General features: G+C 40.9%; 12 protein-coding genes across 44 annotated transcripts; 3 read left to right on the top strand and 9 right to left on the bottom strand.

The window, feature by feature from the left end:
* The first annotated feature begins 2862 nt into the window (after positions 1–2862).
* On the top strand, positions 2863–5079 carry LOC134036553 (uncharacterized). Its single transcript, XM_062481550.1, has 4 exons — positions 2863–3000; positions 3155–3499; positions 4235–4857; positions 4947–5079. The coding sequence occupies exons 1-3, from the start codon at positions 2961–2963 to the stop codon at positions 4600–4602; spliced, it is 753 nt and encodes a 250-aa protein (XP_062337534.1). The 5' UTR covers positions 2863–2960; the 3' UTR covers positions 4603–4857; positions 4947–5079.
* A 1671-nt stretch (positions 5080–6750) lies between these two features.
* LOC134036551 (myosin heavy chain, fast skeletal muscle-like) lies at positions 6751–19207 on the bottom strand. Its single transcript, XM_062481547.1, has 38 exons — positions 19001–19207; positions 18596–18739; positions 18243–18399; positions 18008–18035; positions 17543–17657; positions 17083–17175; positions 16894–16957; positions 16603–16701; positions 16365–16468; positions 16025–16163; positions 15763–15881; positions 15536–15685; positions 15247–15417; positions 14786–15089; positions 14620–14684; positions 14394–14481; positions 14168–14285; positions 13869–13992; positions 13267–13403; positions 12770–13025; positions 12446–12688; positions 12176–12352; positions 11840–11985; positions 11586–11676; positions 11033–11422; positions 10570–10696; positions 10245–10363; positions 9929–10125; positions 9597–9780; positions 9295–9460; positions 9074–9198; positions 8678–8986; positions 8262–8465; positions 8045–8170; positions 7515–7685; positions 7222–7326; positions 7041–7136; positions 6751–6900 (listed from the first exon to the last, which is right to left on the bottom strand). The coding sequence occupies exons 1-38, from the start codon at positions 19205–19207 to the stop codon at positions 6751–6753; spliced, it is 5808 nt and encodes a 1935-aa protein (XP_062337531.1).
* A 6861-nt stretch (positions 19208–26068) lies between these two features.
* LOC134036230 (myosin heavy chain, fast skeletal muscle-like) lies at positions 26069–40033 on the bottom strand. Its single transcript, XM_062481067.1, has 40 exons — positions 39995–40033; positions 39607–39825; positions 39217–39360; positions 38943–39099; positions 38705–38732; positions 38086–38200; positions 37590–37682; positions 37370–37433; positions 37014–37112; positions 36766–36869; positions 36551–36689; positions 36303–36421; positions 36021–36170; positions 35677–35847; positions 35161–35464; positions 34982–35046; positions 34805–34892; positions 34610–34727; positions 34380–34503; positions 34080–34216; positions 33564–33819; positions 33203–33445; positions 32928–33104; positions 32227–32372; positions 31898–31988; positions 31341–31730; positions 30850–30976; positions 30542–30660; positions 30128–30324; positions 29811–29994; positions 29516–29681; positions 29296–29420; positions 28890–29198; positions 28133–28336; positions 27898–28023; positions 27373–27543; positions 27124–27228; positions 26934–27029; positions 26662–26793; positions 26069–26190 (listed from the first exon to the last, which is right to left on the bottom strand). The coding sequence occupies exons 2-40, from the start codon at positions 39811–39813 to the stop codon at positions 26173–26175; spliced, it is 5808 nt and encodes a 1935-aa protein (XP_062337051.1). The 5' UTR covers positions 39814–39825; positions 39995–40033; the 3' UTR covers positions 26069–26172.
* Positions 40034–63285: 23252 nt separating this feature from the next.
* LOC134036851 (M1-specific T cell receptor alpha chain) lies at positions 63286–84126 on the bottom strand. The gene is made up of 5 exons (XM_062481976.1): positions 84012–84126; positions 64533–64712; positions 64379–64414; positions 64167–64274; positions 63286–63842 (listed from the first exon to the last, which is right to left on the bottom strand). The coding sequence occupies exons 1-4, from the start codon at positions 84079–84081 to the stop codon at positions 64168–64170; spliced, it is 393 nt and encodes a 130-aa protein (XP_062337960.1). The 5' UTR covers positions 84082–84126; the 3' UTR covers positions 63286–63842; position 64167.
* Positions 84127–90626: 6500 nt separating this feature from the next.
* On the bottom strand, positions 90627–104431 carry smg7 (SMG7 nonsense mediated mRNA decay factor). Of its 5 annotated transcripts, none has more exons than XM_062480602.1 (23): positions 104284–104431; positions 102798–102829; positions 102525–102642; positions 102124–102256; positions 101690–101861; positions 101528–101599; positions 101264–101414; positions 100868–101003; positions 100407–100569; positions 100069–100225; positions 99040–99110; positions 98713–98773; positions 98484–98603; positions 97915–98332; positions 97530–97671; positions 97052–97440; positions 96455–96844; positions 95565–95714; positions 94839–94925; positions 94434–94590; positions 93956–94126; positions 93524–93681; positions 90627–93294 (listed from the first exon to the last, which is right to left on the bottom strand). In XM_062480602.1, the coding sequence occupies exons 1-23, from the start codon at positions 104307–104309 to the stop codon at positions 93181–93183; spliced, it is 3588 nt and encodes a 1195-aa protein (XP_062336586.1). In that variant the 5' UTR covers positions 104310–104431; the 3' UTR covers positions 90627–93180. The 5 variants fall into 5 exon arrangements, with proteins under 5 accessions (XP_062336586.1, XP_062336589.1, XP_062336587.1 ...); XM_062480605.1 differs by having other exon boundaries at positions 97960–98332; XM_062480603.1 differs by having other exon boundaries at positions 94434–94592; positions 94847–94925; positions 104284–104430.
* Positions 104432–105185: 754 nt separating this feature from the next.
* On the top strand, positions 105186–113368 carry nmnat2 (nicotinamide nucleotide adenylyltransferase 2). Its single transcript, XM_062481126.1, has 11 exons — positions 105186–105403; positions 107259–107347; positions 108188–108255; positions 108594–108672; positions 109232–109355; positions 109752–109832; positions 109920–109964; positions 110366–110442; positions 110754–110855; positions 110964–111031; positions 111232–113368. Exons 1-11 carry the CDS (start codon positions 105319–105321, stop codon positions 111332–111334), a joined length of 921 nt encoding a protein of 306 aa, XP_062337110.1. The 5' UTR covers positions 105186–105318; the 3' UTR covers positions 111335–113368.
* On the bottom strand, positions 112592–123706 carry lamc2 (laminin, gamma 2). 2 transcript variants are annotated; one of them, XM_062481124.1, is made up of 22 exons: positions 123447–123706; positions 122209–122385; positions 121884–122004; positions 121618–121739; positions 121356–121487; positions 120943–121132; positions 120164–120276; positions 119720–119938; positions 119379–119555; positions 118950–119183; positions 118620–118756; positions 117670–117826; positions 117360–117565; positions 117129–117208; positions 116686–116823; positions 116362–116506; positions 115977–116126; positions 115632–115746; positions 114957–115153; positions 114523–114681; positions 114307–114406; positions 112592–113958 (listed from the first exon to the last, which is right to left on the bottom strand). In XM_062481124.1, exons 1-22 carry the CDS (start codon positions 123523–123525, stop codon positions 113705–113707), a joined length of 3402 nt encoding a protein of 1133 aa, XP_062337108.1. In that variant the 5' UTR covers positions 123526–123706; the 3' UTR covers positions 112592–113704. The 2 variants fall into 2 exon arrangements, with proteins under 2 accessions (XP_062337108.1, XP_062337109.1); XM_062481125.1 differs by having other exon boundaries at positions 121618–121736.
* Positions 123707–125258: 1552 nt separating this feature from the next.
* Positions 125259–162444, bottom strand: lamc1 (laminin, gamma 1). The gene is made up of 28 exons (XM_062482531.1): positions 161753–162444; positions 143917–144221; positions 141581–141711; positions 139909–140075; positions 139048–139236; positions 138412–138529; positions 137906–138004; positions 136436–136572; positions 136149–136271; positions 135722–135911; positions 135474–135586; positions 134798–135019; positions 134196–134384; positions 133740–133985; positions 133460–133613; positions 132679–132821; positions 132390–132568; positions 132071–132227; positions 131752–131957; positions 131491–131570; positions 131122–131259; positions 130718–130862; positions 130367–130516; positions 129780–129894; positions 129308–129507; positions 128932–129090; positions 128460–128559; positions 125259–128103 (listed from the first exon to the last, which is right to left on the bottom strand). The coding sequence occupies exons 1-28, from the start codon at positions 162123–162125 to the stop codon at positions 127847–127849; spliced, it is 4785 nt and encodes a 1594-aa protein (XP_062338515.1). The 5' UTR covers positions 162126–162444; the 3' UTR covers positions 125259–127846.
* A 1223-nt stretch (positions 162445–163667) lies between these two features.
* Positions 163668–167474, top strand: LOC134036331 (testicular spindle-associated protein SHCBP1L-like). 2 transcript variants are annotated; one of them, XM_062481227.1, is made up of 10 exons: positions 163668–164201; positions 164370–164519; positions 164787–165001; positions 165142–165231; positions 165346–165564; positions 165655–165757; positions 165918–166071; positions 166234–166484; positions 166695–166805; positions 166956–167474. In XM_062481227.1, exons 1-10 carry the CDS (start codon positions 163875–163877, stop codon positions 167214–167216), a joined length of 1881 nt encoding a protein of 626 aa, XP_062337211.1. In that variant the 5' UTR covers positions 163668–163874; the 3' UTR covers positions 167217–167474. The 2 variants fall into 2 exon arrangements, with proteins under 2 accessions (XP_062337211.1, XP_062337210.1); XM_062481226.1 differs by having other exon boundaries at positions 165652–165757.
* A 330-nt stretch (positions 167475–167804) lies between these two features.
* dhx9 (DEAH (Asp-Glu-Ala-His) box helicase 9) lies at positions 167805–177226 on the bottom strand. 2 transcript variants are annotated; one of them, XM_062481223.1, is made up of 28 exons: positions 177089–177226; positions 176501–176630; positions 176253–176393; positions 176022–176136; positions 175753–175910; positions 175303–175451; positions 174285–174331; positions 174039–174175; positions 173803–173892; positions 173236–173400; positions 173019–173096; positions 172717–172908; positions 172448–172589; positions 172268–172350; positions 171868–172024; positions 171654–171748; positions 171263–171476; positions 170989–171083; positions 170779–170852; positions 170486–170638; positions 170235–170395; positions 169936–170047; positions 169687–169848; positions 169363–169490; positions 169040–169269; positions 168771–168886; positions 168376–168576; positions 167805–168124 (listed from the first exon to the last, which is right to left on the bottom strand). In XM_062481223.1, exons 2-28 carry the CDS (start codon positions 176609–176611, stop codon positions 167839–167841), a joined length of 3792 nt encoding a protein of 1263 aa, XP_062337207.1. In that variant the 5' UTR covers positions 176612–176630; positions 177089–177226; the 3' UTR covers positions 167805–167838. The 2 variants fall into 2 exon arrangements, with proteins under 2 accessions (XP_062337207.1, XP_062337208.1); XM_062481224.1 differs by having other exon boundaries at positions 177085–177170.
* Positions 177227–177828: 602 nt separating this feature from the next.
* rasal2 (RAS protein activator like 2) lies at positions 177829–219474 on the bottom strand. 6 transcript variants are annotated; one of them, XM_062480629.1, is made up of 18 exons: positions 218709–219474; positions 204092–204219; positions 203508–203631; positions 194894–194997; positions 192418–192530; positions 187623–187776; positions 187351–187449; positions 186521–187075; positions 185935–186079; positions 185676–185820; positions 185012–185248; positions 184612–184813; positions 183219–183418; positions 181994–182978; positions 181641–181772; positions 180963–181165; positions 180578–180665; positions 177829–178793 (listed from the first exon to the last, which is right to left on the bottom strand). In XM_062480629.1, the coding sequence occupies exons 1-18, from the start codon at positions 218833–218835 to the stop codon at positions 178626–178628; spliced, it is 3909 nt and encodes a 1302-aa protein (XP_062336613.1). In that variant the 5' UTR covers positions 218836–219474; the 3' UTR covers positions 177829–178625. The 6 variants fall into 6 exon arrangements, with proteins under 6 accessions (XP_062336613.1, XP_062336609.1, XP_062336611.1 ...); XM_062480625.1 differs by lacking the exon at positions 218709–219474 and adding an exon at positions 211986–212734; XM_062480627.1 differs by lacking the exon at positions 218709–219474 and adding an exon at positions 211986–212734 and having other exon boundaries at positions 183219–183397.
* A 2738-nt stretch (positions 219475–222212) lies between these two features.
* On the bottom strand, positions 222213–287111 carry dlg1b (discs large MAGUK scaffold protein 1b). 21 transcript variants are annotated; one of them, XM_062482156.1, is made up of 26 exons: positions 286369–287111; positions 285582–285713; positions 277825–277988; positions 276146–276217; positions 257337–257501; positions 254465–254620; positions 244372–244425; positions 242030–242080; positions 240987–241111; positions 239994–240163; positions 238961–239097; positions 238699–238843; positions 234512–234638; positions 232701–232857; positions 232456–232558; positions 230982–231096; positions 230626–230802; positions 229982–230048; positions 228098–228197; positions 226770–226811; positions 225642–225692; positions 225366–225467; positions 224909–225081; positions 224665–224774; positions 223989–224080; positions 222213–223655 (listed from the first exon to the last, which is right to left on the bottom strand). In XM_062482156.1, exons 1-26 carry the CDS (start codon positions 286385–286387, stop codon positions 223549–223551), a joined length of 2913 nt encoding a protein of 970 aa, XP_062338140.1. In that variant the 5' UTR covers positions 286388–287111; the 3' UTR covers positions 222213–223548. The 21 variants fall into 21 exon arrangements, with proteins under 21 accessions (XP_062338140.1, XP_062338141.1, XP_062338142.1 ...); XM_062482157.1 differs by having other exon boundaries at positions 228098–228194; XM_062482158.1 differs by lacking the exon at positions 228098–228197 and adding an exon at positions 227620–227653.
* Positions 287112–288358: the final 1247 nt, after the last annotated feature.

Raw genomic sequence — 288358 nt, 5'->3', positions numbered from 1 at the left:
CATCTCTCATGACTCTATTCATAGTTGTTCCTATAATTGCCACCACAGCACATGCACATACAAACTGTGCCATAGAAAACCGTCTGTCAGATGATCCTCCACAGTAAACCAACTCCCAGAACATAAAAGGTTAAAAGACTATCCAACAGTGGGTTGCTATGGCTGCACTCCAGACTCCTCCAATTTCCCTTCTTGCTCCAGGGCCTCTTCATGATTACTGACAAAATCGCATTAAAAACAGTGTCAAAGCTACAGAATGAGTAAGACCGGGTTTGGGGGTGGCTATTGACATTTTACATTTAGCAGACACTCTTATCCAGAGCGACTTACTTATTGAGCAACAATGGGAACGGCTGTACTGCTAAGATATACTGTGTGATAAGTATAACACCTGGTATGCGGCAGTTGCAATGCAGAGCACCAGATTATCACAAGATGCCAAACGCTGTTTGAAATGTTAAGGATCATTCACTGCTATGTGACACACCCCTCGGCATTCCTATGCTGTTCTATGCCGACCATGTTTCCTAAGCATACTAAATACAAGCCAGTCAAATTTAATCGAGGACAAAACAGGAAAAATTACTTGTCTGGGGTCTAGTAACTACAATGCACCTGGAGCTCCTTGATCTTCTTCTGCAGCTGGGCACCCAGAGACTTCTCATCCTCAATCTTGCTCAGGAGCTGGCTGGTCTCAAAGTCCTTCCTACGAAGCACAAAGTCAGAGGTTTTGTGTCATTGTGAAGGAATGGTCAAACTAAAAGCATACAGTTGTATACACAGTTACACAGTTGTATTTGCTTAATGTTTGATGATGAGCAATGATCTGATCCTCAAGAGAACCCTAAAGGGAGACAAACCAGTTGGTCCTTATCGTAACTCCCATCTTTCAACATTTCGTTTTCAGTCAAGTTCTGGAAATATATTGTTTATATTTTATCTATGATAGTTATTGTATTATTTAAAATGTATTCAGAGCTGACTCACATTTTTCCTGAAAAAAGAAAAATAAGCTCCACAGTGTGCACCTATTTACAATTCCAGGTCCAGAAATGGTTTTAGCGGTATAAAATTACAATGTAATCAGTCTGCCTGCCTGATGCATCAGCATTTTATTTGGTAACTGGACTTGGGTTATAAAAAAGATCCCCTGAGTTAAAGTCTAATTTGGGATGTGAAATGTTCAAGGGCAAATGTGTCAGTGGTACATCTACTTCCGCACCAATGTCGGAATTGTGAGGATGGAGGGGGTACACATAGGGGCGGGGGGCAAGTGCACGTATAGGGTCAAATAACTGAGCTTTCACACCACTACATATGTCTTAGCTGCAAAACAGCCAGCCGCTAACCCGGATGACATAGAGGACTCAATTTATAACCCTTCATTTAAATATATATACTACTTCCATTGCTATTTGAGCTGTATCAGTGACAGCCTGTAAAACGCCTTATATAGACTCTTAAAATGAAGTTGTTTTTAGCTATGTTGTGTGAGTTATTACTTTGTGTGAGACCAGCTATGAAAACGTGCCTTAAGAAAAAGAAGAAGAAGATATGGTCATGATACAGAGAAAAAACTTTTAGAACCTCTTCATTTTTCAAGTTTAAGTATAGAATCACCTTTTGAGTTGATAGATGGGTTGGTTATAACCATGACAACGGAGCAGCTGCTGTCTGATGATGGTAAGACATTCACTGAAGTTAAACTTAAGTTAAACACTTGAGTTAAACCTTCTAGGCTCCTCCCATGTCTGCTCTGGACGCCTCCACATTTTAAGGCATTGAATAGGACTTAAATCAAGTGGCCACTCTTCCAGATTCAAATTAGATGCTGTAAATGTGAAAGTTTTGCCTGGGCAATACAAGGTCCATTAAAAATCCTGAAATCTAGAGAAGGAATTACTGTCCCCAATTGTTACAGCACTGGGTTGGGTTCCGGTTAATTTAATCAGTAAATGACTATCCATAAAATGATACAGTATAATTCATAAATTGTTTCATAAAAGCTGAAATGTTAGCAAACCTGGAGGGTGGGAAGATTGATACACTGCTTCTTTATTGTGTCTGCAGGAGGAGCTATAAGAATGTGATGATTCTCTTCAAAAGAGCAATGACAAAAGTAACGATTCAACTTGAGAAAAGGTACCTTACATCAACACCAACATTTTCCTCATGGAGCTTGGATTATTTTATAAACTTTTAACATTTAAAATCAACATGTTTAATCAAATGATGAATGGCATGGTCCTGGTAGGACAAAATTGGAGTTTCACTCACTATGTAGCTACTGTACATGCAACTACTGTGCACCCCCATGACACTCTCTACATTCAGCGGTAATGACAGTTGTTTTAATCTGGCACCAAAAATCTCTCTACTGTGAAAATAACAGTCTGTTATGTTGTACTGTGCATTGCCCACAGTGACAGGCAGCGAACTCCCACTGTAAAAAAACCTGATGGACAAACTGAAGGACCGAAGTTGTTTAAAGATGTATTATTAAAATACAAGAACATACATTTCTGACTGTCATAATCAACTCATCATAATTAAGTTCCAGACCTGAGAGTAAAATGAACGTACCAACCACATATTTCCTTTTAGTAGTAGGCCATCTGATTTAGATGGAGAAGGAACAATACTGTGGCGTCAGTCTTCACACAAACAGCACATTTATTGATAGAGATCAGTGTTTCCGCCTGCACATCTGCCTCTGTCTCTCATTAAAGGAAAACATCTCTCTTTATTGGATTCAGTTTTTCACGACTGACATCAAAGTGACATCATTGGTTTTGTTTTCTATCAGACATGCTGACTGTAACTTATTACAGTACACAGTTGGAATCTACTTCATTGTCAGAAGGAGGGGCTGTGGAACTACATAAAGATGTTCAGGTGGCAGCTGTTTCTGTAATAGTGGAATTCATTTCTCTGTTCTTTCAGTTGGTCCTTTTGTCAAGATGATGCTCCACTCATCTGTCATATTTTTAGTTTTATTAGGTGAGTTGTTAAATGCGTTAATCATTTATTTGTTTTTGCAAAATGCTATGCATAAAACATTTTAATAAAAGTGAATACTAACATGTGCATATTATTCCATACAATCTACAAAATGTGGAATACTTTTTTATTTAACCAATACTACTTTTTGCAGAATCTGTTAACGGGGATTCAATAAAACCAAAGAAAACGCAGGAGCAAATTGTGGAGGAAAGTAATGTCAATCTAACCTGCAATTATGATGGCACCATTTACAATATACAGTGGTATCGCCAGTATCCAAAACGTAAACCAGAATTCCTCCTCTCCATCACAGAAGAGGGGTCCATAATTAACGCTATCACACCATTTCCTCGTCTGTCATCTTACATTCACAAGAAAGACAAGCTTGTGCAGCTGGAGATTTCAGTTGCTGAAGTGACAGACTCTGCTCTGTACTACTGTGCAATGACGCCCACAATGACAGGAAATATAGACTCACCGTACAAAAACCTCAAGTAAACCCTTAGAAGCAATGTTTCAGTTGAGAGACATAATACACTGATCCTGGAAGCCTTGTACCTAGTACTTTATTATGAATGTTGTGGAGTAATCTTCTCAAGTAACCAAATACATTGTGTACTAACAGTACATGTACCATCCATAACTGTTGACTCTTTGAGCAATACTTGTATCTTCTAATTTCTCATTTATATGATATTCTGTGATGAGTCACACTCAAACAATACTTACACAAATAATGTAACTTAATAATAATTTGATACTGTGTCAAATACATAAGATCAATAGATAGATGGATAGATAGAGAGATCGATTATTTGAAGATTAGAAGGAGTGAACTCTAAGTAATCAGACATTGAACACTTAAAAAGTGTCTATATATTTGCAGTTTGTCAGTACCTTATTTCAGTGAAGTCTGAAGTGTGCTTCCTTAATAACAGCAAAGGGGAGGGGCTAATGTTCGAGGAGCTACTATACAAGTTATGTGTGCATGAATACTCACAAAAGAAGAGTCTTGTGAATTACCTGTTATTGTCTGTTCCGTCTAAGAAGAGCATATTTTTTTGAGTGCCCTATATGTAGTGTTTCTTGTTAAAATTATGTTACTATACTTGGTGTTGTTCAATAAAATACTATCTGGTAGGTAATGTTTTGAATTACTGTCATACTTATAGAATTGGTAGATGCTTACATTAATAAAACATGTTCACATGTAAGTACTTTGTATTTGCAGGCGTCATTTGTCAAGACCTCACTCCAGTCAAGAATGAAGTGAACAGTGCAGAAGGTGACACTGTTATTTTGACCTGCAGCTACTCCAAAACTGCTACAGCTGCAGATGATTTATATTGGTATCGACAAGAAACTGGAGCGCCCCAGTTTCTCATACACCTCTATGGTCTTCAAAACCTAAATAAAGCTGATCCACAAAACCATCGACTATCTGCTAACCTGAACGGAGGGAAAGACCGTCTGGACCTGATCATCTCTTCTGCTGAAGTGACAGACTCTGCTCTGTACTACTGTGCTGTGAGGCCCACAGTGACAGGAAACAAAGACACACTGTACAAAAACCTGACTAGAAGGTGTCAGAGTGACTGAAGCATGAGCAAAACTTCTACAGTACTGTTCCCTTCACCATCATTATCTACATAACAAAACTGGGGAGGGGACAATCTTAAGGGGAGGTACAATACAGGTTATGTGAGGATATGTACAAAAAAGAGAATAATTTTAGAGTTTGTATCACAAGCTGTCATACCATAGCAAATGTTTTGTGTGTTTTTTTGCTACAGTGTCCATACAATTTTCAAACAATGTTACTGTACTTTTTGTTTTTCTTTAACATACTCTCTGGTAGGTAAATTAATGATTGATATTTGGATAAAATGGGAAATGTTGACATAAAAAAAGGATTTTCACATTTAAGGATTTTGTCTTTATAGGTCTCCTTTGTCAAGAGCTCACTTCAGTGAAGAATGAAGTTACCAGTGTAGAGGGGGAAGCTGTTACTCTGTCCTACAGCTACTCAAAAACTGCGGATGCTAATGATTATTTCTTTTTGTATCGACAAGAAACTAAAAAACCACCAGAATTTCTTGTCTCCATCACAAAATTTGACTCCAGTAATAAAATTAGCACACTAAACAATCGACTATCTGCTAATCTGAATGACGGGGGAAAAAGGCTGGATCTAAGCATCTCCTCTGCTAAAGTGACAGACTCTGCTCTGTACTACTGTGCTGTGAGGCCCACAGTGACAGGAAGCCCAGACACACTGTACAAAAACCTGACGACATGTCACACATAGAGAAGTACTCCAAGGGGAGGGAGTTGAACCGAAATAGGTGTACAAAAGCAGTAGACACATGCTTCATTTGTCTTTATATGACATCATTTTTATGTTTGCTGATTTCTCATCTAAGATGGTGTTAGTGCACTTACTAATAGCATATCTATGGATTACTGATAGTTATATAGTATATATTCCCCCACATTCTTTAAGATCATCTTCTGTGCACTTATTGTCTGATCCTAATTTATTATTTTAGTATTTAAATTATACTCTTTACCATTGTATATCCACCAGTTGTATTCAGATTCAGATTAAAAGTTATCTGTTTAGAATAGCTTTTAATGATTGTATTCTTTGATCTGCATGTTTGATTTCTATTGTGTTTGTGTTTCGGATTTGATTCCTATGTTGTATGCATTGAAAGGTGCCTATAAATCAAAAGTATTATGATAATTTTATAGAAGTCTAATACAAATATATTTAGTTAGTTATTTGTTTATGGACATAATGAAATGGAATCATAATGCATCAAGAAACCTGAGGGATCAGCATTCCACTTTAGTGCCAGGAGGTGGTGCTCTATAATGTTCAACTTCTTATTAAAATGTAGGTGAAGAGTTCAGTACTTTGTTGAGATTAGACATTAAGCATACTTGTTTGATGTTGCACTTTGACAGTCATTCTAAAGATCGTGTTGTTTTATGCACTTTCTATTGTTATCTCACTAGTACATTTATTATATTTTTTATACATTTTGATATTTTCAAGAACAAATCTGTATGGATTATAATTTACTTATTTTCTTTGATCATTTAATGTATTGTCTTATATCTTAACTGTATCTTAAAAGTTTTGATTGTGTATATAATGCTACAAATTAAAAAGTCATGAAATAGCGTAGGCCTACGTACTTTATTTCAAACCATGTTCAAAATATCACCATTCAATTCATATTTTATGAAACATAGCAATGTTTTGGTGCAGGTTCTTGTCACTTCTATTCAGCTTCCTTTGCCTGATAGAAGGGAAGAGAGAATGAAGGATTGTTACTCATCCCATTTTCACAAAATGTGGGCAATGGACTTTTTTCTAAATTAAATATATTGGAGGTCTAATTGACCCATTTAAGTAATATGTTATCAAATGTCCAATCTGTAAACTGAGTGAAGAGTTAGGGGTACCTTCAATTGACTTACTATTACTAAACCCTGGTTTTGGAAAAAAAAAACATATATATATATTAAGTACGATTTTTACGTGTATGTAAAAATCTAAATGGTGTGAGAATAGGATGTCATAAAACAGAGCTCAGAGCTGACAAATTACACCTGAAGGATGAATGCACATACTTGTCGGCTGCAACTTAGTGGTTATGGGTGCTGCAGTATTGAAAATTACCACACCTTTAGTAAACTGTGATTGAAATTGTGTTAATATGATTCCAGTAGTATAAGTCAGCAGCCTCTCTTTACCTTTCCAGAGTCACGACTCTTTGCTCTGAGCTTGTTGACCTGAGACTCAGCGATGTCAGCACGCTCCTCAGCCTCCTCCAGCTCATGCTGAACCTTCCTGAATTTGGACATGTGGGAGTTGGCCTGCTCCTCCTGGAAGACATTGAGGGCAGGTTTGAAGAATAGCAGGATGGCCATCACATTTAAAAAATCATGATTAGGTTAATTAATATTTTCCTTTGTAAAGTATAATTCTGTAATGTAACATTTATATTAATTAATGTATGACTTACCGCCTCCTCAGCCTGTCTTTTGTAAGCCTTCACTTTAAGCTGCAGCTTATCCACCAGGTCCTGAAGTCTGGTTACATTCTTCTTATCCTCCTCAGTCTGAAGCAGATGATGAGGTCAATTAAAATAATTTGTATCAACATAAACTGTTGTATCACGATATGCTGTTTATGACTGTTGTTACCTGGTATGTCAGCTCCTTGACTCTGCGCTCATACTTGCGGACTCCCTTGATTGCATCTACACCTCTCCTCTGTTCAGCATCAACTTCAGTCTCCAGCTCACGCACCTGCATTGAGAACAGGAGGTCATGAGTGAACCTGTGGAATCTACCACTCATGAAGTCATAGACAAAAGGGTTTTATTGGGGTTTACAGTGAAGACACACTTATTATTCTAATCTATCACATTGCATACAAAATACTGTATTTTACCTCAAAAAAAGCATTTGAGGTAATTCAGAGACTATCAACTCACCCTGGACTCCAGTTTCTGGAGCTGCTTCTTGCCACCCTTCATGGCTAGGTTCTCTGCCTCATCCAGACGGTGCTGCAGGTCCTTGACTGTCACTTCAAGATTCTTCTTCATCCTCTCAAGGTGAGAGCTGGTGTCCTGCTCCTTCTTCAGCTCTTCTGCCATCATGGCCGCCTGCAACAGTAAAATAATACACCACAGAACAGATCAGACATGAGGAGATGAAGTAAAGCTAGGTGAGCTGCATTTAGTAGCTATGATGGCTGTTCATTGACATTTTGTGAGGGCAAAAGGTAATACCATCTCTATATAACTAGTATACAAATAGGGGTGGAAGGTAGTTCCTGTTTAACATACATGTTAGTTACAGTATGTTATTGTACACAGATTCTAACTACTGTATGCTGGCATTACTTTTAAATTGTTTTAGTAGAACAATACATTTTAGAACAGTGGGGAAGTGGCAGTGGTAGTAGAACAGTGGTAGTAGAACAGTGGGAGCACACAGATGGATTCAAGTTATCCACACTCACATCAGTGATGGCCTTCTTGGCCTTCTCCTCAGCGTTCCTGGCCTCCTGGACAATGTCTTCCACCTCTCCCTGCACCTGAACCAAGTCAGCCTCAAGCTTCTTCTTGGTGTTCAACAGACTGGTGTTCTGTTAGGAGACAACATTCACAGTGAGTTTTTCTTAGCTGTGTATATGTGTGTGTGTGTGTGTGTGTATGTGTGTATGTTATTGTCTGCACCTGGGAATGCAGCAGTCCCACTCTCTCGCTGGCGTCCACCAGCTCCTGCTCCGCCACTTTGCGGCCTCTCTCTGACTGCTCCAGACCCACTCTCAGCTCCTCAATCTCAGCCAACATCAGACCATTTCTACGTTCCACCATGGCAGCCTGTTCCTTCATGTCCTCTGAGGCACGGACGGCATCATCCAGGTGCAACTGGGCATCCTGTGGCAAGACCATGTTCAAAGTATGTTTTCTATACCAGTGTATAAAACCTATAAAAGTGTGTAGATTGGTTATTGGAACATATATTATTTAGAACATTATGGATTCAGATGTAGCTTTGTTGGGTTTGGTTCCATTCAAAATCCCCCAAAACAATTTTGCATAGATATAGTTTATATACTGTTTGTATATATTGGTAACATTCACAGTACCTTGAGCTGTGCCTGAACGTTCCTCAGCTGCTTCTGGGACTCAGCAGCCTGGCGGTTAGCATGGCTCAGCTGGATCTCCATCTCATTCAGGTCTCCCTCCATCTTCTTCTTTATCCTTAGGGCGTCATTCCTGCTGCGGACCTCAGAGTCCAGGGTGCTCTGCATGGAGTCCAGAACTCTCTGGCTGTTCCTCTTGATCTGCTCCATCTCCTCATCCTTCTCTGCCAGCTTTCTGTCCACCTCACCCTTGATCTGGTTCAGCTCCAGCTGCACACGCAGAATCTTCGATTCCTCATGCTCCAGAGTTCCCTGAATAAATGAAAGTTTTTGCAAATTTAATCTCAGTTATAGTAATCTTAAAAGTGTTTATTATTTCCAATTGTGGAGAGTTTGTACCTCAGCCTCCTCCAGAGCCGTCTGGATCTCAGACTTCTCTGTCTCCACTGTCTTCTTGGCCTTCTCCAGCTCATGGATGCTCTTGCCAGTCTCTCCGATCTGCTCGGTCAGGTCAGAGATCTCCTCTGTGATTTGAAAAAGAAACATAGTTAGATTTTTTTTTTTTATTAATCAGATGTACTTGAGGTGGGGAAAACCAGCACACAGAACATTTATCTCACGTTGCAAGTTCTTGTTCTCTCTCTTCAGAGTCTCCAGATGGTCAAGAGCCTCCTCATAGGAGTTCTTCATCTTGAAGAGCTCTGTGCTGAGAGAACGAGCCTCCTTCTGAGCTCCCTCCAGCTCAGCCTGGCCCTCCTCAAACTTTTGCTTCCATTCTGCAAGAACCTAGGAGGAAGCACACACCAAAGCAGCCTTTAACAGTTGAATTACAAATGGCTAAAAAAGGGCTAAAAAACCATGAGGTGTAGTAAGACAGTTTTGAGCAAACAGTTGCAGATTCTGGTATTTTTCCAATTTTCACCTTGTCAAAGTTCCTCTGCTTCTTATCCAGGTTGGCAGCCAGGGCATTGGCTCTCTCAACATCAATCATGAGGTCCTCCACCTCTCCCTGCAGCCTCTGCTTGGTCTTCTCCAGAGAGGCACACTTGGAGTTGGTGGCCTCGATGGTTTCCTCAGCATCCTGGAGACGCTGAGCCAGCTTCTTTCTGTTAGGTACAAGAGCAGTATTGTAAAGATGTCCTTGCAGTATTTGACAATACTGGCTTGCAATATATACTATATACCAAATACTGACAGTATTGTCAGTATTTGAGGGGAGACTTCCATGAAGGTAGGGGACTTCCACAGACTTACTTGGCCTCCTCCAGCTCCTCTGTCCTCTGGATGGCATCAGTTTCATACTTGGTCCTCCACTGAGCCACCTCAGAGTTAGCCTTGGACATGCCGCGCTGCAGCTCTGCCTTGGCCTCCTGCTCCTCCTCAAACTGCTCCCTCAGCAGGTCACAGTCGTGGCGGGCAGACTGGACACCATGGGCCAGGGCGTTCTTAGCCTTAAAGGGAAATAAAAAGGGGCAGCTGAATCGACTTGATCAATGAGAACTATGCCTTAAAAGTGCTTTTTAGCTACGTTAATCCACGTTACATTTTATTCTTCAGGTTTGAGGATTACCTTGACCTCCTCCTCAACATGCCTCTTGAGCTCCTCAATCTGCTGGGTGTAGGCCTGCTTTCCTCTGGTCAACTGGGACACCAGGGCCTCCTTCTCCTCCAGCTGGCGACCAAATTCACCTGTGGGGATTTTAATTTTAATATAATAATCATAATTATTATTATTCTTTCATTAAGAGTATCCCGTCAACTTTGTTGGATTGTGTGGAGCATCAGCTAGTCGTTCATCAAAGTCCAATCTTCAACTGGTACTGTATCTTATAACTTTAATCAATACACAGTAATTGGAAGTCATTCAATGTTGCTTTCTTCTTGACTGAATTTACCATTCTCAGTGAGGAGTCTGGCTCTCTGTCCACCGATTTTGTTGACCTGGCGCACATTCTCATCGTTCTTGGTCTTGATCTCACTGAGCTGGTCCTCAAGGGTACGACACATCTTCTCCAGATTGCCCTGCGGAACAAACATCATGTTTTACAGACACTGTTTCCTGATTCATAACCAGCTAAATGCAGACAATGTATATTTGGGTTATTTGTCTTTACTTCACAAACCCAAACCATAATTTGGAAAATGCATCAGCAAATGGAATTTGTTTACTGTCTCTTATGTATGCATGACAAACACAAAATGCTCACAAGGATAGTAGTCAATATAATGTTATCAATAGTAACATAAAACTTGGGAGGTTAACTAGAGGTAATATTTCAGATCCTGATCCTGAGACCCTAATCTTGGAAACCCACCATATTTGGTCTGATTATGTGATTATTACTTGTCATCACTGACCTTAGCCTTGGCAACCGCCTCCATGTTGGAGGAAAGGTCGTCAATCTCCATCTTGAATTCACTCTTTTCTTTCTCCAGCTTCTGTTTGACTCGCTGCAGGTTGTCGATCTGCTCTCCCAGCTCTGCCACACTGTCAGCCTGCTTTTTCCTCAGGGCTGAGGCTGTGGCCTCATGCTGCAGGGTGGACTCCTCCAGGTCACGTCTCAGCTTCTGGAACTCAGCCTCTCGCTTCTTGTTCATCTCAATCTGAGCAGCTGTGGCGCCTCCAGCCTCCTCCAGCCTCTCACTGATCTCCTCAAGTTCCCTGGACAGATCAGCCCTCTGCTTCTCCACCTTGGCCCTAGCAGCACGCTCAGCCTCAATCTCCTCTTCCAGCTCCTCAATACGAGCCTACAATAGACACAAATATTATTTAGAATTAAAGTCTTAAAATTCTGGCCCACATATGAGAGGAGAATAACTTAATAAACAAGGTACATTTGAGCCACAAGCAATTCCAATATCACCAAGGCAAAAACAGGAAATGTTCCTTGTTTATTAACTACAAGCGTACCTGGAGCTCCTTGATCTTCTTCTGCAGCTGGGCACCCAGAGACTGCTCATCCTCAATCTTGCTGAGGAGCTGGCTGGTCTCAAAGTCCTTCCTACAAAGCACAAAGGAATTACGTTTAATCTTTGTGTTATTTTGATGGGAGACTACTAACTCATCTTTACCCATATGCTTCAGAATAATACAGCAGGTACGTTTTGAATCCTAAGTTTTTTTAAATATGTATTCTTTTTCATGTTTCTGATCATCTAACTTACTTCTTGATTTTTTCATCAGACTGCTGCTTGTCGTTCTCCAGGTCCATGATGGACTCCTGGGCCAGTTTCAGGTCTCCCTCCAGCTTTCTCTTGCCTCTCTCAAGGTCCATACGGAGCTTCTTCTCTTGCTCCAGAGAACCCTCAAGCTGGAGGACAAAACACATTTCTCATACTTAAGCTTTGATATTAAAAGCTATTTATTCATAACACGTTATATTAGTCAGTTGTCTTTCTGAGTCCCTGAAACCAATTTTTTATATGAGATCAAATTAAATACCAATAGAGGCAAAGTTGTATAAAACCCCAAATTGTGCACGAAAACATGATTTTACTCACGTCATCAACTTGCTGTTCCAGCTTGGTCTTGGCCTTGGTCAGAGTGTTGACTTTGTCCTCCTCTGCCTGCAGGTCATCCAGTGTCTGCTGGTGGGCCTCTTGCAGGGCTTTCTTCTCCTTTGTCAGCTTGGCAACACTCTCATCTTGAGATGCCATCTCTTCAGTCAGGTTTTTAACCTGTATGAGACATCCAAGTTGGTTTCATAAATCACAGTTAGTTCAAGGGAGTGTTTTTGATCTACTGCTTGGATATTTGTGAGATGTTGATACCTTGTTCTCTGTGGCATGCTTCTCCTTCTCCACTTTGGCCAGGGTAAGCTCCAGATCATCAATGTCCTTCTTCAGTTCAGAGCACTCATCCTCCAGCTTCCTCTTCTTGGCTGTCAGCTCAGCATTAATCTCCTCTTCATCCTCCAGTCTTTCTGTTGTCTCTTTGAGTTTGGCCTCCAGCTGGATCTTGCTCTTGATCAGACCCTCACATCTCTCCTCAGCATCATTCAGATTTTCTGATTCCTGAGAGAAGAAAGTTTGTGGGTAAGCCAATGTGTATATGACATTATAGATGTGTGGTGTGTGCATGTGTATTTCACTTACAGATGCTACTTGAAGAGACAGGTCGTTCTTCTCCTGCAGGAGGGACACCATCTTCTCCTCCAGCTCTTTTTTGCGAGCCTCAGCCTTTTCAAGAGCAACTTTACATTTCTCATAGTCCTCTTTCATGTTGGCCAGCTCCTTCTCTGTCTCAGCACTTTGCAGGAGAGGCTTGATCTTGTAGTAGACCTTCATCCATGGCCAGTGTTTCACATTCATGAATGAGCGGACATTGTACTGGATGGTGTAGATAGACTCTCTGATGATAAGAGATAGACACAGTAATTGTTTAGCTCAATACAAATTATGCAATGTAAAGTCATCACCCTAACCCTAACCCATTCCTACATGTAAAGTCTATCATTTCCATCATTCCAAAATTCCAAAGTTTACATCATTATCTTAACAATGGTTTCATAGTATAACAATATTTGTCACTCCCTAAACACAAGATTTGAATGAAAATACTTGAATCCATATTCTTCCTTTTATCATCTCACCTCCTCTCCATCATCTTGGTGAACTCCTTCCTCATCACGTATCCACGGGCAAGAGCTTGCGTCATGGTTACCAGAATAGCAAGCTTTTCATCTCTCATCTCCTCAAGGACACCAAGCAGACCAGCTTTGAAGAACACCTGAGACACATTAGAAAGTAATGTAAAACACATGGTTGAAGTAATCAAGGTAAACAAAGGCAAAAAAATGTGTGCTGTAAACAACTTTTATGGTAATTTATTAGAGCTACCTACCCTAACAATACATCACATACACACTGATCGCATGCACAATTCCTTACAATGCATATATAGAAATGCTACTGTGTGTCTAAAACATTGAAAAAGAACAACCACATATAGACACGTAATTTCAAACGATGTAGCTGTCTTTGAAGATACTCAGAATCTGTTCAATTATCTTGAAAATCTTAAATTTTCCTAAGCCTAAATGCAGTTTCTTTAAGTTAAATGGATCTTTCAATATTCAATGCCTGTAGTTATGAACAAAACTATCACATGGTATGACAATTGGAGAAACATGAGTAGGGTCAGTGTTTTTGCTCGTACAGTATTTCAAACATTCCAGTGTATCTGGAATCTTACCTTGGTGTGTCCAAACTTGTACTCCTCATGGTTCACATCAATTGACCCAAGCAGCTTCTCAGAAGCCTTCTTGTTGTCAATGAACTGGCCTTCGGGGATGACACTGGCATTCAATACTTTGTATCTGTGTAGAGAAGTGGCAAACATTGGTCTGTTTTCGAACACTACATATTAAACATTTATGTTCACTCATAAGTATTATAATCTATATTTCCATTTCTAAATTTACATGTGTATCTGCTCTGGTCTGTGTGTAAGTAATGTTTGTGTCCAAGTGTGTGTGCATATCTGTGCTGTACCTCTGCTTGAAGTCAGCATAAAGGATTCTGCTGGGGAAGCCCTTTCTGCAGATCCTAATACCCTCCAGCACACCATTACACCTCAGCTGGTGGATAACCAGGAAGTTCTCCATCAGACCTTAAATCAGGAGATTTGAGAGGACAATTGTTTTGGGGAAATAAATATCACAGTTTAGAAGTGTTTTCTTTTGTTTAAAGTGACATTTTACCATATGTTAGGTTTTACCTGGAGTCTTAGACTCATTGGGGATCAGACAACGCACAAAATGAGGGTGGGTGCTTCTCAAATTGGTCATCAGTTTGCCCAAGTTCTCCTGTAAGGTTGTTGCAAAGGACGATAATGATCAAATTATATAAATGAATTGAAGTGACTATCTAATGATAGCTCATTTTAATTATTCAATATTTATAAATATAATTTTTAATTTTTAATTTAGTCATTTAGTACTCACTCTGAACTGAGAAGACACAGTCTGCATGGAACCTCCCTTCTTCTTGCCACCTTTCTTTGAAGTGTCTTTAAATAGTTACAAATGCAGAGAAAAAGTTAACTTTTAAGTTAGCATTATTTATTAATAATATAATACTTAAATATTGTGTGCACAGAAATATACTAACCCTCAGGCGGGGGAGCAACGTAGAGGGTACACATAAGTTTGACTGAAGATTTCTGGTACAGCTGAACCACAGAGTCGTTCAGGGGATCCTTGTTCTTGTCCAGCCAGCCATTGATGTTGTAGTCCACTGTACCAGCGTAGTGAACCAGGGAGAAGTGGGCCTCGGCCTTTCCCTTTGTTGGTTTAGGCTTCTCAAATGCCTTGGTCTTACCAAGATGCTGGTCATACAGCTTGTTCTTGAAGGTAGTATCTGAAGCCTTGGGGAACATGCACTCCTCTTCAAGGATGGAGAAAATGCCCATTGGCTAAGAGAGTAACACGTCAAGTAGATATATGTTTACAAAAAACGAAATATTAATATGGAAGACTCTGCACTAAGTATCCACTTCCAATTACAATATTTTACGTATATTTATATTTATATACAATACAATTATATTCAACTTTTCCCACACTCTTCACCTTTTCAATAAGCTCAATGCAGGCAGCCAAGTCCATGCCAAAGTCAATGAACTCCCAGATGATGCCCTCCTTCTTGTACTCCTCTTGCTCCAGGACGAACATGTGGTGGTTGAAGAACTGTTGCAGTTTCTCATTGGTGAAGTTGATGCACAGCTGTTCCATGCTGTTGAACTGTGAATATACAACAATTGAGGTTGGGTTTACATTTTCTGTTGGTATTCTATCATTTAATCATTAAAAAGGATTGTATTGTTTCATAATGGTCAGACCATGGCAATTCCAAACTCACATCAAAGATCTCAAATCCGGCAATGTCGAGCACACCAATAAAGAAGTTCCTTGGTTGCTTGGTGTCCAACATCTGGTTGATGCGGATGACCATCCACAAGAACATCCTCTCATAAATGGACTTGGCCAGAGCACTCACTGAGTTGTTCACCTGTGTAACGAACAACAGTACTGAGTTGACAGTTTGGAAAAAGTTTGAAAAAAGCCTTAGTTTTAAAGAGCCCTTACCTGAGGCACTGTCTGACCCTTGGTCACAAACTCATTTCCGACCTTCACTCTGGGGTAGCACAGGGCTTTCAACATGTCAGCTGAGTTCAGACCCAGAAGGTAGGCTATTTTATCAGCAACTGGTGAAAGAAAAGGGCAACAAGGGTTGTGGGCATTGTTTCTCTCTTTTCCAAACTATTAGTACACAGAAACAACAAGCATCAAACTATTACAAAGTCTATTTGAATAGATGCTTTTGACAGGAAGTGTAACTGTGACTCACCATCTGTGCCATCTGGCTCAGCCTGCTCCTCACGCTGCTTCTGCTTGAATTTCATGTTGCCGTGGTGCATGACAGCACCAGTCAGCTTGTAGATGCCCATTTTCTCTTCATTGGAGAAGCCCAAAATGTCAATAGCATCCTGAAGGGGGAAATGAAGATAATGTTCAAATACGACAAACAGACGACATACAATCTATTAAACAGGTTACTTTAGGGATGGGAGCTCCAAGCAAAATGGAGTAAGATGTATCATGATTATTCCAATGAATTTTTAGGACTCATATACTCACTAGCCATAGCCAAATATTTTATGGGTTTTCTAACTATTTCATAGACTCACATCAGTGGCATCAAGCTCAACCTTGTCATCGATACTGGCCACAGTGATCTGACCCTGGCTGATCATGGGAAAGTCATAGGGGTTGGTGGTAATGAGTGTCATTTCTGTGGAGAACCAAAATAGAAACATCTCTTAAAACCAGTTTCTGAGTTTGTGTAAAATGTGCATACACAAACATGCAAACCATGGATTTTGTCTTATATCTGTTGACAATTCCTTGCAATCTTCTGTGCCTCACCAATCAGCTCAGGTTTGTGGTTGGTCATCATCTGGTAGAATATGTGGTAGCCTCTCTCATCAGGAAGCTGGAAGCTCACTCTGGACTTCTCCAGCAGGTCTGTGAGAAGAAAAGAGAGAGGTCAGATATGGTCAAAGTGGAGACATCTGAATCTCTAGTAGACACTAACAGCAACTTGTTTGTTTTAAATGATAAAATATAATCAGACAAAGAGAAATTAAGATAGGAGAAATAAGAGTCCCAATCCATTTAGAGAAAACATTTATGGAACAGGGAAGGAATCCAACTCACATGTCTCAATGTCAGCACTAGCCAGTTTGCCGGTAGTGTGGAAGTGAATCCTGATGAATTTACCCTAAAGTAGAGCATAGAGGAAATCAAGAAAAAGTATCCCAGTATGCTACGGCTCATAAAAATAGGAATCTAATGTAATAAAAATAGTGCAATAGAAAGAAATTATCCTTGTCCCTCCAAACTTACAAAGCGAGACGAGTTGTCGTTCCTCACTGTCTTGGCGTTACCGTAGGCCTCCAGTAGAGGGTTAGCTGCAATGATCTGATCCTCAAGAGAACCCTGAAGAGAGACAAACCAGTTGGATCTTTTAGTTTGGTAACTCCCTTCTTTCAAAAATGAATGTATTTTCTCTAGTCCTGGGAAGTTTCCCTTTATGATAGCTTAAAACATTTATTTTAAACATTTATACAATGCAGAAATAAGAACATGAATCACCAACCGCAACATCAACTTTGAGGTGTTTCAGTTTCAGTTTCAGTAATTTAAAAGTTTCAAGGAAAAACATGGCCTACTGTAATTGCCAACTGACAAGGATAACAACAGGGGTTCTCCTACAGCAGATCTCCAAAAGATCGAAGGCAAAACTTTACATAGCCCACTATATCAGATAAAGTCTTATAATTTACTACTGCATGTTAGAACTTGCCTGCATTTTGCCAGATGTTTGTTCTTTCTTCTTTTCACCTCCAGACACAGCAATGGTGGCAAAGTACTGGATGACACGCTTGGTGTTGACAGTCTTTCCAGCACCGGATTCTCCACTGGTTGATGAAAATGGTTTTTAGTTTACATAGCCATTTCAAATCTAAAGTAGTATTGGTGAATGTTTTACTCATGAGACATGTATTGTTGTAGCTGCACTTGGTAACATTTAAAATAAGAAACACAGGGCACCCTATATTTGTCTGAACTCCTATGCTTTTCTCCAGCTTGAGTATGACTGACACAAAATAAGTCAAGGAGGAAGGCACACTTCGCCAAAGGCGATAAAATTGAACAGGATTGCTGCAACAGAATTGGTGAGAAAGAACTGGCCATGTACTGCAACAAAAACCCTTGGAGTACTATTGAATATAGTCTTATTTACATACATTTAAAATGTTAAACTTACGTGATCAGGACTGACTGGTTCTCCCTATCTGGAAGTGGAGAGTATGAATTATGTATACGGAAAATGCATAACCCTCCCCATTTATCCACATAACCATACAGCAATTTTTCCATCACTTTATCTGTTTATCCATCCATCCATTTATTGTATATATCCAACTATTGGCCAAATTTACTTCACCAGACAAGTCAGTCAGTTTGTCCATAAGTCAATTTGCTCATCCATCCATCCATACCTGTCAACATGAACTGATAGGCGTTGTCAGAGACAGAGAATATGTGGGGTGGAGCCTCCATACGCTTCTTCCCTCTGTAGGCGTTGACCACTTCACTGTCATACACAGGGAGCCACTTGTAGGGGTTCACCGTGGCACAGAAGAGCCCAGAGTAGGTCTGCAAAGTGAAAATAAACTAGGTTTTTTTGCATTTAGCAGTATGGTTTACAGTATGTAATGATTTTTTTTACCTCCATGGGGCTGATTGATAAACAAGAAATCGACAGATTGTTGTATGTCACAGTTCAAAAATCAGAGTATCTGCATTTTCCTTGAGGTGGATAATGTGTACAGTTCACATGTAGTTTTCTTACGTAGATCATCCATGCGGCATAACGCTCTTTGAGGTTATACAGGACAGAAGCTTCATTGAGGTAGGTCATCATGGCCATGTCCTCAATCTTGTCAAATTTAGGAGGGTTCATGTTGAAGACATCATCTTCCTTGAAGGTTTTAACCTGCAATTCAGATACATGGATCAAGCCAACACTGTTTCTACTGGACATAAATACATTTGAACAGTATAAAATCATCTTTTATTCAAAAGATGTTTTGCTTCATGGTATTTAGTCGTGTTTGTCGGGTGGTGAGTATAGTAACAGTATAGTTTGTGTATTGTACTACCACATGGGCTTTACCCACTAAACCTCATTCTCTGCAATTTAAGGACATGGCAGCCATTGGTCATCATACTGAACCAACATACAGTAGAGCCTTACCTCCTCAGTGCTGAGGATTTTCACATCGCACTTGCCACCGTCCCTCTTAATAACCAGTCCCTTGAGGTACAACTCCTTGACATCAGTCACATAGCAGGCATTCTTGGCATCAAATGGTGCCGTCTGGGCTTCAAGCCTCTCCTTCTCAGGCTTACGAAGGTAAATGGCGGCCTTGCCATATTGGGCCATCTCCGCGTCCGTACTCATGGTGGCGGTTTACTGGAAGACAAAGATGACAGACATAAATAAGCTAATTAAGTTGAAAAATACATTTGAATTATATACTAATAAGGAAATAAGACTAGACAAGACTAACAACATTTCACCACTCAGTCTACCAATAAACAGTCTATACTAGAATGTGCGTAATATCAAACCATGTCTCACCTGGTTTTCCACTCCAAGGTGAATTAGACTCTGATGATGCTGTCACATATTTGAATGTTACAATGTTAGTATGGAAATGGATAGTACCCACATGCTAACCACTCAGTTCAGAAATTGTCAAATTGAATCGCATGCATAGTTCAACTTCAAAATATGAGTCCAGTCTTCAATTGATATACTGCCTGTATGTCTTTATACACTATATGAATTAGTCTACATGTCAATAATAATATAAATAATAATGTAACTTGTCATAATGTCAAGGCCATGTGAATAAAAGATGCAAAGAAGAGTATCTTACCACAGAAGTTGAAGCTACTGTATGTATCTGTCCATGGATGCTGATTTCTGGGACTCCTTATATCTGTTGTAAAGTGCCTAGCAAGCAGAAGCTAATTGTGGATCACTCTCCTCTATGGAAGTGAATTGTAGGGAAGAATCCAGTGTCTTGTTCAAAGCCCCTCCTTTGCTCTTTCTCCCCCTCCCTTCATCTCCCTCTCAATTTTCTTTGATATATATATAAATGTCCTTACATATGTATATATTTACTCATGTATGTATAGGTTTTTTCACATAAATAAACTAGGTACATAGTAAAAAGCATGTAACCACAATTGTTAAAAATACTGTAGTGAGTTAGTGTAGATTTTCAGTTACATTTCATTATACTTAAACCCGTTTGGGAGCATACTGTGTACATTGTAAACAGTCTATCTTGATATGCACAAACATCTTGGTATGTAAAACGAAAAACACATCAGCATTATGTACATCATTTCAATTTCCTCCTTGAGCTAGAACACATACCCCCCTCAACTAATAATCCGGATAATTGTTCATTTAGTCTGTTAATTCATTTCCTTATAAATCATTTAAGTATGTCTCCAGAAAGCTGATGTAAAAGCTGAAGTGAATACGGTATTATGGTACAATCAAGATGAAGACATAGTGATGCAAGTCGTCCAGTCTCAACTTCTTTCAGGAGGAAAGTGTCATCTGGAGGATAGGTGAGGAAAAAACATGCTTAAATGTAAACAAATATCGAACAACCTCAAACATTATCATTTAATTTTTAAAATGCCCAGTGTTTTAATTAATATATAAAGACTGTCTTGGTGGTGTAGTTGGAGGACGTTTATTATGTTTAGGCATTAATCAATACGCTTCCCCAATATGCACAACAGTCAAGCTTTTCTCAGTCTGGTTGAAAACAGGCAGTTATCATAAAGTTTAATATCAGTCTGCCTGCCTGGTGCATCAGCATAGTATTCAGTAACTTGATTAGAGTTATAAAAAAGATCCTCTGAGTAAAAGTCTAATTTGGGATCCGAAATGTGACATGCAATGGCAAAGCTCCACCAAATAACAACCTTACTTACCCTATAAAGGCCAAAGTCGGGACTGCCTCTTTAAAGATATATATTCTCTAGGCAATATATTTCAGTGGTAAATCTACTTCAGCACCAAGGTCAGAATTGTGAGGATGGAGGGGGGTACATGGGGGTGTGGACAGGGGGGACTTATATTCGAGAATAAATGTGCTTTCACACCCCTACATGAGTCTTAGATGCAAAATAATTACAGAAACTAATAACATAGAGCATTCACTTTCTAACCCTTTATCAGTAAAATGAATAATAAGCTGCCATTCAAGCTAAATCAGTGTCAGCCTAAATAACAACTTATATGGCCTTTTGAGTCATGAACTTTTTTTTAGCTATGTTGTGTGAGGTTATAACTTTACGTAAGACTGGTCCAGCTATGAAAAACAGCATGAAGAATAAGAAGATAAGTTCATAAATCAGAAAAAATCATCTGGACACTTCATACTATCATTTGAAGGAAATGTATCAAGCTTTTTTAGTATAGCATTGTCTTTAGGATGTGTCATTCAGCCATGACATTGAAAGAAGGGGTGGCAACAATCTTGACAACGGAGGAGCAGCTGCTGTCTGATGATGGTAAGACATTCACTGAAGTGAAACTTTAACCTGTGCTATGTAGTCCAGTACATATCTAAAGTTGTTTAAGGCGCTGTTTTAAACTGTATTACTCATCTATCACCACTCTTTATGAAAGTAAGTTTGTGAAAAGTGAAGTAATGGTTCCACTGTCTTTGTCTGTATGAACAAATAATTGAACAATTCATAAACATAATGTATGTAAATGTCATTCTATATCTTGCATTGTTTTTACTGTTTAGCTTTCTTGACCTTTACCAAGGTCCTTTTCTTGGTAAAGGAAAACTGTTGGGTCTATTAATAGTGGCCAACAATCCATGCCCCACTGCCCACACACTGTATTACACATTCACTGGCAATGAGCCATAAATATGTGGAGGATCCCACACAGCAAGCTGGCTCCCAGACATTTAAGCTTAAGAGGTTATGGAACAGCTTGTTGAGGCTACACTCCGGGCTACTCCAGTTTCTGCTCAGGGCACCACCACAACATCGCACATGACATCGAATTGGACTTAAATCAAATAGACCACTCTTCCATATACTATAAAGATCAGAGGGTTTAAATGTAAAATATCTGCCTAGGGGGAGCTCTCCAGAGAGCAATCTACTACTAGGTTCATTTTCTAAAATATAGTTTAGGAATTTTTGTCCCTGATTGGTACATCACTGGGTTGGGTTCCGATTAATTTAATCAGTATAGTACTGCTACAGAGTATGCTACAGTTTCCAATCCCTTCCAGTAACAACATTAAGGAAATATTTTCAGGGTACGTGCCTCAGTATAAATCTGCTGTGTCCCAGTTTTTAAAAGTTAGATTTTTAATAATTTACTTTATTAGTCAGTACTTTCATTTAGATTAATAATCCTGGCAAAAGTAACGCAGTATCTCAATCAACGCTTGTTAAATCAACGCCGTTTAACCAAAAACACAAACTGATGCATGCCCGTGCAGCACATAGAAGTTCAGGCGTTGGCACGCAAGTCATAATTAAGGTAAGCTAAGAAAACATTATACGAAACTAAAAAAAGTTTCTAAATAATAGGCCAAACGATCATCTTATTTTGACTCAAACATAATGTGTCCAACATATTATATTACATGAAGTTCTGCTTTTAACATGAAGGGTGGGATGATGCTGTGCTCCTTTATATTGTCTGCAGGTGGAGCTGTAAGGAGCTGATGAACCATTAACTTACAATTTAATTGAGTTGATAATAAGTGAGAGGCTAAACAGAAAATGTAAACAAATGATGTGTTATTTTTCGTTAGGTGAGGTTTCATCACAGGCTACAGAACCAAACAAAACTAGGTGAAGGCACCAGCACCATGTTCTCCTGCAAATATAATGGCACTGCTAACAATCTTCTGTGGTATTGCCAATACCCAGGACTAAAGCCACAACACATTGTGCCCATTGTGAAGTCAGGTGACTTTGTCAATGCCGCTCCATCATATCAAAACGTCTATAAAACTAGATGAGGAGAAGGAACAGGAAGTGGCGGTTCTAGACACATTTTACTGGGGGGGCCAAGGTGGGGCCGGTGTTTAATCAAAGGGGAACATAAAAAACGGAAACAAATGCTATTTAAATACTTTAATTTTGCTTTATATTAAAATCATACAAACGGCTCTGGCTCTCCCGCTTTCAGCTCCTCAGCTCTCTCAATACCTTGAGATGTTTCTCTCACTTTTTTACTTACTGGGTCAAAAAAGGCTGCAATGTCCCTTACTCGTTTCATGATGACTACTAGAAGAAGAAAAACAACGTAAAAAAACAAATATATATATTATTCAGTAAGCTCAGTGTAGAACCACCACAGCTGAATTGTGAGACTGCTCTGTATTACTATGTCTTGGAGACTACAGTGACTGGAATAGAACAACATTGTTTAAAAACTGCTTAAAACCGCAAAAACAATCCCTAAAAACCTACAAATACTTTATATATTAAAACATGTGCTTTGCAAGTGTTACCTCTTAAGACATCATTACCAAATGTCTTAATGAAGCACTGGTTTTGGAAGGAGACAGTACTACTCTTTCCTGCAAAGTTAAATACTCCCATGGTGACAGACTTTAATATTATCGGCAATACCCCAAATCAGCTCCTCAGTTGTTGATAATGCTGCATGGAGAAGTGAAAACGGGGATCACTCTGAATCACAAAGATGCAGAGCGCTTGTTCTCTCCTTTGTTAAAGTGACAGACTCTGCTCTCTACACCTGTGCTTAGAAGCCCACAGTGACAGGAAACCCTGACAACATGCACAATATTCACTCTGGAAACACTAATTAGAAATGATCTGCAGGGGGTGCTGTTTTCCTGAGCACACTGTATGATCATCATTCATTAGTTTGTTTGTGCAGTGCCTCTTTATATTGCCTGCAGGGGAAGCTTCCATATTGACTGGGGGTCCTGATTCAGAAGCGCAAGAAACACAATCAATAATATTGTGTCAATCTTCGAACATCTTGCACATTGAAAAAGTACAGATTCAGCTGCCAATCTATCTTAATATTTCTGTGACAAAATGTTGCTTTCTTTAATTCTGCTGTTGGCAAACCTTAAAGGTAAGTGATGCATTAGCTTCAACTGTGTGTGTTTTCATTTTCAACCAAACAGCTTACATTTCACAACTGTTATAACATATTTACACAACTGCCAATTTGGACATTTTAAGGCCTGTCTTGTTAAAATCTGTATCCTTTGCTTTACAGCAATGACTTCTGAGGATATAATTACACCATTCACTGATTCCATTCTGACTTCAGAGGGAAAACCTGTTACTCTCTCCTGCAACTACTCTGCTGGCGACACTTTGCAGTGGTATCGCCAATATCCCAAATCATTTCCATATTTGCTGATAATAGAGTTTAGGGAGACGGAGATGAAGGACAAATTTACTCTTGATCACAAGAAAGACAGTAAACATACTCATCTGATAATCTCTTCAGCTGAAGTAACAGACTCTGCTGTGTACTACTGTGCTCTGAGGTCCACAGTGACAGGAAACCTAGGGACACTGAGCAAAAACCTGACAGTAAGTAAGTAAGTAAGTACACTGATTTCCTTCTTAAATTGTGATTAAGTAGGAAAATACAAATAAAATGTACTGATTACTTACTTTTAAAGATACATTTGACTATCCAGTTTAGAAGGAGGAGCCACACTGTAGGGTAATAAAACACAGTACAATGAAGAGTAGATATCAGTTGATCAGTGTGTTCCAAATGCCAGATGTCTGCACATCCACAACAACAGGAACAATGTTACTAAATGTAATTCTTCTTTTAACAACTGTCAAAAGTAAGTGACACAATACCGGAAGTTTTACAGATACAAATGCTTTTTTTCTAACATGTACAATATATATTATAATTCTCACATTCTTCAAACAGTTTCACTAACTATATAGCATATTATATCTTTGACATGTATTTGAATGGAAAACTATTTTATTCTGAAAATTAAAAGATTGTGTTTTTTAGGTATCAACTGTGAAGATATCATTACATCATTAGCAGACACTAAAATGGCTTTGGAAGGAGATAGTACTCCTCTTTCCTGCAAAGTTAAATACAACCCTGGTGACAACCTTCAATGGTATCGGCAATACCCCAAATCAGCTCCTCAGTTGTTGATAATGCAGCATGGAGAAGTGAAAACGGGGATCACTCTGAATCATGATAAAGATGCAGAACGCTTGGATCTGGTGCTCTCCTCTGCTGAAGTGACAGACTCTGCTCTGTACTACTGTGCTGTGAGGCCCACAGTGACAGGAAACCCAGACACACTGTACAAAAACCTGACTAGAACATGTAACAAGATTACAGCATCTGCTGCCATTGCACCTCAGGACTGGGCTCCACAAGTATAAAATATAATTGTTAATGTGTAAAATCACCTCATACCAGTATGAGGGTTGACTCTCATTATAATCAACAATTCTTTTTCTTACATGTTCTCATAGTTTGCACATACTCTGAAGTAGAAATATTGTCCTTGAATATTAATTAATGTTTACATTATGTTTTCTGTGCAGTGAGCATCATGTAATCCAGAGAGAAAGATTCTGTGGACATCTAAAAGGAGGGGCCTCTACGCAAACTTGAACAATTAGAGTATGATGTTGTTTGGATGGATAAAATATACATTTAATTAGTTATTTGTATATGGATAATTAAATTAATGTAACAGCACTCCACTTTAGTGCCAGGAGGTGGTGCTGTAATGTTAAACTTCTTATTAAAATGTAGGTGAAGAGTTCAGTACTTTGTTGAGATTAGACATTAAGGATACTTGTTTGATGTTGCACTGTGACAGACATTCTAAAGATGTTGATGTTTCATGATTAAAAAAAAAAAAAAAAATACTCCAATACTGGACAACATGCTATTGAGGGACGTGTGGCTAATTTTAGGTGGACCCTCTGAGTTATGAATGTGTCTTACGAATGAAATAATTGTATTAGAAATGGTAAATATTAAGTGCAATTCCACAATATAATTGAGTGTGTGGAAGTATGTATATATTTAATCATCATTCCATTTGCAGTGACAGTAAACATCACAACGCACTAATAAGAGATGTTTTAAAAAGTAATTTGGATACAGCTCATTTGCTACAAGCTGAAGTTGAATTGGAGGTACTAATTGTAACACTTGTCTGTGTGCATAATACTTCGAATTTGCTCAAAAATCCACAAAGTCATGAAATAGCGTAGGCCTACGTACTTTATTTCAAACCATGTTCAAAATATCACCATTCAATTCATATTTTATGAAACATAGCAATGTTTTGGTGCAGGTTCTTGTCACTTCTATTCAGCTTCCTTTGCCTGATAGAAGGGAAGAGAGAATGAAGGATCATTACTAATCCCATTTATTTTACACAAAATGTGGACATTCTAAATACATTAACCTTTTTAAGTAATACTTCACCAAATGTCCAACCTATAAATTAATTGGAGAGTTAGGGGTACCTTCAATTTACTTACTATTAGTAAAACCTGGTATTGGAAAATATGTATAGTACCAGTCAAAAGTTTGGACACATTTTCCATGTGTCCAAACTTTTGACTGGTACTGTATTTAAAAAAAGTATTAGAAAAATATATATAGTGTGGCAATTGGACGTCATGGAATAATAGAGCTTAGAGCTGACAAATCACACCTGAAGGATAAATGCACATAGTGGTCTGCTGCAACTTAACGGTTATTGGATGCTACACTACATGAATTTAAATGTTACCACACTTGAAATGGTGTTAATAAGGTTCCAGTAGTATAAGTCAGCAGCATCTCTTTACCTTTCCGGCCTCACGGCTCTTGGCTCTGAGCTTGTTGACCTGAGACTCAGCGATGTCAGCACGCTCCTCAGCCTCCTCCAGCTCATGCTGAACCTTCCTGAACTTGGACATGTGGGAGTTGGACTGCTCCTCCTGGGTGACATTGAGGGCAGGTTTAAAGATTAGCAGAATGGCCATCGCTTTTTGAAAAGGCTGATTAGGTTAATTAATATTTTACGTTGTAAAGTCTAATTCTGTAATATTACATTTATATTAATTAATGTATGACTCACCGCCTCCTCAGCCTGTCTCTTGTAAGCCTTTACTTTAAGCTGCAGCTTATCCACCAGGTCCTGAAGTCTGGTTACATTCTTCTTATCCTCCTCAGTCTGAAGCAGATGATGAGGTAAACACAAATTATTTGTATCAACATGTAAGCCTACTGTTTTATCAAAATATGCAGATTTTTACTGTGTGTTGTACCTGGTATGTCAGCTCCTTGACTCTGCGCTCATACTTGCGGACTCCCTTGACTGCATCTGCTCCTCTCCTCTGTTCAGCATCAACTTCAGTCTCCAGCTCACGCACCTGCATTGAGAACAGGAGGTCATGAGTGAACCTGTGGAATCTACCACTCATGAAGTCATAGACAAAAGGGTTTTATTAGGGTTTACAGTGAATACACACAAAATACTCAAATAAATTACATTGCAGACTAGACTATCAACTCACCCTGGACTCCAGTTTCTGGAGCTGCTTCTTGCCACCCTTCATGGCTAGGTTCTCTGCCTCATCCAGACGGTGCTGCAGGTCCTTGACTGTCACTTCAAGATTCTTCTTCATCCTCTCAAGGTGAGAGCTGGTGTCCTGCTCCTTCTTCAGCTCTTCTGCCATCATGGCCGCCTGCAACAGTAAAATAATACACCACAGAACAGATCAGACATGAGGAGATGAAGTAAAGCTAGGTGAGCTTCATTTAGTTGCTATGATGGCTGTTCATTGACATTTTGTGAGGGCAAAAGGTAATACCATCTCTATATAACTAGTATACAAATAGGGGTGGAAGGTAGTTCCTGTTTAACATACATGTTAGTTACAGTATGTTATTGTACACAGATGCTAACTACTGTATGCTGGCATTACTTTTAAAATGTTTTAGTAGAACAATACATTTTAGAACAGTGGGGAAGTGGCAGTGGTAGTAGAACAGTGGTAAGAGTGGGAGCACACAGATGGATTCAAGTTATCCACACTCACATCAGTGATGGCCTTCTTGGCCTTCTCCTCAGCGTTCCTGGCCTCCTGGACAATGTCTTCCACCTCTCCCTGCACCTGAACCAGGTCAGTCTCAAGCTTCTTCTTGGTGTTCAACAGGCTTGTGTTCTGGAGGAAAAGTAGGAGACATTAACAGTGAGTTTTTCTTAGCTGTGTATATATGTGTGTTGGTGTGTGTGTGTGTGTGTGTGTGTGTGTTTGTGAATGTTGTCCACACCTGGGAATGCAGCAATCCCACTCTCTCGCTGGCGTCCACCAGCTCCTGCTCGGCCACTTTGCGGCCTCTCTCTGACTGCTCCAGAGCAACTCTCAGCTCCTCAATCTCAGCCATCATCAGACCATTTCTACGTTCCACCATGGCAGCCTGTTCCTTCATGTCCTCTGCGGCACGAACAGCATCATCCAGGTGCAACTGGGCATCCTGTGGCAAGACCATGTACAGAGTGTATTTTCTATACCAGTGTATAATAGCAAATGTTTACTGTGGGTGAAAAAATAACATTTTGAAAAACTTTTTTTTTATTACTGTTAAATTTGAATGTGTTGGATTTTCTGTTCTGTTAAATTAATGTTTAATGTCACACTGAAGGGTTGGTTGCAAAGATTGAGAGATCATTGGGGGTTTCCTGTTGGTCACTAGCTGTCTGAGTGAGCAATAATTGCCTTTAACCAGATGCCTCCAGGGCACTCCTTTAAAGTTTAATAGTTTGTTAATTAATGAAGGCGTATTTGAACGACATTTAACTGTTTGTACACAATTCGATTCTCCGATTTACGCGGCTGTAGCTTTGGTGGGTTTGGTGGGTATTTCCATAAAAAATCCTGTAGCCTGTAGTTTTGGAATGAAACATTCAATAAACTCATAGGTGTGATGTTCAGGTGTCCATATACTTTTGTACATATAGAGTACTTTATATTAATAACATATAAATATAGTTTATGTACTGTAAGACTATTGCCAACATTCACAGTACCTTGAGCTGCGCCTGAACATTCCTCAGCTGCTTCTGGGACTCAGCAGCCTGGCGGTTAGCATGGCTCAGCTGGATCTCCATCTCATTCAGGTCTCCCTCCATCTTCTTCTTTATTCTCAGAGCATCATTCCTGCTGCGGACCTCAGAGTCCAGGGTGCTCTGCATGGAGTCCAGAACTCTCTGGCTGTTCCTCTTGATCTGCTCCATCTCTTCATCCTTCTCTGCCAGCTTTCTGTCCACCTCACCCTTGATCTGGTTCAGCTCCAGCTGCACACGCAGAATCTTGGACTCCTCATGCTCCAGGGTTCCCTGAATAAAGAAACAATTTGCAATCATTCTTAGTTAAGTTGATCCTAAAAGTGTTTATTTTTTCCACTTCATTCTGGAAATTGTAGAGAGTTTGTACCTCAGCCTCCTCCAGAGCCGTCTGGATCTCAGACTTCTCTGTCTCCACTGTCTTCTTGGCCTTCTCCAGCTCATGGATGCTCTTGCCAGTCTCTCCGATCTGCTCGGTCAGGTCAGAGATCTCCTCTGATTAGAAAAAAAACATTTGGAATCACCATTACATGTGATTGCACACTACTTAAGTATACTGTATAAAGCACCACATACAACATTTATCTCACGTTGCAAGTTTTTGTTCTCTCTCTTCAGAGTCTCCAGATGGTCAAGAGCCTCCTCATAGGAGTTCTTCATCTTGAAGAGCTCTGTGCTGAGAGAACGAGTCTCCTTCTGAGCTCCCTCCAGCTCAGCCTGGCCCTCCTCAAACTTCTGCTTCCACTCTGCAAGAACCTACCAAAGTACCACAGCAGCAATTCATACAACAAACAACTGAAGGTCTATCTTGTACACCATTCAACTGCACGTTTCAAACAGTGACCTCAAAACTTAAATTTGTAGGTGTAGTACAATATTTTTCACCTTGTCAAAGTTCCTCTGCTTCTTATCCAGGTTGGCAGCCAGGGCATTGGCTCTCTCAACATCAATCATGAGGTCCTCCACCTCTCCCTGCAGCCTCTGCTTGGTCTTCTCCAGAGAGGCACACTTGGAGTTGGTGGCCTCAATGGTTTCCTCAGCATCCTGGAGACGCTGAGCCAGCTTCTTTCTGTTAGGTACAAGAGCAGTATTGTAACAATGTCTTGTCCTGATGGCAGGCTTGCAGTATTTGACAATGCTGTCAAATAATGTTGTGGCTCATTTGTGTATCGCTGCCTGAGGGCAGACTTCCAAGGACTTACTTGGCCTCCTCCAGCTCCTCTGTCCTCTGGATGGCATCAGTTTCATACTTGGTCCTCCACTGAGCCACTTCAGAGTTAGCCTTGGACATGCCGCGCTGCAGCTCTGCCTTGGCCTCCTGCTCCTCCTCAAACTGCTCCCTCAGCAGGTCACAGTCGTGGCGGGCAGACTGGACACCATGGGCCAGGGCGTTCTTAGCCTTAAAGGGAAATAAAAAGGGGCAGCTGTGTTGACTTGATCAATGAGAACTACAGGGTGATGCGTTTAGATTTGATTCCTTACTGATAAGATATCGAGAGACAGATATGGACTGGTAAAATATCCAAACAGGCACTGCCTTACAGGGACTGTTCAGCTCAGTGGGCCTGTGGATCAATGGTAAACGTTTTGTATTTTTCTTCAGGTTTGAGAATTACCTTGACCTCCTCCTCAACACGCCTCTTGAGCTCCTCAATCTGCTGGGTGTAGGCCTGCTTGCCTCTGGTCAACTGGGACACCAGGGCTTCCTTCTCCTCCAGCTGGCGACCAAACTCACCTGTGGGGAGTTGATCAAATCTGAGTTTTCTTTCTTTAAGATTATCCCATCAACTTAGTTCGATTTTGTGGAGCATTAGATAATTGTTAATCAAAGTCAAATCTTAAACTGGTACTGTATTTTATAACTTTAATCAGTACACAGTAATTGGAAGTACTTCAATGTTGCTTTATTCTTGACTGATTTTACCGTTCTCAGTGAGGAGTCTGGCTCTCTGTCCACCAATGTCGTTGATCTGGCGCACATTCTCATCGTTCTTGGTCTTGATCTCACTGAGCTGGTCCTCAAGGGTACGACACATCTTCTCCAGATTGCCCTGCGGAACAAACATCATGTTTTACAGACATTGTTTCCTGATTCATAACCAGCTAAATGCAGACAGTGTATGGATTGGGTTATTTTTCTTCACTTTCCCAAACCATAATTTAAGAAATGCATAAGCTTTGTAACACATACTGTACTGTATGGAATTGGATACATGTAGCATCTCCCATGTATGCATGACAACGACTAAATGCTCACATGGATAGGAGTCAATATAATGTTATCAATAGTAACATAAAACTTTGGAGATTAACAAGAGGTCAGATTTCAGATCCTGATCCTGAGACTACCTAAACCCTAATCTTGCCATCCCACCATTTGGTCTTATTATGTGATTGTTATTTGTTATCACTGACCTTAGACTTTGCAACCGCCTCCATGTTGGAGGAGAGGTCGTCAATCTCCATCTTGAATTCACTCTTCTCTTTTTCCAGCTTCTGTTTGACGCGCTGCAGGTTGTCGATCTGCTCTCCCAGCTCTGCCACACTGTCAGCCTGCTTCTTCCTCAGGGCTGAGGCTGTGGACTCATGCTGCAGGGTGGACTCCTCCAGGTCACGTCTCAGCTTCTGAAACTCAGCCTCTCGCTTCTTGTTCATATCAATCTGAGCAGATGTGGCGCCTCCAGCCTCCTCCAGCCTCTCACTGATCTCCTCAAGTTCCCTGGACAGATCAGCCCTCTGCTTTTCCACCTTGGCCCTGGCAGCACGCTCAGCCTCAATCTCCTCCTCCAGCTCTTCAATACGAGCCTACAGTAGATGTCAAATATTTTTTAGCTGCTAATTAAACAATTTATCAAGGAATTTCCTCACCTCAGGAAGTCATGAACTCTGGCATACAGCTATTGTCAAATGTAGTATTTCCAGTGAAAAAAAGTTGAATATCCCTATACTTGGGCATAGTAACTACAATGCACCTGGAGCTCCTTGATCTTCTTCTGCAGCTGGGCACCCAGAGACTGCTCATCCTCAATCTTGCTGAGGAGCTGGCTGGTCTCAAAGTCTTTTCTATTATGCACAAGAGAATCCATGTCAGAGGTTTAGTTACTGTGTTATGAGGGGAAAGTCAAATAACAAACTATCAAATCCATAAGGGGACAGTCTGTAGAGTTTGTAAGTATCAACTAAAATTTGTATTCTTGTAATAATTTTTGAAAACAATTTAAAAAGTCAGACAAGAATATCTCAAATAATGTCAAATTACATATGTCTATATCTATACTGTATAGTGTATCAGAACACTTACTTCTTGATCTTCTCATCAGATTGCTGCTTGTCGTTCTCCAGGTCCATTAAGGACTCCTGAGCCAGTTTCAGGTCTCCCTCCAGCTTTCTCTTGCCTCTCTCAAGGTCCATACGGAGCTTCTTCTCTTGCTCCAGAGAACCTTCAAGCTGGAGGACAAAAAAACAGTTGGGTAACATTTGACATTGAGGTTACATTAACTACCATGTAACTACATAGCAATGCTTATTGTAAAAGTTATGTAGGTTAATAGGAATTGATATGTCCTTAAATGGCATTAAGTATTAGTGGTATATTGTATGTTTAAAATAACGTGTAAGGCAAAGTATGGGGGAGGGTTGTAAAGGTTACAACAAATACAAAGTTTCCATTGTGTAATAACTTGAAAACTAAACTACAGCTGCAAATGTTACGACAGTTTCTATGTAACTACAATGTTGTTACTAATTGTATGGTAGTTAAAGTAACCTCAATGTAAAGGGTTGATAGTTATCACTATTACTTAACCATATGACAATGAATACAAGTATTATTATTATTAATAATATTATTATTAAAACAATAATTGTTGGCTGTTAATCTGAATCCCTGATATCAAAAAGGGAATGTTCAAGAGCTGTTAAAATCTAGGCTAGCACATGGAGAGTTTAAATACATTTTCTAAATGTAAAATGTGCAAGAACAGTTCTTCTAACTCAACTCACATCATCAACTTGTTGTTCCAGCTTGGTCTTGGCCTTGGTCAGAGTGTTGACTTTGTCCTCCTCTGCCTGCAGGTCATCCAGTGTCTGCTGGTGGGCCTCTTGCAGAGCTTTCTTCTCCTTGGTCAGCTTGGCAACACTCTCATCTTGAGATGACATCTCCTCAGTCAGGTTTTTAACCTGTATGAGACATCCAAGTTGGTTTCATAAATCAGAGAGTTGGTTCAAGGGAGTTTTTTGAACAAGGTACTGCTTTGCTCTTGGTGAGATGTTGATACCTTGTTCTCTGTGGCATGTTTCTCCTTCTCCACTTTGGCCAGGGTAAGCTCCAGATCATCAATGTCCTTCTTCAGTTCAGAGCACTCATCCTCCAGCTTCCTCTTCTTGGCTGTCAGCTCAGCATTCATTTCCTCTTCATCCTCCAGTCTTTCTGCTGTCTCTTTGAGTTTGGCCTCCAGCTGGATCTTGCTCTTGATCAGACCCTCACATCTCTCCTCAGCGTCATTCAGATTCTCTGATTCCTGAAAAAAGAAAAGTAAAAATATTGATTAGTATTGACTATCTTTTATTTTATATGTTTAGTCATTGTTTTAGGCACTGTACAGAATGCTTTCACACATGAATATGTATTTCACTTACAGAAGCAACTTGGAGAGACAGATCATTCCTCTCCTGCAGTATGGACACCATTTTCTCCTCCAGCTCCTTCTTGCGAGCCTCAGCCTTGGTAAGAGCAACTTTACATTTCTCATAGTCCTCTTTCATGTTGGCCAGCTCCTTCTCAGTCTCAGCACTTTGCAGGAGAGGCTTGATCTTATAGTAGACCTTCATCCATGGCCAGTGTTTCACATTCATGAATGAGCGGACATTGTACTGGATGGTGTAGACAGCCTCTCTGATAAAGAGAGATAAAGACAGTAATTGGTTAGCTCGATACAAAATGATGTAATTAAATCATTACACTAACCCATTCCTACATGTAAAATCTATCATCATTCCATAAAGTTCAATATATCCATCAATCCAAAATTACAAGTTCCCATCATTATTCTAAAAAAAGCTTCATACTTAAACAGAATTGAATCACTCCCTAAAAACATGGTTTGAATGCAAAAACCTGAATCCGTATTTTTCCTTGTATCTTCTCCATCTCACCTCCTCTCCATCATCTTGGCAAACTCCTTCCTCATCACGTATCCACGGGCAAGAGCCTGCGTCATGGTTACCAGATTAGCAAGCTTCTCATCTCTCATCTCCTCAAGGACACCAAGCAGACCAGCTTTGAAGAACACCTGAGGCACAGGTATAATACAAAACTGAATATAAAAAGAGGACTAAAACAGATTCACATAAGAGACTGTTCGTCTAATCAAATATAGGCCAATGCACTGTTTGCAGAGTATTTACCATAAAGTTGCTTGTATCGCATCATCAAGAGTGTATCTGGTTTGTTACCTTGGTGTGTCCAAACTTGTACTCCTCATGATCTATATCAATTGACCCAAGCAGCTTCTCAGAAGCCTTCTTGTTGTCAATGAATTGGCCTTCGGGGATTACAGCAGCATTCAATACTTTGTATCTGTATAGAGAAACATTTAGATTATTACTGTACATTTTTCTGTCTACCTGTATTACTGTACCTGTATTATATATTTTTTTTTTATATTATGCATGTGTGTCAGTACCTCTGCTTGAAGTCAGCATAGAGGATTCGGCTGGGGAAGCCCTTTCTGCAGATCCTAATACCCTCCAGCACACCATTACACCTCAGCTGGTGGATAACCAGGAAGTTCTCCATCAAACCTGGTTTCAAAAGTTAGAGTTACAATTGGCAAATGTATTATATTCACTTAAGAGTAAAATGATGTGTTCTGTTATACCTGGAGTCTTTGACTCATTGGGGATCAGACAACGCACAAAATGAGGGTGGGTGCTCCTCAAGTTGGTCATCAGCTTTCCCAAATTCTCCTGTAAGGTTTTTGCAAATTATATCTTCAAAACAATAATGTCATTAAGTTGTTTAGTTGTTTTAAAACATTATAAAAAAGTGTACTCACTCTGAACTGAGAAGACACAGTCTGCATGGAACCTCCCTTCTTCTTGCCTCCTTTCTTTGTTGTATCTGTTGAACAGATACGACAGATTGGAGATCATTAACAGAAATAGTTTAACTTTTTATTATGAATGAATTTTTTGGTGTGTGTCATGCCTGAACTGTTAATATAACAGTACTAACCCTCAGGTGGAGGAGCAACATAAATGGTGGCCAGCAGTTTGACAGATGACTTCCCATACAGCTGAATCACAGAGTCGTTCAGGGGATCCTTGTTCTTTTCCAGCCAGCCAGTGATATTGTAGTCCACTATACCAGCATAGTGGGCCAGAGAGAAGTGGGCTTCTGCTTTGCCCTTTACTGGTTTAGGCTTCTCAAATGCTTTAGTCTTTCCAAGATGTTGGTCATACAGCTTGTTCTTGAAGGAAGTGTCTGAAGCCTTGGGGAACATGCACTCCTCTTCAAGGATGGAGAAAATGCCCATTGGCTGTGTAGAAAAATATGTGTATGCTAAATGTATTTTTCAGAAGTAAGCATACATTATTAAACTATAATTATTAACTCTGTTATAATTACAATGAAATATGTCAACTTATTAAAGCACCTCATACAACCGAATTATATCCTTGCTGTATCCTTGGCATTGTGTAAAATCAATGATGATATACTGTACATCAATAGTTTTTCCAGAAAGCTCACCTTCTCAATAAGCTCAATGCAGGCAGCCAAGTCCATGCCAAAGTCAATGAAAGCCCAGACAATGCCCTCCTTCTTGTACTCCTCTTGCTCCAGGACGAACATGGTGTGGTTGAAGAACTGTTGCAGTTTCTCATTGGTGAAGTTGATGCACAGCTGCTCCATGCTGTTGTACTGTAGATTTTCAGTTTGGGAGAACTTTATTGAGCTATCCACCCATACTGTATTATATTTTTACTTCACCTGCACTTAATTTAGAGTAGATCATCTCTGTATAGTTTCCTGATACGCAAAATCAACCACTTGCTAATTTATTACAAATAATCTTTGACCAATCTCAAACTCACGTCAAAGATCTCAAATCCAGCAATGTCAAGCACACCAATGTAGTAGTTCCTTTGCTGCTTGGTGTCCAACATCTGGTTGATGCGGACGACCATCCACAAGAACATCCTCTCATAGATGGACTTGGCCAAAGCGCTCACTGAGTTGTTCACCTGTGTCACATTACGTAATTCCATTATTTCATAGATATAGATATACCATCCCACTGCACTTGTAAAAGCATATCAAATATTTTTTTTAAATATTATTGTAGGAAAAAGATCGGAGGCTTTTCCAAGCCTTACCTGAGGCACTGTCTGACCCTTGGTCACATACTCATTGCCGACCTTCACTCTGGGGTAGCACAGGGCTTTCAGCATGTCAGCTGAGTTCAGACCCAGAAGGTAACCGATTTTATCAGCCACTGGGGGGAGAAAAGAGCAATGAGCATCGGAATGCAGGTTTATCACAAATAGGTTTAATAGTACAATAGTTACATAGTAAAATGGTTAAGGATTACAGTAAGAACTTTTGGATTAAATGTCAGACTTACCATCTGTGCCATCTGGCTCAGCCTGCTCCTCACGCTGCTTCTGCTTGAATTTCATGTTGCCGTGGTGCATGACAGCACCAGTCAGCTTGTAGATGCTCATCTTCTCTTCATTGGTGAAGCCCAAGATGTCAATAGCATCCTGGATGGGGAAAGAAAGTTTACATTAAACCACCAATACATTATGATTTTCAAGTTGAATCCTTTTAGTGACTTACATCTGTGGCATCAAGCTCAACCTTGTCATCGATACTGGCCACAGTGATCTGACCCTGGCTGATCATGGGATAGTCATAGGGGTTGGTGGTGATAAGACACATTTCTGTGGAGACACAAAACAAAAATGATTATCACCTGAAACTAGTTAAAGGTAAAAAGGTGAAATGTTGCACCCTCACTGAGAGGACAAAGGAGCAAATGCTGAACAGTAAATCATATTATTCATTTAAGCTCTGTAGTGCCTCACCAACAAGCTCAGGCTTGTGGTTGGTCATCATCTGGTAGAAGATGTGGTAGCCTCTCTCATCAGGCAGCTGGAAACTTACTCTGGACTTTTCCAGCAGGTCTGACAGGGTTAGATAAAAAATAGAGAGAGAGAGAGAGAGAGAGAGAGAGAGAGAGAGAGAGAGAGAGAGAGAGAGAGAGAGAGAGAGAGAGAGAGAGAGAAAGAGAAAGAGAAAGAGAAAGAGAAAGAGAAAGAGAAAGAGAAGAGAGAGAGAGAGAGAGAGAGAGAGAGAGAGAGAGAGAGAGAGAACATTTAGAATCTATTGTATATTGACACCAACAGCTGATCAATGCAGCAATTAATCCAAGTCAACTTACAAGTCTCAATATCAGCACTAGCCAGTTTGCCGGTAGTGTGGAAGTGAATCCTGATGAATTTACCCTAAAAAGGTATGATTATGAGGAAATCATTAATCTCTCAACATGTATTATTATGCTTTTTTGATTCATAATACAAATGCATAATTATATGCAGTATAGGAATATAATCATAATAGTAAGTATGAAGATGTACAGTAAATATGCCTGTCAGACTTACAAAGCGAGACGAGTTGTCGTTCCTCACTGTCTTGGCGTTACCGTAGGCCTCCAGTAGAGGGTTAGCTGCAATGATCTGATCCTCAAGAGAACCCTGAAGAGAGACAAACCAGTTGGTTTGTTTAGTCAGATAACATTCGTCTTTTGAACATTTATTACTTTTCTCTAGTCCTGGAAAGTTTAACTTCATAATAGCTTTAAACATTTATATTCAACATTTATACATTTAAACTGTTATATTGGGCAGAAATAAGAATTTTTAATTGCATTTTTAAGAGGCAAAATCTCCATTCACTAAAACAATCATCAACCACACAATTTAAGACAAGGACAAAAATAACTGGAAACATAGCTGCAAGCAGCAATGAGGGGGCCTGTTCTGAAAATCATCTGTGGCAAATTTGGTGAACATTGGACAAAATCTGGGGCCTGTTTGAATAGAGGTGTAAAAATATCATATAGAATCTTATAATTTCCTACTGCATGTTAGAACTTGCCTGCATTTTGCCAGGTGTTAGATCTTTCTTCTTTTCACCTCCAGAAACAGCAATTGTGGCGAAGTACTGGATAACACGTTTGGTGTTGACAGTCTTTCCAGCACCGGATTCTCCACTGGTTGATGAAAATGTTGTTTAGTCAAATCTAAAGTATTGGTGAATGTCTTACTCATGATACATATTAGGACATATTAGGTAAATGAAATGAACAGGTCCCTGCACTAGGTAACATTTAAGATAAGAGACACAGCGCCCCCTATATTTGTCTGAACTCCTATGCTTTTCTCCAGCTTGAGTATGACTGACACAAAATAAGCCAAATGCGATAAAATTGAACAGGATTGCTGGAACAGAATTGGTTGGAAAGTATTGGCCAGCTCCAAAAAGTATTAATAGACATTCCACTAGCACTGAGTCTGTGTTGCTAAACTATCAGAGGGACTCATTTACTTACACAACATGTTTATAGAAGACAAAACTTTATTTTGCTGAAAAAATCATGCCTCATGTTCCTTCATGTACTGAAACAAAAACATCCTGCTTCATTATTGCTTCAAACCTTGAATATAGTATTATAGATATACATTTTAAACTTGTTAATCTTAAATGTTAAACTTACGTGATCAGGACGGACTGGTTCTCCCTATCTGGAAGAGGAGAGCATGAATTATGTAAAGAAAAATGCATACCCCTCCCCATTTATCCATGTAACTATACATCAATTATTCCATCACCTTATCCATCTATCTGTTTATCCATCCATCTATTTATTCTATCTATCCAACTATTGGCCAACTTTACTTCACCAGACAAGTCAGTCAGTCCATAAATCAGTTTGCTCATCCATCTATCCATACCTGTCAACATGAACTGATAGGCGTTATCAGAGACGGAGAAGATGTGGGGTGGAGCCTCCATACGCTTCTTCCCTCTGTAGGCGTTCACCACTTCCATGTCATACACAGGGAGCATCTTGTAGGGGTTCACCGTGGCACAGAAGAGCCCAGAGTAGGTCTATGTGTGATGAGAGGGTAAAGGAAAATGTAGCTGTTAAAGTGAAGTATTTTCTATTATGGTATTTGTTCAGGTCTGGTTGGCCTACTTAAGATGGCTCATGTGTCATTTTCTTACATAGATCATCCATGCGGCATAACGCTCTTTGAGGTTATACAGGACAGAAGCTTCATTGAGGTAGGTCATCATGGCCATATCCTCAATCTTGTCATACTTAGGAGGGTTCATCTGATCTATTTGCTCTTCTTTGAAGCTTTTAACCTGACAAATGTCAAAAACATGTACAAATGTTAATTATCGGAAAAATGAGGAAACATGAGTAAAGACGGAATTCATTTTAATAGGACTTGACTACATGCCATAAGGAGTGAGTTTTATTAAAGCTAACTGAAATTCAGCAGTTGACAGGCCGACAGGCTTTTGCACACAGTCAAATGTGTTGCTACTGTACTTTAGTTTTGCTATACATACTCACTTGGTTATGACCACAAACATTTATCCTCTTACCTCCTCAGTGACAAGGATTTTCACGTCACACTTCCCGCCATCCCTCTTAATAACCAGACCCTTGAGGTACAACTCCTTGACATCAGGCACATAGCAGGCATTCTTAGCATCAAAGGGTGCAGCCTGGGCCTCAATCCTCTCTCTCTCAGGCTTGCGAAGGTAAATCGCAGCCTTCCCATATTGGGCCATCTCTGCATCCGTACTCATGGTGACGGCTCACTGGAAGACAAAGATGACAGACATAAGTAAGCTAATTAAATTGAAATATCCAGTTGGTATTATATGCTAATACTAAAATAAGGCTAAACAATACTAACAATATTTCCCCACTCAGTCTACAAATGAACCGTCTGTACAAGTATGTTCGTAATATCAAACCATGTCTCACCTGGTTTTCCCCTCCCAGATGAATTAGACTCTGATGATGCTGTCAAATATTTGAATGTTACAATTTTAGTATGAATATGGATAGTACACCCATGCCAGCCACTCAGCTCAGAAATGATCAAATTGAATAGCATTTATAGTTCAACTTCACAATGTGATACATGTCAATAATAATACAAATAATAATGTCATGTGTCAATGGCAAGGCCATGTGAATAAAGGATGCAAAGAAGAGGATCTTACCACAGAAGTTGAAGCTACTGTATCTGTCCACGGATGCTGATTTCTGGGACTCCTTATATCTGTTGCAAAGTGCCTAGCAAGCAGAAGCTAATTGTGGATCCCTTTTCTTTATGGAAGTGGATTAGAGGAAAGAATCTAGGGTCTAGCTCAGACCCCCTCCTTTGCTCTTTTTCCCCCTTCCACCATCTCCTTCTAAATTGTTTGAGAACCTTTTTATAGATAGGTTTGTTTATACTAGAACAATTCTCGGTACATAATTTTAAATGTGTTTTTGTTTATTTAACCAATTGAAGCTGTTGTTTTGACTGACAATTAGACTTTTATTTGACATTACAATTGTAAAAATACTGTAATGAGAAAGTGAAAATCCTTCCTCAGATTTTTATATAATTTCACTGCAATATCAGGTCATCATACTTAAACCCGTTTGGGAAACTGTATTGTAAACATTCCATCTTGATATGCACAAACATCTTGGTATGTAAAATGACATTGGCATTAGGGAAATTCAACATACATCATGTATTGTATCTATTATGTCCTTTCCCTCCTTGAGCTAGTACTCATAATAACCACCTCAGCTAATATTCCTAATAATGGTTTATTTCATTTCCTTAAGCAATTAAGTATGCCTCCAGGAAGCTGATGTGAAAGCTGTTGTGAATACGGTAATATGGTACAATCAATATGAAGAAATAGTGATGCAAGTCCTCCAGTCTCAACTTCTTTCAAACATAATTATGTTTTTTTTAGAATATTCCCTTGTTTTTTAATCAATAAAGCAGGATGTCTCAGTGGTGTAGTTGGAGGATGTTTATTATGTTAAGTCATGAATGAAAATCGAATTATAATTTATATGTATAGCCCTTTTTCAAGCAATGTCACAGAGGGTTTCACATACACCCATAGAACTGCACGTTAACCAACCTAAATCAGTACGCTTCCCCAATATGCACAGCAACAGTCAAGCTTTTCTCAGTTTGGTTGAAAACAGGTAGTTATAGACAGTTTAATATCAGTCTGCCTTCCTGATGCATCAGCATTTTATTCAGTAACTTGATTGGAGCTATAAACAAGATCCTCTGAGTAAAAGTCTAATTTGGGATGTGAAATGTCACATGTGATGGCAAGGCTCCACCAAATAATAACCTTACTTACCCTACAAAGGTCAACGCAGGGATTGGCTCTTCAAGGGTTTATATTCAAAGCCAAATATCTCAGTGGTAAATCCACTTCAGCACCAATGTCAGAATTGTGAGGATGGAGGGGGGTACGTGGGGGAAAGGGGGACTTATAAGGTAAAACGACTGTGCTTTCACACCGCAACATGAGTAGGCACATGCAAAATAACCTACAGCTGAAGATGATGCCACAATAATAATGATGACACAAAGGACTTTATGACCCTTTATCAGTAAAATGAATAATAAGCTACCATTCAAGCTAAATCAGTGTCAGTCTAAATAACATCTTATATGGCCTTTTGAGTCATGAACTTTTTTTTAGCTATGTTGTGTGTGGTTCTAACTTTATTTAAGACTGTTCCAGCTATTAAAAATAGCATGAAGAATAAAAAGAAAGTAAATCATGCAGAAAAAGACATCTAGACACTCTTCAAACTATTATTTGAAGGAAATGTATCAAGCTTTTTTTGTAAAGTATAGCATTGTCTTTAGGATGTGTTGTTCAGCCATGACATTGAAAGAAAGGGTGGCATCAATCTTGACAACGGAGGAGCAGCTGTTGTCTGTTGATGTTAAGACATTCACTGAAGTGAAACTTTAACCTGCACTATGTAATCCAGTACATTGTTGAAGTTGTTTAAGGCGCTGTTTTAAACTGTATTACTCATCTATCACTATTCTTAGCCAAAGTATGTTTGTGAAAACTTAAGTACTTGTTTCACTGTCTGTATGAACATTAATAATATAATTCATAAACATACTGTATGTAAATGTCATCCCATGCTTGTATTGTTTTGACAGTTTACCCTTCTTGACCTTTACTACGGTCCTTTCCTTCCACTGTTGGTTCTAATAATAGTGGCCAACAATCCATTGTCCACTGCACACATACTGTAGTACACATTTACTGGAAATGATCCATAAATATGTGGAGGATCCCACACAGCAAGCTGGCTCCCAGACATAGGTTAAGAGGTTACTCAACAGCTTGTTGTGGTGTGCCACTCCACGCTCCTCCAATGTCTGCTCTGAGTGCCTCCACATCACACATGGCATTGACTTGGACTTCAATCAAATAGGCCACTCTTCCAGATACCATAACATGTCAGATGGTGTAGGTGTAAAATATTTGCCTTGGGGGAGCTCCTGAGCAATCTACTACTAGGTTCACATCCTATATATAGTTTGGGAATGACTGTCCCTGATTGATACATCACTGGGTTGGGTTCCGGTTCATTTCAGCAGTATATTTCTGCATAGAGTATGCTACAGTATTCAATTCCCTCTAGTAACATTGAGGAAAGGATTTTTATTAATTTGTAAAAGCTCAAATGTTAACACGGAAGCAAGGAAGGATGATGCAGTGCTTCTTTAAATTGTCTGCAGGTGGAGCTGTCAGGATATGATAAACCATTAACATAGATCATAATGTAGTTTAATGAGTGAGGCTAAAAAGAAAATGCATATAAAGTACGTGTTATTTTTCCTTTGGTTTCATCACAGGCTACAGTGCCAAACAAACAAAGAGTTCAACTATATGAAGGCACCAGCACCATGTTCTCCTGCAAATATAATGACACTGCTCACAATCTTCAGTTGTATCGCCAATACCCAGGACCAAAGCCACAACACATTGTGCCCATTGTGAAGTCAAGTGACTATTTGTTATGGTGAGTGGTGGGGTAGGACCCAAATGCAGGAGAGGTAGCCAGGCAGAGCGTGAAACAAGGGTTTATTCTTGAACTCGGAAACAGACAGGATACTCACAGGGCAAGGACAAGGACAAGACAAAGACTGGACACGAAACAGGAATCTAAATACACAGAACCAAACAAGACACAGGTGGACACGATAAGACTAACGAGAACTGAAACCACTCAGCGAGACACGGGTGAAGACAATGACAGACACGGAAACACTAGGGCAGGGCAAAACCAAAAAAACAAGGGTGCACGGCTGTGGCCATGACACTTTTATTGTCAATGTCGCTCCATCATATCCACACGTCCTATAAAACTAGATTAGGAGAAGAAAATCTCCTCAGCTGAATTGAGAGACTCTTCTCTTTATTTCTCTGCCTTGGAGACCACAGTGACCGGAAGGAAAGCAACATTGTTCAAAAACCACTTAAAACCATCATGACATAATTTATTTATGAAGCACTGGTTTTGTAAAGAGACAGTACTATTCTCTCCTGCAAAGTTAAATATTCCCCTGGTAACAGCCTTCGATGGTATCAGCAGTACCCCAAATCAGCTCCTCAGTTGTTGATAATGCAGCATGGAGAAGTGAAAACGGGGATCACTCTGAATCACAAAGATGCAGAGCGCTTTAGATCTGGTGCTCTCCTCTGTTTTACAGAATCTGCTCTCTAAACCTATGCTTAGAAGCCCACAGTGACAGGAAACCCTGACAATATGCACAATATTCACTTTGGAAACACTAATTAGAAATGATCTGCAGGGGGTGCTGTTTTCCTGAGCACACTGTATGATCATCATTCATTAGTTTGTTGGTGCGGTGCCTCTTTATATTGCTTGCAGGGGAAGCTGCCATATTGACTGGGGGTCCTGATTCAGAAGCGCATCTTGAACATTGAAAAAGTACAGATTGAGCTGCCCATCTATCTTAATATTTCTGTGACAAAATGTTGCTTTCTTTAATTCTGCTGTTGGCAAACCTTAAAGGTAAGTGATGCATTAGCTTCAACTGTGTGTGTTTTCATTTTCAACCAAACAGCTTACATTTCACAACTGTTATAACATATTTACACAACTGCCAATTTGGACGTATTAAGGCCTGTCTTGTTAAAATCTGTATCCATTTGCTTTACAGCAGTAACTTCTGAGGATATAATTACACCATTCACTGATTCTGTTCTGGCTTCAGAAGGAAAACATGTTACTCTCTCCTGCAACTACTCTTCTGGCAACACTTTGCAGTGGTATCGCCAATATCCCAAATCATTTCCATATTTGCTGATAATGGAGTTTAAGGAGACGGAGATGAAGAACAAATTTACTCTTGATCACAAGAAAGACATTAAACATACTCATCTGATAATCTCTTCAGCTGAAGTAACAGACTCTGCTGTGTACTACTGTGCTCTGAGGTCCACAGTGACAGGAAACCTAGGGACACTGCGCAAAAACCTGACAGTAAGTAAGTAAGTACACTGTTTTCCTTCTTAAATTGTGATTAAGTAGGAAAATACGAATAAAATGTACTGATTACATACTTTTAAAGATACATTTGAAGTAGACTATCCAGTTCAGAAGGAGGAGCCACACTGTAGGGTAATAAAACACAGTACAATGATCAGTTGATCAGTTGGTTCCAAATGCCAGATTGTCTGCACATCCGCAACAACAGGAACAATGTTACTAAATGTAATTATTCTTTTAACAACTGTCAAAAGTAAGTGACTCAATACTGGAAGTTTCATAGACACTAATGATTTTTTTCTAACATTTACAATATAGATCATAATTCTCATATTCTTCATATAACTGTAATCTGTTTCATTATGTTGTGGCATATGATATATTTTACATGTATCTGAATAGAGAACATTTTATTCTGAAAATTAAAAGATTGTGTTTTTTAGGTATCAACTGTGAAGATATCATTACATCATTAGCAGACACTGAAATGGCTTTGGAAGGAGATAGTACTACTCTTTCCTGCAAAGTTGAATACTCCTTTGGTGACAACCTTCAATGGTATCGGCAATACCCCAAATCAGCTCCTCAGTTGTTGATAATGCAGCATGGAGAAGTGAAAACGGGGATCACTCTGAATCATGATAAAGATGCAGAACGCTTGTATCTGGTGCTCTCCTCTGCTGAAGTGACAGACTCTGCTCTGTACTACTGTGCTGTGAGGCCCACAGTGACAGGAAACCCAGACACACTGTACAAAAACCTGACTTGAAGGTGTCAAAAAACGAAACACAAAGGAGGGGCTTATGTTCAGAGGTAGGCTACTATATAAGTTAAGTGGGGATACATAATGCATACACGAGTCTGCATTACAAGCTGTGATACCGTGTCTTTTCTGAAAACAAAATATTTTCAGGGTGTGTTACAGCGACAAGCTACAGTGTCTTTTCCAAAACATGTTACTGTATTTTATATTTTTACTTAACAGACTTTCAGGTAGGAGATTGCCTGAATTGTGGTACTGTATGTTGGCTTGAATGAAATGTTGGATGTTTTGTATCTTCACATATAAGTGCTTTGTTTTTATAGGTATCATTAGTCAAGACCTCACTCCAGTAAAAAAAGAAATGGACAGTGTAGAGGGTGACACTGTTGCACTGTCCTACAGCTACCCCAAAACTGCTACAGCTGGAGATGAATTCTACTGGTATCGACAAGGAACTGGAAAACCACCAGAATACATCTTGTACCTCTATGGTCTTCGCCACCTAAATAAAGCAAATCCACAAAACCATCGACTATCTGCTAATCTGAGCGAGGCAAAAGACCGCCTGGATCTGATCATCTCTTCTGCTGAAGTAACAGACTCTGCTCTGTACTACTGTGCTGTGAGGCCCACAGTGACAGGAAACACAGACACATTGTACAAAAACTACAGGAACTGAAGCACCTAACAATCGTTATACTGTAGTTGTACCCTCCATTATAATTCTCCATGTGTGGTAACTATTAAACCATTCTAATTGTCACTATAAAACAACTGCATTTGCTGCCAGGACACTAGAAATTCCTATAGTGCATTTTAAGATTGAGCTCCACAAGTACAGCTGGTTCCTTTAATCCCAACAATGTCAATGCTGTGTATACTACCTGAAAGTGCATTTATAAGAGGGTTGACTCTTACATGATAACAAACAATACTTTGTAATCCTTCAAGGTTTGTACCTTGTGCTGTAGAAACACTGTCCTTTCATATAAAACCTATTTTTACATGCTGTGCATTCACTGTATTATGTAATCCAAAGAGAAAGATTATGCTCAAGTTTCATAAAAAGAGGGGCCTTAAAGATGAGATTAGCTGTGAATGTGTTTCTATAGACGTGTAATACCATGTAGCTATTTTTCATGTCTTTAAATATCTGGAAGTAACAGTAAAGCTTAACACTGCAACCACCTTCTCACTGATCAGTACTCTACTGTAGTGCCAGGAGGAGGCGATCTAACATCAGAAACAGCTTCCTCCTGTACGTACACAGTAGTGTAGGTCTTTGTGGAAGTTAGATTCTCATACTCATGTTTGAGGTTGAATTGTTTCAATGTTGTCAGTGGCTCTAAAGATGATTATGTTTTTTTGTGCTCTTTTAATTTTTTCTTTCACTGGTAAGTTTATAAATGTTTGTTATTTTAACCATTATTATATAATCCATACCTATAAAGCATTTATATTTGACAAATTAATGAATTCATCAACAATAATAATAAAATGGTTAAACTTTGCATTCTAGGAAACAGTTTTCAACAAGGGATAACATCTTCTACTTCTGAACAACATGTTTTTGAGGGAGAAAAAGCTACTCTTTCTTGCAATTACAGTGGCTCTGTGAATTCTGATACTTTACTGTGGTATCAACAGCATCCCAGATCAATACCACAATACCTGCTTCTGGTCAATGAAGGAGGGTTCAAAACATCGTCTGAATTGACCAGCCCTCGACTGTTTGTTGAACTGAATGACCAGAAGAACCGTTTGGATTTGAAAATCTCCTCTGTTAAAGTGACAGACTCTGCTCTGTACTACTGTGCCTTGCAGCCCACAGTGACAGGAAACCCAAACACACTGTACAAAAACTGAAATTGAATGATAAAAAATACAAATATTATGATGGTTAGTGTGAATTAAATTAAATTAAATTGTTAATTAATTAAATTGTGTTCAACATTGCCTGACAACAAGAGTCATTACAATGTGATGATGTATTAGACTGACAGCTGATTGGAGAGAGAGTTCCAAGAATAATGACCACATCAGACACTGTGGTAGTTTTTCTCTAAGGCATGAAGGTCAGAAGATGGAACATTAGTACACTGTGCAATAGTTACAGTAGAAACTCATACAAAGAAATATATATCATAAACAGGTAGTAAGGTAATAGCTTATCTACCAATTGAGATAAACATAAGCAAGTGGGAAATCCTTGATTCACCCACAATCACCCATAAATACAGAACATTGACATCCACTTTAGTGTCAGGAGGAGGGGCTTTGGTTAGTGGTAGTGTGTATGTTATTGTGATGGTGGAATGCATTTCTCAAATCTTTCAGCTGATCCCTCTGTCAAGATGAGGCACCTCTTCACTTTAATCTTTTTAGCTGTTTTAGGTGAGTTGTCAATTGGATTTTTTTTGGGGGGGGGGGTCCTAACCATATCTCATAAATGTAATATTCTATTTGGAATAATAAATAGTAAGTTTCATTCCTCAATACAATTGAGTAATTATGTAAGCATGTATTTAAAACCAGCTTTACACTTTGCAGAATCTGTTTCTGGGGATACAATAAACCCCAAAGTGACAGAGGAAAAGATTGTAGAGGGGAGTCCTGTTAATCTGACCTGCAAATATGATGGGAACATCTACAATATACAGTGGTATCGCCAGTATCCACAATCTAAACCAGAATTCATCCTCTACATCACAGAAGATGGGACTGTATTCAATGCTCCGACACCATTTCCTCGTTATTCATCTTACATTCAAAAAAAGGATAAACTTGTGCATCTGCAGATCTCCTCTGCTCAAGTGACGGACTCTGCTGTTTTCTACTGCGCTCTGAGGCCCACAGTGACAGTAAAACTGTACCCCGCAGTACAAAAACCTCCCTCTAACCATAATATGAAATACAGTTGTAAACCACACCCACAGTCATTTCCAAAGTCAATATGAGGGCAGGGAAGCCTACAACACTTACATTAACTTTCCTCAAGTTTAGATCGTTCTTAGTATTGGAGGTGACTGAACCCTACAGTTTAGAATGTACATGGTCATGTACAGTACACACATAATAATAGGGTATGTTCAGAGGCAGTAGTGTCTGATACGGTCCAGTACCTCTTTCATCTAAGATGATGTCGCTGTTGTACTCAGTGTTGTTCGCCAGCATACTTACAGGTAGGTGGTTTACAGACTTACTGACAGACCTGTGCATATGGAATTTGAAATATATATGTACAATTGTAAACAATTACATATTTTTACAGATAAAGGGGATTTTCTCATTACAGATGTGTATTGTCAAGACCTCACTCCAGTGAAGAAGGAGTTGAACAGTGTAGAGGGTGACACTGTTACACTGTCCTACAGCTACCCCAAAACTGCTACAGCTGGAGATGAATTCTACTGGTATCGACAAGACATTGGAAAACCACCACAGTTTATCTTGTTTATACCAGTGATTGGTGATGTATATATAAAGCTCATCCTTTCAACATTCGATTTGCTGCTAACCTGAACGAGGGGAAAAATCACTTGAATCTGAGCATCTCTTCTGCTGAAGTGACAGACTCTGCTCTCTACTATTGTGCTGTGAGGCCCACAGTGACATTAACACCAGGCACACTGCACAAAAACCTGACTAGATCTATCACAGGAAATGAAGTGTGAAACAATCCTTTGACTCTAGTTGTACCACCCACTGCCATAATCTACAACAAACTAAGAAAAGGAGTGGGGGATTCTGTTCAGGGGAGGTACTATACAGGCTATAGCGAATCGGCATATGTACATATATGTGGGTATTCAGTATGTATATATGAGTAAAAGAAGAGCATCATTTATCAGTGTGCATTAAATACTGTGCTAGTGCGTTATTCTCTTTTTTCTAAGAGTGTACTTTACTGTGTTAGGTTCTACAGTGTCAATTTATACTGACATGATATTAATGTACTTTGCAATGTTACTCGCCATACATGTAGGTAGGTAATACACTGAATAACAGTGACATTTATAGATACGAATACAAAGATAGATGATCAAAGTAAAAAAAAAAAAGAATACATGTGCTGTATGTTCTGTCTTTTCAGGTGTCATTTGTCAAGACCTCACTCCAGTCAAGATTGAAGTGAACAGTGTAGATGGTGACACTGTTACACTGTCCTACAACTTCTCCAAAGCTGCTGCAGCTGGAGATTATTATTTCTTCTGGTATCGCCAAGACTCTGGAAAGAACCCTGAATTCCTCTTGTTAATCTCAGGATTTGAGTCCTCCATTAAAACTAGCAAACTCAACAATCGAATATCTGCTAACCTGAACGGAGGGAAGGACCGCCTGGATCTGATCATCTCTTCTGCAGAAGTAACAGACTCTGCTCTGTACTACTGTGCTGTGAGGCCCACAGTGACAGGAAACACAGACACATTGTACAAAAACCTGACTAGAAGGTGTCAGAGTGACTGAAGCATAAACACATATTTATTTTGTAGCTGTACCAGCCATTACCATTATCCACAATAGAAACACAGGGGATGGGCTTATGTTCAGGGGAGGTACTATGCAGGTTATGTGGGGATACATAAAGAAAAGTACCATGAGTTTCCATTACTAGCTGTGATACTGTCTTTTCTGATAACAACATCATTTCAAAGTGTGTTACAGCTACAAGCTACAGTGTTTCTTTCTTTTCCAAAAGATGTTATTGTACTGTGTGTTTTTATTAAACATACTTTCAGGTAGGTGATGTACTGAGTTACTGTTATAGTCTTGAATTAAATGGTATATGACCAACATTTATAACTTACTGTATTTTCACTTGTGAGCACATTGTCTTTTCAGGCATATTCTGTCAAGACCTCAGTCCAGTGAAGAATGAAGTGAACAGTTTACAGGGTGACACTGTTACTCTGTCCTACAGCTACCCCAAAACTGTTACAGCTACGGATGAATTCTATTGGTATCGACAAGATCATGGTAAACCACCAGGATTCCTTGTGTCAGTCTTAGGATTTGAGTCCTCAAATAAAACTAGCAAACTAAACAATCGAATATCTGCTAACCTGAACGGAGGGAAAGACCGCCTGGATCTGATAATCTCCTCTGCTGAAGTGACAGACTCTGCTCTGTACTACTGTGCTGTGAGGCCCACAGTGACAGGAAACTCAGACACACTGTACAAAAACTACAGGACTGAAGCACTTAACAATCCGTATACTGTAGTTGTACCCTCCATTATCATTCTCCATGTGTGGTAACAATGAAACCATTCTAACTGTCACTATAAAACAACTGCATTTGCTGCCCGGACACTAGAAATTCCTATTGTGCATTTTAAGAGATTGGGCTCCACAAGTACAGCTGGTTCCTTTAAAGATCCTGTAAAGCAAATTCCATGATTTGCTTCTCAGTACATTATATACGTGTGAAATGAGTTCCTGAAAGCATGTGCAAAGCTTTGAAACTTTGTCGCACTGAAATGTGGAGTTAGACCGTTGAACAGTTTCTCTTCCGTTTTCAGCTCAGGTTTTGTATAGTCGGAGCCAAAACCCAACCGATCTACATCACAGCGACCTATCTACGTCAGATCACAGACGGTTGCATTCTGTTACTCAGCTGGTATGATGCAAAGACAAAGTCATTAATACATAAAACACTCAGACTGCAGGTCGGTCTTTTCTGATATCTGCCATTGATTTAGCTTGTGTTGCTGTTGTTGCTAAATTCAATAAATTCGAGGGGGCGGAGATTCAGCTCCTTCAGGCAACACACCCCCCCAGCCTCAAGCAGAGAAGACTGCTGATTTTCTCATGATTTCAAAGCCTAATTTAACATACTTGTCTGTGGGGTTTTTTCATTCGAATTTGGTTGGTAGTTAACAACACATTCTTCTGTGGTGTGATGAACTTAAAACTCCTTTTCAATTCCACTTTACAGGATCTTTAATCCCAACAATGTCAATGCTGTGTATACTACCTGAATGTGCATTTATAAGAGTGTTGACTCTTACATGAAAATAGACAATACTTTGTAATCCTTCAAGGTTTGTACCTTGTGCTGTAGAAACACTGTCCTTTCATATGAAACCTATTTTTACATGCTGTGCATTCACTGTATTATGTAATCCAAAGAGAAAGATTATGCTCAAGTTTCATAAAAAGAGGTCCCTCGAAGCAAAGATGAGATCAGCTGTGAATGTGTTTCTATAGACGTGTAATAACATGTAGCTATTTTTCATGTCTTTAAATATTAAATATCTGGAAGTAACAGTAAAGCTTAACGCTGCAACCACCTTCTCACTGATCAGTACTCTACTGTAGTGCCAGGAGGAGGCGATCTAACATCAGAAACAGCTTCCTCCTGTACGTACACAGTAGTGTAGGTCTTTGTGGAAGTTAGATTCTCATACTCATGTTTGAGGTTGAATTGTTTCATTGTTGTCAGTGGCTCTAAAGATGATTATGTTTTTTTGTGCTCTTTTAATTTTTTCTTTCACTGGTAAGTTTATAAATGTTTGTTATTTTAACCATTATTATATAATCCATACCTATAAAGCATTTATATTTGACAAATTAATTAATTCATATTATTCATGAAAAAAACTATAATAAAATGGTTAAACTTTGGAGAGAAAGTTGTGAAAACACTTCCAAGAATAATGACCACATCAGACACTGTGGTAGTTTTTCTCTGAGGCATGAAGGTCAGAAGATGGAACATTAGTACACTGTGCCATAGTTACAGAAGAAACTCATACAAAGAAATATATAACATGAACAGCTAGTAAGGTAATAGCTTATCTACTGATTGAGATCAACATAGGTAAGTGGGAAATCCTTGATTCATCCCACAATCACCCATAAATACAAAACATTGACATCCACTTTAGTGTCAGGAGGAGGGGCTTTGGTTAGTGGTACTGTGTATGTTATTGTGATGGTGGAATGCATTTCTCAAATCTTTCAGCTGATCCCTCTGTCAAGATGAGGCACCTCTTCACTTTAATCTTTTTAGCTGTTTTAGGTGAGTTGTCAATTAGATTTTTGGGGGGGTCCTAACAATAACTTATTAATGTAATATTCTATTCGGAATAATAAATATTAAGTGCAATTCCACAATACAATTGAGTAATTATGTAAGCATGTATTTAAAACCAGCTTTACATTTTGCAGAATCTGTTTCTGGGGATACAATAAACCCCAAAGTGACAGAGGAACAGATTGTAGAGGGGAGTACTGTCAATCTGACCTGCAAATATGATGGGGACATCTCCAATATACAGTGGTATCGCCAGTATCCACAATCTAAACCAGAATTCATCCTCTACATCACAGAATATGGGACTGTATTCAATGCTCCGACACCATTTCCTCGTCACTCATCTTACATTCAAAAAAAGGATAAACTTGTGCATCTGCAGATCTCCTCTGCTCAAGTGACGGACTCTGCTCTGTTCTACTGCGCTCTGAGGCCCACAGTGACAGTAAAACTGTACCACACGGTACAAAAACCTCCCTCTAACCATAATATGAACTACAGTTGTAAACCACACCCACAGTCATTTCCAAAGGCAACATGAGGGGAGCCTAAAACACTTACATTAACTTTCTTCAGGTTTAGATCGTTCTTAGTATTGGAGGTGACTGAACCCTACAGTTTAGAATGTACATGGTCATGTACAGTACACACACAATAATAGGGTATGTTCAGAGGCAGTAGTGTCTGATACGGTCCAGTACCTCTTTCATCTATGATGATGTTGCTGTTGTACTCAGTGTTGTTCGCCAGCATACTTACAGGTAGGTGGTATACAGACTTACTGACAGACCTGTGCATATGGAATCTGAAATATATATATGTACAATTTGAAAAAATTACATATTTTACAGATAAAAGGTATTTTGTAATTGCAGATGTATATTGTCAAGACCTCACTCCAGTGAAGAAGGAGGTGAACAGTGTAGAGGGTGACACTGTTAGTTTGACCTGCAGCTACTCCAAAACTGCAGTAGCTGGAGATTATTTCTATTGGTATCGCCAAGACATTGGAAAACCACCACAATTTCTCCTATATATACCAGTGATTGGTGATGTATTTAAAGCTGATCCTCTCATCAATCGATTATCTGCTAATCTGAACAAGGGGAAAAATCGCTTGAATCTGGGCATTTCTTCTGCTGAAGTGACAGACTCTGCTCTCTACTACTGTGCTGTGCAGCCCACGGTGACAGAAACACCAGGCACACTGCACAAAAACCTGACTAGATCTATCACAGGAACTGAAGCATAAAACAATCCTTCTACTCTAGTTGTACCACCCACTGCCATAATCTACAACAAACTAAGAAGAAGAGGGGGGGATTCTGTTCAGGGGAGGTACTATGCAGGCTATAGCAAATAGGCATATGTACATATATGTGGGTATTCAGTATATATATGAGTAAAAGAAGAGCATCATTTATCAGTGTGCATTAAATACTGTGCTAGTGCATTCTTCTCTTTTTTCTAAGAGTGTACTTTACTGTGTTAGGTTCTACAGTGTCAATTTATACTGACATGATATTACTGTACTTTGCAATGTTACTCAACATACATGTAGGTAGGTAATGCACTGAATAACAGTGAAACTTATTGATATGAATACAAAGATGGATGATCTTTTTTTTTTAAGAAATACATGTGCTGTATGTTTTGTCTTTTCAGGTGTCATTTGTCAAGACCTCACTCCAGTCAAGAATGAAGTGAACAGTGTAGATGGTGACACTGTTACACTGTCCTACAGCTTCTCCAAAACTGCTGCAGCTGGAGATTATTTCTTCTGGTATCGCCAAGACTCTGGAAACAACCCTGAATTCCTCTTGTTAATTTCAGGATTTGAGTCCTCAATTAAAACTAGTTCATTTGATACTAGAGTATCTACTAAACTGAATGAGAGGAAAAACCACCTGGATCTGACCATCGCCTCTGCTAAAGTGACAGACTCTGCTCTGTACTACTGCGCTGTGCAGCCCACAGTGACAGGAAGCCCAGAAACACTGTACAAAAACCTGAGTAGACCTATCACAGGAACTGAAAAATGAAACAATCCTTCTACTGTGGTTGTACCAACCACTACCATGATCTACAATAGAAATAATCAGGAGGGTGTTATTTTCAGGGGAGGTACTATTGAAGTTATGTGGGGATGCATACTAGAGAAAAGCATAATTTAAGACAGGGCATAACATACTGTCGTACAGTTTCCCTCTTTGTTCTACAAAGACTGCACTTCCAGAGCATATTACATACTACAATAACTTTATTTGAAGATGCTATTTCTGTACTTTGAGGTGTTCCTTGCTACACTTTCAGGTAGATAAAGCTTTAAATTGTTGTGATATCCAGATTTGAATAAATGTATTGATGGTCAATTAAAAATGCTCTGATGAAAAAACTATCTTCACAGGTATCTTTTGTCAAGACCTCACTCCACTTAAGAATGAAGTGAACAGTTTAGAGGGTGACACTGTTACTCTGTCCTACAGCTACTCCAAAACTGTTACAGGTCAAGATCAATTCTACTGGTATTGCAAAGAAACTGGAAAACCCCCACAATACATCCTGTTCCTTTATGGATTTGATTCTGCAAATAAAACTAGCAAACTCAACAATCGAATATCTGCTAACCTGAACGGAAGGAAGGACCGCCTGGATCTGATAATCTCTTCTGCAGAAGTAACAGACTCTGCTCTGTACTACTGTGCTGTGAGGCCCACAGTGACAGGAAACACAGACACATTGTACAAAAACCTGACTAGAACATGTCAGAGTGACTGAAGCATAAAAACATATTTATTTTGTAGCTGTACCAGCCATTACCATTGTCCACAATATAAACACGGGGGATGGGCTTATGTTCAGGGGAGGTACTATGCAGGTTATGTGGGGATACATAAAGAGGAGCATCATGAGTTTCCATTACTAGCTGTGATACTGTGTCTCTTCTGATAACATCATTTCAGTGTGTTACAGCTACAAGCTACAGTGTCTCTTTCTTTTCCAAAAGATGTTATTGTACTGTGTGTTTTTACTCAACATACTTTCAGGTAGGTGATGTACTGAGTTACTGTTATAGTCTTGAATTAAATGGTATAGGACCACCATTTATAAAGTACTGTATTTTCACTTGTGAATACATTGTCTTTTCAGGCATATTCTGTCAAGACCTCAGTCCAGTGAAGAATGAAGTGAACAGTTTACAGGGTGACACTGTTACTCTGTCCTACAGCTACCCCAAAACTGTTACAGCTAGTGCGGAAATCTACTGGTATCGACAAGATCATGGAAAACCACCAGGATTCCTTGTGTCAGTCTTAGGATTTGAGTCCTCAAAAAAAACAAGCAACCTCAACAATCGAATATCTGCTAACCTAAACGAAGGGAAAGACCACCTGAATCTGATCATCTTCTCTGCTGAAGTGACAGACTCTGCTCTGTACTACTGTACTGTGAGGCCCACAGTGACAGGAAACACAGACACACTGTACAAAAACTACAGCAACTGAAGAACTTCACAATTCGTATACTGTAATTTACTACTCCACCCATATAATTAATGAATAAGTGAATAAAGTTTATGATTCAAATGTTTCTGTTTGTGTTTTCCCATAGTGTTTTCTACCTTTTCTTGCACTCAGGAAGATAAGAAGACATTTGATTTAAGTTTTAATAGGTTTGCTGGTTATGTAATTAAATAAACTGCTCCTGCTGCAGTGGCCGTAAGCACACAATTTCCCCCAAAATTGGACTCCATTGGCAGATCAAAAGTGAGGCAAGAAAAAAAGACTAAAATGTAAAATGTGTTACATTAGAGTACATTTCATTTAATAATTGTAACATGGGTGGCTATAGAGGGCCCAAGCGCTCAACACAGACACAGGACAGGGAGGTAGGTAAGTTTCAGGGTATTTAATGAGGATAGCAGAAACAGTAGGGTTGGCAGGGCAATTTCCAGGCAGACACAGGCAGGGTGGGTAAGGCAGATGCAAATGTTGTCTCTCATTACGCTTCGCTAACTTTTGTCTGGCCTGTGTCTCCAGGGTCACCCTGTTCACCTACCGACACAGGCCAGACAAAAGTTAGCGAAACAAGAAACACTTGTTCAGACTGAGATTGAACTAGTGCAGCTGAAAGTGTAGAAACAACAGCGGCGATGAATGACAGGAAAACCAGGTGGGCCTGATGAGTTGATGGGAGACAGGGTTAGAGACCGGGGGAATGTGGAGCGATGTCATCAGGGCCGGAGGGCGGAGCCACACCCACCAGAAGCACACACAGGAAAACAAACGGAGAAAGACGGAAACAAGATGAAGGGCATGACAATAATATGACAGGAATATTATTATTAGCATTATTCAAACTACAACTTTACAATAATTGATGATGCCATCAGGTCACACCATCTCTGCCACCCCCTTGTTACCCCAGGTGAAAAGAAAAGCTTCAACATTTTCACGTCACAATCTTCTCCAAAATTGGCACACAGGATCCTTGTTTACTATTGTACGTCCTTGTTTACTATTGTGTGTTTACAAATAATTAAAAACATTTCAATAGCTTACCTAACTGAACATCTTGCTGCTCATTGTTCACAAGTATCAGTCGTGAGTCAACAGTGTCTTTGCGCTGACTTCATCTACATCCAATAAGTAATCATATAGTTCCATCTAGTGTTCTAATGTAAGCATTGGTAAAATGTAATAAATAAATACAATTATGGTGATTGCACACAGTCTCCAGTAGAAGGCAGTGGTGTACCATAGATTTGAGCTATGTTCTGTGTTCATTCATTTCATGTTATTCATTTACATTTAGTCATTTAGCAGACGCTCTTATCCAGAGCAACTTACATTAAGTACAGGGACATTCTCCCCGAGGCAAGTAGGGTGAAGTGCCTTGCCCAAGGACACAATGTCATTTGGCATGTCATTTCGAACCAACAACCTTCTGATTAATAGCCCGACTCCCTAACCGCTCAGCCATCTGACCCCCCATATTCACTGCTAATTAATACATGAAACTAATTTCTACAGAAAAAAAGGCAATCGCAATTAGTGTACTCAAAGATGTAGCCTACTGCTGAAACAAGGACCAGATTCTATCGGTCACTTTCTGAATTGGTACATGGTACTACCCTACCAGGGGAAAGTGAGCAGTATCGCTCTATGTTAGATTTTTTTCCATTAGTTTTCTTAATTGCCACAACTTGATGGGTAGTATACAGCCCCTCTTGATTATGTACAGTACCAAGTCTAGCAGTGGTGCTGTTGACATCAATTCATACAGAGACATCTTGGTTCCAATGGGATTCAAAGCCTTATCACACACACAAGGCTTCGCTCAGGTAATGTAAGCGGCAACAATTGTCCCTCAGTCCTTATGAATATGAGTATATGATACAATTTATTCATGTGCAATTCATTTTTTTACATGAATTGAACGAATATATGAAATGTCACAAAGATACATTTGATACATTTTATGTTCAATGGAATTCAAGTGACATTACTATAATGATGTTGGTTGTATACAAAGTACTATTTGAGTTAATTCTTTATTTTGAAAGTTTCATCAGACACTCAAACTATCAACAATTTATTAACTACTCAAATTTAGTAAATTGTCAATTCCAACGTAAATCTCTTTGGGTTAGGCTTAGATAACGATATTGTCAAACATGACACAATCATCCTTGTCTGAAATAGTGTTATTCTTCATGCATATACTGTATTGTGGAAGTCATAATTATGCCTTTTATCACTGGTTATCACTGCCTCTACCCAGTCATGTATGTTTGATTATAATAAAATAATTACTATGGTAGCAATTGACAGCCTATTACTGAAGGTGTGACAGCCTTTTTTACACGCAGACTTTACACTTGACCATGTTTGCAGATAACCACAGCTGATGCTACTCCTCCACTCGACACAGTGCAGAGCATGCTTGTCCTTGTTTCCTTGCAAAGCACCCACATACACGTGCTCACACATGCAAAGTCACACACGCTCGCTTGTTCAGACATGCGTACACACAGACATCCTGTCTCAGGAACGGCTTGACGTGGAAACAACCGCAGACGCCTGTGACGTCGGCAACCAGCATCAGCCCATCCCTCGTACATCTCTGCTGAGACCGCATCCTGTGGAAATAATAATGCATGACACCCACACCCCTCACCTCATTTTGTTCCATTCCACTTACCCACTTCTTCCAATCTTTATAGAAATAAAAGAACTGTGCTGTTTGTTGAGAGAGTAAATCTTTCTCTGACATTTTCCCCACTCTTTTCATTAAAGTTCAAAGTTTAAACCATTTTTAAGATGTACAGAGATGCTTATTTTGATCAGCAAACATGTTATCACCTTATACATTTGTACACCTTATAATTATGTGGGGTTTTGGTGTTTGCAGATGCTTTTAGTGCATACTAGGAAAGTATAGACAAACTATAAACAATGTTGACCCATACTTTGAGACATTCAAGAACATTTGTACAGTAGGAACACATTCATATTAAAATGCATAATGCAAACACTAGTTAGGCCAACTGCTGTCTCCCTTCTCAATCAGACTATGGTGGCCTTTTCACTGAAATCCCAATGACTACCACACAGTTAGTTTAGCTGGCCTACTTCCTTGTTGAGACTTGACAATGTTAAGGTGTGGTCATCACTGAGTTGAAAACACAGTTTAAAATGCACAACGTGATGGTAACAGAGAACAAAAAGGTAAACTGTAATGTCTTGAAGTGTACTGAAATACAGAAGTTAAGAATAAAGTCAGGCAGGCATTCCAAGGTGTTAAAATGTGCTTCATGCTTTATTGCAGAAATGATGCACCAAGTGGCATTATGCTTCATTCTCATCAAACTGCTGTTACAGTATTTATAAATGCAGTGTAGAATTTTATTTTGAATTCCATTAGAACGTCACAGGGAATGCAACTGTTGTGTGAGTCTCTTTACTCTCAGCACATTAGTGAGTGGAGGACAGTTTCTTCTCCACTCATAATCTTGTCTGTGACATGAACTGAAACTGATGAATGTGTGAATGTGAAACAAGTGCTGTTAAGCAAATGTTCATCGAGGTGGAGACTATCATGTCTTGATCTGCCATTCTAGTTCTAAAAACTAAATTTTTACAAGCACTCTTGTAAAAAATTAATGCTTTTATAATCATTTATTTTGAAATATGAAGTCTCATGGCTACTTAATCCACAAAATGTACAAGAACTATTATAGTTTACTTTATAGTCCAGAAATGTTTTCAGTTGAACATAATTACTCATTCTTACTTAAGATAACGTGTGCATGCATTGTTGCCACTTATTGCATCTTTAATACGATATACACCTTAAATTGTTGCAAATTAATTGTGGATCTATCAATAGATGTCATATAGGGTGACACAGATAAAGAAAACAAGGATATGCAAGTGATTTTACTGATATGGAAAACAGGTGGCATGGATGTGGGTTGAGGATGTATTTGTGGTATTCACAGACTCAGTGCTGACAGCTGCAGGTCACATGGTTGACTTTCCATTCATCCAGCCGTGTTGGTAAACCCTGGAAAGTGTGACACATTTAAAGTGGAAAAGCAACAAAGTTGTCTTGTTGCTTTTGCAATGCCCAATGTAAACAAAGTCAACACACGGTAACAATTACCAAAATATGATGTAAAATGCTGATGGAATACTTTAGTAAGTAATGTCAGACTTAGGGCCTGTGGGAGAAATGTATGTATTAACCATTCGTTTATGTTATTCATAATCTGTGGGACAAGTCATGTTTATTAGGATCCTAAATGGGATGGGAGTCAGATGGCTGAGCGGTGAGGGAATCGGGCTAGTAATCCGAAGGCTGCCAGTTTGATTCCCGGTCATGCCAACTGACGTTGTGTCCTTGGGCAAGGGGAATGCCTCGGGGGAATGTCCCTGTACTTACTGTAAGTCCCTCTGGATAAGAGCATCTACTAAATGTAATGTAAATCAAATCATTAATTGTCATTTATCTTGTTTTATGCAATATTAAATTACTTTCATTACAAAAAGACAGTTCATCTCATCCTCAGCATGCTAAATAGATCAGTGTAGTCTCTCTGTGGCACTAAAATCAGAGGATGTTGTTAAAAAGGAATTCATGGATAACAGAAGAATAACGGAAGAAATACAATCAACAGGTGTTGGGCAACAAAATGTGTTGCCATTTGTTGCCCGAACACAAACTAAGACAAACTCTCAATTATAGACAACACACACATCTATGAGCTGATCTGAACCTGGCTCCTAAGGCCATAGATATTTGAGGCCCTGTGGCTGGTGAAGGTTTTCGGAGAGATTGAGCCTGACACATGAAATCTGTCTTGTTCATAATTGAGTTACTCCATTTTGAAGAACACCTGTTGATAGAATTTATCTGTTGCTTTTCTGTTATGCATAAAAACATATTTGTACCTCGGAGAGACTTTGACGTTTTACTTACATACTGAATATTGTTATTGCAGAGAACCCCTGATCAAGCCCACTGAGGGAACAAGTGAATCTGGAAGCAACGATGAGAAGCAAAACAATGACATCTGTGACATAGGTTTTGTCAATAACTGAATGTACAAAATGTAATAATAGTAATAAACATCTAGCTAAAATGCTTTAATTATTCCAAGATGTCCAGTTCAATGGTCTTTCCATGGTAGGTAGAAGAGGTACAAAAAATACCTCCTGATGATCCATCCTGAATGTCACCACATGGTAAATTAATCCTGAAATGAACAGATGATTTTGTGATCAGAATAAGAATTAGTTTTTATTGCCATGTAAGTTCACACAAACACAGAATTTACTGTGGAAGGAAGGTGCATACAATAAACATGTACAGATCTTAATTTTAAAAAGTAGAATGTATTAAAAAAAAAGTATAATACTAAAGAACTAACAATATGTAAGATATAAAATAGATATACATATAAAATGTTACAAGAAATATATAAAATATGGCAGCATAGTGCAATATGACATGTGCAAATAGGGTGGTGGATGGGACTTAGGGATGGAAATAGATAAAAGTGTTATAAGTGTCAGTGTGAGTCCTTGGCCTTGTTGAAGAGGCCAGCAGTGGATGGAAAGAAACTGTTATTATGGCGGGAGGTTTTGGTCCTGATGGATCGCAGCCTTCTGCCGGAGGGGAGTGGCTGTAACAGAGTGTCCAGGGTGAGAGGAGTCAGCCACAATCTTCCTCGCTTCCCTCAGGGTCCTCGAGGTGTGCAGGTCCTCGAGGGTAGGCAGATTGCAGCCGATCACATTCTCAGCAGCACGGATGATACGCTGTTGTCTGCTCTTGTCCTTGGCAGTGGCAGCAGCGTACCAGATGGTGATGGAGGTGGTGAGGATGGAATCAATGATGGCTGTGTAGAAGTGCACCATCATTGTCTTTGGCGGGTTGAATTTCATGAGCTGCCGTAGGAAGTACATCCTCCACAGTGTTGACTGGGGAGTTGCAGAGGGTGATGGGGGTGAGTGGGGCTGTATTCTTCCTGAAGTCCACAACTATATCCACTGTCTTAAGAGCATTGAGCTCTAAGTTGTTCTGGCTACACCAGGTCACCAGGTTGTCAGCTTCCCACCTGTAATTAGATTCATCCCCGTCAGAGGGATGAATCTAAAATATATATTATATTTTATTTTATATTTTATTGTATAGTTTATTTTAATCTAATTCCACTTAGTATTGCTAGTTATGTACCCTTAGTATAGTTAGTCCTCATGTTTAAATTTTAGATTCCTATATGTTTAATGTTTGCACCTTCCTGCCAAAGCAAATTCCTTGTCTGTGCAAAGGGTGGTGTCGTCCACAAACTTCAGGAGTTTGACAGACTGATGACTGGAGGTGCAGCTGTTGGTGTACAGGAAGAACAGCAGAGGGGAAAGGACACAGCCCTAAGGAGATCCAGTGCTGATGACCCGGGAGTCAGTGATCCACCTGCAGGTGGAGTCAGGCACGTTCAGCTGGGAGAGCTTGTCCTGTAGCAGAGCCGGGATGATGGTGTTGAAAGCAGAGCTGTAGTCCACATACAGGATCCTAGCATAGGATGCCGGTGTGTCCAGGTGCTGCAGGGTGAAGTGGAATGCCATGTTTACTGCATCGTCTACAGACCTTTTGGCTCTGTAGGCAAACTGCAGGGGGTCCAGGAGAGGATCCTTGTTGGATTTGAGGTGTGCCAGCACCAGACACTCAAATTACTTCATTACCACAGAGGTCAGGGCAACAGGTCTGTAGTCATTAAGTTCTGTTGGCCTTGGCTTTTTGGGCACAGAGATGATGGTGGAGGATTTGATATTGTGCGCTGTCCCTGTCCCCCCTGTCTTGATACAGGCTGGCACATGGCATGTCTCCAGGGAGTAATCAGTAGAGAGAAACGCTTAATAGCTCCACAACTATGATGGGTTTTTTGTTCGCAAAGGTATTTTACTCCATAAGGTCATGCCAAAACATCAGTATTTAAGTTTTTTAACTTTTTTCAAATAATATGATTTTCCAATGAGGAGAGCCTTAATTTGTTTGCCAATTGCCCATTTTCCAAAAAGAACCTTAAATACATAAAGCACCTTGACTACTGTACCTTCCCTGCACTTCAACGCTATATTGTTGACACATTTAAGGATAATGGATGACAAAACCATTAGCTCATAAAAAATGGGGTCAAGGGTCCACACATACTATACTAGGTAATTATATGCTATGCAATGGTAATGTAAGTATGGTCCATAGGTGAGCTCCTTCTTGTACTCAATGAAGTGTAACTAAAGGTTCAATTGTGCTGTATATATTGTAGGCCTTGAGGTCAAGTAAGTTACCTGGGTCCCAATTTCTGACATGAAAGAAAATAAATAAAACAAATAACTTCAAATTCTTATTTTATTTAATTACTGAAATATTTTCATCAATACAGAACATTTCAAAAACACATTTATGACTGATATACAAATTAAGATATTTTAAATCATTTTTACTATATACAAATGAATGTACATCAGTGTGGACACAGAGTATGAGGGATGCTTGGATTAGTTGTTAAACAATTGACAGTTCACTGTAAATACAGAATAATCACATTAAGCATTATGATATCCGAAGGTGAAATCAATCCATGTCCAGACAAAGATGCAAATAATAGTTTTAACTGTTGAAGAGGGGGGAAAAAACATCTATACCAACATACTTTTTTTTTTTTACTGTACAACACAGTAGTCCTCTTCCTTAGCAAATTACTAATAATACATGTTTCTCAACTACAAACTACTAACTACAAACATACACTAAACGGCACACATGAACTTTTTTTAGAATACATAATATTACAGAAGAAAATTACAATTATGACATAAGGCAAATAACATTTCTATGCTTCCACATAGACATGGGGCTAATGTTGTTGTCTTCTTTGACAGACTGCTGTATCTGGAAAATAAATTAAATAATATTAACCAAAATGTATTAGTAAACAAGACAATAGCTCCTCATGACAATACTCTTAAATAAGAATGTGGCCGTCAAATTCAGCTTGTTTTGTTTTTACAATGATGTCATCACACTGGGTGTTTTACATTATCCGCTGAAGGATGGTCATGGAGGTTAATGGGAGCTGGCAGTAACACACTGAAGGCAATGTGCAACACTTTGGTTTGGTGGTTTCAAGTCATTTAAATTTGTATTGTGCCTGGCCTAATTTATTACTTTTGGCAAAGTATACCCTTTGTGAAATGTGTTACTTAATGTACTTACTCTAGCTGATCCACACCCGAAGAGTCATCAGCACATTGAAAATTATGGTCTTCACCAACAGGATTCTCAGGCCCAGAATGGTCAGTGATAGGAATCTGGTCTTTACATCTAGAAACCATGAAGTCACAGTCATTAAAGTCTAAAACACAATGCATTCAATATGCTCCAGGAATATTTCATCATATAATATTCGCAGATATAAAAATACTTGCCTGATTCAATACCCTGTGCTGTACAAGCTTCGTAAGCTGTCAATACAAAATAAAAAAAACGTTATTAGGAATGTTGATGTGGGAATGTTTTCAGTTTCAACCTCATTGCCTAGAATTGCTGCGGTGATTGTAATAAATCAGTGTAGACACTTACTGTTATTAGAGGGGCATTTTTGTCTTAGAGCAACCTGGCTGTAGTATGTGTCCCCTTCCATTCTGGTGGCTTCGGTGCGATCACTAAATATGCTTGAGTTGAATGGGCTGAAATCTGTTGCCAGACAAGCTGTTGTTTCATCATTTTTCAACTCATAGTAAGATGGTTTCATGCTCTCCCCTGTTAAAACACACATCAAAAAGTTCATAATTGTTAGCCAGCAGACTTAAAACGACCAGACACCAATGAGTACATTTTTAAACCATGCTATAGATATGTTATACTGTTTTTCCACTTAAAAACTTTTGGTTAAGTTTAGAAATTAAATGTATGTGATTAAGGTTAGGGTTATTCATCCTGCTCATGGTAGTAGAGGTTAGGGTTAGGCATTGCAGCTGTATTTGGGGTTCAGGTTTATGGTTAGTCTAACAATTATAACAATCTTTATTTAGAACACATTTGTATTTCAATGTTGTTTCTTGTCATGTGCATCGTACACCACAGGGTCATTCTGGACAGTGAAGTTCTTGTGACATGGCATGCAAATGGATATGTAGCGACATTAAAAGGAAAATATTTGCAGTAGTCTAGCAAGAGGCAGTGTCTTCTGTAGGTGCAGGGATTAGAATAAAAAATAGGACCAAACTGAAAAAACTACTTATTTTTCATTTCTCATGTTAATACATGACAATTTGCAATTAGCATTACATCGAAAGCTTGCTTACAGTAAGTTAGCATTTGCATGCATCTTTAGTACCTTTGCATGTGTAATTATGGAGTGATGTGGACAGCACAGCTAAGGAACAACATTTGTCATAATATAATGATTCCAGGTATAAATAAGGTGCATTTCAATGCATTTGTACACACATCAACATAGTACAAACTGTCCTTTCTCTGGTCAGCCACACAATGGTTAAGCCTCTTCCTAAAACAACTAGAATGAAACGACACGAATGATAGTACTACAATTGCAATAATTTTACCACGATATTTCAGGCACGGTGAACAATAAAAAGAGTTGAGGGCTGCATTGTTGTAATGAAGAGCTATTAAGTATATTGTATATAGCCAAAGACTAGCAGTTTTACGTACTTGAAAGGATAACAACTTTTGTTCCATTTCCAAAAATGAGTTTGTATATTTAGTTTACAAAGTATACATATTAAGTGTTGATTGTTTACTTACTTGGCACGACAATAACTTGTATTCCAGATCCAAATATGATTTTGATGTTATTCACACAACCATATGTCTGGCTGCAAAAACACCTCATCATCAGTGGTTCAAAATACAGTACTGTGCATTACCAGATAAAACTATACCTGTTTGAACAATTGTGGATTTATCTGTTCACATATTATCTTTGTACTTCATCAGTTTAAATGTATATTTAGTGTAAAATTAACTTTTCTTTCTGGAGTGAATGTACAGTATGCAAAATAATCTATTGGACAGACAAAATAATTGGAAATCGAACCCAGGCTGCTGCGTTAGGGCCTCAGTCCATATGGCACATGCCCTACACATGCCACCGGGGCACCCCAAAATTAATCTTAAAGGTGAAGGATTATTATTACATATAAAGTTGGAATGTCCAACTAAACCTAAGAGAATATCCTATAATTCCTAGTTTTATGTTTAATTTCACTACATTCAGTAGGGTTGATACAAATAGATTATATTCATAGAGAAATGTCCACAATGTGGTATATTTGATGATTTGATACAGAAAAATAGATGGTTACTCACTTGTTTTGATATTTAACTTGGTACCAGCACCAAATAAAAGTTTGTTAGTTCCTGATGTCACACAATGCATGTTTGTTGCACGATAACCGTCTGGCTTTGGTTTACAGACAATTGTATATTTTGTGTGTAAAGACAACACACTTTTGGGCTCAAGTTCGGCATCTACAATGTCAACACACATTCCTAACTAGCACTTCATTGCGTTCAACTATATTTAAACCTAACACTAATCTTGACCCTTTGTCGTTACATGACTCATTCCTTATTTTAACACCTATATCAATTGCCGTTTACAGTAAAACGCAGCTAAGACAAATAGGTTAACCCTTGATTTATGCTTTAAAATTTGAGATTCAATGTTTAAAAATATAAGAATTTGCTATCCTGTCACAATTGCCTCTGAGTGAAATGAAGAGTTATCTTATTTTGATTATATCATAATGCACACTATGTGTTAACAAACAGACCTATTACACCGCAAAATATTGCATACATCAGAGATATGCTGAAGTTTAGGAATATTATGTACTAATAATTAGTACTTACTTGGTTGGACAATTACTTTTATGCCAGATCCAAATACTATTTTGAAATTGTTATTCACACAACAATAAGTCCAGTGGCAAAAACCAGGCAGTGCCAAATACAATTACTACAGTCCTAAAATGTATATTGTCGGTTTGTCTTCAGTTACAATTACTGAATTTGTATTATGTCATAATACTGAGTTTTACATTTGACCGTAGACTAGGTATTAACACAATGTCATTTTTAAGCCACTTGTCACACAGGTAGAATTCCTACCATTCACTCCAATCTTTTGAAGTGTTGAAAAAGGTTGCATTCTCAGATCAATTTATACAGAATACAATCCATTGTTTTGTTTTGCTGTTCAGAGATCCTAATATGCTTAAAATACACCTATATGTGAAGTTTGCTGAAAATAATTGCAAAAATTTTGTACATTTTACTTTCTATTGTAATTGCAATGTTTGCAGGTGCTACCTTTAAAGCTGTTGATTTCGGAACTCTTTGTAAAGTCATAAATGCAAATAGTTTGTGGAAAGAGTAGCTTTTAATTCCTAATTCTATTCAAGGATATGAATCTTGGAATATAAGAGAGACTCACTTGAATTAATGATCAATGTTGTGCCTTTTCCAAAGTATATCTTATTATATCCAGTATTCACACAACATCTATGTGCAATACATAAACCCTCTACTTGTGTAACAAACTCTGTAGGACCTTGTAGTTATTTGAAGACCAGGGCCAGTGAGGCCAGAGGGTTTGGGATTTTGTAACTCTTAGCCAGAATGTTTTGTATACATTACAGTACATGGTTGTATATACAGGGTAACTGTAAAACCACTATGGATTTAATTTAAATGTATTAGTCAACAATACCTTACAAAATACGTTTTTGAGAAACTTACATGGGTAACGTGTTACAATGGGTAACTTATGTTGGTATTTAAAATAGTGGCATATAAATGGCATGCAGGAAAATAGTTAAGTCTATGTGGTATTCATACACCTCAGTAGATAAAAAATCATCATATTTTGAGAAGTTAAAAAATATCTGTGGTTTATTGTTTGGATTTGACAAGATTAAGTTAATTTAAAGTCTACTCACTTGTCTCAACAGTAAGTTTTGTTCCTGCACCAAAAATGATTTTCCAGTTGTTAGCATTCACACAGTGTATATGTGCTGGGCAATAACGTACTTACCTGAGTGCATTTGAAAGTGTTTGTCTAACTAATTTAGTTGGTTATGAATTTTAAACGTCATGTTTTTGACATGTTTAAGCAGCATACATTTTACCTCAATAGTTCACACTGTGCTACATTATTGTTATTCATGTACATATATGATCATAGTACGAGTTCCACAGTAATGGTAGTGGTGTTGACACTGGAATGTTTATGTGCCTAATCTAAATTACACTGTATTTACACTGTGTTGGTTTTGGGTTGTATTGCATGCAGGGTTAAGTGCAGGGTTAAATTTATGGTTCAAGATTTTATTTTAAAAAGGATGATACATAGTATCATAGTATAACTTACTTGAGTGTATGATTAGTTGGGTATCAGTTCCAAACGTAATCTTAAATCCATCATTCACACAAACAAAAAACACACAACAAAAACCTTGCACAACTACATAAGACATCAGTCTGTTTGTTTTGTTGTATTACCCATTGTTAAATAATCTTTCTTTTTTTAAATCCTGACCGAACAATACTTTTTTTCTGAAACTCTTTTTAGAGCTACTTGTAATGTTGGAAATGTACATTAATCTGTCAATATGAGGACTTGTTGCTTAGATTACACAGAATATAAGATGTTTAAGGGTGGATGAATATGGAGGTTTACTTACATGATTGGACATATAATTTAGTTCCTGATGCAAATATAATTTTGAATCCAGTATTCACACATTCATTGATACCTTACCAAAACTCACTTCTTTCACACTACAATTCAACACATTTAAATAATACATACTTATATTAGTGATTTATGTGTGACACGTACATTATCCTTCATGTTCAATAAATGTGTTAGTGTTAGAATCTGGTGCTTTTCTCAAATTTCAGGACTTAACAAATCACATTGTGCTTAAGAAGTTAGAAGAAATTGTATTTATGTGAAAGTTGGTATTAAATTCATTAGAAATGTACTCACTTGTTTCAATTGTTAGTTTTGTCCCTGCACCAAAAATTATTTTCCTGTTGTTGCTATTCACACAGTGTTTAAGTGCTGAACATTAAGGTTCTACACTAAGTGAAAGTTGTTTAAGCAATTCACAATTTAATTGTAAATGCCATTAGACATTACACATTTTAGTGTTGTTTTTTTACATTACATAAATTACATTTATGATTAACAATAATTGTGTGCTTCAACAGGGTGTTGAAGTATGGAGAATTTAACTTAATTGAAGTCACACTTTTCATTAAAGTGTTTCAGTTCTGTGATAGTAATACAAAGTATAACTAGTACTACTATTTGTTTTGTATTAGGGTCAAGTTTCTGAATAGACAATGTTTATAAGGATGAGACTTCTCTATAAAGTTAGAACAGTTTAACAATATTCCGTACACTGTACAATTACATGGAAAACAAAGATTTCCATTACATATCTTTGCCGTGTGTTTAGGGTAGCTAGAATAAAAATAAAGTATCAATGTTATTAAACAGAAATACATTAAATGATATTACAATATTGTACATGTAACTTGTAAGACAAGTTCCCATATCCTGTCATGTATATAATGTCTAGCCAAAGCAAAAACATGGGGAATATTAATCTTATTAATTTGGCTTTTGTGTTTCGTTTTGTTTTGGTAACCAGCAAAGTCACACAATATATACTCTCTGGAATATACTGACATATTTGTGCCATGTCCAAATACAAGCTTGTTCTCCCCATAAATGACAGTGTTGTTGTGGATAGCAATTGCTATAACCATTTTGGCCTGGTTTACTCGACTGTATGACTAGTTCAACAAAATCATAACTGGTTAGTTTCAGCAATTAAGTAGGTATTTAACAATACTACACTGAGATGTTTCATGTTTTGTTTCTTTGGGTTTATGTCCTATACACATACAGTATACTGCACACTGTCTTATCTTTTCTTGAAAAGTGTTGAGGCATTATAATTAGTTATTATAATAAAAAGTTTAAAGTCTTACTCACTTGTCTCAATTATCAGTTTGGTTCCAGTCCCAAAAAGTAATTTTTGTGTTACAGTAGTCACACAATAGAACATACCTGACCTATAACCTTTTCCTCAATGTTGATATTCTCCAAAATATGCTTGTTGTGTTTTGAAAACTATATTCAACTTATCAGCTTATCAACTATGCAATTTCATCACATTACACGAGAATTTATTTAACATTAGTTTGTATAGAGCATAAACTAGTCCTCAGCAATACTAATCCAAGACCATTATAATAACCACTGAGCTATAAATATATGCTATTGTTTCATGATGTGTTGTTCTGTGATTATCAATCAATGCATCTTTTAAGTAGACTATGTGGTTTATTTCTGTAAATTGTTCCTACATAAATATAAGTTGTATCAGTCAATTGTGATGGAAAGATGACTTACTAGATTGCACAGACAATTTAGTCCCTTTTCCAAAAATGATTTTCCATGTCCCGTCATTCACACAGTGATTTAAGGTCCAACACAAACAATGTTGCATCCTAGTAACACTACAGGGACCACTTATCAAAGTTTTGCCCTGAGATATTATTGTAATTTAGTTGGTATCTTGGTAAACGCTCCTATTAGTGTGCTCCTACAGTACTAACAAAAACATTATCTGGTATCTGTGTGCATTATGTTAAGAGGTAACCAAACTATTGTGAGAAATGTAGGGAATTGTGACATTTTTATATTGTGAACAACAAATTACAGATTGGATTGTAATTACAGTGGAAATGTATAATCATCAAAACGACTACTTGTTTGAATGCATTGGGGCTGTTTCTCTTGTACTTAAGTTGAATATTTGGCTAAAAATAGTAAGTAGTAAGTCTGTATAAAATGTAGATATACAGATTGTCAGTCAAAGACAAAGATTACTTACTGGTTTCAATGACTAATTTAGTGCCTGTTCCAAAGATTATTTTACTCAGTCCAGAAGCAGTCACACTGTGTTCATTGCCAAAAACGAATTGGTTGCAATGCTAAAATGGTCAAAGAACGAAGCTAACAAAAATCCAAGACCACCGAGATCCATCAACATTTTACCAACCCGCATACATTTACCAGTGAATTAGTGATCATCTATAACCATCTATGATAAACGTATAGATGGTTAGAGAGTTAACTGAAATGTATTATAAATGGCTGTTCATTTTAGTTTTTTAAACATTTTAGTTATTGAAAGATTCCTCCATCATAATATATGTTCTTACTTGTTCCTACAAATAGCGATGTTCCATGGTCAAAGATTAGCTTTCCTCCTCCAACATTCACACAATGAAATTTGTCTCAGCAAAAACAACTATTCAATAGTAATTCACTGTAGTTGATAGGTTCGCAATAGTTTTGAGATAATTCTCTATTGGTATATGACTATTATCTTCTAATTTTTGTCATCTTGAATGGAAATTGACAATCAACTTTGTTCCACATCCAAAAATAACTTTGTAGACCCCATCAGTCAGACTGTAACTTGTGTCAATAACTAACTGATGGAAGAACATTTGGTTATTTTTTTGGCTACAAGTAGCATTACAATATGCATTATACAATTGTATTCTTACTATTATCTTCCATACATTGTTGTTAGTTAATATTTAAACTGACTTACTTGGGTCTACTATAAACTTGATGCCAGTCCCAAAAACGATTTTGTAGAGTCCACTGCCAGTCACACATCAACATCCTATTCTACATAAACCTCATTCTCTAATAAAGATACATTTTTGAAACCTTCAAAAGCCTCCAGCGTTTAAAACATATTCTCACAAGGACAAATGATCAAAACTATTATTGCTTAAATTTTGTTGTGTATGGTACTTATTCTTTACACTTACTTGAGCTGACTATTAACTTGGTTCCACGGTCAAACAAAACCTTCACTGCAGTAGTCACACTGTGATGGGTACCTTTTCAATAACTTAAATTTGAAACACTTGTTGTTGTCTATAAATATGATCGCTACATTAAAAGTAACACACTGATTTATAATATATTTTTTCTATAAATTAAAATCTATCATTTCTCATCTTTCATTTTGTCTATGTTTAAATAGATTAACTTACTTGGATCTACTTTCAACTTTGTGCCAGTCCCAAAGAATATTTTGTTAAAACCACTGCCAGTCACACAACATCATTCTTTCCAACATAAACCTTAGCCTCTAATGAAGAGAAGATTTTTACTTTTTTAGATAACATGTTACATGACCAAAATACTTCTGGTTGATCAAGTTTCTATCATCACAAAAAGATACCTAACAGCACCTAATAAGTAAGACATTTAATTGTTTGTCCCCCTCTTTGCTTGCTGAACAAGAAAGGCATAGGGTTCAACAGGACAATGAATACAAAGTTGCTGTCATTGTCTTCTAGTTTTGGCTAATTCACATAACAACTAGCCTATCCAAACATATTATTTGACTGGTTATGTTAATGTTTTAAAAAGATAGTGGATCTGGGGCCTAATCGTGGATTTAGTGTTTACTTACTTGAGTCAACGGTTAGTTCTGTTAAATATTTTACATTTTTACATTTTTAGTCATTTAGCAGACGCTCTTATCCAGAGCGACTTACAGTAAGTACAGGGACATTCCCCCGAGGCAAGTAGGGTGAAGTGCCTTGCCCAAGGACACAACGTCAATTGGCACGGCCGGGAATCGAACTGGCAACCTTCTGATTACTAGCCCGACTCCCTCACCACTCAGCCATCTGACTCCCGCCGTCCCAAATATAATCTTGTCGCTGTATGTCACAGAGTGTTTGATACCTTAACAAATATTTACAGAGTTGACCACTGATGACCTCTGAACAAGAGTCCTTGCACTCATTGTAGAGCACTAAAATATGTATTGCTTTGGTAAAAGCTTGTTTACCATTAAGAATGTCAACATGTGTAAATGCATTGACAAAGCCCACGCTCTAAGTCACAAAAAATAGGTTGAAATCCAACTACAGTATACTGCACACTGTCTTATCTTTTCTTGAAAAGTGTTGAGGGATTATAATCAATTATTATAATAAAAAGTTTAAAGTCTTACTCACTTGTCTCAATTACCAGTTTGGTTCCAGTCCCAAAAAGTAATTTTTGTATTCCAGTAGTCACACAATAGGAAATGCCTGACCTATAACCTTTTCCTCAATGTTGATATTCTCCAAAATATGCTTGCTGTGTTTTGAAAACTATATTCAACTTATCAGCTTGTCAACTATGCAATTTTATCACAAGTTTTTTTTACCATTTGTTTGTATAAAGCATAAACTAGTTCTCAGCAATACTAATCCAAGACCATTATAATAACCACTGAGCTATAAATATATGCTATTGTTTCATGATCTGTGTTGTTCTTTGATTATCAATAAATGCATCTTTTAAGTAGACTATAGGATTCATTTCTGTAAATTGTTCCTACATAAATATAAGTTGTATCAGTCAATTGTGATGGAAAGATGACTTACTAGATTGCACAGACAATTTAGTTCCTTTCCCAAAAAAGATTTTCTGTGTCCCGTCATTCACACACTGATTTAGGGTCCAACACAAACAATGTTGCATCCTAGTTACACTACAGGGACCACTTATCAAAGTTTAGCCCTGAGATATTATTGTAATTTAGTTAGTATCTTGTTAAATGCTCCTGTTAGTGTGCTCCTACATTACTAACAAAAACATTATCTGGTATCTGTGTGCATTATGTTAAGAGGTAACCAAACTATTGTGAGAATTGTAGGGAATTGTTGACATTTTTATATTGTGAACAACAATTTACAGATTGGATTGTAATTACGGTGGAAATGTATAATCATCAAAACTACTACTTGTTTGAATGCATTGGGGCTGTTTCTCTTGTACTTACGTTGAATATTTGGATAAAAATAGTAAGTAAGTCTGTATAAAATGTAGATATACAGATTGTTAGTCAAAGACAAAGATTACTTACTGGTTTCAATGACCAATTTAGTGCCTGTTCCAAAGATTATTTTTCTCAGTCCCGAGTCAGTCACACTGTGCTTTGTGCATTGCCAAAAACGAATTGGTTGCAGCTAGTAGCAACAATTTTCAATTGTTATATTATTCAATTGTCTTACTGTATATTGCTGGTAATTCAATAGCCTACTTAAATTCTATTGATTAATTCCACAATTTAGTTCCTCACATACTATCATTCATTTAACAAAAACACTTCTAAGATACTTTAGAAGTGTGAAAGACAGTAATTACTTAAGATGATTCTGATGATTTTCTTCATCTTTCTCTAACGATTTTCTTCATCTTTCTCTGACAATATCTTCAAATGTTTATGTCTTGCTCAACATATAAAATATTATATTTCTCATATCAACATATAAAAATGAAGATTGTCCCAGCTAAAACATTACAGGGATGTAAGAACTTCTCAACTTCAGCAATCTTACTCAGTAGCATTCGAATTTGTGCAATGCTAAAATGGTCAACGAACGAAGCTAACAAAAATCCAAGACCACCAAGATCCATCAACATTTTACCAACCCGCATACATTTACCAGTGAATTAGTGATCGTCTATAACCATTTATGATAAACGTATAGATGGTTAGCGAGTTAACTGAAATGTATTATAAATGGCTGTTCATTTTAGTTTTTTAAACATTTTAGTTATTGAAAAAAACCTCCATCATAATATCTTTTCTTACTTGTTCCTACAAATAGCGATGTTCCACGGCCAAAGATTAGCTTTCTTCCTCCAACATTCACACAATGAAATTTGTCTCAGCAAAAACAACTATTCACTAGTTATTCACTGTATGTAATACATTAATGGAGTTGATGGGGTTGCATTAGTTTTGAGATCATTCTCTATTGGTATCTGACTATAATCTAATTTAGTTTTTTTTATTATTCTCAAGAACATTTGGTTGTTGATTGGCTACAAGTAGCGTTACAATATGCATTATACAATTGTATTATTACTATTATCTTCCATACATTGTTGTTAGTTAATATTTAAACTGACTTACTTGGGTCTACTATCAACTTGATACCAGTCCCAAAAACGATTTTGTTGAGTCCACTGCCAGTCACACATCAACATCCTATTCTACATAAACCTCATTCTCTAATAAAGATACATTTTTGAAACATTCAAAAGCCTCTAGGGTTTAAAACATATTCTCACGGGGACAAATTATCACAACTGTTATTGCTGACATTTTGTTGTGTATGCTACTTATTCTTTACACTTACTTGAGTTGACTATTAACTTGGTTCCACGTCCAAACAAAACCTTCACTGCAGTAGTCACACTGTGATGGGTACCTTTTCAATAACTTAAATTCGAAACACTTGTTGTTGTCTATAAATACAATCGCTACTTTAAAAGTAACACACTGATTTATAATTTTTTTTTTCTACAAATTAAAATCTTTCTATAATTTCTCATCTTTCATTTTGTCTATGTTTAAATAGATTAACTTACTTGAATCTACTTTCAACTTTGTGCCAGTCCCAAAGAAGATTTTAAGACCATTGGAAGTCACACAACATCATCCTTTCCAACATAAACCTCAGCCTCTAATGAAGAGAAGACTTTTACTTTTTTAGATAACATGTTACAGACCAACAGACTTTTTGGTTGATCACGTTTCTATCATCACAAAAAGATACCTCACAACACCTGATAAGTAAGGCATTTAATTGTATGTCCCTGTCTTTGCTTGCTGAACGTCATAGGGTTCAACAGGACAATGAATACAAAGTTGCTGTCATTGTCTTCTAGTTTTGGCTAATTCACGTAACAACAAGCATATCCAAACATATTATTTGACTGTCATGTTAATATTTTTTAAAGATAGTGGATCTTGGGCCTAATCGTGGATTTAGTGTTTACTTACTTGAGTCAACGGTTAGTTCTGTTCCTTGGCCAAATATAATCTTGTCACCGTATGTCACACAGTGTTTGATACCTTAACAAATACTTACAGAGTTGAACACTGATGACCTCTGAACAAGAGTCCTTGCACTCATTGTAGAGCACTTAAATATCTATTGCTTTGGTAAAATCTTGTTTACCATTAAGAATGTCAACATGTTTAAATGCATTGACAAAGCCCACGCTCTAAGTCACTGAAAATAGGTTGAAACTTACTGGATTCAACATGCAATGATGTACCCTTTGCAAAGATAATCTTGTAACCTGCTCCAGTAGTCACACATTGAGAACTCATACTACATTAATGGTTCTGTGTTCCTGCTGGCTACTTGTTTCAATGACTGGAGGCTGTAAGAATACATTACATCTGTAATAATATTGTAATGTGTGACAAATACACACAGAAAGTCACTAACTAAAGATACAGAAAATGCATACAGCTGAACTACAATATTGTTAAGAGATGTGTCTCATTCAATAACAGCATTGTACACATAGCATAACTATTTTTCTTGTGTATACGGTCGACTCAGATCATTTATGTGTGTTTGTAAACGATCATATGATCTGTATCTCTCATTTTATGAGAGATACATAGGTTTTAACCATGATGTATCATAAATATTTTACTTACTGGCATTCACAACTAGTTTGGTCCCATCCCCAAATATTAATTTCCAGCCTCCTGCTGATGTAGTCACACAAAGCATCAGGCCTGAACAATAACTACATGGTAAAAAAAAAAAAAACATTTTTGAATTTGTTCATGTAAAAAATATGTTTATATCTTAAAATTGAATTTAAACTTACTTGAGTTAATGGTTAATTGTATTCCTTGACCGAAAATTATTTTGTCATATGTCACACTGTGTTAGATACTTTGACAATTACTCATTGACTACTCTGAGGACATTTGAGGACAGCTTTTATATTACTTACAGTTAGTTTTTATATATAATCTTTTGAGCACACAGACAGTATTTACTGAACCAATTTTTAATTTAGAACTGAAACTGACACATAACTAAATATAAATGATGGCGGCATTTTTTACTAAATCATCTTGCAAATAATGCTTATTTTACTGTGCAGCCAAAAACGTTTTCAAATCAGTTGAGCAGTATGATCAAAATGGACCAGATGATATGTTCCAGTAAACCAAAATTCTACTTACTGGGTTCAATATGTAATTGCATGCCTTTGCCAAAGATGATCTTGTTAATGCCAGTTCCAGTAGTCACACAACATGAATCCACTGTACATAAACTGCACGTAAATTTAAATCTGCTGACCATGCAACCTATTTGGATATCGCAAAAGGACTTTCGATGATGATCTATTAATGCAAAAAGCCCCTTGTTTAACTATTATTTAATTATTTTGAAAGCATACATATGCAATCAATGCAACTTAAAAGTAAAAAGTAGGACATAATGTAACTTTTTGACCATGAGAAAAGATTCGATTTTTTGTCATACACCTACTGATATATATTACTAAATAAATGTACTATTTTCAATTATTAACTTTGTGTCAGTCTGCATCTTTCTGATGCCATCTGTGATAACACAATATCTAGTGTAACAGGCTCAAGTCACAATCAAGTCAACAAAATGTCACCTATCAACCAGCTTAACATGTCTGGTCGCAGTATCATGCTGTACAAATTAATCTAAAGCTTAACTATTCGACAAAACATTCTTGACTATCAAAATCCTTTATTAAGGATTTTCATCGCCAAGGTGGTCTGAGTTAAGCATGACTTAAACTACTACTTACTGTTTCAACTGTAAGTTCGGTATCCTTTCTAAATATACATTTCCATTTTCCAGATGCAGTCACACTATGCACTGGCCCTCAACAACTAACTATTTTATTTTCAAATCTTATAATTTGTAACTGAAAGAAATAGGTTTAATAACATGTATAACAATTTTATAACATATAGTGTGCATATTATCATATTCAACTTACTGGATTCAACATGTAATCTTGTGCCTTTCCCATAGATAAGCTTGCGACCCCCTGAATCACCAGTCACACAGTATGCATCCATGCTACAAAATCTGAGTACAGTTTATAATTAATAATTTGGTTTAATGTTGGCCTATTCTGCAAAAATCCTGAAAAAATCTAAAACAGTAGTCGTAAAAAAACTTGACTCTTCTTAATATCTATGCTATATCAGAGAGAGTTCAGACTTTAAAATGAAAAGTAGTCAAGGTTTTATGTACGTTAAACAAATATAAGATTAAATTAACTTACTTGATTCAACTTTTAACATTGTACCAGATCCAAAGAGGATTTTGTTGTTGGCACCAATATTCACACAACATAAACTCACATAACATAAACCTACTGTGAAGCAATAGCAAAAGCCATAGCCACTTCAATTAAACATTGAAGTAACTTTTAACAATAGGGGTTAATGTTGTTGTTTTTTACTGTATTATGTACGTACAAATGATTGCATTGATTAAATACATGCCTAGCTGACTAGATCAGAGGAGTAAAGTAATTTCAGTGTTGCTCTTCATTGGGCATTTACTCTGTTTCTGGCATTTTTTCGTACTTAGTATAGTCTTAGTTTGAGTACAGCTGTCTCTAAAACATTTTAACTGTTGCAGTACTTACTGGCTTCAACTGTTACTTTGGTCCCCTCTCCAAATAGCTCTCTGATGCAGTCACACCAATAACTAAATATTCTCACATTTAACCTCTGCCAAGCTTACCTTTTTTTAAGTTACTTTAGATTTGTTTTTACTTTAATACTGTAAGTCATTTTTTTATTAGTCTTGTTACTTTATACTTATAAGATACTACAACAGATTTGTATTCAATACACAAATAATGTTTTTGGTCCATGAAATATCATTATGCTTCTCAATAAATGGTACTTACTGGATTCAATTTGTAATCTTGTGCCTTTCCCAAATAGAACCTTTTGAAACCCTCCAGCAGTCACACAGTATGAATCCATACTACAAAATCTGAGTAGTCTATGGCAAATAATATCCAGAGAAGTAGTTGTTAATCAACATTACCTGGGAACTTTTCAACATACATCTCTAGACCAAAATGTGTACATTTTAGTCAGTGTGATTACATACTCTACATACTGTACTGATTACATACAGTATGTATTTGAAAAACATATTTGGTCTTTCTTTGAAATGAAAAGGAGTTAGTAGCTTTTTGTTTATAAACAATCATATTGGATTACATTAACTTACTTGAGTCAACTACTAATTTTGTGCCGGTACCAAAGATGATTTTGTCCAAGCCTCCACTTTTCACACAACATGTATGCTCATTACATAAACCTGCTATCAATAGCAATAGCTACTTCACATTTAAACTGACTTTGAATAGACATTTAGAATATTTTAAATAGATGGTTTAATTGATTTCAACATTTGTTTACTTTGATCTTTTATCTTCTTTGTGATATGACCGATTTGTTTTCATCACTGCATCATACTTGATATATTACCTGATCTGTGTAGAATCTGAGGATAGATTTCTATTAAATTGTACAGAACATTGTGACCTTGCTTTGAAATGAAAAGCCACTTAGATATTGAAATAAATAAACTTACTTGAGTGAACTATTAACCTTGTGCCTTTCCCAAAGATGATTTTGGTGAAGCCACCAGCATTCACACAATATGAACATTCATCACATTAACCTTCTGTATAGCACGATCATTACTGTACTTGATTCTAATAAAAGGAGTATTCGTTTACGTAAACTTTTAAACTGAATGGACCATTTCACAAGAGAAAACAGAATTAATATGTTCAAATGTGTTGTTTCTATCTGGTGAATATATATTTTAGACAATGGCGCATTTGTTTGCTGTTATTGAATTGTACCATATCAAATATTTAAACACTGTTATGACCAGCTGGTCACATAAAAGAAGTAGAATAGTGTCAGTCGATGCATATTGTATCATACAGTTATGGACAGTTCCCCTATGATCATATTTTTATAGGACATGTCTAGATTTTAAACCGATTCATTTCATTTATATTAATGTATTGTCCATGTCTGATTGAGCATTGATAAGGTTTTGACTTACTGGATTGCACGTTTAATTTGGTGCCTTTCCCAAAGATAATCTTGAAACCTCCATCATTCACACAATATAAATCCATAGTACAAAATCTGAGTCAAGTCTATGACAATTGTAAGAGTCTGGCTTTTACATTGACCAAATGTTATAATACACATAAACATCCCCTTTTTACATAAATTATTAAGCAAAGCTCTATTGTAAAAAAAATACCTGCTTTTGTCACTTCTAACTTTTTATTAATAAATTAGACTTGCTTTGTAATTATAAAGAATTTTATTATTTGCAAAGATATTGAATTAAATAAACTTACTTGAGTGAACTATTAACTTTGTGCCGGTCCCAAAGATGATTTTGTAGCTACCAGTATTCACACAACATGAACCCAAAAGACATTAACCTGCCTAACCTAGGTCACCTTTGTTAATAAATGTATTCATTTAATTTAACTTTATCTTTCAGGTCTGATCCATGTCAGTCTCATGGAAACAGTTTGAGCATTAATAAGGTTTTGACTTACTGGATTGAACTTGTAATTTTGTGCCTTTCCCAAAGATAATCTTGAAACCTCCTCCCGCAGACACACAATACAAATCCACACTACAAAATCTGAGTACAGTCTATGGTGAAACGTTGTATGGTGAAAGACAGGTTTTATAATAGCCAAACCTGCATAATTTCTACAGCTTTGATCAGTAAGACTACATCGTAGTCTTACATCGTATGTTGAAGATATTTTAGGTCACTATTTTCCATGTATTTTCTACAGATATTTGGTTAAATTAACTTACTTGAGTCAACTATTAACCTTGTGCCGGTCCCAAAGATGATTTTCGTGCCAGCAGCATTCACACAACATGAACCCACATTACATAAAGCTGATGTGTAGCAAGATCTTCACTCAAGGGATGAATCATTTACTTTTAAACTGAACAGTCCATTTAACTACTGAACAGAAAATATTGCCTGTAAAGTAGATTCTTGAGTTTAAACGTAGTTTTTATAAATAGTAAGCTTATTTAGAATGTATATTTTTCACACAGCCTGTTGTACGCATACACTGTGTAAGATTTTCTCATTTAACAGGAATTTAAAGAATGTGTTTGAGCATTTAAATAGTTGCTGGATTACTTACTGGATTCAACAAGTAATTGTGTGCCTGTCCCGAATAAAAGCTTGCCATATCCAGTAGTCTCACAACATGAATCCACAGTACATTAACTGTTCTGTGTCTTAAATGATATTTTGTACATTTTTAGCTCAACGTTACTTATTAGTGTCATAATCAATTATTGACTTATTGGAAATATATGTACAGCTACAATTTATATTTGTACTTAAGACCTGTCAGCATTTTGAATTACATACATTTGGTGGAAGTCATTATATAAGTTCAAATAGTGTTAATGTAACTTACTTGAATCAACTATTAACTTTGTTCCAGTACCAAAGATGATTTTGTAGAATCCATCAGTAGTCACACAACATGAAACCATACTGCAAAAACCCTTCACTCTTGGATTATACTAGTCCTACTAAAGGGTGGTTATCAGCCAAGTGAGCCATGTTTTTCCAACTTGTTTGAAGGTCAAGAACAATCTGATATGACAGCCAATATGAAAGCTATGTACAACATCTAGATTTTTAAATAATATAGCTAGCCAGAGCATATCAATATGGGATACTGGAAATGTTTTCAATCCAGGAAAACGACTTACTGGTCAGAATGTTCAGTTTGGTCCCTTCTCCTAATATCAATTTTCCAATTCCCGAAGCAGTCACACAGTGCATCTGACCTGAACAATAACTAAGTATCCCATTCTATCATATTTCTTTTTACAAGTGTAACTTATAATGAAGCACAGCTCTTCAGAAGAATGTTTTTAGGTACTTTGAATGTGTGGACTTTTGAAGTTGTCACTGCATAATAATTACGATCACAAATGCTAAGCCCTACAAAAATGAAATGTATCATTCAGAAGAGAGTAACGCTTACTTGAGTTTACAAACAAGGTAGTTCCAGCTCCAAATATCAGCTTTTGTGTTCCAGCATACACACACTGAGAAAGTCCTTATCAATAACAACCATGCACCAAAGCTATTCTCTAACTCACATTCTAAATATGTCCTGTATACATAATATTATCGTATGTATACTGTTTTGCTGCATCTTAAATAGCAGGAAAAAATCATTAAAATCTTTGAATTTGAATTTTAAACTTACTTGAATCAATGATCAGTTTTGCTCCTTGACCAAATATGACTTTGTATCCTGATGTCACACAGTGTTAGCTACCACGGCAATTACTCACAAGGGATCTCTGGACTAAATTCAGACATCAAACATCAACATAATTTCCTAATCTCTGTAGGACATACTGCAACCATGCAGTATTCTAACATGCACTTTAAGATGAGTAGCATTTTTGTGGATTTTACCACATAGTTACATAGAAATCAATCTGTTGCACTTTAAATATAGGATTTCAGCAATAGTGTCATTAAGACTTCATATACAGTATATAATATGTATGTTGAATGCAAATTATTTGAAATAATTTCTTGACTTTTTTGTGTTTGAAGTGATGATCATTTAAACAATTGGAGGTATTTTTGTATCCAGTTAAATTATGTATCTCATTCCCTAATTTAATTTAACATCGGCTGTTTAGAACAAAAATGTATGAAAAAATGAAGTGATTCAATGAAATGCTAGAAAATAAAAATATAACTTACTGGATTCAACATGTAAGTTCGTTCCACTCCCAAAGTACATCTTGTACCCACTTCCAGTAGTAACACATCATTAATCCACACTACGTAAACTGTACAGTCTATGAAACTTACTAGTTACTATAATCGGTATGTAAATTTACTTTTCTGATGCAGTATACAATGTACCATATGTAACAACTTAAGATGCGATTCTCACACCCAGACATATTTTTTTCTATTTCTCCCTTATCTATTCTCCCATTAGCATTCAAACTTTTATGATAAGATTTAAGATTTAAAACATGCACAAAAATATTTCAATAACTTACTATGTTCAATGTGTAATTGTGTTCCAGTTCCAAAGATCAGCTTGCCATAACCACTTCCAGTATTCACACAACATGAATCAACACTACATAAACTATACAGTATTAAATCGATGATCAAAGTCAAATGTATATCCTTACTTTCTAAAAAGGCTCGTAAAGTTCGGAAAGGAATCATGATTATGATCATATTTCACATGTTTAGTGCCAAAAGTAAACAGCCGATGATGTTTTTGATTCTAAACTTAGTTGTACTATTAGTTGAACTAAATTGATTACAAGAGAACAAACAGGGTTTACATGTTACTGATTTTCTTACCTGACTCAACAAACAATTTAGTTCCATCTCCAAAAATTAATTTGTTATTCCCTCTAGTCACACAGTGTTCAAGAGCTTGCTAAAAACATAAGATCACACTGTAAAGTACTTCAGAATGTAGTGTCAATAGTTGAAAAACTAGCAGTTTTTCAACTATAGACAATTTCAACTTGCCATAGACAATTCCCTGTTGGTATGCTACATAAGACATTTTAACTGTATATCGTAAACAATATTTAATAAATTATTGATTTGCTAAAAAAAGAATTTGTTACGTAAGGAATGGTTTAGATGATTACTGATTCTACTTACATGGTTGTACAATGAGTTTGGTTCCACTTGCAAAAATAAGCTTATAACCCCCCTGGGCAGTCACACTTAGAAGCATTCCATACCAAATACTCGACTCTGTATGTGAGTCAGCAATGGTTGATTAATTGATTTTTCATTTGATTTTTCATTTGATTTTAAATGATTTAACTACTTTGAGTGACAGATAAGAATCTGCATTTAGGTATTTTTCTTTAAAAAAAATAGCATAGATTTTGCACTACACATAATTGAAGTTCAAATAAGTGATATGGCACTTCTCTTTACCAAAGTAAACCCCCAAAATGTACGCACCTTAACCTCCAAAATGTAACAAACTACACTTACCACTTAACACCAGCAGCTTTGTGCCTGTCCCAAAAACAATTTTGTTCCCTGCATTCACACAGCCTGACATACTAGTACATTAACCCCTAAGGTTTAGACTGTAGGTCCTTTTATCTTATCACTTTCACCAAACCTGCATGAACTCTATTTATCAAACTAAACAAAAGTAATTATGTTACCAAGATTCCCATACCCTCATACTCTAGTACACAAACGCCAATGCATTAGACTCTAGGTCCCCTCATTACCATAACTAAACAGTCTGCTACAAATCTAAACCAAAATGGATGTGGTTTCATAATTGAATCTAATACAAAGCAAAAATGCATTTCAGTCATACTGTGGGTAAACATACTGTATGTTTAGTATTTCACTTACCAGTATTTACAAATAACTTGGTTCCGCTACCAAATATCAATCTTCCTGCTCCCCCAGTATTCACACAGTGTTACACCACAATACAATTACACCAGTATAGAGTTACCACACAAGTCAACTTTTACAAGATGATTATAACACTATTCCTTTCAACTATTCAACTCAATAAATACACATTTATTGCACAGGCTGTGCCTTTCCTGTCTTTTTTAGGCCAAATAAATGCTGTCTTGGTAGCTTCAGACATATAATAAATCCATTGGAACCTGCTAAAAGATTTCTAGGCTTCTCTTCCATCCGTATTTAACATAATGTATTACCATAATATTCACAAGATAATATAATGATACATTAGGACATACAGTAATCCAGGGTTAAATACAATGCGTAACCAGACTCAAATAAGGCATCTCAAGCCATGGACAGAATCATGTTTTGTGTTCATGTGTTCACCCACTTCATCCAAACAATGTCATCAGTTTGACATCTAACACAAAGTTGAAATTAAACAAAATGTACCAAATATAGCATGTATTTTTCAAATAATCTCACCTCTTTCAACAAACAGCTTGGTTCCTTGTCCAAAAATAAGTTTATCGCCTGATGTCCTCACACAATGTATTCTAGCTTACGTAAAACCTGGTTCATCTTAAACCTCTTAGAAAATCATCACTTTTGTCAATGTTTTGGTCAAGAATAGCCAAATATAAATAAATATGTCTATTCTTACTGCCAGACAAACAACTCAGAGTAGGGTATTAAAACTAAATGTTGCATTTTCAACATTCCAATGTGAAACTCAAAGGAAAAAGTTATAGAGTTGTCAGAAAGCTCTTTCATTCTGTACCTTATGAAACAATGGCATGATTGAGAAATAGGTCAAATGAAGACAAAACACATGATATATATTAGCACATTGAGTATGAAGTGTAAGAACATTGCAGTGTTTGCGAATGCAGTAATTAATTAATCTTACCGTTGTCTACAACTACTTTGGTTCCATGTCCAAAGATCATTTTGTTGTTGGAGTTAGTCACACAATGTATTCTTGCTGACTAAAAACCTGACAAATTTTGATTTCCTTTTCAACACTTAACATTAATCATTTATCAACTGCAGCTTTGCTTAATAATAGTAATTTAACATTATTAATTGGAATGATGACCTTCTAATAGGCTTTTTTGGGGTATTTTGATGGATACTTTAGATTGGGGCCATAACATCATAAGCTTTTAAATCTATACCTTAATATTTAACTGTGTAGTATCAGCGGAGTTTAAAAAAAACAAAATGTTTTACATTGATGTAACTTTTGTTTGAAATGTTACCCTAGTTAGCCTCAAATGCATTTATCCAAAAATGTCATGGGCTAATTCATGTATCTGTCTCAAATATATTCCTGATGTATTTAAAGGGATTTTAAAAAGACATCAACATAAAACTTACCTGTTTCCACATTCAATTTAGTTCCACTACCAAAGATAAGCTTGTTTCCACTCTGAGCATTCACACTGAGCTACAACCCATGGCAATTACTCCTTTCAGAAAATAGTATAGACTATATAGACCGATTTGACAAGATATGCTGTTATCTTTATGGATTATGATAAAGATATCACGTCATTTTTTATGCATACATTCACCAAACTCAAGGCATGTTAACAGTATTGTCCTACACTTGTACATCACAACTATATTCAACAAAATTATAATACTTATCTGTGTCTAACTGTAGACTACAATTAATTTTAATAAAGTATAGCACTTACCATACTGCTCAATGATATTCACTTCAGATCCAAAGATGAGCTTCTAGCCAGAAGCAGTGTGTGCACAGTGTCAACAAGTCTTCATCTTCTTCACTAAGAGTGAATGGAAAAAAATATGTTAAAATTAGACACTATGTCATATCTTAATCAACAAAACCATTCATAAGAAATGCAGAGATAGTTACCAGGTTTAGAAGATACATTGTTCCATTCCTCACTAGAACATTTTTAGAACATGTTCAGTGGTTAGCCTACTAATCAGCTATTACACACTTTCTTTACATTTCATCACATGTAATGATATCTGCAGCACAGTCAATTGGGATTCATAGCACACAAATCTTCATTGATCATATAGTGTCCAAATTGAATATAGGGACAGTCATTATTGAAGAAATTGTAGATGTTCCCTTACCTTTATAATGGCTGCAATAAGTCAACTTATTGTTGTCACTCTGTACTTAGTTTAAGATCCAAACCAAGACTACTGCTTTCTTGCAGTACTCATTTATACCTTTATTTATCATATCATCTATGTCTTGTAGGAACCTCAACCCTAAATAGTGAACATACTTATGACCTATTAGCCTACATTTCTCCACAGAGAATGTAAATGCATGGCCTCACCTGTGACCTATATTTCTATAGATCTGTAATCACTAAACTTTCAGCATCATAAAAAATGACACATCACAAGTGTGTCTAAATTGTGATGTGTTTCCTATATGAAACGTTATGAGATATGTAAGTCACTCAAATGTTACTAAGATACTGCCTTTCTGCAAGATTAGTATCATAATTGGTAACCAGAAGTACATTTAGCAGACGCTCTTATCCAGAGCGACTTACAGTAAGTACAGGGACATTCCCCCCCGAGGCAAGTAGGGTGAAGTGCCTTGCCCAAGGACACAACATCATTTTGCACGGCCGGGAATCAAACTGGCAACCTTTAGAATACTAGCCCGATTCCCTAACCGCTCAGCCACCTGACTGTAATACAAGTAGTTGTATTACATCTGTATCACTTGCATCTGCTTTTTCTTTCTCATTTAACTAATGTTTCTTTTTTAGGGCTGTATTGTGTACATCTGCATATGTACCCATATGTATTTTAATAATACCAACATCAACACAATAACAAACTGTACAACATTTTATTCATTAAATCAATTATCTTTGACTCCCATTCAAGTTAATGCTCAACAGCTGTAACAGCACAATATGTATAAACTATTGCGGCATATTAGGATTTTGCAAAGTGAGTAAGCATGTACAGCAAGCCAATTAGTCTTACAGAAATGATGTGCAAGATAAGTAATTAGACATCTGTAGATCTATTCCTCCACTAGGGGGCGTTATTGCTTCATACAAGAACTGTGGACATTCTGTATTGTCTAAACATAATTTCTTCTCATTCGCAAACTTGAATATTGAGTATAACAAAGCATTTTTACTTTGGCACATTTTCTAATATGACATAATAATAATTAAAGGGATGCTTACAGTCAATAAATGTACAAATACAACATGAGATATATTAACGAACAAGTTTTACTTGAGATTTAGCATTGTAAGTAAGTAGCAACAAAACAAGGACATAAGTATAGGCAACAGTAACACTGACATAGAAGGGTAACATTTGTTTAATGTCTGTTGGTATCCTTGTTGCCTCACCCACACTCAAAGCAACTGATCTTGCCATTTCTTGGAAGCCAACGTGTCAAGATCTTTATCAGTATTGTTTGGTTTGACTGTTTTTGTGGTTTCAAATGTGCTGTTGAAGAAATGAATAAAATTTTCTTAAGGGTGGCCTATTTAATTCATAGAATATGCCATTAATATAATTATATTTAATTAATATGCAGTCATACAGTTGAATGTATAAAATATGTCTTAAAGCATGCACACTGCCAACAGACAAGTAGGGGCAGATAATGTATTATAAAAGAGAAAAATGTACAACTTACATTAAACAGCATCAAACAGCAGAGAAAAATTGTCTCATTCTTGTTAAATTATTTTGAACAAACCTACCTGACGACAACTTTTTTCCAGTATATTCATTACAAATAATAACACTAACAATTAATATACTTTTTTTTATCATTTAGAATGCACAACAGTTTACTTACCACTAGAACACTAGAACCTTGACAGTTAGTAACACACTGAATGCGACTGCTTTGGCAAACACCACTCTTAATCCATTAACAAGTATAAAGGAGAAGTTGATCTTCCTTATAAAATCTGTAAAAACAACAACAATAATAATATCACACATATATATAACAATCTGGATAAAGTTATTTCTATTGTTAACTTACTTAGGTTTTATTAAATATCAGAAAGTAAGCAATAAAGCATTGACACCATGAGTTCATGGTGTGTAGGCGAAACAGTATTTACCTGCATATTCAATTTCATCAGCAATTGTTTCAACAGTACAGCTAGATGCAATAGTTTCAACTGTGGCTGGAAGAGTTTCCACTGCAGAAGTAAAAAATAATTTAGAGTTTAGGAGGTTATTTTCCATTTCTGATTGTAGCAAAAGTGTTAATTTTCTGGACACTTACTGCACAGATAATGAGAGACCCACCTGGCTCATCATACTTTTTTTCAACAGTGATGCCATTCATGCTACACGACTGTATACTTTTGCTGGAAAATCCGGCAAAGTAGTAAGATTTGGCGGAGAAAGACATGACAGCCTTTTTCGTGTGTAATGGGACGTTTGTGGCATCATGCAGGGTTAACTGCATTTGTCCGTCCTTGGGGAAGAACCCAGTGGCGAGGCATACCTCTTCGGCATCACCACTCAGAGGAGTGAGGATGGACAGGGATGGTGCAATAGGACTTCTATCTAAAAAGTGAAAAGTTAAGTGACGCTAAAACTACTTCTCTGCCCCACGCATTTACAATCCATGGGAATTATGGATTTTGACCTCCATTTAAAAAAACAGTTGAGACATTTTTATTTGAATGCATTCACAACAAATCTAATAAAGTAACTAGGTATTTGTAACAATGCTCGCTGATCCACATGAATAAAATGTCATTTTACATGCATTGCCATCTAAATTTGCCACAGAAATATCTCTCGACTCTCTTTTAAGTTTTTCATTTTGGCTTTTGATTCCTTTCACAAAACAATCTATTCTAAGCACTTTCATCAAATTACAATTACACAAATTACTTAACTCACTTACTAACTCATTATTGAAAATTCAGAATACTTACCATTGGGATTAACGGTAAGAGAGATGCCTATTCCGAACGTACTTGGAAACACACTGTGTGATGGGCCACTGCAAAAACCTGTGACAAGACACTTGATCATAATTTACTTAAATAATCTCAACTCGACATTTTAATGACAACACTATAGAAATTATTAAGACGCAGTATCTAACTATCTTTTTTATACTTATACAAGTGACTATAACAGAGGTTATATGAATCTGTAATGAACTGACCAAATAAACTGAATTGTTTATGCTATAAAAAAAGCCGACCATCACCTTACCTTAACCTTAAAGCCAATTGTTTGTTGTGTTCTAAACAAATCCATAGTGAAACCGTGATGTCGATGAGTTGAAAATATATTGATGTTTAAGGTTTTTGTATGATGGTATATGCAAATTGAGTCACTGTGGTATATCCCACCCCACAGTGAAACTCGCCATTCAAAAACCTTGAGTTCACTGTCAACCTTGAGCTGACAATTATTTCCTACATTGTTGCTTACTTGAACTTACTTATCACATGTTTATGCAGGCCCCACATTTTTAGGCTGTTAAATATTATACTGAAGATTACATTATATTGCCTATTAACATAATTGTACGGGTTTGGGAAAAAAGTAAAAAAACGTAAATAAATAAAACAAATACCATAACCTTTACCGTTATGGTATTTGGGGGGGGGGGGGTCCCCATAGTTCGATACTAGTTACAGTACTGTAGCTGTCGTGTTTGTCTGCTGTAATTTCGAATTTGTACTCACCACTGGGATTGTTGTTTGGATTAAAAAATATTGGCTCAATTTGATATTATCAACAAAACAGCCATCTACTCCTTAGTCTACATTCTCTCAGACACAGTGAAAATCTAATGTTATATGACATAAGTTTACACTGAAGTTGAACTCCATAATATTTGTTATATTCATGTTCAGTTGGTTCTTGTACAGGCACCCAACTAATTTGAATCACTGTGGTATCCCAGTCCACACAATGAGATACTCCACAGCAAAAACTCTGCAATGGGTTTGGTATGGATAAGAAAGAAACAGGTGACTGGCAACCAAATCTGAAACCACTATGGTTTCCTGAGTATGCGTGGTTGGGAGACACTGTCTGTGATAAACGATAAGTCAGCTTTTCTCTCCTCTCTCCCCCCCCTCAGTTATGTGATACTGGAACAAAGGAAGGATGGAGTGAATACATCTTAAAAAATTGATAACTCAGCAATAGGGAGACATGGTTTACTTTATTAAAGGCATAGCTGATTCCATCGTTTCTGAATGTCTACAAAAAGACAAAACACAAAAGCTCAGAACACAAGCCCAGCTCTGAATGAACAACATTCCCTCCAACAATATCAATATGCTCTGACATAACAGGGCAAAACATTCCCAACAACCTCTGGAGCCTTCTAACCGCCAAATCCTCATGCAGAATTTGAAGTGATTCTCTCCTTAATAATGAACTTGAAGTAGGGCTCAGTGCTCGATGTTGGTCAACCGCACAGGGGAACTATCACTGCTGTCATCCTATTATTTCACGTATCCCACAGGATATAGAATGGAATGTAGTTACTGCTCAAATAGTAAGGTTCTTCTTCATCATCCGTTTGTATTCCATTTAATTTAAGAACCATTTGACACAGTCATAATAACCCTTTACAATGAGCAGATCCAAAAGGGAAAACAAAGCCAATTTTGTTCCAGCATAGCTCCCCTGAAATGTTGATGTTTTTTTTCAGCTTCTGACCAAATTCGTCCCAACATTCAGTCCAGTGTATTTATATTTTTTCCTTTTTCAAATACATTTTAATGCAACAAGAAAAGCACAATCACACAGAAAATAGACATCATTTGAAGTTGGCATTGATAAGATGTTCTCTACATGAAAATAAAAACACGCTTTCCCCTCATACAAGATATTCGATCTTCTGTGTACAACCCTTTAGATGAGAAATGACTTTTCCGCTGCCTAAACCATAAAGATGTAACTACTGTATATAATTATATTTCTAACCCTATCCAATAGTGAGTCCTTGCCTTAACGGAAAGTGTACAGCTGTGCCTCTACCCAGGGATCTGGAGAGCCTCTTGGTCTACCGATTGTCACTCAGAGCATCAGCATTTTACTCGAATCAGTGAGTCACCTGCCTTAAGTGTCACAATGGTGAAATAACGGTGAAAGTTACGGATAACGGATTCACGTTGGTGCACTCCGGTGAAAAATCTTCACATCCAAAACAGCAAGATCAGTTAGTCACAGGTTAGTAGAGTCGAGCTACAACTAAAGCCCAGTCAACTTTTCAGGGTCTACAAACAGTAAGAACCACTATCACGGAGGACGAAGACGTGTCTTTTCTGATGCTATTGTCAACTGTTGTCATTATACAAGTGGTTTCAGAGAGGTTGCCAGATAACATTCTCGAACCAAGTCCAAGCTCATCGGAGTCTCACCTGTCCTCTGCCCTCCCATCTCTACCAGCCCAGGTAAACTGGCTCGTCAGGCTTGTGCCCCATATTGCTGAACCAGCAGCGTTGCTGGACCCCATTTTGCTAGTTTTACCATTTCATGACAGTGCCAACCATGATAGTAGTTATAAAACAACACTGACCAGGCACAAAGAGAGCCAATAAAGCTGCTTAAAACTATTAAAAAAAAGGCAGGACATAAACAAAAGAAACAATTATGCATGTAAGCTAGCCAGTTACACTTTACTCAAAGAAAGATGGGTAAAAGTAGGAAGCAAGGGCAGAAGAGGGCAAGGTGGAGGAAGGGAAAATATAAATATAAAGACTTTCCCCGGTAAGCAGTAAACTACTGGACATATTTACCAGATATTTTATGAAGCTAAAACTGCTACGAACAAATCACAAAATACAGTATTCTAGTAATTGCAATCTCTATTGCAGCTAATTGTACTATCCCTAAATCTAGTCCTCATCCCCGTTTGTTTCCTCTTCCTGCTGGGTTGACATTCCCACGCTCAACTGACCTGGAGAAAAAACATATCCTAATGAAACATTTACAAGCAATCCGCAGTCCAATTCAGCACTCCTGGAAATTGCTTCCATAGCATAATCTGCTTCCAAAACGCTTCTGTGCACAGTAAATGAGAGGCACACTTTCCCCCCCCACACACACACTTCTACCAACTCCATGATAACTCCTTCATTCCTTCATTCGTAACTCTGCTACAAAGAGCCCCTCGTCCTCCTCGGAGATAAAGAAAATGAATCGAGAGATCGGAAAGATCAGTCTTTCTTTTTCACCACGTCTGCCCTTATAGGCCCACCTTGCCCACACCGAAACAACCCACCACACAACCCTCTGCTCTCTTGTACGGTAGGGAAAAATCAAGACAAAGACCGGTATATCCACACCGAGAGCAGCGAAAGAGGAAATCTGGAGACGCCTGAGAATCCCCAGTGTGAGATGGAAGATGACGTTGTCCCACAGGAGGCGTGGTGGTGGCAGTCCGATGGGTTTTTCAGTTTCCTCAATGTTAAAGATCCTGCGCGTGTGCTCAGCAGTAGCTTCGTGCTCAGCAGCGCTGTGTGGGAGGTGCTCGCACGCTCTCCTTGCCTTGTTGAGGCACAGAGAGAGAGGGGACAGGGCTGCACCGTTCCTCGTCAGCCGAGGGGGGGAGTTTGAGCCTTGGTTGGGTGGTTCGCCTTCCCCAGCCTCCATATGCCGGTAATTCCGATTGGAGCTTGTTTTTTTTAAACTTCTCCTTTCTTTTTAACGTACTCTTCTTGACACAAGTGCTTCTACTTGAGGCCCTTCAGTGTGGCGGGTTCATGGTTCCGTGGCCCCTCTGCTGCTTCTGCTTCTGCTGCATGAGGAGCTGCTCCAGGGCCGAAGGCCCCGGTTGCATCATGGAGCTGGACCAGATGGACTGAGGAGAATGGGAGAATGTTAACAACACGGCTACAACAGTCCTGCAACACACACACACACACACACACACAAGCACAACAGAACTGGGCATAACACGGAACGAACATCTGCATTATCTATCTGACACAAAACTGACTCTGGGGGGAAAAAAAGAAACAGAAAGTTCCTAAGAAAAGGAGAAATTGTACAATGAAAGGTTCACCCTCGTAGACTTTCAGGTTTAGTACCTTCAGACTGTCCAGCAGCACGGCAGAGGAGTCCTCCATGGGCGTCTCCTGGGCAGCCCAGGAGCTGCTGGGCCCGCCACCCTGATGCCAGCTGTTTTCAGAGGTTGCCGATGACGCCGCGGCTGGCAAGTAGTCCAGACCGAATCCACTGACTGTTCCTGGCAAACGAGACAAGAGACACATTATCATGCAACATCCTTTTCGTATGTTGAGTCAGAGCAGAGGTCGAGACAAATCTTCACAGAGATATGTAGTAGATGGACAACCAGAGTACCGTTGAATTCAACTTGGATTAATGAGGTAAAAAGTGAGTAATACAGTTTTGAAAATGTGTGTCGATATGAACATGTTTTACTTATTGAACTCAACAAAGGAATTAGTGAGACAGCACGAACAAAGACAACAGATTTTAGGATTCAGAGGAGGACTCACCGGTCTTTTCAACCTTCCATCGGTCGACCATTCTCCTGTCCCTGCTATCAGGGGTCCCTATGGGGCCGAAGTTAGAGAAAGGCATGGAGCCGTGGTTGTGTGTGGGCGGAGAGGAGGGTAAACTGCTTGGGTTGGATGAGTGGGGGGACTGGCTTGCTGGTGTTGAGTGGTCTATCATGGGAGACATGAATAAGTATAAATGTAATTAACCAAAGGCCAAAGAGAATGCTGCACTGCCAAGTCATAATTTGTTATGTCAATTTCTAAAGCAGTCTTATTTCAGTCATTTTATTTCTATATATTTTTCACGTGTCTTCATTGTACAGAAATTTGAACTTTTGTTTTGAAAGGCGCTTTCGAAATTAAATGTGCTTACTTACTATTCTAAAATGCCATTGGTGGCAAACAGGTAAGGATTGGATAAGGATATGTTTCATATTTGATTGAGGGCAACAAGGGGTAGGAGAGAGGCGCGTACCTGAGCTGGCTGGGAGAGACGGGGACCAGGGAGTTCCTTCAAACAGGGAGTAAAGAGAGGGCTCCTGGTGCATCATGGGATTATCAGGTTTGGGGTTGGGGGCCATGTTTTTCCCATAAGCCTGGCTGAAGATGCTGTTGTTTTGATAAGAACTCTCCTAAAAAATAAAACAGATAAGGAGCTTTAAGTCACAATACTCCAACTGCCAACTCCCCTTCAGTTAATGTTATAGAATAACATTTTATCGTCCCTTGTACTTTCAGCCTAAACAAGCCAGACTAAGCTACAAAAGCCTTTTATAGAGAACATGACTGGTGAATCTCAGATGCAGACAATATTTTCTTCAGACGTCAAAACAAGTCTTGAGGAAGGTCTTTGAAACATGAGCTTCCCCTGATAACTGACCTGGATTGGGAATCCAGATAAGGGCAAACGGGAAGATGACTGGTTGATAACCTCAGGTGCACTCTCCATTCGTAACTGGTTTGGCAACTGCAGAAAAGAATTAGGAAGTGTAGAATGCGATATTATATTCATGTTATATGATTTGTGAACAAAATGACCTGCATACTTTATACAATTTAACAGATGATAATCGATTCAAGTGTTAATCAAGTTTCTACCCACAATGGTATGAAAAAAAAAAAGTCAAACAGATCAATCTTTAGAAAAACTAGTGGTGGCAAATAAATATTAACTAGACGTTGTGTATTTGACATCCCGTTAATGAAATCAAAATAATAGAAACACATTTTGAAAGAGGCTGATGCTGCTCCAAAGCATTTCACTCTTCTTTAAAATATTAAAGTTTTTATATAAGTTAATATTAGAATGTTGCTGACTTGATGAAGGCTGCTTTCATGGTACACAAAATATGATTTTTGCATGCTGTGAAAGCCACAATCTGGTAGAATAAATCTGAGATTGGGTTCCTCAATTTGAAACAAGCTTGCAATTTGAGTGACAGAAAAGAATGAAACAATGGTTCACATCCAATTGCCAATGATTCACCCGCATTTATAACGTCAGCTCAGTTTCAAACTAAGACAGACCTACAGTACTTTCGGGCGAAAACACACAACTACAGATTGTGGCTTTAGGCCAGGAGGGTTGAGGATGAAGACTACATACAAATATGTTTCGTCCTGGAGCAGTGCTAAGAGGACCGGCCAAGGCCTGGTAGAAATCATGAGGCTTAGTAAAGACCAGCTCTTCCTCCTCCTCAAACTCTGCTAGACTTTTTAACAGGTCAGGAGGTAGAAGAGGCGAGCTCTTGTTGTCCTAGTGAGAGACGAAGCAAAAAGAAAAGAAAAAAAGAGGGGAGGGGAAAAACAAAGACAGAAACAGAAAGGAAAGCCAGTAAGATAAAGGTTGGCAGAGTGATAGTTAGGCTTAAGAATAAAGGGAAGCATGTACATGGTAGCTCAAAGGAAAGGCTCTGGTTGGTTTCCAGAAGACACATGGATGAGCCATAGTGCTTCGAATAAGAGTCCACATCAGGTCAGTCCAAAGCCCAAGGACTACTGACACAGATGTGACAGATATGTTAAAGCTGTATCGATCAAAGTCCTCCAATTTAAGTCAGCATATCCTTCAAATAAGGTGTGCCTTTTAAATTAAAATGTGCATTACTCAAATGCTCGATAAATACTAGCCCAGGATTACACTCGACAGCACGAGATCCCAAAGTCTACAAAAGCCTCATAATGGCCCAATATATTTTATATGGTTCAAATGTCTGCAAACTGTTGGAAGTAATTAGTTATTGTAAAAAACAACAACCCAAATAATAGTTCAAAAAAAAATCATATTTATACTTTGCTCAAACTACATCATCTTTCATCAAGTTCCTTCAAGTCCCTCAGCAGCAGAAATGTTAGCAAAAACAAGAGGAAAAATAAATCTGAAAAACATTTATGAAGCGCATCAGGCGAAGAACCCTACACGCCATCGAGATACAAAACCACCCATAAAGTTCAGCGTTCACTTATAAAATAGCTATTCTGGATTAGCCCACTCACCTCAAATGGCGGACCCCTGGACATGTTCTCATGATCTGGGCAGAAGCCCCCAGGTGGCCTCTTGGCCACCATGCGCTCCCCCATCATGGACCTGTTATCTCCCATACGATAAGGAGGTTCCCAGTAGAAATCCTGCATTTTCACATCAGGGTATTTCATCTTCTTGTCCATGGTGGGCTGCTGCTGATGTTGTTGTTGTTGCTGAGATGATTGTGGTGGCTGCATGGGCACAGACTGGAGCTGGTGCTCAAAGAGCTTAAGGGGGTCCTGGGGGGGCATGTAGTATGGCTGCTGTTGCTTTACGGGCATCTGCATGGGCATCTTCTGCATGGCGGACTGGGCCTGGTGCTGGCTCCACATCTGGCCTGCTTGCTCCGACACCTGCATGTACTGGTCAAGTGAGGAGGAGGAATCAGACACTTTTCTAACAGGCCTCCATTTGTCCTTGGGGAACTCAAACCCTTAAAGGAAGCGCCAACATCACAACTGAACTAATACTTCCAATTGCTTTCTCAATGTGCCATTTAGGAAATCTACATAAAGTAATTACATCATCATGTACTAAGGTAACCAATTCCACCACAATGGACCATTTACCTGCTGCATCCCAGGATGGTGAGGGGGGCTCTTCCCCAGCTGTACTGGCTGTACAGGCTTGGTAGGAGACTGCTGCTGCTGGGCCATGGCCTGGACCTGGAGCTGGACAGACTGTGGCAGGGTCTGCTGAGACGGTTGCTGGCCCTGGGGAGGGCCCTGGTTCATGGGCCCTGATCCTGTGGGCCCCTGGCCTGGCCCTGGTCCTGAGGGCCTCTGCTGACTGTAGGGAATGTGTGACGGCTTTCCAGCCTGAACCTGGTTGCCAGCCTGCGAGTGAGCAGCGGCTTGGAGGTAGGGCCCTTGGACGGACACGCCGGTGGAGAAGGCAAAGCCGGGGTTCATGGAGAACGCCACAGTGGGAGGGATCACATAGGCTGGGGGAGGAAACCCTGGGATGGAAGCAGAACTGGAATAAGCACCCCCCAAAAAAGCTACTTTGAAACATTATATTAACATTATATGAGCATGTATGTAGTACCTGGCCGGCTAGGCAGGGGAGGAAAGGCTCCAGGGTGGTGGATGGGGATCAACTGAGAGGAGCAGGTGGTCTGGGTCTGGGGGACTGGTGTCTTCCTGGCCTCAGACACAGGGGTCTTCCTCATTTCAGGCTGGGCTTTAACCTTCAAATACACACACACACACACACACACACACACACACACACAATTGGGCTTTATGAAAGACTCAAGTTCACTACAAGCTTACAGTCAAAACACAAGTTCTCCTTGTTATATTGTACCCTCATTTGAAATGTAGCAAGCAGCCCTATACTAAACACACAAGAACCATTTTCTTTAACAGGTCTTCATGCTTTGTTTCAACAAACAAGGTAACCGTAACAACAACAACTGCCTCCTGCCTACCTGTTTCCCTGCATCCACAGCTTTCTCGTGACAGTTTTTCTTTACCTCGCTCTTCCTCTTGCCATCGCGCTTCTGTTCTCCTTTCCCAGGGGCTCCATTACCCTTGCTGAAGTCCCGCCGCTCCTTCACTCCTTCCTTCGGGTGGTGGTTGCGGGTGGGATCCCTGGTCTGCTCCCTGGGCTTGATGTTCTCCTTGAAGGTCACCACTGGCCTCTCTCCACTCTCCAGGCTGCTGCTGGGGGTCTTGCCCATGGACAGCACCGACTTGAGGCCTGCGTTTCCCTCGTTGGGGGTCTGTTCACCGTTTGAGGACTCCTGGAGGACGGGCACGTCCTTCTCCTGGGGCTCCTCGACTGCGAGCTCCGGGATATCGGTTATGAAGATGAGCAGGCCGTCGCTCGCCCTGCACTGGATCAGTCTGTAGAAATCACAAAGCAGGCCTGCTCAAACAGACTTACGTTTTGATACAAACACCTGCTATGATTAATTTGAAAAGGCTTTTTGATAATGTGCAGGGTAATTTATAAAAATCTTGTATAATCGAGAGGGGGTGGCGGAGGTGGACTCACCCTGGATAATTGTCAGCCACCCACTTCCCCAAGCAGATGAGCCTCTGGTGCCTGGCTTGGACTGGCAGTCCATCTTTGTCTACAGCTATGCCCTGGTGCCCCTTGGTGAAGTCCAGAGTCCTGAAATATTAAATAAAAAGCTAAGTAAAGTCAACACAAAAGGTGACAAGCAAGTACATTTCTACTAAACGACATAAGTCTATACGGTAGACACCCTATCAGAACTTACCGTAGAGCTGGCCTCAGGGCCAGGAAACCCTGCAGCTCAAACTCCTCTGGGAGTGGAGTCACTGAAAGAAAAATGGTGAAGCAGTGTTCAGGGAGCAGCAGACAAAGGAAATTTAAGGATTCATCTTTTATTTTTATTTTACGAATTCCAAAGTGCCATAAAGAAGGAGTTAATTGAAGAAAATTAATATATATATATATAAATTCTTCTATCTTCTATCAATAGATTAAAATGGACAGCCAAACATATAGTATTTATGCTTAATTGTAGGCAAAACATGAAATTGCTTTAGATAGAATTGTAGAGCTGATCTTGTATTCATATTACCTGAAGCGCAGGACACATCGTCCTCCTGAGGTTGGAAACTGTTCAGAATTGACACCAGCCATGGCCAGACACTAGGACAAGAATAGATGCATGTTTAAAAAAATGTATCAGTAAAAAAAATCTACTTCATCACATATTTCCATGTCAAAGCACTAGGGGTGGAACGGTACACTGAAGTCACGGTTCAGTTCATACATCTCGGTTCGGTACGAGTTCGGTACAACGGAGGGAAAAGCAAAACAAACCAGGTTCCTCTACGAGTGAATACGGGCGCATTGAAGATGACATGTAAATTACGATTGCGTCAGTGATTTCATTGGCCCCATTTGTCTGTGTATCTAAAGGCTGGTTAAGCACTGTAGGGAGAAGTTGGACAGTTCTTTTTGTCTTGTTCCAGTGATTGGCACACCTGGTTATGGCATCGGATATTTTTAGTCATTTAGCACACGCTCTTATCCAGATGCGTTATATGCGTTAGCATGTTAGATGTATTTCCACTCACATACCCCACAACTGCTAAACAACGCCGACACACAGTCCTTGTCTTATCCACCACTTTCTCGCCTGTAGTACTGTAACTGAATGGGAAACCGAAGTTTTCCCAAACCTGCGATCTTAAAGAGGCCGGTGGGTCCTCTATCTGTCGTGGGTCGCCACCACTCGCCATTCAGTGTGGCTAGCTATCTCTGACTCAAGGCAGCGCCAATCAGAGCTTCAGAGCTAAAGCGGGGCAACAGATTAGGTCTCCCTAAAGAACACGAGTATCTAACAGTAGTTCCGCATTACATTAATTAATTTGCACGCAAGTTTTATTTATTTTTATACCATGTATTCGCCGTGTAATTTCATGCACCGAACCGTGATGGCCGTACCGTTTCGGTTCAATACGAATACATGTACCGTTCCACCCCTACAAAGCACTGCCAATGCAAAGATCCACATTGAACAACATTGCAACAAGCAGATGAGAAGCTAAAACATGACACCTGGAGGCCAGATGTGGACAGATTAGGTAGAGAAAACACTTACTACTGCCTCTTGTCCACCGCACTGTCATGAAAAACACTTGGACGTAGTTTGAGCCAGTCCAGGGACACCTTGATGGCTGGCAGTGGACACTCTCCCATAATTTCCTCTTTGTTCTTGTTCAGCAAGGCTCGGCTACACATCACACCCAGAAAGGACACTGTAAAGAAAGGAACAGGGGCCTTAAAAACAACACTCCCTTCGACTAGTCAGGCCACCTTCTAAGACCCACACCAGAATATTGAGCACTAAATAATTCACACTCACAGGTTATCAATCCCTACTGTTATACCAATAGTATAATATCTAGACGAGTGAATTATCTAGAATAGTATACATACTGAAAAGACCAAGAAGCTGGAACCAACTGATCTGCTCGTCGGAGGTGTAGGTCTGGTCGTCTCCTTCATTGGCTAGGTCTCTCAGGTGGTGCAGTTCAAACAGGTTGATGACTGTGATGTGGACCAGCTGTTGGGAGCTGAAGGCCTTCTGAAGAATAAGCTTCTGCAAAACGAAAATGACCATGGATGGTTGGATAAGCAAAGGAGTCCTCAGCTTTGAGTTTGAACAGCTTGTGATGTTCATTGTTACTCCATCAAAAACAATACACAAGGCCAACAGAATAGTCTGGCAGTTTATGGTATGCAATATTAAATGTGCCTGTCCCAAGTGACTTAACCACACAGGTAGTACCAGCTTTTATTTCTAGATAATAACAATTTGCATGGGAAAGGTATTCTGCTTTTTATAAAAGAATTTACAGCATGCAACATCCAAAAATGAACTGCTACAAATGCTTTACCTGAAACTGTTCCTCCAACTTCTCCCTCAGATTGTTGAGCTTCTCCAGACTCTTGCTCAGGTAGACGTGGCCGTGGAACTTGATGAAGGCCTTGATGAAATCCGACACGCTCCACTTGGTTTTGACCTCATCACGGCTAAGGAACACACAGGGGTGAGTCTAGCAAGTCTGGAGACAAAATCCTAAACAATGTGGGCCCAGTTGGGCGCCACCACCAACACAGTTGGCTTCTACAAACAGAAAATTAAACTGTGCCGCTCTCAGTTTTCCTAACTCCCAAAAAAGTTGCATCATTCAATTTCAAACAAAAACACTGCAGTTAACAGCCTAAGCAATACCGCTGTGTAGCCATTAAAAAAACACTCCAGGAAGCTGCAATAAAGGGCTCAATCATACCTTTCCAAGGCTTTAGATAGGGCTTTCTGCAAGTTGGTGGAAGCTGCAGGGAAGGGGAACTTGACTGCAATGCTTCTGCAGTAGTAGAAGATGGTAGTGAGGTGGTCCCCTTTGGATGAGGCCAGGATGGCCAGCTGATTGTAAGGTTGACCTGTGACAACATAGAAAATAAGAAAATGCCAGTTGACTTGTACAGTTAAATAGTTATGATATAGTTAAATGTGGAATGTTGAGCTCTGGTTCTACACAGAGGACTATACTCACCATTTGAGGGAACGAGTTGAGCTGCATGTCTGTAATAGGACTCTGCTTGGCTGGTTTGGTTACGATATCGTGCTATGAGAAAATTAAAGCAATTAGTATGGCCTAATCCTTTAGAGCATGGTTTAGGTGCATTACCAACACTAACAGTACTTCAGTCCTCACCAATGTCTCCAAGGTGGACAAGACAATGCTGGCAGATGTAAGAGCAAGAACTGGGTTGGGGTTTTACAATGCCGCTGGTGTTGGGTTGTTTATTGCTGATAATTCCAAGCTGAGATGACTTCACACGACTAGGCAAGTCCACATTAAACACAGTACAAAGCTCCTGTAATAGCTAAAGAGAAATGTGTGTTAGTTATGCTTTGCTGTTTTCTACAATTCTATCATACAACAATAATGTAATATAGTTGTACAATGACATTATAATGTACCATATAAAGCATTTTATGACAAGGGACTTGACTAATTTGAAATAGTTCAGTGTGATGGATCATGATGCTGACACCGACATTCATAACAAATACCGTTATGGTACATTTTAAATGACCATGAGAAAACCATAAGCATAAACAATAGTCAATAATGTAGCAACTCACCTGTGTATAGAATCCACTAGCAGCCTCAAGAAAGAGAGACAGGTTGGCCTGCACTTCACTTCTGTTAGGATTGGCTCTGTTCTTGGCTTGACTCTGTAGTGTTGTTATTTGATTCTTAAAAGCATGGTTCCAACTGAAAAATGATATGTGATAATCAATAAAATCCTTGAAGGTCAAACTGACATTAGAAAACATCTGCTGGACTCGTGATGGCTTGCAACATACATACATACATATGGATACAACATTGTAATAACTTCAATGTTTAACTTAAAAGAATTATAAATTAATCACAAACAAACCTCACAAAATAAATTGATGTGACCTTGAAACAATAAGCAATTCTTACATAATAATAAAAAAGGAGCTAATAAACTAATTCAAAGTTGTGTGTGACTTACAGATCTTGCTCCACTTTTTTGTCCAAAGCATACTCCAGGTCAGTCACCAGCATCTTTTGGTACAAATCCTGAAGGGCCTGCCTTGAAGTCCAGACCTCTGCAGCACCAAGCTTAGAATCTGCAAATAATAGGAAACATAGGCTTTCTTAGTTGTCTGTTTTGTAAAGAATGTCTATAATTGCAACAGGGGCCCCAGCCCATTGTTACACAGAGACGAAATATAAGTGTATATGAACCGTACAAAGGTGCAATAGGAGACACACACAAACATACCTGTCATGTCAGCCTTCAGGGCCTCTGCCTGCCTGCTCAAAACAAAGAGGACATATATAACAAATTGTAACATTCACATTCAATGGCCAATTCAATTTCTGAAATGTACTGCTTAGGATGAGAAACAATCCCGGGAGCAAAAGATTAGTTACTTTTTTCTTTCTTGTTATCCAGTTATGAAACAGCTACCCTCTTCTTCTGTTAACCCTGTCACGCAGCACTATAAACTACAATGTTTCGATCATTATTATTGCCTATTCCACATTATACCTGGTTACAAGGAAATACACCAGTCAATACTGTTTACCTTGAACGGAATGCAAATAAAATCAGTAACACAAATGGTACCACCATGAAAGTATAATTATAGATTAACTATATTACTGTTTTCCTTAAAAGGGATCATGTTTACAACTTGACGACGGGATGCTAACACTGCTTGCGCGATTAGCTGACACAGTACAGTTTACACTGAGGAACTGTTGAAGAGCATGGAGTAAACGTCAGCCATCTATCTGTCAAGTGAATTACTTGATGACAAAACCGGATATTTTCAGCTAGCCTTCTAGTTTTTCAATAAAGAAAGCCTAGCAAGCTAACTTAAATGGCTAATATGAGCCAATCACTAGCACTGGGCTAGCTGTTTAAAATGGTAGTTAGATGAAGACCAGCAAAGTATGTTATTATAATCCTTGATAGTGTAGCTAGTTCAGCTGGACCCCCATACATCACGAATGCGCGAAAATCAACAATGAATAGAGCTATGGTAGCTATCTAGACAGAAACGTTAGCATCAACTACGGCCTGTAGTATCTATGCATGTTGTTGTGTTAGCTGGGCAGCAGCAAGCTATGTTGCTAGCAACCTAAAAAAGGTTGATGTTAGGCTAACCACTGTGTTGACTCATTACAAGCAAGATAACGCTAGCTTCAAATGGACAGGCTGCCTTGCAATTGCAATATTAGTGTCTAGCTTCAACCGGACATTGGTAATGGATCTGTTGAAAATTGTACAAGCTACTGTTAGACGAGACACCTAACGTTAAGATTATGGTTAGGCGCCTGGGTTTTACAAGCTAGCACTAGATAGCTATCTTTGCTAGCCTAGCTAGTTACGCTGGATTTTAAATCTAGCGCGCTAGCCAGTTACATGTAGCCTACTAGCTAGTAATAGTTCCTTGCTAGTGGCAGCTAGGGAAAACATTATTATAATAAGCTAAGAACTAGTCAGTGCTTGTCATCGGACTGTGATATACATTTATTTTCACAGCCAACTTTGATTAGCAACACACAAAGCCCGTTTCGTTATGTTGTTGTTAGCTCTAGAGCTACCGCTAGCACCACCGGTGTGTTTCTAGCTTGCTAGCTAGCGAAAATGAAACAGTTTCCCCTGGCTGTAGTGATGCCACAAATATAGTTTATGTTTCAGCTGGATATCTCAAATACAGCATTCGAATTGTACCGAAAAAATTATTTCATATATGTACCGTAAATATTGGGCGCAGAGGTTCATCCTGCCCGATCGCCGGTCTTTTAGAGAACGACTGGTCCAGAAGCAAGAGCTACTCCCGGCGCCATATTGTTCCTCTCAGTCTCATTTAGCAAAGCAACCAGTCCAAATGTATTATAGCTTGCAACATGCCATCCAAAACAGACAAGAGGGGAGGGTGGTTTGGCGTCACATTGGTTTTGCCAGTAGACAAGGAAAGGCAACTGACAACTTCAAAGTAATTATTGAGGATGTATATCCTTTTCATCCAGACTCAATAAACTGGTAGGGCTAATGCCGAGTTTAAGAGTAGTCAATAGGCATATGTGCAACTTTATGTTGTGGTTATGTTGTGATGTCTGTGTGTGGATATAGACCAATGTCCGGGCTTCTTGAAAGGAAACTAAACTTAGGATACTTGTGCTTTGACTGATTTCCCAATTTTTCAAAGTGTGTTTGTTATGATGATTGTAAGATAATGTCAGTGATCATTTAGGATATCTGCACCACAACTAAATCAACCCCTTTATGAATATTTGACTAATAGGCTAACTAAACAATTTAGAAACGATGCGAAGTTATTTTATTTTTTTAACCAATTATTGGACATAGCCTAATTGCAATCTCTAATCTATGTTGCAAAGCACTAAATTCAGAAAACAAATGTTAATGTCTTCTAAAAGCGACTGTTACTCCAACTCAATAAAAAGCCTTATTAAAATGATCAACAGTCGAAGGATTAAAAATAATTCTGTTGGTAAAATAATCATGTGTTTCTCAACGCCATGGATTTGTGGTGCCCTGTGTTTTAGCTGTAAGCCTATTAAAATTGCAAAAATTATGAGCGTTGTGATTTTCATTCCTGATGCCCTTTGGTCCTGCGCCTTTAAAACGGAGAGTGCACTGACGCTCCATCTTCTAGAGAGGACACTGCCGCAACTAAATGAACCTCGCCTCTCACTGCGGTTGCTAACAGCAAAACAAAGGAAAATCAATCTTCACTTTTAGGAAAATAGACGAAGACAAAGTTATAATGACCGAGAACACAAAAACCCACGTAATTTTGCTTTCGTGTGGAAGTTTTAACCCCATCACTAAAGGACACATTCATATGTTTGGTAAGAGAAATTGCGTTCTTACTTTGTACAAGGTAATAAGGTACCAGATGTTTTGTAAGATCAGTCTGTTGGCAGCAGGTTGTTCTTTAACCAGAAAGGAATTTAGTTGGCCAAATCTCTTAACAAATATATAGGCTATATGTTTTTATTGCATGGTGTTATGTTCGGCGTAGACTTGGAATCGCTGTCCAAGAGGTGGGTGCTGAAATGGGCGACGGCCTCAGAGACGAAAATATGAATGTAACAAAATTAAAATGATATTTGTTATCGTTTGACAATTAACAGAGGGCAAGTTAACTCGTTTTTATTTGGTTGAATCAACGACTGCTTGTAGGCTCATTCGTTTCAGCGCACATTAAAATAACTGTGCTGCATAGGCCGATCATTGCTTATGAAGACAGGGAGTGAATTACACAAGGTGTTTCTTCTTGAATAAATGTCAAGCCTAAATACACTAAATGTTTATTATACAAGATTGATCATGTAGTGGGTATGCTACATGCGCCCTTTTGAGGAGGCCTAGGTTCTTTTGTTGAATGTTCTGCGTCACAAACAATTAAGTAAACCGTAGGATGCCACCCTGTTCCTGGAATAATGTCAAACTACAAGATTATTCCATCAGAGAAACGTCAGAATGCCAAAGAAATAGGCCACTTTCATGGACTACGTTTTACGAATTTAGTCTTGCGTCAGACGCAAATTGCTATTTAGGATCTACAGTGTCTATCAATTTTCATCTCATGCGTTGAAAAACTATATCCAAGGGCTATCTTCATGTTGATGGTTTATTAGTGGTTTTCACCAATTAGAGTCTTGATTCAATACCACAATTAATTTGATATATTTATTTTACTCTTTTTTTTCAACACTCACTTTAAGATATTATCTTCATCAAGTTGATGACATTGGAAATACAATATAAATACAAGCATTTGTAATTATTTAGCAATGTTTACAAAACTATTGGCGCAAACATTGACCATCTATCTTATTAAGTGTATTATTTGTTTACACGAGTTAAACACTACATGCCGATCCAAAGTTGATCTAAAGTGTGATTGTGGTACAAAATCTGTATGGTGGAATAGTGCACACTATCCTATAATGGTGCACTCGTAAATGTATGCTATTTACAAACAGAATGCAGTTTAATATAAGGCACAGGAAACTAAGTGAGTGAAATGCGGCAGAAAGGAATATTATGAGACAGTGAAGAGCCTTTATGTTTCAGTGGCCTACTTTTTCCAACCACCTTTTCACGTGACATATTTCATGTTTTCTTGCATCTAGGTCAACACATAATCAAGATGCCTTGTCATAGTATAGAGAATTTTATGTTTGATATCTGTCTTGTATTGTTTGTCTGAATAATTTATTGTTTGTTAACCACCATGTAAAACAAGTATAAATGTAATGTAAGATTGTAAATTCAATCTTGTTAGGATACATGATGATTGGCTTTCTGGATGTAAGAAATTGATTTTCGTGGCATCCCTTTCCTAAGAGAATTTATAGGAACTGGGTCCTCTGTACACTCTGTAAAATCGTCAATGGTTTGAGTTTCTGGAAAGGTTGTACATCCTAGAATCCAAGAAAACATATTATCTCTCTTGCTCTGTGACTTGAAAAACATGGAACAAACATACATTTGATTTACATGTTCGGGTTTCTCTCCACAAAATGGGGGCCCAAGCACAAATCCCTTTGTGTATAGATGAATGGATGCCCTGGAGTTTGAACAAAAAGCCTTCATCAATCAACTTGAAACAGAAAAGGGTCATTACTGTCAGTTAATACTGCCTAAAAGTTTAACTTAAGTTTGGAATTCAAGAAAACCTCTTATACTGTTTTTCAGAAAAAGCTAGAGAATATCTGCACAAAACAGGCCGCTTCATTGTGATCGGGGGCATCATCTCACCTGTACATGACTCCTATGGCAAACCGGTAAGAGTTTATTTCATTATGTATCTATATCTTGTTTGAAATGCTTATGTATGTTTGAAATGGTCCTATACCATGAATATTGGAAATGGGTTTGTTTACCTAACCAGTGGTAAAGAACTAAGAAGTGTTTCTGTTGAGTCAAAATCATTATAGGAAAAACATTAAGGCACTGCTGACTGTGCCTCAAACAGCAACATCTGGGACTACCAATCAGAGGGCAAACTTAGCAAAGCCATAAATGCTCCTCATTTCCACAAAGGATTGACCAGTTTGTGTGGCCCTGTTCATACACCCACTAATGCAACACCCATATTGTGGAAGCCATCTCTGGTACAATCTTCATCCAGACTCCTGAGTCATCTCTGAAATTAATGTAAAGCTTGTCCTAGTTTTTCTTTCTCTTTCGCAACAGAAACAGAGAACACATGAATAATAAATGTTCGAGCAGCATTTTTTCAATCAGATCATGAATCTTCAACACTTGAAATAGATTTTCTTCCAGTCAAGCAAATACACATTGATTGATCAAGGGTACATTTGGTGTAAGATGACTATTTTAGATGCTTACTGAGGTGGATAGTTTGAGACCATTTGAATGCATTTTTTATCACTTGAAAGACATACATCTAAACCCAGCTACTACAGTCATTGACTTCTGTCATCAAAATATATCTAACATAAAGTATGTCTACACAGATATACTTTATCTTCGATACATACTTTATGTTAGATATATTTTGATGAGGGGAAATGAAGACCTGAGACTCCATGACCATGTTGTACACGTATACATGCTGGCATCTGACCAAGTGCTTAAAGATTTGTTAATTGTGTTTATAGGGCCTGGTCACAAGCAAACATCGCCTCACCATGTGTCAGATGGCTGTTCAGTCCTCTGATTGGATTAGGTGAGAAACTATGCAGTAACCATTTATTAATTATATTTTCTAGTTTTACTATACTTATTTTAGTATGATTTATTTTTATTTTTATATATACTGCAGCAAGTACTGGTTTTATACACAATCAACAAAAGGACAACTATATCATACTGTATCTAGCCAACATGGAGCCAACACCATTCAGTACTGATGAACAAATTAACTGGATTGAATTTGGGAAAACAGTAGCACAAGATTATCATGTTTCCAATTTCAAGAAATTGGGGTATGCAGAGGGGCACTTGAAGAGGTGTTCATTTCTAGACACTGAAATATTAAGCTTGTTAATCTCCCATTTTATGCAGAGTGGATCCTTGGGAGTGCTTTCAGGACAAATGGCAAACTACATGCAGTGTTCTGGAACATCATCGTGACCTTATGAAGGTAAGGTCTGTTAGTGTCACACTACAACATTTGAACAAGGACATAGATACAGGCAATTCTCTTAATACAAATGCAATTATTGTATAATAGTTTAATGTGTACTAATGAAATTAAAGTAATTCACATTGATATGATCACAAGTATAACGTTCCCTGCATATATAAACTTGGATAGGAAATTCAAAGCTAAGTAAAAGCCTTAAGATCAAACAAACCAGTTGGTCATCCAGCACATTTTTTGGTCTTCATTAATTGTAGACTTGAGTGGTGTGAATCTGTTCATCGATTGCAAGTTTGACATATTCCCAAGCTACAAGTGTATGCAAATGGATAATTACTGCTCGACCAACTAGCTATTTAGTGTATATGTCATGTTTGCGTTATTCTAGGTACTACCCAGCAGTTGTTACCAAGGCAACAATACTCACCTCCCCTGCACTGTATAAAACCATTTATGTGGAAATTGTTTAATTAAGATCTTGACTACTTATGTATGTTGCTACCAGACAGAAGCAGAGTCCAATATCTGAAACAGCTGGTGTTTTTTCCTTCATCCACAGAGAGTCACAGGATGTATTCTCTCCAATGTAAACACACCCTCCTCAACTCCAGTGATTGGCCAGCCACAGAATCAGAATGCAACAATTTATCAAAACCATAGCAATGCAAACAAGCCTACTGCCAGTAAGTGTGTAGTACACATTTATCAAACATCTCGATTGATTGCAATGTGCATTTTTGGTAAGAAACAAGGAAGGTGCAACATCAGACATCGTAAAACATCAGACCTGGATAGACTGAGATGTTCAATGCTGCATTAACCAAGCCTTTGATTACCAGGAACTTGCATTCTAAGTTTGCACTCATGCAACGTGGTTCCATTGAAGCTAAGACAAGCATAACATATTTTAATGTTTGCCTCGTTTGTTCATCTTATTCTTTCGTTTTGAGGCTGATTAAAATAAAATGTAACAGAGTACAATAAATATACAGATTAATATTGTCTCCCTGAATACATTTTTCTCATTCAGTATTTTGTTGGAGAAATGCATTCAGATTGCTGTACTTTTACCTGTTTAGTCAAGCTGTGGGGTAAGATGACTGAGAACTTTGGAAAAATCTGCTGTGTTCGCCCCCACATTGAACGATTCACCTTTGTGGGTAAGTAGAACTGAATACCAGAACAGTAGGCATGTGCATACTACCAACAAAACTGAAAACTACTAACATTTAGTTCTATTTCTGAAGATGAAAATGCCAACCTTGGGACTGCAATGCGATATGAAGAAATAGGTGAGTTTTTTGTGTTGTTTTTCTTGTGCTGTTGTTGCAAACAGAGAAAATGTAATATTGTGGTCGGGTGATATGGGGATAAAACCATCAGATCCAAATTACGTGCTGGATACTCTTTGCCTTGGCAAAGGTTTGGATGTCCTCCGACTGTTTCATTCTGAAATCTGATCATATTACTGATCTTGTCTGTCATCTGGTTCCCTCTCATGTTACTGAAGAAGCAGAAGCTTACTTAAAATGTAATTAAATATAATTTTGTAATAACATCCCATATTTAGTCATGTATTTCTGCCCTTTAAAGCCTGTTTGTAATGTTCTTGTTGTTAGACATTTCCTCTCCTCTCTATGAGCCTTTTACTGATTTGTTTACTGGGTGTCTTCCTCACTGCTTGTCTGTCCAGAGTTGCGCATCTTGCTCCTGTGTGGCAGTGATCTTCTAGAATCCTTCTGCATCCCTGGCCTGTGGAAGGACAGTGATGTAAGGCCACTCATTCTCCCTTTCCTGTCTCTCCTTTCCTCCTCCTCTTCCCGAACAATTGAGAAAGTACCATTCTCGTGTAACCCACGGTTAAATGAATTTCTTTTAGATTTCTTATTTTTTCTTTATTTTTGTGACCTATAAGTATCTTGAAGTAGTCAGATGAACAGGGCAACTGGGTATCAAATAACTGATGGAATGGAAAACATAGATGTTTTACTCATGACTAAATCACTCATATTGTTATTCATATTACAAGTATCTCAACACACCTGAAGGAGGGCTACAGTATTCTTTGTTATGATCCTCAGATGGAGGTGATTGTGGGGGATTTTGGCATTGTTGTCGTGCCCCGAGATGGAGCTGACACGGAGAGGATCATGAACCACTCCTCTGTGCTCCGCAAGTACAAGGTCAGTGCATAATAATATGATTTTTCAAATGTCATTAATGTCTCTTTTACTTTGTAAAAGTTTCCTTATTTTGATTATGCTTGTTTTAAATAATACATTTGTTTTCAGGATAACATCACTGTGGTAAAAGATGATATCAACCACCCCATGTCCATCGTCAGTTCAACCAAGAGCAGGTAAGCGTTGATTTGTATATTTTTGTTCAAATTGCCATGAAGATTCCTACATCTCCATTGCATAATTATTCATCTGTTTCTTAACATGCACATCTTGGTCCAAATAGAGCACTTCTGTATATGTGAATAGAAGAACAAGTTGATCAAACCTGACCTCTAACCTCTAACCTCTTCCCTCCCCCCACCCCTTTTTCCTGCAGACTGGCTCTGCAACATGGAGATGGTCATGTGGTGGACTACCTGAGTCAACCAGTCATCGACTATATCCTGCAGAGTCAGCTTTACATCAATGCCTCTGGATAAGAAAACGCACCCACAGTACTGGCATGAGAAGGGGGAAGAATAATAAACACGTTTCTCCCCCCACCCCCCAACTTCCTTGTCTGTCTTCTGTGTGAAACGTATACTCCTCTTGAGCTATCGCTTTTCCATACAAAAGGAGCATTAGGTATCAATGTCCCTTCTTACTGTATCATGGTGACTCATTGGACCTGTGGATGTACAGCAAGGTGCCTGAGGACTGAGGACAGGTGGACCACTGGCATTGCTCAAGCATGATTTAGTTTGCCTTCAGTGCCAGGTGGGTGGGGATTTCCTCTTTTTCTACCATGCCACTGGTTCTGAAGTGTTAACTCCACCTACCTGGCAAATTGTGTGAATGAAATCAAACATACCTACTGTGGTGGTTGTGTCATGTGGTCATTGTGAGCTGGAGGATGATTGTATGGTATACAAAGAGGGAGTGAGGATGGCAACTGAATGTTGGCCCTTTGTTGTTAATTTGACTATAGATTATTAGATTGCATGCTTAGAGCGTTTGTTTTGGCATGAGTACTTATGTACTTCTTAGGAATTACTTATTGTGAAAGTGTTTGCAGAAAAACACCTATAGTGGGGACTATCCACCCATTACGTCATTTTCTATTTACTGTACGATCTACAGTATGTTCAGAAAACACCTGTATCCATGTATCTTTGAAATTGTACATGGATACCTAAACGTTTTGTCTGTAGTGGGCATTATTTCAAAATGTACAACTGTTTGCACATGACAGAATAATTTTCACATTGAGTGTTTTTGTGGGTAAAATACCTTTTCTCCTGTTCACCATAATAAGAAATACCACAGTGCAGAAAAAAGTTACCTTTTTGTTATTTTCATGTGCTACGTATATTGCTTCTTGAGAGTCTGTCTGGAATAGTGTTCAGAATAGTTGAAATCTAAATTGTAACAGCATACATTGTATACAGGAAGTCCCTTTTAATGACCATAAGAATGGATTCAAAGATTGTCTAATTATTCCTTGCACTGTCATACCATTAACCTTAAATCAATTAATAAAAGTGCTCTGACATTAAATAGCAAAGGAAGTGGGAACAAAGATTGCTGCCTATAATGTTGCAGTACCCAAGATAGTCAAGCCATGGAATTTAATATCAGAGATTCAATTAGAGAAAGGATGGTATTACAGGGATATAAATATGTAATCGGTTGTGAAAATTATGTCAAGAAATGCTGAAAAATGATGCTAATAATGTCTCACATGTTTTCATTGTGACTGAAACATCTTAAATACATATTTGAATGTGTACATGAAGATAATGAGAAAAAAAACAATACATTCCAGTGCTTACAGCAAATGTGATTTTCACATAAGAGTGAAGTCACATAATGTACAGGAAATGTGACTACATTATCTAGTTGTTACTGTCGTGTGCACCAGTGTTGTGACACACAAGGCTATCACTGTACTGCAGCATATTGCATAACACTGTGCACAGAAATGCTTTAGATCCTCAATACAAATACATCATATCCTCTACTGCTACACTGACATCAATTATTTTGTACTTGAAGAATAGGAACAGTGCACAATATGACTTCTACCAGATTGTTTTTCTACATGCTTCTCTTGAGTATGCATACCAAAATCAGGATCTCTGCAGGATACTCTTGTAGAATACTTACTATCAGTGATTTTTCATACTTCAAAAACAATGTGCTTTGGGGGAAATCAAATTTAAGAAAACGTTGCATTGTCATGACACTCAAATTGATAGAAGTGCTGGACGATTTTGATTGAAAAGCTAAGATTTAGTTATATCTAATTTGGGGTTTTATACCAAACTTCTCTCATATTATATTCTCATATTGGAATCTTATCATTTTTATTTTGGCAGTGTTCTATGGCAGTGATCCTTAAATATGTAAACATTAATACAATTCTTTAGACAACATGAAATCATGCTGCTTTAAAAGAACAAATGTCTGAGTATGAAATTTATACATTGTACTTGATTTGTGATTTGAGACCTCAATAAAGATAAATATAAATATTTTGGTTTATTCTGGACAGAAGAGAAAATACATTAGTTATCAGCAAAACTAGAGATCAGTTGAAGACTTCACAGATCTGCAGATCTGCAGATGTTATTTCATAACATACATACCATTATCACATACTGGGATTTACAAATACTTTTGAACAGGCAGCATTTTGAATGGCAGAATGCAAAAAGCCAGGAAAGTGACAAAAAACATTTTCTCGATGATAGTATACTTGGAAATGTATGTGAAATTTATTTGATTAGATTAAACTAAATTCCCAGCAAAAGTAAATCAGTTCCATTTCCTAAGACAATCAAAATGCCAAACTTTGCACGCTTTACACCTTATGGTCTTTCAATGGGAGGAGAGTTGTAGCAACCCTTTGGGACTGTTTTCCGGATGTCTTCCAGGTTCCTGATGTTGTCCAAGATAGTGTCGATGTCAAGGTCAAGACTTGACAGCCGGGCCCTCTGAGCAGCCTCTTTCTCCTCAAGGTCCTTCAGGCGTGGCCTGAGTTGCTGGTTCACCTGGCTACGAGCATTAGCAATGGAGTCCTCCAGCTGAGCCAACCTCTCCTCATCCACGCTGCCTGGCTCACCTGGGCAAGAAAGAGCAGGATAACAATGTCAAGGACCAGATCCAGGTGTGTTGTGAGGCGATGGAACCAACATCAACAACAACAACAGTAGTTTTGTGCAAGATTGTGTGCTGTGAATAAAATACCCCAAGCCTGGCTGTATGCCAGAGCAGTATGGCAGGCCATTACTGGGTGATTTGACAGCTAATACCCCTCTAAAATCTCAACAACAACCATGTGTTCTGCATATAATAGTCTGCATCCATTATCACTGCAGTGGGTCTTGTATAAAGATAAAAATCACTGTGAGCTGTTGAATTGACAAATTGCTTCCTGTAAGTCTGCATTATGAGTCATTCTAATACTTACCAATTACGCCCAGGAGATTGTTGATGATTATAAGAGTCTCATCAACTGCATCTTTGGTTTGTCTGGCATTGTTATAAGCACCAGTGGCCTTCATTGCAGCCTGTAACCAATATACATCACACACATTACACTACATTTAAATACGTAAAGGTACATCCCATACTAATAAGAATAATAAGTGTGCTCGATTAAAATAAAAAAGGTTTTAAGGCTGACCTCCTCAGCTCTGTCTTTCTGCAGCTGGGCATTTCCCGTTTCTGAAACCATCTTCCCCTCGATGTCCACAGCCTGCTTCTGCAGACCCTTCAGGTCTGCCCTCAGTTTGGTGGTGTCCTTCACCAGATCACCATAACTCGGCAAGGAACCAGACATTTCCTGTGGATAGCAACAAACACTCAAAATCCACCAATTTTGGAGTTTCCATGTCAGTTTTGTGTGGTAATTTCTGGAAATATGCCCAATGGTCTAAAATTATAAAATTTTTGTTCGTCTAACAGACCATGTCTCTTAGTCAATGAGCTTATATGCATAAGTAACTCAAGACATTGGCTTCATTGTTGTGTATGTCTGATACTCTTTTAGAGTGTAGATGCAGAAACTGTGGATTAGCATTTATATGGAGTCCATTGAAAGAAGTCGGTTAGATTTACCTCTAGTTGAGAGACAACGGCCTCTAAGTTGTTTACAGTTCCCTGTGCGTCATCGTAGTCGCCGGATACACTCCCAATGATGAATAGGGTTTCGGAGTTGTTGCCAACAGCTTGCTGAATGGTGGCGTTGATACTGGGTAGCTTTTTTATGGCCTCATCAGCTAAAGCCTTGTTCTTGCTGATCTGGTCATCAAATCCTAGCAGGCACAAGAATGGACATTGCTATAAATGTTCCCTTACTGAGTACAGCAAGTCCATATTCACGTAAGATATTTCACTTGTTTTGAGAAATGTTGTTCCAAAGACTTAGTGATGAGGTCACACTTTACAATTACCCTTTACACTTACACTTTCGTGAGGTGTACTTGTCAAGTTTGTTCTTAGGGTTTTGGTTGGACATTTAGGGTAAACAAACGACACTGTTCTAGCAATAATGATATCATAATGTGTATTTTAAATGTAAAAGATTCCCATACAATAACAATGCCATATGTTTGTGATTACATGAAACAACTGCTGAATATTTTGCAGAAATAAAGTAAACAAGTCAATGATACTGTGTCTGAGAACTGCTTGTTTTACTTTGAATGCCAATGTGTGAAGTAACATCACCATCTCTTTCTGGTATACACATGGTTATTAATGGGAGTTAGTCTAACTAATTACTTATTTTACCTTTAAGATTGGTTAGAGTATCATCCAACTTATTCATGTTGTCAGTGAACCCATTCAGAGCGAACACCGTCTCTGCCTTTGCAGCATTTGCCCTGGCAAGGAGCCTGTCATAATCCTGCAGCAATCAAATCCAAGAAAAACAGAACACTGTCAGGTGTAAACACACAGCACAGTTTCCATTTCTAATGCTAACATGAAACAAACACAATATCTAAATAATAAAGCATTGTTAACCAGTGTAATAATTCAGGAAGATTTACTGGAATTTTATAACTTAAATTTAAACATTACACTTAGACCACCACCACACAGCCCTGATGAAAAGTGTGGTAGACAAATCCCTACCTGCTGAGCTGCTTTCTTCTGGACTAGGAGGTCCTCCAATGCAGCCCTGTCCTCCTGGACTTCATTCTGGAGCACCTCATACTCTGTCAGGTTCTTCTGCACCTGATCTTTCAGGCCATCCAACCTGGCAACCACTGCATCAATGTCCTTCTGCATACAGCACAACAGGAGCATCAGTGAGCTGTGGTGTGTAGTGCAAGAGTAATTACACACACTGGTGAAATCTGTGGAGACCTGTCCTAGATTCCTCCACACAAGTCTGGTTTTAATGAGATCCCCCACTGTTCTTTTCCTGCTTACTCATGTTTATGCTCCTTATTAGTTTCATTGTGTTATATAGATATGAGGCTGAAAAAGGAGCACCTGACAGAGGTTAGTGTGCTACCTTGAGAGGATCTGGGAGGTTCTGCTCCAGGGAAGCTATCTGCTTCAGGGTGTCAATTGCCATCTTGCTCTCATCTCCAGCTGCACTGCTCGTTCGAGTGGCCTGAGCCTCCAGAGCCTTCACTTTGGCTGAGTTTAAATCATACCTGAGTAGGGTGAAGGTATAATGTAGAAAGCATTGATTGGACAACAGTGCTCGTGGAAACTGTTGTAAAGTGCAAGACAATGCACAATATGTTTCATTAGTAATGTGAATGTGCATATGATGTTTTGTAATGCATCTTTTAACTCTATATATCATGCCAAACAGACATAAATCTCTTACTGGCTTTTGAGGTCGCTGATAAGTTCATTAATCTTGTTCTCCTTATTCATGGCGGCTCTCATAAGAGCCAAACCCCTCTCAGACTCAGCCAGGGCGCTGTTGGCTGTCCTCACTACTGTGGCCGCTATGCTCTGGTGACTAAGAAAGGAACGCAAAACATACTCTTCGTTTCATAAATGTTGTAATCGTTTCATAAAATAATGTAATCAGGTATCTGCATGAAAACAAACACATGCAATTACAGATGCACAAGTTATTAAAATATATATAGAGATGGTTTTAGCATCTACAGTATAGATTTGAATAAAATTCTTTTTTGGCCTTCCTTTGTTTCTAAAAAATAAACAAAGTTTTCAGGAAACAACACATCTAGTTGTATGATATTCTATAAGATATAGAATATAGTTTGGAGGATATATGATTTGTATAGGGATTAAACTCACTCATCAGCAAGAATGTGTGCTTTCTGAACCAAAGTGGGGAGGATGTCCACACCAGATACGGCATCAGCTTGAGGGAGGTCCTGAAATAGGAATGGTCATCATCATCATCATCATCATCATCATCATCATCATCATCATCATCATCACAAGCTGTAGACATTGTGTTCTCTTTAGATGATAACAGCTTAAGAGATCATTATTAGGTGATTCAGGTAGAAGACTGAAACTTACAGCACTATTGATGGTGAGTTTTGCCTCCCCTAGCAGAAGCCTTATCTCCTTAATAAGCTGCTGGACATTGGAGACCTTCTCCCTGTATTTCTGCTCCTGCAGATTTATGTCATCCACGGTTTTTGAGATGGCCCCGATATCTCTTAACTCAGTTTTATGGCTTCGACTGATGTCTGAGAGATGAGCCTGCAGGTCCTTCTCTGTTCCTACAGAATGACAATAAAAAGAACCCATCATTATGAGATTCACTTTGCTGATATGGGCCCTTAACTGATGGTGAGATATCATGCAGTACTTTTGAATGACTTACCTGTGAGGTTTGCAGCTTTGCTCTGCAGGTCTAATACTAGCTTTTCAGCTGCTCTTATTGTCCTCTCCATCTGGGCGTCATTGACTGGCAACGTTCCAGTCTCCATGCCTGTAAACAGAGTCTCGAGCTCTTGCAGTTTATGAGTGTATCGCTCCATCTGTAATGCAGGTCCCAAGGGCAGAGATGGGGTGAAAAAAGGATTTGGGATTATTTATACCTTTTCATATCATTGTTTTGTTGTCGCTGACTTTCAAAAAAGATTCAAGATGCGTTACCTGGTTTTGTGTGTTTTAATGTATTGTGTTATATTGGGTAAATAGTTTATAAAAATAAGTTCAAATGTGGTGCTTTGGTGTAACAAATAAGACAGCTTGTCTATAGGTAAGAGACAACCTAAGGGTCTTAGGTTGACCTGAATTAACTGAGTAGTAGGAGTCAGTAGATTTTGGGTATTCAATCTGATAGCTTCTCTAAATTAATCTACTGCTGAGTTTGGATCTCTTAGCCCTGCTCCTAATTCCTCCCATGCAGGCAGCCAGAGGGGAGCAGCCTGCAGTACCTTCACACATTTTCATCCTAACTCAGAGAGAAATATGGGCTGGGTTCACAAACACACTGCTAATTTACTTGACATGTACAGCACAATGCTGTTCTACCTCCCAGGTAGCATACTGTGAATATACATTTTCTGTGAATAATCAGCCCGTATCAAGCTCATCAGAAAACAAGGTCTACGAATTTAGACTGGAGAAAGTTTCTGAGGAAATTCCTTGTAAAATGTTGTTTTCCGAGATGTGTTCCCATGTGTAAGTTCCCCCTCAAAACAACATTTTGTGGCCTTCCTTCCTTCCTTGTTGATTATGAGCACAGCAATATGAGGAGAAAGGGAAGAGGAGGGGGCAGAGTATTTTTTTAAATTGTGGATCAGCCCTGCCAACAAAATGAAATACCTTAGTTTTGACAGGATTAAAGCAAGAGGGGCAAGCAGAGCGCTGGCACTTTAACCCCTCAAAGCCCTCTCTGCATGAGCACTGACCCATGTCACTGCATTGGTTTGACAAGGACCGCTGAGAATTGCAGGCACAAGCTAGACAACAAAGAGGGAAAACAATTATTTAGATAGACAATAATCATGTACAGTATCCACACCATCTTCAATGATAGAGAAAAGCACGACCATAACATTGTACTGAATTAGCAGAACAGTAAACGAATGAATAAATGAGTGGTTATGGCATGTACAAGCAAAAAGAAGGAAGGACAGGTATGTGTGTTCATACGTTTGCAGGCATCTGTGGGCTGGCTGTGGTGGTGACCTTCCAGGCAGCTCTCACAGTTGAATCCCCTGGTTTGGTTCAAGCACCTCAGGCACTCCCCAGTCTGGGCGTCACAGTTACCCACTGCGTTGGGGTCTATGTGCCCGTTGCACTGGCATCGTTGGCAGGGCTGCTGAGAACCACGCTGTCCCAGAGGATCCCCATAGAAACCATCCTCGCAGGTGTGGCAACTAGGACCTGATGGGAGGAGGGAGAAAAGGAACGAAAGGGAAGGAAGAGAGGATGGGTATGTGTAGGAGCACCATTAGGATAACAATAAATAATACATAATGGTATTTATAACATTTAACTTCCTCATCAAGCATGGTCAAATGAATATGATAAAAGATAGATCATAATGACAGATGTATATAGATTGATCATAACACCCACCAGTGGAGCCAGGGGGGCATCGGTTACACTGGACCTCCACAGTCCCAGGCCTGATGGAACAGGTAACTCCAGTGGGACAGGGACACTTCCGGCAGGACTGGGGCTGCGCAGGGTCACTGTAGTAGCCAGACTGGCATGATCGACCATTAGGGGTCTCGTCCGCAGAGTAACAGTCACCTGCACAGCATGACACAAATAGTACTCATTGAATGCAATCATCAATGCCCTCATCAGCATTACCATCACCATCACCTTCATCATCAATATCAAATCAACCTCATCATTGTGAAATCTCACGGCGCAATTTAAAATGAAACGAATGGATAAAAACGTCCACAAACCAGTTTCAGGATCGCAGCTTCCTCCTCTGCAGCTGCAGGGCAAACATGAGCTGAAGAGACCTTCGCTCAAGGAGCGTCTCTTGAACCCTGCGGCGCAACTTTCGCAGAACTGGCCCTCGTATCCACTGGGGCAGCTGCAGCTCTGCACCCATGTGGCCGGGTCAGCTCCCGGGGCCTGACGTGCAGTCACCAGGCGCACATTGTCTAGGTAGCCACGCCCTGAGACCATGGATACAACAACGCTTTGTGAGGGGTTGAGGAGGTCAGGGGAGTTCAGAAGAACAGGCTCTGTTTAGATAGTTCTATACACTGGTACTGATCTCTAAAACGAAAAGCACAGTTCAAGAGAACCTACTATAACTATGGTTAACTTTGGTGAAATTACTCTGTCTTTCATATCATATGATGGACCAAATAGTGTCTGAAATGTCTAAAATGGTTTACCATTTTCACCAAATGTCCCTCTGATTTTGATGGCTGTCAGGTTCTGTAGCAGTGTTTGGAACTGGAAAGGTGACAGGTGAGGTTTCCATTTGCTGCTTGCTTGCTCATCCAATCTGAGAAAGAAACATTATACATTTCTCACCAAAATAATCACAACTATTTGTTAGAACACAGTCCCAACCAATTTCCTCTTGGAATTACCTGCTTAATGATGCCGACTCTCACAGTAAATCAATGTTGCATGGTGCACAAAAGAAAATACTAAGTATTAATTGAGCCCAGCAAAGTCATAGCCGTAAACACATACATTGTGATATCACTCACTATTTACACTCATAATTAATTGTATTGGACTTGCCCAATATCTAAGATGAAGTTAACCTATGTTAGTTTAGAGGAACTGTTGTGACCATATCATACATTTTGATAAATTATTGCAGTGCAATCTGTGGTCAAATATTTAATGACAACTGCCTCACACCCAGCTATGATATTATGATGTGACAGTATAAGAGTGTGATTTATCAATTAATTTATTTGGCCTTCATCGTTCTACACCTGTGAATTATGTTTTGTGGAAGGAATGACATCTGTGTATTGGAAATGCTGAGGCTATGACAGAACTGACTGAAAGCTAATATTAGCAAAAAGCTGAGACTAAACGCTAGTCCTTTTCCCCACCAACAGACTTTTAAGGCTTTAGCTTAGTGTACTTTCACCGGTAAAAGCACATACCCAGGTTCTGTCCCTCTCCAGTCCAGTGGATACCTGGTTCTCACCTGAATGTGTAGGTGATCTTCAGACCACAGGTTACAACAGTGCGTAGGTTCCCCAGGGAGGAAGCGACCCTCAGGCCTGAGCCCTCCATAACCACATCATTGGTGGATGGGTATCGGACCCCTCGGTCCAATCGCAGAGAGAAAGACAGGTTCTGACCATAGCTCAGTAACTTGTTGCCCAGGTAGGTGTCTAGACATTGTGTAGAAGGCATAGAGAATACAATTAAAGAACTGAACTGAATAATGAACTAAGTACTAACTGAATCATGTTTCCCCAAGTAAACTTTACAATTACAGTCTCTATTCTCCAAGAAGACAAAATTAAATAATGTTGGAATATGAATGAGTAAAAAACAAATGAAAAACACTGGGGTAAACACTGTCAAGAAGAAAAAAGGAGAAACAGGACTCACCAGGGGCATAGAGGTAGACAGGCATGATGTCTTCAGAGATGACCTCAATGTCTTGATGTTTGGGGGACCAACGGAACTGGACCTGAGACCGGGTCACTCCCTGGGCTGTGGCAGCACGCCATCCCTCTGGCCCTGAAGGAACAGCAAACTATGAGAAATATGTAGGATACTTTGTTGACAAAAACTATAGAAAAATAAAAGATAAATTCACTTTAAATCACTTTTTATTTTTGGGCACAGGCGCCAAATGTTTTAAACTTACCATTGTCAAAAGTTGAAGAGATTGTGGAAACAGAGTACCCTTGTGCCACTGAACACTGAGATGAGTGTCCGTAGCAAAAGCATGGAAAGGGCTTCACCATGTCATCTATGAGCTGGCTACTGCTGCAAAACAGAAGTAGCATTGTACTGTAGGAAAGTAGCAATAATTCACAAATTCCCTCAAACACTGTCTTGATTACATGTTTAAATAAATACCAGATATCATAACAAAGATGTGCATTTCAAAAGCAACATGTTGAATTTTACCTCTGTGCACAGCCTGCAGGCGTCAGAGGTTTTCCGTTGGGGCACTGATCACACTTGTCCCCCATGACCCCTGTCTTACAGCTGCATTGCCCTCTGCTGTCACAGTTTGGACCAGCAGAACCTGACAGGTGGTAAAATGGAAAACATACATCATACAGGAACAATCTCAACGTCAAGGACACTGTGTAATCTTTCACAGACCACTGTACATTCAAAACAGAGATTGGGTTTGGTTTTTGCCTTTCTTGTTCAGGGTTTAGACATGTAGAATGCAGATTGATTTTAAATCCCTGTTCAATGGCCTCTTTTCACCTTTAGAGCTCACCTGTTGTACTACAAGCACAGGGCACACAACTCTCTCCTGCCCTCTGGTGGTAGAATCCAGTTTTGCACTTCTCACAATGCCTCCCCTCTGTGTTCTCCTGGCAGTCCACACAATGGAGACCCAAGGTGTCAATGTAGCAATAGGTCGATTTGCCGTTGCATTCACAACGAACTGATGCTGGAAGGGAAATTGGGAATAATGAGAGCCATACATTGAGAATAATTTTTTTTTTAGGTTATATTAGGAGGTTCCTTTGGTTGTTTATTAGCTGTCCGTGAGGCTAAAGATACTCAAAGTTTAATTAAAGTGTCTTGATATCAGTCTTTTTCACTGAAAAGTTGTTAAACTGAACAGCTACTTGTACTCAATATGTACAGTCGTAGAGTGCAAAGTGTCTTTCATGGCATCTCTTAGCTAGGTATTCTGAAAAACCCTTACACCGCATAATAACCAGCCAAACCCAATGGTCTAACCACACAGCTGAAGGAGCATTTTCCCAAGCTTGAGCTATCCTTAAGATGTCCTCTTCATTATACATCTATACTTTATGTACCACTTATTACCCTCATCAGGTTCCTGTGGCAACGCAAGTTGCTTCTTGTAGTTGTTGTTCTTGTTGAGACAACATTGAGACAATGACCTCAAACCAACAATATTATCAGAGGAGACTTACTTCACAACAGCAGCACATCAGTGGTGTTGAACCAAGGCTTTAAACCCTGTATCAATGCCTTTAAGGCTCTAATTGAGCTCAAGTACCTCAGCAGCTCTGCTAGACTAGATATGCCCTTCCTTCACCACAAGAAGCAACAGAAAGGGTTGACTCGCGCATGTTTTTGATGGGTAGTTAGTTACACTTTAAAAAATTAAGCTGACGACTCCTAGAGAACATAAGCTAGTGGGCTATTTAAACATCAAATCGATCCATTGCTATAGCATACAGGACTTACAAAATAACATATTTCTTTATGTCATATGAAAAATGTGTTCTTCTGATGACATTTTTCTTTTTTTTCTTTTTTTTGTCAGGTGTTACAAAAGGAACACCCTAGAATGGAACAGTAATTGTGTTTTGTACTCTGAACTTTACTGCAGTCTATCATCAGATATTGAGAAACATTGAGATTCATTGGAAACCACTATGAACCGAGAGAAAAGTCAAGAGAAAAATTAAAGAATAAAAACTTTAAGAAATACATTTTGTATATTCGTAAAGAAGGAGTATTGTGATCTCTCACCTTGATATCTGAAGGTTCCTTGAACCGACCTGGTCAAAAGAAACATTCCACATAGGGATATCCAACTTATGTTCTTCATGGTCACAGATAGTCTCACAAAGTGAGTAGGTCAGTATTCAACCCAAAAATGCACTCAGAAGTATATGTGGGATGCAGCAAACAATGAGGTGCGTATCAACCTGGCTACACCTTCTTCTGTCCAACATCCCCAAATGGGCTCTTTTTAACACCTTCCATGTGGCATGACAGGACATGCAGTCTTGTCTGTCTAGTAGCAGGAGGTTTACTCAGGCGTGATTCAGAGCCTCTGCTCTGGAACACCCTGCCTGGGTGCACAGGAAATGGTCAACTCACTACTGTATCACTACTGGATGTTGTCGAGACCTGAATGAAAAGGGAGCGTTGTTCTACGTAGAGCCTGAGCACTGAGACTATGGATTTTAATATTGACTATAGATAAGCTTTACATTTATATAGATGTATTGTCAAAAGAAATGTTAATAATAAGAATGTACTTAAATGAATGATCCAATTATTTCTGAAGTGTTGTTCTACTTACATAATTAAATAATACTGTCCATGTAGGTCAAATGAATTAGTTTGACAATATTTGGCAAGCTTAGATAATTAAGAACAACTAAATGTTTGCAACGCAAAACTAAACTACAATCAGAGAAACCACCTGACATGGTTGACTGGGGCCATGAGGTTTGATATGGTTTTGATATTTTTCTGGTAATTGCAGTTGAACAACCAAGAAAGTCCTGAACAAGATCAAACAAGTAGCTTCATATATAGGTAGGGTTCCTATTGTTTCTTATCTTATTAACAGTTCCCATAGAAACCAGAATATGTCTTGCCTCACAAAAAGGACTTGGCAAAGAACATGAAACAAGAATTTAGCATGTTATTTAAGTTAGTATCTCTGGAATGTAGCTTTAAAGTTCATTGAGCCATTTGTCTCTAAGACAATGTACAGCAGACACTGATAAAAACAATGGTTTTGTTTTGTGCAAAGTCTTTCTAATTTGTTTTATGTTATTTGATTACACAGCTGCACCTTTTAAATCAGACGTTACCCAGACAAACAGCAATCAAAATATGTCTCAGTGATGAGCAACATTCTTGGAACGGTTAAGAAAACTGTGCCTTGGGGCTATGGGTTCTGTCCTGTTTGCTAATGGCACCACACCCTTGAAGACTCATGCTCTGACGAGGTAGCAAGACTTGGGTGCGGCACTGCCTCACGTTACATGCACACCCAGCTGTACCTTGGCTGCTATGGAGAAGGTGATATGAGCACCACACCCTATACGTATTCACACAAACAAATACAAGATCAATGTTAGTGATTCATTGGGTTGGGTGATTAAGTTTGATTCACACTGAAAATAAATAAAAAAGGAAGTGGAGATACTATACGAGTCAGTATATAGTACTTTTGTCACAGAGGTACCATTGTCAATATCCTGACAATACAATCAATTTTAAACAAAAGTTAGGTATTTCTGATGTGTGTAGTGGCACTACACTGTTCAATAGAGCATTGGATGACTCTTAAAGCTCAGGGATAAACATGGAGATTCAACTATTTTTGTACTGCGAAAGATACCAAAAAACCCACTTGTGGCATATTTCCCCCAACACTTCACAGATGACAAATGTGGGGCATCAATTGCTATTCATCGGCTTATGAACAGAATTGTATTCTACACATCACCTCGCTGGAAACTATCCTGGGAACCCTTCAAAGGCAGAGCAGTGAAACCAAACATTGGCATAATATAGACAAACTACAGTCTGAATACACACTTCCTGTAATATTTTTTTATTATTCAAATGTTACGATTGGATTTACAGGCAAATGGGTAACAAAGCAGGGATCTGTCAGGTCTTCACAGGCGTATCAATGAAATTCCACCTTTTCTTGGTGGTATAGCATTGAAACGACACCTACTATTGTTGAGAGAGAGGACCAAGAAAGAGGAAAAACCCTCCATGACCAAAGGACCACAAAAAGATGGTGCAACACACGCGTATCATCTAAGGACATAAGAATACAAATAACTGATACAATATAAATTAGAAATACTGTTTTATACATAAAACTGTTGTATGCGCTGCACATCTTTCCACAGCAGTGTGGCTGACTTGGATGGGGGAAGAGACGGAAAAAATGATGTTGGTTTTTGTCCCTGCCACATCAATATAACCTGGAAAAAACTTTTAAACATAGTTTGGAGAAACTTAAGTAGCTGAAATTATTGATTAAAGTGTAACTAAACTCGACAATATCAGCCAAAAATTCTTTTTAACAAAAACACTGGGGAAAAACTGTAGTTGAGGGAATATTTATGGATATTCCATTTGGGACTTCCCGAAATACTCAAAGTAATGGTATCAATGTTGCATGAACATGGAAACATTGTTTCATGAGAAATTACTTTGAAAAGGCACTCAAATATCTTCAAACGTTTTTGACCACTTGGGGCATTTAACAAAACCTTTACCAAGATTTTTGGAACCAAGATCAGGATTGATGAGTTTAAGTGTAAGTATTAAACATAAGGGTTTAACCCAAATAAGTTTTTGGAGTTTAGTTACACTTTAAATATAATTAAAAAACAGATTTAGTTGTCAGGAGAGATGTTTTAGAGTTTAATGACCCATTGGACGAAATCCCTGCTTCTCTACTTGAAATGTGAAGACACCATGTATGTGTGAGGACAAGTATGAAATGTGTGCAATAAACATGACGCCCTCATTTAGGACTAAGTGATGTGAATATTCCAAACACATTAAGGCACAAAACACTAATTAAAATGGTTAACTAGCAACTTGTGACCAAGCTTATTTTCTTGGAGTCAAGCGTATAAATCAGTAATATGAAACGTTAGGCGTAGTGGAGAGACAGTTTGTAAAACACTGTCCTTACAACATATAGTAGGCAAGTCCTGATAGTGTCAGTCGAGGGTAAAAGGGTTCTTGTCACAAACAAAGAAGCAAATTGTTTTTCTATAAATTTGTGACCACCCCATGGAAAATCAAACACAAATTGAAACAATGGCAGAGCTATGAGGCGACAACACTGAGCCATGTATACAAGCAAGCATATTATACCACAGAAGTTATCATATATATTTATATATTATGTGGAGGTTTCAGTTGATTTATTTTGTGACAGAACCTATACTAGGTGGCTGTTGGGTCTTGCGTTAAAAAAATCAGCCAATCCTGAATCATTTTAGCATATATTTACACAAACAAATTCCTCACTCTATCATAAAAAACATTCACACAAAAATATAACATTTGAAATAATTATTAGCACCAGTGTATCAGATAAAGTCTTGCTACGCAAATGTACAAAGTTGCATAGTGTTGAATTTTGCCTTAAAAATGTTAATGTCAGATTTGCAGTACACCTGTAATAAGCAGCAGTCCCGGGAGAAAAAAACAATGACAAAAACATGATTTGCAGTGTTATTATAAGTACATGAAATGATATTCAACCATGATGTTTCATTGGGGACAGAAGAAGCCCATCTCAAACGTCAAAGTATCATAGCCATTTTTTCGTAATCTACTGGTTACACATCACAGCTTTTCAGCTGAAGGTGAAACAAGTCAAATATGTGTAGTGTTGAATACTGTAAAATACATTTGTAGTGTTGAAAACTTTCTCCGTTGTTAATGCACACATGTAGCTTTGGGAGAGAGTTAAGGCAAATTAAACAGACTACGTAGTAGATTCCTTCACTGTGTTTTGAAAACAAATGGTTGGTAACACCATAGATAGATGTACAGTGTGTATTGGAAGTTGCACAATACTTACACAAAATAAATGAAATCTCACAGACAAACCAGTCTCGACAAGCCATTCGGTCTAGAACAATGGGTAGATAACTTGTTTGATATCTTATAAAGTAAAAAAAAAAAAAAAAAAAATACAACAAATGAATGATACACAGTAGACCCCCCCCCCCTCCTTGAGGTTGAGGGCATTTGTTGTTTTCTGTTAGGGTGGTTTGGAAGAAGAGTGAGAAAACTTCCTCTATGACAAAGTGTAGGACCAGTCTGGAGGTGGTGCAGTCATGTGGGTTTTTTCATTATCTCAGAAGAAGCCACCTCTCCTAATCAGCTGCACCTAAGGAGCCTGGATGTGTTTTGTGAACCTCCCTTAGTTCGTTTCACGCTACTGCATGTAAAAAAAAATAAAAAAAATGCTTCTCTTCTCTTTCCTTAAAAACCTGGATTGAAATGAGCTCCCCCGTCCGGAAAAAAATAGAAACATGTTTTGGTAAAAAGGTGGCATATTGGCCCGAGCGTTAGATGTGGGAAGGAGTGGTACAGGAGAGACGGAAGGTGGAAATGTGGGCTTGGTGGGACGAGTTGGAGGGTTAAGGCTGCTCTAGAGACGGCGTGTTGAAGCAGCCCTCGGGTAACGTGTTCTTGATGTCGTTGAGGTTGGCGATGTCTGCGCGGATCTCGCGGATCTGCCTATCGTAGTCTGTGATCATCTCCTCCTGAGTCTTGGCCACGTCATTGAGCTCCCTCAGCTTGCGGTCCAGCTCGCTGTTGGCCATCTTGTCCTTGGCCTGCTTCAGTGATCCGTCTATCTGATCCAGTTTGCTCAGATCCACTTTGTCAATGTTGCCTGAAACAGCAGATATATGTTAGGTCTATGCTATGGCAAAACAAATGCACAAAAATTACATATCGATTAAAAGAAGGCATTTACTGTTATAAACAAACACGTGCATTTGATACAACTTTGAATAAATGTACATTGACAACAAATAATAAGTGTTTAAATTATAAAATGCAGATCATTCTATGAAAATGTTGTTCAGTGGTAGAATATAACCTCTAGAAACCTACTGTATACCAGAATCAACTTTGGGAGATAATCACTGGACTTAGGAAACCAATTACTTGTTGTCTCCCCTCCACACAAAAAAATAGCTATATTTATAAATTGAATTCGGTCATTTGACCTCAAATAACACCCACCGAGTTGCTTAAGCAGGTCATTGATGGTGTTCAACACTGTCCTGACGGCACCCTTGGCTTTGCGAGCATTGTCCTCTGCTTCCTTGGCGTTGTCTGAGGCCTGGAGGTGGTGTGAAGGGGGGGGGGGAAGACAGGAAATAAATCTTTCAGACAGTTTTTAACTGGGCTCAAAACTGTTGACATCTGACTACACCAATGCCAAATTGACTGCAAAATAACACCCAAATAACATATTTGAAGAGCCAATTCATGAATACTGTGTCTTGAAAGCTTGATGAGCTCAAATGGTTGTTGTGAATTGTTATTCACACAATTGTTATAAAAAGATTGACTGCAGTTGTATTTATCAGAGGTAAAACCTTTTCTATGGTTGCAATGAAAACACAAAACTACAGCTACAAATTTGTTTTCTATAGTGCACACACACATTGTCGGACAGAAAACAACGGCATTTAGTAATTATTTGATGTACCATGTTGGCCATCATCATGTCGTTGTCGGCCTCTGCCTTTTTCTTAGCCAGCTCCTTCTCTGCGGCGCTCAGCTGGTCCATCATTCCCTTCACTTCCTTGTCCAGCTTAACAGTCTCCTCAAAAGCCTTTTCAGCATCCTCCTTGGTCTTAGCTGAATCCTGGGGGGAAACATACAGACCACTGGGCTTACATTCTGCTTACACTACAGCCAAACGTTTGTTAACTTGCATTGTTTATCTCCAAATGTATATCTTTGTCAGTATAAATATATTGTCGGTAACTAATGTCACAAATAATTGACTAGTCTGTTAAGTGACTGATCACACCGTATGATTAAAGGATCACACAGGTGTCAGGTAATGGTGCTGGACTTGCCTTCTGCACGGCACTGGCAATCTTCTCTGCCTCCTCAGCCTTGGACTTGGCCATCTTAGCGTCCGTGGCAGCATTACCCAGGGCTCCCTCCGCCTGCTTCGTCTTCTCATTGGCTGCGATGATGGTAGCGTTGATTTCCGGAATCTTCTTCATGGCATCCTCGGCGGCCGTCTTGTTGTCGTTCACTCGCTTGTCAAAGTCTGGTTGGGGCAACAAGAGGGAATGTGAGAAAGAAGTTATAGTTGAAAAGCTAACGCGAGTTTAATTCAGCCATTCTCTGACAGACTTTAGCTTCCTCAACTAATTCAAGCCTCTGGTCTATTAGAGTCCAGAAAGAGATCTTCGTCTCTTTCTCTGGAGACACTGTACAGTCTAAATAGGTGACAAGGCCCACCTTTTTCCTCATCACATTTCTTCCTAATATCCTCTCTCTGGCCACGCCTGTGCCTCATCGCTGCTCACAGCCTCCTACCTCTCAGATTAGCCAGAATGTCCTGGGCCTCCTGGTAGGTGGACCTGCCCTTCTTGGCCGCCTCCTCCGCCAGAGCCTTGGCAGCATCAGCTCGGGCCAGCAGCTGATCTGCAGTCTGGAGACAAGATTTCATTGAATGTGTCCTTTATTTCTACAGGTGAACCCATTGACATTTCTTAATTCTATTTTGTTAAAACAAATGTATGTTTTGATGTTAGATTTTTCATCCCACTCCTTCGCACTATCCTTAGTTTGTCACATTTGCCATGTGGTCATTTGTAATTTCACAGGGCACGCAGCTAATCTTAGACTGAGACACACTTGGAGCTATTTGCAGGGTGATGAAACCATCTTTTAAACCTTAAGACTATTTAGAGAAAAGGTCAAATGTAGGCCCATGTGTTTTTCCTGAATACATAACCAGACCAGAACTAGCTCTAGACAGCGTTTCCAACTGACATTGAAACTATCAATAAACTATAAATAGAAAGAGTCATAGAATAACACACTTCCAAACCTCTTAGCCAAAATGTTAAGGTCATGTCACCTGCTAATGACAAAATCAGATGTCCTTAAAGTTTCCTTACCTGTTGCTCTGTCTTGCCCTTCTCCAGGAGCTTGCGTACTTCCACTTCCTTGCCCTTGAGGTCATCCCTGAGGTCGTTGTACTCCTTCTCAGTCTTGTCTATCAGTTTGTCCAGGTCAGTCGCCTCTTTCTTGATCTTGTTTGATTCATCCTGAAAAAAAAGTCGATTGAATCCTCAGATAACACAATATTTGAACTGCAAGTCCCACCATTACAGCTTTTAGGATACAGGCCTTTACAGGCCATACATTTTTCTTCACAATCTTTGAAGTAATTCTTTACCACCATTAGTCGCGTTCATTAGAAAAGGTCAATAAGCAACGTGTCCACCTCCAGAATTCGCTCAGCTCACCTCAAGTGACTTGGTATCAAATGTTGGGAGGCTGGTCAGATTGGCATAGATCTTGAGGGCCTTGTTTCCAGCCTCCTCTGCTTCTGCCTGTACTTTGGTTGCCTGTTTCTCCAGGTTCTTGGCCAGGTCCTTAGCGTCATTGTACCTGAGGGGGCAAAGAGACACCGTCATTGCCTCAAAGAAGTGTTTGAAAACGTCAGCTTAGTGAAGCTGCTGTGACTTAAGAACTTCAAGCTCTCAGATGTATACAACGTGTTTGATGTGTAATATCACATTTTATGAGCTAGTAGCATGCTGTGATTTACATTTGAGTTCAATGTTAAACTCACATAAATGAACGGCATATTTGATATACATTCCAACCAAAAACCTATGTTGGAAATAATGTGTTAACAGTGACATACTTCTTGTTAAGCTCATCTATATCTTGGCCGGTCTTGCTCTCGCCATCCAGAGTCTTCATCAGCAGGTTGAAGGCCTTGGTGGAGGTGTCGTTGGCATCCTTGGCAATTTTCTCAATTTGGTCAGCATCTATCTTGTGCCTGGAGAAAAGATTTTTAAATTAAATACACATCAGATCATAATGATTGGTTTGAATTATTCAAGAGTACATTATACCATGTACAATTACAATAATAAAATAAATCTTAGCACATTTTTTATATTCCATTGGAAGCAGTGCATATAAGAAATTATTTGCTGTGGGAAGGTTTTTCTGAGGCAGTCGTATTAGAGAGCAATAACATGTTTTATCATTTTAGTCTTCAACTTACTTGTCAGCCAGGTTCCGAGCTTCCTCTGCCAGAAGCGTCAGGTTGTTCGGGTCCCCAGTGCTTGTGGGTGTTTTGATGTCCTTGAGAAATGAATCATAAACATGAGTAGAAAAGAAGAAGAAAAACATCTTCATGCTATAACAAGACTTGATATCTCAGGGTTTGTCAGCATAATCCAAAGGGTCTCTGACTAAGTTCCCAAATTCACAAGCCTATACGACATTCAATGTTTTCATGCTGCTTGAGAACACTTGGACTCACCACTTTACTGATGGCGTCCTTGGCTCGGTCCAGCTCCTCACGGGCCCGGTCGATGAGATTCTCTGCCTCTCTGACCCGGTTGCGGGCCTTGTCAGCCTGGTTGCCTGTAGAGTCCACTGTGTTCCTTATGTTCTGCAGCCGGTTCCACTGAGTGGTCAGAGTGTTGTTTATGTTGCCAAGACGATCCAGCAGGCCCTTATCCACATCTGCCGTGTCAGAGATTAGATTCACAGTTGAATCTAATTGAATCTTAGTTGAATAGTATAGTGCCCTTAATAAGGATTGGGAAATTCATATTTTCTAGAATATCTAACCATACCTTTGCTGGTTTGGGCCTCCTCCAACAGGTCCATGATGGCTTTCTCTGCCTCCTTCAGACGGTCCTCGAAGGCCTTGTCACTCACCGTGTCCTGGCTCGAGTCCAAGTTGTCAATCAGAGTCTGAAGGTCATGCAGTTTCTGTCTCTGCTGGTTCACCTGTTAAAACCAACATCATTCCGTAAGTCTTAAGCAAAAGAAAATCACTTGTGTCTCATTATCTGGGTAAAGGTACACCTAAGGCTTCTAGGTATAAACCTTATTAAAAGGGTGGTGGTTTGTGACTTGGGAGTCCGAATGTTTTTTAAATATTTTTTTTACCTTATCTCTCACAAGAGAGTAACAGGATGGACACTGCTGGCAGCCAGGAGTGGAGCGGTTGTAGAAGTAGTTCTCCTCACACATGTCACACCTGGCTCCCACAAAGCCTGGACGACACTCGCAGCGGCCATCTTCTTTACACTGAGCGGTCTGGGAGCCCTCTGGGTCACAGTCACAAGCTGTGGGTGGGGGGGGTGGGGGGATTAAACGGAGCAACATTTCGAACATGGTAATGGCCTCTTGAGAATGCCGGGTCAAACTAAACTGTGCTGGGGAACGAGAGTCTCACGTTTGCATCCAGATGATCCAAATCCAAAGAAGTTGACCTCGCATCGTTCACAGCGCTGACCGGTGACACCGGGCTGGCACTCACACTGACCGGACGTGATGTCACACTGCCCGTTGGTGGAGCCAATAGGATTGCAGTTGCACCTGCCACATTACAAATAGAGAGACCGACTCCATTTAGCTTTGAGGCTTGGAAATGAGTCAGACTGTAACAGATCATTTAAAAATAATCCCCCAACCTCCTGTTGGATAGGCTTAAAAACATTCTTATCAAATTAAATAACAAAATCAAGTCTGTAAAAAATAATGTGATAAAACATGAAAGCAATCATGAAAGCATCCTCAATCCTTATTTCTTAACCAAAAAGGCAAGCTGAGATGAGCCCGTCTCCAAATGATGGTGGAGCAGGAGAGGAGGGGCAGGAGAGGAGAGGAGGGGCAGGAGAGGAGGGGCAAGAGAGAAGAGGAGGGGCAGGAGAGGAGGGGCAAGAGAGAAGAGGAGGGGCAGGAGAGGAGGGGCAAGAGAGAAGAGGAGGGGCAGGAGAGGAGGGGCAGGAGAGGAGTGGAAGGGCAGGAGAGGACAGGAGGGGCAGGAGAGGACAGGAGAGGAGAGGACGGGCAGGAGAGGAGGGGCAGGAGAGGAGGGGCAGGAGAGGAGGGGCAGGAGAGGAGGGGCAGGAGACGGCAGGAGAGGCGAGGAGGGGCAGGAGAGGAGAGGAGGGGCAGGAGAGGAGGGGCAGGAGAGGACAGGAGGGGCAGGAGAGGACAGGAGGGGCACTGACCGTTCACAGCCTTTGCCACTCTGCAGGTTGAAGAAGCCCTGCTCACAGGCACCGCAGTCCCTGTTGGTGACGTGGGGCAGACAGGGGCACTGGCCTGTCACCTGCATACAACTGGTCTGTCGGTCCACAGTGCCGTAGCGAGAGCAGGAGCAGGCTATGGACAGCCGAGACAAACAAATCAGTAATACAATGACGACACAGTTACGGCTCATATCATATTTAAGGAATTCCAATCTACACGCTTATATAGGAAGATACGTAGCATGCTTGGCGTTCTTACCTTTGCACTTGTCGGCCGGGATGGGGGCCAGGGCGTTTCCGTAAAAGCCCGTCTTGCAGCGGTCGCAGAAGAAGCCGTTGGTGTTGTAGATGCATTTGAGACACTCGCCGGTCTCGCGGTCACAGTTCCCCACAGCGTTGGGGTCGATGTTGTCGCTGCACTTGCAGGCGCGGCACGCTCTCACCGCACCGTTGTTGCCGAGGGGGTCTCCGAAGAAGCCATCGTCACACAGCTCACAACGCTTGCCTGTGAGGGAGGGAGGGATTGGAATAGCGTCAGATAACTTGGACATAATTATAGTTCAAAAGACTGCGAACGATAGAAAAAGTAGTTCACCCAGAGCAAATAATTTACCAGTGTTCCTTTTTAACCACCGAAGCCTGTCTTTTCGCACATAAAAACAATATAGTTCTCTAAAGCATGACGATGTGTGCAGTGGGAGTAACAAGCTGTCACCTGTGGTCCCTGTGGGACAGTTGGTGCAGACCACCTCCTTGGTCTTGGGCACCACAGCGCAGGTGGCACCACCAGGGCAAGGGCAGGGCTTGCAGTCAGTAGAGGTGCCCGCTGTGGAGTCTCCGTAGTAACCGTCCTTACACCTCTCACAGCTCAGCCCTGCAGTGTTGTGTTGGCAGCTGCACATTCCTATACATGCACAGACATAACAGAAATCAAATGTTAATATTATTATATTAATATTGGGTTTCTGTAGCCACTACTAGAAGGATTTTTCTAAAATAACACATTTAAAAAGGAGGAAAAGTTGGGTGAGGTCCAGGATGTAGTGTCCACCATCTCCACTAGGGGGCAGTCTCTGACAGGAGTGGAACAAGGGACCCACTTCTCACGTTTTTTGTTTTACTTTTGAGAAGTTGCGGTGAAATGTATTTGATAGCACAGAGGACATGATCCATGCCAGGTCACGAGTTAATGTGAGAGTTACATCAGCTGGGGGGGACCTTCACTGCAGCCCGCACCATTGTTCCAGACCCAGACACTTTTAGTGCTGGCAGCAGGATAAAAATATCCCGTCTATCTTTCCAACCGTTGTCACTGACCTGAGCTGGGGTCACAAGCATCACTGTGGCCGTTGCAGTTGCAGGGGTCGCAGGAGCTGAAGGGGCCCTGGTCGGGCCTGCTGCGGCGGTATCCCAGAGCGCACTGCTCGCAGTGCTGTCCCACGTAACCTTGGGGACAGGTGCACGTCTCCACCCAGTGGGCCGGAGAGCCGGGGCCTCGGCGAGCGGTCACCAGGGACACGTCGTCCAGGTAGCCAGCGCCTGTAGAAGGAACGGGGGTCAAATGTTTTACTAATGTTGACTAATCGGACACCGGCAAGCTCAACCTTGCGGCGGCTTATCTGGATATTTGCACTGAGCGATCACGGGCAATGATTTCAGTGGTTCGTGCAAAGAGAGCCATGTTGTGTCTTAAGGAGAAATGGAAGAAATCCAGCCTTCACTTGTGCCCCAGTATTATGACTCAGTTGAATGTTCAACATCCTCTCGGTGATGAGGTGACTGATATTCTCCTAACTGATCAAGGCAGCTGAAATCCAGGCGTCAACAGGGAGTTAGAAGCCTAACTAGCTCCGCGCTCCATGTGCTCAGATCTCCCTAGCTGGCCCGGGATTGTTTACTCTGTGAAATGAGGCGAGCCAAGCCAGAAAAGCGTGTGTACTGTGTGTGTGTGTGTGTGTGCGCGCTTGCACGTATGTAAGCATGTTGGGCTTACTTCTCTCGCTGTAGGTGCCGCGAATCTTGATTGAAGTCAGATTGTGCAGGAGCTTCTGGAACTCGGAGTGCGTGAGGGTGGGCCTCCAGGGGTAGTCAGTGCTGTCGTGAAGCCTGCAAAAATATCAAGATGCCTCGTAAGTAACTCAACAACTTCTAAATCGTAACCATATTTCTATGCATTTGATGTACTGACATTGATGGGACTTTTCTGTCTGTCTAAAGATAGGACAAGACATTTCCACCCACCTGAACACGTAGGTCTGCATGTTCTCTCCTGGGTAGGCGTTGCCCTGGGCGATGAGGGGCACGGCCACTCTCAGGCCAGAGCCTTCCAGGACCAAGTCCTCGGCTGAGAGGCGCGTGTCTCGTCTGTCCACCCGGAAGTTGAGGGTGAGGTTCTGGCCATAGCTCAACAGCTGGTTGCCCAGGAACTTCTCTGTGGTAAGGAGGTTATGACAATGAGGATTATCAAGACTCCACAATGTTTCGAATTGAAGACAATCCCTTGCATACAAAAGTGTTAACTTCTTGTTTTCGTGCGCTTTCATGAAGTTGATAAGTAGGTTAGATAAATAAAGGGGTATAATGGCCCACACCCAATGAGCTGCATTAGATCACCAGGCTAACAAAAGCACTAGATCCTCATAGGTCAGTGTGGGGGAGGACTTAGTACCTGAAGCAACAAAGTACATGGGGAAGTAGTCGTCAGAGATCAGGGAGATCTCCTGGCTGCCGACTGACCACTGGACTGGAACACTGGAGCTATCACGCTGTTGGCCTGTCCACTTCTCATCATCTACAGAAACATAAGGGGGGGGGGGAAGACTACATGAAACCTGCATCTCCAACCACAAAACTTATTTGTACTTTATTCCAATAAAACCCCCCTCAAAAGGTTAGCGTCCCTCTTCTTTAAGAGTACAGCCACCTAAGGGAGCAGTAGAGAGCGGGCTGCCTCACCCCTGTCGAAGGTGGAGGTCACAGTGTGGATGCTGTAGCCGGACGCGCTGTCACACACAGAGGAGTGCTGGAAGCAGAAGCACGGGGTGCAGCCCTGGGGGTTGTGGGGGTCCAGGTGGAAGTAGCCCAGCTTGCACCTACACCCCACACAGATTCAGTCAAATCACACACAACACTCTAACAAGAAAGACTATGAATTAAGAGTCCACGAGATTGGAAACTTGGGTTCAGTGGTTTATGTCCGTAGTATTATGTGTTCAAATATCTTTTAAATTAAACCGTTTTGGGGGTTGTAATACTGCACTTGACAAGGTACAGACTCCTGACGTTTAGTCTATGCATCATATTCCACCGAGACTCCCCCCCCCCCCCCCCCATGAGATTGAAACTTGATGACAGATACCGAACCTACACTAGTTTCCCTGTCTCCCTAAATGGCAGACTGAGCAGACAGAGAAGTAGCAGCCTTTCATTTCTGTCCCTTACGTGCGACCACTCGTGTCATTATGGGATGTGTGTTTGTGCGAGGGGGACGTGCTTAATATGAGCGTCTTTGTACAGTAGGTTTACGCGTGTGTGTATCTTTGTTTGCTGAGGGGGTGGGGTCAAATGCCCTCCATCTGGGGCCCAGCAGGGTGGCTGTGTGGAATGCTCCTCCGGTGTGTCTTAGCAGTGCTTAGGAGGACCAAGGTGTTGGTGGTAATTGCTAGTGCCGGCCGGCGGGGGTGGTGAACAGGGGTGACTTGAGTGTGAGGGAAGTGGAGTGTCACCGAGCAGACCCCAGCTGCGTTGCTGGTGATGACGGGACAGGGGCTTGGAGAAACCATAGATGGCCTGGCTGCCAGTCTGTCTCAGCGGGGAAGGGAAGGGGGGGAGGGTGTGTGTGTGTGTGTGCGCTATCTATGGGTTATTTTCTCCTTTGCTGCTAGGGGAACGGTCCAGCCTAATTCTATTTTGCACACATACAGGGGATTCTTTGACAGAGGCTGCTCTCTCCCTGTGTTTGTCTGGGTGAGTCAGAGACGTTTTTAAATCTGCGGTTTAAGCTAAGAATTCTCATGATGGAAGAGGAGCTGAAATACAGCTCTATGAAGTTATATAGAATCTTTAGCAGTCTCTCTGGCCCTTGTCTAGTGTTAGACAATTCTGTCGCAACAGGCACCATGGAGCCAACTCGTATTTAACTGTCAGAAAACAACAAGCTCTTATTTCTTCCAATCCCATAAATATTTTAGACGACAAAGACATTCCTTACTTAATACACTATGTTACAGTGTACTCTGGTTCCAAATAATCCATGTGAAGTACTGTGTCTGGTGTGTAAAAGTGTATTTCTGCCTACTTCGATGTGTGTCTGTGAATGTGCTTCTCCTCTAAAGGTGTGAGAGAGTCTATACGTTTGTGGGAGTGTGGGTGTGTGTGCGTGTGTGTGAAATGAAATCCTAAGTGTCAGAGCAGGGAGGCTCTGACCTGTCACAGCTGAAGCCCTCCACGTTGTCCTTGCACTGGCATTGGCCCGTCTGGACATCACACTCCTGGGTGCTTCCGGAAGGGTTACAGGAGCAGGGGCTGGGGGAGGGAAAGGGAGTCGTAGGAGATAGAGAGAAGGGAGTAAGGCCACTCAGATAAACAGCATGGGGTCGACAGACTCTCAACCTAAACAAGTCGGTGTTTATCACCCTGCTGGTTGCTACTTTGTCACTTTAAAAAAAGGTTTTATGGGATTTCCTTTCACACGCTAGACAGTAGGTAGCAGACTCAGGGCTATCACCTCCCTCCCCCATTCCAAATCAACCGATGGTGAGAAAAACTAGGCAAATAAATGAGGAGATATTTGAATCAGGTAGTAAAAAATGCAAACAGAGAGGAGGAGAGGGTGGTCGAGGGAGGAAGAGTGAGAGAAGAAGGGAGACACACAGAGAGAGAACGTGGGGGACAGGGAGTTCGATGGGGGGGTGGCTGGTGACTACACATACCTGCAGCCTGCCTCGGTCAGTGAGTGGTAGCCTGGCTGACAGCGGTCACACTTGTCTCCCGTCACCCCAGACTTGCAGCTGCAGCGTCCCGTGTTGTCACACTGGGTGCTCAGGGAGCCTGGAACGAGAGGTGAACCCACAGCACCAAGATTAGGTTGAAACACTTTCAAACACATGCATACAATCACAGTTAAACTGCCCATGACATCTGAACCACAAACTGACAGTCTTGTTGCAAATACGACTAATCACCGCAGTTAAGTGTTCCTTCTTGTCACTAGCGTTTTGCGGTGGTTTTCATTAGTGGAGAGTTTCCACATATGGGTTACATATGACTTTCGTTTTCCCACAAATGGTGAAATACCACATCTGGGACCAATTACGACATGCGGTTTGTCACCAAATCCAGTAAAAAGCCTCCCAAAACATAATTATTCCCATAGCACGAGACAATTACAAACCTGACCCTGATACAAAATACAATTTTGTTCTATGTGAAATGTAATATGGTTATACATAAAGTAGCCTACGCGTGCCGTTCTCACTATACTACTGTTAAGAACAATCCCAAACAGACCCGGTTAGAACCACCATATGGTAGCCAAGCCTTCTGGGAAATGGAGGATCAGTACACACCCACGAAGTTGCAGCTGCAGGACAGGCAGCGGTTGCCGGAGCCGTCTCTGTAGTAGTTGTCGAGGCAACGCTCGCAGTTGGGCCCATCTGTGTTGTCGGCGCAGTTCCGGCAGTGTCCTCCATGTCCGGTGGCGCGGTACAGCTCAGAGTCAAAGTAGCACTCGGCGCTCTTGGCGTTACAATTGCAGGCTAGGGACAAAGTACACATTTCTTGTTTAGTTTTACTCGTTTAGTTTTAGCCCAGCTAAAGAGTCATGTTGTTGATTTACAGTTTGTTTATGTATTTTGAGCGTTATTTGTTTTTACTGGAGCTTCTCTTATGCTCACGGGGACAAAAACAAAACTGTAATCGGTAATAAATGAGAACACTGTGAACCAATGTGTGGTTGAAAACAAAAAACAGAAGTTGGGTCAATACACTAATGTGATAGGATTGGAAAGCATTCCCTGGAGCCGTAAGTGAGACATTCACATTTTCCACATCAGTTTATTACGTTTTTTTGCCAATAGAAACAGTTTGAGTCTTGGGAGACAGATTAGGAGGACTGTGAATTTATATAGCCTGAGAAGAAGTACGGTTGTGTGTAGGACCGCTCTGAATCGGATTAGTCATGCATCTGCAGTATGATATGAATGTCTGCCCCGCTGCAACAGACAGGAACTGGTGCTTTGACTTTACAGTTCACACGACATAGAACTGTTCTACATGGGCCAAGGAGATTCGATTTCCACATTGTCCTTTTGGGCTTAGTTCTAGGAACTATGGTAGATACCCGGTGCATGCTTTGGGGGAATGTGCAACAGTGTGAGCAGTACACCTCAGGCCAGCTCCGGCAGGTTAAGTTGTGTGTTAAGACTTACGTAGACACTCATTGGGGTTTTCAGCCGTGGCCCTCCTCCAGGGACGGTCGTTGTAGAAGGGCTTGCACACACTGCAGTCATCACCCTCAGTGTTGTGTTTGCAGTTACACAGCAGCTTGGCCTGACCATTCTTTATACACTCGCTTGCGTGTCCATTGCACTTGCACCTGGAGCACAGATAGAGAAGGGAAAAAAGGGGTTTCCGTTTACTTTTTGGGGGAAACATTTAAATAAGTTAAAATTCAGTTCTGACAGGAAATCTTTGACCACACTTTTGCAAGACATTTAACACATAAAACCAGACAATTTATTTGTGTATGTACTCCAAAGTGAGTAGGTAATTTCCAACGCAGGATGTCATACATATGTTTATATTTACTATAACCTACAAATAGGTGCTCATCAACAACCTCTATATTTTAATGTTTGACAGAGACCAGTAACTTGATATAGTCCATTCACGTACTGTTAATTTTATACTCCAAGTCACAAGACAAACACTGACTGGCTCTAAATAAGATATTATTTAGAGCCTTCAAATAAATTATCCCACTATGTTAATCAACTGTAACAGTCTGAAGACATTATTAGAGTCCTGCTAACTCTTGCAATATGCCAATGAAAGGAGGCAGTTACATTCTACTCTCAGAGCACCTCACAACAAGAGAAGACTTGCATGGGAGCCACCTTTGGCTATTGTTTCAGGTGTTCTTTGGCAGTGAGGTGCGGAAAAAGTGAAGACAGGAAGGAAGAACATGGCATTAGAGGGGCCTATTAGGAAGAATAGCTGTTTGTTCCACCACACAACATGGCCAGTGGCACTACTTTGTGCTTCAGCGTAAAAGCTTGATGCCCCTTGCTGTAGAGAACATTCTGGCAGCCTTGACAGGCTCAGCCCACAGTCCCTGGACTCATCCGTTCCATCCTCATGTTCCGTGGTACACCCCATTCCGGTCTCTGTACGCTGTAATCCAGCACTCCCAGGCAAGAATGCCAGGAATGCAGCTGTGTAATGGAAATCTGCTCCACATTTCAAACAGATTATGGGTGAAAAGACACTGCCGCAGCAAAGGGGGCAGTTTAACACTTGTTTAATACTTGGAGGGTCTCCTCCTTCAGCCTCTCAGTGGGGGTCTTTAATAGGACCATTGGTGGGCCGCAATGAAAGGAAATGACCCACACAATGAGAAATTGAGAATGGGATGTGGTATAAACTTGCTCTGGACTTAAGTCTACCAGACGATTCTACTTTAGATTGAACCCAGCCCCCAGACAAAAACATCTTTGTTGCCGCCACAGAGTTGATATCCATCATGGATTAGTTTTTTTGATCCAACTGATTGAATTCTGTAGTTGGCATTTCAGGACAATACACCAAAGGCCGAGAAGGTAAAAAAAAGCGCTGGTGGCGGTTGAGGGTACTCTCCAGGAAAACAGATGTGTTTACTTGAAAAATATTGTCTACAAAAACAACTTACTTTACATTCTTTGTAATACTTTCAATGGAAAGGACACACACTGCAGAATAGTGGTTTCTGCTACATGAAGTTTCTGCTACGTGATCCATTCACATGTTTCTCCCCTTCATGTAGAGAGGAAACAAGCCAGATAGAGTAAGCGGCCGGATCCTCACAGAACACAGATAACTGAAACCTAAGGGAGCTGGTCTCACCTTCCTCCCACTGCAAAGTCAGAGATAGCATAGTAGTAGGACTTGAGGACCTTGGGATCGTTGAAAACCTCATCTCCGAACGTGTTGAGTCTGTTCAAGGTCACCTTGATATCAGTGGCCGTCACCCATTCCTGCAAAGATACATAAAATGGACAGTGTTAAAGTGTGGCTAGGTCAACTTCTACAGAAACTCCTGCTGAAATGCCGGTGAAATATGGACACAGAGTTACTCAATAGCAACGGTGCCAGACAGACACAAAAAAAGGGAGAGCGGAACTGAGATTGCAAAGTTAATGGCAACAATAGGTTTGTTTGACATTGGCTAAGAATTCTTATCGAGTTGAACAGTTATATTTGGTTGAGACAGTCATTTCCAAGTGCAGCTGTTGAAAGAAAAATAAATAGATCTTGCTTATCTAAATCAAACATGGAACATTTTCATAGATTGGGACGGCTCCCTGAAAAAGATACGGACACTTTTTTGTTTGCTTATTTTTGATCAGAGCAAAAAAGGGATGATGAATCCGGAGTAAGAACCGGAAAAATGAAAGGGTGTTCTTTGGGGAAAGAATGGATCTGGGTCAATTACAGAGATCAGAACTACACAATGTTTGATTGAGGGAATCACATTTGTCACTTATGGGACTGTTCCAGTAAATGCAAGACAATGCAGGCTAAAAGTATTATCTAATATTTATTTTAAATGTGTTTACATGACAAAAACAAGATTTTCAATCTGAAACAAAGTTTCAAAGGAAAGGGACAGCAAAGTTGAGCATGCAGTCTATAATATTCTTTACACAACAACATTCGTTTTTTGTTTGCCACCTCACAAGGCAGAGAACAGCAAAAATATAACGTATTCCCAGGAATTCTAAAGACATATTCAGACTACAATTTTGGCTGACAACAGCTGTGAGGCATTTTGCCACCAAGACAGTAACTGATAGAATCCTCTTGACACATCTATAAGGCAGCCATGACGCAGAGCAAGCTGTCTGAGGCCTGGTGCCAATGGCTATGCTGATCCAGCTAACTCATATAATCCACTATAGCCAAAGCTGATACTTAATTTAAATTTGGAACTGTTATACTGTTCATTTGTAGACAAAAGTTCACGTTTAGGTCAATTTGTAATACTAGTTACTGTATGTGGTGAGAACACATTCAGTACATTTACTGCACATAAAATGAAATTTTCTTGGAATAATTGTTACTTTGGCATAGAACAATCACCAAAAAAGTGTACATGTAGTGATCAATTATCTTGTTCTTTTTGCAAAAGGGCATGCCAAAGTCAGGACATGTTTATTCTTGAAGTTAGAATGCAGACCATTCCAGAACAACCTGTGGCTATCATAAAATTACTCTAAATGCTTTACCGATTGCTGCCCGAATGCACTTAATCATTCTGTCATACTTTTAGTTTGCTGAAAGTGGGTGTCAGTCACCTCCACTTCCTCAAAATGACAAATACAACTGACCTGTTACAGACAACTGACGCCTCAAAGGTATCCATACCAAAAAGAGTAATGGGCTTTGGTATAAATAGCTATATGCCACAGGAGAAAGTCAAATAAGGAAGTAGGCCTATATGTTGCCAGAGCTAAATGTGTTCATTTACTAGAGGTAGAGCATTACATAGTACAGGAAAAGTCTTTTATGACAGAGTATGTCAAACAGGCAAAATAAGATACCAAGAGCAGTCTATTCAGATTGGTGACACAGGCCCACAGTAGTTGTTTGAATGTTTGAAAAAAGGCAATCATGTCAGACTGACGGTAAGAGGTATGAAATATACAATTTAATTGTATTTATAATTTATAATTAAAATCAATTTGAAAGGGCCATTTGTGAAAAGTTAAACATTTCAAGTGAGAAAAAGAGACTGACAAAGTATGTGGGTGAGATGAAGCCTTGTCAAACAAACATTTCCAGCTGTTTCTCTGTCGAGCCAAATTCAATCAGTGTTGTAGTGGGAAATCTGGGGGTGTTACCTAGCAACATTTTGCAACACTTGGCACTGGTCAAGAACACTTTCCCACCTGGACTCCAGAAGCTCGCTTCCACAGGACCAGCCTGCCAACACTTGTAGGCCTTGCCAAAATATCTAAGTCGACAGGCCAACTTATCATTACTCTAGCCACTATCATTGATTGACTGCAAAGCGACTGACATTACAAAGAATGAATATGCCACACCATATTGAGATACCATGTAATACAACATGGATTGTAAATGTAATTTGAAAGGAAAAAGACAAAAAAGAAAAAATCCAAAAAGTGCTGGAGCTGAAATAAGAAGCATCACATGAAATGACACCATCACATGTTTACCTGAAGCACGGGGCTGTTGTCAAAGTTGTAGGCACTTGGGCGGCCCTCCAGGGTTGAGAAGGCCACATTGCCAGCAGTGAGGGGCGAGATGTCACTGAACTCATCTGTACACACGGCCTGCTGCTCATCCTCTCCGGTGCGGATGAATCCCTTGTTGGTCTTCTGGTAGGTTTTCTCACAGGAGCCACTGTAATACTGGTAGGGCAGCCATGGGCCGTTCTCAGTGGTGCGCTTGTAGATAGCAAAGCTCTCTGGACGGCTTGTGTGGAACTTCAGACGCACGTAGGTGATGTCAAAAGATTTACCTGAAAATGAGGAAATATTATCGTAGCTTGTCATTGAGAATCTTACAGATACAACAATGTATTTAGTATGAGTTAACAATGACAATTTCCTAAAGTACTATTTTCCAAGTTCATTGTTCATCCTTTCATCCTAAAGTACTATTTTCCAAATTCATTGTTAACTCCTAAATACATTGTCACCGTGTCAATAGTGATTTAAGCATGGGTTCAGAAGGCCTCCAATGTCTGCCAGTAACTCCAGAGGACCTTTGGAAAACATATTTCACAAGTCTGAGCAAGTTAGGAGTTGTAGAAGGGATGAACAACAGACTATATCTGGAGGAACATGGGGAAATGTTATGGAGAGACGTCATTCATTTTGAGCTAAGAAATGACACCATCTTTCAACACGGCGACAGGGGGTACAATTGTTTGCTTTAGCAAAGAATCTGCTCTCCAAACAGAACTGCTAAAGAGGGGCCTATACAGGGGACCATTGTGACAACTGCAAATATAGGTGAAGTCATGGAGTTGACAGCGAATATTGATGTTTTAAACACAAAGGGGTGGGATAGGAGGAATAGTACAGGCAACAATGAATCATTTGTAAACAAATCAATTTCCTCCTGAGTAATCTTTTGTGTGTTGTGGTTGCCGCCATGACAATGAACTTGCTGACTTTTGAGGGACCTCTGTTAACCCGGCAAGCTTTATGGGTCAAGGTTAATTTGAAGCAGTATATTCTTTACGACATGCTATTAGCTAGTTTAAGAATCAATTCAAAAGATATTGCTGTACTAAGTTTTAGATACAGACTGAACTATGGAATGATAATAAACAACAACAAAATAACAAGTTTTCTGTAAAAGGAAATATAACTAGAGAGGGTACAATTTCTGGGGAAATTGTAGGGTGTGCTTGCTTGCGTCGGTTGCACAGGGGTCCGTTTTTGAATGACATTTTTACAACTGATATTTCTGTATATTTTATATAAAAATGCATACTTATTATTTATAAAGATGACATAGATTTAAAAGCTGTTTGCTGCTCATTTACAACTGAAAATACGAGTGAAGTGTAGAATGAAATAGATGTCTTCTCATTTCCCCTGCAAGAGGCAGCCTCATCGTTGAAACAAAACGAATAAATTGGGCAGACCGGTGTAAAAATTGACCTAATCTCTATGACTTAAACGTCATTTTAAGTTTTTCCCTTCTCATGATATTTTCAGGCATTTAGCCTACTCATTGCATTCATTCATTAATAAAGAACCCCCTTTGAAGATTATTCTACGACGTTGCCCGGCAGTAGAAGATGGAATCGCGATTCAAACAGTACCATCTGCTAACGGAAAATATGACCCCCAAAAGGTAAATAAGCTTGACATTTATTTAGTGGAAAATCGCTCATTCATAAAAAGCTCACTGGTAGTGATCATTGTCAGTAACAACGCAAAATGCGATATAGCCCTGTGTGGAGAAGCTGCCCCGGTAAATTGTACTACTACGGCACAGTACTAGACTACTGCTGTGTTCGTCTTGGTAGCGATTGCGTTGGTTGAATTGGATTTAACGTTCCGTTGTACGGTTTAAGCTGAAATTAATTATTTTCATGAACAGATTGACAACGTTTAGGCTGTGGCAATGAAGTTCAGGTTAGTAGTTAGATAGACTTTTGATTTAAGTAAGGGGAGTGCCGAACATGTTCTGTCGCCGTTTGACTTCCTAAACAGCTGTGTAGTGTAGATGTTTTTGTAGTGTGTCTCACGTAAGCTACAGCGTTGCAGTGAGCTACACTGGTTTGAAACCACAGGTAATGGTAATTTCACCAACAAATCGTTTACTAATGTCAGAATAAATCCTACAACGAAAATGTATATGTGAGGAATGTTTATTTTAACGATTGAAAACAAATAACGCTACATCATAGACCACTGTAGTATGTGTTGCCCGGGCAACACAGGCTAATGTCATGATGCTAATACTTCAGTGAAATAGTAGACTACTGTTTCCGAAAGTAGATGTACTTTCTTAATAATATCAGCTTATACTGTACATTACACATGACAATTGTGTGTCATATCACAAAGTAAAATGAGTAAATAGTTATCACCCTGGCCTCTTTGCTTGTGGCGTTTCTGCAGCTGCCTTGCAGTAAAGCTATAGTTAGCCTAGCTATCCCCCAAGTTAACAGATGCGAAACGAATGTTCTGCCAAAGGTAGTCACGCGTGTTTTCGTGACGTTAGTGACGTAGTGACGTTAGTAACGTCTGTGGCTAGCAAATTAGCCACCGTTAGCTTCACTTTTCGCCACAAAAACTTAACTTAAGCCCAAACCATGCAACGGAACATAAATTCCAATAGAAGCAACTCAATCGCTACCAAGACGAAACTTTTGACACCTACGTTGTCTATGTAGGCAAAATATTGACTGAGTTTTAGGGGGGCAAAAAGAATAATAATAATATATATGTGAGAGAACAAAGGTTGTGCCCTTGCCGAAGGCAAAGCACACCCAATTAAAAGGGATTCAAGAAATGTTTTTTACCATAACTAAAAAACAATCTTCCATCATTTCATGGAAACAATTATTTTTTCCCCACCAGACACTTCCATCACAATGTAATGAGATGACATCAATATATTTGAATGAAACATTCTGCAAAGAGGACATCTTTAAGGGGGCTCCAGCCATCAGGCGAATGTCACGCAACAAGAACAACTCTGTCATTGACATCGCATTTCTGAAACCACCCACGCATCCTCTCAAACAAGACAAACAGCATCTGTTGGCGCAGCAATGAAGTGGCAAAGCAGAGGGGCGAACAACAAAGAGTCCTCGTCAGTCCAATATAGAGGAACCCACTCAAAGCAGACAAAGGAAGCGTCGTCACTGAATACAGGTGGTCACTGTACTAGGACTTTATTGGTTTATAGGAACTGCTGTTAACCAGACAATAAGGAAGGAGTCTGTACTGGTGGAAGTCGAGTTTAGTGTGTTGCACAGCATGATGCTTTCGAAGGGAGACAAGTTAGTTGACATCTCTAGATACAATGTAGGTGTAAATAAATTGTGGGTGCAAAATTCAGGTATTCACCCCTATGGTTTTGTTTAGTCTACCGTTCATAATGAACATGAAAGGTAGACAATTCAGTTTACAGACAACCGCAATTCTAATATAAAAGAGTTAAAACTGAAATGCAACGATCACATCTAATTGCTTACACAAACAAACCATGAATAAGCCTTAGTAGCCTAAATCACATTGTAAATGTTGACTTTACTAGTTGTTTCCAAATACTGCTTTCAGCACTTTAGATGTCAACAATGCTTGAATTGGGCAAATTAACAATCTAGAAGACAACTATTAGCAAATTCATGACATTGTCTACTTAGGACTGTTTGCACAATACTTCTCTCATTTAAAAGGGTTTAAAACGGTGGTTTTATTTGAGATGGAAGCATGGCAGTGATCCATGAGTTTACCTCATTTAGTTGGCCCATTGCTGTCCAGAGCATAAAGCCAAGAGGCATTCCAACTCTCCTTCCAGAACAATCAGTGTATTGATGAGCAAAATAATTCTACAGCAAACAACCTATGCTGTGGGGACCTCTTGTGTTTCTCTATAAGAAGCCAAATACAAAAAACACTGGATGAATACCATATTGGATACAAGTCTGTTTTCCATTTAGGCCTATACTTTCTTTTACACCTCCATGGACATTAGGTTGAATTGTCAATGGGTAAAAAAAAAATAATGGAAACACATAATATTAAAATAACTGACACACATGTAAACAGGAACATAATTCATTTTCAAGTTAGCCTAAGATACTAGGATTATACTCAATTAACTGGTATTGGCAAAAGCATCTTAAACCCACCATTGTATGGCACTGACCCTTTGAAACACTTCTCAGAGAGGCCCAGCAGAGGTTTTAAATGAAAAGCCCCTCAGTTGAGTGACAGTGGAGAACTTTGGAAGGGGACTTCAACCATGTGTGCACCTGCCCACTTCTCAAGCATGTTCTAGTTGAGTGGGGCTGTGACATGGTGGTATGGTAGTGGTGGTGGGGGAGGGGGAGTTGGGAGTGAACTGGCTGGAATGTGCTTCCGCTCGGCAGAGTGACGCCAGTCAAGGGGAGGGCTAACAAGAGACCCAGAGAAAGTCTACAGTGAGAGCAGATGGAGGGAATATAGACAGTTACGTTAAGGTGCTCAGATTCGGAACTTCGAATAGATCATAATTAATTCCTTTTAATACATTTTCTTCAATGTTTAGCAAACTAAACATTGAATGGATCTGAAAATGAATAATCATTTTTCTCTTTTTTTTTGCCTTTGTAAACACATTATTTTGTAAGGTTAAATTCTCTTATGAGGAATGTTCCTACAGCTGGCACTGATTGCTTTTTGTCGGAAAAAGTGGCCAGTCCAGCAACTTTAGTGATTAAAAAAGACACACTGCACCTTCTATACGGTGACAGTCACAGATGTATGCTAGGTTGCCAACACAAGTGTTCCCAACTCCAAATTCCACCACAAAGCAGTGCTGCAGTAAGTTTTTTAACTTTCTGACAAACCACAGACTGGTTTCCTAAAGCCTAACTTGTCATTAGAACATGAGTTGAGTGTTACCACAGCAAGCTAGGACTTGCTGTTGTAGACAAACCTCACAAGACCAAAGTTATTCAACCAGCAGATCTGGGATCTCCTAGTGAAAGAAAGGAGAGGGACATTCCAGGAGGTTGGCTGGGGGATGCTGGTACAAATAAAATAAAAAGTCAAAGACTGACAGTAAACTTTAAAAGGTTGAAATATCTAAGTAGAGCCCACAACCTTCTGATCGGACAGACAATTTCTTCCCTCATACGCTGTGAAGACAGCAAGTGGACCAGATGTTAACTTCACCATAAGACTGTAATAAATCTGGCCTGAACATAGCAGTGATCCTTGAGAACAGGACAAACATATTATTCCCATGAAGACAGTTGTGAGTTCACAATCTAGCCTGGGAGTGTGTCTGATCTGCCCTCTGTATCATCCTTGAACTGTATGATAAACATTGTTAAATGCTGGGAATTTCCAAACTTTGCCAAATAAAATGGTGTTTTCTTTCAAATAAGTTGCCCTGTGTATGTAGGGATGGAGAGTTAGTTATATATTTTTAAGGCAGGGGTCAGCAACCCAAAATGTTGAAAGAGCCATATTGGACCAAAAAAACAAATCTGTCTGGAGCCGCAAACAATTAAAAGCCTTATATAAGCCTTATAATGAAGGCAACACATGCTGTAAGTGTCTATAGACAAATTATTTGTTTGTAAACATTCGGGATGCGCGCGCAATGTGGCTGCAGAAAACCGGGAAAGGATAGCCTTTATAATGGCTAGAGAAGTACACGGATTATACAAATAGTTCGATTTAAAAAGACCAAAAAGGTTGAGAAGGACAGCCTTAAAGAGAAAAGTCGATTCCCCAGCCAATAATCAATGTTTTTTCTAAATATCGTTGTCTTTCTGCTTCATTCAGATGTGCTATGTTCGTAGTGACTCTGTTCGTTGGCTAACTATGAAAGCTAACTAACCACTAGAATTAGACAATACTACTTTTAAAAAGTCTAAATTTGAAGAACCTATCAATAGAAAACAATACTATTATTATATTTCTATTATTATATTATTACTATATATTATTATTACTATATATGACTAACTAGCTACTATTGGGTACAAATACAATGGGTTGACGTCTTTGGTACCCATGAATTAGCTATATTACTATCAAAATGATTAGTAGGCTACAAATACATAATGAGCATTCATGCAATCACACTTTTTCTCTCACTCCCAACTGGGTACTCGGCTGCAAATGTAGCATGCCTTCCCTGGAAATGTCTTTCCACGTTACTCTTTTTGTTATTTGACAACTTCTCATACTTCAAATACTGTTGAATCCTCTGTTCTCCTCCTGCTATCTTTCTCTTTTTCCCTTTGGGATCCATGACCCATGACATACCCGCCGGTTTGTTTGCAACAGCCACCTGTCTGGCACTACGCCGAGCTGAAAGAAACGTGTGTCGCAGGCTATGACGTAAATCTTCGTTGACAGAAATGTTGAAATAAAATATTTATAATACACATACACATTTTGCTGTAAAAATGTGTATAATAAATATTTTTTCAACATTTCTGTTTTAATAGTTAAAACTAAAAATATGTTCACACCATCTTTTTCCATTTTCATATTTTTGAAAAAGCTCCAGGGAGCCACTAGGGCGGCGCTAAAGAGCCGCGGGTTGCCGACCCCTGTTTTAAGACATTTCTGTTTTGTTAGGACAGAGATATTGAAGAGTGAGGGGAAACATAAGGGAGAGAGAAGAGGTCTTGCAGGAAATGGCCCAGGCTGGATTTGAACCCAGGCCCCTGCAGTCAGGCTTCAGCCAAATGGAATACACACTTAACCCTTGTGTTATCTTCGGGTCATTCTGACCCATCAGTCATTGTGACCCACCATCGTATTGCGACAACTTTACCGCATACAAAAACAAAGTGAAGCATTTTCTTTTAACCGTTGGGCTGTCTCAGACCCCCCACATTGCGAAGGTTAAAAGAAAATTATTTTTATTTGTTTTTGTATTGGGTAAAATTGGGTAAACACAACGATGGTTCGTTATGAACCTTTGGGTCATGTGACCCGAAGGCAGCACAAGGGTTAACCAGTGAGCCAACAGGGCGACCCAGGAGTTGCCCTATCAATGATGAACTATTACATTGCATGCATAGTCCACAGACTAATGATACTGGATAAAGGTTCAACTTTAACCAACTTTTTCTAAATGAAATGAATGCTGTGTATTGTGCAGCACAGGAGTTAGTTGCATTTCCGAGACTTTACTTAATTAACCAGAATAGGTAATGCAATCAACGGATGACAAACTAACTACAAATTGTTTAAAATAGCTGAAAGTGATTGGAAGACAGCCATCCTTGTTGTAAAATGTGTTTTACATTGTTTTGTACTTGTGTTTCCATTTCAATCCTCTGAACCTTCTGGTGTGACCCCTGAATTTTCAGTTTGCTAAATGGTTATATTGCTATTCTATATTACTTGTAAAGTGAAACTTTAAATAGATTTGTTTCATTAGCACTGCATTTAATAAACATGCCAAATAGGATCGTGCAACCTTTTCTTAAAGACTCCAGCTCTATACATTCCGCTGAATGTTGACATACTTGGGTTAGACAAAGGCAGTATGTTTAGCTGTTGGCTATTTTCCGAAGAGCCTTTAAGCACACCTTTCAGCTGTCTCTGAGATAAGGGAGGTGATCGAGCTGATGATTAGTGATTGGGTGCAGGGCAAAGTTTCATTGATATTATAACAAAGGTATCAGCTAACAAAGCCTACAGCTTCAGGGCACGTTAGACATGAATGAATATTCAAGAATTGAGAGACTGGACGAGAAAATTGTGTCTCATTAAGTTTTTGTGAAGAGAAATCTTTCATGTTATCACAGTAGAAACCTGTAAAACTCCTATCCCTCCTTAAGAGTAATTGTGTCACCCACACTCCTGTCTGTAAAGACTGATTATTGCTTATAAAGGACATGGTTATCCTTAAAAACCTGCTTCTAGGTTTTGAGACCTATAGTCCAATATTTCAGATGTACATACTTGCCTGTTTTAAGGCGTGTTCCTATTTGCACCTTTAGAGGCACTGATGCTCTGACTGTGTGATTTGGGCCTCTTGCTAAATTCCTCCAAACCCCTTGCACCCAGCGGAGCACAGCCTGAGGGTGAGAGCTGGGAGGGTCTGGGGGATTGGGGATTATGGTTGTTGTGGGGTGGGAGTCCAACTCCCAACACCCAAATGCAGGCCCCCAAAACACAGCATGGTCCAAATACATTTCCTCCCATGATCTCATCACATTTTTAGCTTGCCAGATGAACAATGATGTCTTTGACTTTTAATGTGTGGTCATGACCAAGCTTCTTTTTTTTTCCTGTACACAATTTTCTCCCATCTGCTCGGGAGATATGTAGAACATCTGTTTAAGTCAATACTCCCACAGGCTGCTGTAACACATGGGTAGGCACGAGGATCCAGCAACCATGCCTCTAACAGTTAATAAAGTGACATTTGGGTAATCAGTACATAAAAATCCATGCAGAGGAAAAACGTTTAATAATGTATTCCCCATATCCGTGGGAATACATTCTAATTGTCCAAATTCCTTTAAAACACCATGTCTGTCCTGTCAAGTGCATACTTCAAGCCCAACAGACTGCAATAGGGACAATAGTCTGTGGCCATATAACACAACAGTGCATTTTCTTTCTCATACAGGCGCTAGATCAGTGTGACAAGTGAGCACCACTCAAGATAAAAAAGCTGAACAAATTGAGGTTTTTAGGAAAGGGTAAGGGAGGGCACATTACAATTTAGGAATCTGAGGAATGTGCTGGAGTTCATCATCTGAAGGGCAGATAGCCCGTTACTAACGGCCCTGATGAGAACTGTCAGACCAGTGTAAAGATCCTCCCTCCCTGGCTCATCTCTAAAATAAACTATTTCCGGCAGGTCCAGGGGCTCAAACAGCCCAGACAGTCAAGAGGTGAATTCTTAGAAAGGTTGTGGGTTTTTTTTACGTGTTTTTTTTACCAACAGTGTGTCTGATAGTCCTCATGCCTTCACCCAACAAGTTCAGACATGTTTCAATGACAAAGTGAACAGACATAGTCTCCAATCCAATCAAAGTGAACTACCAAAAATGGCCAAAGCAATCAATCTCTTCTCACTGCCAGATTGGCAGATGTATGCTTTATGTAAAAGCAACATACCTGTACCTATAATAACTTATGGTTAAACATATATTAATTTGTTTGTAAATGTATAGCTAGGTTGTAGGTCTGGGTACTCCAATAAACATTCCATAGACACTCAAGTTGAAAGATACACACATACACATTGTAACCAGCAATATCGGCCAACTATGTAAAATACCATGAAAGATTGGAGTCATGAAGCAAAAAGTTTACGAAACAAAAACAAACTAGAAAAACAAGTTCCAAAAGTTGTTCTTCTAACTGTAAAATGCCAGTCCTATCAACTTATCTCCCTTTGCTTTGGGGATAAGCAACACAGCAGCCTGTAGGCACAGATTTCAGATGAGAAGATTAAGTTTGAAGAACATCCTCAAAATAAGATAGGTTAATTATCATAGGCCATTGTTTAGGTGGAAATGTGCAGGTGTGGTATCCTGGGGGGTAGAGGAGGTGCTCCCAAGTGATCCGTGGAGTCTCCAATTAAGTGGAGGAGGACATGCAGGAAGGGATGAAGGTGGGTAATGATTGCCTTTAATGGTTGAAGACACTGCCCCGTCATTACTCATTCAGGACTTTGGGCGGGATTTCATTGCTTAGTTACCAGTGTGAAACAAAAAGACTAGCTCTACTTCCCGAAAACGTGTCAAGAGAAAGGCTAATTCAAAGGTTTTGGGAATGAGCTACATAAGAGTAAAATGTACAAATAAAATAGGCTAATGTCATAAGGAATCTTAAGTACATAGCTTCCTGTGAACAACATGTTGAATCAAGAATGTGTCGTTTCTATAATACACAATATTTTGCAGCAACCCTGAGTAAAAATACAAAAGTAAAAATTCAGTATAATTAAGATGTTAGTGAAGCACAGACACTCACATCTGGTCTGCTGTTTGTGATGTATATTTGTAGGTCACAAAACATTGCACTATTTGGCTAGGCTTTAATTGTGTGGGCCACCTAAGATGCAGACACCCAAACTCCTGTGTTCTGACAACAATGACAGGAACAAACAAAACGACCCTGTGGCCCACCCTGGTTAAATTAATTGAGACAAAAGACAGTTGCAGGACTCAGCAGGAACAATTTGTTCACAGTGTCTCAACTGCCCTCCCCCAGCTGTTCTCTAAGGCCATGTTTTGACTGAATTGTGTGTCATTTGAGAGATACCATAAAAAGGCAGAGACAGTGTGAGTTAAGGTGAGTATTCAGTTAAGGCGAGTATTCAGTTGTGGGAAATGACACTACAGAGACACAAGTTTAAACTGAGAATGATCCCTTAAAACCACATCAATGAGATCTCACAGAGTCATAACAATGACTGCTGTAACTGAAACCGTTTACGGAATTAAGTTAATGCATATCTTTTTTTTAAAGGTATGACACATTTGGCTTGTCAATAGTGTAGAACCATGCAGACATAATAGTCCTGTGATGTCCATTCACAACCTATAAGAGGATTGAACTTCCTTTAGGATCTATCAATCTTCTAAAGACACTGAACGTAGAAATATATGCTAATCAAGCTGATTAAACAAACCAGTTCTGACCATGGGTTTGATGAGTATTAAACAGAGTATATCCGGACGCATGTTTCAGCATGGATGTCAGACATTGAACAGCTGCATAAACAGTTACTGAAGTCATTCCAAACCTCATGTCCGGCCCTCCTCCTCAAATAGCATTCTACTCACAGGGGGGGCCAGAGGGACCCTAGAGATTCAGATTATTGCCCTGGGTGGGTGTTGAAGCAGAAAATGTCTCCCATCCAATGCACGACATCCATCCCTACTTAAATTGTCCATGCAGATAACTTGTCAATAAACTAATGGTGTACAAATGGCAAAGATACAAGTAACTGTAGCATGATTTCTACACGTTTAGTTGAATATTCTGTATTGTATACCACTGATAAAATAGACCACTTTAATAAGTAAGGAAATGAAGATTGGAGGTCTACCTTTTCATCGCATCTCAATCACCTGTGCAATTATCAAATGCAGCTGGAAAACATGAACAAAGACTCACACTATCAAATATCAACCCATGTGTAAATCAGTTCACATGCCTGACACACTCCCCATAATTATCTGTTTACTACTCTGTGCACAGTGCTTTGAAAAAAAGTCACTTTTTACCTGTCTTTCCCTCAACCACAAGGGGATCATTCCACACTCAGAGCACGCTGAAATTACCCTGCAAGCATCTGCATGCCTGTGTAATGCCTTGCTGTCTTTTCACAGACGTAGACCGTCTGTAATATTAATAAATACTCTCCCTCGGGCATTAAATCATTTCCTAGGCACAGCAAATCACAATTCCTCAATGTAGACGATGACATAGCCCCCCCATGCAGTACACTTCCTTTTGGTATATTTGGAAGTCAAGGGGTTCTCCAAGCCAAGTCTGTCAACCCATTTCCCACAGCCTTAAGGTTTTGGCAGGACGGAAGTGGCTTGCCATGTTAGTCTGTAGAGAGACAACAAGTATACATCATGTCTTTTCCCTAATAGATGAGTCTCAGGTCCAATTTTGTTAAAAACAGATGAATTATTTTTAAGATTACATCTCTGCATCGTTTGATTGAGAAATTTAGAAACTAAACGCTTAAGAGTAAAAACCAACAACAAAAAACATGAAAGGACAAGAAACTCAAAACAAGTTCTTGCAGACCAAGAAATTTACTAAGAACAGGCCGAATTTAAACCAGTCACAATATTATATCCTTAGACCTAGTGATTACATTAGGAACACTCAGATAAAATAGATTGAAATGTGTACTTTTGACATGGGACTTGAAACACGTTCAGCCTGATATTCTGTGTTAGTTGGGCAGATCAGAAAGAATACACAGAAATGGTGGCATTGAGTGCCAAATTAGTAGTGCTATTCAACACTACATGCATCCAAATGGCTTTGTTTGGAAGCACAATAAGACTAGCCTGAGGGCGTACAATTCGAATCGAGATTGTTTTCAAATCTGAGTTGTCTCAAAAGATAGTGTCAGTGTTGAGATCTGGTTAATTTCTATTTGAGCCAGTCAATAACTAAGGACATGCCTAAAAACGATCTGTAAGAGCAAATGCTTTTGATATGCTAGTATGGGTAGGCCCATACTAGCATAGTATGGGCCTACCCATAGTAGGCCCATACTATGCTAGTAGGCCGTAGCTTTTGCTACGGCATACTAGCAATAGTAGGCCGTAGCTTTTGCAAATCCGATTACAGCTTTCCTGGTGCATCGCCTAATAACACACACAAGACAGCTTGCATAGAGGTACCAATATAGACTTTGTCATTGCATTTAAATTGCTAACTGGGAAAACACGAGCTATAACTTTGCTATGCCTCGTGTAAATGGGCCCAATTATTTCCCTGTTTGTTCCAGGTAGTTCCTGAATAGCCAGAAGCAGTATGCAGGGGGTTATTAGGCATAATCCAGATGTTAGATGTTTCCATGGACGTATATTTTCTAGAAAGTGGCTGAAATTCTGAACAATCACATTACATTTGACCTCCTAGATGAAATAAAAGCATATCACAACATCACAAAAACCTGTGTAAAAACATCCAAGTTTGTAATGAGTGGTAATGAGTAAAAAAAATTATTATCTTGCAACTAGAAACTATTTCAGATGCATTTGGTAATGGAATATCATGGGTTAGGAGTGTCCCTTGCCTGTCTGATTTTAGTAAGTCAGCCATCTCCAGACGTCTCAAAACATCTTGAGAACAAGGGTTGTCTACGGTTGTCTGTGCTGCCTTAAGGGGGGTAGTAGTTTCTGACAACACCACAGTGACAGCATGTGACAGTGTACCAAAGGTACTTTGATTTGGTCGTGCAAAGGACTGCCCCTAAACATACCACTGGCCTTTTAATTAGCTTTGAGCAGCAAGAATGTTAAGTTTCAACTTCAAAGTAAACACTGATGAATGGACAGCAAACATAGGCTGTAGTTAAGCTTTTCAAGGATTACCATAAGAAGGTGAATCTTGAGTCTGAGGTCTCAACAAAAAAAAGTATAGTCTTGTGGACTGTGAGAGAGAATTAATAATTTGAAAAGGAAAGGGAGACAGGTAAATCAGGACTGGGAGATCCTAACAGAAAAAGATTTGGAGGGACAGGGGACGATATGGTCAGACGGGTAGGAATGACCAAACAAAAAGGCTTATCCACCTCCTGAATAACCCCTCCCCCATGTAAAGAAAAAAAACAAAAGAGTTTTGTGAGGTTGTAGGACTTGAGGAGGGGAAGGTGGGGAGCGATCACCCATGCCTCAGATCTAAAGATAGGACTCTGTCGTCGTCTGCGAGACTACAGGGAACTCTGATGAGGAGGGAGAGGGGTTATTCAAAGAGTTACAAGTTAAAAGTGAACTGCCACTGACGGAATTCCTAAAATGACTGCCTTTTCTTTCTTTAATGCCCCTGGCTATGGCAGGTCATTCAGACACATGATCTAAACTGCGGTTGGTTATGAATTCAAGGACGCTCTAATAGACGTCAAAATCAAACAAAAATACCTAGACATTCTAGTTGATTATCACCAAAAGAAACAATGTGTGCTTTGTTGATACATTCTCTCAATTTCTTCAAACATTTGAACAAAATGTCATTGGTTATATCCACTATAGCTTAACACCACTATAGGTTGGTTGAGAGAAAGTTCTATGGGCATATGTGAAGCCTGTTGTTGTCAAAAGGGCTATACAAATAAAATGTGTTTTAAGGTAACGGTTGATGTTGCATTAAAATACTTAAATCATTGCTGATCTCATCACGTAATTCCAACAAGTTTGTACATTTAATAATTCGTTCAAGGTCTTACACATCTCAGCAAAAAACTTAAGTTGACTTGATGCCACCTAAGATGGTAGCAAACGTTTGAATAAGAGTTGGCAGAATCACCAGAAGCAATTTTGTCTGTATGGTAAATTACTACTGTGCATATATATGATATTTGAGGAGCAAAAACCATGACACCCATTTGGAAACAAACATATTCCCCTTTCCTAATGAAGAAGCCTTTATACTATATAGTGAGTAAGAAAATAGGCCAGCTTTTGAATACTTTGGGTGCTTAGCCGCTTAAGCTTGTGCAGTGGCTGTTTGTACAAAGGTGGGAATGTCACAACAAAGTGAAGAAATGGCCATGTTGTTACAGAGGAAGAAATCATGTTTGGCCAGACAGACAAGGGATATTGCAGGCAGGAAACTAACTGCACTCATGGCCTTATGAATAGGCCTATTAAAGTCCAGTAATATTGTTAAAGCAGGAGCACCTCAATATCAAAAGGCCCACTTTCTTAAGTTATGTACCCCATGCCACTGCAGCCATAGATATGCTTCTGTACAAACGCTGAACAAGATTTCAGTTTTTTAAAAGGTTTCAGTTTTAAAAGAAAAAATCCCTTAAAAATAATCCTAGTTTATATTTTGCATGATAATAGACTGCACAAAAATATCCAAGAGCAGTCTCTCCATACACTGTCTTCAGGTCAGGGTCGCCAACAACAGCACCTGGTGCCTTCAAAGGTTTGAATACTGATTCAACATGCAACACAGCAGTCCATGAGAAGATTTAAAAATAAAAAGTCTAGATTTAGTTTAAGAAACAATCACAAACAGTAACACATGGGACGAGTCTGAAATATATGAAGAATATTACAGTAGAAGATTGGGGCAGAGTGTTCCATTTGTTGATCAACAGCAAGGCCTATTCAAACTCTATTTTTTGACCTTAGTGTTGTTAGAAAAATGGAGAGAAAAAAGTCCAGCGCAAGAATGTATGCTATTCTTCACTGTGGGGAAACATCCAAACTGTCACATGAATTATTCTTCCATTGCATTTGAAAACAGCTGTATTTAGACAAATTAAGTAGGGAAAGCGAGATCTGTTACACACTTCAGTACCACCAAATACTTTCAGGTCTGTAAATACTAAACAACTTCATGTATCTTCTAACCTTACAAAATGATTTTGTCATACTCAAAAGCAAACTTCTTAAAAATATACATTTTTCATCTATTGCAAAATGCAATTCAAGCAGATCAGACAGGCTTCATATGGAGCTAGACAATTAATAAAGGTAATTCAGCCATTTTCACTGGTATACACTTCTTTTTCACCAATAAAAATGTGTGTCATTAGAGAGCCTTGGACATACACGTTTCCCACACTGAGATCATTGCTTCACCAGTAAAACAATAGGTTTTAACTTGATGACTACTCCATTCCCTTCAGTCCCCCACCACTTTCAGATTGGTATAATTTGCAACAGCTGGCCGTTCTGAGAAAAAAAAAAGAAGACTCCGTCTTTTACGGCATTTGGGAAAGCCTACGAGAAACATGACAAGCACCCTGGGGGCCAGAGAAAGAGTCTTCTTGGCTTTCCCACACTGCTGTGCTTCATCTCATCTCTGGGACACACAAACCTCTTCCTGTGTGCTGGCCCACGCTATGATTTGGCCAGAACATAAGGTCCAGGACAAGAAAGGACACACAGATGAAGACATTCAAGACATCTGTTGATGCATACTGTTGCCTTTTCTTCCTGAAAGCTATTCAATTCAAGAAAGTAACTTTTAAAAACAAAGCGCCATACTTTTATGTTTAGACTTTAATGATAAGGACTCAAATCAAGCTTGGTATGGGAATGTCACGGCAATGTTTTATAACGTAAATTCACAATTTCATAAGTTTGAGCATCCCTATGATAAGCAAGCACAGCCGTTACTGTGTCTGGGTCTGTCACAGTCTTACTGGAGTCACTGACCTGGGTTAATAAACTACTTTCTGAACAGATATGTTGAAAGTACAGACTATACTGTAGGTGGAACACCAAGTTTCCTCACAGGGAGCAAACAGTATGATACTGAGTTTACGGGGTTTGCATACTGGATGAATGATAAGGCATGCTAACAATCTGAGCAGTGTAGGGGACACATTAGTAATTTACAAAACAGCTTTCCTTCCTACTTGGGGATCGGAACAAATGCCTTTTAAGTACACCGAAATAGAGGCCTCAAGGGTATGTCTCTTCATTGTTCACATTCTTCTGCGACTGACACTTCAGGGTTTAACTTCAGAGTCTCCTTCAGATTGCCACATGAATATTCAGTCCTCTAAGCACCAGAATTTGCAGACGCTACAAGTTTCCTGACCATGCCAATCGTCACTTAGGTGTCTATTATGTGAATTGTTGGATGTAATTGGAGCAGAGTATAATACAAACCTGTATGAGTGGATATACCTGTTAATGTTTAAACGTCTGCTTCATCTAACATGTCTACTTTCTTTTATCTCTCCACATCAACTACCTTTGCAGCCAACAATCTCTTCTTAAAGCAGTACTGTAATATCAAGTTAGGGCATGCCTTCTTCATGCCCAAACCAACCCTTCAAGGGCATACAGAGATGAAAGTCATCAAAGTCCTGAGTATATACCAGCACAAACTTACATCTTACTACAAACATAGCCCATGTGCAAACACTGTAGCCACAAGCTTGAAATCGCCATGACTGAATCCATCAAAGCTGCATCCTGTGCTTGAATATAAGGCTATGAGGAGACCATGCCAACAGTTCAACACAAAATGATCAAAATAATATAAATAATAATAACCTACTACTGTACATATTATCATTTTGCTTTGTATCTTAAATTAATTTCTTTATGTAAAGTGGAAAACAAATCCAGTAACTTCATGCCTCTAGAGTGATAATGGAAGACAAGTAGGAGTCACTCCATGTCAAATGTTCCAGCCTTTATATATCAGAGCCAAGAAGACAGACTGAACCATTCATATTTTCCTTAAAATGGGATGCAATCCAAACTTCTGTCTAGTCTAATACATTATGCAATGCACATAATGTAACATATGAGCAGTGTGTAGATTACCAAATGTCCAAACTAAAATATTAGAAGAAAATTGAAGATTTGTAGAATTAGACCCAATACAAGCAGGCATTTCATTCGTTTTATAATTTAGGGATTAGGGTGACAAACTTTATGATTATACAGACTGAGAAGAACACTAACGGAAATTGCTTTGACTTAATAACCTTAAAGAGATGTGTAGGCTAGCATGATCCCAGTTTATTACCTTAGCCTACAAATATGGTTTTACTTGCTATGACTAAACTCCTAAGGAATGTCAAGTCATACTAAAACAGAGGGGCTGGGTACCTAGAACTATATCCCACTGGCGTCTTATAATTAACAAAAATCTGAAATAATTTAAATGCAGTCGTTAAAAAAGTTTCCTTGCGAGGGGTGTGTTACACGAGTCACTTAAACATCAGTTAATTTCGCATTCTTGACACAATGACTGTCTATCAAATGTATTATTATTATTTATCCAAAAGCAAAACAATTCAGAGGTGTTCAACAAGAAACCGCAGCTCAAGGCACATCAGTTGGCTTGCAAAACTGCACATCGAAAAACCATCAGCCCTCCCCTTGAAAACCAAAAAGGCCGCATGACTAAAGTCACCCACATCCATATTTGAACATTGCAGCCTACTACTTTACATAGTATAATTGGGAGACTTTACGAGTTAAACAGATTATGCGATTGTTATGGCAGTTACCTAAAACATTGTAGCCTAGATATTATGTATGACTTGAGTCGAACGTTGCTAGTCTCTCATTATCCATGCTAAACAAAACATTGTGTGTAGCCCAAGACTCAAATGTTCCAAACATTGTGCGTGCAATAGGATACTTACCAAGATGAAGAGTTAAATTGATAGAGTTAGGGTACTGGATGCCCGCTAACATAGTTTGACTTTGCCACCAGGTGGTGTCATGTTGGTTGTTGTAATCGGTGAGATATACAGCGCTGTGGTGTTGACTACGATCCCGGGCATCGCAGATGTGGCACGACTTGGTGACCCCCGTAACCCCCGTTTGTACGCAGTACTCTTCGGGTGGAGATCCACAAGTATTGGTAGCAACTACAGTCACATTGAAAGCAGCATTGACAAACTCTGGCATGCATCGCTGAGGCCGACCCGAATCATCAGTGCATTCATCCATAGCACCGTGGCTGTATACAGCCAAACAAGTCAATGAGATTACAACTTTGAAAAACGACCGCATTTTGAGTTGGGCTATTCTCTTAGACAAAAGTGATCTTCAGCTAATGCTACACGTATCACCCCAACACCTTCAAACTTTCAACTTTGTGGTAACAAACCAGTTACCGCGTTCTTGGTGAAACAAATACAACCATACGGAAAACTAGTTCACTCGCTGCTCCTTTCCAAAAGCATTCGGTCAGTCCCAAAGTCTTCTCCTTTCTCTCACGCACCCCCTTTCTGTTTCGCAAACTTCCTCGGTTTCAGTGCTTTGTGTCCACCGCCATGGATAAACTTCAGAAGGAAAAGAACTATATCCGACTACACCCTAGCAGCTACTGCGCAAGTCAAAGTTTCCTACGTCGACTTCCGTACTAAGGTGCTTTGATGATCTGCCGACTGTGTAAAAACGGTAGTTTGTTAGGCCTACATGTGCACCACCCAGAATTGACACAGGCGGGCGCAATTCATATGCAGAGAAATCGGATAGGTATCAAAAAACTCTAGCTCACCATAACAAAAAAACAAAGTCAAAACGTCTGTGCACTTCTTTTGTAATTTAACTATTCAACTTTGTTATATTTGCAGATGATGATGACTTGAAGTATTTGTGTAATATGAAGCTTTGTTTTAGACTCAATATTAAATTAAGTTGAGAAAAATTGTAATAAGAGTGCCCCTCATGGGATATGTCATGGAGGAGGAAACACTGAATTTAGAGCAGATAATGTTCCTGTGTGCTGAAGGATCAAAGGGCAAGGTTAAATATACTCTGTGGGGCAGGAGTCTGGTATGGCCAAGAATAGAACGTGGATGTAGCTGGCTTAAAGTACTAAAACACTCCATATCATGCGTTTATAAGGTTTCGGAATTATTTGAAATAACTTAAATTTCCCAATGGTAAGCCAAATTTGACATGAAAGACACTAACTGGGATGATCAACTGCAAAAGTTGTAATTCGTTTTAAACTGAGTTTTCTTACATTTAAGGATTAAGGCAATTTCAATTGAAGTTTATTAGACTCTTTATTTAAACGAAAATGCGTTTTTCAATTGGCAATTCAATGTGCAAAGTGGCAATGCAATCCACAATTCAAATGGAAAAAGAAGTTGTCAAATTGCAATTCAATGTGCAAATGACAATGCAATCCACAATTAAGTTTGACTATTTTTGAATAAAATTTTGAATAAAGCTTATTACATTGCATATCACATTGACAAGGTTTTTTAGACTCTTTATTCAAACGGCAATGTAATTTTCAAAGGGCAATTTAATTGGCAAAGTGGCAATGCAAATCCACAATTCAGTTTGTATTAGGCTATTTTGAACACATCTTGTTTGATTGCATGCATCATTTCTTATCAATAAACTATAAAGAACTTGGTATGGCATTTAACCTCGTATTCATCTCCACCTAGATTTGACAAACTTTACACTGAAAAAGCAAAGCAGGAAAATACTCATAGACGTTAGAAAGTACGTTTTGTCAACAATGCTTCTCATTAAGTTTGTAACAGTAGGCTACTAGCCAGTCTTTTCAGTTCAGAGCGAGGCATTTCCTTTCCCGCCAATGAGAAAAAAGAAAAATCATGATCTAAGCTCGTGTTACAGATGACTTGAAAGTATTTGACTAAATCGGTTAAACCACATTAGCACTATGTATGTGTCACGCATTTAGCCACACATAGAAACGTTGATTCTGTAGGTAGCTCAGGCTAGAGAAATTATCTTCAAAGCGTTTATAATTTCATTCATGACATAGTCATTATAATGGCTACATCAGCTCAATGTGACCATTTCGATGAAGAAACCGACCTGAAAGTGACCGTTACTCCCCCCGAAGCTCCATCCAACGACAGTTTACAAGCGGAGGACCCTAGACTTGATCCCGACTCACCATCAACGTCTAATAGTGTCACTCCTCAAATTTTCAGGAGTAAAGTTAGAAGTAAACAAGAGTCCCTCAGTCCTAACAAAGAACCAGAAGATGTGGAGGAACATGCAAAACTCTTGCCACAAATCTTCATCTCCAATAAGACGTACACTTACGAGGACAGAGTCGACCTATTCTGCGATCAGATGATTGGCCAGTGTTCGGTAAATAAATAAAAATGCTAGCCAGCTAGCCTACATTTATTCATTTTAGCTAACAGGTAGCTATCCAGACTAGGTAGCTAGCAAGTCAATGAAATATGTAGAGCTAATTTAAATGTACTGATAGGTGGTAAGCTGACTAGCTACATCATGCTTATTTTCTCACATTAGGCAGAAGACGCAGATGAAGCCATCAGCCTTTACATTTTAAAGAAACTTGCCAGCAAAGTTTCTTGGACCGCAGTGTGGAAAACGGCTCCAGAACTCATATTAGAACACTGTGAAATTGGGGACCTACCTTTCGTTGGTGTGCTCATGCAGGTACTGTACAGAAACTGAGGACAAGCAGACATTTCTTTTCAGTTTAATGATCATTATGTCCATGTGTCACACCTTTTGTAAAAAGTTAAGCCGATAGCCAGGGGTCCATCAAGCGTTTGGTTAACAAACACATGAAAATTAGGCTACAATAGGGAATCGAAATTAGTTGAAAAACCTATTGCCTAATAGTAACTAGCAAATAGAGACGCCTGTATTGGTAAACATCTCAATTAACTACTAATCCACTAACCCGTGCATTCTTTTTAGGTTGAAGCCACTCCATTTGATGGAAAAAGCATCCCTCTGAGAGTTTCAGTTTCTGTGGCCGAGCCATTTTCCTCAAATATTGCTAACTTGCCAAGGGAACTAGTTGAAGATGTTTTGAGGGAACATGACTACTCTGTGCCGGTCTTGGATGTCTATCCTGTACAAGGGCTGGGGGCTGACGTTGACTGCATAGCAGAGGCTCTGGAACATGCTCGGTAAAAATGTCAATACATTTCATATTCGGTTCTCAGCATGAGTATGTTTAACACATTTAATACTTTCAATCTCTGAGTTTCCTTGAGACAAATGGTCTTCTAGACTGCATATTTGATTTCGACCTCTGTTTGATCTCTAGGTTTTTCTACGATTTCCTCTGGAGAGACTGGGATGACGAAGAGGAGGGTGATGATGATTATGCAGGGCTCATAGAAAAACGTATACAACTGTAAGGACTTTAAACATGTATTTGACATGTTATCATTACCATATAACACACACCCCCTTGCAATATCACTGTAAGTGCTGTAAAAGTAATTGAAATAATGTTGAATTTTGGTAGGTACTATGACATCCATGACGGAACCATTCCTGGTCCAATCAATGAGCGCTACCGAAAGACCTTGGAAGACTACCGGAGCAAACGGCTGGAGCTGACAAAGTTCCAGAGCAGTATTCAGGGGGAAACCCTACCAGGGGAGGCTGTGGAGTGCTGGAAGAAATACTATGAAATGTTGATGTTATGTGGGCTCCTAAAGTTCTGGGAAGATATGCGACTCAGGTGCTATTTCTTTTTCAGTTTCATAACAGAACATTGCTAAGACTTGGATGCAAACCTTGGTTGTATATGTTAAATCTCATTTCTCAGCAGCCAAGGACCTTTCTATCCGAGGATCTGCAAGCGCAGAAGGGGACAGAGGGCATCTGGAAGACCTGTGACACACATTGTGGCCCAAATGATGACAACAGATATGGTTGGTCTGCTAGCACAGATGTTAAGAATTTACATGACATAATTGTCAAGCGACAAGCAGAAATGTAATTGACTCTTTTTAACAGCTTTACACTGAAACAGAAGAAAATTCAGCTTAGCTTTCATTTGGACTTTCTTTCTCTTGCACCCCTACATCACAGTTTAAGAATTTCTCCTCAGACGCGTTGATCCAGCAGCACAACTGTCTGTCAGTAGCCTTGGAATCCTGCTACTCCGGAGACGTGGTGGTGGTGTTCCCTGGGGAGTATCAGTCCCATGCACTGGCATCCCTCACTGAGGACATAGTCATCAAAGGTAATACATGAAAACTACATTTGTATTTTAATATCCTAAATCAATATTATTTGAGTGAACTGCCCTTTCAAAATGTTTACTTTCATCATTTCTACTCTTTGCCATTTCTGGGTGAGAATGACTTAGTGATGTGAGAGCATCAATAGATTTGTTATCATGCAGGTGAAGGAGAGAGGCAGGAGGTGGCGTTCTTCTCAGGTCCGTCGCACAACAACTTTGTGGCCTCCAAAGCCGCAAAGGTGACCCTCTGTAACCTGACGCTGATGCAGCAGGGGACCTGTGATGGGATCGTGGTGGTGGAGGCAGGACAGATGACCCTGGAGAACTGCGTGTTGAAATGCGATGGCACAGGAGTGTGCGTCCTAACTGGCGCTTGTCTGATCATGAAGAACTGTGAAATATCAGGTGCCCAGGTAAAGGTTCAGCTGGGGAGATTTATTTGTAATAAACGTTTGTGTATTACAAATTAAGATTGGGTTATTTCCATAGGTTAGTCTGCATATAAACGTGATCATTTTATGTAACATTAATTGGAATTAATTGGAATCTGGTTTGTTGGACCAGGGAGACTTGTAACTGTGATTCATGTCAGGACTGACACATTTACTGCATGATGTTATCAGGGGCCAGGTGTGGAACTGTTCCCAGGGAGCGTTGCCGAGCTGCATGGGAACGAAATTCATCACTGCAGCAACCAGGCAGCCAAAGGCTCAATGGGTGCTATCAATCTCAAGGTATCTGACATCAGAACTATTCAATGGGATTTATTTTTGTTAGCGTTGCATTAGAGTACATGCTGTACATATATGTATCTAAACATAATATCTAAACTTCCCAAACCCAGGTATATTATAGTTATAGACTAATATGTTTTCTATGACCAGGTACTTCCTAAGCCCCAGCTAAAGATGTCTGACAACCACATCCATGACAATCATGGCTACGGGGTGTCCATCCTCGTGCCTGATCACCACTACCAAGCCAGTGAAGAGGGCCTTGAAAAGACTGCCAGTGGGGACCAACTTGAGTCGGACCATCTGTCCAAAGCCTTGCAGGAGCTCTGTCTGGAGATGAACACCAACAAATTTGAGTCCAATACAATGGGGAATATAGGCTTGCAGCGCAAGATGTGGGTCAGTTCTTAGAATGAGTCATTACATTCCTTCAGATGTACAGTACACCTCATTTGCATTTGAAGTGTTGTCTAATTGGATGTCTTGTGAAAGTACTTAAGCCAATGCAGTATATTTCTTAGTTAAATGAAGTGCTTATCAGTGCTTCTTATGCACTGATAACACATTTTAAGAAGGGTTCATTGAGAGCAATGGTTCAAGACTAGTTATGCTCTCATGCATTCAGTGTATGGTGTTTTTATATTGAGCATTTCAATAAAAAGTATTCAATCAAAATGTTAAATTCATTATACACACACATTTTCTTTTTTTGCTAATTTCTATATTTTTTGTTCTGTAGACATTTTGTTGAAAAATGGGACAAAACAAGGCTCACAACAATAAATGAGTGCCCCAAAACATTGACACATATCTCAAGAAGGGTTAAAAATAACATGACATCAACAAAAAATGTATTACAAGGGTAATACCCACATATTGGTCATCACAGGACCCAGGGACTGCGGTTAAACGTGTCGGCTAGCTAAAATCAGCACTTTTACTGAGTGCTGATTTTACTTTTTCCAAGTTTACCACATGGTAAACTTGTAAACCCTATAAGATCACAACAAAATGTACTATACATTGAGGTGTTCTAGTACCCACCCCTGTTTCCACCATAACCACCACCACCATAACCCCCTCCTCGATAACCGCCAGAACCACCACCACCATAACCCCCTCCTCGATAACCGCCAGAACCACCACCACCATAACCCCCTCCTCGATAACTGCCAGAACCACCACCTCTGTACCCACTACTTCCACCCCTATAACCCCCTCCTCGATAACCTCTGTCTCCTCCCCTGTAGCCTCCTCCTCCTTGATAACCACCTCCATCAAAACGACCCATCTTGGGAGGACGGGGGCCATCACCAAAACTAGAAAAAAGAAAAACAGAAAACTTATTTTAAAAGCATTTCTTAATTGCCATCAATGTACTTTTTTCTTTTACTCAAATCCTTTTATCCTGGGTGCTATGTATATAGCAAACACAAAAAGATGCTTAAAATCCATTATTGCCATCACAAATGATTTTTATCTAACTAAATCTTCCCTTTCTCAGTGAGCTGTGAAGACTGGTCACGTGTGGCGACCACTCGTGAAGATTAGGCAGGAGTCGCTTACTAACCGTTGGTTGTTGGCCATGAGGTTAAGCCCTGTCGCAGAAGGCTTGGAGATCTGACGGATGAGGTTGAGCAGCCGCTCATTGGTGGGGTCCAGCTGTCGGATATACTCTGGGTCCTTGGTTACTTCAACAACCAGGGCCTCCATAGCAGCCCTCAGAGCCGCAATGCTCCCCGCCACCTCATGAGGAACCTTTAGTTTGATCCTACAAAGACAAGTATTCATTGATTGATCTTTTTCCCTTTGCCTAGTCACAGAGAATAAATGATCTTGGCTACTAGTTATCTGCTTGACCTCGCCATGGTCATGCTGAAAGTTTAGGGCAAGATTAAAGCACTAAAGGTCAAATATGCAGTGAAAACTGTTAATTACAGTATGCACCGCTAGGAAGACGCTCACCAATCATCCAGTTCAACGATTTCCCCGTTTGATGTGATCTTCTTGGAGCCGAACAGGATCAACTGCAGAGGGCTGACTAGTGTCATTCCTTTGGCCGAAATGGCTCGAGTTCGGATCTGTGGGAAAACAGAACTGGAATTTAAATTGACCATTGACTCATTGGGAATGTTCTGCTTTTACAAGTCTTGACATGAAACGTAATGCAGTGCCCTTGCCAATTAATCTTTTTACAAATTGTTTAAATGAGACAAAAATCCAGATTTCCCCACCTTTTCGCTAAAGACAAAGAAGGGCGAGGGGTAGGTCATGTCATGGTTGCTAAAGGGACAGTTGACAGAGGACTTATGAATGAGGGCATTGCGCCCCTCGGTGGTGAGGATCTTTCTTTTTTCCTTGTGGTAGCAAACGTTGGGGTAGGAGCCAAACGTCAGCAGGGAGATGACCACGTCCAGGTTGTTGTCTGGTCCAACGTTGTTGAACATCTGGGTCATCAAACATTCTGCGCGTGAAATGGAAAAATGGCTTTGAAGGGAGGGGGGGTGGGATATTTAGGTTTGAATCCAAAGACAGAATAGCTGCGATCCGTTATTACCTTCAGGGAATCCAGAGTTGATGAGGATATCTTTCAGCTGTACCTTGGCCTCCCAGGTCATCCTCAGAGTAGACATGTTGAGCTTTTTGTGGTCACAGAATCTGGTTTCGGCGTCTTCTCCGCTCATTCTGAAATGCAAGGACAAGGGCCAGACATCAACACCTTAGCATACTGCAGTCACCATTTGGCAAAAGGTGGAATAATTTGGAAAGTTACATACAAGTGAAACGTAAATTTGCCTGCCTTATGTGTGCTAGTACTTCAATGAGGTGCAGCAGGGAAAAGAAATACTGTATTTGAAATATACATGTCCAATTGACCCACCTAACATCGTCCCAGGCCTGGAAGACTGACAGCAGTGCCACATGATCAGAGAACCTGGTGCCTGCGTAGTTGCGGTGCACAAAAGCCAATCGTTTGCCCTCGCTGATGAAAGGCTCTGGGAAACAAGTGGCAGCTGAGATGGTGCACACTGCATCTCCAACACTACAGAACCACAAGGGAAAGAAATAGCATTTAACATCAAAATATTTCATTTTTTCATATTAAATTTGTATAAGATTTCTCACTTACTTGAATATGCATCCCATTATCATCATCTTCCCAAGCCTTGGCTCAATGGGCAGCTTCGCTAAGATACGTCCGAGTGGTGTTAGCTCATCGTTTACGTCTAGAGCATCCAGTTCTTGAGGGAAGAATTACATCCACAAAGCCAGTTAAACTTAATCTTAAACCAATGTTATCTCAATTCAAAAGTTAGCAATGTTTAGGGGTAATGTTCTTAAGTCACCTGCAGTAACAGTGGAAGAATATACAGTAGTTTCAGAGGGGTTTAAGTATAACGTGTATTTTGATAGGGTAGAAGGATTTACCTCTCAGCGTGTGTTCGGCTTCGATGACAGCATCAAGAGGTGGGGGCTCGATGGCCTTGGACAGGAAGTGGCCGATAGCTCCCAGCCTCAGTAGCTTGATGCTAAGTGCCACCTCATGAAGAGGGGTGCGGAAGATCTCTGGGGTCATATGGGTTTCAAGTCTGAAGAAAGAAAGAAAAGGGGTCACAATTATCATCAATACATCACTAAACAGTGGAGCGGGAAGCAAGGAAGTCAAATTGGATGTGTACTTGTTAAAGCGTGCAAGACTACAGATGTGGAAGCAGAATCCAGCACGAACGCGTCCTGCCCGCCCCTTCCTCTGCTCCAGGTTGGTCTTGGACGCCCACACGGTGGCGTAGTTGGTCATGTTGTTGTGGGATGTAAACAGCTTCACTTTCTGCCTACATGGAGGAACAAATCATTACTTTAGTAGAAAGTTATTATTTTTGATCCATCTATATTTCACAATAAATATTTAGATTCATAATTATTCTTTTGAGGACTGAGACATTTGATAAGACATGAAATGAAGGCTACTTACTTGCAGGAGTCGATGACATATACAACATCGTTGATTGTGATACTGGTTTCGGCAATGTTGGTAGACAGGATCACCTGCAAAATGTCAAATGCGTTATCAAACAATTGCAATCATTAAAGCTGTATGCAATCATTAAATGAAAATCACCTACAAATTTAGCAACTACAAACTTCCTGTTTGTTTATTCCGGTGTGATGCTCTGAGACTGACCTTCCTGACATCATCAGGCACAGGCTCAAACACCCTGCGCTGCTCCTCTCTGGGGATCTGAGAGTGGAGGGGCAGAATCCTGTACCGCTGGTTCCCTGGAGAGAACAACCAAATACTGTGAAACAAGTCCCTGGAGAGACACCAATGTTAATATGTGCACAACTGACAGGAAACTACTTTTTATTTTTTACTTCTACTCTGGCTCTAAGGCAGGCTTAAGTCTTCGCTAACTACTTGAGAAAGATACCAACCCAATTCTGTCTTTAATACTCACTGAAGTGAGGGTTCATTTCCAGGTGTCTCTGCATGGAGAAGATGAGGTTCCAGCCAGGCAGGAAAACCAGCACAGCTCCAGCCACCTGCAGGGTCTCTATGTACTTGAGCAGGGCTTCCACAAGTTCAAACGGAGTCTCCTTCTCACTCATCAGGGCCATGGAGCGCTTGGTCTCAGGGGTGTATTCGGGCCCACAGATGACATTGCAGTTTGTCTGTAATAGATGGTGGACAAGACAAGGAATGGTTTGGCCGGACAGGATTTTTTTTTTTTTTTTACAGTGGATGTTCATCAGTACTCAAGATTGAAATACATTCAAATCTTATTTGTATAGCCGTTTTTACAAGCAATTCAGAGGGCTTCACAGATGCCTGAAAAGAAGACATCACACCTCATCCTCTCCACCTTCGTCATCCTTTTCTTTCTTCTTTCTATCCATGGGTGGAATGAATCTGGTCATCTGAATGCAATCTTCCAGAAAATACTCTGGGAAAAAAAAAGAATAAAACAGAACATCAATTTGAAAGTTTTGAAGCAGCCGCCAATTAGTATGGATGCAGTAAATGCGTTACTTTTGTTGTTGTTGTGTGAGACACAACTCTTACCTTGTACAGGGAATGTCCGTCCGAAGACCTCAATGACAGGGCAGTTCAAAAAGTATTCGCTGAACATGGTGGTGTCAATGGTGGCAGACATGAGGATTATCCGTACCTCTGGGTAGGCCTGGATCACGTCCCTCAGGACCACCATCAGGAAGTCAGTCTGGCAAGAACAGAACACACACTTTGAAATATGAAGACACCTGCTGAATGTCCCTTTATTCAATTTCCTTCTTTCACAGTTAAGTCTGTGCAAGTAAAAAAACAAAACGTTATAAGTGGATAAAATGCTGCTCTGTTAGCAAGAATCCAAGAAGTGGGTGGAACTCCTGCTCGAACCATATGTTCTATAAAAAGGTATATTAATAGTATATTGGTATATTAAAATCTGGCCACAGGAACTTACGTTGATGTCTCTCTCATGGATCTCATCAACAATCACATGGCTGATTCCTCGGATGCCTGCCTCTAGCTTACGAAGTAGCACACCTGAAAATGGAGGGAAAAGTTCAGGCACTTTTAGAAGACTTAAAAAGGGGGCCTGGCTATTATGACAGACTCTTATAATGGCTGGTGGGACACTTACCGACAGTACAGAAAAGAATACTAGCGTGTGGACGAGGAAGGATGGACTCAAAGCGGACGCTGTAGCCACAGCTGTTCCCCACGTCCTCCCCTCTCTCGTAAGACACGCGCTCAGCCACAGACACAGCACTGATGCGCCTCGGCTGAGGACAAAATAAGGCCACAATGTCCATTTTGTTTGGATTTGTGTGACAATGGCGAAGGAAGCATTTATCTGAAGTACATTTTCAAAGAGATGTCAATTGTTCTTTCTTGTTTTGTCGGTCGTACCTGAGTTACAACAATGTTACAGTTGGATGCCTGCTTGTTCTTGATGAACTGGTCCAGGATGTACTGGGGCACCTGGGTGGTCTTACCACAGCCGGTCGCCCCACGGATAATGACCACTGGGTTGCGCTCAATGACGGACAAAATTTCAGACTCAAACTTCTTCACTGGAAGGCCATCTCGCTCCGCAATGATCTGGAAAATTACATATTTAAATATATTAAAAAAAATATATTCAAAATATATATATATAAAAAAAGATAACATAATGGCTGATGACAGGAAGTGTTTCCACAACAGCATACCTTCTGTAGGTTGACATCTTGCTCCAGCTGCTCGGTCAGCTGATAGTGAAGGTCTGAGCTGATCTGCTCTGGTGTGCACTGGAAGGGAGAAGTGAGACATGTCAAGGGAAAGAGGGAGAATCAAATGTAACCAATCAGACCCCCGAAAAGGAAAGACAATAAAAGAAGAAGGAATAACCAGCTGTCGGTAAAGAAAACAAGACAGAGAGATACTCACAAATGCCAGCGGTCCTTCATCAATGTTGCTGCTGGTCCAGGGGTTCCAGTTAATCTGGGGGGGGGACCAGGGAACCACCCCTGCCGTACTCTGCCTCTGAGAAGGCTCAAACATAGCCATCTTCCCCTGGATTAGAGACACGGGTGGACTTGTGGAATCCTGAGGCTGAGGGAGATAAAGGAGACTTACTGTGTTTGACTTTGAAAAGTGGCACACAAATATAAACTCTCCGGCGTCTCCGCCCACTTCATTAGGTACGTCTACTCGACTACTCTGTAAGGCAAATATCTAATCAGCCAATCACATGGCAGCAACTCAATGCTTTTAGGAATGTCGACATGGTCAAGATGATCTGCTGTTCAAACTGAGCATCAGAATGGGGAAGAAATTTAATTAAAGTGACTTTGAACGTGGCATGCGTGATGCTATAATGTCAATATTGACCAAAATATCAGAAGAATGTTTCCAGCACCTTGTTGAATCTATGCCATGAAGAATTAGGCAGTTCTGAAGGCAAATGTCAGTGTAAATATTTTTTTATGAATTGTTCTATACTGGGGTACTTACTGCTGGAGGAATTTCAACACCCATGTCTTGGACCAAGCTCTGCAACTGATTCTGCAAATCGTCCTGAACATTAACCTCAATGGCCTCCAACTGCGGAGAAACAAGTCAAGCAATGAAGAACTGGAATTATATCAATGACATCCACCAAATTCTCATTTCAAACCATGTTGTCGACCTTTAGACAGAAGTGAGTCCATGCATCAGCATTTACACAAATATTTATATTATTAACTTACAGTTTCTCCCTCTTTTTTCTTTGCTATCCCACTGTAGGTCTCAATCACACCCAGATGGTACAGCTGGCGGACAATCGATAGGGCACAGGACTGGGCCGCAAGTTTCTTATTTGAACCATGCTCTCGAGCTATGACTTCTAAAGGACAAAAAGGATCTTGTTTACATGTCAATTTAAAAGTTGAATTTGAAATGCCACTATGTTTAATAGCAATGAGAATATAGACCAACATGTCTCTAGTACTTACTTCTACCCAGCTGCCTCACAAACAACTGCATCTCTGCTATAAAGCTCCTGGATAGAGAGAAAATAAGACAGACCATCTACCCAAGTTCACTGTAGAATGTCTGGGGAAAGACTTAAAGTGTTTGATTGATAATTGGACCAACTGACCTCTTCACTAAGCAGCCTACAGAGCACTCTGACGACAAACCCCATGGATACCCATATGTTTTTCAGTCAGACTTTTAAACAAGAATCAAGACTTTCACCTCTGGTCCATAGACAGCCTCAGTCCTACAGTGGAACAGTGACACCAAAAATCACAACCAGGAAATCCTTTGCTACCATGCGACAACTTTAGTGCATCCTAAACGATGTCGCATGTCTCGACAAGTAGGGTTGGGATCTCTGGCGTCACCGTTGTCCACGTCGTTTACTCTTAAGAACACTTCAGCTCAGTTTGAATGGGATCAGTGTTGTCTTTGTGAGGCACTGTTTCAGTAACAACTCACAAAAACAAAACAGAAAGGTTCTCTCTTGAGATCACTCTGGTGTTTCCAGCACACCCTAGGGGTCTCATGTCTCATCTCTGTAGCATTCCTCTGTGCCCATTTTGCCTCTGAACCATGGGAGGCTGTGCTTTTAGCTGCTCTGCACCCAGGCTCTGGAACGCACCTCCCTCCCCAAACAGATCTATTCCGAACTGCCGATAACCTTTAGACTGTTTTCTATCCTTCCCAGTGCATTTGTTAAATCCGTCCACTGATTTTAGATTTATTTTTAACCTCCACTGTTTTTAATTCACCTATATAGGCCCATTTTAGGTAAGAGGTCCATGACAAGGTCCAAGGCGTCCCCCAAATGAAATGTATTATTATTATTTAGTAGTCCATTATTATAGTAGCAGTCCAGAAGAAAAACATACAGGCCCCACATCTAGGTGTGTATATGATTGCCATAAATATCTTTTAGGATTATATGAATAAATAATTGAATACTAGGTGTGGTCCAGGGGATATTGCATTCCCTGCATCTATCCTGACCTGTTGTGGTCAGGCCCCACTTGGGTATATTTGTAATCAGTTTGGTTCTTCTCCTTCTGAAAGAACTGGTTCAGACGGGCCTTGGCGTTCTCAAGGGTCCAGTTTCCATGGAGACCCGCGTTCAGATCAACCTCCTCAGACTCCAAAGTCTAGTTGGAACAAAAACACAGTGATTTAATTCCTGGATCTAGTTGACTCTTTAGTACAACTTACACATTTACCAGGCCAATAAATATGAATAAATATCCCTGGTGATGGATATATTCTGTCAATGCTTCACTTACCCAGTGAAAACTAACACAAATTACTGATGCTAGTGCAGTGTTCATTGGTCGTAAACGGTAGTGCAGTGCAATGAGAGTATAGAACTTGCACTTTAGTCAGTGATGTGTCACCATGAGCATTGATCCCATTTTCAATGGAGATGGACATTGGAGTTGGAGGCCTTACCGCCTGTGCTTCCATCTCATCTCTTTTAGAGTAGTACTCCTTCAGGTTGGCTCCACGGTCCCACGGAGCCCCTCCGCCTCCACCACCACACTGGGTATGTTCTCCACCTCCAGAGTATCCCAAACCAGTCACGCCAGGGACTGGTCCTGAGTGATTTGCTAACACACAGATATAGTTTTACAACAGAACCATGAGTCTCACATATCTCACATTTTCTAAACTACTACCACTAATTGTCCAAAAATGTTTAAGAAGGTTATCCATCCTACCTTGCTCAGTTTTCACCACCAGATGAGGTGGTAAAGGTCCACTGGGAGGAAGACTTCCAAAGCTATCAGCACCAGCTCCACCACCATCCGGCACACTGTAGTCAGGAACGCTTGCCTATGGTAAGAGGAAAACCCAATGAAAACACTTAAATAAAAAAAGTTGGTCTCTTTAGCCAAAAGGTCAATAACTTTGTGATATCATAATTTTGTAGATAAAAACGGTTTTCTAACCCCCAGTGCTGGGACCTCTGCACCATTCATTTCACCAACTCGGACAAGGTAGTTGACAAAGTCTCTGGCAGCATTGGATTGGGCATCCTTTTTATTGCTGGAATTGCCCATTCCAGTGTAACTAAAGCCATCAACACGGACCTGAGAAATGGGAGGTAATTTATTAAATCAATTGACATGCAAATGAAATAGCGATACGATTCTCCAGTTGCAGTTATAGAGTTATGCATTAATCAAAGACGACTCACTTCACACAAAAACTTCTGCCTGTTTTTGTTTCCAGCTGCTTTAACTTCATAGTCAGGAGTTACTTTCTTCTTACCACACCAGGCATAAAGGAAGTTTTTTATATCCGCCATTGTGGATTAATATGACCCCCTGTGGAAAGATTTTTTTTAGAAGTGAACCCAAATATCGAGACTTCATTGGCCATGTTGTTCTAAGCGCCTATAAAAAGGTCGCATATGTAGTGTTTAGCTACCAACAGCTAAAACGGTTAGCTACATAAAAGCTTTGCGACAGAATAACAGACACCAAACAGGTCATGCTATTTCCGAACTGAAAAACATTGCAAGCCCCAATTCCTGCTTTACAAACATGTCTGAAAAAGTAGTTTGGCCAGCAAGGAACATTCAGCAGGCTGACCAGCTTGATTAACGGCACGCGAACGTTTAGTTAGATAGCTAGCCTTTAGCGACCAGGATGGCAATGACAGCTAACCCTGGTTAGCTTGCTTGTCGCATCTCGTGCGCAAAATCTTAAGCTAGCAATAAAAATAACATAATGGAAACCAAAAACGAAACCAAACTGATGCTCAATTCACATAACCTACTCACTCCTGGTCCACAAAGGCTTGGAAATCAACCAGTCAGATGTGTATTGTTAACAGGATCGTGAACCAGTGTGTTTAGTGGTGTGGATAGACCATAGACCCAGTGGCTATCTAGCTCTAGCTATATCCACTTCCGGTGTTGTGCCCTCAGATATACCCCCACCTGGAAAAGCACCACCTCGCGGCAGCGCACTACCTACTACTTCAGCACATTTCGATGGTTTTATGGAAAGTTAGGCATTTCTGGACAAGACACAATCCTTCCCTGAAATGCACCCCCCATGTAATTTATGTTCTATATCCCAGCGTCAAATGATTCTCACTGTACATTAAACGGACTAGTATGAGTAACCAGAGTGATCCCAAAGTCAGTGTAGTACTAAAATCATCCTGTTTTTCTAGCTTTGAAGGCTGTCAAGATTGTACTTTTTATATACCAAATCTTTTTCCTACTTTCAGCTAATGATGTCTATTTGCTTAAATCATTATCCTAACTATTTAAGTCTATGACAGCACAAGGGAATGTACATAGACTACCCATCTGTGGACAAACCTAAAACAAAACCAATTACAATATGGCAATCAAATCTAACTATACTTTATTTATGTATCATTCATGTTACATACATAGTATGTAGATGCCACATTCAACAAGAGCAGCATTATACACTATCCATGTTTTACAGTTCTTACATATTCATCCATTGGTAATGAGCTTGTACTAATTTGAAACACACACACACACACAATTACAGGCAGCTTTTATTATCAACATTCAACCACTGACAATTATGCAATATGTTTGACATGGACCAGTTCATTCAAAGTTCCTGTGCAACAAAAAAAGTCTGTGCCTGTATGGAGTGTTGCTCCTTTTGTGACAGTGAGAAACAGCAGACTCTTTTTAACAGTAGTTATCAATATGACATTGAACATTGTTCAAAGTCAGGAGGGCAGTCAAATCTTCTCATGAGGCCGGTTTGACAGTATAGGAATAAATTAAAAAAACAATGATGTGGCTATAGGCTCACACTGCACAGTCCCGATTTCTTTAAAAACCAGCTAATCAAAACAAATGCAACTTGTTTATGACAAAAAAAAACTGAAGTTTAAAAAACTATAAAAAATTTGATTAGAAAACGGAGTGCATAAAATATTATTTTTGCCCTTCCACTCCTGTGATGACTTCAATACATTTGTAACTAACTGCTCAATATGTGCTTATCTGAAACAAACCCACTTTATATGTACAACCTTTCCATAAATCTTCTTTTAACCTATAATTCATCTGTATTTGTCTGTATATGGGAATTATGTAATTTGTAACACATATTCACTATATTATGACAACAGTTGACCTACTGCTCCCATCCTTCTAGAATAATCTCTGTACACAACCAAGATACAAGGTATATACATTAATATATCTAGACATTCTTCATAGATTTATATGGTCCAATTACAGAGCTCCTTCACGCATTGTTTGTTGATAAGACAGGAGCATGTGACCCCCTGCAATGAACAGCATGTCTGACTGACAATCAACAGCTGCTGTTTTTGAATTCACCATTCTCAGTGATGGACAGTTTGGTGGGGTTGGTTGGTGATAGGCCGTTGCGCATATTCTGCATGCTGTAGCGCTCCTTCACTTGAGTGAGGGCGCTCATGAGTCGAGAGTTGGCTGCATCCAGCGAGCTTATCCTCTTCTCCTGGAGAGAAAGAAATAGAAAAGGCGGGATAAGACATGAGTAAATTAGAAAGTTGTGTAAAATAATCTTAAAGGATGGGCAAAGAGCAGCATGGTGAAGTTGACTAATTGACATAGGGGGCTGAACCAAGTCTGAAAAAAAGTGTTTCAGTTGTACAGGCACCAAAATATAAACATATATAAAAAAAAAATACAAAAAAACAAGCTTTGGAGCATACTTTTGTTTCAGGTTATATAAAAGACAAATGATAAAAAACAGATTTTGAAACGTAGGACCAAAGTACCCGTCAACAGTGACATGGCTTTCATCAGCAAACTACTGTAGACTGGAAACATCCTGGACAGCAGACACATAACAAATTTGATTTCTAAAGCGAAAATGGTTGCTGTCCCTAAACCGCTAAATACAGTATAATATATTTGATATATTTGTAATGAAGACATTGCAAAAATTTAGACTACGCTTTTCAACATAGATTGTTCAAGCCAATGGGGGCAACCTTCTACTGTAGAGCCTGGTCATGGCACTGTTCTGTCAAAACCGAGGTGAGATTTGGGTGGGGGCGGTAGCTAAATTGGGAGGAGGGCAGGGTGAGAGGAAGCAGCCAAAGCTGGAGGCTAACAAAAAGTTTTGTAAAGAGCGCAACCTACAAACACACATTCCTGAGAAACAAGAAGACCGAAAAGCCTACTTGGTAAACATTTCCCTTAAGAGGCCTCTAACTTTAACACAATAGAATAACCCTTTTTATGTAAAAGAGATGAATCTTTGATAAAAAGTGAATACAAGTATTCAAAGGATACACGTGGTAACATTGCATAGGGCAAGTAAATCCTAAAAGAAAAGGAAAAAAACAAAAACAACCAAACAAAACTTCCTAAACTATTTGATCAAATTTTTCCAGAACCAATCACTACATTTAATCATAGATCTGTGTGTAATGCCCAGCTGTTTTTCAGTCTGTGCTTGATCTGTGCTTTACAGTGTTAACCCTTGTTACAGTGTTAAGCATAACAAGAATGCGTGTCGAGTGTAGTTGCGCTCAGCATTCAACCAAGGCTTGCCATGTTCCAAAACCACGAGTTACCCTGGTTTACTTGCCTGCTTGGATAACCCCACTTCCTTTACTGACCTGGAAATTCAACATAGCGGAACACAACGGTAATGAGCAAGTCAAAATGTCAGTCATGGCTCAAGAACGAAGCGGAACACTATTATAGTATTTTGGACGGGAGGGTTCTACTGTCAACTGGTATAAAAATAAGGAGAAACGAGAAGCTTATTCACTTCTACCTTTACATTTGTTTGTGCCAGTATAAAGAGATAGGAAAGGCAGGGGAGTGAGAGAGACGGGATGACATGCAGTAAAGGGTCCAGGCCGGATTCCAACCCAGACCTCCGCACTTATCAGATGAAAATGTGAATTAAAGTCAGTAGGAATATATAATTCATTGTACATTATTAAACAATTCATTGTTTTTTTTATTCCTTTTTTCCTGGCCAGCATTTCTCTACATGTACAACAATCAGGCAGCCAACATGGCAAATGTTCCCAGACAAAAAAGTTGACAGGGTGTGCAATCACTCAAGAGATCAAATGTTAAGTGCCTCTAGCAAGGAGGGTTCATTACATTTATTTGACTTCTGCAAAGGATGTGTGTCAGGGAAAATATCCATAGAAACACTCCCAGCGACCTTGAGCATGGACCCATGATGTGCCCTACCTGCTGTCTCTGTTTTTGGTCATGTGTACACATGTATCATTATACCTAATTATACTTTACCTGTGCATCGATTATCTTCTGTTTAGCATCTATGACCGCCTGCATCTCTGCATGGTCTCTCTTCAGCTCCTCCTCCACAGCCATTAGTCTGGGGGGTGGAAGCAGAAGCAGTTAACGGTCATTTCTAATTCAGTTCCCCACCTGCAGTATCCCGCATTTACATTCATTTTACAGACAGCACTTTGGTCATGTAGAGCACTGTGCTTCTCAACACACAAATATAGATGTGAATTCTCCTTGCTTGTTCCAAAACGGACAGGCTTCAGTTCAATGCATTCAAACCTATCAAAGTCAAAAGGATTCCACACATCCAATATTGCATCTCTGACTCCAGTAAAGCAGCGCTGCTGCGGTCACTCTGGGCGCACGACCCCTCCGACCGTACCTGCAGATGATGCTCTTCATCTGGCTGTCCTTCTCCTCCTGCTGCCGCCGCAGGCGCTCCTCGCTGTCCTCCAGCCGAGACTTGTACTCCAGCAGCAGCTTCTGCATCTGCTGCTCCTGGGCCAGCAGGCGCCGCTCGTACTCTTCCAGGCGCCGGCCCGACACGCGCAGACGCTCCTTCAGCTTGGAGATCTCCTGCTCGTACTAGAGGGGGAGGGGAAAGGAGGAGAAGAGGAGTGGGGGGAGGTGTGAGCTGAGGTTGTACTGGATAACAGCAGGACTGGGACTGGGAAAGAAGCATTGCTTGTAATGTTTTTGCCATGTTTTAACGTGTAGCAATGGCTACAATGATGATACACGCATTCATACTCACATATACACAAGTACGTAGGGGTGGGCTGTGTTAGCCATGATTAGGTCCATACCCAGGCGCAAACTAGTACGCATATTCATACTTGATTTTATTCTGTATCTATTTATTTGAAAGCACCCTGATTGACAACACTCTTCTACATTTTTGGTAAAATTATTAAATATCCTTCCATCCATTTTAGGATTTAACTGATCCTTAAGTAGAATTAGATAACCTGTAAATCTGCAAATCATTTTGTAAATGCTTTTGGGGGGTGGATAATTCTTCCTCTGAGCCACAAAATTGTGACCCCTTGTTTCTCTTTACCTTCTCTGTGTGCTTGCTGTCCTCCCTGCCCTGGTCCCCTTCCTGCTCATCCTCGTATTGGCCGTTGTTCAGTACCCATGCTGCCGTTCTCTCTACTGGGGACATGGTGACTGGCTCTACCGGAGACTGAACCTGCGCCGACATACACGCATGCATACAAACACACAGACACACACGCACACACACAGTTGACCAGTTGAACAAATCTATCCTCCGGGCCAATGAGTGAAACCATTATTTCTTCGCAAGGATAATAGCTAAGTCGATGCTTTACAGGCACAGCATGGGCGACAGCATTCATTCTTGAGAGTAAAGTTGTCTGTGGGTGTGCGTGCGTGTGTGTGAGACAGTACCTGCTGGGGGGTCTGTTGCTTGGCCACACTCCTCACTGACGGCACCGGACTCTCCACTGAGCAGGTAGACTGCAGGCGCGCCGGTTCAGTGTTGGCGCTGTTGCTGCTGCGCAGTGAGGCGCTGTGGGGCAGAGAGTGCGGCGTCCGCGCCCCCGCGCTCCCTCCCCCGGCGCCTCGACTCTGCTGCTCCACCCTGACGATGTGGGCGGTGCCTGCCGTGCTGCTCTGCCTGGGCACGGCCACGGCCGTGGCCGCCCCGTGCTCGGGCTGCGTGTGGCGCCGCGGTGTGGAGCACTCCTCGCTCTGAACGCTCCGCCTACTTCCGAACTCCTCCAGGCTGCTGTTGGATGCGACGCAGCCTTTCCCCCCCCTGCCCCCTGCTTGGCTTCCGCTCCCGCCAAAGTCCTCCGAATTGCTTTGGCTGTTCCGGGAGCTCTCCGTACTCAGGTTCTCCGAGCTGGAGTCGTGCTGTAGCGAGTGCGTGGAGCGGTTCAGGGCGTGTTGGGTGAGGTTGCTGAGGTGGTAAACAGGGTTCTGGAAGGACAAGGGCTGGAGGCTCCGTTGCTGACTCAGCGACGGAGGCAGTGGCCTGCGCACCTGGGGTGCACTCTGAGGCAGGCTGTCTCGTAACGAGGTCTTGGTGGCGTGCAGGGCTTGGTGTGGTGTGTGGGGGTTGGAGTACGGGTGGAGGCCTTGGAGTTGGGTGTTGTGGGGGTGTCCAATGGAGACCTGAGAGCCCACTCGGCTAAGCCTCTGGGGGGCCTCGTGAAGACCCAGGGGTCCCTGGGCACTTTGGAGGGCGTGGGAGTCCTGGAGGTCCACCAGGGAGATGGAGCGACCGTTGGGGAGGAGATTCTCCCTCTCCTCCTGGTCAGAGAAGCTCATGCTGTGGGCGGAGGTCGGCTGCTGGCACAGGAGAGGATGCTTCCCCCGCAGAAGGCCCTCCATGTTCTCCTGCACCGGTGACTTGAGGCTGCGAATTTTACTGAATCGATAAGGGACACAATATATTAGGCACATTATAGAAGGCTCTGAAAATCCCATTCATATCTACAGGTATATATACTTTGTGTACGCATATAGATGCACCCTTATCCCTGTAGGCATACATCAAACATTTACTGTTGAAGCTGATTTTTGGTAATGTTTTAAATATGAGGTTGATACATTTGATACTGATTAGCATTGAGCGCTCCCTGTCAGAATGTACAGAGGCTCTAGATACCTGTCAGCCGGGTCCTCGAAGATCCTCTGGAGGCCCGAAGACATGCTGCCGCTGATGTTATGGGAGGAGCTGTGGTCCTGGAAGCGCCGCAGTTGCTGCTGGATGGGGGTGGGGCTCACCAGCGAGCGTGCTATGTCTCCCAGGATACGGGGCAGAGGGCCCAGCTTGGCTACGGTGGCCTGCAGGAAGGAATTTTCACCCTGGATTTGGCAGGTCGTACCGATAGGTAGCGAGGGAGGGGCCCGGGCAAGTGGCAACCACCGCCGTTTTGGCCGATAATCCCCCCCCAATGTTTTGTTGTGGTATGAGGATGGCAGAGGAGGGGGGGTTGGTGGTGTGGGTTGGCATGAAGAGGCACCATAATGCATTGGTGGCAGGACAACGTAACCATGGAGACAGAGTGTGTTGGCCGAGATAGGGGTGGAGTGTAGGAGGGGAGGGGTAGAATAGGGCAGAAAAGAAAGATACAGAGAGGGAGGGGAAAACATAAGGAAAAATTAGGTACGGGGAAAAATAAAAAAGACGAAAAACAACCAAACATGCCACTACACGTCAAAGCCATCGCAACGCAGGCCATGCATTGAGGGGCAAACTAAAATAGGAGGATGTTACGGAGCGAAATGCAGGGAGGTGGGTTTGAAATGAATACTTCATAGACCAGGAGCATTTGTGCAGAGGGGTGCAAAATGCAGTATAATAAACATGCTGGTGAGGGCTTGCAGAAGCCCACTGGGGTACCAGGTCTGGAGGTTCAGTATGGTGTGTTGATAAGATGAGTGGGTGGCACATTTAGGCTATCTTGACGTTAGCCTCTCAAAACATACTGGCAATCAACCAGAGAGAAAGGAAAAGTATCCTAGACACAGATTAAACCTGACCCCTATAACAAATGCAAATGAAGAAAGACGTTCTTAATTCTGAATTAATCTTGTACTGTCTTTGAAAATGGTATCTACTCTTTGCCTTAACTTACCATGTCAAGCTTTTACCAAGTCAACAAATGTGGATTTAGCTAGGTTAGGTGACACATTTTAGTCCTCAAATAGATATGAAACCAACACTGACAAAACTTTAATAGTAGTCACACAAACAATATATTCAGTATTATTTAAAGTAAGACATTTTCCTTGTTAAGCGTGTTGAGAGTCATCACTGCAAGACATCACCCAGCCATGCCTCTACTCATTCAGGAGAACGGAAATGACACACCACTGGTGGCACATTGCAAGGCCTGAGCCATACATATTCAATCACCAGAAGTTCTCTCTAAGACCTCTAAGACTTGGTGCATACCTACACCACAGGTTGGTAACTACATATTAATTCCACCCCTACTCCAACACTCCTCCAGTTTGAGCAGAGGCATAGAAGCACCCTGTGTTTGGCTTCTTACCTTGTCCAGTTGGGACACCACCTCCCAAAGCAGCGAGTGGAGAATGGAAAGCTCACGGCCCAGGTCGATGTAACCCTCAAAGCCTGGTGTGTTGGAGATGGTCTCCGGGTTGGAGATCTCAGTCAGGAAACGCATCATCCCCGCCCACTCGTGCTCCAGGAAGTCGTTCATAAAGGCCATGTACTCTTCCTTGTTGCCGAATCTTTGAAGGAGAAAAACGTTATTCACAAACCGGCTTAAGTTTTGTTTTGCTTTGACAGCTGTGATCCGACCATAGACGCAGCTTTACATGTGTCTGATCACAATTCTATACGATAATAGCACTAACTGTAAATAATAACGCAAGGATAAAGGATTAAAAAAACAACAACTGGGACATCGCGAATCGGCGTACACATACTTGGCAAAGTTCGCGAGGTTCTGGATGACCTTGGCGATGAGCGTGAGGGTGCGTGACGTGCGGTCGTCGGGGTACTCTTGCATGAGGCTGAAGAGCGAGGGAGACATGATGGCGGGACACAGGAAGCGCAGGAAGAGCGAGGCGCTGATGAGGCGCTTGCTGATGTCCTGCTTTCCCCTCGACACACACTGCTGCTTCCACGCTGCAAACACCTCTTTGAGCTCCCGGGGGAACACGCTGATGGTAGAGCAGAGGTCGGGTTGGGTTACGACACACAAACACGTCTGCGCAGGAGAAAAGGCCGGCCTTCCAACGCACATGCACTCCTACACACACACACACACCAGTCAACTTTGCCTATTCAGACTGAGACATTTCATCCACGTGTATTTTCTCCAAATGGACAGCAGGGGGAGATCGGAAACCTTGATTTTTTTACAGAATGTCTGCCCTCCCATCTCTCCAAAACCATTCTATATACACCGCAGTAGCATTAGCCAAAGTCCCCAGGGAAATAGCTGATCTGGCTCAAGTACATTGGCAGTCACTGTATGAAGAAGATTGGATGCGTTTCCACACAGCCTCTCGCATTTTAGCTCCTCGATTACCTCAAAGAAGACAGATTGGATTTCTAGATGTTTCCAGCAGAGGCGGTGTGTCTCACCAGTAGGAGTTGATGATCTTGCAGAAGGCCAACTCGCAGCACATCTTCAGGTTGCTCTGGTGCTCTGGTAGCTCGCTGTTGGAACACTTGCCCGGGTCGACCTCGCAATTCTCATCCGACTCGTACAGAGCTTTGATGAACTCCCCTACAGTAGCCGGTACAGACACAAGCCAGGTTAAGACAGATTTTACGAAAGATGTGGTTCAATGCAGACACATTTCAAATCGTTTCCAACACAGCTGTGTGTGAATGTTCTCACCAAGTGCATCGTGCAGGTACTTCTGTCCCACCAGTTTGAGGTACTCCTCGATGGCTTTAGTGGCCAGCGTGTTCTCCCTGAAGATGAGCACGTCGTGGTCGGCACATCGGTCCACCTCCGACATAACCAGGTCTGTCAGGAAGTCCTGAGGGATGAGGGGAGGAAAGAAAGTGGGGGAGGTGAGAGGAGATAGGGAAGATGGGGGAAGGGAGGAGTAGGGGGAAAAACAGAGGGGACAAGTCAGGCTTTACAGCTAATCAAAATACTACAACTGCAATGCCTGCAATAAGGACTAGATCAATGTGCTAGGCTATCATTTTGTTTTCAACAATTTGAAGTTAAAAGGGTTGCTAAAACCGGATGGTGGCCTAATTTTTATAGTCAATACTTGACACTGAACACACAGGGGAAAAACAAGATGAGAGCTCCAAGGTTACAAGGTCAGTTATCGGAGGTCTGACTGGACAAAACAGACATCAGTCTAGATACAGTGAACAACACAACCTGCCTGAACAATATGAACAACAGAATGAAGAATACACTCCAAGCCTCAAAAAGAGGCCTTGAGATAACCCTACGTCTTTACCTTGGCCCGTCCGGTACTCTGTAGAATATGGACCAGCGCACACGCCATCTCCTCTTTGTTCTTCACACTGATCACAGGCTCCAGCACCGAACACAGCATGGTGTAGTTGTTGGTGACAAACTCCGCAAACTCCTTGTACTGCTCCATAGGGAGAATGGAGATGGTCTGGAAGCGGGACTTGATCCGTATGGAGGGCCCTCCTCCCTTGGCCTTGCTGGTGGTTGGCGTGCTAACAGGGTACCACTTCTCCACAAACTGCCTCCCCGTCACCCCTCCGATGGGGATGTTGACCAGTCCCACATAGTTGTTCTTATCCTTCTTCTTCTTCTTGTCTGCGTCCCGGTAGATGTGCACGGTGATGCTGTGCACGGCGGGCAGGCTGGAGAACTCAAAGTGCTCACCCCAGAAGAGACAGTCAGAGCGCATCTTGCTGGTGGTGCGAGCGTAGAGCACGTCGTCCAGACAGAGCTCGCAGAAGTACTTCTTCTTGGGCGGGAGGTCCTTGGCCTCGATGATCCACAGGCGGAGGACGTTCTCCGCACGCCGACAGTTGTCCTGGGGTATATAAATACAGCAGAAGGTCAAGGATCAAAAGTTATTAGTTCTTTGTCATTTTGGTGGTAAGAGTCAAGGAACGGTCTGTATTTACTGATCACATTGGAAAATAGATATTATAAATATGTGTCATTGTGGTTCTTTCTGTACAGGGTATAACCATACAACGATACGATAATGAACCAACATGACAAGAACATTGGACGAGCGCTGAAATAATACATCTTACAACAGGAAACAGTGCTTCAACAAAAATAACAAACAAGATGTCCGACCTTGTTGGGTTGAACCGTTCTCTTCAAGTTCTCCATCCATTTATCTCTCTCCGACGCAGACGTACAGCTGAAACACTTACTACCGCCTGAGTATGTCACCTGTGGAGCAAAGGAAAGGTGTGAGGAACTCCAACTTAGAACAATGGTGCCAACTCCTAGATAGATACTGTGCTACAGCAGGTAGCTATACCATACTCAAGCTGGAGTCTGTATAGCTGTCATGAGAATGCCCTCTGGTAAAACAAAGCAGAGGAGAGTTTTTGGGGCACTACCTCGAAACAGAACTCCTGGCCCAGGATGCTGCTGTGGAGAGGTTTGATGTAAACGTCTTCCTCCATGCCCAGGTCCAGGGCTTCCACCGCACTGCCTGGGCTGAGTAGAGACTCATGGGAACTGGACTCTTTTAGCTTGGGCAGCCCTCGCGATCTGAAGGACAAGACAATGCACATGCAGGATTTGTATAGTCACAACAGAACAGCATAGATTATAGGATGGGTAAGAATTAATGAACCAGCTTCATAAGTCAGCAGAATTGTATTTCACGCTCAGGCACACTCCTCTGTTGATTTACAATACTTATTTAATTGACTCTTGACTACTCAACAAGGAACCACTTTTATCCATTATTAACTATTCACTTAAGACCAATAAAAACACCACAAAAACGTCAAAGTGTCCTGAAACACACAAAAAAGACCCACACTGCCAATAAATCTGCCAAATTAGAAACATTCCAGGAAGGAGCAATACCTACGAAAAACAACCACACAGGAACTTGAAGGAATCTCCCCAGAGCATTTCACCACCTCATCGCTTCCCTCTGGGAAGGCTGTTGTCCCTTCAATGCCAGCTCCTAGCTCCACGGTTCTCAGCTCTCGGTATCATCAAACCGCAACTACACTTCGTTAAACTTCCCTGAACACACAAGATGTAACAGTGAACCAACCAGCAAGCAGCCGTAGTCAATGTCACCTTCCCAACAGTGCAATTTGCCTTCTGGTTCAATGATGGTAAACAAGGTCCTGGGCTGGCCAATCCGTTGCCCCCCTCTGGAGTCTGTTTCCATGGGAAAGCCTCTTCTAGGAGACAGGGCTCTAGGTAGCACAGAGTGACGGAGGTTCGCTGTTGCTGTGCTTAGCTCACAAAACCCCACTAACGGGGAAAGAACATCCTTTGAAGCTTGTACCCATCCTACGCAGTACGTTTTAGTACTGTCATGTGTATGAAGGACACTGAAGCAGATTAGGTTATCACCCTTACTTAGTAGCCTACCACATTATGACATCATGCACCTTCATTTAGTACATTTCGGATTAGCCCTGTGGTTGGGGGTAATAATTCATATAAGTGAGGAAGGATTTTAGTTTTCAAGAGCCTTAGGGTGGTTGGACATATGCTCAAAAACCTGTCCATCCGAAACATATGGTGACTTCCCAAAGTCTCCAAAAGTACCTGGACAGAGAGACCATTGCAATATAAATCCATATCGTTTGCATGATTTGGCTACCTTGCTGAAGTGAACTGTCAACTAGGATAGTTCATACAAAAGATCAATCAACGCCATGGGCAGCCGTAATCAGAAGAGGCACCTCAGCACAGCGTTTCAGCGAGAGAAAGAGATGCCAGCCAAATCAATAGTACATTCACTACCCATGGAAGACAGATTGTCAATTCAAAAAAGAAGCAGTCTGGAGGCTTTTTCAAATGACTATGAGTGTAACAACATTAAACTCTGAGAGGCTGCACAAGTCAGTTAATTAGAGCAAAGTATGCAGTGAATCTACCAGAAGTTCTAAGAAAAGACATAAGGGGTTCCCGAGAGCTGGTGAAAAAGTCAAACAAATATTTGAACTACAAGACATTAGCAAGATGATGAATAGTCTTAATGCAACCTTGCATGTCTTGAAACACACCTGAAGAATATAATGTGTAACCATAATGGATCCTGATGTCTCAGACACAGATATAAAGCCTAGTCTACATCTCGGGCATCTGCACAATGAGGACACTCCAATGAAATATTTCCAGTCTAGGAACTAAATACAACGCTTTACCAACAATTCATAAGAATTCCACAGCTAGCAGTCTGAATACAGTATGTTTACTGTGTAATAAACTACAATTGATAAGCAGTCCTACATGCACAAAGCAACAGATTGACAAGGCCGCTGTTGCTGACATTGGCCAGGCCAATTAACATAATTAATCATAATCCCAGACTTCAGTGCATTACAAACCATCCTACCTCACTGGCCAAATGACATGACAATGATTTTGCCATTTCATTATCAGTCTGTTACTGATGAGGTAGTGCTTCAAAGTGCTCACTGGATTCTGTAGAAAATATGGGGTTTTAGCAAAGCATGGCCTTTTTATTTCTCTGTGTAGGGGCGGGAGGCACAGCAAGCTGAAAGTTGAAATGTCTTTAATAGAGCTCAAATCAAACTCTTTGGCAGATGGATATGCATGTTTTACGTAATATATTACTGTCTGAAGAAGCCAGAAAAAAAGATTAGAATGAGAAACTGCAGAACAAGAGCTTTTAAAAGGGACAAGGACAGCATTTCTACCGAGAAAAGATGGGTATGTGAGAAATCTTAAACACATAAGGACATGTGAAAAACAACACAACTCTTGCTCAGTTTTTACACTATCCCATCACTGCTAACGCTCACACATTCACCAGCATCTAAAAAGTATAAATGTATTCCAACTCAAAGTGTCACTAAGGAAAGAGTACGTGTACAAAATGAACAAAGACAAATAAACCGCAGCAGGGCATTAAAAAAACATCACGTCAGGGACAGTTAACAAAATGACGAAAGAGAACTTCCTCTGTGTTCCTTCTTACTGCAGTGGGGATAAGTGCCAACGTAATCTCTTGGCATCGGCCTCCTCAATGTGCCTCGGGCTCGCCAGCTGAATTATGTAAACCTAGATTACGGGATTGGAGAGGACACAGATCTGCCCTCTCAATCCAGCCATGATATGGGGGATAAGGACAGCGACGTGGTCGATCCAGGGGCCTGGCTTCATCCGGGAGCCACTGATACCCCGTAATTCCATAGTCAGTAAACAAACCTTAACGTGTACTTGTCATGCTTTGAGCTTGGCAAATATATTCCCAATCAGAGACTGATACATCATCAAAATGATCTCACTTTTGCATCTTGGCCGCAGTTGTAAAGCACGGAATGAACACTTAGTACCCATTTTCAATACACTTGAGTGGCCTGTGCTTTCTACCCAGGGAATCTACTGATCTCTTTCACAAGAACTGGGCACATCCTACAAGCCTTTAGAAAGCTAATCAAATTGTTTGTGTGATTGCCAGAGTTGTCATGTCCACTGCATTAAGTTAGACATCGGATACTTCTAGAGGAAGAGAACTACTTACTCAGCTCATGAGCACACTAGTGGGTCTGACACAGACTGCTTCTGGATGAAACTCAATGCCAAGTAATCTGGTGTTCTGTGGCTCAGAGAAGCACACAGATGTTCAACCTACTTTGACGCTAAAATGCAGAGAGCAGTGATAACGTGACTGTCCCTTTAGACTGTCTGCAAAACATAAAAAGGACGACTAATATAACACAAAAAAGAAGCTAGGACAACATCAAATGCTTCTTCGATCAATGAAAGACTCAGTGTCTCAGTTAATGCATCGTAACCCTAACCCTGCCACAAACAAAAGCCTTACTTGCCACACTACTTCCCTGCTGCTTGTAACAGCAAGCAGCAGAGTAACCCCTACCTGAAGATCAGTGTTTTGGATAGGTGGACGCTTTGAGCCTTCCTCAGAAGAGAGGCGGTGGCATCCATACTCCTTGAGTGAGCAGGGGTGAGCAGGAGAGCAAGCTAATCCCTACTAGCTACCTCCTGTTAGCTCTTAAGCCTCTGAACGCTACCATCAGTCCGCCGCACTCACTGGCAGGCCACGTGGGTCACTCACACACACACACACACACACACACACACACACACACACACACACACACACACACACACACACACACACACACACACACACACACACACACACGTCAACCACAGCAGAGCATGAAAGCACGCATGTTCAGTACCAGCTGGCCTGAGATTGTGATAAGAGCATACGAAACTGCATCAACTGAATGAAAGATGGTGAAATATTTGTTTCTTGTTTTAACACATCCACCAGCCTCTGGTAATAGATTGGCCAGCACTTGACCAGCATGCTACACACCGTCACAGAGCATTTCTAAGTGCCCTGCTGCTGGGGCACACACTGTCCCACTGCTTTATCTGAACAGCAGGGGATTCAGAGAGGCAGTCATAAATGCACTAGCAGTACCTAGCAAGGGGTTGGGAATGGGGAGCCACACTGAGAAAACACCCACTGAGTGAGTGAGGACATGGAGACTGGCAGCTTGTTAACCCTGCCTGGTGACATTATCCTCTGCCTTCTCTATCCAACAATGCCCATTCACTCTCAATGAAACGCCAACAGCCGACAACATGCCAAAAAAGTTCACTTTTCAGACCGGCAGACTGCAACGCAATAGATTAACAGTTGATTCACATGTGCAACACACCAATGACTATCTTCTTTTGGAGAGAAGAAAGACTGTGGATTAAAGTAATACCATTATCTCCGGCTCTAACTGAGTGAGTTTATAATCCTGGAATCAAAGCAACATTTCTCAGAATAGCACTCAGGTAATGGATGCAGGGGAACAATGTAAGGAGCGACTGGCTGCTTAAAAGGCTGGGCAGAGGAGTGGCCAACCGCCACCTCGGAAACCCTATTCATAATCAGACCATAGGATGGAAGCTGTCGTGTGTGTATCTCCCAGACAACACACACCCAGACAGACATACCCACACACAGAACACAGACACACCCACACACAGACAGACGCACCCAAGAGTTCAAATCGTTGTCATCATGCACGAGAACACATCAATTAGCATTGACCTAATTAGATGAAGCTCTATACCCAAACACAGGCAAAACGAACGCTCCCAAAAGAAACACGGATCCATAGCAACAGAAGGACCGTGGCTTTAGGAGGAGGACAAGCGGCCTACCTGTCACTCTCCGAAGGTCGTAGGGAAGGCAGTCGGAAGCTGGTGTTGCGGTCCAGTTTGGTCTGGCTCTTTGTCCTCTTGATGGATCCTTTCAGTCGTTTGCTGAAGAAGCCCTGAAAGACGTGAAGAGGAGAAGTCACCATGGGAGGCGCATCTCGGTACTGACGACAAGCTCTGCAAGACCAGACTAGACCAGAATCAGTTGGTGTTTGTATAGGAGGGAGTGCCGTGAATGAGTGACCGACGTGTCACATAGGTCATGAACCTTCCTGTGCAACAAAAAACAACACCCTTGAACTGAGTCTAAACAACAAACACAGCCGTGTATGTTACTGTAATGCCTGTATATAGCTTATGTAATTGACTTAATATGTCGTCAACTAAAACTGTAACTCTGAAGACATACAGTGAGGAAACAGTCAATGGTGTCAGAATCGACATCCTCTAAGATTGCCACATTCAACGTGACACAGGAATGGCTAAGTTTAGGTCAGAGAAGCCAGACAGCCATGATGTAACCGACACCAGACTTGAGTCAGAGCAAATAAAAACCAACCGACCTTGAAAAACCAAGTATTACTCATTTCTGAAATGAGACCCCACCACACACAAACCAAAAAGCTCAGAAACAGGGTCATAGTGCAGTAGCCTACACAGACAAAATAATAATCATAAAAAAAGATTACATCTACAAATATATTACCAGTACAAAAAAACAAGGCCTTACTGCTTTCCTTCTGATGACATCAGCAAAGAGTGAAAAGAGACATACATTACCAGATAACAATAGACACATGACACCATTTTAGCTATTGTGGTAAAAACTGGGACAGAAACTGGAACATCTTGGTAGGTGTGGCTAGAGGGTCATCTTTTGTGTTCTAACCATAATGCTTACACTGCCTGCATGTTGACATAAGATACAGTAATGTAACTCCTAGAGCACACTCTGACCTCTGCCAGCTGAGTGATAGAGCACTGACAAAAGGAAGCCTGTGTTACTTATTTACAGTGCGGCAGTAAACATTATGGAGTGCGCTTCGCTATATTAGGTGTTGCTGCTCTATGTAAAATGACTCATCGTTTGTATGATAAACATGAGATGAGCCTGAGGAATGGAGGACGGGAGACTTCCTTGGAAAGAGTTGGTGTTTGTCTCAAGAGGCAGAATAAAAAGAGAGAGAGAGAGAATATGATACAATGTAATAACATTAGGCAAAGACTGGAGGTCCACTGGACAGAGATAGAGGGGAGGAGAAGGAATAACGAGAGATGAACTTGACAGATAGACGGGGAGAGAGCGAGGGGGAGAGAGCGAGGGGGAGAGAGCGTGGGAGGCAGAGCAGTAGAGAGGTCCGCGGAGGGGATGCCAACAGGAAGTCTCGGTCATCTCTTCCGTCATTCTTGTTCACCTTGGCAATGTGGAGGAGCTGGGACTGAACCACTCTCAGTCTGAAGGAGACAAGGTTCCCTCCCCCTCCTGAGCAGGTGCAGGCATGTATACAGCCTGCCTGGTCAGCACATTTACACAGTGGACAGCAGCCTTCATTCTGACTTGGACCACTACCCCTAACAGACAGCGGGAATTACATATTGTATTCCATTGCTATGACTATCTGCCTACAGTTACAATTCTCCAGAAGTTTAATCAAGAATTCCTCTGTTGTTTAATCCAGGAACTGCCAGACAGCCATTAGTCACTATACAGTCTGATTGTTCTACCTGGAGATGTTATCTAATATTCACTGACGGAAGCAGGCTAGGCTCTATGGTGACTCAACAATGATCAATGACACGTCTTGTGGAGCGAATGAAAAGTGCTCCTGTCAAGAGACAGGAGCACATTAGTTTCTCTCCATACATATTCTGTTTCCTAACAAAAATTTCTATGAAATGCCAAGTATATGAATGTCAGTGATGGCCCCGATTCCTTGGGATATAAATATCATCAAAAGCATCTTGCTGTGAATTCCTGCCGTCCTGTGAGGCGTGCTCCCACGTTGGGCTCTGATTAGTGAACTGAAGTTCTCTGAGATGCAGCATCACACACACACATATTTTTACTTTGTAACAACTGGAGGGAATTTGCTTCACCTGCATCATTGTGTGAGAAAGAAAATAATAAGTGGATAATGAGAATTAACTAGTGGAGGATTTCACAAGGTAAATGCTTTTATACCTTTCGTCAAGCTCGTCTTCACGTTGAGGGAGTAAGAAGAACGACAAATCTAAATGGCACCCGTCTTTTTAATGGTCTTGTTTAAAGACCAATGGGGCATCGCAACTGAAGCCAAAGTCACCATGGAACGCCATAACCAAGGATTATATAGGAACACCTGTCTCAATAGTCAAATATGCATTTTACAAAACATGAGGCAGTGTATTAGTTATGGCGACTAAACCATTAAGCATCTTTATGGCTTGAATACCTATAGGCAACAATCTGAAGATGCTTCATAATTGCCCCGACACTTACCGGTACTCTGAACGGAGAGGAGGGAGCCTCCACTGATATGTTCTTCTCTGAACTTCCCAGACCTGAGATACTCCTTCTCCTTGGGGACCTCTCTGAAGACACTTCTGCAGATTGAGAGAGATGGTGGAAGAGAGAGAGAGCGAGAGAAGGAGAGAAGACCATCCATTAGACAGAACAGGGCAGGCAGACACCAACCCGACAAGTCAATCAATCCAACAGCTTCAAAGACTGAAGGGTGAATTATGTGGACATGAGATGCGTTGGTGGCGACATTTGGAGGGAAGGGGTTTCAGAGTGATGGAATTACAAGTTGTGGAGGACAGGCTTCTCATGTTGACAGCGGTATTGAACAGTCTGTTAACTCAAAACACAAAGTACTGCAGGGTCTCATAAGCACACGTTAGCTAACTAAAGCAGGACCCAAAGTTATACCATGTAGCCTATAATCCATCATCCAGGCACACGTAGCAAAATGTTAGAATGTTCCGCTTGGGTTTACAGTATTGATAGCTAAACTTGTAACTTCAGTCATGATTTAAAAAAAAATATGGTAACAAACATGGAAATAGCTAAAGGTACAATATTTTTGGCACATTCTGACAAACATTCTTACAAACTATTTTACGGCAACTTATATTTTATTGTATATTTAATTCTATTCTAATCCCACTTAGTACTGCTAGTTTATGTACCCTTAGTATAGATAGTCCACATATTTAAATTTTAGGTATATGTTTATTGTATGCACCTTCCTGCCAAAGCAAATTCCTTGTCTGTGCAAACTTTCATGGCGAATAAATCCCATTCTGATTCTGATATTATGTCTCTCTAAGGCTGCAGATTTGTGTGTCAAGGATGTGTGTGGACAGGACAGGACACATACTACTTGTTCCCCTGGTTGCAGCAATTTACTTGGGCTTGGTGAGATCTATACCTTTCATGCCAACTGCATTGTTTTCTTTACTTTTTATTGTATGTTTATGACATAGTTTGACAAAGAATGGTTCAATATACCATACCACCCAGTAAAGTGTGTTACTGAAACATGAGAGTACAAAGCAAGTTAGCTACACCAGCTATAGCTTTCTTGATACCATTAGCATTGTCCTCCATCAGTTAGGCTCTGGAAAAGTCTACCGCTCCATTTAGATCCTCTCTTACTATTGATGTTTTTAAGTCATGAATCTTAATACCCACTTATTCCCCCTAGCTTGACGCTATGCAAGTACAGCAATGTTTTCATATGTCTGTGCATGTGTCCTTGTGATAAATGGGAGTTATTTTGTACAGAACTTTGGCTAACACTGGTTGTTCTTTGTGCTATAGAAATACATTTGACTTGACTGTTCAGCCATAGAAAACACGGGCACTAGAACACTGCCTCTGCCAGGTTGGAGCTATGCCAAGGTAGGTTAATTTAGAGGTGGAACCTGTCCGTCATGTGAAAAAGACCCTAGACATTCTCATCCCAGAGTACCTGGCTTCCAAAGCCATTTATTCAAGACAATGCTACTGTTGCAAGGCCTGCTTCTACAATAATGTGACAATTAAAGAAGTCATGACTTTCCAAAATGCAGAAATCCCACACCCAGTAAAGGATCCCTGGCGGGTATCCAAAGACACATTGATTCCAGGCTAAATTTAGCCCTTTTCTCAAGCATTCTGAGGATAAGGCTTGTGAGACATGAATGCAGATGTTTTTACAAATGGAAAAGTGGGAATAAATTATTATATTCAGCAAGAATCATGCTTTATATTGCAAAGTATCTACACATTGAGAGCTATAGATCTATATTTCAATAATCACCATAGACATTCTAGAGGGATTCAAACTCTTGCCTTTAGGCCTATACTGTAATTAATTTATCTTGTTTAACTGTGGGCCATGGATGAGATACAGCATGCAATAGTCAGCGCTTATGAGAAGAAAAAAAAAGCTCCTTTGCAAAGTGCTATATCAAGTTCTCTACAGCCACTATCCTCTTGGCTTCCCTGCAGCTCTGTTGAAACGCTGCATGCATCATAATTCAGACTAGAGTGAGCCCCCAGGGGGCTAGCAAGAGATGGGGACCTTGACAAACTTCATGCACATAACCTTCCATCACTGTACATCATCAATTACAGGACACACAGTACAAAGTAATGATGAATACTCAAGAATATCAAACACATCCTATGTGCGATTATATGCTGATGTGAACATTAGTTGAGAATATAGTACAGATCTGTACAGTACAGACCAGGCTCCACATATGATGCAAGCAGTAGCCTACACAGACAAACTTGAGACATTATGCCCTTTCAAGGCTGTTGCACATGATAATCACACATTTAAAACAAGACAAGGTTATAAAGTAATTGGAAAGAAAGAGACAGAGACAGAGAGAGCCAATACCTCGATCACAGCTGTTCCCCATTATCTAAGGAGGAGATGGACAGGGTCAGCACCAGATTGGCTAAACAGAGAATGCCTTGCGCAATCAGCCAATGAGGCAAAGTTGTTCCCATTTACATGTCCATCTTCTGCAGTGCACAGCCTTCCCATTGATAAGCAGAACCTTCGGGCTGAAGGAATTTGGCCCCAAAAACCTGGCATCCCACCTAAAACTGGTGTTCCATGCCTCCTTGTCCTCTTTCTCCCCTTCTCTTGCTTTCTCTATCCTTGCTCTTCTTGTCACGGTCCCCCCTCCTCTTTCTCTCTCTCCTCCTAGCAAGCTTGTCACTGCCCCCCCTCCTGCTCTCTTCTCTCAGCAAGCTTTCCCACTGTTACAGAACCCCCTCTCTCTGAGTATCTTTCCTGTATCATTCACACGGTATTCTGTTAATCTCTCCTTTCAGCAGAAAGAGTAACCTTTAGGTAATCAGCCTCTCTCTCTCATTTTTGGCATGCTAGCGGATTGGGATTCTACCGCATTTATTCAATCAATTGCTGTAACTGCACTCCACTGTTCCCCTCAGCAGAACTGCAATTACTTACCTCTCCGGTCTCTCCTCTAAAGCACTCTCTCTCTCTCTTATTCTTTTCCCCTCTCTCTCGTCCACCCTCTCACTCTTCTCTACATCGCTCCTCAATCTGTATCCTTTTTCCCTTTTTTCCACCTTCTTCTTCTCTGGTCTCTCTATTTCACTCTCTCTCTATTGCCTACTCTCTCTCTCTCTCTCTGTCTCTCTCACTCATCTTTTGCCCTCTCCCTCCTTTCTCTCTCTACAGAGGCGTCTGCCCGGCTACTGCAGCTGAAATGCAGCCTCACACGCTGGAGCCACAGGACACACAGGACAAATTTAGAGCCACACTTTAAGGCTAATTACTAAATAAGTTCCCCTCAGTCGACTGATGTAGGACACAACTCTGGGGGTTTTTCCTATTACCCGAAGAGGAAGTGAAAGATGGATAGAGAGAGAACAGGACGGGAAGGGAGGGGGTGAATATAAATGATAGGCTGGGAGGTAGTTGAGGGAGAGAGACAAAGAGAAAGAGAAAAGAGAGAGCGATAGAGAGAAAATAGATACAGGTATCGGTTAGGTGCTTGGATCTTTCACAGTTCTCAGTGAATACTCATTTACAAATGCCTCTATCTGAAGGGGCTACGATGCATTTCCAAATTACGTAGTATCAACCCCCACCTTTATAAACTTGTGCTTGCCGCAGGTCAGTTACTGCAATTCAAGATGATCTGAGAGCCTTGCCACAAGCGTAAGTCAAACCCACTTAGTCTGGAAATAAATCAGCAACAGAACATGTGAAATGTCTAGCACTATCAGTGTAAGATTTGGCAGGATTCCTGATACAAAACCTAAGAGTTTATGAACTATTTATTAAGTTACTGAGAATCTGTCCTCAAAGTAGTGAGGTAGATGGTGCAGAGCTCCTACAAAGTGGTTAGTTGGACTGTTCGTCATGGTCAAGCATTCTGGTAAAACTCAGCCGATGTAACTGGAAGTGTCCATGATGTGAGGAAATAAATATTGCAAGAAGAGCACCTATCTAAGAACATTTGGAACAACCCAATACATTCTGAAAGACAAACGTGCTTTGTTAACAAGTCCTTTGCAGTATAGCAACTAGCGTGGGCGTCTGAGTTCAGCAATAACCTGAGTCTGGGCTAAGTTCAATAATAGCCTGAAGTACTGCTTAATATGAATAATTAATGACCACCATCCACACTTCATATCAGATATCGCAAGCACAATAAGGTTGGTAGTGGCCAAAGCTGCAAACAAGAATACTTGCAATGAAACTAATCTTACAGTTTTAAATGGACTTCTGAAAAGCAGTATTTGAAAGCAATTTCCAACACCATATGCTGGGAAATTACAAAGCATATTTTTAGAGATACAGTAGCCTACACTTTCTTTTCCATTAATGACATAATGCACGTATGACTCATAAAGCCACAAAGCCTAATGGAAAAGTAAGGTTTCCAATCATAGATTTATAGCTAAAGAGCACTCTCCCACTTTATTCCCCTTTTTCAATTAACTGCTCATATAAAACCTGCATAATCATTTGGCCTAATTGACACAGGCAATGATTAGACTCCCTAAAAGGGTGTTCAGACAGGAATCCATCCTATCACTTCTAATTACAGTTAGGGGCCTAATTTCTCCACGTGGCAGGCTATGCATTTTAACCCTGGTGTTATCTTTTAACAAGGTATTGATTTCAGGAATGTTTGCTGCCCTGCGCCAAATCAATTGTTTAACTGGATTTTCAGGAACGGATTCAGCAGGGGGTGGGTGTTGGCAGGAGTATAGTCCCCCACCAGACTGCTTCCACTCCAAGAGCCTAAGACCCAGCTCGGAGTTGTGACCTTGACAAACTGGGCTAAATCAAAGCTGGCACAGATGGGGAGACTGACAGTCACTAGGCCAAGGGTTCCATTGTATCAAATTAAATCCAGTTATATTTGTATTGCTCTTTCAACTGGAGATGTCAGAATGAGCTTCACAGATGACCATAGATGGACCATAGTCAACACTTGAGATTCAAGCTTAAGTTTCAGAAAAGACAAGTTAAAAAAGAACCTTCGACAAAACGAGTTAAAGAAAATAGCTCAAATGTTGGTTTAATGTTGGACTGGTTGGTTGATATAATCAGTGGGATTAAGATTTGGAACTATTAAAATAAGGTCGTATCGTAATACACAACCTAATCCATATTGTACCAAACTGAGTTTTGAAAGCATTCCATCACGACTAGAGCACAAACACTGCACAGTTCGCAGGTCATAAGCATCAACAGTATTTGTGAGGGAGTAGCAATGGAAAAGTGTGATGTCATAGGATCAAGAATGTAAGGAATGTGAAATCAACACTCTTGTATGTGTCCAATCATAAACCAAGACAGGCACACCTGTAGACAACCAACAGGGACTTGACGTTCCACTGGTAATCATGGAACACTTTACATGTATTTGTGACTCATTTATCAGACATTTTCATCCAAACTAACAATAGGCTAAACAAAGTTGTAAATAGACAAAACACCTTTCTGAAGACGACCACGCTGAATCAACAAGCAAACAGAGGTCAACAACAAGCAAAGCTCAAATAAACCAATGAGATATGTGAATAATAGCATGTATACATATTAATAACAGCTTTAGGTGGAAAAGAATACTGTAGGTAAACTAGTAAACTGCTATAAACTACTCCAGTGCTCCTCTAAGCACCACAACATAACTGGAAACCATGTATGTTAAATTGTCCCCAGAAATAGACCAAGGCACAAACATAAACCATAGTGTGATGTAGTGAGTAAACCCTTTCAGGTCATTTGTTTTGAAGATAATTAATCTGTATCAAACAACAGACGGACATCATAATCAGAGGCAAAACAAAAGAGGATAGAAAATATATCACTATCCCTTCAATGGATATGTAAAACGTAAGATTGTTTTCTTACCTATGGGCACAACAATCACTGACTTACCACTTCAAATAGGACTACTGTATGACATGTTATATTCTAAGAGTATGTAGGAGGGTAGAGAGGAACACTGGTATGTAGCCTATCCATTGCAAATCCAGTGAGTCCAATTCATCTAACTAAGCCTAATCCTGAATAAAAGATCAGGACAACAACAATATTAAATACAATTCCATTCCACCTGTTTCTACTCAAAGTTCAACACGTTTAGAGGGTAGGTCAGTTGATGTTCAGTTTGACAAGGGAAGAAAGCATTGGGAATATGTTTTAAAAAACCATCATGTGTCTTTTTACTTGTTCCATTATCAAAGTTACTCAATCGTTTCTAGTATAGTACTAGCTCTACAGCCTTACACAAACCCAAAACTTGTTAAAGAGCCAAATTGTCTATAGGGCTGCCTAATAGCCATTCATAACAGATTGCCTACACAGGCCAATCATTGAAATAACATTATACAGACAACTGCAAAAACTATTGTTCGAAAAGTAGGTTAACTGACAGTCTGCTAAGAGATCCAGGGAACCGGAAAAAATTGGTTCACATATGTTCAAAACGCTAAAACAACTAAGCAATTGTCTGTCGTTTATAATGGAGACCCTATGACACGTAATTAAAAAGCTACAGGACTCAAATCACTGTGTACAAAGTGATACAAACAAGGTATTAATTCACGAATAAGAAAGGTGAAGAAAAAAAATGTAACAGGTTGCGCACGAAAGTTTGTTTAGCAATGCCCGACAGCCCTTTACAAATGAGTGACCAAGTACAGACAGTAGGCTACAGTCATGCAATAACCAGTACGTAAAGCTTCAGAAGTTTAAATGTTGTTTTCTTACCAATTAATTCCATATTTTAAAATTCAACAATTACATTCCGATTAAAGTCCAGCACAAGCTAAGCTAGCTCGTGTTATCGCCCTCTGTGTGTCTGCTTGCTTTACCTCCCTTCAAGAGAGGAATGCAGAAAAGCCTGAGCCGGAGCCAGTTAAACCCACCGCCTTTATCTACTCTATTAGTCTTTAGAAATGAGAACAACAATAGTACTCCCTCCATCTCCAAGCCCCATACCCAAGACGCGTGGAGCGACGCCTTGATGTCCCGCTCGTTTATGTACCTCATGTCTGTTACATTGAGTGTGGGGACTTGTGCTGGCTAGTCTACACAAATATAATAAGCATAGTTTTTGTCAACATACAAATATTACAATTATTGATCTTATATCAGAACTTTATCAATGCTTATCAAAACAAGATTTCACATAAAAAAATTTTTTTTAATTATATATGCCTCACATTTCTGTCGCTGTCATACCTCTCAATTCAATATTTAAGCGTAATATAAATATTTAAAAATAAAATATTAAAGCAAGTTATTGGTCAAGGAAGAGCTTACATATTTCAAATTACTTCCTTTGCTTTTAGTTTACTAAATGTGTCATCAGAGTGACTGTTGAATTTCCATTGAGGTAACAGCTACTCTCTGGGCTGAAACCCATTACTGGAGACTTTTGTCAAACAAAAGTATACAGATTAACATATAAATAACCTCCTCTCCCCTCAGTGGAGCACAAGACAGGGGGAGATTAAGAGGGTCACAGAGATGAATGACTCTCTCAGTTACAGGCTCCGTCCATCCCTCTGTCTCTCCAGCGCTGTCACACTACGCCATCGCAAGACCCTCTGTTCCCACCAACCCCCAAGCTCTGGACCATGCGCTCCTGGCCAGACCCTTGCACCCCCGCAATTTCTCCCAGCTGAATGCTTTGACTGAGAGCAACCCACAGTGTGGCATTAGGGTCAGCCATGCCTCTCAGGCCACAGAGATGGATGGACACGGGGGGCTTTTGTCCCGGTTTCAACATTCCCAAATAACAACACCTACTCTGCACATTAGTGAAATGATTCACTCTGCAATGGTGTCCTATGTCTTCTCAAAGCCCCCCTGCCACCCACACCTTCTATGATTTAAACTGTATCTCCCTTCATCAACAGACACGGTACCTAAAGTGACAAGTCCATTTGTGATCATGTTTCTCTCTGTTGATGGCTCCTCATATTCTGTTCTCTTTGCAGCTTACAGGAGCTTTTCACTGACCAGGCAGGAGGTCAGCAGCAGAACTCAGTGGAGAATTAAGTTATTTCACATGATGATGCAGATTGCAACTGCCATCATTTCCACAAGGCTCAGAGGTTACATAACATATTCAGGCAGAGCCTCTGTGCTGCTGTTATTTGTTATATGAATGCTGCTTAGTAATCACTGTGTTCGAAAATTCCAACACACAGACAAGAATATAACCCAGAATATGTTTTAGGATTTGAGTCACTAAACCGACAAAAACAGCATGTAAAAAGGTAATTACTTTTCTTTCAACATACAAAATGCTAACTTAAGCACCAGATTCTACAACCTCAAATTAATAATAACAGAATCTTCAGTTCAGGTAGCACTCTTTATCAAATAATAGAGAGGCCTTAGTGGTCCTTGATGAAAAAACAATTCCAGAATGTCATGTTAAACCCAAGGAAGAGTCTCTAGACAAGTAAGAGTCTCTTGCCCATCCCTTTCCATTGTAATCTATGCATTGTGTACAATCCTGGTCACTGCTACTGTTGCGCAGGGAGTGTGCCATCCTTGATGTGGATAAAAGCAGCTGCTTAATGAAAAAAAACTGTTGTATTTTACCTAGCATTGAGGCGCCCTCTGTCTGGTAGTCTGGGAACTGTCCTTCTGATGGCACGCTGACTGTTCGCCGGAGACTCCGGCTCTTTGACGACTCAGTGGGGCTTTCTTGGACCTCTGCTGGCAGCTATGGGTGTGGGGAGGGATAATAATGTAAGGTATATGCATGATATGGAAACCGTATAAGTACAGCGTATTTTCTTGTCAACAGTATTCCTTCCCCAGTAGGAAGTTCTCAAAAAACATTAGGGAGTAGGGAGTTTAATTAACGTTGTTTATAACTGTTAGTAACAGTTCTATATTTGTATGTAGAATATTGTAAATTAATTATCATCTTTCAAATGTTGTATCCTGACTTGATTACATTGTTATCATGAATCCGAAATCCAAGATTAAGTGGACACAACAAAAGGCACACGTTGCTTTCTCTAAGTGACAACAGTTTCTATCATGTGTGAGGGAACTCAAGGTTGACTGTCTATGTGTAGCCTATGTATACTTGCATATGTTTGTATAGGTGCGCGTGTGTGTATACTCATGCGTGTGTGTGAGAATGCAGGAAGGTGGTAGATAGAAATTCCACACACCTCCTCCTCCTTGTTGAGCAGGATGAGCTGGCTATCAGTCAGGATGCAGTACTTCCTCTCCCACATGCTGGTCGCTGAGTAGGGCGACTGGCCGCAGGAAAAGCGGTGTGAGGGAGGTCCTTTAACATCTGCACAGGGACACATAAGCACAAAAGAAGACACCTTAGAAAAGCAGAGGAAGATAGAGAAAAGATGCCCATTTCGATGTTCTATTTCACAATGCAACATAATGACTGAATGAATGAGACCATTCAAGCAGAGAACTCATTCATATCAACAAGGTCTGTTATAAGGGCTGGGAGTCAGGTGGCTAAACGGTTAGGGAATCGGGCTAGTAATCTGAAGGTTGCCAGTTCGATTCCCGGCCGTGCCAAATGATGTTGTGTCCTTGGGCAAGGCACTTCACCCTACTTGCCTCGGGGGAATGTCCCTGTACTTACTGTAAGTCGCTCTGGATAAGAGCGTCTGCTAAATGACTAAATGTAAATGTTATAAAAAATAAATGTGCGTTCATGCTGTCATTTTACCGTACAATATATATATATATATACGCACACACACACACACACACACACACACACACACACACACACACACACACACACACACACACACACACACACACACACACACACACACACACACACACAGGTGCTTTACCCAAAATAGATACCACAAGACACAGCTGTACATTAAGCCAACTGCCTGCCCTAGGTAATTACAATACTGAACACCAACTGTTCAGAGATCCGGTACAATTACTACAACAGCAGTTCCTCCTACGCATCTACAGAGGGCAGTGTAAACCTAGGATTTCTAGCTACCTAAAGAATTTACATGTTTGAAAACCAGCCTATGGCAATGTGAAATACCCTCAACATGCTAAATCTAACTGAATTGCCATAATGCTTCACTAATCTTGTGTAGTCGTGTTGAGTATATAAATAGGCGTTATATATGACCCCAGTATGGCTTTGACTGTAACTGCAGTTGACAATTACAAGGCCTATTTGATGACAAGCAGGGCTTTTTGGAATTAAAAATTAAAGTGTTTCTCTCAAGGTTCATTAGACGTGGTTCATCTACCTTAACCCAGCGTTGCGTGAGTGGTACAGTGCAGTGCAGGGTATAGGGACTTGGAGGGCAAAGGTCATTAGCAGAGAAGTGCTCCGGTGAGTTGTGCTGCAGGTTTAATCAACAATTAACGAGGTCAAGGTGTACAGTATAGGCCAGTATAATTTAGGCCTAGGGAAAGGCCTAATAGGCTAACACAACTCATTGTCTACGATGGTTCAACCAATCCAATTTGCTCTTGCCATAATCAAGCTGCTAGGATGTTGGGGCTGGGAACTGGAACTGAATGGCTGTTGTATTCCTTCCCGATGCCAGCTGGGCACAGTCCTGTCATATACCCATGGCCATAAACACTGCAGAACAAAGGCAACAGAGCGACAAAGCACAGCCACATAGTTGTAATGGTTTTCACTACAACTGCTTTAAGAATACGGATGCAATGACACAGTAAACAGACAGCTTTTATAGAGTCTGATCTGGGAAGAAAATTGACTATCTTGACTGTGCGGGGGGGGGGGGGGGGTCTTGCAAATGGCCAACACAGACTTCCATGGCAGCTGGCCCAACACGTAGAAGACGTGGGTGAAGTGAGACGACAGTGTTTGAGTAGACTGTTTATGTTTCTGTATTCTGGGTATGGGTAAGTGCGTATACTTCATAATCTGCCCAACTTTCCAAAATAGCCAACAAGAGACTACACAACCAAATCTTTCCATCTAACAGTCATGAAGGCGTGGATACAAAAAAGACTTTCTCAGTCCCCTGACTGAAGGTACATACCCTTAACATGAAACAGTCCTACAGAAGTTACTTAAGAGAGCTATGGAGGTCAATGCAGGAAAATCTATTGTCATACAAGATGCATTTGTATGGATTCCAATAGTTCAACTGCTCTAACCCACCACTGATCTTAAATCCATCAAATGAAATGTACCCTTTATCTTTGAGACATAAAGAAAGAAGTCTTCTGAACTGAACCACCAACCTTTAACCGTGATAAAAGACTAGAACAGTAGGCCTGCTGCACAAAACTGCACTGCTGAAAAGGACTAGGATTGCTTAATCAGATAGCAAAGATGGACCGACTGTATTGCAGCATACTAAATCACATACGACAGCACCACACAGCTGGCTTGAGAACCCATGAGAACAGAATCTTCTCGACACCTGCAACTGCTCAAAGAATTGTCTGAATTTGCCATTCTTCTCTGGGGAATAGAGGGCTAAGTTCACAAAAGCACCTCTACAAAGCAAGGATACTGTAGACTAGGCCTAATTGGAGCGTCTCTATTTTGGTGAGAATAACTAGCACGCCTATGGAAAGCACCATATGCCTGTCAAAAGCCTTGAAAATAACCGATGAGCATAATACAAAAAAAAAAAAGATAAGATAAGATAAGAAAGAAGACTATAAGAAAACTGGCTAGCGACTGTTCCAAGTTCAGATAGTGTGAGAGTGCAAGCCACTGGCCATTCATATTACGTAACTCTTCACTTCATCCCCTTGTGTGCTGTAGAACATCTGCGGTGTTTGAAAACCTGCTTATGGCCTTTTTGCTAACGAATGTGCCAGCATTATGCTCATTTGCCAACACCTTTCTTACACTGTTGGGTTTAGACAAGGTGTAGGCTACAGTGCTGATGTAGCTCTGCACGCATTATGCTTGCTAAAACTGTAACAGTGCATAATATTTAAATATGTGTAGTATATATCATCCCCTGCAGAGTTCGGTTCAGTTTAATATGATAGTATTATATGTGTAATGACAACATCACAACACATATTTAATACTGTGAAGTGACAACATCAACATGCCTTCATCCAGAACCAAAGTCTATGTTGGCGAATATAAGATTGTATAATAAGGTTGTACAGAGTATACTCAAACAGGTCTGAATCAATGAATTAACTATGAGGACTAATGTTACATGGCTCAGATGTCCAGGAAACCTGAATGCAACAACTAAAGAGAACAAAAATGTTGCAAAGCCAATGCGTGTAAATTTCATTTGTACAAATGAGGCCAGTCAATTCGAGTAGACTATGTATTACATGAAATGCAATGTTTGTGAAATTTAAACCACAATATTGGAATTGACCATGGGAAGCACTCTTTCTCAGTAACTTCACATTTAATCTTGATAGGTAAAACAAATAAAAGTCCTATATGTTTGTCTTTGCTGTCACTTAAACAGCTAGTTAGCTCCCAAAGACAGACTAAAAGGTCACTGCTAATCGAGACAGATAATAATATCTGAGCTCTGGTAATGGTGTTGGTTGACCAACAGTCTAGAACTACAGGCCAAAGCAGAGTACTACAGATTCTAGTCAAGGCCAAATAATAGGCTTAGGCTATTAATGCAACAAGCCGTTGGAAATAAAGTCTGTGTACATAATGTCTGGCAAAAGAAGCATTCCAAAAACAATCCGTGGAGGCCGCCCACATCAAAACTAGGTGGAAAAATCACCCCAAATTAGCTTGACAGACAATACAAGAAGGCATGCCTTTGGTTTTCATTCAGCGTGAGTAATGAGTCAGAATCACTGTGTGGGTGTCCTGGAGTTGTGCCCCCAAATGTCCGTATGCTTGTTTGTACTGCATTCAAGGCTGAAAACAATTAGCCAGGCGCAGTATGCTTGCCAGCTGGAAACTAACTAAAGTTGCCAGTTTGTGACCTGGCGGGGGTCACAATGCATTAATGGCGTTATACAAGGGAGGGATTGAACCCCGGGCCCCAGCATTGAGACTATTGAGAATGGGTGTCTAGGTTACTTGTGAAAGAGCAGGAGAGAGCGAGCGAGAGAGAGCGAGGGAGAGACGAGAGCATAGAAAGAGAGAGAGAATGTATGTATAAAACTGAGTCAACAGACACTTGTGGCTTCTATGAATATCCCAGACAAGTCAGGCAGGCAGTGCTGTGTGTGACTGACCGTAGTCCACAGGAGGTGCATGAGGAGAAATCCTACCCTCCCTGAGTCCTGTATGGAATGTCTGGGAGCAGGGGGTGAGGTCTTACCATCTGTCCTGGATGGGGTTTCAGAAGCATGGCTGGGGTCGCTAATCACCACTACCCATGTAGACCCACCTACACATACACAGACTCAAACATAAGCAGTCACGTGCACACTGTGTGCATGCATAGAGACACCAGCATAGACTAACAAAACCTGTTTGGTCACCAACCCCAATCACATGGCATCATATCCTAACCTCAAGCCTTGGTAGATTAGAACAACCCGCCACACAAAGGGGTTATGACGGACTAAAATCAATCACCTACACTTCGTAGGAATTGGATATGAACCTTTATCATTTTCCACTTCTCATTTTTTATTCAACCGAAAATTGTTCACTTCCGTGTTTCCCATCAGAAGTGCTGAACAGCAAAATGTGTCATCAAAAAAATCCCCTGGCCCTTTCTCTTTCAGATTTCATAAAAGGAGAGAACGGATATCTAGTAAGTGAATACGCTTCCCAAAGACCACATATTGTGTTTTACCAGGAGGACATTTGCTTTTGTCTGAAACAAATGAGGAGTTTTGTCTTGAAGGCAAAACAGAAAGACATGATTATCACACAGGACTTAAAGTTAACGAATTGTTCACCCTCAGGGGCTAATTGTCATCAAACTTAATTCTCCTGGTGTCAGCCAGGTGTGTCCACACCCCACACTTGCTTCATAGGCACAACAGAGGATGCTTTGTTTAAGGAAGCAATACTCTTTACCTCAATGTCCTCCAATGGGCCAACCTTTACCTAGCTGTAAAGCAATAGGACCACGTCCCTATGGCAACCAGTAAATACCCACCTCTCCTCCAATCACAAAACAGTGACATCATCTGGTTTTATCCAGATAGGGCTGGTGACTGGCCGACAGGTGGGGGGAGGGGAGGTGGTGACTGAGGTTGAAAACAAACACAGACAGAGAGTGGGTGTGGTACCAAGAATTACCCTTAGTATCGTAAGCTGCCACTTGAACTAGACAGGGCCTCTGATAAAGACTTATTTAAAACGTGACCCGAGATATAAACACTGTCAATAATACAACAACACTGGGGTGCATTGTAATTTTGTGAATTATTTGTTTTCAAATTGCTCATTACTACTGCCATTACAATCCCAAAGGACTAAATCCAGCAACCTTGAAAATTAGCATTTTAAAATTGGCATCTGGCTACATAGAGGTTGAGCCATTGTCAAGGAGGAGGAAATTACTGCAATTAACCCCAGGACCCTAACCCCAGCTCTGTCTTTCTCAAATTGTGTGGCATTCTTGTTCAAACTGTGTTGGGACACAGACGATATGATTAAGGAGTAGTTATGCTTTTTCCAGGTCATATAAAAAGGGCTTATTACCTGTTGCCTTTCAATAGGAAATTACAGTTCAATTTGACTGTAAATATGCTCTATAGTAAAGCTGTATCCGTAGGCAAAATCAATGAATACACAAAACAGTATCCAGCCCTTCTATATTGATTTCAATGCAGAAGCAATTGGTTCAAGATTGGCTTCAGTTACTGTAACAGGTTACTCCAACAGATCCACCACTCTGCAAGTACAAGCCAATAGACATTTTCTCTGTCATGTTTGACAGATTAATTACCTGCCTTGCTGGTGAGTTGGTTGTAGATTTTTGTAATCTCTGAATCAACATGACCTATCCACGTCAGTATGTCAATACTAACCTAGATCAGTTGTCTGTGCTCCTTCATAGACCGAGACTTGTCTTATTTTGGGGAAGCAGTCCCTTGAATCTGATATGCTGGGTTTACAACCAAGGTGGACATGTTCATGAAGCATGTAGAATGATTTTTTGGAAAGGTGGAAGTGACAGCAAAACAGTTGGGTGTCTTTGTGAAAAAACAACAAATTCATTGTTTCACAAAAAAACTGTTCAAAACATCAGTTGTAATAAATAATTTGTGGTTTGCCTGTTTTCTGTCTCACTTATCACATTTAGACTTGAGCAAGCTCAGAGCCTAACTGTTTTGTGTTCCTCAGGGGAGCACTACCACTGAGTGACATTGTTAAATATTTCAGTATGCTACCATTAGCAATTTTTCCCCACATTGGGCTTCTCTTCTTCTGCTGTAGAAAAGGGTCAAACCTATGGCAACCAATGTCAGGGTTGACTGGTGATGTCAACTCTTACCTCTGCAGTTTGCAAGAATGCTTTTGCAGTTTACAAGAATGATGGTCATCACTTAGCCCAGAAAAACACGGTCACATGTCTTGAGTGCATTCTTTATCTCATCATCCGCAAATCTGACCAAAATATCCCACTATTGTGAAAGTCTAAGCATTTCATGCCTTTGTGTACTAGCTCTCCCTTCAACACCCTTCTCAAAAGACTTTTCTCCAGCAGATGCTCCAAATACAAATGGGGAAAGCCTCCTTTTTCCCAGGACTGCTAGAGCCACTGTTGGCCTGAGCTTTGAAAGGTTAATGAGCCTCTTAGGTAGCGCTGCCACATTCTTATTGTTATCGTGTGTGCATTTATTTGTGAGGGGTATTTGCATACAAAAGGAGGCTATGTGGTTTCCCCTCTCTCGCTATGCAAGAGCTGGCTACCTTTGTGAAGCCTGCCTCCTCCTCTTGCTTGCTGTGCACCCCAGGGTCAGCCTGCACAACGCCAACCCTCTCGGAGAACAGCCAACCTTTGATGCATAATATTTTGGCCCATAGCAATCCAATTTAGTCTGATCGCCCCCAAAATAGCACAAAGCTAACGGCCCCCTTGAGTTATGGCACAGGCATATAGGTTCCTTAGTCAACTAGCTAGCTTAATTATGAGAAAAAGCTGTCTCAATGTGAGAAATCAGGCTATCCTGAGGGAAGTAGAGTGCAGTGAGCCTTCAATGAGGAAGCTAACGTTGTTTACCCGACCATGATTGAGAAGTGAAAGATGAAGAGAACAGCGGTTGTGTTTCACTCCAAGCCGTCCGTTTTACTATACCGGAAGGTTCTACTATGTCATCAAAGATTTTAGGCCACATTTAACTAACAATGCTAGATAAGGGTTAACCTACTTTTGTAGCAAGACAAAACATACTCTCAGCCTTGCACTACACTAACAAAATGAAAGAAAATTGGTTAAGTTTTCTACTGTATGACTCAGGAAGGAAAGTGCAATGGGGAAAGAATTTTTTTTCCAAAACTATGGTTCTAAGCATTTCCATGACTGCTTCGAAAATACAGTTGGTCTAAATGTGTGACTGACTTGACTGAACAGATAGCAGTGTGTGCTATAAGGTGAAATGCATGAGACAATTCCCGTTCCAGCATGGTAAATGAATGGGGCTATAGTGTATAGCTCTTATATGCTGATGTTTTTTTGGTACCATGGTGCTGACAGTAGACAGTAGAGTGTGAATTATAACTCAAATATGAGAAGACATTTTTTTCGGGTGATTGATTTAGCAATTTAGCCATCAGTAATGAATGAAAGCATGGGTTCATCCTTCTCATGCAGTCTGAAACATGAGGCCTGCATCATTTGATTTGCATTAGAAAATTAAATTAGCATAACTTAACCTTCGACAATTTTTGTTTACGGTCTCTGCTCTTTGATCGAGCACTGCAAGAATCAAGACTTAAAGTGTGAATATATTATCTATACAAAAAGCCCAAAGGCTAGCACTTGCGATTAGCTTGATTCAATTAGCATGGGATATATGAAGCACTCAAGGCATCCACAACAATAGCAGAGAGTGAGTAAATTAACCAGTAAGTAAGTCAGTCAAACAGTCATATAAAAATATTAAACATTTGAACATCTGATGATACTCTAAAAGGAGGGTTTTAGAGAGCTCCCCTACCAGACACCGGGCTCTCAGATTCATCTCTGATACTGAGGATCCGACCAAGTCTCCGTGACACAGAGGAAAACAGGCCGCTGACAAAATGGCCATTTTGCGCTGCGTCTGAGCCCACCTTCCTGAGGGCCGTCTTCTCAGAGCGGCAATGAGCCCCTGGCTCGGACAGAGACCTGTGGAAGGGTATCAGGCCCCTGAGGGGACGGGCCTTCTCCCATCTCCCCTGTCTCCATGTGTCACTCTGCTCAGCGGGTACTGGGACGATGCTACTGGTCACCCTCCTGGGGAGGCTCAACACGCTGAGATGGGCAGGTTCCGCTACTTGACCTTTCCCTTCTGAAATTGCCACCTTGGACGGCAGCTTTCCAGGCGTCAGAGGAGCAGATGTCCTCCACACATAACCGTCCAAAGGCTGCTCTGCAGCAGACTGAGAGTAGGGTCTCTTCCAGGGCCCCCCCCAATGGTGCCAGTGATGAGAACCCTCACTGCCAAACAAAGGCCGAGATACTTTTTCACGTAAATATTCCCTCTCCTCTGAGACTGTTTTTGTTTGACTCATGATGTCATCTCAACCAAGCTTTTTCAGCAATAAAACAAGACAAAAGATGAATTTCTTCAACTGGCTGCGACGGCTAATTGTTTGACAGCATCCCAACCGTTGAATTCACAACACCAGTAACTGTTCCGTCATAGCAATTCTCCAAGCCATGTTTGAAGAATCTCTCTTTGATGACCGATTAGACGCTCCGTTCCATCTCTAGTTGAGTAATAGGTTCACTGGCTCAGACTTCAGTATTTGGCTCAATGACTGATGACATTGGCTCCTCTTCCTGAAGGAGGAAGTGGGGTGTCGTATAAGTGCGTAGCCTTCCTCGAGGCCTGTCCAATCACAGGTCGCAAAACTGGAGGCCTCAGATTGTGGTTTTCCGTGTTTCAACTGTTGAGTGAGTCACATCTGCATGCTCATGCCTTGAGTAATTTACCAGTGACCATAATAGTCTAGACAATATTAGAAAACACATAGAAGAACACATTTCTGTTCATGTCCATGGCTGTTCACATATATCTCATTCAAATAGTCATATCAACTCTCAACTACAATAGTTTCACTTTTATAGGCAGGATAGCTGTCTCTGCACGTCCCAACATGTCTAACATTTGATATTTAAAATGTTCATACTGGTAGGCTACTCAAAACGGGTCTGAAACAGACTTTCTTTCCTAGGATACACACAATGAATATGATTTCAGTACCAGTACAAGGTGTGAATATAACACTGTAGTGTGAGATGAACAATGAGACAAGTGCCACATACAACTACTCATTGAATGGAGATGGAATTATAACATTTAGTGCAAAAGGAAATAGATCATTGAGTGGAGAGGGAAATGATTATAGTATTTGGTAATTCCACAGTTGAAGTGATACTAAACATGAACAAATGATCTCCTTAACAGAGAAAACTCATACATATGCCTCGGAGTTGAATGCACTTGTTCATTAATATCTTCCAAAACCTGCAACTAGGCTAGACAACCAAAAATGCTGTAGGCTACAGGAAATTACCATGTTGTCATTCATCACCACCAGTCATTCCAACGCTCACTGCTCAAGCGTTTATTGTGGAATAATTAAGTCTAACACATTGGTTTATTAGCAGAGAGAGAGAAAAAAATGCTAGCAGGGTAGCATCACCCTGCTGCCACCTACATGAGAATGCAGTGTCTCATAAATATTCATAAGTGGCTGAGAATGAGCTGCCCCTGGCTGGGCCCCAGTCCACAGTGATCCAACAGGAAATGGGAGAGGCGTCCCGCAGGGAGCTGTGTTCGTACCCCTGCCTTTGTCACTACCGGGGCTCGTTAGAGCACACATCCCTATCAGCACTGAAGCGCAACTTGAAACTCTGAGCCAAGGGAAGCAGAAAAAAAGAATCACATTGCTTTAGGTCACTGTGGTAGCCTCATTATCTTTAGAGTAGGAGACCAGCAAAATAGCAAACACGACAACAACGGTATAGCTAGCCCTGTAACAACATAGTGAACATTATCTAGTTGCGGACAGCACCAGGTACATTAGAAGTCTTAGAAAAAATCCAAAAAGGCCCACTAAGTGACCCAAATACTTGCATTCATTGGATAACGAGGTGGTAAAGCAAAGCTCAGTAGCAACATTCATCACATCTAGGTCAGTGCTGGGACACGGGAAGCCTATCCAGAAGCCACAACAGGGATGCCTTGTAAAACCTACAGTATGAGAATCAGACTGAAGGTTTCAAAGGTCTGTGTCAGACAAGATGGAAATGCAGCTTCCTCACCTCTCCTGTTTACATGGCATTTACACCAACAGGGAAAGGACCCCTGCAGCCTTTGGTGTCAGAGACCCCTGCGGTGAATGTCACTGATGGTGGAAATGTGTGCGTGGCCTGTGCCAAAAGACAACATTTGAAACAGAGAAAAGCCTCTTAAATGATCCCCTTTGACTGCCACTATCGCTACAGATAACCATGTCTCCTATGATTGCCTTTTCATTGTACCTAATAAATAGGACACACACACAAAACAACCACATCCAAACCCATATCCAAGCCAAGGGTATGTGTGAAGCTCATTTCCATGCGCAATGAGGAAATTTGCATCAAGGCTGGAACAAGATGAGTGAAATGGCAAGCACAAATAATCATCACATCCCCTTTCTTATTTCACATTTGTTAAGCCCACACATAGGCAACCTGGATACTAATGAGTGCATCTGATGTCCATAGAGAGAATAATGGGGCTATGGTATAGACAACAAACAAAATCACCTCATTAACAGTTAAGAAATCTGTGTCCCAGAGATACCAAAGTGAGAGCGGCCAGGGGCCACTCGGCACCGCTGGGTTGGCGGCGGCAGCAGGCATAAAAATAAACGGACGTGAGACCAGAGCAGGAAGTTAACATCATCATCCAGCGATGAAGAGATAAAGAGGGAAATATCAACTTGTCTGTTGACAGACTCACTTACTATTCTAGTCTCACAAACTGTCTGAAAGGCGCTATCTCCCTGCCCCCTCTCCTGCTGTGACGCATGGGCTCATAATGTCTCCACTCGGAAGCATAGGAAAAATGACAAGGGGCTGCTGGCTTCATCCACCGCCACTTTGTCATCCATTTTTGGAGGCCCTGTCCAGCCAGAAATCAAGAGCAAGAGCGCAGGCACACCCCCCTGGTCTAAAAATAGCACCTTTCCATAAAAAGGGAAATAAATCAGCCGATGAATAACAAGGGGGTGGGTGTGGGGTTAAGAGGAATACGGCCTTCACAAATTCTTGTAAAGTAATACAATGTCTATGATGCCGGCTGGCAGAGCCACTTGCTCTCAGATCTTGGTCCTCTGGCAGCGAGATATTTCCAGGGTCTGGTTTTGGTATTTGACACCCAACAAGCCAAAAGCCAGTTCAATTATTTAACGTCGAGAGAGGAAACATTGCTGTTATTCTTATCTCAAAATAGTTGAACATGTTTATCCCACGACTGGAACTAATGTTCTAGAAGAACGAGGCCATGGAAAGGACATTTGTCTGAGAAAACCACGACTCAACTAACTCATCCTCTCAAACCTGACCTACCCCATATGTGTTTTTCCACTCAGGGACAAAATCCTGAAATAGACAACAGTTTATTTTTAAACGACAGGTTAGTTTCTTGTTTGGTTTTCAAAGGGGAAATCCTGTCCTTGTCCCTCATCTCCCAGCCCCCCTGATTACAACGTGGCTTGGAGCCACCTGGGGAGGGAGCAACCAAGACAAGGAACTTTCCATTTCCTACTTTGTTCTGCCTTTGCCATTGTTGACTAGTTGGGTAAAAGAGCAACCAATGACACATAATCCTACACTTTAAACCGTTTTAGAGTTCTTTGTCTCTTGTTTGGTAATGTCTCTGAAGGTATTTTTCTAATAAATACAGAATTTGGCGCCACTTTACATCAACGTACAGTTGAACATTTCCCTTTCAAAAACATTACATCTTTAGGGAGTGGCAGGTGAGAATTAAGTATAACACTTGAGAGGACAAGACTCCCACAGTCCCTATCCAATATAAATCCAGAATCTCCAGGGTGGTCAATAACCTGACCCCATTTAACAGTCTTCTATCATACAATCAGAGGGTACTTTACAAAGCACCCAAATATCGCAAAGCGTTTCCGAGTTGCCAAGAGCGTCCTGCAACTGAACAGACTGTGACGAGCCACCGGCTCCTGCTCTCATGACCCCTGAAGCAGGATTTTCAGCAGCAATTTATTTCTGCCTCAGTCTCTCTTGGCAGTCTCCTTCACATAGCTGCACAGAGATGTGAGATAAAACAAAACTAAATCAGTGAATTTATGCATTGTGTGAAATAGTCATACTTCACAAAAAGGAAGCAACCATTGAGGAAATCTAGCCCACTATGTCATAACAGGCTCTACAAATAATTCAGTCCTCTGCCAAAGACACATGGAAAATAAAGACTTGGAAACAGGCTGCAGCTAGGACACCAGTATCACTCAGGTTGAAAACACTGAACAGTAACCATTGTCATTCAATAGTTATGGGGCCCATCAATAAATGAGTGATTTATATAAGCAATGTTGCACCTTTTTAGATTTGCTTGGATGATAACAGGCCTACTTGCTCTAAGGGCAGAGTGAAAATAAATGACTTTATCAGTTGCAAAACTGACCATAGACTTTGATTCTAAACATTATTTGAACTTTATAATCTATTGTTACATAGTTATACTGTAAGAAGAAACATGGTCCACAAAGTCATTCAACCATTATCCTTTGCCACACAGTCACACTAGGTATAGTGAATTGGCTCACCAGTAAACTAATGCAACATAGAAACTACAAACCTAACACCAAAATTAGACCAAATCATCTCTGATGAGCTACAACATTAAAAAGCACTTTAGACCACACCAGTCCTTTCATCTAACTGAATTGTTAAATATCAGAACAAGTTGGGAGCTTTTTGTGTTTTCAGGTAACGCCTGGGATTCCAGAAGGCTGTCTTGGTGCCAGAGTTAGTGTGTAGGAGGAAAGGGTGGACCAATAGCAACTGAAGAGATCAGCTACTTGCCCTGATCCACATATAGGATAAACAACAAATAGACTACCCTCATGGGTAAAGAACTGCGATACACAAAACACACATGCTACATTGTCATTATCATGGATACCATTACAGCGAGTGAACTTGAATAGGTTTGGCTGGTAAAGTATTGGAATCCGTTAACAGACAATGTCCATTGTCTTGAATTTGTACTTATTTGGGTATTGTTAACACTGAAATCAATCAAATCTGGATCTGGTGATCCTCAGTGTGATCATGTATCTTATTGATAGGGCTAAATACTAGTTACTGCAGCACAGCACAGGAGAAAAAGATAACCCCCTTCCTTGGGCTCCCTCCCTCTGTCAGTCTTTAATAGGCTTAGATAAAATACCCTTTCTCCGGCTATTACACTTTGTGATCGCTTTAAAAAGAATCAAGGAGGACACTGACAATGCACATTAAAGAGACCTGGGCTGGGGCTAATCCTAACCAGTATGGTTCAAAGTTTGAAACACACAGGGGTAAGTACACTTGTGATTTACATGCTATTCTTGGATTATGTTTCTGGACTGTTAAATATCTGAACACTTCTATTAATAATTTGTCTGTTTACTATAATAACACATTTTGGAGTGATCCTATCTTGACTTTGACTGACCCAGAGAGAAGCAGTCATGACAACACTGCTTTTTTCCTAAATTTTAATTTAGGAAGTAAAATGTTCACAGTCTGCATTTGGAATGTCACACAAAAAGAGGTGAGAGAGAGAGAAAGAAAGAGAGAGAGAGACACACAAATAATTGGTATCTGTATTGGACAAGCGTCCTTGTTGAGTTATTTCAGTTTTGGATCGCAGTGACGAATACTGGTGCCGGCCGCTCTAGAATCCTGGTCGCTGAGGTCATTCACAGAATGGTCTGCTTACATCACAGCCACACCAAGTCGTTTCAAGAAGGCAAAAAGAGGGGGTGGAGAGAAGGGAACAGGGAAGTGGAGGCAAACATCCTGAGAGAGTCCTGCATGTGAGACTCAGCTTCTGGCCTCCACAAACAATCACACCATTCACTGCTGCCCCACCACAAGTTCCTAAACAAGATCTTCAGGGTAACTCATCTAGAGGTCACATGGGTCCAGTTAACTGTGGAAGCTTAGAAATTGAAACACTCGAAGTATTTTCTAATCACAACTTAACATATATTTATATATATTTGGTAAGTTCACACTGATGAAACAGTTGCCAAAGAATGTAAAATATTTTGTCAGAGCAAAAAAGTATCAAATACTAAAACACAAAATCAGAATTTACTCACAACTCCTGTAGAACACATTATCCATAATAAAACACTTTATAAGTGTAACTTTGCAACTTATCTATTTACGGGCTCTTATTTCGATTGTGTAGGAACACAACCCATTTAATGACGTTAGTGTGACAAGTGAGGTCATGAAGATACAAACACCTGGGCATTTGTAAATGGCTATTTTTGTTGAAATGTAATTAGTTATTTTCGTGTTCAGCCTACATGGAAACTGATATTAATAATATTGTCTGACAGAAACCATCACATAACCTACCGTCATAGTTGAAAAACCAGGACAACCAAATGTGTAGTAAATACAGTTTTAAGTTTTCTGAATGTCTTACCATACACGCGCATCCATCCTTGTTGTTGGCACAGCGAATCCACCAGAATTCGGTCCACCAAGGGCTCAAAGGAAATCAGTCCCCCGTGAAGAGAATCCACGTCGCCTGTAACGGAGTCGATCTCCATTCTTGTAGGACTACAACACCTTTTGGTAGAAAGCTTCACTAATCAGACAGTCAAAAATCTAAAAAGTCCACAGTGCGGTCTTCACAGAGATGCCGGTGCTGCGTTGTTTATCGACCCGTTGACTAATTAAACGAAGTTGTATTTCAATCAGAGAATCCTTCTTTGGTCGTCAAGTTTACTCGCCCTTAACCAGCTTGCACACACAATTTCATTGTTTGATGGCTGGCTAGCTGGTTCCTTAGCCATTCAAATTGGGAACATACGAAGCTCCCTAGTATTTTACAACCATTTTACTTCCGATGGGTATCCTAAGCAAGCTATTTGCAATTTATACTTCAGTTTCAGATCAGCCTGCTGACATGCTGATTCAGTGAGAAGGTCTGTAGCAATCGCCGCGAGCTAGTCCGACCTCCATATCCTCCCAGCTCAACGATTAGGACCAGCAGAGACCACTGGAAACAAACATGTCTGAATCAAACATATTAAATCCAAGCGAATAAATATTCCAACACACTGTCAGTAACCAAATCTGCAGTTAAATTTCAGTCTGCCATGTTTCACTTTAAGGTGTCACTGATGTGTTCTGTGATTGTCCCCTTCTTCTTCCCTGTTCCCTCACCCATGTGCCTATTCGCATCCAGACCAATTTTTTCCAAGTCATCACATGCCAGCGCAAGGTTCCACTAGGAATTCAGGACGACCAGTGGATCCCAGAGTTTATGGATTAAAAAAAAAGTTGAATGTATTATTTTGTATAAAAAGTTTTTTTTGTGTGTGTATTTTTTACTGTGACATTTCTCATTACTCTTAAAGAGAAACAACGACGACAGCATGACACAACTAAGTTAAAATATTTTTCCTTTTTAATTTATTTATTATTTACTAATACTCATCGATAATTTTTTTTTTTTTTTTTTTACAAATGGTCAGGCAAGCTAGTTAAGTGTTATTAAAACAAATCCCTAAAATTAAAGTTGCTGAGCTTTCTAGAACATACATCTCTCGACTGAACTTGCAATGACAGTGACATTTACTTACAAAATACAAGAACCCAAGTAACAGTTGGCTATATATTTATAACCACTGCCCAAAATTTTACTTTGAAGTAGCTACATAAAGTTTTAATGTGTTGACTTCATTCATTTGTGTGAATTGGCTCCCTCTTGCGTCATTATTTAAAGGTGCAGCGTTACAGTAGTTACACCACAACCATCTTATTAATGGGAGAGAATAACGTTATTTCCCATTCTTCCACTTCTGTATCAGAAATCTTCAGCTACAGCATTGGATGCAAACTGTTTGACCTGTGTAAATAATTGTATCACGGCTACTCTTCTAACTCAATTCTTTAAAGACATCCGTACCACAGAGGGCGATATTTTACACATGGTTTTGAAAACAGGCAAATAAGTGGCAAGGAAGACTTGTATTCACAATACGCCTCAGTTGTGTGTAAGTGTGTATTATTTGACATTCTTATTCATCTACGGGACATGGTGTTGAAGTACCTCCTATCCGCTTTAGTAAATAAAGCGCAGCTTGTGGAAAAACTAGCCGAGTCAAGACCGGTCAGACGGGCCGCACAGATTACAGCCTATGCTTTGATGAAGGCAAAAATTGCTGGTAAAGACGCAACAACCAAAGTCCTGAAGTCAAATACAGTGCGCCAGATACGCCATGAAACTTCAGAACTTCCAAAGGACTTCGGAGAAATGGGAAAGAAAGCTGGGAGACTCCGGGACACTTTAGTCAAGGACGTGAAAAACGGAATTAGAGACGCTTCGAGGCAAATAAAACACAAAGACAAATGACAGAATTTGACAACTCATGGCGGTGTGTTCAAGCGATTTTCTTCTGCGTCGTGGATGCACCTTCACATGGCAATGCAGAGCCACTGACCTCCGTCTGCGTTCTGCAGGCTATGAATATTACAACCCGATACTTGCCAAATGTCAACTATATAGCATCTTAAATGCAGGCTATTGGAAATAAATAAACAATTGTGAACATAGAAACGTTCATTTAGTCCTACTGGCTCTTTGCCTTACTGCATTAATTGCATATTATACTTTTCTGGCAAATGCACATCACGGTAAGGGTATTAGCCTCCAAATTTGGATCCCCATTCAAATTATTTAATGTAAACTCCTGTCTTCCGCTTCTTCTCTTTTAGAGTTGCCTAGGTTGTCTTTGTATCTTTGATTTTGAGGGTAATACCTTTATGTTGTTCCAAGCAAACTCTTAAAATATTATTGAAGTCTACAGTTCATAGTAACATCTATATTTTACTCTGTGGACACAGACATGTACATTCTCAGGTTCAGAATACCTGCACACAATTTTCTCACACACACCAACACTAAAATGTTTCAATTCAAACTCTACACCATCCAATCTGACCACTCATTATAAGAGACACACTCAGCTGTATGAGAAAAGTCTATTCTTTTTTCTTTATTTATTAACCGTTCTCCTCGTTTAGACCAATGGCATGAATGAGAATCGGTCAGATATTTACATTTTCCAGAGAGTCCAGGAGATTTTCAGAGGTCTGGGGTGGTGAGGTGGAAGTAGAAGCTGTCTTGAGTGTAGAAAAAGCAGTACATCTCCAAGGAACAAATGGAAAGGATTAGGCCTTTGCTGAGAGACCAGGTATAGCACCCTCTGCTGGGTAGAGTCTATATAAAAAGTCTGGTATTTCTAGTGGACCGCAAGTTCACATCTAGAACCAGTCTGGAGAAACCTGTGCGAGAATAGCCAGTACATTCCTCGCATGAAAGTTTCATCAAGATGCAGGGATTTTGCATTGGGTAACCGTGGGGCAGGGATAAACACTGTTCGTTTCTGCTGTCTTGATTGAAGTATTTCACAAGAAGACATCAAAGCTTGTATCACATATGTAAGAAGAATGATTGCTCAATCCCCAGCCCTCTAGGACTTATCTCCAATAAATACAGTTTCAACACCTTCCCTCTGCAGCCTGATCCTCTGAGGGCAGCACTCCCTTACACTGGTACAGCAACTGTGCTGGTTTTCAGTCCTAAAACGACATCTCACATTCCTATAAAACCTGACATACTGTCAATTTCTCTGCTCTTTTTGTTTGTATTTTGTTTGAACAAAAAGTTGAGGTATCAAGTCATAAATAAACCAGCATTCCCACAGGTTCACGAGAACCAGAAAAGGGAGCATTGTTAGAATGATAATTTTACTATACTAAACTTTATTATGATTAAAAAAGAAAATTAAAGACAAAAGGAGGATGTTGTGGGAAACGTAAAATAAAAATATATTCATATTTAAAGATCTTTATACTTTTTGTATTATATATGATTAACAATGCAAATAAAATAATTCCCATAGTAGTAGTGCTTAAGTAAAGTTCAATATAGACTTTTATTATAACAAAATAGGCAGTTTACGGAGGGTTAAATATCTGTTAAAATCTCATTGTACAATAAATTCTTCAATTGTTGCATCTGCATTTTGCTGACAGATCTATGGACACCTACAATGGCAGTTCCTTTTCCGCATTTGTAAAGGACTCTTAAAAAAATAACTCAAATGATCAAAGATAGGTCATTGAACAGTAAGACACTGATAACTGCTTAAAAAACGTTACATCATTCTTATAGCGATCTTAAACTCAAGCTCTGAAGCGGTGCGTTTTTGTGTCGTCCTTTGATCAGCATTGAGTTTTTTGAAACACAGCCTTGCAAATGTCCATTTGTCCAGAAACCTACTGGCCAGATTAGTTAAAAAATAAATCTGCAATTAATTCACTGTTGAATCTGAACAGTACAAGCCAGTTACCATCCTCTCGTTCACTCCACTTTGTAAAACCCAGAACACACTTCCACAAACCCATCTCCAGGACTTGAGTTAAAGACTTTTGTTCTATCCTGTCACACACAAAATGCATATTTGTGTCACTCAAAGATGCAAAGTACAATGGCTTTTCTATCATGGACACACTGGTAAGGAGATAAAAAGTGAATACAACTATGTGTTAAAAAAGGAAAATAAAATTTTTATGATATATTGTGTATGCTGAAGGTACAGGATGATAAGGGGTGGAGGGGAGAAAATATACTAAAAGACATGCTGTTAAAGCTATAACGTGCAAAGTTTTGCTCTGTGTTTCCACTATACTTTTGACGCCTGAAAGCCTGAGACGGAAATTCCCTCAGTCGTCTTCGACCCCCCCCCCCTCCCCCAAAATAAAAACCTTTTTAAATAGGACATACACACCCACAATCCACTTACACATACACATTTGTTTCACCTCCCTTAAACATTAAGGAACTGTACCGTTTTTAAAATCCTACACCCTGTGTGCTTTGCGCTGCTGGTCTCGTTCACTGGGTGTCCCTTCTTGGGGGCGACCCCAATGGGGACTCAAGACTTCGTACTACATGGTCCAACGTTTTCTGGTTGGCCAATAAGGTCTGACAAACTTTGACCTTAATGTGAGAAACCTGGCAGAGAGAGGGGAGGGGTGGGTTAGGTAGGAAAAATAATTATGGTATCAGGGACTGTATAGCAGGTAGACAAGGGGTGGGGTAAGTTGGGTTGGGCAGGAGTGGGTTTGGGGCGAAGTTGGGTGGGGGGTGGGGTGGGGTGGTGGGGGCAGTTACAGCAGACCAGTTTGGTAAAAAAAATAAAAAAATAAATACAGAGAGAGGACGATGGCGGAGTCGAAAGCGTGACCTTTCATAACTTCTCCTTGGATAGTACCCATATGAACGGGCCAGATTGTTCCTCTATGATCTGTTTGACTTGATCGTAGATCTCCTCCAAAGTGTCTCCTTGAACAATAGCTGAAAGAAAGACAGAAGGAAAGTCAGTAAATTACCTTGAAGGTGGTTTACTTGATACATTATTTCACTACAGTATCACTTGAGACAAAAGTATCACTTTTGTCTCAAATCTGCTTTGAAAACACCAGTGATTGAAATGCTACCATTACAGGTCATAATCTTAATAATGACGATCAGAACATTAGTATACAACTGTTCAAAAACAAAATCAGATCATTGTCTGTGACACGGTAAATTTGGTCCAAGCTAGAATGAGAATGAAAAGCTTCTTTGATCTTCCTCAACTTTCTGATAATATGCCCATGTGTGCGTGTGTGTGTGGGGGGATCTTACCTGTAAAATGCTCGGTGAACTCCTGCTCCAGCTTGGTGGCTCTATCAAAGGTCTTCCTTCCCTGCTCCTCTGTCAGTCTCTTGTTCATTTCCCTGGTAAGTTGAGAGGAGAGAAGCATTGTGGCCCCTTTACATTGGCAGAAGCATGCTTTGTCGGGTTGTGTTTAGTTGGATATATATACACACACACCTATCAACCATAACGTTATGAACTCCTGCCTGATATTGTATGAACTTTACCAGCATGAACTTTCTCAGCTATTTCAGCTACAGTAGCTTGTGTGTTGGATCTGACCACACGGGCCGGCCTTCGCTCCCCAGATAAATCAATGAGCCTTGCCCGCCCATGACCCTGATGCCGTTTCACGGCTTTTCCGTGGACCACTTTTGATCAGTACTGACCACTGCAGACCGGTAACACCCCACAAGAGCTGCCATTTTTGGAGATGTTCTGACCCAGTCGTTTAGCCATTGCAATTTGGCTCGTCAAACTGCCAGTTGCCATGATAACGAGATAATCAGTGTTATTCACTTCACGTGTCAGTGGTTATAATGTTATGGCTGATCGGTGTATATGGAATTGACATCGAAACAATCATGAGGTGTTGATCTGTGTTCATGTGACCAACCCGAGACACATGATGGACCATCAGCTGGCTAACAGCACGCTCACTCACATGATGTTCTCCACTGATTTGGGTTTGATGAAGACAGCGATGGGGTGGAGCTGTGCCAGCTGGAGTCTCTTGATGGCGTTGCCCGAAACGTCCAGGATGCAGTGTTTGCCCTAAGGTGGGATAGGGACAGGCACTTTTGAGAATCAGTAAGGGCTACTGTTTGGATCAGTACATCTTTTATAACCCGGGGAGAAAGAAAAAAAAGTATGAAAACCACTAAAGGAAGGATTTGCATGTTGTATACCTTCTCTGCCACCTCACGTACAGACTGCACACTGGTGCCGTACAGGTGGTTGTTGTACTGGCCCGCCTCAATGAACTTATGGTCCTGGATGTCCTTCTCCATCTGCTCTCTGGAGACCACAAAGTGGTAGTCTCTGGCATCCACCTCGTAGTCCCGCTTGGGCCGGGTCGTGTCTGAAACCAGGAACAGGGGGAATTCTCTTCAGAACGTACATCGTGAAGAAAGGACTACTTTGTTGTTGAGGGATTCAAATGTTCACTCCATGGATTTTGTGAGGGTTGCGTCATTTTCTCAGTGTTAACCGTTGATGCGTATGCACAGTAGTAAACATGTGATCGGATAGGTCAACTTTAAATAGAGCGATATAGGGGGGTTTCTTGGTAAACATATTGTAATTACATTTACATGGCCCTTTACAGGCACATCATAAGCCATTGACAAGTTACATTATACTCACGAGGAACACAAGAACCAAATTTGTCTGGGAACTCCGATATCAGGTCATCATTTATCCGATCTTTCATGGGACCCAGGATTATAACTGGCCGGGTGTAGTTCACTAATGGAAGAATTATTTATATTAATTCCATATAAATTTATGTTTAAAAACACTATATATCTGAGGCATTACGTATAAAGTCAAGTTACCCTTCATTCATTGCAATTGTCAACTTACAATCCACTGCTAACATAGTCAACATTATGGAAGAAGAGGACAGGAAACAAGACCTACCTTCCTGTTGGCTGACTGGCTCGTAGGACAGCACATATTCTTCTTGACCACCTGTGAATAAAGATGGTTTTAACTGTTTAAAAGAACATATAAAGCTAGCAACAGCTATTACTCCTACCGCTGATAGCCATAGTGGTCATGTAAAATGTAATGTAGACTATTACTTTAAACTACACAATGTAAGATGAGCGTGGTGTGCATTTGTGCACACAACCAATCTAGTAAATCTATGGAAAGACATCAGCAGTGTGGAGATCTTTTGGACAGCTATGGAAGGATGACATGGAATATGCAGTGACTATGGGAACGCTACATCACTTTAAGTAGGAGCCTCATAGATTGTACTGAAGGTGAACTACTTGGTAGTGATGACAGTACACCCCCATCTCCTGGTTGCTATGTGCATCCAACCCCCTGAATTATTATACGAGGTGAGATCCCAGTTGTTTGTAAGACGAATATCAATAATGCACGGATTAGTCCACAATGCTAACATTGTCCTTTTCATGTTAAGATCAAAGATTAACCATGCAGACCATAAACATGTGTGGCCACATTCCAAACCCCACACACACACTCCCACGCTGACGCATGCAACACAGAAGCCTCACAAGCCTTTTATATCTTTCATACATACTTGATTAATGAGGATTAACAAGCCAAAAGCAGAAGGACTAACATTTTTACAGTTGTATTGACCAAGATAAAAACGCTTTATCTCTATGGTTACTTGGCCTGTTGGGGAAGAAATACTGCAGCTTCATGCAGTCTGCTTGTGTGTATACATCTACTTACAGACACATCAAGAAGTTAATTCTTTCATTACTTGTTATGTGATCAACAATGCTGGCATGAAAATAGTCCCCTTGAAAAACAAGTATTTAAGATGCTGCTTTGGGGACCATTTAATAACATCAAGTGACCAGCATTCTTACAGCTGCAAGCCAGTGACTGAGCCGGTGTCACCTCACACACACGGATTCATTGGTAGCTCACATACAGTTGCTTTAGTGTGTTATGATTGGTTAGCGTCAGTATTTTTGCATCATTCCGCACAGCCTGTTCCGGGGAGCAGGAGGGCAGAACATTTAACAGCTGTTAATGCCCAAAATAGTGGGTGAGACTTACGGTAACTACTTTCACTATCGCTGGCATTAGAAGTCACATGTTCTGGAATTACAACAGAGGAGGGATATGTTTGGTGAGTTACCACAGTACAGTAAGGACGGCGATTCAGTGTGGTTCAAACCAGTGGCTTTCCTTGGCTAAGTATGAAGAGAATATAGATTTTAAATACACGGAGGGAGTTTCAATTCATTCTTCCTTCATCTATATATTTCACTTGAGAAGGAACATACATAAAAAATTAGACAAATCATACACACTTCCACACACAAAACACACACCAGCACATGTTTCTTCTCTGACTATTGAGCAGAATGTGCCATGTTCCCAAAGTCCACATATACTTTAGAACCGCACGTATCTGAATATATAGTACACATACCAAAGCTAGCCCTATCTAAAGGGTGTCTAAAACACTGAATTAACCAAACCAAGGATATGGGTAAAAAGTGCCTCCCCCCTCGAAATACTTGTGTTCGGTAGATAATTCGGCGAGGACTTACCTGCTTTTCATAAACACAAATGAAAAGGAAATGGTTCTTAGTCTCTATGAAGGCCCAATGAAAGGATGCAAGAGGCTGAAGATGGACTGGAGGCACTACTGGGAATGCTGTAGGGATGATGGGACTGCGTGGATGTGTCAAACTTATTGTATGTGTGCAGTAGGCTTGTACTGATGTACGTGACGTCTCAAGATATACAGAGGGTGCTGTATGTATGTGGACTGAAGGAGAAGGGAATGGAGAAAGGTTCTTATCCAGAGGGAATAATGAGACTGGGTGGATGGCTTGGATGGCTTGAATGCCTTAGCTGCTGTAGCCTAGTTTGGGGTCTGGGAGCTGAGAGAACTTACTCTGGCCTTTCGAGAGCATGTCGTCAGGGTTGTCCTGTGGAGCAGTCAGCAGAGAGCAAGCCAAACAGGAGAGAACACAACCACAAGAGGACAACATGTTACTGGAGTTACAGTGAGAGAGAGACGAGTGGGGGTGCACTCCAACCTGACACAGCTAGGCCAGTGCAACAGGGTGGCCATTGTGGTTCAAGGGCAGGTTGAACTCCAGACTCCAACATCATTTTACCCTGTGTACATTTACCAACAGCTAATGTATTGTAGTAATTGCTGATTTTGACATTCATTGGCTTCTATGGAAATTTGGTTTATCACCTAATATTGCTTATTAGGAGAAATTGTGGTCTGCTCCTGTTGCACTGACTGATGCTTTGTCTGGTGGTAACCTCTCTGGCCTCTTCTCTCGTTCCTGACCTCCGACCTTTAGCACTGACAGGCTGCCCCCGTGAACGTCCTCATCACTTGCTCGCGCTGTACTTACGCTCAACATCACTCGTTTCCTGCTCGCTCGCATCCTTGTTCTTGTAGAAAAGGAACTTTCGGGAAAAGAGGTTCTTTTTACGCTTGTCATTGAGTGACTGCTGAGGAAGAGAGGGAGGGGAGAGGAAAGAGAGGAGAGAGGGAGGAGGGAGGGATGAAAGAAACAAAAAGGGGTGAAAAGGGGGGGGGGGGTGTCGGATGTTGATATGAAGAAAATGAGAGCCCTCTCCACCACCTGGTACTTTTGAGTCTGTGGCTAGCGCTGCTTCCTGCCAAGTCAGCAGGAAATCTCAAAGTTGGACATATTGAATGCATTGAATAAGCTTGTCACTGTATTCAAGCTACTTGACAGGAGGAATTGTATATGGCAGCATTATGTATAATACTGTTATTACTGTGTATGTTCAATACATTCCTCTTGGTATGGTATTTGTAGTGTAAAGGCACACCAAGCTGAGTTGATCAAAAAAAAATTTAAAATTGTATTCATTATACTATAGTATTTATTATACTTTTAATAGTTATGGTTGATTATGTTGAATTCATTTATTCTAATACAAATTTGGAAAAGCTTTAACCATACAAAAACAAAAATACCTTAGCCACAGAATCAGAGAAGTACATTCAATCCAAAACAATATATAAGAATGTCCAACTGGAAAGGAATATCTTTCTCAGAGAGAGAGAGAGAGAGAGAGAGAGAGAGAGAGAGAGAGAGAGAGAGAGAGAGAGAGAGAGAGAGGCTATGAAACAAACTGTTTTTAAAACCCCTTCTTTATTTTACATGCAGAGAGGGGAAAAGTGGGCTAGGTCAGATTCAATGATATTTAGGAAAATGTCTGGTCCAAAACCTGAAGTTATGATTAAAGAATCCATGTTGTCAACTCTAGGTTGTATGGTCAGTTGACTGAAGCCATCTTCTAAAAATAATGATGCATGCGCTTGAATTTACATTTTGCTGTGTACTCTTAATGTAAAAACACACTTCTCCCCTCTATTCAAAATTCATAGTGAATCAATAGCAGAACGCGTCAAAACTCAATAAAAACCCATAATTTCTCCCCCTCAGATAGGTGACGTTAGATCATGCAACGTTTGTTACAAACTCAGAGCAGCCAGAGTTAGGATCAGATCAGCAGAGAGAGGGGGGGAGGATGGCTGGGAGTGAGAGAGTGAGTGAGTGAGGTAAGGAGGACAGCATGGTGAAGAGGAAGGGCGTGGTGAGGATGGAAGTAGCGGAGGCAGAGTCAGACATCAATGGCAAGCGTATCTGTCTTTTGGTTTGTTCCGCTCATGCACGTTGGTTTTGGGGTTTCCTGATTGCCGTGTTAGGAGGCAGCGCTGGGTGTTTGGGCTGGCGTGTCGAAGGAACACGCCACAGAGTGCCATTTCACGGTAAGGGGACGGAGAACGTGGCTGACGAAGGCATGTCAGTGCAGTTATATTTATATGAATACATGTTATTAAAAGGCAAATAGGACGGCTAGACTTGGGGCAGCGACAGTAAAAAAGGTCATCAATACATGCTGTTAAACTTTCTGGCCAGCATTTTCAACATTAGACAGTCAGTGAACATTAGGCAGTCAAGACTTATTAGTATTCCTTTTTATTATTATTAAACAATCCTGTTCTTAAATTACTTGAGACATCAATCGTTCAACATGAAGAAGTAAGAAAAAAACATCTAATGCTTGGTTGAAAGCGCAGGTTGAAAACTTGATATGCACACAATGTGCTGAAACAGAGACATTTCCATGCATACTATATCAGTCCATCACAATTACTTAAAAAATAATTATTATAAATTAAATATATATACTATAAAATCCACTATAATCGATATTCTAGCACCTTACAACTAAGTAGACAAGACGGATGCTCTTACCCCTCTGTCTCGAGACTTGGAGTTAAACTTGACCGTCTTTAACCTCGCTCGCTCCTTCTTTTCCACCCTGAGAGGAAAAGTGACAGAAAGTCAAGGGTTGTTCTCTACTAACAGCCTCATGGCTCCCCTTCCTCGTGACCACACTCCCAGATATCACACCGCCTTCAGATCCAATGGAAACTGGACACCTGACACCAGGGAGGGTCATCCGGTTGCAGACCCTCAGAGCCATCACAATAGCAGGCTACCAGAGGCCACTTTAAATATTCAGGGATGACTGTCTGAAAGAAACCAAAGCTCCATCCCAGGGATTGATATCTGCTCTATGGAGCCATGTGGATTTTTGCTATGAGTTTCTCAGATCCAAATATATGTTCATTGTTGTTCTCTCTGGAGAAACAACATCAACTGCACATTTGTCCAAAAAAAGATACAATACATTCTGATACTAACTGACAACATGCTGGCTGGCACTTCTCAAACTCAAGATTTGTTCATAAAACCTGACAGTAAATATTGATTTGGGGAAATTCATAGCACCAGAAAGTGTTTTTTCTTTATTGTACCTCTGAAGGGCAGAAAGAAGGTTTGAAAGTGTGTGTGCTGTCACCGTGTGTGAAAACTCCAATCTTGGGTGACTTTACCGTCTCTTGCTGGGGATGACACCAACTTCCTCCACCTCTCCTTCAGCGGTCACCTGCCGGGCCTGCCACCACTCGTCATCTGAGGCGTTCACCACATGAAGGATGTCGCCAAACTTGAAGTTGAGGCCCTGGCTCGGAAGGCCCGAGTCCTTGGTTTTGTCATAGTCAAACAGGGCTCTGGAGGAGCAGACATCAAAAAGATGGTAAGGAAAACATCTTGGTTTGTGGTGAAATGTATAAAATATTCTCCATTTACTGAAACAGATGACAGGGAACTTTGTCAGCAGTTCTCTCCAGATGGTTCTAGGGTGTGTAGAGCTGGCTTCCTTGACGGAGGTAGTATTTATCCATCTTACCTAACGTAGAGTGATCGCTTCTGACTGGTCCGCAGGGAGCCCGACCCAGAGCTGATGCTGCTGTTCATCATCTGTTCCCGCAGGTCGTGAATCTTTGCCTCAAACCGACTGTACTCTGGAGCAAAAACAACAAGGCCCATGCATGACATTTGACTAAATGAAAAAGGTATTTTCAAAAAGACCCAACATTTTTATTGCAAATCGGAAGGATCCAGATTTCTAAGGACATGCATATGAAAGAAAAACTGAAAGTGAAGAAGACAATAAACAGCAAAAGCTACACGAATCTGCAACAGAAGCTTCAACAGCATATACAGGTTGTGTTTCTCAGACTGTTGTAACTAATACTAAGTAACTAAGAACTAAATCAAAACTTGGATAAAGTTAAACCTGAAGGTCAAATCTATAGATTTACAATTGAATCCAGGACAAAGACAAAACTAGCTAAATAAAGCATGGTGCTTTGAGCTGACATATTATATCTTACAATGATCCTGCTGATTTGAATGCCCTACGTGGAAAACAGTAAGACATGGACTCGTTTTGAGACTTTACCAATGTTAAACTGAGGCTTTTCAAAATATTTTCCACAATAGTTAATAGCATAAAGCTGTTCATTGAAGACAAGGATAACACATTCAGGGTGAGGTCAAAATAAAAAGCACACCTGTCATTGTGCACTGAACATGCAGCAAACAGGCACGTGATGTCAATCTGCTAGAGGGGCGGCAAGAGAGAACTCACACCCCACCAGAAATGTGTCCACACCAACACATTAATGTAGACTGCACCAAGCAGTTTAAACAAGCATTCCAATCTTTTAAAATAAACCTAATGTTATTACAAACCTAATGGTTTCACCTTGTTATCTTATTGTCCCTCAAACTTTGCAGGAAGGCAAGCGTCAACATGATATACTGGCAAGCATATACATGATATACTGTTCTGTCAAATACTTCAGAAGGACAGCAGTCAAGTTTATGATTAGAAAACAAACCAGCGACTGTCAACTCTCTTCCTCGTGACTAGGGTCAGTACTTACAAGAGGAGCCAACGCATTGAAGTTCAAATACTTCAGCCGGCAGTTGGTACAGTCCTGACCACCAAGTTGCAGCCTACTGAAACAGCATCCTACGGTGACTGATACTGAAGTCCTCTTTCTGCTGCCTCTGCACTCCTCTCCAGCCTCCTGGCTCCTCTCTCCCTCTCACTTACCTCCTCTCCCTCTCTCATCTTTCAATAATTCAATCCCTCTGCGCTCCCTCCTCCCACCTCCCGCTGTGAACACCCTCTGTCCCGACTCGCTTTCCGAAGTCACTCTCCAAAGGCATTTCATGATGATGAATTCAATAGAATTCAGAAGATCGACCCTTATGTGAGCTTACGTTGATTGGAATTCACATCTTACTTGCTGACACATCCACCATCGACCTATAATCAAAACATACGTGGAGATAATATCAAAGTGGCTCACCCTCTGGTCTGTAGTGGGCCACGATGGTGACCGTTTGACCAGCATTCTTAAGGGCCGCCGCTGCCTGTTCATGCGTGGCACTGCGCAGGTCCACACCATTCACCTGACAGGGATGATACAGATCATTCACTGTGGAGGTTGTTTTAGATATCTAAATAATTGGGGGGAGGAGATAATTCATACTTGATATCATTGATATGATTATATGTTCGTGTGTGTGTGTGAGAATGTGCACGTGTTCTTACAGAGACAAGGCGGTCTCCTTTCCTCAGCTCCCCACACAAGTCTGCAGGGCCTCCTGCCAGGATGAAGGAGATGAAGATGCCCTCTCCATCTTCCCCGCCCACTATGTTGAAGCCCAGCCCCGTAGCTCCTCTGTGGAGCACCACCTTTCTAGGTTCTCTGGGGGACAAGGCATAAAGGAATTAGATTCACTGAGCAGAGAAAAAGTTCCTTTTCATCCAGCTCCCTCTTTAAAGGGTTGTCATTTCAAAGAACAAAATTAGCAATTTTGTAACTTTGAAACTTGAGGCAAGGGCTTGATTGAATCTAAATAATTTAAGCTAAACCAGTTGAGTACATGAATAAAAAAAAAGTTTCAAATCAAACAATAAATGATGCTTTTGATGTATCCCTTGCTTCATCAGTTTATTAATGTGATGAACAAGTTTGACCACTAGAGGGCAAAACCGCAGTGTTATTTCTATCACATAAACACACAGCAAGGTGCTACACAAGCTGGAGAGATAAGGACATTATACAATACTACTATGGCCGTTGGTCCTTTGATAGGATACCCATCATTATATATAGGGTATAAAGACGTACAACCTTGGGAACAAAATTACACAAAACAGTCCATTGGAAGTTTGTTAGAAAAGAACACAGTAGGATTTTTTCTAACCCTGCCCAAGTTGCATTTGTCCATGGTTGCGGCCACATGTGTGTATATTTCTGTCTGTGTGTCGTCTTCCCTTCTATTTCTCTCCTCCTTCTCATCCATGTATTACAGTCTGTGACTGGCTGCTTATACGTCATGCATAATGATCATCATTACCGCAACTGCTTCCAACTGATTATCTCAGTGTCCGTCTTATTAAAATCCCTTCCTGTCTTCTGCTTGTCAGTCGGTTAATTCAGTGTTTGTGCTGTTCGTTCGAGTCGACTTAGTTCTACGCAAACAGCCTTTTCCCCCACTACTAAACACTGTAGACCTTTGTTAGTCCCCCTCTTCCTAGACGAACACGATCCAACAAGAGGCCCCTGACAGTCATGCTGTACGAATGTTGAATATTTGAGGGTATTCCTCTGCTGCTTCTCTTCTGCCTCCTGTTCCCTCCTTCACAATAAAGGTCACAAGGTGACAGAACCTGTGGAAGTGAATTCAGGCCCGTCAAGTGCCCATTCATGCCCTGCTCCTCCCTTCACAGAGACAAAAAAGAATGAGGTGGATAGAAACAGAGTGGGACGGAGAGAGAGAGAGCGAGACAAAGTGAGAGAGAAAGAGAACTATCGCCGGAGGACTGGCCATCTGCCCTCCTGTTTACCCGTGAGGCATAAGGCCGCACACGATTGCTGCTTTTGGCTGACTGGCCTCGGAGAAATATCAAATAAATCCTGTTCACTCTCTGGCTTGAGTGCCATCAGACTGAGCTGAGATCTGTTGGAGGGGAGAGTAGAAATAAAAAAAAGATAGAGAAGCGTGGTGGAGGCTACTTCATCTCCCAAGACCCTCTCTCTTTAAACCTTCCAAGGCCAGCCCCACACAAATCTTCCTGGTTTATATCACTCTCTCGCCTTCCAAGGGCATCCCTTTTTCCATTTGAATCCTTATTGCCTCTATCCATCCACCTCTCTACTACACTCCATTCATCCCCCCATCAATCTCACTGTCCCTCTATCCTATCATATCTTCAACTTACACACCCCTCCAGCATTCAATGTCTCCTATTCATAGTCTGCCCATAGAGAAGTATACCCTAGGTGTGTTGACACGCACTGTGATCGAGCATCATCAATCACGAGAAGACATTCAAAGCGATCATTTTTGCCTTACCTGGTGACATCATCCTCTCCTAGCATGCTCTTGGGGGTGGGTGAGTAGCGTCCCGAGGGGGCAGATGGGAGGGGCTGTCCCAGGAAGCTGGGAGGGCTGATATGGTTCTCCATGTGTTGGGAGTAGGCTGACGGAGACAAAACAAAAACAGGAGTCTTAGATGCCCAAGCCAAGAACTGGTGCTGTGTGGTGAAGCAGAAACGGATGTCAAACGGCTAACCAGAAGCTGAACTCTGTAGACCTGCGCTAGCTTTTACGGAAGAGCCATGCGGACGGCAGGGTACGTGTCTGTGACTAGCAAGGTTCTCAAGACTCTGGGGTCTGGTCCTCTAAGCCGTTAAGTCTTTGAAACACATCTCCAACATCTGATCCCACACAGTGCCAAAGCAACCAGCTTGTGGAGGGGAAACAGTCTCGACTTCAATCCTTCAGCTAATGTGCACTGGGCTACAGTTACAGATGTGATTGTGTGAGGCACGGAAGACCTTGGGGGGTATGGGGGGGGGGGTTAAGTAATGCAACCCTGAGCATTCGTACATCCAGGGTGGGATGTGGGTGTGCCAGTGTGCACCCCCGTGTCGGAAAAATCCAACAGCCGATGCTCTCTCTCATTCCCATTTCCATGACAGAGAGCCATGGTAACGTACTGTAGCTCCATGACAGAAACTGCCAACTGCTTGCTTTGAGCACGGACAACGCTCGCTGTACTTTACATAGATGAATTAGAGGCCGGGAACTCCATTAGCTGACTGTAAGACCATCCAATGATTTTTACAATATTACCCTTTACTGTATGAAAGTCTGTTCCGACATTGTGATTGGTCGTTCCTCTGACAGGCTTTTTACTATGAGGCTTGGAGGTCGGCAGTTTCACAAGCACAATTACCTTCATGCCAAAGCTACAGCTAACGACTCATGCATAATGTCGTCTCAATTCCAATTTCAGAACATTGTCCGCTGAGCCCGCACCTTTGGAACCTGGTCACGGTTTGATGGAGTTGTCTTGAGTCAAATGTCTGTGGATTTGGTACCCTTGCTGTGTACAGATGACGATGAATGTATACTATATTGGGAACATGGAGGCTTAGTACAGAACTTAGGTTTTATTATTTCATAAACAGTCCAATCTCACCAGCAATTAACAGATGGTGAGTGACATGGTTTACACAAAACACTTAAGGTCCCACATACAATCTACTAAAAAAGACTGCAGTAACACTCTCAAACAGTGCTTGCAAAAAAAGCTCACTAATTGTCCCAGTGGCAGTAAACCATGCGGATGAAATGAGCATGGTGTATGTGACACAGAAAGTGATATATCTCAAATGTAATTTATTATCTCTCAAGAGAACATTGACATACATGTTTGTTAACAAACCTGAAGTAACCACAAAAATAACTCCCAGAATAGGCACTTTGTTACTGACTTTCTCCAAATATGGACTTATGTGACACTAGAATTAATACAAGTTGACATGTATTAATGCAACTTCAGGTAGGTATTCTACATTTGAAATTGATCTCCAGGCCCCTTTTTTCAATTAAATATAACAATGGGAGATTAAGCCTTGATTCTCACTTAATTGCAGCTTCCCTCCCCCAGCCCCTTCTCTTGATCCAATCAACCCAATTGGTGCATCCGATAACTCCAAAGAGAAGGATGAGGGTACAGTGCACACCACATCATAAGGCCCATCAACACAATCATGTCCCCATTTCCTAACCCCTCCCCTCAAACACCCATTATTGAGCCATTGTGAACACTTAACAGAATTATTTCTCATTCATTAACTCCGGTTTAGATCCTTCTCCATGCTTCCTAGCGGGAACCATCATTATAATATTGTTCGCCCCTCCCCACCCCCACAACCTCTCCCCGTTCTCTGCATTAGTGTATTACTGTCTGGATTAGCAGGAAACGGTCGTAGCATCAGCAGCAGCTAGGCACGTGACACGCGGGCTGTGATTCAAGTCTGTCGTTTGTCCTTCACGCCTGTGAGTGGACACGTCATGACAGCGGTATGCTTGTCTCGGGGGATCTCTGGGAGCACCGCGTTAGCGTTAGCTTTCAGTTAGAGGGGCTTTTTAGAGAGCAGAGGACTGAGAGGGGGACTGCCAAGACACTGATAGTGACAGTCGCCTCTAGCATTGTGCTCAAGGTGGTGCGGATGACCTTTTTACTGGATTTCAAAAGTATTTTGGTCCAGTTGTCAAGTCAGTGTCACACTAATAACTCACCATGTTTGTATGTCTATGTATTCACTCTTCTGTACCCTCATTGTATACAGTTTGTAATCATTTAAAGAACAGATGGATGGAGATGGAACTAGCTTAGGTCTTTCATGGCATTGCATTACAGTGAATTAATCTTTTTTGGGGATGATATCCACAGAACAATCTGTAGTTCTTTAAATGAATGTACAGTATTAACTCCACTAACCCCATCTCTGCCCAGCAGTAACAAACTCATCAAGTGAATTGCTGGTGATACGTTAAATGATCATTTATGAATTGAATATATTAAATGAGGCTCCCTGAACATTAGATGTTACTGTACACATTCTTGCTGGCCTCTTTTCCTCCAGCATCACATCCTGTTTTCGTGTTGTTGGAAAACTTCTGTACCACGCAGAAACTGACAGTCTAACTCCGTTTTCCCCCTTGAGCAACCTCAACCCCACCATCACCCACGCTGGGATCCACCAAGGGAGCAATCTGCCACGAATGCATGTGAACCGACGGTGCTTAAGGAAAGCGCTGCATAGTTTTGTCTTTGAAACGTGCCATTCACAGTAAATTAGAGGGAGCATTGTCTTTTAGTTGAGATGGATCAATTGTGGTCCCATGTGAATTTCCCTTCCCCAATAATGAGTTGGAACAGAAATGACTGGGATGCATTTAAACAACTTGTGTGTGGTGTGTGTCTATAGAGGCCTCTAGCCCTGGGATGTGAGAGGAGGACATGACCTTTGGTGCCCTGCGGGACAGGCATTCTCACTACAAAATGGATGGTCACACAAAGGCTCTTTTTTCACCTTGATGTTTGACTATGTTGTTCTGGTACAAATAACTATACTTAGAAAACTATACTTACTAAGAAAAGCAGAATATCCAATTCCTTCACCTTCCCAATAAGGAAACCGTTGCTGTCCTCACAGGGCAGTAATGGTTTGCAAGTAAACTGCTTTGTAATACCCCCTTCAAATAAGTCACATGGCCTTGAATAAACCACATTTTTGGGGAAACAATCTGACGACTAAGATGGGCATCATCACTGGCTGGCCGTGTTGCTAAAGCCGACATCACTTGATGACATGATGCTTCACAGTGTATACATTAACCTAACCATCAGGAGCCGTTTTGCTGAGGCATTCACGGCTGAGGGAGTGATTGGCGTCAGTATGTTGGGGTAGTTTGGTCAGATGTGTCCAATCAATAGGGCTTGAGCCCTTTCCTCTGTGGGGCTGTTAGTGCCCCCCCCCCGGCACCGCCACTAGCGAGCAGGACAGATCAATGTGGTGGCTGATCTGACACACTTTCAACCTCAGTACCACGGAAATGTCAGGGGTGGCCAGCTGGGGCTGGTTCTCTGGCACATTTGGTCGTTTTTTGCAAATTGGTTTGTGATTTGGGTGGCTGGCTTTTTTTTTCTCTCCTTTTGCTGTGCAATTTGATGCGTCTGGGCTGAATGTGGTTAGGAGTCAGAGTGTTTCACGGAATCCTTTCATCTATTTCCCAGATCCTTCTCGCACAGGACAGGACTTAACCACCTGGTGTTATCCATTACATTTCACTTAAATCGGGAAGCTACCGTAGGTCAAATGGAACGGTAAAACGACATGTCGGATATAAGAAATCTCAGATATGGGAATAATTTAATTAACGAGTCATCAGTATCCCGATAATGGCCTCGTCACGCCATCTATGAAGTGCAAACCTTAAAAAAAAGTTTTAACTCAAATGTATCATCGATTGTTTCATTCAATTAATGTATTCCTTTTTTGTTAACTTAGCAGATGTCACAAACGCACATTTAAGATGCACATCCAAGTTTCTTAGGTTCAATTAGTAGAGAAATTCAGAGAGAACAAATCAACAGGAAATAAGCTTGTTTAATATAGGGGGCACATGTTTACGTCAAGACTGAAAGGGAGAGATAATACAAACCGACACAAAAGCGTACTCACAGTTGGTGATGTCAGGCGGAGCAAAGCTGTCATTCATGAAGACACTGTTGGGTTTTGCCACTTTCAAGTAGACCACGTCGGGGGTGTTTTTCAAGGCAGTCACGGCGTGTTCATGGCTCACCTCTTCAAGGCAAGCACTGTTCACCTGCACAGGGACACACCAGAGAGCTGAACACTTGGGTGGTACACACACACATAAACATTATATCATCAGACTAAAGGACTAATGTGTCCATATACACCATTTAGAATGCGCACTTACAGCCAGAAGTTTGTCTCCTATCTGTAATCTTCCGTCTTTGTGTGCAGCTCCTCCTTCGATGATCTTGGTGACGTAGATGCTGTTATCCCCTGGGATGTGTTGGTTCCCCACACCCCCTGCTATACTGAAACCAAGACCTGCCAGAGACCAAGACAAAAAGGCAGGTCTGTCAGACCACTATGGAGAGACCCATAGGAACATTTAACGTACTGTAGTAGAATAAACCAACACCACCCAGACGAATGGTGGAACTGTACATTCTGATAAAGAAAAAACATTTTCTATAGATTTCATTGGAGCTGAAGATTTGTTCCAGTTGTCTGAATAATCATAAGACCCTGGGGGAATTAACGCAAAAGCGACTTGGCAAATAGAGACAACAGATTGAAAAATCTGCATATATTTATTATTTACCAACCAGAAATGAAAAGCACAATAATGTCCTCTTTTGCATCATGGATAATGATGTATACATACATTTCTAACTGAGAAGGCCAGCATTGTGGTTGCAGGCAGCCCCAGTTAATGCAGTTTGTGCCAGAAGGGTAGTGTGACTCGGACAATCCCAGCCCCCCCACCCTTGTCAGAACCCCCAGGCCAGTCTTAATCCAAAGAAGTGATTTACCATTATTGCTTCTTTTATTACATTTAGGATTAAACCCTAAAATGTTGAAGAAAAAAAAAAAAAAAAAGTATTCCTCAATATAAGTGCTTTTCCTTCTAAATTGTCTTCACACAGATGAATAATGTTGGAAAAAAAATATTCTTAAGCCTCTATACTGGACAGAAAGGTTGATTCTCAACATCCAAGTAACAGTTTAAAAGGCACTAATAATAACTTGGGGATCTGTACAGAATTATATTAATAATAATAATGACATTTGCTGAGATGTATTTCAAGAGTCCCCCAGAACAGGGGTTTAATATGACTTTAAGACCGATTATTATTATGTAAAATGTAACTTGGGTATAATGTATCTCACTACATTCAAAAGAGCAGATCATGTGATGTGTGTGATGCTTCCGTCCGTACCTTTAGGCCCTTTCACCAGCTTGATCTCCATCAGCTTCTCAGAGACGGCCTTCCTCCGGCGCACGTAGAGGCGTACGAGCGAGCCCGCCTCCTTCAGTGCTTCCACCGCCCGACTGTGAGTCACGTCCCGGACATCCGCCTCGTTGACTCGCAGGATCACATCGTTGACACTGTTTAGGGGTGGTTAGGAACGCGGGTCAGGGTCTGAGTCAGGCTTTATCCCAGCTGGACTCATTTGTCTATAAGAATTCAGATTTGGTCAAAAGGGTCCTCTCTTTTCAATGGGTTCATTTATAGTTCCTGAATCAAATGAATTTGCAGGGTGAAATGGAACTGACCCTAATCTTTTTATCAACAAGGGAATAGAAACATGACCCTTTGACACCGACTCGACAACAAAACAAAAAACGCTCCTGTGCAAGCGAGCAATTGGACTCTCCATAAAGGGAGACATATTTGACCCCCCCCCCCGACGATGGAGAATAGCATGGCTGTGACCTTATCCTTATCCTGACAGTCATCAGCACCTGGATTACGTTCCCCGGCCAGGACTCTCTGAAACATTTATGAAGCCGTGAAATCAGCCCGAGCCTCTGGGGGTCGTCTGGGCAGCTGGGTGACGGGTGCTCGTCCCTCAGACACAGTGAGGGGATCCCCTGTGGTGCCACTGGCTCTACCTGGCCGGGTCCTTAGCATTCTGTGGAATCCAGCCTCGAGGCCCTTCTACAGGCCTTTGTTTTCTATGTGGACGGGTCTCCTTTCCCCAGGAGCACATGTTCATAAGCTGAACATATCCGAGTGGTGATATATACTATATCACCACTCATTTCTACACTTGTAGCCACTGTACTCCAAATCTATGCCTGGTCACCCTGTGAGGTATAACAGTCGAGAAAAATATCTCTGTACAAACCTATACACACAATCAGGTGTGAGCCATGTCATGCAGTCTGAGTGTGTGTGTGTGTGTGTGTGCACGTCTGTGATCCTCACCGAAGACGTCCATCCTGGGCTGCAGCACCCCCAGGGATAACCTTTGTGATGAAGATGCTCGGGTCTTCACCGATGTGTGGGTTATCTGTGCCCCCTGCGATACTGAAACCCAGACCCGAATTTCCCTGGGGAGAAAGAACGAAGCGAAAGCCGCATAGATGTTAGTCAACAACAACAGGAATATTATATATAGTGTGGCAGGAAGGTTATAATGCATCTAATTATGATATTTCCAAACCACTTCAATGTGGTAATATCAGCACATGTAAACAGCACCAGGATACAGGCACACACGGGAGAAAGTCTGCGCGTCTGAGGAACAGCGACGCAGGGATAGGAGCTAGCAGGGAGACAGCTTGCGGAGACGCATTTTTTATTTACGCCGTGTTAATAATAATGTGCACTTGAGAGAGCACAGCTGAATTAGGTCACGCGAAAAAAATATGTTTTTTTATTTTAATTTTAAAAGACACCACCAGAGGCACATTCCAGGGTTAAGATGCGGGTACATTTAGCAAGGGGCCAGGGTGTACAAAGTGAAAGACTTGGGTGTGTATCATGTAAAAAAATAAAATAAATAAATGTAAGGAAATATAGACAGAACTTTATCATTATGCGATACAGGTATTCATCACTTGAGTCCTTGAAGAGCGGAGAACACAATGCAGTCTAATAACTCCTGTGTTCAATGAGTGTCATTTAATTTGTATGATTTTAAAGAGGGTATACATTTGTGTTGCACGATGTAAGCAAGGACTCTCCATCTCTCTACAAGTCTGGAGGTTGTGTAATAAGTGGGGGTCAAATGAAGCACACAAAATGTGGATTAACAATAAAGTCTGCATGTAAATTTAGATGGGTCAAAGTCAGAATACTTCACAATATTGTGGGCGGATTACATTGTAAAGCAACAAAACTGACTAGACCCTTTGAGTTAATGGGCAAATTTGACCTTGTTTCTGGAAAAATCTGTCAAATTACATGCACTAATAATAAAGTCCCACTAAGAATAGGGGGGAGGAGGGGGGAGTGGTCTCTCTTACCCGTTCGAGCGTAATCTCCTCATATTCATAATCTGCTTCGGTTCCATTTACCTGAAAAGGTAAGAGAAAGAGATGCGGATGAGGAGTTGGTATTACCCAGAATCCACCTGTTCTGTTTCTGAAGTTGGACTACAGAGTAACTAAATGTCAAGGTCAAGGAAGATGTTAAACAAGTCTCTGTACAGACACAACTGTACTGTCTTGATTTACATTCATCCACTTAGCAGATGCTTTTATCCCAAGTTTGTCCAAAGTCTTCAGAGAGATGGTTGGATGAATTCAATAGCAGAGCACTGTTGTGCCCTTAGGTAGGCACTCAGGCTTTCACTGCATTGTCAATGTCCAGCCAAGTGGATATAAAATGTGCAAATGTGAACAGGACTGGTAACCAACAACCTGTTCTGGTCCAGACTCTGCCAAGCTAACCCGTGAGCTGGACTTGTCTCGTGCACTTCTCCAGTACTGTGCATATGTTGGGGGACAGATCTGGCCATTACACCAGCTATGGTAATGCCATTTTAAACTGTGCAAACCAACCACAACTGAACAGGTTTCTTGACCGGTGGTGAATGATGCCGTTTGGATGATTGGCAAACTTTATCTCAGCTGACCGATTGTCTCACTCTGGTAGAACAATCAATAGTGTGTGGGCCTCTTCCTGTTCGTTCAGTCAGCCCTGAGGCCTGTCCGTCTACCCTCAACCACAACACACACACACACGTGAGGTGTGTCTGGACCTAGGAGAGGCTAGGTCTGCATGAGGAACACAGAAACCCGCATCTGACGTTACACTGTAGTCGGAGCTAATTATTGATGAAATCCATCAATAAAAGGGCCTAAAATCATGACACAACGTTTTCAGATTGACCTCCGGTTTGTCAATGGTTACCGTGGGCGACTACAGGTACTTTCCATTATCGATTCATGAGAATTAAAGACATGAAACGCACAAGAAGTACTCGGAGAAGTGAGAACCACCGTCAGTCAGCAAAACCTGGAGAAGCAGCGCAACCTCGTCTACTGCTTTCATCCCGTCTATCTCCCCCAGCACAAATGAATCCTGCAAAGACAAAGACCCATCTTGCTGACAACACCCAATGTCTTGAGCACTGCCGATCCAAATCAGGTGTGGGACAACTTTAAAGGCTGCTTTGTCGTCGTCAGTTTAATTCTGATTGGTGTGAGGCCAAGGAAGGGGATGAAGAAAAGCTAGGGATATGAACACACGCCGCTTCACCCGCTTTTGACATTTAGTGTCATTGCTTGGCATGAATCCTTTACACTACTGAGGCCGTTTGATAATATATTCAGCCATTACCCTCATTACTCACTTCCTTCATATGACAAAACAGGACATGTGGAGGTGGTGTACATACAAGTTGGTACACACTACAATTATGACATAGCATAAAAACAGAATCCCAGCAAACATCAGGTTCACCGTTTATGTTTCGTAAATACTGCTTGTAGCCTTTTGTCAGGTAGCCTATATTCTGAAATGCTTTGACTGAATCTGCCATGGAGTGAATAAGGCTTGGATATACTGCCAGCATCAATCTGCTTTAAGCACCATGGACAGCACACAATTCCCTCTATAAAAGGAGTAACAAAGGCCAAACAAAAGTATAAAGTTGTATTCTTCACTAATGGTTAAAGAAATGAAGGTAAGCACCATGTTGCATGTAGCTTTGGGTAAAAGCATCAGCTAAGTTCACAAAATGTAAATGTATACAGTCTTAACTACACATGCACATTTCTAATATGAAGCTCACAATCGGAGACTGCTCCCATCTGAATGTCAAACAGGACAAATCACATCACAGAATCCCAGAACTGCTCCACTAAGAGAACCAACTCAAAGGGTGGATCCCATGAGGCTTTGGATGTTCTTATTTCAAAGCTGCTGAGGCTTTGGTTTTAGAAAAAGATGCAGATGTCATCATCTTGAGTAGTCAGAATAATAGGCAGCCTTAACCCCTGACCCCTGCTCAGACCTCATGGGAAATGAAGTGAAGAAATTAACTTAGGAGATGCACTCTGGTCGGTTATTGCGGAACCCACAGATACACGACACGTTTCCGACTGAGACACACACACACACACACACACACACACAAGAACAAACCAGTCATTTCTATTTAGACTGAACTATAGATTTTGAATAATCTTTCTCCTGAAATAAAAGATTATTTGATTATTCCGGGAAAACCTCAATGTAATGATGTATTGTTAACTTATATAAATACATTTATAATAATCCAAATGAAAAGAGGGGATATTTCAATACAGGATATAATATGCTATGCACAGCGACAGTAGATTAACAAACATGTTGAACTTACATATGGAGGCGTGTCCAGACTGTCTGTATTGACCACTACAGGGGGAGGGTTCGCCTGTAAACGGAAACAAAATCAGCTCATTCTTTGGCTTTTCAGGACTGCATTCCAAAGTATGACACACAGTACACTTCCAAAAATCCTGCCAATTCCATTATACATTCGGACAGAAAAAAAACTCTCAAATGTTTTTAAACATATCTTTACAATCTTAAAATAGCCCCTTCGGTTAGGAAAGACAACATTCACTTACTCTCCTCATGATGCTACACATCAACTGAGGATGAAAAAGGGGAGTGACTGGCTTTCAGAGGAGATTACCAGGATGGAGAGCATACGTACATGGCATTTTACACTGCAGAATATGCAATGCTGAAGCATGAAGGCTAAATAAATCAAATTAAATCCTCTGGGCTTGCGTCGGTAGTGCTCACCACTTCCCTTCCTCTCTTTCTCACTGTCTCTCTCTTTTTCCCCTCACTCACTGTATCTCAGCCTGGATAGCACACGGATGGGCTGTTTCAGTCAAAAAGGCAAAGTGTGGCACTCTTCCCACAATCTCTCTCTATGTCTCTCCCTCTCTCGCGCTCACTGTAATCTCCTAACTCCATCAAACCAAAAGTGGAATGGCAGGGATGAAAAAAATGAATACATGAATACAGCAAAATAAATAAATAAGGACAGGATGGTGGGAAAAAAACCTGTGACGTCGGAGGGATGACAGCAGTCTCAGCTGAGATTGGGATCACAGGGATTATGGGAGAGGAAGGCGGGGCAGCATCTGTCTGCTAAACAATAGCATGAGGGGGTCAAAGGTCAGACAAACACTGCAACAAAGATGAACAGCAAGAGAGAACGTGATATGGACAGAGAGGATGAGAGGGTGTATGCTTGTGTGTGCACATGTGTGTAAGAGAGAAATTATGTGTGTAGGAATTTTTTATTTTATTCCAAATCCCAGTGTGTAGATGAGACTCAGTATGGGGTGACCTCGACAGATACCCTTTTTGTGATTAGAAAAAAAAAAAAAAAAAAAAAGTGCAAATTAAAACTTAAAACTGTGCCATCTTATTTAGCAAGTGAGTGTACATTTTTTGAGTAGTGTTGCAACTACCCAGCACAACCGGTCTCATCTTAAAAACCCCTGGGAACATGTCCGTTTCCTTAAGTGCAAAGTAGAAAAAAGTATAATCTTTGTAGTCTGTGTATGAATGTATTGGTTCCAAATATGTCTCATTCAGTTGTTGTGTGACTTCCGTCATGTGATGTGCAAGTTATCCCCCTGTAGTGCATCAGAGAGGCCAGGCATCTTTCCCCTTGACGGCATAGTACAAGAGGTGTTTCCAAACACCATGGCAGAAGATGACAAGTGGCAGATGGCTGTGTAATAGAGGGGTTGCATCACCCTCTGGAAAATCTTGGCCAGCTCCTTTTTTCTTGAGCCGTGTACACTTTCTTTGGTATGAATAGATAACAGAACTATCATGAGTTTGGTTGAGTGTGAATCATTCCATGTGCTCACGCGTTCTTTAAACTCACACCCTTGTGAAGTGACTCACTGCAAGAATGACTGACATGATGAGTCATACGTGTTTGTGCTTTCAATAGTAGAAGGACTGATTTGTTGGACATGCTTCTGAGGCATTTAGGTATTGAATGCATCAGAATTGTTTTAAGAAATTAAGTATGATTTTATGAGACATTTTTGCGAGCTTAGTATTGTACCAACTACCGTATGCTGTATTCATTTTTTCATTCACTACCATACATGTATTTACTGTAGGAGCAGGTTTTCCACAAATCACTATGGAAAGGAAGCTTTATGGATTCATCCACAAATCATTATACATTGCTTCAGTCAGTTACTGAATTTTGTCCTGCTGTCATCTTTTAAAGTAAAAAGCCTTCCATTGAATGTTTGACAAAAACACTTCATTTAGGACAGAGTACCGTTCATGCTCACATCTCAAGAACTCAAGCCTTTGACCTCAGTGGTCTCATGAAGCTCTGCAGAAGTGCAGTAGCATAGCAGGGAAGGGCTTTATCACTGCCGAACCAAGACCCATGGAAAACAGAGATGAAGCACTGCGGCTAAAATTAGCCCAGATCAACAACATTGATCTGCAAGCCCTACTTTCGAAGCTCCGCTTGAAAATCCTTTCACAATGGTGCTTAATTGCTCCAAATGAATAAAAACTCTCTCCGCAACACACGACACACCAGAGATTAAAATTGAATTGTCTAAGACTGAAGCCTATGAATGAACAGTACAACAATCAGCTTTACGAACAGTAGCTTCTGTATTGCATTGTTATTGTCTTATGGCTAATTGTAGAGGAGCTTAAAGAACAGGACACTATAACTAATGTTGAGAGATGTCAAAACCACAATTTAGGGGGAAATTCAACTTCAAAAAGACCAAATAAAAAACACTTTATACAAAATAAACAAGCAGTTCAATCAACTGAGTCCAGGCAGAAAGCCATGTTATCATCAGCTTACCAGCACCCTCCCTTCAAATTCCAAGACCAAAGAAGTGAAGAACTATAACATCTTGGTTAGAAATAACCAATCACGTTCAATAAAGCCTAAGATTTGGCATTAACACTGCAGTCCACACAATAAGGACATATTTGCCACACATTCCTTTTGCCAGGACACTAGTAATTGTACCACAACTCTTTGTAGTGAACTGATGAGATGATGGTAAGGTATACCTTGTCGAAGGAGAATGGGACCCACGGTATGTCAGGCCTCACACCTCCGCCACCTGGGACTTTAGCCGTACTTTTGGTGGGGCTTTTCTTCACGCTGTCCCGGAGGTTAATGAAACGGCTCCTGGCTCTGTACGAGGCAGGGAGAGTGCAGGCTGTGAACGTTGCCACGGATGCCTGAACTGGTGGATGGCCTTGCTGTCGGTAGGGCTGTTGATGCTGCTGGTGAAGCTGTTGTTGGTGGTGAAGCTGCGGTTGATGCTGCTGCTGTTGGTGGTGGAGCTGTTGTTGATGCTGCTGCTCTGATTGTTGTTTTTGGAGCTGTTGTTGGTGTAGTTCTATAGCGTGCTGCCTTTGAAGGGGGTGAAGGTGTGCAATGGACTCCTGAAGATTCAGGTTCACCCGCAGGTTACCAGGGTTACCAGGTACTGGTTTGGTCGTGCCAAGATCCCCACCATTGGAGGCCTTGGAGCCGTATTCGTGTCTTGGGTAGTAGGTGGTCATTCTCTTTAGCTAAGCAGATGAAGATGAGAGACAGCTGATTCCAGAGTGAGAGGAGACGCAAGAAAATGATCCGCAGCGATGAAGAGAAGCTTGTTAGCCAATAGATCAGAGTCTCAGGCTTTAGCCCCATCAACCATCCGGCAGTCTGTGTATTCTTTAAAAGAGAACACCCTCTCTTCACCCGACTATCTCACTTACTGACTCGCGCATTTACACCCTCCCCGTCCGGTTTCTCCCTTACTCGCGTTCCCTTTCTCTATCTCGCACCCCCTCTCTCTCTCACTCTCTCTCCTCTCATTCTCAGGCTCCAGTGAGTATGGCACATGTCAGCACGGGGGGGCCCCCCTTCTCCCGGCATGAATAATCAATGTTGCCCCCGGATTAGGATACACAGTCATACATGTCATCAGACGACAGGGATTGCAACGCAGAGTCACTGTTCACAACCAGGGGTAGGTGGGTGAACATGGCATTCTTTAAATCTTGATGTGAGAGTGTTCCGTGCCCAGATCAGCATTCGTTAGGTCTGTTGCTGATGAGCAAACAGTTAACCCTGTAGTCTGGCCACTTGACAAAGGTATTAAGAATTCACTTTTGATTTTGAAAACTCTCAATTTGAACTGATATGCAATTTCTAGATAGTTAAAAGGTTCCTGTCACTCTAGCTCATATTCATGGTAGATACTTACTACTAATCTATTCTGGTCTTTACTTATGGAGTAAATGGTGGTTGACAGTATCTATTTAATAAATATTGTCTATTGTATATATATATATATATATATATATATATATATATATATATATATATATATATATATATATATATATATATATATATATATATATATATATATATATATATATATATATATATATATATATATATATATATATATATGGATTTTTACACTAAATAATCTACATCTATAAACATGATAACTTACAATACCTACTGAATAACAATAAAGTATTTTTGAATCACTGGCTGAGTGAATCAGTGTACATCATTGGTAGCTAATGAAAAATGCATTTCACAGTTGATAAAAGGATCCACTTCAAATTGTTATCGGGCAAGGAACTTGAGTAGTGTTAGAGACTCAACCATATATTTCTGAAACAGTTCTTAGTTATTGTAACAGCCCTTTATTGTAGCAACCTTGCTGATGACAATTGTTTTGTAGTTATAATTCTGGTTATTATTTTATACTGAATGTATAACATAATGACCCGGTAAACCATCTTTCAGGAAGGATACTATAAAGTTCTAGTTTGAACTGAAGATGGTTTTCCCTCTTTGCTTCTATTGTGTAGAAGTCCCTCTCACCTAGGTATAGAATCTCAGAAGAAATCCTTCAAGATGAATGATACCAGGAAGCTCAAACTGCAATCATAGTGATGACAGCTTAGCTTGGAAGTCCTACTGTTCCCCACAAATCTGTTACCACAGAGGGGGACCACTCCCAACCGATAAAGCAAGGCTGGCTTAAGCACTGTGACAGATGGCCATGTATAGACGGACACACAGTGCACAGCCTTTACATACAGTAAATTATGAATGGACCAATGATTTATAGAACAGAAAATATGGCTGAGAATAACCTACATACTCGAGTTGACATGACAACTAAGGCTATGCAATTAGGACTGAGGCTGGATTTCATAAGCGGGTTTACAAGCGGGCTTCTGTACCGTGGTTGGTGAGGAGCGTTTGGGCTCCACCCTCTTTAGCATTCAGAGCTGATACTGTCCTCTGCCACACACAGATGCCAATATACTGGTCCTGTGACAATTAATCTACACATGTGCATATGGCCATCACTAGCAGGGCAGCAACATCCCTTCCCCCCCCCCACTCCTTTCTGTGTTCCTGCTCCAAAACCAATAACCTGGTGTGGAACTGTCCTCCAGTCCAATCCACAAACCAATACGCTGTGTGTTTAACAATTTCCAACAAACATGATGACAGAAAGGCTTGCAAAATCTATTGATATAAATTCATGTATTGGAGCACAAATCAATACGTGGTAACTGTGGATGTAACGATCAGTCTACAGCAAACAAGTTAAGTACGGTTGATGGGAGGAAAAGTAATTTAGGTGTGTGTGGTGGAGGCCGTTTGTATCTGTCTGACCCATACAGAAATCGTCTGAGACACAAATTCACCTCTGTGTGACATGAAAAGGCTGTCCCAAACGTTCTGATCTCAAATATGGCTTCATATAATGACAGGTATAATGCTAAATTACGCTGGAGATCTGCTGTGGATTAGGATTAGAGAGCGGTTGCGGAACATGTCTCCAGCGCCATCTACAGGACACAGAGCGCATCTACGCAGGTTTGGTTTGTGTATGACATCCAGTCCTCACTCTCTCTTCTGTAGACTCCTTAGCCCACTTTCTGTGGGCATAATAAGTTGATCCCTACCTAAATGTCTGCCTCTATTCGGTATGCAAGTCAAACACAACAATAAATTAAATACTTGATAACTCCTTTGCATCACATAACGGAAACATACTGCTTCGTAACTACAGGTTGGCATGTGTTCAATTGACTGTCATATCATTTGCTTTATACTGTAACTCTTCTTAATACCAACCCATAGCTGAAGCGCAGCTACAGAAACATATTTGCACTAACCAATGTATCGTTTCACTAACTTTGAGCTGTATAATATTGTTTTTCATGCCGTTTGAGTTCCAATATTCTTAAATGTACCGATGCCTTCAAACATATATAGCTTTGATTGTATGTATTGAAGCATCACGATGGAGGCAGGTGCCATTTGTCCTTCTGCCTACGCGTGTGTGCGTGAGAGAGTGCCTGGGTGGCAGTCTCTGTTTGAGGCAGTAAATAGGGAGAAGGGGGGTTAGTGCTGCGTGTCAGGAGCCCAGAGGTTGCTAGGCAACGCTGGGAAAGGCATGTGGTACTGCAGGGGTTCCCAACATCAGCCCCTTCACTACGCAAGAGTGTTTATGCAGTCTTCATAGTACACCGACGTATCTCATTCATGGTTAATTAATTACAACATTGATAGGATATTGATATACACAGACAGTGAAGATGCAACTAATCATTATTACCAGAGGAGATATTTTGGTACAAGGACCGAAAACCAGAATACCAACATAGTGCAAAGTGTTTTTTGGGCAAAACCCTCCACTCAACCATTTTCTCACTCTGACCCCACACCCCTACCTTTGGACTAGTAGCACCCTGTGGGAGCAATTTATAGAGAAACTCAGTGAGGACTCGTCCAATAAATGCTGCATCGATATCAGATTACCTTGGACGCACCCGCACAACAACGCCATACAACACGGAGTTTATGCATTTCTACTGCTTTGAAGCTTCCCGTTCTGCACACTGCAGCCCTTGTCACATGTCATTTCCTTTGACAACTCTGCAGGCAAATAAATCCTTTAAAATTATTACAGTACGTGTGACATGTTATGTCAAATGGATTATCAACGAGGCCATTTTTATTTATTTTTTTTACTCTTGTGATGCTGCGCTCACTACACAGCTCATCCCAGTATGTATTCACTGTGTAGCCGTTAGCTACCACAGTCAGTTATCTGCAACCTACAATGTACAGATTATAAATGATGCAGCACTAGCTCTTTCAATGCTATACCTTTAACCAGCTTGTTTTTTTTTTTATTTAGTCTGTCACCGTTTACTATGACATGACACAAGGAAACTGAATCGCCCAGCCAAAGACAGCAAAACACAGACACCGCATGTGCAGCTCAGAGCAAGCCACCCAATACACAAACAGGAGTTAAGTCTGTGACCACATGAATCAAAATAAGTCAGGAGCACAGCGCACACCGAGACAGCATAGCGTTGGTACACACACACACACACACACAGTTGTTTTCCCTCTGTTCTGACACGTCGTATAAAATGACTCAGACGGCAAAGGGCGTCACTCAGTCCTCCTCTAAGCAACATAGCCCCATCATGCCTGCCTGCTAGCCCCCCCCCCCCTCCCACACCACCACCACTCTCTCTCCCTCCACACCCAGCGTCAAGCTACGAGGGGCTGTGGGTGACCGACCTACCAGCAGGCGCCGGTGCAACCTCTTGGTCCTCCGCAGGGTGCCCATGATGCGGCGCCCCATCTTCTTGGCATACCACACTGAGGACAGCATGCTTGTTGCTTCTGCTGATACCGCTTTGCCTCTGCCTAGGTGCTGTGTTGCCTGCTGTGGGGCTGAGAGCTTCTGCTGCTGGTTGTGGTGGTTGGAGGGGAGAGAATCAGACGGGTGGGGAGGGGGAGGAGGAGGAGGAAGTCTTCACTCCAGCTTCACACTGGCTCGTGTCCCCCCCTCCCTCACTTATTTCTCCCCTCCTTACTCCCTTCTCTTGCAGGCACAAATACACGCAGGCTGCTTCGAGAGCGTGGAGGTGGGCTCGCAGTCGGGAGATCCAGACAGATGCTCACCTTGTCCCCCCACACACACAGACACTGAGGCAGTGCTAGAGGGTCTACAGCCGCCGGAAGGAGAGATCGAGGAGCTGAGAGCCTGTGGTTGCCTGTCCTACGCAGTCTCCCTCAACAGGCACTTCAAGTCTGTACAGTCCTTCTCATTACAGACAGACACTGGAACGTGACGAGAGGGAGATCGCACTCTTAGGGCGGATTAACCTCTGACGGGAGAGGAAGCAAGTCTGTCTGATGAGGAGACGAGCCCAGGTCTGTCCGTGTCTGTCTGGTGGCACAGAGGATGTCAGACTGGTGCAAAGGATGAAAGAGGGGGAAATAGAGAGAGGATGTGTGTGAAGAAGATGGAGAGCGAGTAAAGGGAGAGGGGGGGATAGAGGGAGAGGAGGGAGGGAGAGAGATAGCCGTCTTCAAATCTCTCCTCTGCGTTTTTGAAAATGCTGCTTTATTAACCTCTTCTCTTCTGACCACCGGCCATTCTCTCCCTCTCTCCTTCCCTCATCCCCTCTGCCCTCTCCTTCATCCTAATTTATCATGGGTAGTACAGGGTTGGATCCAGGTGCATTCAGCCCTACTCATCCTTCTATCCCCCCATTCGACAAATGAGTCAGCAGGCGAATCTCATGCTTGCAGAACGCTGACTTGAACGCCCCGACAATGGAGAGGGGGAAGATTGGAGAAGGGGGAGGGGGGGGGGGGGGGTGCTGGCAGTATGAATCCCTGCATTCCTCCACAGGCTGAACAGAATGCTCTGGAGCTTTCTCGGGGAGCCATCCATTACTGCTTAGTGTCTGCCGTCTGTGCTCCAGTATTACCACATCAGCTTGCAGCGTCCTGGTCCAGTATGAGAGGGCGTCTTGTGCCGTCATGTGGCAAGTCGGTGTCAGAACCGTGGCTGCTGATGGTTTTGAATATTTGTGTTCAATCGATTTTCAATTGAGTGTGACATCAATGCTTACATTTTTTGGGCCATTTGTACGTCACACTGGATTCCTGGGTATGTTAAGTGGATATAAGTAAGCAGTGCTGATGTGGCGCTGTAAGTCTTGGTCAAGGCATAGGAAGCAGTCACTGCTGCACTCGATCCCACCTTTCCCATTAAAGAAAGCCTCACTAAATCTGTCCTTCCACATAGGTTCAACCTTCTCTCTCTCAATCTCACTCTCTTCCCCCTCCCCTTTTCTCTTCTCCCTCAATATCTCATACAAGGTTCTCCATTTTCTTGGTGTCAGTTTTTCCTTTGGTTTCGTGTCAGCATTCAGCTCCCGTGTTTCCACGGCGCTCCTTGAGAGAAGGGGCGAGGGAACGAGAGACGTACAGTGCGTCCTCTTCTCTGCTGCGCCGTCACTTTTCTACCTCCGACGTCTTTCCAGAACGTGGGATTCCATTCATGTCTGTAATCGCAGCAGCATTGGTGGTGGTGAAGATACCGGCTTGCTAACGTCACTGATGGCAAAAGGGCAGCTTGAAGCTCCGCTGTAAATGAATTGTGAGAGAACAATGGACTGCGGGATGTAGAATTGCACTGCCAAGGTTTCTCTGGGTTTAACAACCTGCCGGCGCTACGCTCCTCATTAATGGCCCGCACACGCACACACACACACACACACACTAGTTGGGAAAGGAAGAAAGGATGACTAATATGCAACACTGACTTTCTTGATGTATTATTTTTTTAAATCAACAATCCTTGATACACATTCTAGGACGTGTCTGTAGGCATTCACTTTATGCACTCCAAAAAGTATGTACTTACAGGTGTATTAGTTTGCAATAACATACTGATTTGTTAATCCTGCAAGAGCTCTCTTACTCGTTTCTTACTAACAGAGAATGCAATGTGACTTAACACCAATTCTGTCACAAAATTTGTGGTAAAGGTGAATAAATCATAAAAAATTAGAAAGAAAAAAAAAGAGCTGTTCTCCAGGGTTTAAGACATGTCAATCCTAAATCGTGATTCAAACATTGAACCAATGGCCTTTTACAGAGATGTATTAACCATGAAAAAAAAGACGGGTACGAAAAACAAATCATGCCTCTGCATATTTAAAACAATTTACATCCACATGCCCTGCCCTGCTCAAGCAGGAATTAACATCAGCATGACAACCTTTGCATCCAGCATTGCCAATACTGTAGATAGTTTGGTGAAACACATCATAGACTTCACTTATTTACAGAAGGACAAACCCATGTCTGACACAAAGCATCCAGTGTTCAAGGTGAGCAACAAGACCCGTGTGAGGAAGACAGAAGCCCGCATTCTGGACTATGTTACCTCATGGGGCGAGATCCTTCACACCACACACAGCTAGCAAAGCGTCAGCCACCCAATTCAAGCTTATCCCCACATCAACTGCACCTGCAGCCTGCTCTACTGACAATAAGCATCTACAAGCGAGCGGGGTGGGGGGAAGAATGTTACCTGAAACAGGGCCTGGCTTTGGGGGTAGGGGGCAGAGGAGCAGGAAGGGAGGGGGCTGTCCTCGCTTGGAGGGTACGGGGATGTGGGCGTGAGGGGAGGGACTTCCTGCTGTCCTAGAGCAGACGACCCGTCAAAGATGCATTCCAGAGACGCTACCTACAGAAGGGGGGGCACGGAACTGAAAGGGTTACTAAAACAGAACAGGAATAGTAGAAAAGCAGTGTTAATAAGAAAGGCTGAAAAAGAGATGAGGGGGAGAGGGGGGGAGAGAGAAAGAAATGGAGACAGAAAGACAGAGAGAGATGGACAGTGAGATAAAGATAGACATGAATGGAAAGGCAGACAAGACGACAGAGCAGAAACCAAGGACAAGAGGAAGTGGGAGAAGCCGATGTGGAGGATGAACAGAACAAGGGCAGCTTAGCCTGCACGGTGGGTGAGGCAACAGAACAGCTAGGCTAAACCAGGGAAGTTAATACGATGGGAGAGGTACAAAAATAAATAAAACCATTTTTTTAAAAGAACTTGCAGCACTATCTGATCCTCATCGCTGAGAGTTACTGGGTCTGCTGTTACAGTGGCGGGTTGTAAGGGATTTCTCTTATAGGTAGTTTAGGAATCATTCACGAATATATTCCGTACTGTGTGTAATCAAGCATGATTGTTTCAATTTAAAGCAATTATCATAATTAGAGTAATTTAGAGCTGTTTTTTTTGCTGGTGAATGCAAACCCACACTGCAAGCTCTCCAGGACCAGCGATCAGTTGAGCCCCTAGGAACTCTAGTTGAGCTCAGACAATGTAGAAACAAGACACACATCCTGCGAAGACCTCAAAGCTCCAGACAAAACAACAAACCGACCAACGGCCTAACTGGCTTCAACAATCAGGGTTGTTTTGTCTGATCGGCCACATCAGCTCACAAAGGGATGACTGGGTTATTACAACACTGTATGACACACAATGGCCTGCCATTAGCAAAAACACAACATGTGTGTTTCATGGCAAAAACACAACATGTGTGTTTCATGGCGAATGGCTTGAATTGTGGCAGTCCTAGGGAGATTGGGAGGAATTGCTCATTTATGAAATGAGACATTCAGAAGTTCCAAGCAGTATTACGTACACCACATTCATCACCACAAGTTCCAACACAGCCTCGGGGTTGAGGACAGACTGTGAGGTGTGATCCTTTATCACACGGCACCATCACACTCTTGGATTCCATCAACATGGTCTGAAATCCGATGCAGAATACGAGCTGGCATTGACGTATCGATGCCACAGCTGAGAAACGCCATGCAAAAGACAAGGCACAAGGACAAACGTTGCAGCATCAACAATGGCGCAAAATGGTTAATGAACGCAATTTAGTTGTTATCACTGTGACTATAGGCCAACATATCATGCCTTTACTCCATGTTGCCTCTGGGTGGCAGTAGTGTGCCATTAACTAACACACACATGCTGAGCCTCAAGCTAGTTCAGATACAGCAGAGGAGGCAGTGCAAAGCGGTTCAATAGCCCTGCCGTCACTAAAGCCTGGATGACCACATGGTGGCAGCATTGGTCCTTTGGAGATCTTTACAACCCAACATTGGCCGGGTTTCCCAGATTTGTTAAGAAGCTCTTAACGCTAAGAGCGCTTCTCTTAGCGTTAAGAGCTTCTTAACGAATCTCTTAGCGTTAAGAGCTTCTTAACGAATATGGGAAACCCGGCCATTATTAGTTGAGTTACTTGTGTGAAATCAATTATGTCAATTCCACTTCCTGACAGTTAACTCTGGTAATGAACAAGAACAGTAATCAAATAGAATTAACATAGCTCCAATATGAGGCATGAAATCCAAGCATCTCATACTATGGTGGAAATACTAGTGGGTTTTTAAATGATAATACACTATATTTTGCCTGAAAAGGTGCCGTATGAGTCATGACAGGGGAAAAAAAGTGTTAAGCTTTGAGCTACTGTATAGACTACATCTGGGGGCTGAAACTAAAGCCAGACATTTATTTCATTGGTGCCAACAGCCACTGCTCAAGAAACACCCACAATAAATCACTGCAATACAACCTACCTCATAAGACTGAAAAACATACAGTAACAAAAACACTAGTCTATGATTGCTGCAACTTATGCCACAGGGACAAATGCCAAAACTATACTGAAAGATGTATTGCGGCAGACTATGATTGCAAAGGATGCAAAAAATAGCATTCATTATTTAATTATAATGCGTGCAGGAGAGTGCAAACATTTTATAGGAACACCCTAACTAACCAGAGATTTCAAATCTTTTTAGTAAATAATAGATGTAATATAAGCAGTTTTGTTTAAGTGGTCTGAATAAATATCCACTGATACGAGCAGTGACTGTCTTGTAAAGTGCTCAAATCAAGATGGTCTTTGTGGCCTGTACATACTGGACAAAGTGGAAGCTGCAACCCTAGACTGTATTCCAAATACTGAATTCATTACCATTGCATGGTACCTGGAGCCTTGTTGATGCACTGCAGGGGGATCCAACTTGAGACCATGAGGTGGATACATGTATGCATGAGTACATGTATGGCATGTGTGACTATTTTGAAGGGCACTGTCTCGGTAAGGCACACAAGAGTGACATGGATAGTGAAACAAGCATTCAAATTACTCTCTCATCCTCCCTTGGCATGAGAGTGTGGTGAATGTGGGCGAGATCAAGTAGGTAATAGGCATGTGTGTGAGAGAGAGGAGGAGATGTATATTCATGGGTACAGTAACACGATGAAAAAGGGGGACATGTGTGTGTGTCTTGTTGAGATGGGTATATAGTTTCCAAGCAGAGAATCAGAAAGTGTCAGATGTTTCAGTGGGTGCTGGACCTCCTACCTTCATGGGCGAGATGTGCGCATGTGCCACGTAGCCGTGGACGTTCTCGATCTGGGAGAGGTTCTTCTCCGCCACCTGGACCAGCTCGGGGCCAGGACTCTCGTCTGTGAGCTGGGGGGAGCTCTGCTCCTGGGGGGACGTGTCCTCATCGTGGTGCTTGTACTTCTGCGGAGGACAGAGAGATACCGAGGAGATGAGTTCAGCGGAGGAACACCGATAGGACAGCGCATGCTCACAGAGCACAGTGTCGTGGAACGCGCGGCACAATTAAGCTGTGGGGAATAAGGGTAAAACTGGGCTTTTCCCCCAGTGAACCTGTGAGTAAAATCATCCGACTTCAAAAGAACAGGCTTAGAGTTTGACAAGGAAATAAGAACTAGCCTGGGAACTTTATCTGGGATGTAACAGTCTCTGATAACATAGGAGAGCTGATAATAGGAGACAACACTGATAATGGTCCAATTTTGGTTTGCCAATACTAGAATTAAAAGCTAGAATGAGCATGGTGCTGTTTGATGTTTTGACCTGAATCCTTGGAGCTACAAACAGGTTTTTAAACCTGGAACCTTATTTCAGACGGTACTTGTGCACTCTCGATGACGTGACAGTAGGTGTGTGCACACGTGTCCTTTCCCTCGTTCTGTACAGCGATGGCTCATGGTGTTGTCAGGTGGGGTGCATTAGTAACTGACATCCCCCCCCCCCCTCGCTACAGTTTCCAAGGCAACTGGCTCATCAGCTGACAGGAACAACCAACCAACACATCCACCCAGGGGGGAAAGGTGAAGGAAGTGATTCAAACACAGGTAGATTACACTGACATGAAGCTTATGGGAATGGAAGAGGCAGGTTGATCTTACCTACAAGCTCAGTATTTATTGATCCACATGCAACATGATTTCTGAGAACGATATTTCCTGAGGCGGCAGAATATTCTTTAGAGAGGCATACAAGGAACTAACAAATGGTATGGCTGAAGATTTCACAGGCCAGATCACCCATTATCCAATGCAAAACACATTCTTGGTCTAAATTGAAAGACAGACTTTAAAGTAACTAAGGTCATATTCGTACAGATAATTGGGTCAACTCCTTCTCTACACTTGTCGTTCCTGTTCTAGAGGTTTCCTGTCAAAATGCAGATTGTCTAAGCTAGTGGACATCCATGATGGGTAGGTCACCTGGGAGGGAGGCATCTCCTAGCAACCAGTGGCACCACTGAATGTGATGTCACAACCCTCTACAGCTTGAATCCCCTGGTTAAGAATTAACACTGTTTGTAATCACTGTTCAGTTGAGCTTCACAGACCATTTAAAATGCCAACTAAATAAATAATTAATTCCTATCCTTTCGAGATTTTAGAACCGCATTTTTAAGTTGAAGTTAAGTTGAAAAGAGAAAAGGAAAAAAAGAGATGTAAACTGTTTGAAATAATAACTTGATCAAAATAAAGTCCCCACACAAGCTACTGCCAGCTGGGAGAATTACAATTCATTTAATTCAATTAAACACATGACCAACTGCCACATGCACTGTGACAAAAAGGCTCCAAGAAAGCATGTGAATAAATAGCACTGCCATGGAGGCCCTTTGCTACTACATTTAGCTACTTTACTGGAAAATTCCAGTAATGATTAAAACAATTTTTTGTCCTTATTTAAATTTGAATGTGACATACAGTGTGTGGATACACATCGAGCCATACAGTGTGTGGATACACATCGAGCCATACAGTGCCAAGAGAAAGGCCATTCTAACAGACTAACAATCAGGGATTTGCATTTTGGAGTCATTCAGCATTCAAGAACATGTCAGAAGACAGAGCTCTTTTCAGGAGCTCCCAGAGTATAGCCATTACTACAATAGGCTGTGGTGGCCATTACCTACTTAAGTTTAAAAAAATAAAAATAAAAAATTGATCTCAAGGACAATTCAAAGTGTATAACATCTGTCTTACTGTCATGACCAAATCATGTAATCTACACCAGTGTTCTGATCTCTAGAGGATAAGCAGCTTTTCAGGTCTCACTAATCAGATCCCACACACATCATTGACTGTCACTTGCCAACCATCAGAGGAAAGGGTCTCTTACACTTTCTAACAAATGACACATCAGGAAATAATGTAGGGCACAGCAATAGAGTTAGTTGTATAGGAAAAGTGCCTCTCATATTTTGGAGAACCTCTGTCAAACACACTTGAAATTACATCAACGGCGTCTTCCGTACCCTACACACATCTCCTGGAAGCAGGGTCGTATTTGATGAGGTTAGAGTGGGTTACGCCAGGGACATTTGATCACAACCAGCGGTCTGTCGTGGGGTTTCCATTCAAGTAAAAGGAAACCACAGTGTAGATTAACAACGAGCATAGATTAACACCAATTCACCGGGGGCAACTCAATCCAGAAAATGGTCAGGAGGTCCAACGTGGACAGCTGGTTTGGGACTTGAAACCTGCCAGCAGTGCGTTCACCAGTGAGCAGAGGAGGACAGGCTCAAACTGGATCATGTGCTCAGTCTGCTCCAAAAGACAATCCTGTCAATTGCATCCCAGCAGGCAGCACACATCGGTGGACACTGTAGCGATGTCTGTTAAAAGGTGCTTTTTACTATTGACGTGGTAAACTAAGAGGCGGCAATTATGGCAGACATCCACAAGCCCATGTTGGCCACAAACAGTGCACTATAACCAAGTCAATATATCAATATTAAACTGGAAAACTGCCCTCTTATGGAATTCCATAAACAAGCAAATTCAAATAAGTGTGTGTTAGATTGCACTTCTGCTCTCCTGCAAATGACAGAGAAGACAGATGGGGGGGAAACATCAGGAGCCTTCAGGCGATGCTAGCTCCACTCCTGCCTCAGAATGACCTGAGCTCCATCCATGAGCGCAGAGTAAAGGTCCCTCAAGAGGTCATTGGTCAGGTCGGGTGAGGGGCAGAGGCTCCGAAACAACCAACGTCATCCAGCCCAGAAGCATGGGCCTTCACTCAGGGGAATGGGCTCAGAGACAGACAAGAGGGAAACCATGAACAAGGGAGAATTTGAATAAGAGATTCCAGAACAAGAAACAGAATGAGAGCACCGCTGTGACGTGTGTTCCCGGCACGCGCTCGTGCCACTAATGACAACCTCTGCCCGGAGAGGCCTGCAGTGCCTCTCCTACGCCTCGGCCGCTGTTAAATCGATGCATCATGCTCCGGAGCCGGAGCAGCAGGGCCGGCCAAGGCAAACCCCGACTCCTGCCTGCCAAGGAGGCTAAAAATAGGCACAAGTGGCATCCACACACACAGAGCTGCTGTGCCGATGTTACTAGAGCCAGGAAGGAAAGGAGACAGTTAGAAGAATCAACTGCATGATTACCATTCATTGTAGGGAAATAATTCCCCGCTTTCCGCCTCAGTTTGTTAGTAAAATATATCCTGTACACGACTGGTAGGGGAAATATATATTCATTTTGAAAGCTGTCATGCAAATTGGTGTTTGAAAGGATGTTAATACTGGCATGATACAGTATGGCTTGGAAAGGGTTTTGCTGTTCTGTCACTTTTGATTAATGACATGTTGCTCAGTCAATCTGCTTTGGAGGTTAACTGAGATTAGATAAAGCCCTCCACACAAGGCAACGCAGTATCCGACAATGGGGAAACATGTCTTTCAAATCCAGAATTAGCACATCAAATTATTCCATATGAGTGGCCATGGAGAGTTTACAAGGGCGATTTCATTCAATTCTCCAGTGCATATTTCAAGCTCTTTACAAAGTCTGCATTGATAATGTGTCAATAAAACTGCATTTCAAAACACACTGACAAATATATTAAATTCAAACACATTAGTTTGCACATTTTCACTGTAAAAGTGTTCCAGCAGGATACTATATTGAACAACTGTGTTTTAGACACTATAAAACAAGTAAACTTTGCAATCAAAAGATTTAACAATGAAAAGCAATCCATTGAAAGAGACAGATGACAAATAATCCCTGAGGTCACCCTGTCCAAGAGTTCAAAGGTGTTTAAAGTTGTAATTCTTTCCTTCACAGTAGTCAAGCCTTCATTCATTGTATGAGGAAACTGAAACATTCGTAAACTACAGGATTTAAAGGTTCAACAGATTTTTCTTCTTCTTCAAATGACAAAACGGAATACTGTCTTAAAGATAAAGAAACACCATAAATTCTTGTCAAGTGTGTTCTTCAATCTCATTACTAGATTTATCATCAAAACAAATTGGGATTTTGAGTAATATTCTGTGACATGAGAAACAGCCTCCATCACATCTTCGATATCCTGACAGGCTGTGGTACAGAGCACATGTTAGGCACACATGCACATGCCCACCGATCTCATCTGTCACCAAGGCACCCCGCTATCGAATACTACTTGAACACTCAACATCCGGACCTTGCAATTGGCCCCTTCACATAGCCACAGATGACAGGCAGCTCCATCAACCTATCATAGTGCTCTCAGGTGGAACAGTAAACAGACTCTCTCAGACAGTCTTTTTTTTTTTTTTTTATATCTGCAACTGTCTGAGTCAAACAACCTCGAGTAAAAAGCACTGCCGACACAATCAACGGAGATCACAAATTAAAGGTCAAGGAGTTAAAAAAGGTCAACTTTTTAGACCTTACAAAACAAAAAACAACACCACAGAAAGAGACACCATCACCCACCTTGCACCCAAACATTAACGAGATAGTGCTGTTGGTGCATGCTACTTTGCAATGGCACAGCATAGGAGAAAAGCAGTCCAAGTTTTTCACACTGTGAGACATTTTCTCGGCTCCGGGGCAGTTGGCCGAGACGCGTCTCCTCCGAGACTGGTGCCTGCTCTTGCCTCTCCGGCTGCCCCCAGCTCCCCCTCCGCTGCCAGCACCTCCTCCTCCACCTCCTCCACCGCTGCTGCTGCTGCTGCCTGCTCTCACCATCCGCCCTCATTCCTCGCATCACTCCATCGTCGTGGGGGGGAAAAGACACCCGGGGGTCTGCCTTCATCCAGGGGCCTGTGCCCTCTCCTTCCCCGGCTCCTCTTCCTCCACCACCACGTCGTTGAAGTCTTCTTCGTCGTCGTCTACCTATCCTGTCTTCTTCTGCTTCTTCACTTTGGAGGATGACTGGCTCTCCTCCTCTCTTTCAGGTCTTCTCACTTCCTCGTCTCCCTATGGTGTCCCCCTCTTTATTACGCTCCTCGGCAGTCAACGTGCTCCGAGAGAAGCAGCACTCACCAGAGCCACAGAGGAGCCATGATGCGTGTGAGGGAGAGGGAGAGAGTGTGTGTGTGTGTGTATGTGTGCGTGTGTGCTAAGCTGTCATCTGTAGGGGTCTGATTGGACGCTGGGGAAAGGGGGTGGTCTAAGGTTGTTCGTTTTTTTCTGAGTGGGAGGATGCAGGAGGTTGTCGGGGCTTTGAGGGTGCACCTACGGCCGAACTGTGTCTGTCAAACGCTGCTCTAGCAGACGGAGGGGAGACACTGTCACACAGCCTCAGTGGAGAGAGGGGGGGGGAGAAGAGAAAGAGAATATGAGGCATAGAGTAAGAGAACAAGAGAGCGAGGAGGAAAGGAGAGCAGGGGGTAGAGGGAGAAGGGGAAGCGGGCAGCAGCGTGCGGTTTGTTGTCACATGGCCCAGCTAGCGGAGACTCAGCGCGTGGGAAGAGATCAGAGCTAGGGATGAGGGGAGATATGGTGATTTGGAAAGGGTGGAGGAGGGAGGGAGAGAGAGAGAAAACATATCCTAGGGGAATTTTGAGCAATATAGAGCGGGTTAGTTAGCATTGGACAAGGCTGAGTAGTAAATTCCCCAAGCAGGAGTGAGGAGGGGATGGGCCAAACCAGCGCTCAGCAGAGATACGGCAGCCTACTGCCTCCTGAGGGGACGTGCAGGCACGATCGAGATAAGGGCGATAAGGGACAGAGTTAGGCGGCATTTATGAGGAGGGCAGGACATCTCCTGAGGGTGAGTAGAAAGAAGGAGAGACAGGGTAGGGTAGGGTGTGTGTGTTGGTAGAGGAAGGACAGCGTTTCCTGGGGGACTTGGAGGGAGATGAGTACGGCTAATGGTGTGATCTCGTCCGTGTGTATACATCTAGGAGAGATAGCGGGCAACGTTGTAAATGTGGAAGAGGGAGGGGGGAAGAAGAGCCGACGACCAATCAGCTGACTGAACAGAGAAGGCAGCTAACTGGATGACCCTTGGCTGGGACCGTTAAATGTAGATCCATTGTGCCCAACCACAGAACAGAAAGCCACAGAACCATCCAACATGACTGCATATAACATGTCAGGCTCGTCTGACAGCAAAGGTGGAATGCATATTCATTCGACCCATTCAAGTTTACTGCCAATTCACTTTACATAGCAAAGAATCCTTTGTATGAAGTGTCTGCCAGTGAGAGAGGATGAGGAAAAGGAAGAGGGGAGTGATCTCTGTGACTTTGCTTGAGGAAACTTGCGAAGTGAGGGAGGGGGGGGGGGGCTTGATAATGCAAACGAAACCTCATCCCTTTTGGGTGATGGTAATGCAATTCTGCAAACAAGAGAATGGGGCAGGGATTTGCATCAAGGAAGGCATCCCTATTTCCATTTATGTTTATGAGGCGCGTTACACTACAGTCCCGTATCCACTACAACTCTTGCAAAGACCGCATCTGACGACAAGGACGACAAGGTATTTCGACGGTATATGACAAGTGTACCACCTGCCTCGATAAGATCTTCAGAAGCTGAGCCAAAATCATTCCCCTGGAGGGACAATTTGTGAGGGGGACGAGATCTTCAGAGGGACTAGATGGTGTGATAACACACAATTAGAACTGGGTGGAGAGAGACAAAAGCTTCAGAAGTTGCTTTTAGAAGAATGCCTTGAAGTCAGGACAGGAAGAGAAGAGCAGCTCTGTCTTCTAATGTGACTCTTCCCATCCCATCTTCTCTTAGGTTGTCTTACTATGCGTGTGTGTGTGCTTCCTCACTAAGTCATTAGAACAAGGAATTGAATCATCAGTCCACTCAGCTGGTGTGGGGCTGTGGTGCTCAGAGTGCAGGCCTTGTTCCGCTCCAGGCCATCTGGAGACGCATGTGCATGAGCAAACAAACTCCGCCCCCCACTCTGAAAACACGCGTGCGTGCGCTCGCTCACACACACACACACACGCGCGTTTACAGTACAGAGTTCCATAGCTACCCTAGACAAACAACATAGTCTAAATACACACACACCTTGGTGAGTTCATGGATGAAGTGTGAAGTGCTGGTCCCTCAAAGAGTTACATTGTCTGCTGGCATGGCATGGCCATGCATATTTCACTCAACATTACTGCGCCTATGTAATTATCAAATATATATACACTTTTTAAAAGTCTTGACAGTTGCATTTAGCCTAATATTTATCTATCTTTTGTTAGTAAAAGGTTTTCAGAGTAGCTCATGGTTGAAGATGATGATGAAGGCAATTAAAATTAGCATTTGTATTTACCCTAATTCCTTTTCTGACGGCCTGACATACAATGGCCGAATTACAATCTGCAAAATGTATCAATAAGACCTTAAGCAGGGACCGGATTTGGCGAGCGTCGAAATAGGGCAGAAGATAATGGTTCCATTTGTACAATTTGCACCAATTACCCCCATTTGCATTCGTTCAGCTGTCTGACTGCTTTATGATCAAAGCCTGAGTCAGGCTGCAACTATCCCTGTCAGAAACATGCGTCATTCCCTACATACTCAGAATATGGCCAACATGTACACAAAAGTGGGCCTACGTTTAAGGTACACAAATGAGTCTCTGTGTGTGTGTGTGTGTGTGTGTGTGTGTGTGTGTGTGTGTGTGTGTGTGTGTGTGTGTGTGTGTGTGTGTGTGTGTGTGTGTGTGTGTGTGTGTGTGTGTGTGAAAAGGATGCGTGAGCGTGTGTGTGAGAGCGCGTCTGCAGGATCTGAACACTCCGCAGCCCTATCGGGACCGGAGGTCCCCCACAGAGTCTGGGAGGCTGATGGAGCCGGACGTGTGGCTGAGGCATGCTAATCCTCTCTGGGCTCCTGACAGAGATGCAGGGGAAAGCCCTCAGCAGGACGGCACATCAAAAGGACCACTCCAGTCTCTAATGACGGCCATTGGGGCCAAAGAGGGAGAAAGGGAGCTTGAGTGAGAGCGAGAGAAAGAGAGGGAGGAAGAGAGGGATGAAGAGATGGAGGAAGAGGGGGATGAAGGGATTACTAAATGACTGAGGGCGTTACGAAGTTCGGGCACTAAGATTTAAACACCCCAGGTCTAACGTGAAGTGTACAAATTCTAGATTAAATCGTTAATCGCCATTTTACTCAAAATTCCCACAGGACAAGTGAATGCCCTAGCTCCTGTATGGTGAGGAATGGAAGAAAATACATTGTTTATCCTTTTTAAATCTCAAACTCCAATGTTTCATGACCAACACATGACTGACACACTGATCATCTTAAGCAGACAAACCTGGGCCAGTGAGTAACCAAGCTATCAGTCACGCAAGGACAAGCATAGTTGAACCTTGATGGCTGCATTGCTAATGGGTGTAATGCCCCCTGGTGGACATGGGAAGTCTTTAGTGCATAATATTTTGAAAGGTCTCGAAGGTGTCACCCAGAGAACACTGCAACAGCAGCAAACCAGTTTTTCCTGGTTTACATACCTAAAGGTTACTGTTAAATCTGCTTAATTAAGACATCTTAATTCAGATGTCATGTGGCATTTCTACGCTTTCTAGTTGCTCCTTCCCAAGCCTAAACAGAAGAACCAAGTTAGCCAGGAGGAGGCCATAGCTCCGTGTTCAAAACACTTCAAAAGAGAACAAAATGGAAGCTTCAGGTGAACCCTTGAGAATCATCTCCCCCATGACTCCTCTGAAGTTACACCACCTAACAGAAGAGGGCAGCATTCCATTACAAAAAGGAGTGACACAAGTCAGGATGGCCACAGAGTAGTTTTGCCATACATAGCATGGGCTCCACACTGTACACAGAACACAGGCAAGCACTGAAGTTAGAAAATAACCACTTTAAATACCTCAACTAAAAACCCAAACCTTTCATTTATTTACTATATAGATAGAAATGTATATTATGAATGAACACACAAAATGATATAAAATAGAAATTAAACCTTGTTAAACTTCAAAAGAAATTCCCTTGCCCTGCTACTCTACTCATTAACTTTGTTGATCCACTCAAATTAGATTCCCTAAAGGTCACATTCTGACGTCTTAATCACAAGTAGTAAAACGTGATCCAAGAGTGACTAACACAAGTCTGTAAGGCCACTTACAAGAAGCCTGATGATGGAGGTTCTGATTTCAAGCTGAAGTGGAGCTCCACAGTTGGCCCCGTGCCTGATGCCTCTCCTTAGAAAAGCAAGCAGCCACACAGATGGCAGTGGTGGCCCCGGAGGGGAGGAAGTAGAGAGAGGGGGAGAGAAGGGGGGGGGGGGGGATGTGACCCTGGCTGGGTCACATCTCTCCTGCCCTTAAGGACTGATTATGGATCAGATGCGTCTCTACCACTGGCAGTGGGGTCAATGGACGCAGGCTGCCATACAGTAGGGTGACCGGCTGGCTGGCTGGCTTCTGTTTTTATGCGATGACGAAGTGAAGGAGAAACTTGTCGCCGTCTCTCTGCAGATGGCATGATCGGGCCGGAGGGGGGTGAAGGCAGTGCCGGGAGGGTCAAAGGGCAGACTCAACATCATTACTAACGTCTCAATGAGTGGCTCGCCTCAATGCCCCGTGAAGGAGAGATAGAGATGTTTGCGTAGAGCCTCCAGGTATATGTTTGATAAATGTTCATTTAAAGATGTGGAAGTTAAAAGATAAAACATGAGTATTTAAAGATCAATGGTCCTGTCCAGGTACTAGACTGCAAAGAATGGGGACATCTTTTGGGATGTTTCTTGGAGTAGAACCAACCTAGATCTCATCTTTGGAGGAATTCCAGTTGATGCTAAGGACCCAGACTGGTGGAGAAAAGACCCATGTTCCTTCCCTTCCTGACCAAAGGCATCACCCACTCGAAGAAGCAGGTGGGCAGAGTTATGCAACATTCCCACCACTCTAACGTACTTTTCTAGTGCCAACATTTTAAATCTAAGAATTGAACTGAACACACAGAGCTGAAGGCAATGAGAGGACAAACAGTACAGGATAAAGACAAGCAGGAATGTCCTCCCAGTTCTGTTCTCATTCTATAATACAAAACTTGTTCTTTAAAAGCTGCAGTCTCTCTGTATAAAAGCTTCTAGCCATGAATAAATGTTTAAAACAGGGTTGGGAGTTGTGGAGGGGGAGAGGAAGAGGGAGTGAAAGAAAGCGAGAAACAGAGAGTCTTGTCACTTGAACAATTGTGATATCTCCATTCTACAGACAGTCACCTTTATGAATTAGTTGACTGTGTGCAGGTGTCACATTAAAGGACCTTTGAGACATAAGAAAGAAGAAAGTTTCAATGCGAAAATGACCCCGCTGACGGGCAGCCGGTTGGCCACCTGTCCATCTCTTGGCAAGGAGGGCAACGCTTCACCAAGTCATGCGTGACAGAGAGATGTCAACGTTGCCTGTGGAATCAAGCCTAGGAGTTTCTAGACTACAAACTAGTTTACACAGTGCATACCACACCCACACTATCTCTCCCCTGCTTAATCTCTCTTCTCCCCCCCACCCCCCTTCTTGCATTATTCAGGGGTTAAAAGAATTGAAGAACACAGCACCGCTGCAGCAGATGACAGCTGAGTTTAATATGCAGAGAACCCCTGGTTCTCCTTCACTATGCATACAAATGTGTAGCAGACAGGATTACTGTGTGTGTGTGTGTGTGTGTGTGTGTGTGTGTGTGTGTGTGTGTGTGTGTGTGTGTGTGTGTGTGTGTGTGTGTGTGTGTGTGTGTGTGTGTGTGTGTGTGTGTGTGTGTGCGTACATGACTGCAAGTGTGTGTGCGCGCGTGTTAGAGGATCACACAAAAGGTAGAGGGAGACTCCCTGCATGGGTTAAGACTTCAGAAACTTTCAAGCTTAAGTCAAGTCAACAGCCTTGCTACACCAGCATCCACTCATACGTTGATTAAGCCTTATTAGCTACAACCCATGTCATTTATTTGATGAAACAAGAAGGCATATGGAATCACTGACAATCTCACTATAGTAACTGTGTGGATGGAACACAAATAGGCATCACAGTGAAGCTGCTCAATACTCCATTAGCTCCACATGACTTCAGCCAAGTGACAGCCACTGCCCTCACCTATTCATCACACATGAATAGGTCATTAATCTGACATCCATTATACACTTCTGATGTAAAACGGTCATTGTCATTGTAGTGTACAAGCTAACGGGAATCTCTTTCCATTCTGACTATCGACTTGATGTTAGGGGAAGTGTTCAGTGATTTTGCTTGGTAAATGGGTACAAAACAGCAAATCGCTTAGTTTAACCTTCTGCACACACCACTTAGGGTTTGTACTACTGTACTGTAAAACCACACTCCCTAAGAAGAAGGGTACCACTACATACAGTAGCCAATTATTGGGGAATAACGGCATTGTTGGAGAAACAAACTTTAAAGGCTGCTAACAAATGCTAAAAGTAGACCCAGTAAAACGAAGGGAAACTCAGTCATGTGTGTCTATGTCTGTAAAACCAGTGGTGCGTCAACTTCTAATGAGACCCATTCAAATATGTTACATTTGACCTCAACTGACTTATTGAGAAAGTGGTAATTAGTGCAGGAAGGATTAGAGCAGCTAAAGCTATCCCCAACAACCAAATTACTTAGTTATGATACAAAATATAGGCTATTTCTGATAAGCTGATGTCAGGCAGGGAGTTAAGCTGCAGTTCAGTGGTCTATAACAGTCACAAAAAAATCACAGAAGTGGGGAGCTGAGCGCTTTCTCAAATTAGAGAAAAAATAAATGGATAGAAGGTTGATGCAGGAGAAAGGACATGGAGGGAAAATAGATGTGGAAGGATGGATGAATGGATGGATGGGGGGATGGATGGAGTAAGGCACAAGAGGCCCACATGGAAATCTGTGCTCTTGGAGCCAAGACTGATGTGCCCTCAAGGAGGACATGCGCCAGAGAAGCCATGGGCCAGGAGCGGCCATGCATGAACACACATACACTCGCACGCACGCACACACACACACACACACTCACACTAGCCTTCACAGGCATAAACCATGGCACCTTGACAAGTTAACAGAGGGTGGGTGGGCGAAACATAAGGTTAAAAGGAGAGGAAAGAGGAAGAATGGAAATAGAGAAGGTGATAACATATCGTGGGACGAACAATGTAATGAAGAGAGGACAGATAATTAAGAGGTGAAGAAAACAGGAGAAGAAGAAGTGGGAGGGTGAGGAAGTACTGTTCGGAGACAAGAAGGAGGTGATTTCCTGTTAAAAAGAGGAGTGAGAGCAGCGAGAGATGCGCATGGCCCCGTCTGCCACCAATTAATTGGTAATGCAGGAACTGCAGAACAAACCTAAACTATGAATGATTGACTGCCAACACAGCTTAATTCATGAATCCCTTCATGCCTTTGGTACAGGCCAGCAGAGTTCAACGTCATCACCTGTTTCCCTTGAACAGCTTTGGTCAGAAAGAAAATGATTTTGGGGGGCCAAGTCCATGTTATTAAATACTACATTTTGCAATGCCAAAAAAACCTAAACAAGCAATGCCAACTGATTTGACCCATCTGTAGGATTTAAGGGTGTCTGGTTGACAGAAAAGCACAAAAGGTTAGGACCGTACTGGGAAGTGTTTGACAGAGGCAGGTTGTATTCCTTCCTGACTTAGTCTGAAGCACATGCTGCATGACTCAACCCATTCCCTTTAGTTTGCAAATATTTGCCTATACTACATTATGTATATAGACACTGGCTTTCTGTGTACTTGGGAGGTACTTTCTGGGTCATAAGGTACCCATACATTTCAATGTCAATTATTAAGGAAACTGCTTCCTATACAACTATTCAAATGAAGTTACTGTTGGAGCAGTGGGGAAGGCTTTCACGATGAATATAGGAAACTCAAATATAAATACAAACTGAAAGGAAATTACCACCAACTGGTCCTATTAAAAAAGCATGTATAAAGAAACAACACAATATTCAATTGCTAAGTTACTAAAACCTTGCTTGGCATTTATCATGGAAAATTCTTCAGCATGTTGATATATATATATATTTCTTTTTCAGTGAAGAGGGCCAAGTGTACATATAAATTTGTGTACAGTACAATTCTCCCACTGTCTGACGAATGACCCATAAAGACACAGCGATGTCCAGTGTCACATCCCGAGACCGAACAGGCCACACAGTGGGAGGTGGTGGTGGCGTCCATGACGCAAGAGTAGCACCATAACCTTCCCTCTGATTGAGCAGTGAGCAGAGTCTGGGCTGCCTGAGGTGTGAGAAGCAGGATCTCTGACTCATTCCACACTTACTCTATGCGCTCCCATGCTAATGCAGCACTGCACTATGCTAAACATTCCTGGTAATGCACCAACACTACAGACAGAAGACAGCATAGCTCACTGAGGTTAACCCAGAAAGAATAAGGGTACTGTAAAGCCACTTGGCAACATTATAATGGACCATGTGATGCAAGCACACGGAATACATTAACATTCATTCCCAGATTAATTTTGACTGTGTACACGGTACACCCTAGTGTTCTTCCTATTACAGCAATAAAGGAGATTTTATTACCAGGCATTTACGATTAACAAACAACCTTTAGTATAGCCTGGAACACCAAATGAAGCAAATACAGACAACAGCCTTTTGCACAAGTTTTACAGGAATAGACCTTTGGTGCATCTTATGTTCACCCTGCCTTTAATCAAGGTGGACTAGAACAGAAATACACAACTGTGAACCACATCTCACAGACACTGCTGACAATATACATACAAAACTACATATGAGAAAACAAATGTACTGCTCACCTGTATCAAAGCAAAAACAAGATTTTAGATGTGCACAACTGGGAGAATCATTGGTATTGCCATTTCATTCCCTTTGACACTGAGTGATTTATAGTAGTATAAAGCCTTTCTTAAGTCATACCATAAAGCACAGATGGATCTAAAGCTATACAAATATACACAAGAGGCTTATTCCTCAAGTTCTTGCTGCTCTGACCGGACCACAGGACAGGACAGGACAGGTTTGGGAGACCATGGAAGTGAGGGGTCAACAACATGGTTCACATCTGGTTCTAATTGGGGTCCTTATTGGCTGCGGCAGTTCCCCTCTAATTGTTTTTATTTTCTCACAAGTGTGGGAATAGCTCTAACACAAATACAAGCTACACCGAGATTTAACATTTCACTTTATGTGTGGCTCTTATGAGCTTCAAGAAAGTCCTTACGGTACGTTCTCTACACAAAACTCACACTCCAAAGCCTATTTTTATCCTAGCTCCGAATAAATCTGAATATCACAGCATATAACTGGTCCCAAAACACGCAGTAAGCCATCTTTCGTTTCCTGCACCGTTTGTTCTGCACCTGCAGCTCAAGTAAGAGTTCCCCTAACTCCAACGCCCTGGACCACAGAGTCTGCAGACTGGAATGGATGCGGCTGTCTCACAGGACAACTGTCTATGATGGGGGAGGGGGACCTTGACACACAAAGACACCCTATGTAAACACCCACTGCTGCCTGTAGGGGAAAGGAGCAGCACGATCAGCCTGCAGGGCTATAGTGTGTGACAGAACAAGCAGACTCCACTACCTCTCAGAAACAGGCTGGGGATCGTTTGTGGCAGTTGGACAACTCCCTGTTGCAGGTAGTCTAGTTGGAGTAGGGGGGGAGGGAACTAGTGACCACAGCAGGCATGTTGTTTTCAATCACGAGGACGAAGATGCAGTTGGTTTGCCCATTTGCACCGCAGAATCCACACAACACAATATAACACAATATTATTGTGTTATTCTAGGTGAATGGAGAAGGGTAGGTTACATAAAAACAGGTGACAATGCAAGTGTACATAAAACTCTAGACCCTTCATTGATTTTATCTACTGAGCAAAGGGGCTTTCAACTGGATCTTCATCTACATAACTAGTACAAGAACACAATCTTATGTTCTTATAAGCACTTCATCTATTAATACATCACTCTTGTTAGAATTAACAGTTAAATGGTGCATATGAAATGTAGTTTCTAAAATTAATCTAAAATCACTAATACAAAATTAGGTGGAGTCATTCGTTTAAGCCATGGGGGAAATGTCCTAGTCATTTTAACTACAACCAACCAACCGCTTTCTTTAAAAGAATGGAGTGTTATAAGCCTGAAATGCACCTGCCTACACAAGCCATAGAAGTCTAAAGATCAAACCAAAAGGTCAAGTTTCGGGGCCTTCTCATTGTTAACAGCACAAAAATTACCACCACAAAATATTACAGAGAACAGATGACAACCAAGACTTGGGTAGCAATATGAAGTGCGCTCTCAAAGTTGAGTGAGTGGGTGTGGGTATTTAAGGACTAATACATAAATCCAATGCAACACAAGAATCATCATGAGTACAGTGGGATTCTCACCCTATAACCCCTGACCACAGCAACAACAAAAACGCCTGCAGTACATGGACCAATTAAGCAATCGCATGTACTGTATGAATAGGAAAATATGCCATATAAAATGCCTTGTGGGAACAGATCACTAGTACAATAGCAGCTACTACTTCCACGCATCCTTATGAGAAAGCTACAAGATATCCAAGCAAGAAAATGTTGTATTATAAATACCATTATCAACGTGGAATAGGACTATATATCAACGCTTAATAAAATGTGTGTTGAAACCACAAATTAGCTGTTTGCCTATCAATTGGGAAAACAATACAACTTCGATAAAAGCGCCAATCTTGACAATTTCCGACATAAATTACCTTGGTTGTGACAATGCATATGCAGTCCATCCTTCTGTGTTAGGAGGTAGTAGCCTCGGAAGTATCAGCAGCATTTCATATCACACCTACTCTCAAATGCGCTCGGGACAGGGCAGTTTTCCTTACAGAAATCTCTCCCACACGCCGATAGACGCGCAGTCTTCACTCTCGTGTCGGTGAAAGCACCGGGGGGTGAGAGCTCCCCTCTCCACTTACTCCATGCGTAATTGGTGATATCCAGAATATAATTATTTTCATGCGCAGGAGTAGGTACAGCGCAATGGTCTTGAACGCGTTGCAGAGGACCAAGCCAAACTACGCTGGCAAACAAATGTTGCCAGCGTAGCTTTAACCCATTCAATGCTGGGGATAGCCTGACACAGTATAAGAGATTGACCACTGTATCATAGTTATCATGCTAGTTAATTCCTGCGGAAACAAGAGCGAATTTGCAATAGCAGCGAACAAGTACGCGCATGCATTCACGCGTGCTTGCATTAACAGTGCACCGACCAACCAACGAAGCGAACTATAGAGCTGCTGGTCCCAGCTAAAAATCGAATTAAGGTAGTTTCTTTCTAAACTGTCAATAAGTCAATTGGGACGTTGTGCCGATCTGGTGCGTTTTCATCCAATAGCAATTGTCCAATAGCAAGCTGTACTTACGAATGAAATAAACTACCCGGCAAATATTCTATATGAGCTAATAATTTTACGATTTTATACATACAAAATTTGTGACCAGAACATATCTATCCATTGCCCCCTTCACCGGTAGGGTATATTACCAGTTGGAGACCTTGGAACCGCGTGGCGCTAAAAGGATGAAAGGTAACTATAATGTTCTTTGTCCATGAATCCGTAATGGCTAAGAACAGTGAGTGAGTGATCTGAGGCATATACTGCCATCAGATGACGCATCCATCACAAGCACAATCAAGCACGAGAGAGAGATGCTTACTTGCTTACTTGCTTCACAAAACTTATCTTCTATCTGGTAATGATCAGATACAACATAACCGTGAAGGATTGCGGGCTTGCAGAACTAAAGGAGATGGAGTTAGCCTTTTTGAGTGTGGAAATAGAGATGCACTCTGCGTGTGGAAACTCAAAATCATAAATATTTTAGGTTAACTTTAATATATCATGGATGAGCTTTGCTTGCTTCCATCCGCTTGTCTAAAGGAATAACAAAAAGCTTGACTAGCTTCACCTCTACACATGAGAAGTTTCAACTGATGCCAATATTAAAGTTTTTATTATAATTATTATTTAATGAGTTATTTTTTTAATCAGTCACAAAAGTAGCCTGGGCCTGCTAGGTCTTTTACAGAACAATGGTGAGAAGGATATATAAGCATCACTTCCATGGCCAGTTAAATTAATGCACGGCAGTATGCGGTCAGGCTCAATACATTTGTCGTAAGCATATTCCCAAGGGAAACACAGATCACGTTTAAGATGCTTTACCGGACCGAAACAGCGATATAGGACTACCGTTTTTCCCTTTATCCTTTCACATTTTGGGGGTTACTTGACCACCAACACAAATAATGCACGAAAAGTAAACTTGCTTGGTGGGTGACATTATTTCTGTAATATTTGAGACTACTTAATATATTAACCATGATACATTAACATAATCTAATAATATGCATTACAAGAACTAATTGTAGAGATTTTGGTCACTGGGCAGGAGAGCAGCTGGAGGAGTACACTAAGCAACCAATAAAAAATGCAGACAGTTTCTCAAAAAGTACTTTTATGGACGAGGTAAATGGTGAGACGGAAAAGTCAAGAGCATGGTTTCTACTACATCCATAAACATACATTTAAAAAGCACACCCCAAGCCCACAATATGGATAATACAGGTGAATAAGAGTTCACCTTTAAAGAGACTATGTTGACCAAAGATGAGGTACATTCCAGCATGAGACACATGGGCAGGGGATAGACAAGGGGAGGAGAACAGTCCCAGTAGTGAGGTACAGTGTCCTGAAACGCTGCACACTGATAAATATTTGATGTCAGATTCTGTGATTAGTGCTCCATGTTAAAAGCAGCTTCTCCGCTCACATGATGCCCGTGTGTTGTAACCAGGGCAACTCCACAGTGCTTCAACTCCTTCAGAGGAAGCCTCGTCAAAGCAAAGAGAACATTGAAGAAATAGTGTGACATTGACTAGACTGATCTGTTCTGCCAAAGGAATGCTGGATTTATGAAGAGTGTTGGTCTAAAATACTGCCACGGGGTTGATTCTCAAGAGAAGTATGTCTAAAAGGCCGGGACTAAACTACGAAAATATGAAGTGCTTCATAAACAGTCACAAAGACGGGGTTTACGCCACACTATGGTCATCCACTCATTTGTTTAGTTAATTCTGACCCATACAAATGTACATTAATAAATAATAATAACTGTTGAAAAATTAAATGACAAGATGAAACACAAAAGATAAATATACTTTCAAGAATGGCTTTTCTCAAGGTAAAGGTAAACATGGCTGGAAAACACATTTTAGATGCATTGTGATTGCAATATATAGTAGTTACACCCAGTGTTTCCCCTACCATTATATTATGGTAGGGGAAGTCAGGTGGCTGAGCGGTGAGGGAATCGGGCTAGTAATCTGAAGGTTGCCAGTTCGATTCCCGGTCATGCCAACTGACGTTGTGTCCTTGGGCAAGGCACTTCACCCTACTTGCCTCGGGGGAATGTCCCTGTACTTACTGTAAGTCGCTCTGGATAAGAGCGTCTGCTAAATGACTAAATGTAAATGTATGGTCAAAAGCACACAAGAGCGGGATGGGACATGCGTCAAGGGGTAGGCGCTCCATCCCCACCCACACCGATAACAGAGGTGGAGTACTTACTTGTTCGACCTCACAGGGCGAGGCTTTTGCCTGTGCCAGCGTGTGCAGTATTTCATTTAGAAGGGGAGAGTCCTGAGAGTGAACATGTGTGTTTACAACAAGAAACAATGGAGGAGGAAAAGGGAGAAGGTGTTCAATTTTATGGATTAGCATTCGAGATAGGCTTAGAGAAAGCTTAGAATAAGAATGAGTTATGCTTCACAAACTGTTAGATCCACTGTAAGAAACGATTTGCCTTCAAGCCCCATACACAAGAGTACTACTGTCCATTGAATGGCATGTTGCAGAGGCTGGCAATGCGCTGGACAAAACATTAGTAATTTTTGTGATGACATGTCAGGCCAGCTGAAATGGAAAACCTAGGACTGAGATGGGATGCTGTGTGCAGCTTAGCCTTAATGGTTGGCTGATCATCTCACCCACATCTGGTACAGAAACAAAAAGGTTGCTGGTTCATCTCCCAGTTATCAAAAGAGAAATAATTAAGCACCTATACTATTCTAGTTCCTGATTTAACTTCTTGTACTCGCTTTGAATTATATTATTGTTGCTTGCTTTCCTACAGGTACACTCTTGCACTTTTGAGGTTCATGTTGCTTAATTGTAACTACATGCTCTTATGTTTCTTCCCATTGGCACTTATTTGCTTTCACAAAGTATGCTTCATGTTTTGGCTACCCACAATGTTTTCGGGCTATCTCGTTGTTTCTGATCATTGACCTATGCACTTTTGTAAAGCTCTCTTGGAAGTCGCTTACGATAAAAGCGTCTGCTAAATGAATAAATGTAGTTGCTGGTTAGCCTGAACAAGAGAGCGAGAGGGAGAGAGAGGGAGGGAGGTTTTGTGCCAAAATTGATCACTAAGGAGTGTTGTCTTGAAATCTCCCAAGTGGAATACAGGCTATTTCTGACTCAACTTCTGAAATAACAAAAAACACAACTGAATGAATCACACTCAACTCAATGAATCACTCAAGCCATCACAATATTAACATGTTGAATCAATGTTGTTACTACAACTAAAACAACTATCAGAGTACTTCAACCACCAAACAAGGGATCAATGTTTTGCATCTTTCAAAGGGGGAAAGTCATTATCTGACCTCTAATTTCCAAAGCTAAAGATGCACACATTGTCCACATTGTGATTGACCAGTTTCTTATTGAGATTTTAAAGGATGTTCAGTGGAGCTGAAATGGAATTCTCCTTCACTTAAGAGTCAAACCATGGCATGTTCAAGGAGAAGAAAAAAACTCAACTGTGAGACATCAATTAAGCACTGTACCCTTGCAAATACATATATTTGTGGCCGGTCAAAGGTGACATTTAGTGTGGATGATTGTATGTATTTTTATGGAAGAAGCATGTTTTAGTGACACAATGGGCAGCGGCACTCAAATATAGCCATAACACCAGGATAACTCAGGGACAGGTTTACACATTATAAATTATTTCTGAACCTACAATCGATGCAATTCAACATTTGTATGACACATGCACAAAAGATGAAAGCACCTCATAATATACACCAGAGGCCCCCTGTTTTAACAGAGATGAAAAACAAAATCATCACACAACCATGCTCTACCTTGGAAATGGAATAACTTTCAAATCACTGTCAAATAATGCATCATGTTGCATTAATGACATAGAAGCACCAACCACAGTTTTAGCTTACCTCTATGCTGGTGCTAAGGCTGGGCAGGGTGTCGGATGTCACCGTTGTGCTTTGGAGGCTGGAGAAGTCCCACAGGTTGACTGGCGGCATGGGTTCCACTGCCTTTGGTGACTCCACACATTTCTGACTGTCCAATAAGGTCACTTCGTAAAATTCCTGGATATCTGTGACAGTAAGAGAGGAGAGGGGAGGGACAGTTACTATACCCGTAGTTTATGAACTAACAGATTATTGAGGAAAAAACTGACCGAAATGGGAAAGGGAAATGGGAAAGACAGGGTAGTAAAATGTTAGATAATAAAATAAAAAGATCAGATGATACTAGACTAAGACAATAGTTCAGTAATTCCGAGTGGCCTTCAGCAATGGCATTTCGTCTCCTCCAGGAATCTTGTCAGAAATCTAGGTCTTGCTGTTCCAATTACATTTTTGGAAGATTTTAATAATCAGTGTACCTGTCCTTTAGCCTACTTGACGATGAGTGTTGTTGGAGATGACACTCATAACTTTAATTGTATAACCTGAAATGAACTAGACATAATTTAGCCTAGACATGACAAGCACACAGAACATAGTTTGAGTAGGGACAGAAGAGGAGGGGCTGTAAAGGTCATTCACAGCTGTTACAACTTTCATCGGGTTACACTCGCACGTGGCACGAAGGCCAGGCGCTTATTCTTGTCTGTGCAACAACTGGACTTGGCGTGAAGCGATCCCTTCATGTAATCTGTGCCCTCCAAGCCAAACATTTTGAAATTATTAATCATGACAACATGTCATGACTGGAACAAGCTACTGAGCAACTAGCAAAATAACGGTGTGGCCTACAATATGGTCCGCCTGTTACAGCTCTGTCTATGAGTCTGACTGAAGGAGAAACTCATAACTCTCACCGAACAAAGCTTGAGCAAGGCAGTATATAACATCCCACATCTCATCCCAAAATAAACTTTTGTTGGCCATTCAGCACATCTAATCCTATTTTGGTCGAGAGCCATGTTCCTCAAGGAGTCCTGCCTGACCTCAATACCTAACCAACTATAGCACAGGTTTAGAGGAGATTCCAACCTCCCTTCCAAAATGCCAGTAACAGTGAATGATGACACATCAGAAGGTAAACAGCTTAGTCCCATTTGTCTTGCAGGGTGCTGTTAAGGTGAAAGGCCTCAGTCAATTTGTTTGAGGGATCTGCCAACAACAAGGTGCAGGTATGCCTTCTGCACCTGTCCGACCAGTCTGAATCACACAAATTATTTTAATCTGTTGATGTCTTCTTTCATAGTTCGGTGTATGAATGTAACAACAACAGGATGGGAACCCATCCTTTACTAGCAACATCTGGTTCAGATTTCACCTTGGTCTTCACTTGGAAGATTCAGAGGATAGCTTTCAGTGTGACACAAGCAAAAGCTGGCAAAAGTCAAGTTTAGTCTTTTTAGCAGCCATCCGGGCATTCACGGGCACCAGGACGGCGGGTGGTGGGTGGATTCCACACTGCTACACTGTGCTGGTACCTCAACGGTCTGGGTGGGGGTTCGCAAAGTTGGAAGCTAACTAGCTGGTGCAGCTATCACTGACATACAACTAGGCAGGACCAAGCCTCGTAGCCGACCCCTGCAATGCCAGCCAAGTATGAAAGACATGTTCATTCAAGCCACTTCAATCACATACTCTAACATGCTCATCAACTGACAAATTGTTTTGGAATCTGATATACTACTCCATTTGATTCCAATTATGTTAATGATCCATAAATGAGCAAAGTCTATTGCACTGGGTTTACAAACAGGATAATACAAAATGTAAAAAAATGATAAGCAATTACTGTACAGTCTGGATTCACGCTCTGCTTGGCGAGCTGACTAAGAACACTAAATCTGAGGGGACCAGAAAGAGTGTAAGACAGAGATTGGATGACAGGCCGCTCGAAATAACTGCTGGATCACATGGAGAAGCAAGGGGTCATTAGAGTAAATATTTTTATAATACATATCGGTGGGGGTGATTCCCCCAGCTCTGCTTTCTTCTCTTGACACACTGTCTGCTCACTTTGGAGGCATGCAGTACCACACACACAGACCACAACTTGACAGAAGACAATAGTGATTTGAAGTGAATAAGCTTTGAGAGTGAACCTTTCTTACATGAAGTCTACGCAACAGTCCAGATGTTCTGTACTTACAAGTGCCCTTAAGGGTGAGCATGAATATTTGAACATTTTCACTTGAAACCAGGACACTAGACTCAATGACATTCATGCCCTGAAGGCTAGAGAAAACTCATCACAATTATTTAAGCTCAAACTTCATTAAGGATTGCAACTGGTGAATCAATTGGCCCAACTCTCAGTCAGTACTGACACTCCTATGTGAGAAGATGGTATTTTTGAACTAAACCGCAAGTGGTCACATACTTCTCATGATACTATATTTATGGGCGCACAATTTGACTAGGGCTTACCGGGAATGGAGGGATCAAAAATAACTGGTCTTTCTTTAACCTGGCAGGGCTATTCGTGGGCACAGATGTGCTCCAATAGAACATCAGATCACTCTTTAATGATAGTCATAGCTAGAAACCATGCATCCACTGGGTCTTTTAAATCCAATCAAACAATTCATGTCAAGCAATCCAGCCTCTCCCAGGATGACCATACCAATAATACCTTCTATGACATCTTTTCTTTCTTGATTTTGTTTCTTAAGATATTAAATGATACAAGAACTAATATAAAGCTGAGTGGTTTATGGGGAGGGTCACAACAAAGAGGAGAAGCACTGGCAATTCCATTTTGAAGTCGCCATCTGTAGAAAGAATCTGCATGGTGTTAGAACTCTGTTCCAAGCGGAAGTAATCAAATACAACCGAATCCTCTGTGACCAGGTCTACTGGGGTAAGAGGCTGCCAATTTCGATGAATCCAGTTGCTTTTCTCCATGTCATCAATGCAAAAACTAATCGGCTTTCATTTAAAGAAAGCGAAAACATTTCAGATGAAATTCTGAACTATCTGGGCACTAACTTGTGAGAGACTTGGGGGAATAAGACAGCAACCTTCAAAATCTAGGTTGTGTGTGGTGACACCTGAAGTTGAACACCAAAATGTGTGTTTGTTTTATGCAACATTTTGCTACTGGTTGGTGCTCAATAGATACAACAAAGCTGTGACACCAGTTTGAAAAAAAATAGCGAGTGGTACAACATAGACAAAACACCATCCTGTTCTGCTGTTGCACGTCTCCATTTTCAGTTGGGTGCAATTTTCTTTCTCTTGATCAAATTCTCTAATGCTGCCTACATCTGTTAGCCTACCTTTATCCAATATAAAACATCTCCCTCAGTAACAATGACAGATTTACGACAAGCGCAGGATATTGCCATAGTATAAAGTCCAGCTGCAATCCCAGCAAGAGTCCTGCTGATAACACAGCGAGTCGTCAGACACATCACCACCTAGGAAGTTTGAGTCAATGCCAGTCACAGATATCACACCGCCACTGGAACTGGATGAGCCTCCTCCAAGATCATGAGAAGAAGCGATCAGTATTACAATCAGGCAAAGGGGTCAAATTGGGTCAGACTGGGGGGGGGGGGGGGGTTAGGGGATTATATTGTAAAGGACGTAATTGAGCAAATTGGTCTTTTCGTCGTTCACTGGGGTGTGAGTAAGTGAGTCAATTTGAAACCGGATGCCTCTTCTCACTTGCACACCGGCAGGGGAGGGGGCTTTTATACAGACTTCTTGTCAGCTACAACTACAACATTATTAGTGGTCAACCAATGACATACAAACTGTGGTTTGAAATAACTAATGTGACTTAACATTACTATGGTCCACTGTACAAACAATACAGTTAGCCAGTGTAAATCTATCCAAAGTCACAAACAACTTAACTACAAACAAACATCTTGTAGCTTCAAACAAAAATGGCCAAACCACCAAGACTTCTTATTGCATAATAATAAGCATGTCAAAACAAATGCTGAAGTGTCTCTGGTGTCACTGCTTTCCCAGGTTCCCTTGTCTCATGTTTTCTGTTACACCCTTGAGGGACAAGACTGTGGGTAAGGCCCGACCTTAAACAGAGTGCAGTATTGATATCCGATGAAACAGAGCCACTGTGGAATTGTGGAAAAGCGTTACAGTAGCTTCACAGTGCAAACTTGTTCTCTTGCGTTAGATTCTTATACTTGATAAATGTTCACAAACACCCCACTTGGATGGCTAAGATACACACACACACACACACAGCCGACTGACAGCCAACCAAACAACAGGGGACTGACAGATTGGTTACCAGCTCATTGGTTTACCTAGGTTTGTAAGTACAGGCATAATCTGTGGTATAAAATCAGCAGAACAAGGACTGGTAAGCATTTAGACCTGAACTACAATGTTATGCAGACTGTAAGACTTTCTTTCCTTAGAAAGAGGGACTACTCATCAATCTACCTACACTGTAGCCTACCAATGTGCAACTTACAATTAGCACCTCACACCCCAGCTAATCCTCACATGTACTTTGGAACCTACTCAATTGCAAGTTTTTTCTCTTCGTCTCCCTCTCTTCCCCCTTTCTCTGCTCTGTAGTCCTCTCCTTCTCCCTCTCCGCTGTTGCAGTAAAGCAGCAGCAGCAGGATTAGGACTTGGGGTAATCATCATGTCAACTGACGGATTACATTTTGTTTGGCCCTATGCATACATATCTTTGGGGGGGGGGGGCTTGGGTAGATTGGAAACTGTGACAGCAATCTATTTTTCATTAGCAACACTCAGAGATGGTGGAATGTCTGTGTGCGTGCATGCGTATGAGACTGTCTGAAAAGAAGCAGGCTAAGTGTGGGTATGGTTGTGTACGCCTGTCAAAATGTGTATGCCGTTCGTGTGCATGTGTGACTGTTTTTGTGAGTATGAACCAATGAGTCTCTGTGAGTGTATATGTGAGAGTTTCACATGGGGCTTGTAACACATGTATGCATGATGCATTGACCTGTCTGGCAAGGTCAGCATCTTGCCTAACCCCTCAGAGTTAAGGCAGTGTGATGGTATGTAGCCAAAGGTTAATAGAAAAGACAGTGGCCATTATAATGTCACTTTCTGATGAGAAACGCAGGAGAAATTGATATTACTGCAACCATAAAGATGATCATTACAGCAATTTAGGGCTCTTAACCTTTAGAACATATATATTTTTTAAAAGATCGAGATGGCCTGAAGCAAGCAACCCTGACAAGTTAAACTGAATTTAAAGTACCATGTGTGTTAATATAAAGTCTTGGACCAGGAGTAGAAATCTCTCTCAAAACACAGAGCTCTTTAGCTCTAGTAAAAAATAGAAACTCCTCCCACACCCTGGTCTATGACTATGGACTGACAGTTGGTGATGGCATTAAAGACACAGAGCTTTTTACACCTTGGAGTTGGCTTGACAGTAAGAGGACCTGGCATCAAGCCAGCCAGCCAGAGTGCCCTGGGAAACTCAAACAGGCCAGGCCACATTCCTGCTGCTCAGTTAGTTTCCACAGAGCGTTTGCACTTGGTGGTTCGTCTGTTAAAGCCTGAAGGAGTGTATATCAAATGCGGCCCTCAGGCCTCAGATACTTTCCTCAAAGAGGCAAATTTTACTCCATATTTGAGTCTAGTTAAATAGCCCTGTTCGATTAAGCAAATAGTCCAACAAAATTGATGGACAGGTCAATTAGAAACGGGCAATTGCAGTAAGTTCACAGGAGGCCATGTGTGGTGACTAGGGGACCTTCTTGAGAGAAAAGGAATGCATGTGGCAGCTTCGGTGCATGGACCCTAATAAAAAGTAGAACTAAAAGGTTGAGGTTCATAGGAGTTAGACAAGTCTGCCACTTCTGATTTCATTGAAGGGATAGCAGAACCGTTCCAGTGAGTCACAGGAACATGACAGTTGATTATTATTGAACCTCACACGTCTTAACTGGGAAGTGAAAACACCATGCTGTATCTGGAACTGAGGAGGAAGCTTTGACATGCATGACAACAAACACACTGAAATATCCATTAAATGTTTTAGGAGTAACAGATGTATTAAATAGGAAAACTATTTCTGACCGTTTCTATGCAAAACTATATGTTTATATATACATATATATAGTTTCAAAAGCTGTTTCAAAAGCTGTCTTTTGAATCTCATGTTTGTGTACATGAGATTCAAAAGACAGCTTTTAAAAAAGCTCTCAAAATGTAAAGGACAAGTCCTCTACATTTCTGCAACTGTTCCCAATGTAGGGCTGGGCGGTATGGCCTAAAATGTTTATCACGGTATAATTCGTAAGCACTGACGGTAACGGTATATATCATGATATATTAGTTATTCTTAAAATGTCATGACAATCCACACCGCACCGCAGCAGCTAATCTACCGCACTCGAACGGATTTGGATTGGGTAACTCCGGTGTGTCGCATGAGTTGAATTTTCCAAATGTTGCAATGTTTAATTGCCATGCAGACCGACTTCTCAGTAGCCTACGCGTTCAACAGTAGCCTACGTTTATGGGATCGCAAGAAAACTCTGTAAAATATTTGTTGTGAGTTAGCTCGAGCTATAAACAATTATTACATGGCTGAAGAGGACACTTCGTCGCGTCACCGGGGGGGGGGGGCTGGTCATGTAATGCATGCCGCACTATCTGATCAAAATGACATTTCTCTCTACAGTCAGAGCTCGCGCAAGAAGGTGGAACGTAAGGGAGATACCCTTTCCAAAACTTATAAGGGCGTAATAGTTTGTGAAAGACCCAGAGAAACACAAATATCTGACGAGGCAAAATCCCGGACAGTTTTGGAATCCCTGCCCGACGCATTTTTTAGGTCTCGAAAAGAGGACATGTCCGGTTAAAAGAGGACGTCTGGTCACCCTAGCTGAATGGCTACAATAAACATTTCACGATTCTAACCAACCTGGCATTGGATTTGTCAAATGCATTCTGATAGATTGTTCATATTCGCGCACATGCATGGCTTTGAGGTAGTGAAAAAGATAGTGTTTCCACCTTTGGATAGCACAATTCGACGACACAAATTACAGAGCCTATAGGCTACTGTTTGTTGGTCGATGTCGGATAACCGGTGAGAACTATCACTTGACTTATATTTTATACCAAACAGAAACACTTAACTTAATACATTTATTAATATATCGTGATATCCATGATATGGCAAAATCCATATCATGGCACAACGCAATACCGGTATTCGCGTTCATACCGGTATACCGCCCACCCCTATCCCAATGTCTATGAAACAGCCTCAAAAGCCACAGTGGGAACTGAGTCCCATTGGGATATCAAGACAAGTTTATAACCTAACGTTCCTGTGTGATGACACAGCAGCTTCAATGTTACTAATCAAGAGCAGAAAGGTTCTCACTTCCACATTGCCTCATTCCCTATTCAGGGTTCTGAAGATTCACTAAAAGAAGAGAATCATACCACAGCTGACAATACATTTCAGGGCTAAAACCTGGAATGTAATTTAAAAAAACACCCATGTCTACCCCTTTCTTACATGACAAATATAAACATCTATAAATCCCTCAAATGGCATCAGGTTACAGGAATATATGGAAAACATGTTGAGTGGAATATCTCCAGGTAAAAGCTTAAAGTAGGCAATTATCATCATGTGCACTATTGATGAGTTAATGTGTCAACTTATTAAGTTATTTCAGAAGTCAATAAATTACAGTATATATTAACTCATAGATACTGAAAAGTTGTAAACTTACCTATGAGTGCCTGGAAAAGGTTACTCTGAAAGATGTCAATAACCCTCTGAATTGAGTGTCTCAATTGTCGGTCCTCCGTATGATTAAGCTTTGTCCGATATTCTTCCAAGAGTGACAGGGCTCGCTGTGCATCTACAGAAAAAAAACATATAAATCAAAAGACAAAGGAACCACGGCATCTTGCATCAATTCACCCTAGCCAAAACAATGTTATAAGTCCCGAATTAAGTTGTAAAAATGATAGGCCTCCAACTTGTAGCTATTTGCCTATGCTTGCAACTATCAGGCTCTACACTGGACATGCTGATAAAATTCTGCATGCATGCAGCATGCTTGCAACATATTAGAGGTAACAAAACATAAGGTGAAAAACACTTTAACACTGTGGTACAGAATTGTAACATTTCATTCAATTGGCCACGGTGCAACTGAGTAGGCGTGATTAGCTATCTAGCGACTAAGAAACACCGACTTCGATCACAGGTTAGAAACTGGTAAGCGATCTTGGTGCCCCAAGAGCAACTTAGCCCACCAGCTCGATGTGACTAAGCTAGCTACTTGCTCATCATCACCCGGGGAAACTACCTTTTACTATTGTAACTATATAGTAATTTAAATCTTGTCACTGTAATTTTATTGTCAGACAAGTAAAATATCGTTTGCCACAGTGTCATTCCATCCAGACTAGTTAGCGACTTGTATGCAGGTAGCTAGCTACCTGCATACAAGCTGCCTAGTAGTAAGCTAGCTTGCTAACGTTAGATACAATTAGGTAAAAGCCGCTTACCTTTCTTTCGTACTGGCATGATTAGGCTGGCTCGAGCCAATGTGATACAGCTAGCTCGCTAACCCGCCAGTCGCAGATACTAAATGTGTTAAGAGCACGCGACTGGAACACTTTCACTCTGCTGGTGTCCAATATCAGTGCCAAGGGGCAACAAAATCGCTCCACAATGAAACTGCAAGTTCCGTATGTAAAATTCCCAAAACAAACTGGAAAGAACACGTCACTGTGTTTCTAAAAGAGGTAGCTACAGTAACGTTACCGTTTAAATGTAGGCGGACAGGAGATCCCTGCAAAAAAATGTAACTACAGAGTACCAGCTAGCTGACAGCTGCACTTCTTGAACCTGACAGCGGCAAAGAGGGGACGCCACGACACCACATATGCTATAGTCGGTCTTATACTAACTAGGTCCGACTGCTCGTTAAAATCCATACAAAGCACAAAAATGCCTTTTTAGTCGTCTGGAATGATCGCCAATCCGTGCATGCCCAGGTGTCCACGCAACTAAGAAAATGTAAGGGTTGCAGCAAGGGTGGCTGGAAAAAAACTCAAAAACCACAAATGTAGTTCAGTGGCAGCAATGAACTCGTCCCGTGCCAATGCGACTACTTCTTCTAATCCAGAAACTTGCTCCTTGTGCTCTTTTCTCCGCAAAATATAAACGTAAACCTTCGTACTAAACTTATTTCAGTTCCCCTCCTCCTTTCTCCCTACAGTATGACAGAAAATTCCAAACTTTCCTGCAAAATGGCGTCTTTGGGTTGGAAGTATATCACGTGATTTCAAACTCTACCCTTGACCGCCCAATCATGCACCTTTAAAGATCTTGGAAGAGAAGGAAACTGAGTCTTCAGATTTTCTTGAAGTACAAGGAAGCACTCTAATTACGTTGACGGAGCCACGGGACAAAATGTAGACTTGGTGTGAGTTTCCTATATCAATGAGATGCATCAGCCGTGGTACTCTTAAAGAACCTTTCCGACACAGTCTACCGTCCATGCAACTTCCCAAATTCAGCATTTCAGCATTGGTAGATTACATAATCCGTTGTGGTTAATAGTTCAGTCACATAGTCTACATTATCATGACTTCATCTAGACTAGTAGGTTAAAATACATTATGAGAGATGGATTTCCTTCTATTGGACAGTTTGTAACAAACAGTTGGATTTATTAAATTTCAGTTTTCTCTGCACAGTATACTAGGCAGATGTGTTCCCCATTACTTAAAATACTTTGCTTCTACATCTGTATTTTTGTGCTCTGTTGAAAATTAGTTGAAACGTTAATGTTGCAACATGCTAAGTATGTTTTTATGTAATAATATAATTTGCATCCAGCTGTAAGAGCTTTTGGAGAGCTAACACTATTCACACAAACACAAATCCAGCTCTGGATTGACATTTTTGGCATCACATGGTCAGAAGAATAATCTTGTTCTAATGTGTTAATCTGAAATGATGTAGTTAGAGTGTGTTGCTTATCATCAAGCCTACCTCCAGCATGCACTGAAACGTAATCATTTTTTTCGTAAGGCCTACAGTAAGAAACATCGTCTCTCAAACAAACATGCCTTACCTCATGCATCTCTAACATGAAAAGATGCAAACAATTCACGCACTGGCCCAGATTAGAAAGCAGTTCTGGTAAAAGAGGGTTTTATTTTTAGATGGCCATGTTTTATGAATGACCATCTCGGAGGCTGGCTCTGTGTAAAAGTATATAAAGGCAAGCCTCTCTTGTGCTCTTCTCTCTCTTTCTCTCACGTGTCTCATTATCTAACATACACATGCTATGCGTATACAGTTTCTAAACAGTCTTGGTAAATGATATGTTGCACACATTGGGGATAATATCATAATTTTACTGTGTTTATTTACAGTGTTTACAGTGATATGGTAAGTGTTTGAATATTGGGATGTTATGTCTTTAGGAATGCCTTCATATCATAGGAAGTCCTTGATAATGATTGGTATTTCTATCCTTGGCAG

Source organism: Osmerus eperlanus, chromosome 16, assembly GCF_963692335.1.
Source record: "Osmerus eperlanus chromosome 16, fOsmEpe2.1, whole genome shotgun sequence".
Lineage (NCBI taxonomy): Eukaryota > Metazoa > Chordata > Actinopteri > Osmeriformes > Osmeridae > Osmerus > Osmerus eperlanus.
The sequence above is the reverse complement of the archived record's forward strand: the minus strand, read 5'-3'. Positions and strand labels throughout refer to the sequence as shown.

Excerpts from the sequence above, each read along its gene's own strand:
- dhx9 (XM_062481223.1), bottom strand. The coding sequence starts at position 176,611 with ATGGCGGATATAAAAAACTTCCTTTATGCCTGGTGTGGTAAGAAGAAA. Across the intron at positions 176,137-176,252 it reads CAGAGGTCCCAGCACTGGGG|GCAAGCGTTCCTGACTACAG; the intron begins GTTAGAAAACCG and ends CTCTTACCATAG. Across the intron at positions 169,270-169,362 it reads CAACTCTGGATTCCCTGAAG|AATGTTTGATGACCCAGATG; the intron begins GTAATAACGGAT and ends TTTCACGCGCAG.
- lamc1 (XM_062482531.1), bottom strand. The coding sequence starts at position 162,125 with ATGCGGTCGTTTTTCAAAGTTGTAATCTCATTGACTTGTTTGGCTGTA. Across the intron at positions 132,569-132,678 it reads TGGATCATCTGGATGCAAAC|CTTGTGACTGTGACCCAGAG; the intron begins GTGAGACTCTCG and ends CCCCACCCACAG. Across the intron at positions 131,571-131,751 it reads AGGACGCCATCAGTAAAGTG|GACATCAAAACACCCACAAG; the intron begins GTGAGTCCAAGT and ends TCATTTCTCAAG.
- lamc2 (XM_062481124.1), bottom strand. The coding sequence starts at position 123,525 with ATGAAGAACATAAGTTGGATATCCCTATGTGGAATGTTTCTTTTGACC. Across the intron at positions 121,740-121,883 it reads CCTGCAGGCTGTGCACAGAG|CAGTAGCCAGCTCATAGATG; the intron begins GTAAAATTCAAC and ends TCTGTTTTGCAG. Across the intron at positions 114,682-114,956 it reads CCGTTGTCTCTCAACTAGAG|GAAATGTCTGGTTCCTTGCC; the intron begins GTAAATCTAACC and ends TGCTATCCACAG.
- smg7 (XM_062480602.1), bottom strand. The coding sequence starts at position 104,309 with ATGAACCTCTGCGCCCAATATTTACG. Across the intron at positions 94,926-95,564 it reads CTCCAGGACGAAACATATTT|TTGCCAAACCAGTTACGAAT; the intron begins GTATGTAGTCTT and ends TCTTTTCTGCAG. Across the intron at positions 94,591-94,838 it reads TATCTGGATTCCCAATCCAG|GAGAGTTCTTATCAAAACAA; the intron begins GTCAGTTATCAG and ends TTTATTTTTTAG.
- dlg1b (XM_062482177.1), bottom strand. Across the intron at positions 226,812-228,097 it reads GGAAACGAGTGATGTTGAGC|AACATGTGACTTCTAATGCC; the intron begins GTAAGTACAGCG and ends TTGTAATTCCAG. Across the intron at positions 224,081-224,664 it reads AAATCAGTGGAGAACATCAT|GGAAATGAACAAGAGACTGA; the intron begins GTGAGTGAGCGT and ends TCAACTTACCAG.
- LOC134036230 (XM_062481067.1), bottom strand. The coding sequence starts at position 39,813 with ATGAGTACGGATGCAGAGATGGCCCAATATGGGAAGGCTGCGATTTAC. Across the intron at positions 37,113-37,369 it reads TAGTGCTGATATTGAGACTT|ACCTGCTGGAAAAGTCCAGA; the intron begins GTAAGTTGACTT and ends TAACCCTGTCAG. Across the intron at positions 36,422-36,550 it reads TGAGCCAGATGGCACAGATG|TGGCTGATAAAATCGGTTAC; the intron begins GTAAGTCTGACA and ends TTCTCCCCCCAG.
- LOC134036553 (XM_062481550.1), top strand. The coding sequence starts at position 2,961 with ATGATGCTCCACTCATCTGTCATATTTTTAGTTTTATTAG. Across the intron at positions 3,001-3,154 it reads CATATTTTTAGTTTTATTAG|AATCTGTTAACGGGGATTCA; the intron begins GTGAGTTGTTAA and ends TACTTTTTGCAG. Across the intron at positions 3,500-4,234 it reads ACCGTACAAAAACCTCAAGT|GCGTCATTTGTCAAGACCTC; the intron begins AAACCCTTAGAA and ends TTGTATTTGCAG.
- LOC134036851 (XM_062481976.1), bottom strand. The coding sequence starts at position 84,081 with ATGTCAGGCTGTGTGAATGCAGGGAACAAAATTGTTTTTGGGACAGGC. Across the intron at positions 64,713-84,011 it reads AAAGCTGCTGGTGTTAAGTG|GGGAGAGCATGAAACCATCT; the intron begins GTAAGTGTAGTT and ends GTGTTTTAACAG. Across the intron at positions 64,415-64,532 it reads AAAATGCCCCTCTAATAACA|CTTACGAAGCTTGTACAGCA; the intron begins GTAAGTGTCTAC and ends TTGTATTGACAG.
- nmnat2 (XM_062481126.1), top strand. The coding sequence starts at position 105,319 with ATGACCGAGAACACAAAAACCCACGTAATTTTGCTTTCGTGTGGAAGT. Across the intron at positions 105,404-107,258 it reads AGGACACATTCATATGTTTG|AAAAAGCTAGAGAATATCTG; the intron begins GTAAGAGAAATT and ends ACTGTTTTTCAG. Across the intron at positions 108,256-108,593 it reads CAGTCCTCTGATTGGATTAG|AGTGGATCCTTGGGAGTGCT; the intron begins GTGAGAAACTAT and ends CATTTTATGCAG.
- rasal2 (XM_062480625.1), bottom strand. The coding sequence starts at position 212,541 with ATGAGTCAAACAAAAACAGTCTCAGAGGAGAGGGAATATTTACGTGAA. Across the intron at positions 185,821-185,934 it reads GTACCTGCACGATGCACTTG|GGGAGTTCATCAAAGCTCTG; the intron begins GTGAGAACATTC and ends CGGCTACTGTAG. Across the intron at positions 184,814-185,011 it reads AACCTCGCGAACTTTGCCAA|ATTCGGCAACAAGGAAGAGT; the intron begins GTATGTGTACGC and ends TCTCCTTCAAAG.
- LOC134036331 (XM_062481226.1), top strand. The coding sequence starts at position 163,875 with ATGGCTACATCAGCTCAATGTGACCATTTCGATGAAGAAACCGACCTG. Across the intron at positions 165,565-165,651 it reads TGGGAAGATATGCGACTCAG|CAGCCAAGGACCTTTCTATC; the intron begins GTGCTATTTCTT and ends CTCATTTCTCAG. Across the intron at positions 166,072-166,233 it reads TGAGGACATAGTCATCAAAG|GTGAAGGAGAGAGGCAGGAG; the intron begins GTAATACATGAA and ends GTTATCATGCAG.
- LOC134036551 (XM_062481547.1), bottom strand. The coding sequence starts at position 19,207 with ATGAGTACGGACGCGGAGATGGCCCAATATGGCAAGGCCGCCATTTAC. Across the intron at positions 18,036-18,242 it reads CTATCAGTTCATGTTGACAG|ATAGGGAGAACCAGTCAGTC; the intron begins GTATGGATGGAT and ends CTCCACTTCCAG. Across the intron at positions 13,026-13,266 it reads ACCAAGATGATGGAGAGGAG|AGAGTCTATCTACACCATCC; the intron begins GTGAGATGATAA and ends TCTTATCATCAG.